At 40.3% G+C, this 230,128-nt stretch overlaps 3 protein-coding genes across 3 annotated transcripts; 2 read left to right on the forward strand and 1 right to left on the reverse strand.

The window, feature by feature from the left end:
• Positions 1-20,089: 20,089 nt before the first annotated feature.
• Positions 20,090-115,223, forward strand: MAP1B (microtubule associated protein 1B). The gene is made up of 7 exons (XM_037530329.2): positions 20,090-20,536; positions 27,888-27,989; positions 90,009-90,091; positions 92,744-92,884; positions 100,393-106,894; positions 109,072-109,310; positions 110,751-115,223. Exons 1-7 carry the CDS (start codon positions 20,353-20,355, stop codon positions 110,904-110,906), a joined length of 7,407 nt encoding a protein of 2,468 aa, XP_037386226.1. The 5' UTR covers positions 20,090-20,352; the 3' UTR covers positions 110,907-115,223.
• Positions 115,224-121,804: 6,581 nt separating this feature from the next.
• MRPS27 (mitochondrial ribosomal protein S27) lies at positions 121,805-197,781 on the reverse strand. Its single transcript, XM_037529419.1, has 11 exons — positions 197,704-197,781; positions 194,838-194,915; positions 180,314-180,384; positions 176,483-176,541; positions 141,117-141,231; positions 136,677-136,755; positions 133,659-133,774; positions 129,544-129,646; positions 127,311-127,453; positions 125,219-125,389; positions 121,805-122,995 (listed from the first exon to the last, which is right to left on the reverse strand). The coding sequence occupies exons 1-11, from the start codon at positions 197,774-197,776 to the stop codon at positions 122,756-122,758; spliced, it is 1,248 nt and encodes a 415-aa protein (XP_037385316.1). The 5' UTR covers positions 197,777-197,781; the 3' UTR covers positions 121,805-122,755.
• On the forward strand, positions 197,372-228,194 carry PTCD2 (pentatricopeptide repeat domain 2). The gene is made up of 10 exons (XM_054687841.1): positions 197,372-197,508; positions 199,330-199,422; positions 202,828-202,957; positions 204,215-204,332; positions 207,910-207,988; positions 208,412-208,503; positions 211,263-211,376; positions 213,269-213,343; positions 223,053-223,166; positions 227,227-228,194. The coding sequence occupies exons 1-10, from the start codon at positions 197,451-197,453 to the stop codon at positions 227,449-227,451; spliced, it is 1,098 nt and encodes a 365-aa protein (XP_054543816.1). The 5' UTR covers positions 197,372-197,450; the 3' UTR covers positions 227,452-228,194.
• Positions 228,195-230,128: the final 1,934 nt, after the last annotated feature.

A 230,128-nucleotide genomic window follows, 5' to 3' on the forward strand; every position in this document is an offset into this window, starting at 1 on the left:
TTTTATTTTTTTCCTAATGAATCTATTGACATTCTCATGGGGGCTTATTTACTTGGTGATAAAATTTTAATTCCTCTGGACTTGATTAGAGTCTATATATTTATAACTGCTAACATTTCTGCAGAGAATAATTCACTGGGGAGTGAATATGTACCTGGAATTCAACAAATCAGACAAGCCTGAAGCCCCCTGGCAGGAGCATTGGAACAGTCACTTCAGTTTTAAAAACTTTCTAACCACTCTTAGTTCATAGGGTTGTCAAGGAACTGAATAAAGTGAAATATTTGAGTATGGGATATTTAAAAATAGAATAATATTTCAAATAAGATTCAGTATTTAAAATTGCACATATTCACTCAACAAACATTTACTGAGAGTTTCCTGGAGGCTATACACAGTATCCGGGATACAAACTGAATCTACCAGATAGAGTTCCCAGACACTTGACCTACAGAAATACATAACTAACAGAAGTGACAAGCACTTAAATGGCTTTTTATATTGTTTTCAAGAACACAGAAAAATTAGTAATAGGTAAGTTTATTTTAGACAGAGTTTAAATAGGCTCAATCAGAAGACATCATCTAAAGACTGAGTTCTATTTAGAGTGCAAACAAACCCTAGAGGCAAAAGATACTTTTTGCTTTTCTCTGGGGTGCAAACTGTCCCTGAAAAAAATAGCAAATTCTTTGGACTGAATTCCTGTACTATTTAAAAGCATGCCAAGAAAGTAAAAGCAAACAAAGCTGAAGATTAAAAATGGGGATATAGAAAAGTGGAGCGCTGGTAAGTCAGGGTTGTTTCAGGGAGAAAGATCAGTGATGATAATGAGTGTTGGGTTTGGTGAAGAATCCAAATACAAAAAAAAAAAAATCCAAATACAGAACCCATAGGAAAACTTAGGTGGCTTAAAATTGATCAAATAGGTCAGGCTTTCTAAACTGTGATCAGCACAGAAACCTGGAAGTGTTTACTTTGCTTCCTCTTTCTGCAGCTGTCTGGGATAAGCAATCTAGAAATAATTTCCAAGTATAGACTGGATTACAAGGAAACTCTGAAGCAATGCTTCCACATCTGTGCTGACCCCATCAGCAAGGCAGAATGGGGACCCGGTCACATCAGATGCTCAATCCAGTCCTGTGAAAGGCGAGGTTAAGAGAAATAAACCCCACAGCCCCTTGTTTGCAGAAAGTGCTAAGATGATAACAGAAGAAATGCTCTCAGCATCACCTGTAACAATGCTCTCAGCATCACCTGTAACTACAATTACCATCCATTGAACCCAACTATGTGCCCAACACTATGCTAAGCACTTTAGTTGTTATTTAATGTACTCATTTGAAATAAGTCCTGTTATTACCCCATTATAGAGATAAGGATATAAAGCACAAAGAGGTGAAACAACTTTCCCATGGCCATTGCAGATGTTGAGCCCAACAATCCCAAACTAGTCATCTTGGAACTGCAGGAGGTGATTGCTTCCTTCCAAAGATAACATTTTCCACTCTGGGATGAAAGAGATACTTCTTGCAACATTTACCCCACTGTTCACACTGCCAACTGTAAACATTTCTGTATTTGAAAGACTATGTGAAACAAAATTAATTCTGTCCCCTAAAATGGAGCTAGAGCTGGATAAGGATAAGGTTGAGAAAGTTTTACCAAAAGCCAAATAAATTAAGGATAAATATGTGGACAGAGGCAGAAGCCCTCAGATAAGGGATGATAGGAATCAGCACCACAGTCCAAATACAAGCAGAGGCAATGGGCTTCATCCTGGTGAAGGGGTGCCAGAGGGAGATTTGAAGAGGAGGATGGCACAGGCTAACTTCAGAATTACACTGAGTTCCTTGTCAAGCTAATTGGTTGCAATCACTGGCCTAAAAATAACAGACATGCCACATCTCCAGAACTTTGGAAATACACTGGTAAGTAAGATCTTCTTTTTAAAGCCATGTTCCTGCAGTAGCAAATGTCTGCAGAAGAATGGAGTCTGCTAGTCTAGAACCCTCACCCCCTGGACCTTCAATTGGCCAATGCTGCATGTGCATGAGGCTTGCCCAGCTTCACCGCAGACGAGGAGCTGGCTTGGAGCTGGACCATCACAGCTTGCTTCATCCTCCCAGAGACCTCCAAGCTTGAGGAGAATGGAAATCAGTGACTCCTCACAGGTGGTGGAAAATCCCTCTACTGGGGAAAGCAAAATCAAAGGTCCAACAACTGCCCTTTGCTCTTTATTAGACTGTCTATAGCCTTAAATCAGGATTTTTATCTTCAATCAAACCTGGACAGTTGTCTCTTACATAATATCTGGGGTTACCATTGCAAAAAACTGTATAGCCAAGCTTCTTTCTCTATTTCTGGACTGACAAGGTAGATGTGAGAAGTGATATAATCACTAACCATGAAAATGTAGTTAAAGAACTTTATTTTATCTAAAATCCATTTGTTGCTGTCCGTGTATTTAGAAGTCACAATGAATATTCTGTGACCTGATATTCTTGGGACCTGACATAGATCTCTCTTTGAAATGAAAACAGAAATTACTCTGTTTAACAGAAATTCTGAAAACAGAATTAACTCAAAACATTGATGTCGACTTTAAAAGTTTTAAAGTGCGTTTCAACTACTGTTTGCAGACACCTTACAAATCCATGACTAGATATACGTTCATATAATATAAGCTGAGTCTGCAAGTTCAAAATTAAAGTTTTAAGGGTGAAACAGTGGCGTTCAAATTCTGTTCAAATGGAATTTTCCCATTGTGAATCTTCTTCATTTATTTCATAACTTGAGTTTATTTTAATGGTGGCAATTAGGAGAATTTTTTCAAAATAGAGTCTACCTTTATCTCTGTAACAGACATACAGAATATTTCATCTATACAAAACTCAACTACCCTGAAATCTTAGGGAGAGAGGAGCTGGCTCAGGACCAGAAACAAAATTAAAGAGGCCTTCACCAGTTCATGGACTATAAAGCTCATGCCCTTGATTCAAGTGGCAACTCAGAACCTGCTTTAACCTCTGACTTTTTAGTCTAAACTTGCAGGCTAAAAACCATATTAAAAAAGAGAAGGTTCAAAGATACAAATAAAAAAATAAATAAATTATTAAAAAAAGAGAGGAGGTTAGTGGTACATAGTGACAGTTCATCAGCGATGAAAGAGGCAAACAAACCAAGAACCAAGAAACAACAAATAAATGAAGTATAATAGATATTTGACAATTTACTGCAGGGACAACACCCCTATAACCATCATTACATTTCAGTCAGTTTTCATGATGATGATCTTGAGTCATCAAAGAAGCTAAGTTAGGTTCAGAACACTCTCTAAAGAGGGGAGAGGGGCCTCCCTGGTGGCGCAAGGGGTTAAGATGCAGCACTTTGAGGCTATCCACAGCCACTGCAGCACAAGTTCGATCCCTGCCAGGGAGGTGACCCACATGGCACCACAGATCTCTCCTGTCCCGCCCACTGCTCCCCTCAGCAGTGTATTTCAGTCAATCTGCCTGTTCTGCTCCCCACTCTGTCTCTGGTAAATCCTCTTACCCCTCACGCCCCTAGCCTACACCCCTGTTCCTGTATGAATAAATAAATAAATCTTTAAAAAAATAGAGGAGAGAAATGTTTAGTCAAACAGAAAATTAGGCTATCCTGAATCATTCATTCCTCAAATCTTTTTTGAGTGTATTTACATGGCAGGTCTTGGGGACACACATTCTAAGACAGCAGTTCCTGCTCTCAAGAACCTTATGTTCTAAATGAGAGGTTTCAAAGTGTGGTCAAAAAAAAAAAAAAAAACCAAAACCCTGGGGAACCCATGAGATCCTTCTGGTGAAACTTTGAGGTCAAAGCTATTTTATAAGTAATACTAAGATGATATCTTCCCCCACTGTGTTGACATTTGCACTTCTGGTGCAAAAGTAATGGTGAGCAAAATTGCTGGTTCCTTAGCATAAACCAAGAAAGTGGCACCAAATATACTAGCAGTCATTGAAATAGTTATGTGCACAGGAAAAAAAAAAATCAGCTTTGCAACAGCATGTCCTTGATAAGACAGGAAAAATGATTAATGTTTTATCAGTTTTCAACATACATCTTTTTAATATTCTGTCATGAAATGGGAGGTATGCATGAAGCACTTTTGCTGCATATTGAAGTGCAATTGTTGTAAAGGAAAAATACCCGTGTGGCTTGAGGGGCAAGCTAAAGTAGCCACTTTTGTCATGGAACACAATTTTTACTGGAAAGAACAATTGCCAGACACACTGTGGTTATTCAAACTGGACACTTGGTAGACATTTTATCAAAAATGAACAAAGTGAGTCTGTCACTTCTAGGAAAACAACCGACAGTATTTGTTGCCAGTAATACAATTGGAGGTTTCAAACGAAACTTTGATTCTGCAAAAGAAAAACAAACAAAGCTTGAACTTATAGCTTCCCAATATGGAAGACGTCTCTGATGAGAATAATGAGACTTCTCTGGTGAGAATGATGGTGATATTAACTAATTTGATAGATCTACAACATGATCCAGGAATTCCACTTGTGGATATCTAGCTGAAGACTATGAAAACATTAATTTGAAAGGATATATGCGTTCTTATGCTCATTATCACACTATTTACAACAGCCAACATATGGAAACAGCCTAATTGTCCATCAGTGGATGAATGGATGAAGAAGATGTGGTATATATACTTGGAATATGACTCAACTATAAAGAAAGATGAAATGTGGCCATTTTCAGGAAAATATGGATGGAATTGGAGGGGATTATGCTAAGTGAAGTAAGATAGAAGGAAAAAGACAAATACCAAATGATTTCATTCATATATGGGATCTAAAGAAATAAAACAAAACAAATCCTTAAGAGTCCGAAAGCAGAACTGAGGTTGGGAGAGATGGGGTCTTAATATTTTAAATGAAACAATAAAAATTTTAAGAAGTTCCCAATTTAATTACTAATACAGTAAATATCAATAAATATTACCCACATGTGCAAAAATTCCTCAGGGTCTTCAATAATTTGAAGAGCACAAAACATCATGAGACTTACAAGTTTGAGAACATCTCTGTTCTAAAAAGACACAGATTTTCTAGGTAAGTAATACTATCCTACAATACTAAGGGCTTTGGTATGAAGACATGCAAGAGAACAGTCATCTAGCCAAGTCTTGGAGAGCCAGGGATGGCTTCCTGGAGAAGCTTGTCTCTAAGCTAGAACTTAATGGATGAAAAGCTAGCATATAAAGAGGGATGGAATGTTCAAGAAAGAAGGAAGAACATATGCAAAGTTCCAAAGGAAAGAGAATGTTTCATTCATGAAAATAAAAGTATGGGAGAGCTTGAGAGTAGTTTATGATGACCTAGGTGATCTGATTATAAAATTACTCCTTCTAAAGTAATAAATATGTGCTTATTAAAAAAACTAGCAACAACAAATGTTGGCGAGGTTGTGGAGAAAAAGGAACTCTTCTGCACTGCTGGTGGGAGTGCAAACTGGTCCAACCACTATGGAGAGCTGTGTGGAGATTTCTGGACCTACTAAACATCGAGCTTCCATATGATCCAGCAAGTCCACTCCTAGGTCTTTACCCAAAGGACACAGAAACATCCATTCCAAAGAACACCTGCACCCCTATGTTTATAGCAGCACTATTTGCAATAGCTAAGCTTTGGAAACAGCCCAAATGCCCAAAAATAGATGACTGGATCAAGAAGATGTGGTACATATATACCATGGAATATTACTCAGCATTCAAAAAAGATAAACACATGCAATTTGCAGCAACATGGATGGCGCTGGAAGGGATCATGCTCAGCGAAATAAGCCAAAAAGAAAAAGAAAAATACCGGATGGTCTCATTCATAGCAGGAATCTAGAAAACTTAAATAAGGGACCAGGAAAATGAATAACTATAAGAAAGTAAAAATCAAAATCAACAAAAAACTATGAACCAGAGACACTTTTTGGGGGGTGAGGGGCGGGAGGGGAGGGATTGGGATTAGAATGGAGGGGTTGCAATTGTATGGGGAATATAAAAATAAAATTTATTATTTAAAAAAAAGTAATAAATATGTGCTGTGAAGAATTAAAAATGGACTCTTGTCTAATGTGTACATAATTATAACAAGGAGTAAAAAGAGGGACATGGTCCCCATATTACTTACTGTAAATATTATAGAAAAGTTTAAAAGATCTACATTAATAAGTTGTCACAAATATGTAATTAGAAGTTATAACCTATATCCCATGATATCTTTAAAGTTAGGCTAAAATATACACTATCTTTACAATTTTTTAATATTCGAAAGAATTCTAATAAGATGTTTGAAGTCTGATTTGAATCTGAAACAATACAAGTTTAAGTCTAAAACCTTCTATTCTTTATAAATATTCTATTTTCACCCAAATGGGTGACAGTTAATCCATGATTTCAGGTCACGTCTAACCATGTTTTTCTCCAAAGGTGACACACATCGTAACGTGGGCCTCTCTACATCTTCATAGTCTCTCTCATGTTTGCCACAGGATCATGGTTCCTGTTGTTCCATTTATTTTCTGTTTCGCCAGTGTCTTCCTACTTCACTCATAAAAACCTTTACATTAGGTGCCCAGCAACCTCTGCCAGGCATGTGGAGTGGCAGCAAGGTTGGCAGCACCTGGAAGAGCAGGCCAGGCCACCAGCAATTCTAAGGGGCATTATAACATTCAAAGCCCCTGGCTTATTCCCTGAGTATTCATGAGTTGGAGCAGAGCTTGGAGAGTGATTTTTCTCTTTTTGGTAGTTCAAAAGAAACAGGAACATAATTTCTGGCTCAGAGGTTAGGCCTAAAATGACTGGTCCCTTGGAACAGAAAGCCACCCACAGTCGCGTGACTGCAATCTTTGAATGGCGGACTGCTGTTAAGCACAAAAGAATTAAGACTTACTGTTTGGAAAATATGGCCATGGTCATATTGCTGCATTTCCCAAACCTTGTCTGAGGGGTCCTATTTAATTTAGAAGTGTTGTTGTTAGGGTACTCCAGAGAATATTTTGCCAGGGACCAAGTTTATGAACTTATGTTTGTGGGTCAGAATGCCGTGCTTTACCAACATGCTTTTAGCATCAGATGCTGTTGGTTTGTTGTATCTTTTATGGTTTCTGAGAATTCCAAAGAACAAAATAATACAAACATGGGTATAGCATATCTTACAGTCTATTACTTTATCTTACACATGATCGAAAGCGAAAAGCAGCAGCAGAAATATGTCAAAGTAATAAAACTAATTGAAAACTGAAATCAAAGCTGAACTGTGGACATTGTCTATACCTAAAAGGCTTTAAAACACACTGTGACACCTGGTGAGTATACAGTAAATGCTAAATGAGTGAATGAATGTGTGACTGAACTCCATGCCTTAGAAATGATAGGGAGCCACATTTTCCAACAAGGAAATCAAGACACGATGAGGATAGGTAGTTTGTCCAAGTACACACCACTCATTAGTGGCTAGAAACTCGGTTGATTAACCTCTATGCAATGCTTTAACATGTTAGTGAAGTGTTTTGGAGATCATTGTATGTTTAGGTAGTGTGCCATTGCTCCATCAAACGTGTTGAGTGAATATTTATAATTATTTTTGAGGACAGGAGGAAATCAGATATACAAATATTGATCTAACTTCCTCTCTGTCAATACTTACTTACTGGAATCATCTCATTGGTGACAGGGAGAGAAGTTGTGGATTAAAACTCAAGGAAGCATGTGTGATGCACAGGCCAGAGAGTGCCCTCGAGAGACAGTGACCCCAGTGGCACCGTGATCCCCCTCCACCCGCTGTCCACTACTTCATGCTCTTGAGATGAAAGTAAAATGCCTTTCCAGGCCAAACTGGAACCTTCCTTAACAATTACCCTTTGCTTTGCTTTGGTTTGTTTTTCATCAAATGATCAATATATTTTGAGGTTTCAAATATCTAAAAGAGTGAACTTTTTATATTTATCACAGGAGGGTTTAAATGGTTGAGAAATGGCAATTTAGTCATATTTTCTCAAGGTTGTAATAATATCTTTTAGTGATAGTCATAATAACCTTCCTGTGCTGGTTTTATATTCTGGGAAATGGAAGCAAGGGAATTAAGAGAGACAATGTTTCTCAAGCCTGCTACAAAGTGAGACAGTTCTGACGCCTGGTCGCAGGGAACTGTTCTCAGTCTGGCCCTTATCCCACGCTCCTTTGCTTCTGGCAGGTTCTCCACACTTTGAACCACCAGTGGGAATTTTCTCATGTCATGTCCACAGATGGGCATGTTGGGATGTGTAAGGGCCTTCAAGATACCACCCGTTCCACACTGAATCTGTGCTACCTCACAATTCTTTTAGCTGCATTTTGTCATTTTGAATCTTTCTTCTCCTCTAAAGAATGCTTGAAATGTCCTTTCTCCCCTTTTCATGGTTTTGTATGTCTGCACTTCTCTGGAAAGTGAGCACTATGAGGAGAAGGACCTAACCTTTCTTTGTTTCATCTTCAGGAATGACAACAGTGCCTGGCACATGGCAAATGCTTGTTAAATGTGTTGAGCGAATGAATGCACGAGTGTCCAAATAGGTGGACACTAGCTCATTGTGTCCTGATACCGCAATTTGGAAAACTTTCCTTCTGTCTGGTCATCTGTAGATGATTTCTGTTTTTCCTATCACTTTCTAAACATTTTATCCATCTCTGAAGTGACTAATCTATCAACCACTAAATCATTCTAAAAAGAACCAAGCTCCTTTTAGAAATGGCAAAACTTGAAATATCATCTAATGGGAAATCAAATACCTGCTGACCATGGTATTTGAGGGAAATCGCCCAATTTTCTAAAGGGCAACTTTGATCATATCACTGTTTTAAATCCCACTGTTTTCTGATGTTCTTGCCCAGCTCACAGTCGATTTTAAGGGTGAATACCATGTACCCTGACTGTACTGAGTGGGAAGGGCAAAGATGAGAAATACCAAGTCAGGCAGCATCATGAGCCATCCCAATTCTTTGGTCTGTTCCTAGCCCATTTCCCCCCAAATCCAGCTCATAATATGGGGCAGGACCAGGGCACAGCCATCCAGAATACCAGGCTACATGGGAGCTTCCCAGAAGGAATTACCTAAGGCGATATCTCTTCCAGAGTATCTACCCACCTCTGTTCATTTTCTGTTGCTATTGTAACAAATTACCGGAAATGTAGTGACTTGGAACAAAATTTATTTTATTACAATTTTAGGGCTTGGGAGTTCTAAAATGATTGTGTCAGCAGAGTTTTATTCCTTCTGAAGGCTCAAGGGGAGAATACACCTCCTTCCTTTTTCCATTTTCTAGAGGCCACCCACATTCCACCTACCTAGTTCTTATCCCCCAAGCAGTGTACTTTCAACCCCCCACCTCTCTCTCTCTCTTCCGCTTTCTTCCATCATTACATCTCCTCTAACTCAGACACTCCTGTCTCATAACGAACTTCGTGATTACACTAGGCCCAGATAACCTAGGCTAATCTCCCCATTTAAAAATTGAATTATTTCACTTAATCACACCTGCAAAGTATCTTTTGCCAGGTAAAGCACCATGTTCACATAGTCAAGTGATTTTGGAGGGGACCATTTTTCTGCCTACCACACCAGCCCATCTGCTTCCCTCCCGATAGCCTCCTAAAGTGGCCTTTGGCTGCTCCTCTCTCCCAAGCACACTCACAGGCTGCAGGAGGCTTCTGTGCCAATTGCTTTTTGGAGTTTTCCTGGTCTTCTTGCTGGATGTCCCTGCTTCTTCCTCCACAATCCTCCAGCAACATGGACTCTTTTGGGGCATCCTGTTCTGCTGCCTTATACCAACGTATGTATTTGCAACAGTTACTTTCCTCACTAACTTGAGCTGGTAACCAAGGCCCTGCACCCTCCCAAGCTTAGAGCAGTGTCACTGACTGCAGGTGTGCAGCTCTGGCTGCTTAGTGCATGACAGGACATGGGAGCCACTTCTCCCTGGGCTGGTGCCATCTAGATGTTTCCCCAGAGTTGCAGACAGCACCCCTCACCCCACCCCAGGTCACCTCTGCAAGGTGAATGAGGGCCTCTCTGATAGTCAGCTGGATGGACACCACACAATACGTTTCCCCTGGGCTGCCAGTGACCTAGGAAGGGAGCCTGTGTTTACATCTGCCCTTCCCACCTTGCACAAGCTGGGTGCTTGCTTGTTGCTGCTTTCTCTTATTTGCTGTTTTCTGTGGCAGCGACTGCTTGTCTGCAGTGCCAGCTGAGAAACTCCGTCTCCAAGTTGGCTTGGTTATTTCCACTATAATTCTCTCCCCCTCAGGATGCCATCCTCTGCATATGTCAGTATGACTCACTAGGCTCTTGTACTGGTAAGAGCCTGAGCTTAATGAAAAAGCACAGGCCCAGAGTGGCCCCAAAGTAAAAACTGTTAAATTTCCAGACACAATGTGAAGCTTTGGGCTGGGACTGATGTGGATTAAAGGACAGGATGGGTGAGGAAATAAAAATATGAAATCAAACTTTCTGCTCTGATACATTTCAAAGGCAATTGGCAAGAGGGACCTCCCTGGTGGCACAAGGGGTTAAGACACAGCCTGTGAATCTGTCCACAGCACTCTCTGCAGCACGAGTTCGATCCCTGGGCTGATCCCCAGCCCACCAGGGAGCAACCTACATAGAGCAGCAGACCTCTCCTGACTTACCCAATGCTCCCCTCAGCAGTGTACTTCGGTTGATCTGCCTGTTCTGTTCCCCACTCTGTCTCTGGTGAATCCTCTCACCCCCCATACCTCTGGCCTGTACCCCAGCTCTTGTATGCATAAATAAATTTTTAAAAAAATCAGTTGGTAAGAAAGATAAGTCACCAAGTCATTACAGAATTCTGTGAAATTTTCTATCAGCAAAGTGCTGTGAAGGTGGGGAAAAAATAAGTGGATCTGTATCTCACAATCTCTATCCATATAAATCCAAAATATTATAAATGAAGTCCTAAAAGTACTAGAAAAAAACCCTGGGAGAATTTTTCTTATATAATCTGAAAATGGCAAAGTTCTTTTAAAACATAACAATGGACTCATAGACCATCAACGGAATAAAAGTTACATCAATCTGTATTTGAAATAACCCCTATGGCAAAATCTATGCCAAAAAACAAATGCCAGACTGAGAAAAATAATTGTAAATCATGTTAAAGAAAAAGCAAATTTCCCCAGTGTATAAGGAACATATACAGATCAAGATGAAAAATGGACAAACAATAAAAACAGACAGTTCGTGGAAAAAGGAAACGCAGGTGGACCTTACACATAGGGGGAAAAAAAGTATATCTTACTTATAAGAGAAATGCAACTAAAATCACAAAGCTATATTTTTTTACTTAAAAAGTGGCAACAATCAAAATGTTTGAAGCCACTTACATTGTGAGGACTACAGGTTGCTCATTCCCACTACCAGAAAGTAGAAGTTTCCTATGAAACCCTTTGTAAGTCAAAATGGCATGAAATGAAGAAGCAATTACCTTTATTGGAATATTTTTAAGCATTCTGAGATGCTCAAAAGAACCCATCAAAATATAACAACACAGAAAAGCTAAAATAACATGAATATATTGTAAAAGTGGCAGTGATATAGTAAACGCACAGGCCATATAAAGTAGAAATAATCTATATAAGATTGTGCACTTTCATCATTGGGAACATGAGGAACACACCGGAAGGTGGTGCTGATAGTGTGTTGGGGAGGACACAGTCCATGGGAGGAGAGGAGAGTGGGGTGTAGGAGAGGGAGGGGGGGTTACATTATGTAACATCTCATGGCTTTCTGAATCCATCAGGACAGGCAGGTTACTAAAATCTACACTTTGTCTTGCCTCAGTGTCAAAAGTCCAGGATTGTCATCTGCTGTGACGGATGTGGAAGGCTTAAAATAAGACGTTATGCTTAACTTCTTACCTCATGCATTCCTATTATTCCACTTTATGTAGATACTCAAAACATGCTGTAAATCTGCCCTCTCAAGATTCCTTTCTGCAGTCATTACAGCATTGCCCATCATAAGTCTCACAAAAGTGCTTCACGTTCAGTTCCTAGTGCACTTCACTTTGGGATCGTTTGCTGTCGCCTTAGTTTTTGATTTGTATCTTCTCCCCTTGCAATCACATCAGCTTGTCATCTGTTTCTTGGTCCTGGGATGCCAACACCTCTTCAACATCAACTTCCGCAGACCCACTGTCCCCAGCCAAAGCCATTGTTGCTGTGCTGATTTCTGTTGTGTTGGTTCATAGGCTTTAAATTCATTCACTGCTACAGGACAGTTTGCTCCAAATGCCATGTCTCATGAAGGCTGTTTCCTACTGAGAGTATCTCCAAGGTTGGTGATTGTCAATTTTATATTGTAGTCTTTCCAGATTGCTCATAAAGATACTTCCCAATTGCCCCTCTGCCAATTGCATTTACAATAAAACAGAACACATTTTGTGTAAAGCAAGCCTTAATTGTGACTATTAGGCTTTGGTCACTCTGCTGCAGCAACAATGGTGTTGCTGGCTCTATGACTCCTGGCTGCAAAACAAATGCTGATGCTATTTTCCCTTTTCATCTTCTGTTGTAAAAGTGAAAACCCCCTTCAGATTTCTTTCAGTTTATGAAAACAGATACAAAGGTAGGTCTTTCATAGAAGTGAAGTGGCAAACTCAGAATTTTGAAAAGTGGGGATATCTGTATTTCTGGTAGAAGTACACACTGGTACAATACCGATAAGAGGTAAATTTTAAATATATATCCAAATTTTAAGCATGCATATTCAGTTGTACTAGGAATTTATCCCATGGATAGCCTGTAGCCTAAGGGAAATGTTATCTATAGAATCTTATTGCAGTACTGCTTATATTAGCAAATGATTGGAAGTAATCATCAATAAGGAATGATAACAAATAGAAGAGAAATAATTATATTTACAAGCAGTGGGATTCTATGCATTGGTCAAAAAGAATAAGGATGCTTTTATGGAAATATTTCAAAGACACACTGAGTGACAGAAGCAGGTGCAGCACTGTGTTTAGTGAGGTGCATTTGTGCATAAAAGAAGGGAGGAGCAGACATTTAACTATTTTCAGAAATAAGCACTGATTTCTTACCAGATGTTTTTACTCACGGTGTTCTCATGTAGAATGTCCTTTCTCCGTTTCTGCCTATAGAAACAAAAATTATTCTTCCAAAACTATGTCAAGGATTTATTTTTCTGTATACATTTATTGATCTCCTGGAATACTCTCAATTGAATAAAACTGTGAGGAGAACAGTTTTAAGGTTTCAGGTTAGGAATCCTTTCTAAGCTAGAAAACCCCAAATACTTTATAAAGAAGATTGGTTTGACTGTACAAGAAATTTAATATTGCATATGGTCAAAAACACTATCAATGGACTTACACACAATACCTAACAGACTGAATACAATATGATGATGACAAAGGCTTATCCAGATTATAAAGAGTCCTTATAAATCAATAAAAATATCACCAATTTTCCTACGGGGAAAAAGAGGCAAATTTTGAAGACAAAAGCAGTTAGTTAAAAAGAGAGTTAAAGCAAACAAAAAGATGCTCAATTTTAAATAGTATTTTTCTCCTTTTGATGAACAAAAACTGAAACGATTTAATTTTTTAAATGTGGGAGGAAATGAGCAATGATATGATGGTATAAATAGTGAAACTCTTTTTGCAGAGTAATTTGGCAGAAATCATTAAGTGTTAATATTATGTATTACCTTCAACCTGTCTATTCTGACTTCTACATGTCTGTGCTGAGATGCATACTATGCATATAGAAACACTTTTAAGCATGGTCATTGCAACATTATTTGTACCAGAAAAAAGCAAAGACTTGGTAAAGGACTATCAATAGGAAAAAGTGTGCATGAACTGTGGTAAATCCATTCTCTGGAATACTGCAAATTAACTTAAAAAATAAGGTAGATTTTTACATAGTTGTATGAAAGAGATATCCAAAGGGAAAATGCCTTTGAAGTACAGTATGTAAAAGGGAAAAATTCTGTATAGAAATATACATATGAGGGTATGTATGTGTGCAAATACACACAGTGTATATAGATATGTGTACAGAACATACATAGGAAATGTATTTTTGTGCATGTATACGTAAATAATGATTATTACCTTTAGAGAGGACTATAGAATTCTATGTGGGGAAGGAGGAATTTCGTTTCGGTGACCTGTCAATTTACATAAGGTTTTATTTTATTTTGCTTTCTGTTGAAAGGGGGTGGTGGTAAAACCCAGTTCACACATCTAGGAGAAGGGATTGAATCTCAGTTGTCTCTCATTTGATATGTTTTCCAGTGTTCCACCAAAGAAAAGGGGCATTTTCTGAGTCAAAAATGATTAAATAGAAATCTATATGAGACATTTTCCTCTGGCTATGAAGGAAACCACAAAATTTTCAAAAACTACCCTTTTACAACTAATCTAAATAACCATCATTGAAGGTGAGACCCACTTCCCTTTTACAACTCATCTAAATGACCATCATTGAAGGTGAGACCCACTCACTGGCGTTGGGAGGCATTGAGAATAACTGCACCCACCATGACATTGCATATAGGTAAATGTTTTTAAAATCTCCTCTAACACCCCATATCATGTATAATTTTTACCTATTTTTTTCTTTTTTTCCTTCCTCAGACACTGTTAAATTTCAACAGCTAATTTGGAAAGAAAGGACTAACTAATGTTGAGTAAAGAAAGACTATTTCTTGGCCCTTACATGATATATTGTTGCTTAAATTATATTCTAGAATCATTTTAATTTTAAATAACACACAATATTAAAATTTCATTTCACGTGAAATTTACACTAGTCTTTTAGATCTTTTTTATTCCTTTTCCCAGTTAACACACTTGTTGTTCTTTGTTTCCTTTATTTGCTTTAATTCCTCTAGCATGGAGGAAGAGTATTATACAGGAAAGGACATGGATGTTGAAGCCTAACATATCTTAGTGTTCTTAGGTTTTCAGTGATTTGGAGCAAACTGTCTAACTTGCATGCATGTCAGTTTTTCATCTGTCAAGTAGCAATAATAATAACTCAATGCAAAAGAAGAACTCACAATGACATTATACAATATTATGAAGTGAGTGATATGAAAATACTACATATCAAAATGTGTAGAGTGAAGACAGCTAAGGCACAAATTAGAGAGACATGTATAGCCTTAATTGCCTATATTAGAAAAGAAAGAAAACTGAAAATCAATTACCTTAGCCTCTCAAAAGCTCAAGTAGTAGGAAAATAAAACCCACAGAAATTAGGAGTGAATTAGTATGTATAAGAAAATAATCAATGAAAAATTATACACAAACAATAGAAAACCATCAGTAATATTCAGCGTGGTTTTTGGTGAAGACTGACAAAATTTATTGGCAAAACCGTATAGGAAAAAGACAGAAAATACAAATTATACAGATCAGACATGAAAATGAGACAATACAGAACTTAAAACCATCAAAATGATGAATAAAAATGCCTATTTCTTGAGAAGTTTGTGGGAATTCACTGAAGCAATGTACTTAAAGGAACCAGCAATGTAACATGACTTACAGAAGGTATTCATGTGGCCACTAGTACACTTTTAATGGGAACCTACTCTCTGTTCGGGGCACTAGGAATCCTCAGGAGAGCTGGGGGATGGACTGGGTGTAGGTAACTGTGAGTGTGAGGGTTACAGACAGACATGGCCCTGGCCTCCATAGAGCATAGTGGAGAGTGGTAAAATTAGATTTAATTTTTATATATAAATGTAAAATTACAATTATGACAAGTACTGCAAAAAAAGAAAGTGGGACAAAGAGCTAAAAGATTGTATGTAAGGTTAACTGTCCTAGGGAGGAAGGTTGGACAGGGCATCCTTAAGGAAGGATAGCTGAAATGCTCCCTGCAGGACAACAGACCTTAACAAGGTGAAGTTAACTATTAATAGTTTGTGCTCTTGGCATGGGAAAAGAGAAAATGTCCTAAGTTTGGAAGAAGCAAGGCCTGACATATGGTCAGTGCAGCTGAAGTCCATGTGGAGGTGGGGTAATACGACCAGAAGAAAAAAGACAATTCTTCATGTGGTATGAAGCATGGATTGGATGAAAGTCCCAGCTCATGTTCTGTTCAGTGACTATTCTGCTGCACAGGATGGACAATAGTTATAAATACTACTTATAATATCAGAGAAAATGGAAATAACTCGATAATGTTAACCAATAGGGGAGTAGTTTAGTAAATTATAGTAAATAAAGATAATGGGTTGCTATTCCACAGTAAAAAGGAATGAAAAGGAATGAGGAATGTTAAAATATGCTATTAATGTATTTTTCTCCAGGATATACTGTTGAGCAAAAAAAAGCAACATAGCAAAACTGTGTATCTATGCTGTTTATATGCTGTTGTTTCTCTGAAAGAGGCATGAGAGGTATATGTATCTCTCTCTCTCTCTCTCTCTATATATATATATATATGTATGTATATATATATATGTCAATGGAAATGACTGCAAGTAATATTTTCAATGATGCAAAAATACTAATCACCTTTGGAGGATGTTATTGGATGAACTAATTATTTTTGAAAATATGTAAATAAAGAAAAAGAATTGTATGTTTATCTTTTCTTTTGTAGCTAGGTGAACCAAGTGACAATAATATTTCTTCAAACAGAAGTTTTCTAACTTTCAAATGAAGAAAGAATAATAGAATATAATTGTTTCCAACCCTTAATGAATTTAATGGATATGATAATGATCATCCATGCCTTGATCTCAAAACAAGGCCTTTCCACTGAAAGAACATAGTATCATCCACGATGTATACTTGTAAAAAACAAACAAAAATACCCCTGTAGTTTAGACCTAACTACTGTTATACAGAAAATTCTAGATATAGACCATATTAAATAACACAATGGGGATGCAATCCGCAAAATTCAGACATTTGAAACCGCAGAGCAAATGTTTCTACAGTTTCCCAAAGAGTTGCAAGAGTGGGGGGTGGGGGGAGAGGCAGAGTAGGAACTTAGATTATAAAAAACTTAACACATCTCAATCAATTAATATGGAGCTCATTTAGATCTTGATTTAAACAAATAAACAAGCTGTAAAAATTATTTGAATGGGGTAATGGGTGCAAAGAGGTTTCTTATACTATTCTCTCTACTTTTAAAAAAGTTTGAAATTTCCCTTAGCAAAATGTTAAAGAATAATAATAACAAGAAAACACATCTAACTTGTTGAGTGCTTATTAGATATAAGACGTTATTTAAACACTCATGCTGTGAGGTAGGTGAGAAATGAGGAAATCATAAGGTTTAACCATTAGATGGTTAAGCATCTTGCTCAAAGTCACACAGTTAATAAATTATGGTATGGGTTTCAAAACCAGACAATGTGATTTCAACAACCCAATTTCTAATCCATACTCTGCCTCTCAAGATGATGGTATCACCACTAGAGTGGTGATAATGGAGAGAAGGGGATGAATTGAAGACACACTTAGGAGGTAAAATTGACCTAACTCCACAATGAATTGCATCTAGAACTAAGGGTCGGGAAGGAGTCCAAGATACCCGCCTATAAGATTTCTGGCTTATATTATAGGATAGATGGGGATATTATTCACTCAAATAGGAAAAGTAAAAAAAGATCAGGTATGGAGAGCAAAGAGGATTTGGATCTGAAGCATGTTGAGATTGAAGTGCCTTGGGGACATCCAGGTGATGTCAAGTGACAGTAGGCAATACAGACATTACTGTTCATTTTCCCTTTCTTCTTCCTCCTTAGAAGTGTGTCTTTTTTTTTTTTTTTTTTTTTTGAGATGAAGATGTTTGGGGCAAGGGGTCTACTTTTCTAGTTTGCTTTGTCACTTAATTCTTTTTGCAGAAATGTTGGTAGTTTTATCTGATATTACCTGAAATTTTATAAGGGTGTTTTCACTCCATTGTCTTGAGAAAGTGGGAGAAAACAGGTCAATTTATCAGCCATGCCTTAAGTGCCTCCTATGTTCCAATCACTATTTTTAGGTACTGATACTTTATATCCTATACTGTATACAATTACTTGCACAGTTGTAAAGGTATTATCCCTTCCGTTATACAGTTGAAGAGACTGAAGATCAAAAAGAATAAATCATTTGGCCCAAAGTTACAAGCTACACAGTAGCAGTCAACATTTCTAGTCTATGTTCTCCCATTTTATCTGTTTTTCAAAGTGTGGGTGGTGACTTAGGTGGTTCACCATGATGGCATTTAGTTACACTGACTCACACAGTAAGAAGCTCTTCTGTTGTTATTTTCATCCAATCTTCTGTTATGACATGGAGAACAGCTCTGTTAGGTGCTAGTATACCTTTAACACTGTTCTAAACAACTTGCTAATCTTCTAGCTTAATTTAGGGTACACTTCAGGCTCAAAGACTTCAGTAAATGGCAGGAATTTAATCACACTGTTATTTTCATTGTTTATTCTTAAGGATACTCTCTATGTACAATTGATATTACTGTTTCCATTTATACATCAATAAAGAATTTCATAAAAAGTTAAAGAAACAGAGCTAAAAAATACTAAGACATAAATGAAAGTAACAGCGTTTCAGAGAAAATGAGGAAAAAGTCACTAGATGAAGCTAGGTTCCAATGGCTGACCTTTGGAAAACAGTGCTTATCCTATCTTCCCCACGTTAAGGGTGTTGGTGTTAGCCTCACCTTTCACCAATAATCAAATGCCTTCTCTTCACCAAGAAAGATGTCCTGTTGCCATGTCACTTGGGAACTTTTTGTCACTGTTTACCAATGAATGCAATTCTCCAAGTGCCATGGGCCAGACATCTTTATTCCCCATTAATCAGACTGGCAGGTAGGATAGGGCTCTTGCCTTTGGCTGCCCACCATGTCGCCCATGTCAGGGAATTCAGGAAAGAGCTACAAACAGAGTACATTCCTGATAAGTCATGGTGGAACAGCTAAGCCAGTGGGCTATTTTGGAAATCTTAACATATTCAAGTGATTAGTTTTTTATTAATGTATTCCAGTATTAAAAATATTGATTACTCTAATGTCTACCTAGTCCTCTCCCCTTTGCATCTAGTCCTCCAGTCTTTTATGATGATTTGCACATTTTGTTTCTTCATCACTGCCACCCCTTTCCTGGAACAGAATGTTTGTAGGGAAATGGCTGTAGGTGGGCTGCTTTTAAACATTTTTATGAGTTCCCCTAAACATACACAAAAGCAATAAAAATTCCCCATCTACATATATTTTAAGACATCATAGTCACATAAAATAATTTTGCTCATGTGTTCCCCAAGGTATTGAAAATTACACTATAGTCACTGTAATCCTACTGGGTAGAGACAGAATCTTCTCTTTATTCTTTGTTATGCCTGATACTATCTGTTCAGCACATTATTAAGGAAAGAAATCTGTATCTAGGATAATGCATCTGTATTCTCATTTCCCATAAGCGCCACAAAGCCAGTACTTTTGACCATTGGGCTTTGCAGAACGGGGTCCAAAGTCTGCACAGAAGGCTTAGGTTTTGCATTTTTGATGTATTCCTTAAGTAAAGGTGGTAAACGTCTCCCTAAATTCACAAGGTCAAAGAAAGACAGGTTCATCTTCCTGGGCGGGGTACCCTCAGTAGCAGATCTGCTGTAGCGATCATGTCTCCTGAGAATCTCGCTTCTTCCAAGACCAGGCAGCAGGCAATGGCCTGACTTGTGCACCTCAGGCAAGGCAAACACCCCCACTCTGATAAAAAGGACACCCACCCCATTCTGCACGAGTGAGGATTTACAGCGGGTAGTGCGTGTTTGCAGGCTGTCGGTGGAGACTATTTTCCCCTTCACCGCAGCAGCACAATCCTTAGGGTCCCCCAGCCCCTTGACTCGCAGCCCTGCCCAGACCATTGTCCGTACACCTCGTCCCTCCAGCTTCCGGGCCGCGGGCGAGATGATTTGCTGCAGATGACATCAGCTCTGGGCCAACGGCTGCAAGAGCGAAGGCAGCCACCGCGTGAGGCTGTGCCGGGTGGTCCTCTCCTCCTCCTCCCGAGCTCCCAGCCTAGTCCCCTTATAAAAGCGCCGACGCCTCCCCGCCCTCTCTCACTCCCCGCTCCTCTCCGCCGCGCGCACTTGGAGACCGGCGGGGGAGGCGGCGCGCGGCGCCGGGAGGGGGGGACGCAGGGGGCGGAGCGGAGACGGCACCTTCGGAGATAATCCTTTCTCCTGCCGCAGAGGAGAGCGGCGGCCGAGCGGGGCACTTCGCGGAGGCTTAGAGGGCCGGCAGGATGGCGACCGTGGTGGTGGAAGCCGCCGAGCCGGAGCCGTCCGACAGCATCGCCAACCCGGTGGCGTCCACCTCGCCCAGCCTGTCGCACCGCTTCCTCGACAGCAAGTTCTACCTGCTGGTGGTCGTCGGGGAGATCGTGACCGAGGAGCACCTGCGGCGCGCCATCGGCAACATCGAGCTCGGTAAGAGGCCCTGAGCCCCCAGGGGACGCGCTGGGGGGGGGGGAGACGCGCAAAAGCGACCCCGCCCAGGGCGCGGCGCCCCCCTCTTTCTCCCGCGCCCCGCACCCACACCTCTTGCTGATTTTGCCGCACTCCGTCCGGACTTTTCTGTTCTGGGCTAATTTCGGAGAATAATACGATTTACTAGATTGGAGACCCCGGAGGAGACTCGCTTCTAACCTGGAGGGATCTGTCACCAAGCGGGGTCCTCAGATCCGTGCTGGTCACAGCCTCGCCCGCTAAATGAGACGCAGGTGTCAGAGGAGCAAAGGTCGTAATAAAGCCGCAGCCGCAGGAAGCACCGAGGGGTGGTGGGGGTGGGGGAGGACCTGATGCAACCTTTCAGCTCCCTCTTCTCCCCGCAAAATACTGGCGCCCACCTCCCCACCCCCGCCGGCTGACCCGGGACTGAAACGCAGTGTTGCGTGGTCCGCGTGGGGATCCTCCTCAGTCCCCGACAAGTGCCTTTTCTGGTTTACAACCTCCCGATCTTTCTTCTTTCCTCGGAATGACTAGGCTAGTCCTCGGGCCACGCCCGCTCCCCCCACCCCCTAGGACGCAGAGATGGAGAACCGCCCGCGCTCGGTTCCCAGACGGCGTCCGCCTCGTTACCGCCCTTGGGGCCTTGGCTGCGCTTTCTGAAAGGACAATGGAACCCCCAAGTTGCGGGGTGGGGCTTTCTTTTAAAAGTCTCAGCCTCGGGAGGAATGGCTTGGGAAAGGCGGGGGGTGGGAGGGTAGGGGCCGCGCCCCGTCCGCTGCGCTCATCTGGAGCGCAGGGGCCGAATAGCGGTTCTGCGGGCGCCCTGGGCGGGGCCGCGAGGGTCCGGCGGGAGCAGCCTGGGGCGCGCGGACCGGCCGGCTCGGCTTCCCCACCCGGGTGCCGCAGTGCCCCCGCACGCCCGCCCGCCGCACCTGCCCCCCTCACTGCGACGCCCCTATTGGGGCCCAGTGTACGCTCCGCCGTGGCCTCGGGTTTGGGGGGGCGCACGTCTCCACCTCTCCTTGTGCCCGGCTTTGTTGCGCACGAAGTCCCCCGGTGGGCGGCTCTGGCCTGTGCCTTTCCCTTTATCCCCGGCGTGCCAGCCCGCCCCGTGCCCCTGACAGAGGTCGCCGGGCCCCTCCGCAGCCCCAGGCTGCGCTCTGGTCTCGTCGGGCATCGCCGGCGCGGCTCAGCCCCGAGACACCGGCTGGTGGGCGTGGTGAGTCCGCACTGCGGTCTCTACGGCAGCCCGAGGCGGACAAAGGGCGTTCACGGAGCCGCCTTTCCCGCGCCCACCCCGTCCCCCAAGTAGAAGGCGAAAGGAAAACCTTATTTTGGATGAAAAACACACAGACAGACAGACAGACACACACCCCCCCACAAAAAAAAAAAGGCCAACAACGCCTGTCTTCTCTCACTGCGTTTGGAAACGACCACTTGTCCCTAGAACAAAAGGCTGTAGGGTGGGGACTGGAGTTGTAGACCTGGTTCTTTTGTTTAACTTTAAAGCACTGATTTTCCTTTTCAGCTGAAATAAAACGTGAATAGGAAGCAGTTATTTTATACGTAAAAATTCAAGAAATAGAGGTTTCAGTAGTGAAATGCCAACAACCCTTTATTATAAAACTAGAGGCCTTTAACCTGATCTGTCCTAATTTAGTTTGCACGTTTTCTCCTTGGAAAATTTCACACGTATTGACTTTGGGTGTGGCTGCTGTAGGAATCAATGACTTTGGATTTTTTTTTTTTTAATGTGTTATTTGTTAGCACCGTTGCCAGGGAATTCATAAAACACTAGGAGGTGCTTTTGTATCTATAAAATTCTCTTACCCATTCCCGATGGTCCCCGAAAGGGACCATCACCCCCATTTTAGAGATGGGGGCGCAGAGAACTGGGAAGGATAAGGCGACCAGTTCAAGGTCACACCACTCGTAAGTGACAGAAGTGCCAGCACTGCAGCATCACTGGCTTTCTGGCCCTGTCACGATGTTAGTGCAGGACAGGCTAAGATGAGGGGGACATCAGACACAGCAATTTTCAGAGCTTGCCTTTGTACAGACATCCATTTGTGGGCAGCGCCCCATGCAGGGAGCTGTTCAGCAGTCACCTTCACCCATGATTATCTTCCTGCTTTGTTACTCTGCTGATCATCCTTTTAGCTCTCCATTCCTCAGGGGGTTTATTCAAGCTGCTTCTGATTCACGATAAAATGGATGCATCCTAGTAATGCTGTGAAGTGCTCTCTGTCTTTATACTACTAACATTTAGTGGAGAAGTTCAGATTTTTTTTTCTTTTTTACAATTACAAAAAAAAAAATTACTGAAATATTACATAGAAAGGAAAAGGCACTAATGAGAGATGAAGAGCTTGGTCAATTTTCACAAAACGAACATAACCTGTGTCCCCCTGATTAAGAAACAGACATTACTAGAATCCCAGAAACCCTCTCATGTTTACTTGTCGATCACTATGCCTTCCTGATTTTTAATTCCCTAATTTGGTCAGGTTTCTGCACAGATCTCCGAAATGGCTGTATTGATCCCATTAAGAATCAGCCTAGTGAGTAAGCAGAGCCATTTCCTTATACACAGTAACAGATGCTGCCTTTTCCTCTGGAGATTGCTCTCCTGGGTCCTGGGGTCTCTGATCCAGCTCTAGCTGCAGGACCTTTCAGTGCTAAGTGAAAATACCACTCCCTAGCTTTTCAGACCATCTGAGATAGGAGTTAGCAACAGGGTCGGCCAGCTGAGTTTCCCTAAGCCTGACCTGCTGCCACCTTCGCCTTCAGGTCTCATCTGGGCCTCCCCCAGAGGTCACTCTGGTATCACTGCTGTTGTTGCTGGTGCCCATGGGCCATTTTGTGTGAAGCAAGATGGAGATGCTCTAGGGGGTTGGCTCTGATTGCAGCACTGGGAAAGCAGCTCATCATCTATTATTCTTGCTTCCCTCCCTTCTTAACTGAAATTCTGTGGCTTTGGAGACCCTGGTGACTTGAATTTTTGCAATCCAAATACTGAGGGCTCTTTGGGAAGCCTAGAAAATAAATCTGTAGGAAGATGGTGGCACAGCAGTATATTTACATGCCTGACATGTTCCAGTATGGATGCTTAATAAATGCTTCTTGAAACCAAGGAAGAATGATGGTCATTTGTTTTCTTGACTGTATTCCCAAAACATCATGTAAGGTTTGGTCATTATACTCAAGTTTGAAGCAACAGTCTTTCCTTTTGCTTTATTTAGTTAGTTATACAGGACTTGATGTGAAACCACTATTGCTGCCTGCCATCTGCTACTCCTTGGTATCTGCTCTGTCCCTTCCTATTTAACTCTCAATGTGAACTTGACAGCCATTCCTTTTTCTTTTTTTTTTTTTCAACGAGAGTTGCACCTTCTCCCATTTATTTTGGAACATGGATTACAGCCATTCATGCTTTGCAAATGGAATTCTAGACTGTTGTGAAAGAAGTTTTCATGGCTTTATTTTTCTTAAAAAACATCTAATGAATACTAAGTGTCAGTCTGATGCTTTCAGTGACTATTTAAGAGTATTCACTGTCCTCTCCTTAACATTGGAAATCAGCAGGATCTGTTCATCCAAAGATGGGGGTGTGTAATATCTCTTGCCCTGGATTTTTAGACAAGTTTAGCTGATTACATTGTAACTTTCTAATCTTACTTTGTTGAATGCCTTCAGTCTAAGATGGGTATAAGAACCTAGGAAAGAATTGGGGGTTAGTTTTCATCAGGGGGGAAGAAAGCTCCAACAAAATGGTGGGAGTTGAAAGAAATGTTGGATAGTGTTAAAAAATATCAAATTCATCTTTATTTTTCAAAGTCAAAAGACAGATGGATTTCTGCTTGCACTGCTTAATTGGCATTATCTACTGAGGATTCTGTGATCCATGCTGAAATACAAGCCAGTCCCCAGACTTAAGGTCATTGAATTGCTGATTCATTGTTAATCTTCTCTAAGGATTTACTTAAAAAAAAATTCTAATATTTATAACAATGAATAAATGATTAGAAATCACTTCTTTTGTTTGTTTCTACTGTAAGATGCAACCCCAAAACCTGAATTATTTATCATTGATGCTTTGAAGTGATGAGCCATGTATGTAAGGTACTTGTTTTACACAAAGCTATATATTTTGAATGCATCAAGTTGTTTGCTTATCAAAAAGGAATAAAAAGCAAATTGAAGGTTGTTGTTAGGTCAAGGGAAAAAAGAAGAATTCTTTCTTCTCTGAGAAATAAAGCCATCTTGAATTTTCACATTTCCTTTGTTTTAATTCTGTTTCTTTATAGTTTTAATCTGACTTCAGATCTCTTTTTAGCCTAGTTTAACAAATACTCTTATAGGTATAGGTTAACCATTTAGGTACTTGCAAAAAATTTTCAAAGCCTGTTTTTCAGAGGGACCAAATGAAGCACATAGAAGAAAATCAATTTGTCAAAGATTCAAATAACTGCCAGTAGAACCTATGTGCCATTTCAACAAGCAATGCACGGTCATGTCTCTGCTTCCTTCTACCTACTGACTCTCTTAGGAATATAGATTTTAGCCTTTAGAGAGGAGGTGCTTTTATTTTTCATTATTGGTTTCCTTACACTATCCTGCAAAATGCTTGCTTGAGCTTAGTGAGCCATCGCCTGTAGACAGTAGGGATCCTACCTCTTCGTTCCTGATCTTCCTGTGATGACACCCCCACTTCTCTCCTTGTCCATCTGTAAATTTCACGTGCACTGTAGGCACCCCCTTATGTGCTGCTACTCCCTGGGATCAAAAGCCTGAGATGGAAAGATCCTTTGTTAACCATTTGCTGGAAAAACTGGTAACAGACAGAGATACTACCTACTTCCATGGCTAGGCAACAGTCCTGATGAGGCAGGAGACCTCTCAGGATGCCGAGGGGGTTGAAAACTGGAAATTCATTTCCTCTAACTGATGATGTTGTTCTTCCCCAACCTGGGTGAGACAGTCTCCATAGAGTATTGGGGAAGCAAAGACTTAGGGTGACGGTTGATGAACATATGTTGGGGGGATAGTGAGTAAAAGGAGTAATTTATCATGGCTTCTGTAGGCCCCATCAGAGAAAGCCTCTTCACAACTTCTTTACCAGCACCCTACCCCAGCCATGAACTCAGAGAGGGAAGAACGTGGGCAGGACCAAAGAAGATATTTTTTCTGTGGAGAGATACATAAGCCTACTAAATGCAATATGAACCTTATTGAGAAACACTAATTTCCTTACTGATAATCATCCAGTCGAAGGTACAACATAGTTACAAAGTATTTTATTTCTAAAATTGGTACAGAAAGTGACTTAGTTCCAAAACCCTCCTTTCCAACTTAAATAACCCCTAAGGGCATTGTAACCTTTATAAGTGTTAGTAGTGATTATGTATTGTTAAGAAATAATTTGGCTGGAAATTGCTCTCTTGAAACGAGAACCCTAAGACTTTCATTTCATTAGGTGTATAAAAATGAGAAACAATATTTTTTATCAGCTGTTTATTAGTGTGATTTAAAAATTATTATTTTTTTTTTTACTGTTCTGTACTTCTTCCATTGCTGAATTATAAGTCATACATTCAGAAATTTATGAAATATAAAGCAAACATTAATTGCATGTGTCATGACAGGTTAATTGAAGCCACGGGACAATGGCAAGCAGCAATGAAAGAGCCAGTCTAAGAGTAACCCCCAATGAAGACATTCAAATGTTATAGCAATTTGGGCATTCTTTAGAACAAAGGCAGAGAATTGTATGAGTTGGATTTAATACTCATGTCTCGTTATTAACTTATTGACCCAATTTGACAAGCCAGAAGACGAAGTGGAGCTTAGACCTGGAGCACAGAGAATCCAGGCAACAATTACCAATTAAGCAGCTCAGATAGGAGCTGGGTGATTTTTCACAATAGACGAGTATATCATGGGTACGTTGAGGTAAAATATTCTAATGAATTCACATCTCTCAACTTGTCAAGCTTTCTGTGAAACAAAAAAGAATCCATTTATCATTTCTGCAGTAAAAAGATCTACAAAATCTCAACATGCCTTTCTTGTTAAAATTTAAATACTCCATTAACACAAATACAAACTGAGGCTGTTAATGTTTCCAGAGAGACTCATAAAATTCTCCCTTATAATTTAGCTTCTGCTTAGGAGTGTTAAGTTTTCCACACCTGAATTCTTTGCATAGATTCTATGAGAAATTTCTGCCTCTATGTAGAGTTCATAGATCTATTTGAAAATAGTCTTCATAGATGAAAAGGTGCTTGGAGTATATAATCTGAAATTTTTTTTTAAAGATTTATTTATTTATGCATTCAACAGCTAGGATACAGGCCAGAGATCCCGGGGGTGAGAGGATTCACCAGAGACAGAATGGGGAACAGAATAGGCAGACTGACTGAAACACTGCTGAGGGGAGCATCAGGTGAGTCAGGAGAGGTCTGCTGCGCCATGTTGGTAGCTCCCTGTCCCCACCAGGGAATCGAACTCGCGCTGCAGTGGCTGCGGATAGCTTCGTAGGTTGTGTCTTAACCCCTTGCTCCACCAGGGAAGCCTCCTTAGACGTTTTAAAAAGTAAAAAGTTGCCACATTTCTTTTCTTCTGCATAAGAAAATTCAACACAACTAACAATTGTGAATAAAGAGTGTCCTGCCAAGCTAATGAGGTAAAATAATACCTGGGAGCACAGACAGGTCAGGTTTTGAAGATTGAGATCCAACCTTCTTATCAAAGATCACACAAAATTTGGAATGATATCCTGGGGTGAGAAGCCAAGGTAAAAACTGGGATGAGTAGAGAAAAGAAATCATACATGCACACAAAATGCACATGCACATTGTAACAACGTAGATTTAAACCAAAGACCAGGACTTGGATACCAGATCCCCATCTCTGGCTTCCTCACCTGCATCCTGCAATTTCTTGCCATCTACAAGTGAACCTTGGGGTCTGGTGGCCGCTTAACTGCTGCAGAACTTACCATCTTCCTGTCCCTTCTACTCCCTCCCTGGAGTAAAGCCTGTCATTTTCCTAATAACTGTTTTCTTTTGCTCTTTGAGGAAAGCTGCATTTATGTTATATGAAGGGCAGAAGTTCAGTCCACACTGCTCGTTATCCCTCCCTTGTGGCCTGGGGGTAGACCTTCCCAGCCCTCCCATTTTGTGGGCATCCACTTTGAGTCACTAAGCTCTTTGGAAAAGGAGTTTCCACATCCTCCCTTAAAGCCTGAGCAATATTATAGTGATGTTTTCCAAACCATACTGAAATGATGAACTAGCAGTTTCTCAACTGTCTTCCTTTTCCCCCTCAGGAATCCGATCATGGGACACAAACCTGATTGAATGCAATTTGGACCAAGAACTGAAACTTTTTGTATCTCGACACTCTGCGAGATTCTCTCCTGAAGTCCCAGGTGAGGCTTTGGTTCAGTATTAATCACCCCAGATTTTGAAAGGATGAAGACCAGACCATTGGCTGGAGAGGTTTGCCTAGGACTTGAAGAAGACTTTTTATTGCTAAAGGGGTCTTTGTATTTGTTATTATCAACTAGGTTAACTAGAAGCTATTTTTAAGAAAGTCAAGAGAGTTATCACTATGTGAGTTATCTTTCTTGTGGATATTTAGACATTTTAAAATTCTGGGGTAATTTTTTGTTTGCTTTTGCTATCTTACTGTACTCCGACTTTAAAGGACTGCAAAGTATTAAATGTTAATTTTACTAAAATGAAGTTATGAATATAAATTGGGTGTCCACAGAACCTCAAAATCCTTCTTTCCCAAGAAAAGGAAATAGCTACATTTAAAAATGAAATATTCATCATCATGTTGTTGCATTATCCCTCATTTTTCTTACTGTGGATAAAAAAGTCTGAAATTCCCAAATGCTGTTAAATAGCTTTTCTTTCAGAGATGAGAAAGAACGCTACAGAATAATTAAAGGTAAGGACATTAAAGTTTGACCTGTGTGAAGATGCTCCTGTTGACCAGCCCCCTTAATGGGGACCTACTTTGATGGGAGCCTCTAGGCCCCCGTCATGAGCTACACCCCCCATGGATGTCGTCAGATTCACCCAACTCATCCTTCCTTTATGGGCCAGTGACCCTTGTTTCTTCCAGTTGGTCACACTTGGAGATTATGAGACAGAGCTTCTGGCCCGTAAAGATTCCAGACATGGGGTATGTTTCTCAAAGTATCTGACATTGATACATCGTAGACACTCCTTTCTTTTTATTTCTTGAAAGTCATTTAAATTTCATGTAAAATAGAGTTAAGAAAAACTTTTTTCTGTCTACTTGATTTTATTGTATGATGGCTAATTTTGTTGGCATTGGTATAAAAATCAGGAATGGGGTTCAGCCCTTTTGGACTGACTACATCATATTTATTCCATTAGCTTCATGCACACAGAGATTTGAAACCACTTATAGAGTGCCAGCGCCCTCATGGATCATGCTTGCCTGAAACAATATGCCTGTATTAGTGAGGAGATAGGGCCTGTGTGTGTCAGGGAGCTCTGTGGTACTGGATATTAACTCAGGTAGAGGCTGACCAAGCCACTATACAGTAAAAAGTAGCATTTTTCTCCACTGGAGATGCAAGGCAGGTCACTTACCCACACTAATAGTGACTGCCCTTATCTGTAAGGAAAAAAACCCCTCCTTGGTGCACCCCATTTCTTCTCTTTAATTTTGATATTAGAATAAAATCTCATCCATTTCCATTTTTCATGAATGGCTGCTTTCAAGCATAGAATTGATCAAATCTACTAAGAAAAAAAATTAGGAAGAATTCATCTATTAAAAGTGAAACTTGCTGCAAAGTCACGTGAAAAATTGGCTCCAAAAAATCACTTTGCGTTAAGAGTGATTCAGCAACTGTCAGGAAGCACATGATTTGCTGAAGTAAAATGTATTTTGTTGTATTTCTATGTCATGTATGGCTTCCATAGCTTTTAAAATCATCTTTCACACACACAAAATGAAGGGAATAGCCATCCCTAACATTCATGTCTCAAGATATAAAATTGAGCTTTTATTGTTTCTCTGTAGATTGTTCTGACTTTCTTACTATGACTGTGAGCTCGCTTTTTCTTTTTTGTAAATGAATCACATGAATCCCATTTTGTTCATTCATACTTGATTGACTTTATAGAATAATGACTATTGCAAAATGAAAGACTTTAAGAATTGCTGACAAATGAATTGTTTTAGAAAAAGATCCAGACTACTCTTGTGAACTAGGAAGCTCCACCCCCCCAAACTGCCACTTGAGTTTTGCTTCCCCTTTTCCTACTGTCAGGTATAGTAAGCACTGGTTACTTACTAAATTGTGCCAGTGCTGGGCTAGATGTTGTGTCTAGAGATTGCCTCTGGGCACACAGCAACCCTCTATGCTTGCCAGCTCCAGAGAGAATGGCCATTATGACCTTCCCCTCTCAAACTTATGAGTGCAGTGTCTAGGACTGCGCCTTCCCTCTGGGGACTGACATCTAGAATGAAGTCTTTGGAGAGATGGGGAGCAATCAAAGTGACATGGAGATGTCTAACCCAGAGTACAGTGAATGATAAAAGCTCATGTCAGATTAAGTTTCAGGTAAGTAAGTGTGTGTTAGAGAGAAGGGGTGCTGTGTAAGAGGACACCAATGCAAAATTGGGGTGAGTAGACCTCAGGATGATCACTGGCTTTGGGCCCAAGGAAACTGTTAGCTTTCCATGAACACACAGGCAAGATTTTAGGGGAAAAAATGTAGTCTTTTTTTTTTTTTAAGATTTATTTATTTATGCATACAGGAGTTGGGGTACAGGCCAGAGGTGCAGGAGGAGGGGAATAAGAGGATTCACCAGAGACAGAGTGGGGAACAGAACAGGCAGACTGACTGAAATACACTGCTGAGGGGAGCAGCGGGCGAATCAGGAGAGGTCTGGGGATTGCTTCATAGTGCTGTGCTTAACCCCTTGCGCCACTAGGTTGGCCCTGTGGTCTGTTTTTAAGTGGATCCAAGTATAGTGGTTTCTTCTGTACTCACTGAAATTCTATAGAAGCTAACGTGTATAGCAGAGGTCTCCTAAAATGGAGGTGGCTGAGCCTCCGCACTTAGAATCTCAAGATTCTAAGTTAATTTAGAGTCAAGGAACAAGATGAAGGGTAGATTCCCTAAAATAAATAAGTAAATAAATCCATTCATTCAGTACAAAGAAACAAGCAAACTCACTTAGATAGTATACATGGTGTGCCAGGCTCCATGGGCCAGAGAGTGGGAGGGCAGACCCTTTTGGCAGGAGGAGGCAGTGCATAGCCCTACTTACAAGGTAGCAGAAACTTCAGCACCTGGTATCAGATCCAGCCAGTTTTTGCTTTACTTTGTTTTTTAGATTAGCAGAGTGGCAGTAAAATACTCATTGTCTTCCCTGATACAAGTAGATTAGTGCTAGGGTTGCTTTCGTATATGTTTTATATTATTATATTGTTATACCTTTGTTAGTGTTTTAAGAATTGGGAATTGGTTTTAAAAGACTGGTGATATCCTTAAATGCAGCTAACACGTCATGGAGGCAGCACAGCCAGACTCTAGTAAGTTTTCCCCTGTACTCATTCTTAAATAGGTTTTTGAGATTCTATTTGGTGATTTCTGCAGGTCTCATTCAAGTGCACTCTGAAAGTGTTAGTCATTTTGAACCAGTATCCTTGAAGCGAGAACCAGAAATATGAGTGCTTTCTTTGCATGAGGGAGGGGAAGGTGTAGTACAGGTATGAATGGTAAGGCACATATTCATCTCCCTAGAATGTGAGCCCAGGATTGCTGAGCCTCCTCAACCTCCGGCATACTACAGCTCTTAGAATGCCAATCACCTGGGACCATATGATTCTCTTGAACCTGTTGAAGGGTTGACTCGTCTGAGATCATTCAGCACACATCTTCTGTGTGCCCATTTGCCCTGATGTAAAACCATTCCTGGCCCCATCTAAGCTGGGCTTAAGCCAGCCCAGCCCAGCCCTCTCTCACAAACACTCACCAGTCATTGAAGTATACAAGTTCAACACAGGAGTCTTTTCAAAGGAACACAATAGTCTCATCATGTTTCCATCTATTGATGAATTCAAATGCTATCATAAATTTGTATTTATATATTATAGCATGTTCTTGTACCTTACGCATTTGAATGAGAATCATTTCTGTAAGTATTACCATAGGGAGTAGAGCTAGCTTACTATGCAGTACAGAATTTCTCTATTTCTGTTTACTTCCTTACCTCATGAAATTTAAATCTATCCATAGAACAATAGAGAATGCTATCTCTCCAGGTTTAGGAAAGACTCAGTGATTATCAGTGTTAGACATCATTTCAAAACCACAAACAAATATATGAACCATTCTCAAGATAAAGAACGTCAGCCTGAAAATTAATTCCAATTTTCTTTTTTTCCTGTTATTTTATCTGCCTATTAAAATAGTTAAATTTTTTGATGACCTAAATTTTCACCATTATCACAGTATGGTAATTTCTGCAGATCCTGAAGCCAAGCTGCTTGTGTTTTGTGCCTAACCGTGACATTTATCTGCTGTTGGATCTTAGGCAAGTTACCGAACCGTCTGTGCTTTAGTTTAGCTTAGTTTAGTATTTGTTTGTAAAATGAGGATGGTCTCTTCTACTTCATAGAATTCTCATGAGGACCAAAGGAATGAGTGCTTGTAAAGATCCTAAAACAGCGCTTGTCACATGGGAAAACCACAAATGTAAGCCAGTATTAATATTGTCTTTCTTTTTGAAAGTCTATTTGACTTGTGTATTTGGTGGCTATTATTATCTATGGCTTTGGATACAGGTGGCCTTGCTTTTTTGTAATAATTAAAAAGTTTGTGTTAGAGATGTTTCTTAGAGAAACAGTTGCCTCAACATTATCAGAATATTGATAGCTGCTGGCAATGTGTAGGGGGCAGCAGCATTCTGTGAGCTCAGGAAGGTCCTTTGGGCATAAAAGCAAAAAGGAGACAATGTATGAAGGTGCTAGAATCGCAGACCCTGAAGGCAGAGTTGTAGACCATTTGCAAAATGGTTTTGTTGGTGCCCATGTGATGATGCTTTTGTGGGTGAGATCACCAGCTCTCTTGCTGTGATCATCCATTCTGGGGTAACATCTCCACTCACTTCTCTCTTTACTTTCTCCATTCAGCAAGGCAGGAGAGTCTACCAGTTTTAAGAAACCAGGATTCCCTGTGGTTTATTTTCTTAGTCGACTGAATAAAATAGATTTTGGCATATTTACATTTTGTCTAGTTTTGTGACTCCTAGATCACATTCATAAAAATGTTCAGACAATGTGACTGATTTTGTAATGTGTATGTATATGGGCGGTTCTGTTTAAGAACTCCTGCCTTTTCCTTCAAAGATAAACAAACCGCAGCTGAGCATCGTGAGATTTGTGCTACTCAGCTGCTAAAAATATCTTGCCTCAGCATTGGTGTTTGATGGAGAATTAAAATCAAGCCTTTTGAATTTAAGGCATGTGAATCCTCTACTCCCTTTGACATTAATGAGGCAAGGTTTTATAATATTTGCCAGTAGAATGATAAGAAAAGGCTAACATGCACTTAAAGAGGTCTAAGAATATTTGTAGTCATCTTCTTTCTGTCTAGACTTGCATGTTTAGTCTGTCTTTGTACAGAATTATAGCCTAATTGCATGTGCCTACACTGCAGCCACTGCTCTATGGCAGGGAATAATGAATGTGTTTGCGGTCCTGTCCCAACCTTTAAACAGCACAACACACAAATATATGTTCACTTGCATTTAAGAGGCTGACGTAACCCTCTAGGAACCCGTGGTTTCAGAGGGAAAGCAGATCCTGTATCCTCCTGTTTTGTCTCTTGGGTACACATAGGGAGAGGCACTTGCCCCCATGCCCATGCTGTTGGGGGGCAGGGGGATCTGTTCTGATTGTACCATCACCCAAGCTTCTGGAAGGAATCCTGCCATCAGAAGATGACGGACGAGTAGCCTTATTTTTGTTGAAGTAACAAGACCTCTGTTTTTAACATCCATGGAGTTTTCTACTATCGGCCTCCCATTTTAATGCAAATCACTTGCCTTTTCTCCCACTCACCCTTAGCCTTCTAAGCCCAGTGGTGGTGAGCAGAGGATCAGCACCCCTTAGATGCACCCCAGTGCTTCCTTTCACCCTTAGCAGCCCCAGCAGCAAACTGCCAGGTCATTGCTAACCCATCTACATTCCTTTCAGACGGTGAAAGAATCCAATTTTGCAATAAGAAACAGAATTCTGTAGTGTATAGAATACAAGGCATAATTCCTGTGAGATTTCCATTTTTGCTTAATTGTGGCATTTGGGGATTGTTTATATCCATAGATCCTCAGTGTGATTTCTTTCTGGTGCAGGTGTGACCAACAGAAAGGAGTAAAACGGGGTTTCATTGCCATGTTCAGTTGCCTTCATTCCTCAGGGTCGTTAATGATGGTTTATTCAGACCACCCGAGAAATACCTATTCATCTCACTTTTTCTTTAGAGTAAAAAGGATGTTTTACTTTGCCAAGTGTAATGGCTCTCAAGCGGTTCCTAATGGGCACTGTGGAACCACTCAACTTAGATAGGCACGGGCAGGAAGGTAGCAGAAAATTAGCTGCCTGGGTCCTGTACCCATTTGGGGGAATGTCAGTAACCCCACCATTAAATCCGACTAAGTGCATTCCAGAACATCTGCTAACACTGCTAACCCAAAACAGCATTTCTTGCTGAATGTTAAGTGCTGTTGTCTTCATTTCCAGAGGCCGAGGAGAGTCCGTGGTGTTTGTTAGTAGATTTGTCGTCCTTGTTGTTTGTTTGTTCAGAGCATGCAACATCAGCTGGCAACTGCCATCCTGCTTCTGGGGTTTCTCTCCAGGGCATTTTGTTTAGCATCCATGAAAACGTGCTGGGAGTACTATGGAAGATGAGGAAGAAAGCATCACAGATTCCCTTTAATAAAAGTCAAGTAATATTTTTGAGTGTCTATTAATGAACAAGGAATTGTAAAGGGGTTTATGGAGGAGTAAGGTATCCCCACTGCTTATAATTTAGTCAGAAAAAAATGAGTCATTCACAGCTTTAAAAAAAAAAAAAACATGAACAAAGAGTGTTTTCTCAATTTACAAACTGTGTGTGTATGAGAGCGAGCAAGACAAAGGCAAAGGACACAGACACACACACAGAGGGGGGTGGGTAGATTTACTCAAATTCCTAAAGAAGACAAGGGTGAGAATGCACATCATAACAGGCCTTGCATTTTTCTTGTTCAACCACAGATTTAGTCACAATGACAAAGGTTACCCAGGTACCAGCACCCCCACCCCCAGCCCCAGCCCAGACCTAATTAAATGCTACCCAGGCAACGATCAAGTATCCCCAAACATCATACTCCAGGGCTTATGCCTTTTGTTTGCTCAGCTCTGGTCTGAGGGTTATTTCTATTGCCTGTGAAGTCAGATTTCCTTGGTCCTAGAGAAAAGGAGTAAGTAAGAAGTGCCCCCTGGGGAAGTACACTTGAAAATGGACCACAGGGAAAGGAGAAATTAACATAAATACAAGACAAAAATAATGCTATTTTAATAGACTGTTCCAGCCTATGTTAAAAACTTGCACGTACTTTGGGCTGGAGAGATCATTGCTTGTAGAAAATGCAACAAACCATTCTACATGTGATTTACAAATAAACGTATCTAATTAAAAGCAGAGGTGACAAGCCCAGGGAAGGTGGTGTTCTACCGGATGTGGCTTCTCTCTGCACTTGTATCACATCTCGTTATAAGGACCCAAACTGAGGTTGCTTTGAACAATTGCCTTTTGGAGTTCATTGCCTGAAGTGTTAAGATAAAATATGAACATCTTGAGCACTGCGTTGGTCTTTCTTTGGTAATCAGGTTTTCCTTGGAGAGTGTGAGTGAAAAGAACCACCTTTGAGCATTTTGGGTCAAAGTTACAGAGTCCCTGTTTGCGTGTCACATGGATAGTCTGGGAGAAGAACAGCTGGTCCCCCGATGAAGCACCCCATTTTTAATGCAACTTGCCCCAAAGACATTGCTCCAAAGAGAAGTTGCTTTTTTCGTTCCTGAAATGTCAGTCAGTGAAAATGTCCTATTTGGGAGACATTAACCTGATACCAGTAAGACTAGAGATGGAATAAATTCTGCAACTCAGGCCAACCACCCGCTCTGGTTGCAGAACTCCTAAGTCATTTTGAGCAATAATTCTCTACTCTGAACTCTCGCCTGGAAGTTTTGGCATGTGTGAAAGACCAGGAAACAGGTGTGAACCTGCTCATGGGACTTCCCCCCTTTTTAATAGAACTCAGTGCCTGTTTAGGATGCAGCAATCTCTTTTTTTTTCTGGAATTCCTATCAGTCTCAAAGCGCAAATGCTCAGAGTTTTTTGGTGATGCAATTAAGAAGGAAATGGTGTTCATGGTGGAAGTCTCAGGGGTCCCCACCGAATGCTTAACTGCCCTGTAGATAACTCAATATGGTGTATGTGTGTGCAGGCACAATGTTGGCTTAGGGAAGAGAGAGAGACTTTTATATTCTAATCCATTGGGGAAGAGATTATTTTCATATTATATACTATATCTTTTTTGAAGGTGCCCCATTATCGACCAATCTGTCATTAAACATTTATGCAGTAGTTCCTGGAGTAAGACACAGTTCCAGTTCCCATCTCTGCAGGCCACAAGATGTGTAAATAATCCTAGCCCAAGGGTTATTTGCAATTGAGCGTGGAAGTTAGACAACGAATTAGAACAAGTCAGTATAGAATGTGTCAAGAGAGAATTTTGCAGAAGGATCCTTTTGTAAATTCTGTTTTTTTAGACTATTAAAAATATGTATAAATGCATTAAAATATGCACTGAAATCACATCTATACAAATTGTGGCATAAATACAATAGATTCTAGTGCTGGATTCTCATTTTGATCTAGGAATTTCGGATGTAAACTCAAAGTATTCCCTTGTTTGGAGCTTTTAATTAAGCCCTTTAATTATGAAGAGATTGAATTGATAGTTTTAAGGATTCACCCTCTCTGAACACATGTGAGAACAAAATTGCTTAACTGAACTTACAGGCTTGGTTTCAAGACTGTCTTCATCTTTGAGTGCTGGAAAGTTGTCCACTGGCAGACTGAGGACACTTGGGAGAAATACATCTCAAGTGCTTTGTTCACTGCACTGAAACCAGACTGGACCCTGCAGAATGCTGATTCAGCTCTTCTATGTCCTGGGAAGAAGGGAGGGGATGTCTGTGTCAGGACCGGCCTCTCCAGAGCGTCCTGGAAACCTGACCTAATGCAACCACTCTTGGGGTATCTGACCGCACTATTGCCCATGTAGCCCCTTGAAAAGTAAAAATGATTTTCCTTTTCTTTAAAATAGAGGAATTAGACTAGATCGAAGTATCTGAAATGTTCTGCCAACCACTAGTTCTGTAACACATTACCACATTGTCCTTAAATATATTAGGTGGGGTTGAAGGCAATAGAGTCCCTCACAGTAAAAAATCTGAGCTTAACTTTTTTTTTTTCATTAATTTATTTATTTTCTTACATTGTGATTAATTTTTGGACATTTCTTGATTCCTTCCCTCAGGCCTCATCCCCACAGTTCCCCCACCATGAGTAGGGCTTTTTTTTTCCTTCTTACCTCTTAATTTTTTTTTTTTAATTTTTATATTCCCCATACAATTGCAACCCTGATTTTGATCCCAATGCCTCCCCCCACCCCACCAAAGGGTGTCTCTGGTTCATAGGTGTTTGTTGATTTTGATTTTTTTCTTTCTTATATTCTTCTTCCTGGTCCATATTTAGGTTTTCTAGATTCCTGTTATGAGTGAGACCATCTGGTATTTTTCTTTTTCTTTCTGGCTTATTTCGCTGAGCATGATCCCTTCCAGCGCCATCCATGTTGCTGCAAATTGCATGTGTTTATCTTTTTTGAATGCTGAGTAATATTCCATGGTGTATATGTACCCCATCTTCTTGATCCAGTCATCTATTTTTGGGCATTTGGGTTATTTCCAAATGAGCTTAACTTTTGACTCCCCAAAACTTAACTACTAGCAGCCTGCTATTGACTGGAAGCTTTACCAATATAAACAGTTAATTAACACAGATTCTGTGTATTATATATATAATATATTATATTCTTAAAATAAGCTACAGTAAAAAGTTATCAAGAAAATAATAATGAAAAGAAAATACATTCATTATACTATATTTATTAGTGCTGTAACTTTATGTCCTATGTCTATAAGAAAATTTGCATATAAATAGACCCACTCTATTCTAAATCTGTGTAGTTCAGGGTCAGCTTTAGAGAGTGGGAAAGAATTCCATGGAATAAGTATAGAAATTATAGTTTGCTGAATCTTATTTTTTTCTGGAGCCATTGTGTGTGTAACTGCATATAAATAAATATATTTAATCTTGTATAGCCATACAGTTCCTTAACCTATTTTTAATTTCAATTCTTGCATCACTCCCTTCCAGAAATCTATTGTAGAATTCTATAGAACATCTTTGAAGGAAAGGACAGACTAAATGGTCTCTGAGTCCCTTCCACTTTTTATATGTATATATATATTTTTAAGATTTTTATTTTATTTATACAAGCACTGGGGTATAGGCCAGAGGCGCGGGAGGATGAGAGAATTCACCAGAGACAGAGCAGGGAACAGAATGGTCAGAAGGACGGAAATACACTGCTGAGGGAAGCAGCAGGCGAGACAGGAGAGGTCTGCCGTGCTATATGGGAATGTCCCTGGCCGGCTGAGAATCAAACCAGCAACCAGCGCTGCAGAGGCTGCAGACAGTTTTATAGCGCTGCACTCAAACCGCTGCACCACCGGGGAGGCACTCCACTTTTCATATTTCTTGATTTGTTTTCTATAGTCGATTGCCTCCTTACTAAAAACTATAAAAGGGAATTTGTCCTAATTCTCTGTTTACTTAAAATGGTTTTTAATCCAGGTTTAAAAATATTTATGGGAGAATTTAGAAAATCTGATTGCCCCATCTGCTAGGGTTATTAATTTTAGGGCAAGATGCACAACTTTTTTTTTATAAAGATTTATTCATTTATGCATACGAAAGTGGGGGTGCAGGCCAGAGGTGTGGGGGGTGAGTGGATTCACCAGAGACAGTGGGGAACAGGCAGACTGACTGAAGGACACTGCTAAGGGGAGCAGTGGGTGAGCCAGGAGAGGTCTGCTGTGCCACGTGGATAGCTTCGTAGGTTGTGTCTTAACCCCTTGCACCACCAGGGAGGCCCCAAGATGCACAACTTTATGACATGGAGGCTGATTTCCCAGTTTGGGAATTCTTGGCCCTTGGTTTTTCCCATCTGTCTTTAACCTTGCAGACAGACCAAACAAGAGACATCTTAATTGTATTTGCACAGTGCCAAACACCTGCATGGAAAATATTTCAAAAGTCAAATTCATGAATGTTTTATATACATAATGCCAAATAGGAAATAGCTGCATTTTTTTCCCATTCAAATCAGTATTTCCACATTGATGATTGGTGCTGCATTAAGCCTCTAATTCACTATTCAGAGATCTTTGGAAAGAGACTGAAGGTGGAACTTCTTGAATTCAGATGGATCACCTGTAAGTTGAGTATGTAAAAAGTGCCAGGACCTCATTTGTTATGGATAATTGCAAGGGGCCTACATTTTAATAAGCATGATCAGCTGTGCATATCTTGTCATGTGAGCGATCAATTAGCACAGCATAATTAACAAGACAGTACATGCAGATATGAACACCCTTGGGAAACAAAGCTCAAATCAAATCATTACCGACAATGTACAGCTTGCATGCAGGTCATCGTTATCAAAAGCTATGATTATCAGAAGGAAAAGATTTTTTTAAAAGTAACATCATATGACTGGCCATTGGAATCTAATACCTTTAAGGTAACAATTTCAATTTATTCTTTCCCTAACTTGACCCTGTTTGTAAAAAGTGTTTAATCCACTTACTACACCCTACCTGTAATATTATTTTTATAGCCAACTTGACAAGAGTGTTCTAAAACCTGAATGAAATGTCTACACAACAATAATGATAGTATTTCCTTGGATGCAAAGAATGGGTAAGCAAATATTTTAGTTATTAGAGTTACCAATAATTCCTTGTGAGGTTATTATTTTTTTAAGTTTTTGAATCCAATGATACAGTCCTTTCTTTTATATGAACATGTCAACTTTATCAAGAATGGACAGAATTTCTGAACTACAGTTATACCTTAGTCCAGGATATACTGGAACTATTGATAGAAAATATGCACTTAGAAATCTGTTTTTCTCTTTCCCTCCCAAAGGGAATTTTTTTAAAATTAGAATTTTCATATGCTCTGGGCAAATACTGGCATTTTGTTGAAGCACAGGCCAAGAGTTGCTACTCACACAACCGAAAACACTGTGTTTGCCACTTACTTGGATCTCAAACTCAGAACAATTTAAGGGAGTCTTATTTGGATGATTAAGCAGGAAAGTCCCTGTACCTGGGTTCTCATGAATGCTTGTGACAACTGTGCTGCCAACACAGGAATGTGCTGGTTAAATGAGTTCTTATTACTGAGTTAGAAGTGAGTTCTTATTACCAAATGGCCACCTCAATACTAGTATGATTGTGTTTTGATGTAGAACAAAGGGTATAGCTGACTGGATATTGCTTCTGAAAAAGAGCCAGGGGTTCTATTTAGTACAACTCCCTCCCCTACAACATCTGTAGAGAAAGAAGGGAAATGTGGAGAAAGAGACAATGACAACCTGCTAGGTAACTTAAAAAAAACAAACAAAAAAACCCAAAAGAGTTTGTAAATTATGCATTGACCCACTGCATTTGCAGTTCTGTATATACAGCCAGTGCACCCCACTCCTAAGTCCCAACTATTTCCCTTTCTATTCCCTTTGTCCTTACATATAGAAACACATTCTTAAAAATAGATAACTGTCTTTTTCATTACGACATCTCTCTCCATGCTTTCAGATGCTCAGAATAACTTTAGATACTAGGGGTAACAAGTTAAATGACTAAGTTTATGTAGATATTTTCTTGCATGTATATAATTATATGTGTGTAAATTACATTGGTTTTATATTATTTCAAAAACATCTTTTCCTAATAAAGAAGCATTAGGGTAGCCAAGTAAATATATGTTGGTGAAAAAGTGACATCTTGTATGGATTTCCCTCCTTTGCTCATCTTTGTCACTCATGCTTCCCTTCATCTAATATCATCTATTTCTCTTTTTTTTTATTTCTTCTTCACCCCCCCCCCTTTTTTTTTTTTGGTGGGACCCTCGCCGGTGGCCACGGATGGAACTGGTGCTGAAGAGGCTGTGGGCAGCCTCGCAACCCAGGGCTCAACCGCTGCGCCACCAGGGGAGGCCCCTTCTTCACCCTTTTCCCAGTGTGTTTACTCTCCAATCACAACTTTCTACAAATAATGCTGGTTTGAGTTACACATTTAACAAGATTGGTGTCTCTCTCTTTTTTTTTAAAGAAGCATTACATTATATATAAGTTATGCATGTTATTATACTGTGTCTTATTTTTGTTTTATTGTTTCATACATAGAATAGAGACTATTTGGAGCCTTTGGAATAACATTCCAGCATATAAATATAGATGAAATAATTTGGCAAATTGACTCACTCTGGAGTTGTCTAAGAATATTATTCCATCATCAGATAGAAATTTCTATTGTTGGAATCCTTTAACCAGCAAATGAATTTTCTATGTTTGGTGGACAGATTAATCAAAATTATGAAACTAGTTACCCCCCACTCCCAAGAAAGTTCCAATATACAACTTAAAAACAAAGAAAACTACAAAAAGACAAACAAAGCCTAATTCAAAAGAGAAACTAGAGACCAAAGAGCTTGGATCCAGTAATCACAGGAGAGATTTTTAAATCTTTCAGATTCTAGTGTTTCAAAAATAATTTTTTCCTAATTGCGATTGAATAAGAGAAAAGGAATGCAAGTATCACTTAACATAGAACTAAGAGATCTTAGACTACAGTCTTTGGTTATGAGTTTTGGAACAGTGCTTCAGACAGTACTGGCTCAGTCCATGTTGACAATGAATGGTGAGGTGTCATGAGTTTGAGAAACTATAATTAGCTCTTAGTTTTGAAATAGGAAAGTTTACAGTGATTTTTTATGTTGCAATCAATTTCTTTTTTTTTTATAATTTCTATTGAAACAACATTGCATTATAACATTATATAAGTTTCAGGTGAGCATCATGGAGAATCAATGCATATATATTAGATTAAGCTCACCACTAAATCCAGTTCTATCCTTCCCCATACAATTGACCTCTTTTGATTTACCTGCCATCCTTTCTCCTTCTCTTCTGGTAACCCCTAATTTAGTTTAATAGTGTAAAACTTTATTTTTGTTTCATTTAGTTCATTTGCTTGGTTTGTCTATATATTATGAGTGAAATCATACAGTATTTGTCTTTCTCTCTCTGACTCATTTCACTGACCATACCTGTAAGTCCATCCTGCAAATGGCAGGATTTCATCTTTTTTTTTTAATAGCCAAGTAATATTCCATTGTATGTACATGCATCTTTTTTTATCCAATATCTAGCAATGGGTACTCAAGCTATTTTCCATCTCTTGTGTATTGTAAATAATGTTGCAATAAACATGTAACCTCTTCAAAGTGGTGATTTTGTATTTTTTTTGGAAAATATCCAGAATGGAATAACTGGATCATATGAAATTTCTATTTTTAATTTTTTGAGTATTCCTCATACTACTTTCCATAACAGTGATAAGGGTTCCCTTCTCTCTATATCCTCTCCAACACTTGTTTCTTGTCTTTTGGAAAATAGTCATTTTCACAGGTGTGAAGTGATAGCTCAGTGTGGTTCTGATTTGCATTGCCTAATATGAGATGATGAACAGCTTTTCATGTGCCTGCTGGCCATCTGTACGTCTTCCTTGGAGAAGTGTCTATTTAGATCCTTTGCCCCTTTTTGAATTGGGTTCTTTGTTCTTTCGTTGTGGACTGTTATGAGTTCTTTGTATGGATATCTACCCCTTTATGTATGTATGTTGTGCAAATATCTTCTTCCATTCAGTGGGCATTTTTTGTTTGTTTTGATGATAGTTTTTTCCACTGTGCAGAAACTTTAGTATGATATAGTCCTATTTGTTTATTTTTGCTTTTGTAGGCAATTTCTTTATTACAGATTTCCTTTAAATATTTAAATGCTCATTTACAAACTATCAGGGGCTTTCAGGGAGTTGGCCACCTCAAGACTCTGGTTGAGAAACAACATGTATAGAACCCTTTGACTGTGGAGGTAGGAGAAGAAAATCTGTGCTCTAATCCCAGTTCTATTGCCAAGTAGATTTGTACTATTATTGACAAGTTACTTCGCATTTAAAAACTTCAGTTTTATTATCTCTAAGGTTTCTTTTATACTTAATATTCTGTGATATAATATCAGCCCTATTGAAACAGTCATTCAGGTATTAAAACAAAATGGCTTATGTGCAAAGTTGATAAGCATACTTAATGTGTAAAGCCAACACGTTTTTTCTATACAAAGTTCTTTAGAATTTCTTAGGATGTTACCAGTTGTTTGAATAATTAATGAAAACACGTGCACTCAATCTGTTCTTCACACAAATGTGTATTGCTTGTCTTATGTGATTTGGCACTTACTGTGTTAAATACTGAGCTTAATGATAATATGCAAAATGAAGAAACCTACAGTCCCTACATGGTCTCCCAAGCAACTCTCAGTCAAGATAAGGAGACAGATATTAATCAAATGATCATAAAAAAGTATAGCACAAAGTGCTAAAATAAGAAATTGCACTAGTACAAGACAAAAGTGAGAAAACTGTAGAGCTGCTATTTGTGATGAATGCTTTTTCTTTTATATTTAAGATATTGGATGCTGTATTTGTTTTCCTTGCTAACACAGCGTTGACAATGCAGTCTAGTTGTACAGGTTCTAGAACACAGAGATTTATCTTGAATTTCGCAGCGATCACTGAGACTACAGTAGTACTTTCCTCAGGAAATCAGAACAATTACATGGAGTAATGGAAAAATATATCTATGAAGTATTAATATTTGTGGAAGTATTCCATTACTGTTTTGAGTCAAGAATGGAAACAAAAGAAAACTATCTGAATATTCATTGTCCTCTTAAAAGAAGTGAATTATTGCAATTTTACTGGGCTTCATAAGTTCTGATGATGAATGGAGAAATGAAGTAAAATTTCTAGATCAGAAGTGGAAAGTTTGTGTTGTAATGTAATTGCAGTTCCTGAATCACCTTCCTTGTGCTACTTCTGGGATATTTTCCTGGTTATTGTCATGACTGTTAGCATAGCTTCAGATGTAAGCAGCCTTCTTGCATCACATCTTTGGTCATTTTCCACTAGTCATTTACCATCTGGTTTAAATGTCCACTTATCTCCTATGGTAATTACCATCTCTTAACCCTATTTGATGATGTCTCTAAAGTCTCAACTTCTGCATGTAAAAATACTTTTTCTTTGACCTGGGGGATATAACTGAAGCAAATGACCTATGTATTATTTGAAACCAGTGCCCCTTATTGGAAAAAATAAAACCCAGCTTTACTGTTAAATCTGTCAATAATATAAAACAGACTTTCTTGTTCTATTAGGACTTAATGTGGAGATGTTAAAAATTCCGTTACCTGGCGATCAGTTTTCTCAGTAGCATTTACTCATTCCCAAATCTTGGCTAACCTCCTATATATATCTGAAATTAAAATGTGTTGTAAACCAATCTCAAGATGTAAGTACTTTTCATTAGTTTTTTTTCTAAACCTCTCTGAACACTTTCAATCTGCAGATTTGGGTCTTTTTCCACATTTTCTAGAAGTCACCTCATTGCCCATCACTGAATCAATACTCTATAATGTTAATTCTATTTTTTATACCTCAGGTGCATATTTCAATTCTTTTGTTTTTTGCCTATTCTTAGATTGTTTTATTGAATCCATTGGCTTTTTTTTTTTAAATGTCTGCCTGTAAAATACAGCCCATTCTACTTTTAATGTTCTTTGACATGTCATAGCGACTATATCTGCCATCTTTTGTAGATTCCAAGTACCATTTAAGGAAAGTTTATTTTGTTCCCTGTGGACACTCATTTTTAGAGACAGGATTGAGTCTGAAGACAATGCTCATTTTTTCATGTGCTGTGGAATCTTTTCAAAGGTCCCATTTGAGTTCTGTTTGCTTTCTCCCTCCTCTACAAGGAGAGGTCTTTCCAGGCTCAGTGTTTGCTAACAGATAGGGCTGCAGACTCTGTTCTCACTGCCCACTTGGATGTTGGTGGTTTCACCCTTTCCATTTGGTTCGGCTGCAGCTACTCCCTGCTCCCCTCTTCCATGTCCATGTTCCAACAGGCATGGAAAGAGGGTGTCTTCACCATCAGAGCTTCTGCCTCTGATAGAAAGTTAGTCTTTGTACAGATAAGATGGAAGATGGAAGACCGTCTACCAGCATGCACCTCTTTCTGCTTCTGCACTTCTTTTCCCGAGAAGACTTTCAGCTCAGGTTGTAATGCAGGACAGCAGGTTTCTCTGCTTCCAGTCTTTGTTAGGTTCTGAAGGTGAGGAGCTGGTGGTGAGGTATCAGTGGGAGGTAGCTATCAGTTACCCTGCAATATGGGCCCGAAGGCTCTTTTCCTGGCCTTGCACATCCTGGCATTGGGGGCAGATAATGAATGAGTGGTCAAAGCCTTTCTAACCTCCTGTGAGTCCCACAGAATGGTGCCAGATGGGGGCCTCGGGAGCTGAGTGCTTACGTTCAAATACAGGCTCCACCACTTGCTTGAGTTCCTTGTGCCTCAGCTTCCTCATCTGTAAAGCTGCTTTATAGAGGATTTATAAAAACTTTATGATTATGGGTCCTGTAAAACATGGAACATAGCTAGAACATAGTAAGTGCTTGATAAATGTTAGCTCTTGTTATATGTGTACTGTTTCTCTGAGGTGGAGAGTATCTTCAGGTGTGTTAAAAATGTGTGTTTCAATTCTCTTTGGTGCAGTTATTTCTTGGCTCCAAATCCCCATAGCCCCTGTCTTTCAGCATATTACCAACTCTTTGCTTTAAATCACTATGGTCAGTTTTTCTGGCTTTGAATATTTCATGAATATTTCAAAAATTCTTAAATTTGGGTAAGAATGTATTAAGATCTTTTTTTCTGCCACGTATTAATTCACCAGTCTTCCTAATTCTTACTCAGTTACATGGTATCATCTTCATTTGGGAAAATCTGAAATTCTTCTAGGATATGGTTACCTTTTTTTGGCATTTTGGGTATACTTCAAAGTTATATTTTTAAGAGAAAATTACCTGTCATTTATATAAAACACATTCTCTCTAAGATTGATTGGTTCCATGGTAAACAGCATACCATTATTATTCTAAATAACATTCTAGAAAACCAATAGTTAACTATGTAGGGTGTCCTTTAAAAATTTGTTTTTAGATGAAAAGTTTAAAAAAAGATCTTTATTAATGATTAATGCTCTTAAGCTGCCATTCAAGGAAATGAATAATAAATGTTAGCCAAGCAGGAAAAGCTGATTCATTTTCATGTAATGTTTAAATGACCTGTAACATTTGTGACTCTGTAAAATCTACAGTATTCTGCAACCATAATTTGTTCAGGTTTATGATTTCTTTAGAGCATTATCAATTCTCTGTACTTGAAGTTCCCTAGAGCGAGACATTTCCATTTCTCTTTATCTAATCAGGACTTGACACATTTCAGAAGTTTCTGTAAATCTTTCTCTTCTTTATGCTATTGTAGGAAATCCCTTCCCTCAACCTCTCGCTTCTGTCAAAAGAAGTGCTGCATTCATTCTTACTGTCTCTGTCTGGAAACATTTTGAATTACAGCTTTTCTTTTTTACTGAGAGCTTTTGCTTTGTGTGAGAGTCTTATGTACATGTTGGGTGTTCTGTGTACATAATGTCTCCTGTGACACTGCAGTTTGACTTGGTTGAATGAAAAAAAAAAAAAAGACCATTTTATTTAATTGATCACTTGGAGACAGAAAGTTTGCATCAGAAAATCAAGTTTAAATCTATGACCAAGGTAGTCCTTTGATTTTTGCTTCTTTAGTATTGTCACAGCAAGATGCCACCACTGCATTCCTGGATCTGATTGTAATCCCGGGGAGGGCCTGGAGGCTGGGGTTGCCCGAAGCTCACCGCCACCTCTCTCACCCTGCATATTAAGCCGGTAATTACCGCAGACCTTACATTTGTCCCCAGCTTCTGTGGAATGATGTCATTTTGTGTCAAACAGGGGATTAGCATGAAGAGAGGAGTCCTGACATTTTCATTTTCCTTAAAAATTTTGTTTTACTTCATTTTATGAGCAGGAGCTGTTGTCTTACTTCATAGGAGAAATTTTTAAAAGGGGGGAAAAAGCCAAGAAAAACGTGAAAACCTGGAAGTAGACACAGACTCATTGCATGAATAGGAAAGTGCTCAGGAGCGCCACTCTGTCAATTAGTGAAAGGGCCTGGGACACAAAGCATGCCTGGGAAATCTGCTCCTTTTATTACAAAAGCAGAGTATTGTTCCTCTCAAAGCCCACAATGGCCTCGGCCTTGCTGCAGAAACTGTCCCTGAAAAACCCAAGTGAAGACCGTGGGTACAAAGGGTGTGAGGTCCCGCCGGCCACTGAAATGTTTCTCTTTTTCCGAGATGGCATTGATGGAGTATGTCTTTAAGTCTCATTCCTTACTTCTCAGGATAAGGCTGTTAGTTCCCTTCCCATATGAGGAAAAAAAAAAAAAAATTAAGAGAAAGAGACCAGATGTCAAAGGTGCTTTGAGCCCAGGGCTGCGTCCACAGAAGAACATCATTTTTATCAATTATTTCCAATGCCTTCAACAAAAGTAAACATCAGAAGAAAACCAAGATCAGACTGGAGTCCTGCCCTTCTTTTGGAGCAAAAACTCTGCATTAGAAAGGCTGAGCTCACATACTAGCTCTAGCTATTCCTTAGCTGCGTGAACTTGGGCAGCTGAATTGCTCAGAGTCTCAGTTTGTTCATCTCTACAGTGGCGTTAGCTAGCATGATGCCCACACCAGAGGGCTGTGCTTGGTACCTTTTAACTATTGTTTTTCATCTTCAAGAATTATTTTCTTTCAGAAAATAGGCTAATGTTCCGAGGTTCTGTTACTCGTGGGTAAAGGTGGCAGCCTCCTCTTCCATTTTCTCCTCCCTTTCTGTCAGTGTTTTGCAAATACAGACTCTTACCAGTCTAGACCCTGACAATCGAGGGGTCTGGGGAGCTGTGAGATCTCATCCAGGGTCCCTGGATTAGAGAAACTCTGGAATTTCAGTGGTTTTGAATTTTGCCAAAGCATTACAAGAATTAAAAAAGAATCCCCTTATTTAAAAAAAAAAAAAATCCCTTTTCTTTCTTTTTTTTTTTTTGTGGGACCCTCGCCGGTGGCTGGGGATCGAACTGGCACTGCAGAGGCCACAGGCAGCCTCGAAACCCAGCGTTCAACCTCTTTGCCACCAGGGGAGGCCCCTCCCCTGTTTTTTCTTGGACAATTTTTAAAAGCTTGTAAAGTTCTAGGTTCTCTGTATTTAGACACCAGAATATTCTTAGCATCCAATTTCTTTGGATCAGAGTTTGATCTGTGAAGAAGAGTGAATCCAGTCCATATGAGCCCCTCCCCCTGAGTGACAATTTCCCTTTCACATGGCATGTGTCCTTTCCATCTTTATTCTTGTTTTGCCTTGAAAGGCAGTGAGTAAGCCATTTCTCTTTCCTCACTGACTCTTCCGAGATGGTGTTTCAGGTACAATTTCCCAGTTAGTTGTTGCATTAAGAATGATACTTTAGGGCCTTGCCAGTGGCGCAGCTGTTGAGCGTTGCGCTGTGAAGCTGTCTGCAGACTCTGCAGCGCGGGTTTGATTCCCAGCCAACCAGGGAGAAACCCACATGGCGTGGCAGACCTCTCCTGCCTCACCCTTTGCTCCCCTCAGCAGTGTCTTCGGTCCATCTTCCAGTTCTGCTCCCTGCTCTCTCTGGCGAATTCTCTCACCCTCCCACGCCTCTGACCTGTACCCTAGTTCTTGTATAAATAAATAAATCCTAAAAAAAAAAAAAGAATGATACTTTAGAAATAAGATTCTGAATCACACTTGTGATTTTAAGTGTTTTAAGGTGTAGCACAGCTGGATTTGACCAAAAGTCTTCAGTTCTAGTTCTTAGTGGTCAGTGTGTTGGGTTGTCTGGTTAGAAGGAAACGTGGAGGTGCCAAGCTCTGAACATTGGACTCGACTATCTGAATCACCTGTCTGTTGCCTTCGTGTGCAATGAGGAGCAGGGAGGACATGCAGATATGAGCATCTTCCTTCTAGGTAAAGTGCCATGCTATTACCCCATTGCATGTACGCACATGCATTGGTTCTTCTGAGTTCCCCCCAGTTCTCTCCTGAATTTATGGAATATTGCCACTGTTTCCTCCACTCCCACCTCCAGCATTCCTTAGATTACCTGAAATATGGGATGGCTCTCATCACAAATCACCTGATTTTAAATGGGATTCATAGAACAGCTTACAAACAGGAAGCCAGAAATCACTTTGGGAAGCTGAGATTACTGTCTGTCGATGCCAGCTTCTCTATTCCTGACTGAAGGAGCCATTGGTGCATCTACCCAGTGCCTCTGTTGTTTCCTCTCAAAGCTCTCAGCATGGTGATGTCATCCAAGACTTGACCTGTCTATGCATTTGGTTCTCAGGGATTTTTTAAAATCTATTCTCTACATCACCCCAACCCCCAAGACCTCATAGCTTAGATGGTAGGAAAAGGGAGACATTGTTAGTTTCTTTGCATTGGGGCATAAATAGTTTTCCTCTTTCCTCTGTCTGATTCTACCCCAAATCAGAGCTGTCTGATATTTCCTTCTCTCTATTTAGTTGTTGACCAACCACTCCCTTCACTTCTAATTAGAGAATGTTTTTGAGTAGTTTAGCATCCTTCCCAGATTATAAGTTACAGACTACACAATTTCGTTTACTGAGCCCATCACCCTATAAGGAAAATCTTGTCCGGTGGTTGCTAAAATGAGTGAGCAATATGGAAATCTTTTTTTTCTTCGGACAAGAACAATATAAAAAGTTATTTTTTTAAAGATTTATTTATGCATACAAGAACTGGGGTACAGGCCAGAGATGTGGGGGGTGAGAGGATTCACCATAGAGAGAGTGGGGAACAGAGCAGGTGGGTTGACAGAAAAAAACTGCTGAGGGGAGCAGCGGGCGAGTCAGGAGAGGTCTGCTGTGCCATGTGGGTCACCTCCCTGGCTGGGGATCGAACTCGTGCTTAGTGGCTATGGATTCTTCATAGTGCTGCCTTTTAACCCCTTGTGCCACCAGGTAGGCCCCTAAAAAGTTATTTTACTAAAAACTGATGACCTCGACTTTTGCATGTTGTAGAGAGATTGAGATTTCTGCAACCTCTTCCACCCCATGGACAGTGCCTTCAGTGTTTTTTTAAGGCACATCCAATCAGTGGTGTTATTGGAGTGGTTGGCATCTTTTGTTTATATCAGAACTCCCCAAGAACTGACTAACATCAATAAGTAAGTTCAGTTCATTTAGTGTTATGGCTTTTTCCATAGCAGCTATTTATCTTCCTAGGTATGTCAAACCATGTGATGATAGGTGAGACCAATCTTCATACAAAATTAAGTGGCAGCAGTGTCCCTTTATTTGCTTGCCAACTCAATCCTGTATTGATTTTAAATAGTCTCTAACTATAGCCTGTCTGTGTGTGGGAGAAACTCTGGTTTGAAGATGTCTCTTTCTGAAAATGCCTATCTTAGAAACATGAAGAATTATAATATATTTTCTTTTGGTTTTTACCAGTAGGTGGCATGAGTTATTGCTATGCAGTAACAATGCAGAAAACTGCTTCTTACCATTTTCAGTTGTTAATATTATTTAAGGTGATTCCCAGAGTGTTTGCCCCAAATATAACAGTCAAAAAGTTTAACATCCTTATTATATAAAGAGTTCTTACAAAAAATAAGCAAAACCTCAACATTTCAGTAGAGAAATGGGTACAACTATGACATTCAATTTACTCATATACAGAATACACATGGCATTGGGGAGGTATTTGGGCAGAGTGAGAGATAAAAAATGGTCTGTAACATAAAACAAAAAAATGTTCATACTCTACTAATTAAGAAATACAAATGAATATGACAAGATATAATTTTTTACCTGCAAATTGGAAGGCTGCAAAAAATGATACACTTCATCATTGAAAAAGAGGAAAAGATAAACACTTTAATATTTTGCTATTTAGATATAAACTTCTGGGAATGGAATTTTTCAACTGTATAACTAGTCTTAACAACTCTCACACAGTTTGACCCAGTAATTTCCTGTTGATAATTTATCCTATGGAAATAAGCAGAGATATGCACTAAAATAGCTATGTAAAAAATCTCATTACCATGTTATTTATATATATGAAAAATGGGAAAAAACTAAAATTCTCAACAATAGTGAATGATGCAAGGATGCCATATTTGACCCATATTATAAAGCATACATTTAAGAAAATCCTTACAGATGTATAATGTTGAGTGATAAGAACAGCTATATAAAGATATTTTTCAGCTTTATATTTTATACAGTGGTCACTTATTATTTTATAGTCAGGGAAAAGGATAAGCATTTTCAAAAATGTTAAGTCCAGCCCTGGAAACATGACTCACTATTGCTTGTGTATTTCTCAGGGAAATGAGAGTCCATCGTCAGTTATATGTCTGGGGAAAATAGAGCTTTATTGAGTCAGAGGTTAGAAAGCTACCTCAGAAACCTCAAACAAGTATGTAGTGGAATAATGGCATGGTATGAAAAGCCGAAGATGTCAGTTTGAGTTAACAGAGGTTAGAGTAGATACAAAAAAACAGCCAGTAGAGGAAAAAAACTCATGAACTTCTTATCTCCAGCTCTGAGAACCTGGAGGGTCAGTCTGTGCTTCCATATTTAGTGTGTATCAAAGTGGCTGGCCTGGGGGCCGGGACTCAGAAGCCTGGGTTCTCATTCTGGCTGCTCTTGCTGATACATTTTGTACTTAACCTTGGGCAAGTCACCAAACTTTCTGAACTCATGAATTTTCTGCCAGTGCTGGATGTTTATATATTTTTGTAGTTTGGCCTACTGATGTCGTTTGGAGCCCCATGAGGTGAGTGTGAGTCTCTGGTGGGGTCTGGCCAATGCTGAGGCCCATGAAGGCTCCTTTGGGGTTACATCCTTGGGTTAGAAGCCCTGGTCTGGTGCTGTCATTTTGAAGGATAAGTTCCCATGACGTATGTCATTGGGAAAGACTACAGTTGAGGGTGCAAAAGGCAGTTTAATTCTTTTTTAGAGATCACAAGATTAAAGCAGAGATATGTGACGACCATAAATCCAAACCCTCCCTCAGCCTGTGCTCCAGGACTTAAGTGGCTAAAAGTCCTTGAACAAGACTTGGTAGACACGAGACTTTAATTTCTTCAGCAGGTTTTCAGTGGCCTCTGATGTCGAGTTAGAAAGATGAAAAGGCCTGAATTCAGAGCCTTTATGCCAGGCATTTTTGCCAGCAGATCAATCTTGTCTTCAGACCAACTGGGCTCTTGAAATCATTAAGCACTGAACAGGGACCAGGAACCAGAGAGTAACCTCTCCTGCTCCTGGCCAGCCAGGGTTTGGGAAGGTTAAGTAAGCCCTTTCCTGTGTGAGCCACCCCTGGCGCAGTCCCCCAGGTCACATGGCTCAGTGCCACCTGCTCAGTCCCCTGTGTGGCGTGACTCAGAAAGTGTGAATGTGCCCTAGAATGACTTTCTCCACTGAACCCAAGAAGCATCGCATAGAATCAGTCTGTCTGGAAACTCCTTATATGGAGAGGTTCTCAGACTATTTTGTTTGGTTTGTAAGAGTATCAAGGTTTTTAAAGAGAGTACAGAAAGGAAAGCCTAAGGCGATGATATCATGTTACAGAGAGGCTTGGTTACAAAAGAAAAAGAAAATACTCCTTCCAGCCCTTTCCTCCCTAATTCTGGATTACAGTTGGGGGGATAACACATTTATCATTTGCACGGGTTCTGGCTGACCTTCTGCATCTTGAACGCTTTGGACGAAAGCAGCTCTCCCTGATGAGACGCTGTCTGCCAGTGTCTCCCAGCTCTGGCTGCAGAGAGCTGTGAGGCCTGGAAGCCCTGCCACATGCTTCTGCAAATGGGTGGTTTTTATTATTTCTGGAACACAGCCCCCAGCCCTAAATCCTAAAATGCTGACAGGGCAAAAGCAAAGGAGACATGTGGAGCCTTAACCAGTGACAATTTGCTGACCTGCCACTTTGGCTCTGTGCCTGGAGGAGAGAGTGACAGCCGTGGGGCCTGGCTTAGGAGCTGGGCAAACTCCCAGCGCCCACCACGCAATCCCCAGCCCTCCTACTGTCCCACCATCCCCCACAAATTGGCTGGAGGTGGAGGGCAGATTGGAGCTCATTTAAAGCCTTGGTTGAAGGGGAGTGATTGAAAGTCCCTCTGCTGGGTGTGGGGTTGGGCTCTGGTTATGGTGCTGATGGAATTGTCACCCCTGCACTGTGCTGTGAGGCTGCCCACCTGTGGGTGGGGCCTTTTTTCCACCTCCTGTTACTAGGTGAGGGGAGGGGCAGGGTTCTGCAAAACCTATCTGTGTTGTTTAATATAATGATGACCTGCAATCTCTAATGGCCAGGCCAGAGATAAGGAGCATGAACTGAGGTGTTTCTAAGCCAGGGAATTGGAGCTAAGTGAAAAATAATTATGTGGAAACATGTAAAATTGAACCCTGAAAAAAATCATTTAAAAAGTAGTTACATAAAATTGTGCACTTCTCATTTTCAAAGATGATTTGAGGAGACTTAGGGCTAAATAAAGGAAAAAAGAGGTGTCTCCAGGAAAAAATTATCCCCTAGGGCAGCAAAAGAACCCCTCCAGCATATATGTAAATACCAACAACAACAAAACCAAACCTGCTAAACTGACTTAAGCACATTGTATCAAAAACTAAAGCAGAGTTGTTTGGGGTCATTTTTATATGGACTGTAGTCTGTCTGGAAACATTTTCAGTTGTGATTTTTATTTCCTGTTTCTTAACAGATGAAGGGAGACTGGGGGTGGATTGAGGCATAGAATTTTTAAGTGATTTGAAGACAAGATACAATCATTCTAAGCCCAACTTCACAGTTCATCCTTCAAAAATTAGATTGTGTGAATCCATAGTGTCAGTGCATTGGAGTTCTCTTTATGTTGCATAAAGAATCCTGCTGTGCGGGCCTCCCTGGTGGTGCAGGAGTTAAAGACACTGTGTTATCAGGCTATGGGCAGCCACTGCAACATGAGTTCGATCCCCAGACCCACCTGGTGCAGCAGGCCTTTCCTGTCCCACTCGCTGATCCCCTCCTCAGTGTATTTCAGTAATCTGCCTGTTCTGCTCCCCACTCTGTCTTTTGTGAATCCTCTCACCCCTGCACAGCCCCCCCCACACCTCTGGCCCACACCCCAGTTCTTGTATGCATAAATAAATATATCTTAAAAAAAAAAAGTCCTGTCGTGCTCCTCGGGGATGTGTATGCCCACCAGTACCTTTGTTGTAGAAAGGCAAATATTGACATCACACATGCCTTAGATGAGCTATGTAGTCTGGCCAGGATTCCCAAGAAAGAAAATGTTATATTTTCTTTTAGAAATATTAGTTCTGAGAATTTAGTTACAAAAGAATACAGTGCCATGTTGAGATGCTAAATATAAAAGAGAATGTTTAGTGCAATCCAAGGGCAAACAAATACATTTCCTTTTTAGGGCTGCAGGGTGAGACAGTACAGTGAGGCCTTGTTTGAACACCCTGAACAGAACCCAGCCTTTTAAATATCAACTCAAAGTCATCATTATGAGCGTCCACAATTGGATTATATCATTATACTCTCCATGTCTTGTTAGAAAGGACCTGTTGATTTGCCAGCACACAAAATGGTTCCAGCTCTGGGTTTTTAATTCATATATCTTTTGGAAAACATATCATCTTGTGCTCCAGCTTTATATCAGGCTGTCAGTTATTTCTAAGTAACCTTCCATGTTAGATTCCTAGGGCTGCTATAACACAGCTTCATAAATTGAGTGACTTATAACATCAGAAACTTAATTCTTTCACAGCTCTGGAAGCCAGAAGTCACAATCAAGGTGTTGACAGGCTGCTTCCTTCTGGAGGCTCTCAAGGAGAGTCTGCCCCACCCTCTTTCCCAGCTTGTGCTAGTTGCCAACAATCCTTGCATTCCTTGGCTTGTAGACGTATCACTCCAGTCTCTGCCGCCATGGCCCAGGGTGTGTTCTCCCTGTGTGCCTGTGTCTCTGTTTTGACTACTTAAAGGAGCACCAGCCATTGGATTAGGGCCTACCCTAGTCCAGCATGACTTCATCAGAACTAATGATGCCTGTATATAAGACCACATTTTCATGTTCCAGTGGACATGAATTTGGGGGCAACTCTGTTCAACACAGTGCTTTTCTTCTGTTCTGTTATTTCAAATCTGCAATAGATTCAAAACCCAGTAACTAAGCTTGTTGACCTCTTATCTAAAAAAGTAAAACTGAGAGGACACTTCATCCTGTGTGCTATAAACCTTGAGGGCATTCCCTGAAATGAAGTCCTTGAACGTGATTCTTTTTCAAAACATACATTGAATTATTATTATTAATTTTTTTAATTGAGGTAACATTTGCTTACAAAGTCCTTTAGCTTTAGTGCTTTCACTTAGTCATATCTATTTTGGGGAGGGTTTGTTCCCCCTTTTTACTGAATTGTAAGTTGAATGCCTTTTCAAGGAGGCTGCTCCATAAATAAATTCTGAACACATGAGTATTGTGTTTAGTCTTTCAGACAGTGCTTTTTAGGATGGGGGGTGGGATGAGCCAACTGATGCTTCTGAGAGGTCATCCAGTCCTCTGCATGGAAGAGATCCTAGAATACATTCCTTCTTACCACTGAAACACAAATCTCTCTTTTCTCTGGGCCATCTGAGCTGCAGGAGACTGTTGCTCTTGTGCATGGTTTTCAAGGAGAGCCCCCTCCTTGCCTATCTCTAGTGCTGCCTGTGAATTACACTCTGTGTCCATGCATCACGTTCAGGACAGCTGTGGGGGGCACTGTCTGGGAGAAACTCGCTCCTCAGCTCAGCTTATTAATATTTTTTGAGGACTACCCTTGTGCAAATTTACCCACCAGACTATTGAAGGCGAGGGCATTGACCTCGGAAAAAAACGATAGAAACACCAATGGAAAATGTTCATCAACACAGTAGGAAATTATGGGATGGTCCCCCTGGGAATTTGGGATCTTTTGCATCAACCTTTTTATTTCTCTGCCAAAAGAAAATACCCTCGGAGGAACACAAAGAAAGAGGATGATATTAAACACAAAATGATTTTAATCTTTGGCAGCAGCCCACATCCTTAAAAAAAAAAAAAAAAATCAGACCCCATTGCTATTGTTGTGCACCTGTCATCACTCTGAATGAGTTCTTTTTCCCTCTTGATGGATGGTGGTCTTACAAAGCTTGCTGTTTTTCATTAGCAAAGTGAAATGGGGTGCCAGTGTGAATGCTTTGTCATTCTGATGGAGTATAATGCACGAATCAGTGTAATTATTCATTGTTTGCATAATCAGCAAGATTTTGTAGGGAAATGTTGCACAACTCAGAATTGGCTTAATTTTACCTGACAATATTCCATTCTGATTCCAAGCATCTCCTTCAAGAAGCAGTAAAGTGGTGGTCGGTTTCCTTAAGGCCTAAGGCAGTGATGGTGGGAGATTGAGTTGTTCTAAATCACTAGCTAATTATAATAATGCCCGGTGGGCACTAACAGGGTCTTACTCTATATCTTTCATAGATTCATCCTTATTGTTTTAGGAATGTCATTTATTTATTATGCATGAAGCATGATGTATTGTTCCACATGGGGCCAGTAATGAACAACCAGCCAAATCTACTAACAACCATTCAGGAATAAAGTAAGACTCAGAAATTTGGGCAATTTTGAGGGAATCCTGACAGAAAGACTGAGTTGGATGAAGAGACAGGTCAAATCAGGGACTCATTGGGAGTGATTGGGGGCAGACTACATGAGTTCAATTGACACTCTTCTTTTTGAAGGAGAGTCTCTTTTACAAGAAAGGAGCATGTTCAGCTGAGCTGTTTTAGATACCCTTGCATACCAGTTGCAAGGAGGGAGACTGCATTTTTCATTAACTCATTTGAATCAACTTATTTCATATCAGTACGACACAAGAACCAAAATCTGAACAGTGCCCCAGGGCTGGAGCTCACAGCCATCCAGCTTGTCTCTTTTGCTTTTTGCATTCAATCTAAAAATAATTTCAGTCAGGCCTCCTTTCTAGGGATTTTTTTGGGGACTCGTATTCTAGGGAAGCACTCTTGCCTCTCTCAGACAGAGCTAGTGACTTTGGAGTCTGGCTTTGCACCCCTTTCCTCCATGATCTTTATTATTGGTGAGAGCTAACATGAATAGTAGCAAGCGTTTACTGAAGGCTCACCATGCGCTAGGTGCTCTTCTAAGCACTTCATACATGCTAATGAATGTAATCCTCACACCCTCCTATGGGGGAGGTGCTGTTGTTATCCCTATTTAACCATGAGGAAATTGAGGCAGGGTCCTTAACTAGCCTATCCAATGTCGCATAGCCAGTGGCTGATGGAGGTGGGGTGTACTTTCCAGCTCTTTACTCTAGAGCCCTGCTCAGTTCAAAGACCCCTGCATACCAGTGGGGCGCATTCCTTAGAGAGTCCAGCATTCTAAGGCAGAGCTTCTTGTATGCTTTGGATGTGTTGTTCTTCTATGCAGCATCGGTCCCCCTTCTGGGTCACCTCAAACATTTTTTAAACTGATTCCTAATGGCAGTGAGATGTGCTAAAAGATAATCTCATATGCAACTGGTGAAAGAAGGCATTTGATCAAAATTTTCTTAAAAAAAAAAAAACAAGCAACACAGCCTGGAGTTGACTCCGGTGGTGGTGGTCTCGTAAAGCTGCCTCAGAGAAGCCTCTTTGTCACTGGGCCAACATCTAGAAGAATACCTGCTTATCACTTCCTCTAAGCTTGTTATATTCCAGGTAATGTGAATTACTAGGTGAGTTCTTTTTAGTGATTGAAAAAAAGAAAGGGGATGGTTGGGAAGAAAGGCAGGAAGCCCAGGCGCCCTACTAGGGGCTTCACTGACCCGTATTAAAGTGGCGCCCCCCCAGGATAGCCCACCCTCTCCTCTCACTGCAGACAGAGGATTAGTGGTGAGGGGCCACGGCCAGCTGGGAAGGGAGGGCTTGGGAGAGATGTCAAGGGAGAAAATTGGTGACTTTTCGATGGACTCGGCTTGGTGGCTGTTGTCTGGGAAACCTGCCAATGACAAAGCGGGCTAGAGGAGGACCCAGTTTGCTGTCTTCACGGGCAGATTTATAGACTGGAAAACAAAGACCGCTTACCAGACCCAAAGGAAGAGCTAACGTGAGAATGAAAATAGGTCTAAGCAAAGTAGAATTTAGAACACCGGCTTCCAAACTTTTGAGTGCAGAGTAGGGAAAATCACCCAAATTAGGGAAATGGCAAGTTACCCTAAATATAACAGTAATGGTTTATAAAGATGTTACCCCAGTTATAGCAATTAGTCCATATTTATTAAAAATAAATTTTATGGTAGTATGAGGTAAATGAAGATTTTAAAACTTGGAAATACTTATTTGATAAGGAAGTCCTTTTGCAATGCTCTTATGGAACTGAAGAATATATCCAGCTTAGTTAGGCCACTTCTGAAGCTCTGTTCTGTGAAATTTTCCATTTCACCCTGAGTCCTCCCTCCTTCCTATCCCCTGGGGTTTTAGGGGGTACTTCCCTCAGTCCCTGTGCTCGTGGAGACCCATGGAGACCTGTGGAAGCAGGGCATGCAGGAGGGGAGGCCTTGCTGGCACCATATGAGCCATCAGACACAGGTCCTCAATGCTGACCTGCTAGATTCAAATATTCTCCTTTTCAAATTACTGCAGAAAGGCTAGAATTGCTGAATATCATCCAAATCACTTGTCAAGGGGTGCATGTAATAAATCCGCAGATTCCTGTCTCATCCCATGGCTGCTGAATTGGAGCCTCCAAGAGCAGGATCCAGGAATCTCCTTTTTAAACAGTCTTACCAGATGAGTCTTATGCTAACCGGAGAGCTACTATTTCAAGATGCGGGAACCACTCACCATGCACACAGGAGAAGTTGAGGCTGCATAGAAAAGAGGAGAGGAAGGAGTGTTTGTATCAGTGGAAGAAAAGGCTCTTTGCTCCCTAATGCTCTCTGAAATAAGGCAGGTCATGAGTTTGGACTGTGTACAGGAGCAGCCAGTGGTGCTGACCAGGAAGAGTTAGGGGGTGGCCACACCCCTTCTTGATCTTCAAGTTGGAACACTTAACATGTCCAGCCTGGTCTGTGTCCTTGAATTTACCGAAGGGTCTTTTCACTTGGCTGTGATCTTCCAGGACCCAGCCTTTCCTGACCTGCAGATTACCTTAAATTTTCCTTATATGCCTCCTTTAGTGCCCTGCATCCCGCAAGTGTGTGTGATTATCTACTTAAAGTCTTAACCCTCATCAGGCAGAGACTGTGCCTTATTTCCCACTGTATCTACCAGCATCCAGCACACTGCCTGGCTCTGAGTTGATGCTCATTAAATACTTTTTTAAAACTGTGAGGCCCCCTGTGGGGCCTCCCCTGGTGGCTCAGCGGTTGAGTGCTGGGCTGCGAGGCTGCCTGCAGACTCTGCAGCACGGGTTTGTTCCCCGGCTGCCGGCGAGGGTCCCACCAAAAAAAAAACAAAAAACCGGTACCCGTCTGTAAATGCCAACACAGTTTCTTGCTCTTTGTAGACTTCAGAAAGCTGCGTGGTCAAAAATATAATAGTGTGCCACTGAGACTTAAGCATCATCATCCCTTCAAATTAACTAGGAAGAAATTTCCTCTTCTAAGTCATTTGTCCCCTCTTAGGAAAATAGATTAGTTAATCATACTGATACTTAGGCAGTAAGCAAAATGTGATTTTTCTGTTGTCAAAATTGACATTTGTTTCACTGTATACTTTGAACATATTTTGGAGGAACACTGTAGGTGACAGGAAGTATATGGTGATTTGTTGCCTTTGTTGAAAAGATTATTAGCTCGTTAGTAGGACTCTAGTCCAGCTTCCTAAGATCAGTGGACTTGGTTTTCCAACAGATTGTTGAAAAATCTCCCAACACGCCCTCTGTACAGTCTTGCTCGGTGGGTTTGCCTCTGTCCTCCTCTGTCTTTTCATTCAGAAGCGTGAGACAAGTGAATAGGAGTGAAAATTGGGTGGTAGTGAGGGTGGAAGGGGTGAGCGCAAAAGGAGCACATCTAGTAGTTCTAGATACACCCTGTAGCCAGAAGGATATGGGACAAATGAAATTCAAATAACAATTTAAATTTATTCCTCAAAGTCAACTTTGCTATGTATGTTTGGTTTTTCTTCCTGAATATTGATATAGTCACTTAATTGCACCATGGGGAGGAAAATCTTAGCAGTATTGAATTTATTTTAGGGTTTGACTCTGTGTGAGTGAGTGTGTGTGTGTGTGTGTGTGTGTGTGTATGTATCTGGGTGTGTGTATTATATGGGATCCCTTTTTCCCAAATAGGTCCTAGGCCTAGTCATTTCTGCTTTTACATACTTAGGTTTTCACCCATTTCTTAAAATTGGCCTGATGATATTTGTTTCTACTTAGTTATTACAGAAAACGAATGTGTTGACTGAGTATGCAACCTAAGCAAACTGGCTCTTTTAAAACAACACTATGGTTTTCCTTGATGTCTACTTTTCAAATTTTATTACATGCTAATTACTGATTCGAAAACCATTTAATGTTTTATACCAATATTACTCAGAGCACTTAATTTGCTTTCTCTTCTGTCATGGTCTAAGGTTCTCTCTGGTGCTGACTAGCATTTTATTCTTAGCATCATTGATTGGCCAAAAGCCAAAATGGACCCAGACATATTCTGGAATAATGTGTTCTACCTAATTTACCAGTGAGAAGTAAATTAAACCCAGAGAGAATGGGGTACAGGACTGATTGATTTTTCTCCCTTAACCTGAACAGCCATACTTGGTACCCTAACTGCAGGCTTCAGTGGATGGTTAATAAACAGTAGCACTTGGCACAGTGGGCTTAGTGGCAGCTGTTAAACCTCGTCTTAGCAAAGTTTTGGCTTAATGTGGGGAAGTCGTTTATGACAGAACATCAAGTGAACAGAACAGGACCGCAAAATTGTTCTTCCAGTGTGCCCTCAACTATGTAAAAAATGCATGTGTGGAAATGAAGGGAAATATAATGAAAGATAAACAATGACTATTTCTGGGGTAAGGTGATTATGGTTGAATGCTAGCTGCTGATTCACTTTGGCATCCAAACCGTCCACAGTGGACAGGCATTTACTTTCATAAGGTTCAAAGTTTAGCAGAATCATCTTCGTGAGACTGAAAGGGACCTGGCCTTGCTACTAATGTGTGTTAGCTCCTAAATTCACGGTGCTGGGCAGGCCTAGACCCAGGCTCTTGTTCCTGTGTGGTTTTTAGAACTTGCTTCCTTGTTTTTTAAATGGGAGAATAACCCCTCTCAGGGGTTAGTCTGTCAGGACTAATTGTGTGTTTAATCATTTTTTACTTCTTGTTTTTGAATAATTTTAGATTTATGCCAAGATAACACAGAGCATTCCTGTGTACTCTTCATGCAACTTCTCCTAATGCTAACTCAGGTAGCCATAGCACTTTTATCAAAACTAAGTCACCACTTGCAGAATGCTATTAAATAAACAACAGATTTTACTCAGACTTTCCTATTTGTTCCATTAAGTTCTTTTGCTGTTCTTTTCTTACATCCTGATGCAGGATTCCACAGCACCTTTAGAGGGTGGTTCTTTCTAAAAACGTGTCCCAGCAGAATTCTAGCAGAATATGTATATAGATTATTCTATCTGTGGATCTGTTTTATATACTAAAAATGAGATATTCTTCCTCCGGGAGTTGGAGTGACACAGTGAAGTCATCAGCCTCTCACTTTTTAAAATGGGAATTTCTTTTTTCCTCCAAATCCCACGGGTCTGACCCAACTCTCCCCCTTCCCTACCCCGAGCCTAGTGTTCACCAATAGCAGGTTTGTGAAGGAAAGTCACAGAAAAAAGAAAGCATTTTGAAAATCCTATGCTATTTTTATGTCATTTCTTATCAATTAAATAGATTTTTAAAGAATACAGCTTTTGTTGGAAAAAACACCATTTTTGAGAACTTTTTCCAGCTAAGCCTTTGACAGCAGCATGGTGCGGCTTGGAGCCTGGGCTGCCAGTGGGCGTGGGCCTTGCTGTAACAGGAAGCAGAAACGTGGTTCCACCAGAGGCACCACAAGGAAGTCAACGCTGTCTGAAGTCTGAGAAGAAAGTCGGCCTAGGGTCCCAGGAGTGAGTGTAAGAAAACAATATTTAGTCAGGAAATTGCTCTATGGCTATGTCTGGCATCTGGCTCTGTGAATTCATAGATGATAGACAAGTGTTTGCTGAGCTACCTAGTATTTGCCTTATATTCGTGTTTGTGACTCTTTGGCACAGATTTGTCTTTCTTTCTCTCCTGGTCACACACATGAGGCTACATGTTAGCTTGGCTCCGCTCCACAGCAACAGGCTGCCAGCCCGTTCCCACATGAGGGAGCCAGGAGGGAGTGTGGGTGTCGTCTTCCCTGCTGGAAACTATTTCACAAATACATGGGGACCCTATTTGACTTGACAAGACTCAGTTACTGCAGTTTAATCAAGTAAAAGCTTGAGGTTTTTTAATTGACTTAGCTCTTAAACTGTTCCCTAGAAACAACAGTATTTTGCCTTTTCCATAAGGATGAATCTTCCATGATACTCAAAAGCAAAGTGAAGACAGAGTTGAGGCCTAGTGTCAGGGTGGAGGTTAATTTATAAGGAGGGATTGGAAGTGAGTCCTGGCAGGACCACACACAGCAGCTGGTATGTGGCCTTGGGTGGTATGGGGGAGGGGAGAGAAGACCAGAATAGCAATTAGAAATATAAACCCTTGAGGATGTCACGATCATTCTGCCTGCCCTTCTTTATTCTCTGGATTCCCTTCTGTTGGTCATCAGACAAGGAGAGAGCTGGGTCCCTGAGCCTTTGTTTAGAGACCATAGGTTGACTTTGAATAACAAATGAGAATGGAAATGATAAGAACATTGCCAGTTCTCAGTTGTGTGATCTTGTGAGCAGTTTTCTGTACACTTTCTCCTAAAGCCTTCTGCTACTGCTTTTGCAATGTCACTCAAGCAAATCTCTTTTCCTTAGGTTGACAAAATGACCTTCAAATATCACTTTCCAACTAAAACCCTCATGCAGATTGAAACTATAGTTGGGAAGCAGATCTTGATTAAGATGCCCTGTAAATCTCTCCTATATTGAACAAAAACAAAACAAAAGAACATTGGTGTGGGATTATTATTGTTTTTCTTGTATTTCTACTGGGGGATTCATTTTCTTTATTATTTTTTCCCCGTTCCTAGCTCACTCTTGCGTGTCTATTATAGTGGACATGATCCTGTCAGATTCTCTAGAAATACCATGTACATGAGGGTTCTCATGACCAGCGGGGATGGGATTGAGGGCTCGGGAATTGGGATGGCCCCGTCTAGTGCCCGTGTGTAACATCACCCAGTCCAGGGACTTTCTTCCAAGTGTATGTTAGGCTGACATGTTTTTGGATCAATTGAATGTTTTTGGTTCCATTCCAGTTTGCTGTTAACAAGTTTATCTATTTGCAAACAGACCCAGAGGTAGTGTCTATACACAAGAAGGGAGGTTTGACAACTTCTAGTTAATGTGACCGATACAGATGGTCACAGGCAGCGAGCGTCCGAGTGCAGTGTGGGAGCAGTGAGGCTTATGATTTCAGCTGTGCCCAGCATCCTGCCCAGCCCAGCTCATGAACTTCACCAACCAGGGTTTTCCTGAATAAACAAACACAGGTCCCTACTTGTTAACAATGCCTCCAGCCTTGTGACCAGGCTTTGGGAATTTGGAAGCTCTTTCTTCTTCTCATTAGCTGGTTCTGGGGTTCCAATGGGTACTGAATGTGCCCACTCCTTTTCCAAATTTTGTGTTGCCCATGAGTAGTGAACAGGCAGCCTAACGATCCCTCTCAACCTCTCGCTGCATGTTTCCAGCAGTGTTTTTGAAACTGGGAATTTTTTCCCCTCAAATTTTATTAATTTGGCAGTCACTTATGCAACTGCATCATTTGGGGGGTACACTTGCACTCTGCCATATGTGCACCTGCTTCACTGACTCTCATCAAAATCCCCATGCACATGTCTGATCCCCTTCCCTCCCCTACCACTTCGTCCCTCTTCCCTTTCCCTCTGATAACCAGTATATTTTTCACAGTGTCTAAGATCATTATTTTTGATGTGCTTTGCCAGTTTGTTTTCTTTGGGTGTTTATATTCCACAAATCAGTGTAACCATCTGATATCCATCCTTCACTACCTGACTTATTTCACCTAGCACAGACACCTCAAGATTCATTCATTTTGTCTCAGAAAGCACAATTTCATCTTTTTTAAATAGCTGAGTTGTATTCCATTGAGTATATATGCCACAATTTCTTTATTGAAAGATCTGATGATGGACATTTAGGTGGGTGTCCTGACGTAGATATATGGATAATGCTGTTGTGAACATATGAGTGCACAGAAAACTGGCTCCGCTGACTAACTTGTTCAACACCTCAAAAATGGTAATCCTGTGCTTTATATTTTGTTCCCCTGGAGTGTGGCAAAGAGCCAGTTTGTGAAGGGGCTTCAATTCTGGGATGAAGAGCTTGGATTTAATCCTGAGGATACTGGGGAGCCACTGGTACTTCCTCAGCTGTGCACTGGCTTAACAAAAGCAGTAATTAAGAATATGGTTTAGTGAGAAAGTGTTGGCTCAAAAACATATATGATTTTGTATATTCCTGTTTTTGGAAGTTTCTGGTTATTATGCTAACAACAAAAATACGTTGGATTAAATGCAAATCTCTGTAAATAGGACAGGGTGTTCAGGTCTGTACAGGGGAGATGGCCTTCTGAAGGGATGGCGCAGCTCTCCTTCATGGTGCACACATTGCTCTCAGACCCCCTCCACAGGTCAACAGAGCTCCAGGCCATCACTGGTTTCTCAGCTCACGGAGTGGCATCTCTAAATTGTTTCATTTTTTGACAGTTCCCTTCACTTTTGAATAGCCTTTTGGTACATTTGATAGGAAGAGTCCAAGAGGTAGTGGAAGGATTTTCATTTTGAACACGTGTGGCTCCTCGAGCTTATATATGCTTCTTTCTGTTCCTTCTCCCTCCTTTTCATTGTCTCTGCTTCTGAAATGCTGAAAGCAGCAGGGAAAAGGCCAGAACCTGGCAGGTGTGGTCCTCGCTTGTGTGCTACCTTGACCACTCGCTGAGGCTCCCTCTGTGTCACTTTCCGTGGTACAGAATTTCTAAAGCCACCTCTGGGTATCAGCATTCATTTTAGGAGACAAAGTAGAAGTCTGAATGGCTAAGTGAAACATTTACTTAAGGTAAACCAAGGAGACAGTAGGTGATGGCAGGAAATTAAAAAAAAAAAAATCTCTTAACGAAAAGGCAACTTGATAATGGCTACATGGCCACATAAGAAAAGGCATTGTGTGCTCATTCAGTAATAAAAGCATAAAATGTGACAGATGCTTAAGCAGAGTAGGAAAATGAGGTATCAATTTCTGATCTTAAAGATTCTTGGTACATATCAGGGATGTGAGTTTCAGGGATGAGAGTTTCAGGGATGTGAGCGCTAACCCCTGTTTGTACAGTGCTTTCCATAGCCATTCTCGTGTGTTACTTCTTTCCAATCTCAGAGCAACGGTGTAGATAAGGGTTGTCATTGTTCCTATTTTGTATACCAGGAAATCAGGACCTGGTAAGATTTAAAGATTCAAACATGGGTCTTCTGGTTCCAGCTTCTGGTACCCTGCATTTCTGTGCATGACATGGGAAACAATGCTTCTCTGACATACTCAGGGCCAGAGTAAAGACCAAAGTGCCCAAGTTAGCTTTGAGTATCAGAGCAGAAAGGGGTCTCAAGATTAGTCAGTCCAAATTCCATCCCCAACCGCCCCCACTTTAAGGATGAGGAGACTGAGACCCAGGGAGACCTTGTGAGCAAGAGTGGAGAAGCAGCACGTCATAGCCCTTCCCATCTACTGATCCTATAAGGTTTAATAAACCTATAAGGTTTATTTGTATGATAAGATCCCCAATTCCACCCGCACTCTCTGGGACCCAGTGACTAGCAGTTAGTCAGTGCATAGTAAATGTATGTTAAACAGATGGATGAGTCATCGACTGACTTAATTGTAACTATATGCAAATCAGTACATTTCTTAGGTATCTGTCTTGACCTCTTTTTCCTACCCAAAGTTATTATTTTTCACTTCAAATAGAGAGGGTCATGTTTGTATAAAAATCCTGAGACAGCCAGCTGAGGGGCCCTGTATGTGTATAAATTGCCATCAGTGGTATTACTAAGTGGCTTTTCTGTGGTACTATGGGTTAATCAAAAGCCTTTGTTATTGTTGTTTTAAACACAAATCTTCAATTTATTATTTAGCTTGTTGGTTTTATTAACTTATTTGAAATGCAAATAGTAGCAAAGCACAGGTCAACAGCTGCAGCTGTGGTTCACAGACAAGGGAGCCAAGGGAGATGGATGGGATTCCGAAGGACTGCCAGCCCTGGGCTCCCACATCCTCCCCCTGGCTTGCTGACTGGGGAGGATGTCTTTGATTACAAGGAAGAGGGGTGCATCTGGGGGCATTGGGCAGCAGAACTTAAAAGGAATTATTGATTGCAGTGCCTGGTAATGGAAAAGATGACTTAGACAGACCATACCTGCCTGATAAGATTCAAGACCATTTCCAAAAGATCCTTGCCGGAGAAGCAACATTCCAGACCTTCCAGTAATTGCTTCTGGGCTGTGGGACATGACAGCGATAAAGGCAAGAATGCCTGCAAAACACTTTCAGCCATGCTTTACCCTTAGAAAGCAGTAAATGCTTACCAATATTGCTCACTTTTTCTCTGATATTTATTACTGTAATAAATGTATTAGTAAGGGATAATGGGAAAGTAAAATGATGCAAAATTAAATGAATCCTGTAACCTTAATCCTGTAATTTCACACAGCTGTTGAAGTGACTGCAACAATTGCAGAGAAGAAAGAGGTTTTTGGAAAATGTAACTTTAAAGTTAGCACAGGGGACATGTGAGAGTGAATGGGTGTGTTTTCAATGGTGCTTGTTATGTGATTTTAAAATGACTAATTTGGACAGATTTATATTGATTTGTAAAATAAAGACAACTTGGAATTTTAGTCATTTCATAAATGAGATCCGAAACCTTTGCTCGATGGAAATGAAAAAGGAAGGTGACATGTATGATTGAAATAACAAAAAGCACTTGTGCTGTTTTTTTTTCCTAGGCAAATTGTAAAGCAATTTAGGAAGAAGTGCTTGTGGGCGGAGGATTCTCACCAGACATAATCTAAGCCTCTTTGAGCAATGGAAAGGGAATTTGGGTGCAGGGAAGTTTTTATATAAATGTGTATAATTTGATTTTGCAAGGGTTCATTTATATAGGAAGTTAGAGATTGAGGCAGTATGTCCTATTCTAATTATTATAGTGATTATGACTCCCCCATTATTAATCATCCACATGCCAGACTCCTTATGAATAAGCCCTCACTCAATCCTCACCACAACCCTGTGAGGTCCTGTTATTTCCATTTGCCAATGAGGAACCTGAAGGTGGTTAGAGAGACAAGCCATCTGCTCAAAGTCATGACAAGTTGTAGCATCGAGATTTGAACTCAGGTCTGCCTGTCTCCACAGCTTCTTTCTCTGCCTCTCTTCAGTGAAAGACTGTAGAGAGGTAGTCCTTCATTGAAGAAGGGCATTTAGGAATTAGACAAAACAAATTATTACTTACTCCATTCTGCCTATGTATGGATTTATTTCTCAGGGATCCTTAAAAGCAGTATCAGCTCTATGAATCTTTGAAAGGAAGAGAAATACCCACTGTCTGAAAGCTCCTGAAAAGGCATTTGGGATCAGCACATGATTCCTGTGACATTGGAAATAGGCCATTCCTAGCCTGGCTGTGTGTATGAAATTGTTTGTTTTAAGTGGACATATTGTGCTATATTGTTGATAAACACCATTATACCAGTGATTTAACTTATGCCCTGGAGGAAGAAGTGCCTTCTGGAGTCTCTTAGTGGTTATTAAAAGTTAGCATTGATGGATTTTAGAGGGAGCCCTTTTGGCATTGAATGATGAAAATAAGAAAGGAACATTTGTGAATTTCAGCAGAGATTTCAGGGGCCTTAAACTTTCATACCAAATTCATAAGAATCAGGTCCATTTTTAAGGGGAGCAATTTTCCATGAATAGTGTGAGATGTGGGCTTTACTTGGAGCTGTTGAGCTTGAGAAGTGGGACACATGCAGCCTCTGGCTGTGTGAAATAATACCCACACCTGGCAAAAGAAGGGGCTCCGTCAGAAAAACACCCCTTTTCTTTGGCCTTCTTTTAAAGGTTGTCTTCTAGAGCTCAAATGTGAAGGTGGTTTTACTTTTTATGGAGATGGCAAAACTATATTTTTAAACTGAGAGAGAGAAGACATTTCACTCATTCTGTTCCTCTTATCTACTTTGTGTTTGCATTTTCACTTAAAGAATAAATAAGACTTAGGCAGCAGAAGGGAAGAAGTTATTGTGGATTAGGGACAGAGAAAAAGAGGTGGTCAGTTTTGTGTTGGGAACTAAAAATAATCCCAAACAAAACTTCCTGTAGTCTCTTCACAGCTATTTTTGAAAAACAAGTAATCTTTAATTAAGAGCAATAGGATTAGGTCTTTTACTACAAGTTATACTTTTCTTAGAGTCTGTATTTATTTTGCCGGTCTGGAAATAGTTGCAGTTATTTCTGCAACTGTGACTATTGTCTAGGAATTGAATGTGGGCAGGAATAGCCTGGCAGATCATTTTGTTTAGAAATAAGTCTTCTCTCTTTTTCTTTTAACCTTTTCAAGTAAGAAGAGTTCAGAAATGTTGCTGTGGCTGATTGTTCCATGTTGCCTTCTTTTATATCAGTTATGCTCAGACGAGATCATTTTTCCTTCAGAATATATTCTTTTAACAATGTATGGTGGAAATGAGCTGGGTATACTCCTTGAGAAAGATATATTGGCAATATCAGGAAGACTTGTCAGAGGCCTGTAGTTCTCAGAACGTGGAGACTAGGCAAATAGTCCTACTGTTTCCACCTCAGGGGGACAGATACTTTGTTGATATGTTCGAGGCTGTTCTGGAAATCTTTGTTCCTTAACACTTTTTTAAGAACAAGCTAGACTGAGCATGGAATTAAGTAAGTGTTCATTGGTCTGGGGTCCTGGGTCTTGAAGTACTAGGCTGGATGAATGTGTGTCTAGCCTTAGAGATTTTGTAGGCCAGAGACATTGCAAAACATATGCTTCTTGGTCCAGAGCACACCACCTACATCATAGGAACAGTAGACGGGCCTCCCAGACCTCAGCAATGTAGGGGCGTAAGTGGCAGAGAACGTGCTGCTTCTCCACCTGCAAGAATCACAGGTCTGGGCCAGGGGACCATGAGGAACACAACTCTCGGTCCCCCTGGGAGTTTGGCTTGAGAGAGTCTGTGGAGTAAAGATGAGCTTTGAGGCCAAATGCACCTGGTTTGGAATCCAGCTTTGCCACTCACCAGTCACATCCCTTGGGACAATCACTTACTTTCTCTGAACTTCATTTCTCCACTTTTTTTTTTTAATTTTTTAAAAAAAGATTATTTATTTATACAAGCACTGGGTAAAGTCAGAAGTGCAGGAGGGTGAGAGAATTCACCAGAGCCAGAGCAGGGAGCAGAGAAGGCAGAAGGACCGAAGTACACTGCTGAGGGGAGCAGCGGGCGGCAGGAGAGGTCTGCGCGCCATGTGGCCGGGGATCGAACTGGCACTGCAGAGCCTGCAGGCAGCTTCGCAGCCCAGCGCTCAACCACTGCGCCACCGGGAGGCCCCATTTCTCCACTTTTGCAATAAAGTTCTCCATATAGCTCTTGCTGAGGATTAGAATCAGTGTGACGATGTGCAAAGGACACATCACAGCACGTGGTGGCTGTAGGTTCTGATGGTTATAGTATTGTACAGGTGTTATTACAGTGATGGGGGAACCACCTGAAATGCCTCTCGTTCTGAGGATTTTTTTAAATTCTTTTATTATCATTATTTTTTAAATTTTATATATTTTTACATCATTTTTCATTTTTGCACAGTGTATACATTTTCATCTTGGTTATAGTCTCCATACAATTACCATCTCCCTTGTTTCGATCCTACTCCCTCCTTACCACCCCCCCCCCCATAGTGTGTCTCTGGTTTATAGTTGCTTGTTAATTTTGATTTTTACTTTGTTATAATTAGTCTTTTTCCTTGTCCCTTATTTAGGTTTTTAAATTCCTGCTATGAATGAGACCATCCGGTATTTTTATTTTTCTTTCTGGCTTATTTCACTGAGCATGATCCCCTCTAGCTCCATCCATGTTGCTGCAAATGGCATGAGTTTATCTTTTTTGATTGCTGAGTAATACTCCATTGTGTTTATGTACCACATCTTCTTGATCCAGTCATCTATTTTGGGGGATTTGGGTTGTTTCCATAGCTTAGCTATTGTAAACAGTGCTGCTATAAACATAGGGGTGCGGGTGCTCTTTGGAATTACTGTTTCTGTGTCCTTTGGGTAAATACCTAGGAGTGGAATTGCTGGATCATGTGGAAGCTCCATCTTTAGCAGATTGAGGAATCTCCACACAGCTCTCCATAGTGGTTGGACCAGTTTGCACTCCCACCAGCAGTGCAGAAGAGTTCCTTTTTCTCCACACCCTCGCCAACATTTGTTGTTGCTAGTTTTTTTATGTGTCATTCTCACTGGTGTAAGATGGTATCTCATGGTAGTTTTGATTTGCATTTCCCTGATTACAAGTGATGTTGAACATTTTTTCATATGCCTGTTGGCCATTTGCATTTCCTTTGAGGATCTTTTCATCCACTTCCAGACCCCTCAGAGTCTGGCAGCCCATAGACAGGTAAAGTTGTGGTTAGTGACCAGTCACGGTGGGATTCTTGACTTCCTCTGTCCTTTCCTACCCTTAGAGATGTCTGCTCCCTTGGCTCACTCTTACAGTGATGATAAAATAGGCCTTGAAAACACCAGAGTGGATGGCCAGGCCAGAGGCCCATGAGCCTTCAAGTCTGAGACACACCACAGGCAACAGCTTCCCAAGGAAGGCACCAGGCAGAGAGCGACCTCTCTGGCATGAATACCTAATGTTCCGTAACTAGGATGTGGTAAAATGTTATGACCACAAGGTGAGTGTCTGAGTGGGGAGGAAGGGAAGAAGAAAAGGAGAAGTCCGTTTTTCCTATTAAAGTCGTTATCACTCTGACAATTTTTTGAGACCATCTCCTTTCTCTGAGACCTTTTCAAAGTGACAACTTGATGAATCTGAGATGTGAGGGCCATGACATGATGGGAAAGGCATCTTCTTTTTTCCCTTATTCTCTTACTCCTTGGAGGAGAGATGAAAATAAAATGATCTTTGAGAAAACCAGGAAATATCCATAAAAAGAGAATGTTAACAAAAACAAAAGGAAACAGATCTTTATAAACAGCCTCTGTAGCTTACTTTCTAAAGTTACGTGCATTACTTTATAGTCGCACTCATGAAATATTTTTTTTTCTTTTTTTAAAGATTTATTTATTTATTTATACAAGTACTGGGTACAGGCCAGATAAGCGGGAGGGTGAGAGGATTCACCAGAGACAGAGCGGGGAACAGAACAGGCAGACTGAGGAAATACACTGCTAAGGGAGCAGTGGGTGTGGCAGGAGAGGTCTGCCGTGCCATGTGGGACCCTCGCCGGCTGCCAGGGATCGAACCGGCGCTGCAGAGGTTGCGGGCAGTTTCACAGCCCATTGCTCCACCGCTGTGCCACTGGGGAGGCCCTCATGAAATATTTCTAAAGAAATGTAAAGATGAGGACATGATGTTGGCTTCTTTCCTCTGATTCTATCACTCAGTGGAGCCCCGAGTTTTTGTTGTTTGTATGCATGTGGGGAACCCAACACAGTAGAGACTTAGTAAATATGAAATTGTGATCATTAAAAAACACTTCCTGTATCACTTTGAGACCCTGAAGTTTTATGAGAGCACATGATGGAATATTAATTACAGCACAGTGAGTGTTGCTTGGGGGTGATCGTGCCCCCTGCCTGAAGTGGCCCCATGCAGCAGCTCAGGATTTTCATTTCATCTGTCATTGAGAGTTTGCCATGAGGTTTCCCTGAAGACTGTGAAAGCAAAACCTAGAAGAGCTTAAGAAGGCGAGGCTACCTAGACATTCTGTGTTAAGAGCTCCCTATCTCCACTCTGAATAGTTTTGTAGATAAGCAGTTATGTTTTATAGGCAATTTCTTCTCTAAAAGAAGGGGAGGATGCGTGACCAAGTTTTAGCCTTAGTGGATAAGATTCCATATATTTTCCATCACGGATCCAAATAGGTAAACCTAAGAATGGAGCGAAAGCTGTTTTTTCTTGCAGCCTATCTTTGGCTTCCTATAAAGAATCTGAGCAATATCTAGATTAAGAATCAAAGACCTCTTTTATGTCACTTGAGATGATATCACTGTGGAATGCTCCTGCTTGCTGTGCAATGGAATGTAGGTGTGGGGGAGGCATCTGATCACAGAGCTATGAGGTCAGGAGCCCTGTGAGGAGCAGCCTCAGCCTTTGCAGTGGTCCTTTGGGTATGTGCGTGGGGAGAAGCTGGTGTTCCAATAGCCCACTTTACTCTTGACTCTGTCATTAACTTTGGACAAGTCACTACCCTTTCACAAGCTTACTGCGTTTATCGATAAAGCAGAGGTTGGAATAAATACTTCTAAACTCACATTTGTATAAGCCTGGGTTACAGGCTGTCAGCCATCTGATGCGACTAGAACACTCCATCCCAGGGCCTGGTGTTACCTGCTCAGTACCTTCTTGGCTTATTTTACCCACCATCTTTTAGTCTGTCTCTACGTCATCTTAGAAACTTTCCTCAACTCTCCGCATACCCCCATGACTTTCTTTCTGACCTCCCTTAAGCCCTCTTATCGTCCCTGCCAGAATGTGTGTGTGCCCAGAAAGGGGGGACTCTCCTGTTCCTTTTGCTGACCACCCCCCATGGTTCTGAAGGCCATGTCATGGTCCATGTTCTGTCAGCAGTTTCATAAAACAAGGCCCCTCTGCCCAGTCCTTTTGTTACTGTTCTCACATTGGCTTCTAGGCCTTCCGCAGTTCTTTTACTCTTCTCTCCCTTGGCTTCTTCCAGCTGAAGGTCTCTTTCTGTCATTTTGGGAAGCCACCTCTTTCTTTTTCCTATTTTTTGACTTGTGAAAGTCCCTTATAATGGTCTCATATCACTATGATATGTTGGTATGAGGAAAATTGTTTTAGAGGAATTGCTAGTTGCCATATCAGATGTCATGATAAGTCACTGAAACACAAAATTAAAAGGGTCCCCTAGAGCAACTTTTCAGGATGTCATTGCTGCACCTAGCACTAGAATACTCTGAAGAACAGAGGTTCCCAATGCTTTTAAGTACAGACTTCAACCCAAACTCTCAAGAGTCTGACTCAGTAGCTCTAGGTCAGACCCAGCCATATGTAATTTCAAGAAACACCCCGTGTACTTCTGATGGTCAGCCAGGACCAGGAAACATCACCCCAGAACTGCTGATAGGGCAACCATCCTCAGTTCCTAGCTTCATATCCATCCCCACACTATTACTAAGAAAACAAACCCCATTCAGCCAGTTTCTGGCAATGTGCCATGATTCTAAAACACTTATCAGTTGATGAGACTATCAGAATGGGAGAGGGGAGAACACAAAGTGGGGAAGGAGCACAGTGGCCCATGGTGGAGGACCGTGGGTGTTTTGGTGGTGAGGATGGTGTGGTACCAACATCTAAAGGGGGAGATCTTATACCTCTGAATCACAAACAACTCTAAACCAATATTACCCCAAAACATAACTATCAGTTGATTGAATTGAAAACTCATATTTATAGGTAAACCATAGTCATTTATTTTATGAGTAGATAAAATAACATACCTATTTTAACAGCTTGTTCTCTGGCATTTATGAATTGGTAGAATCATAGCTTATGTGGGATACATTTTATTTAAAAATATTTGACAATAACTTTGAATCTAAATCAACCTCGGTTCCCATCTGCCTTGACTGCAAAGGCTTCTAAGTATTCTACAGCCATTATTCAATCAATATTACTGTACTCTTTCGGAAACCTCAAACCTCAAACTGCAATTAGGGAGGTTTTTTTTACACCGTCATCTCCACTGATAAATAATAAATAAATGCCAAGCACCCATCTGCAAGAAAGCCCCAGATGCTATTTTGAAACTTGATTACTGACATGAGAGTGGGCCTCAGAGCTGGCCACGTGGCGCCTCTCCATGTGGTGTTTGCAACCATAGGGGCGAGCGCAAAATGCCCTGGGGATGAGGTTTCCAGGAAGACTACTTAAAGGTGGTGATGTGTCTCCTAGACCGCAAGGGCCAGTAAGAAGCAGCTAAATAAACAGGTGGGGATGGGTATTCTACAACGAGGAGACAGCATATGCCGAGACCAGAAGTGGAGCAGAACAGACTGAAATATCCAAGCTATGATTTGGCAAATGTAGAAAAACTGCATAATATATGAAGTACGTCCCAGCACTTTAAGTCTCACTGTATTTTCTCCTGGATTAATGGCTTCCATGGCTAACACAGAGCCTCCCTCCAGGGAGTGCTGCTGTTTTCTGCTCCCCATGTGAGTCCAGGAAATGAAGGGCAACATGAGGACCTATTAATAGTGTCTAAGAGGAGAGAATCAGTCAGTGGAATTGTGTGGAGAGGAGTATTTCAGGGCCCTGTGTTATATGCCAGGCACCTATATGTAAAAATGCATGTAATTTTAGTCCAAAGAGTAGTCATTGTGGTCTGCTTCTTTTCCCACTCCCTCTGGACTGAAGCCCAGTGATAACAGCACAGTATTCACTCCCTAGAAATGGCTTCTGAGCACCCAGGGGTGTCTCTCCTCTGCCATCCCCACCTGCTCACAGAAGTGACTGCCTTTAGCACCTTCATTGTCCACAAGGCCTTGTAATGACATGAGCTCTAGGCACCCTCCCTGCAGAAATCCAATAGTGACACGACTTGCCTTTGTGACTGTTCCCTGATAAGGCATAAAGGGAAGTGCAAGCCTCAGGCAGCAATAGCTGGCTGGATTCCAGAGCAAAACTGAATTAAAAACTCATTAAATATTTCGAGTCAGTAAAGCTGATAGGGCTGTGCATTGGGAAAGCTGAAAGCATTGGAAAAGGGGCTGTCAGTTCTAGCTGGCAAATGGCAGGCAGTGAGCAGGGCAAGGCCATGCAGGAATCAGGACAAAACAGGGCTGACTTGTGTGTCATACAGCCGTGTTTTGTGAATGTGCATGTTCTGTGCAGGTACATCATGTATGCTAATTGCTATATTTCCTTTTTTTTCTTTTTCCACGGGAAATGCTCCATTGGACAGCTCTGAAACCAGAGAGGCAATGAAGAAATGCCAAAATGTAGACATTACAAAAAAACCAACAGAGAAACAGGGGACCCAACTTTATAAAATGGTTTAACATTCTGCTAAATCAGCCCCTCCCTATTTCATGCAAGCCTTATGGAAAATAAGTGAGCAGAAGAGTATGATTTCTTATGTGGGACTTTGTGTGTGTGTACAGCATCTGTCCCATTGTGTGAAATTTCTTACATTTTTTTTTGAATTTGAAGCAAAAAATCCCACCTACAGAAAAAAACTAGAAAGTTAGCAAGATGAACTCCCAGCATAGTTATAACTTCCAGTAAATATGAATAAGATCTGGATCTCTATCACTTTTCTGGACAAAACACCTCTCTGTAGACTATAAGGCTCAAATCAAACTAAGAAGGGCACAAATGGAGCCTATTTAATAATTATCCATTAACAGGAAAAGACTCATTCCAAATGTTTTTTAATGCATCAATCCATGTAGCTCTAGTGTTCCATTAAAAACCCATGGGCAACTGTTATTCTTAAAAACAAATAAAAACAGGCCAATATATTAAAATAGTGATTTCTCTAATGAAACTTTAAAGCACACAGACATTTTATATTGAAAAAAATGGGCCAGAGAATAAAAATCCTTTTTTTCCTTGTCTTTTGGCATCAAAATCCAAGGGTTGAAGCATTATTGATACATGCATGTCTTATGATTATTCCAATAACCCTGACTTTATCATTAAGACAATGTAATTTATTCTTTAAAGCACTTTTGGAGACATGAGCATAGAAAATTTCATGATGAATTTGATTGAATATGATAGAAAGACAAAGGAGGTCTTTTTCAGAATAATGTAGATATTTTTGGTGTCAAGATTAAACATTCAGCCCCAGTACATAAAAGATACTAAATATACTCTATTTTATGCACAAATGATCCCTCTTTTACCACGTTAGTGTGATTTTTTGACTTTGTGATAGTGTGAAAGCAGTATACATTCAATAGAAGCTGTTTCAAGTTTTGAATTAGGGCACTCAGTTTTTGACTTTTAGTACAGTATTCAGTAACTGACATGAGGCATTCGACACTCTTATAAACTTGGGTTTGTGTTAGATGATTTTTCCAGCTTTATGCTAATGTAAGCTCTGAACATGTGCAGCCCTGACCTGTGGTGTGGTCAGCATACTCTGGGCTCTGTACTCCAACCTCACAAGTGGGAATGCAGCAATGTTCCAGCTTTTTCTTTTAAGAAAGTTTCCCAAGTCTCAAATCTGACCCAGGACACTCATCAGTTTCTTTGGTTTGTGGGCCCTTTTGTCCTTGAAGGAGCTGGAGGTCAGAGCCAAGGCTGTGTCTCCTCTCATTGGACTGCTGATCCTCAAAAATCAGACAAAGTCCTGCCCACCTTCCTCTGGCTCCCATCCCCTCCCCATCCAGCTCTGCTGCTGCATAGCCCCCAAGCCCTGCAGCCACGAGAGGTCTCAGTGGGTGTGGTTTCTGCCTTCCCATCCTTCCTTTTGAATCCTTGTGTCCTCATATCTCAGTTGAAGTCAAGGGAGTGGTGCACGCCACAACTTCCCATGCCCGTCTCCCCTTCTAGCTCCTCATGACAGCCTCAACTCCAAAACGCTCTACCTGGGAGAGCGTCCATGTGGGTTTCTGAAGCAGAACCAGATGTTCTTTCAGTTATTCCCAGAGCCCCAGCAGAGGACACTGTGGAGCTTGATCTTGTCTGTTCTCCAGAACTGACTGCCTGTTGGTATTTTTTTTTTTTAAAGATTTATTTATTTATGCATATAAGAGCTGGGGCACAGTTCAGAGCTGCAGGGGCTAAGAGGATTCACCAGAGAAAGAGTGGGAAGCAGAACAGGCAGATCTACTGAAGTGCACTGCTGAGGGGAGCAGCAGTTGAGGCAGGAGAGGTCTGCTGCGCCATGTGGGTTGCTCTCTGGCCGGCCGGGGATCTAACTCGTTCTGCAGAGGCTGCGAATTGCTTCACAGTGTGGTGCTTTGCCCCTTGCGCCACCAGGGAAGCCCCTGTCGGTATTTTTACAGGGACAAAATATATTCCCAAAATACACTATTTTACTTGTGAAAGACCAAAGAGGAATGCAACTGTGTAATTACTTTGCTTAGCATGTATTCCAAGTGTAGAAACACATAAAAAATAACCAATAGAGAATAATGCAGGATCGGGGTGTAGGAAATGATATTATGCATGCTAATTTTTTCTTATTAGAACCCAGTCCTTCTCACAGATCCTAAAAATCTGGAGATTCTCTTGCAGGCAAGTTTTCCAACTTTGCCTTCCTTCCTGAATTCATTCGAAACTGGAGTTTTAGTCATTCTTCAAAGAAAATAACAGAGAGTAGAATTTACTTGACTGTCTAACTCACTTCTGCTTCATAATTTTTGGATTGTTTCCTCTGTTGGTTTAGAATACATTTATCGATACCTTGAAAATACCTATTAGCCAGATTTGATTGGATCATGTCACAAATCTGTGCTTGTAAATATTAATTAAATATATGACTCTGAATTTTAATTCTTGTTTTCTACATTAAATTTTCCTAAATCAGCAGATATAGTCTTTCAGCTAAAACCTCCCAGAATATGTTAAGTGTGGTCTGGGGACATGCCGTAGCATCTCATTGATAGAGACCTTGGAAAGACCTTGTAATTATAAAAACAATATGAAATCTTCCTATTGATGCCCTATTTTAATTCTTTAAGGAATCATAAGGTGTGACTGAGTGACCTGAGGCAGAATCCCGTGTACTTGTGAAACAGACAAACACAAACAACTCCTGACATTTTTAGATTTTTTTTTTTTTGCCCTAACACATAAAAAGAGCTAGACATTTCCTTATTGTATGGCAGTGGGCTTTCTGCTAATGATGACACAGGTGTATATTTTTCAGATTCTGAAAGGTTGACCACCTGATTTGCTCACTTCTAAAGACTGAATTTCAATGTACACAATTTCAGTGTACTACTCAGAAACTGAACAGGTCTATGTATAACTGTGGGTATCTGTATGTTTAGTTGTCCAGTTTTGCAAAAGATCATCACCATTTGAATCAGTGGGAGCCTCTGATGGAGGTTCTGTGATATTTACATAGAAGTCACCAACTTCACAGGAAATTCAAGTTAGGTATTGGCCTTGAAGCATTTTGTTAATAACTATTCTTTGAAGATGTGCTGAGGGCAGTTTATTTGTCAAGAAGGCTGATGTCTTCTTCCTGCACGATAATCTTCAATATTTAGTAAATAGGGCTAATAAATCTACCCAAGAATTTCTATTCATATGTGTATCCTTCCTTCAAAAATGACACTTTTCTGGGCCTCCCCTGGTGGCGCAGGCAGTTGAGCGCAGCGCTGTGAAGCTCTCCGCAGCCTCTGCAGCGAGGGTTTGATCCTGGACGAGGGCAGGCGAGGGTCCCACATGGCGTGACAGACCTCTCCTGTCACTGCTCCCCTCAGCAGTGTATTTCATCAGTCTGCCTGTTCTGTTCCCCGCTCTGTCTCTGGTGAATCCTCTCACCTCCCGCGCCTCTGGCCTGTACCCCGGTTCTTGTATAAATAAATAAATAAATCTTTTTAAAAAATGACACTTTTCTGCTGCTGCTGCCTGTTAGAACAACATACAGAGGATAGAAAAGTGTAATATGGAAGCAGAATGAGTTTGTTTAGTATAAGAGAAAGGGCATACAGGGCCTCCCCGTTGGCGCAGCAGTTGAGCCCTGGGTTGCGAAGCTGCCCGCAGCCTCTGCAGCACCGGTTCGATCCCGGCTGCCAGGTGAGGGTCCCACATGGTGCGCAGACCTCTCCTGCCTCCCACTGCTCCCCTCAGCAGTGTACTTCGTCGGTCTGCCTGTTCTGCTCTCCGCTCTGGCTCTGGTGGATTCTCCCACCCTCCCGTGCTTCTGACTGTACCCCAGTGCTTGTATAAATAAATAAATAAATCTTAAAAAAAAAAAGAAAAAGAAAAAGGGCATACAAAGGGACAAGCACATGAACAAAGATGTTGGCTCTCGGGACCAGTTGATAGAATACAGCAGAGTGATTGAGATGCCACAGAGGTCATCACGCAAGGCAGGCTAGGATCCAGGTGTTTAAAGAAAAGACATTTAAAAGTAGAAAAGTGTGCTCAGGGTTCAGTCTAATGTGAGCAGAGCATCTGACTGGACTCAAAGTGGAACTTCACGTGGGTCACAAAATGAGAACATGTAACTGAGGGTAAAAGGAATGGGGTCCTTGCCTGCCCTTTGGCCCAAGGGAAGGGAAGACCCTACGTCTGTCAGAAATGGGTGTACTCTCCTGGGCAGCTCCAGCACTGAGGCCATCATGTGATATGGAAATTGATTAGGGGCTGGTCAGTCCCTCAGCATACAGGGATTAGCCACCCCGATACCCTTCAGGATGAGGCAGGATATAAAACCCAAATAACTAGAATCCCAGCCCTTTTGGGTTGGGCTAAAGCTTTATATCAACTACTTTAAAAGATATAACCAGACTTACTCATCCTGGCTGCAAAGCAGGACCCTGAGTGCCCACTTTCTGTTACTTGTTCTAGATGGAGGGTGGCAGCTGAGGCTCCTCTTCAGCTCAGATCAGATCTTAGGTTCCTTGAGCTTCATCCTTCTGGGTCAGGACATTGACCTTCAGAGATCTCTTCCTGGCACATGACTAGGTTGGTTGCTGTGCCCAGCCTGTCACTCCCACTGTAGGTAGCATTGCCCTCCCAGGCTTTACCGGGGATTAAAATCAACTCAGGCTACTTCTCCCAGGCCTAAGGCTTAAGGCTTCTGAGGGATTGGTGATTATTAGATACTAGGCTTAATATCTATTATATCAGCTATTTGTACTTTTTCTGTTTCCTTTTCAATAACCAAACACCAAAAGGACTCATTTGATTTTTTTTTTTAAAAAGGCAGCTGGCTTTGAGGAGGAATAGTGTGATGATTTGGTTCTGAACAGAAAAACATGAGGGTGAAAGGTCTCAAGTGTTTCCGGGAATTTGATCAATGGTAGGAGTTTGATGGTAAATTAAATGTGAGATAAAACTGTCAAATGATTTCAAGAATCAATACTTACTGGAAAAAATTGTTTGAACCTTTAATGAACATTTGCTCCCAAGGGAAATAATTCCAGCCGTGTGTTCAGATATCGGGGTAGTAATACATGAAAACAACATGAGGATGATTGTAAATAAAGTCACTTACTATAGTGTTATTGATCAATAGCATGTGTTATCTCCATTGTTGTTTCTCAAAGAAAGGACTAGAGAACCCTTACAATCACCTGCAGAAATGCAGAGTCCTGGCTCACAACCCTGCCTCCTTAATCAGACCTTCTGAGAATGGGCATGTGAATTTGGATTTTTATCGAGCTCCTAGGGTGATGGTGGCATATATTACATTCTGAGAACTGCCTGTGTATGGTCTTTCCCTTCCATCAGGCAGTCATCTCCCAGATAGAAAATATAGCCATGCCCACGGGCTGAGCAAGGGATCAGAGCAGAGGATATGTCTGTCACTGTCCATATGTTTGGAGTTGAATTTGACAAGCAGGTATAAGTTATTATTGGATTATTTACTGTCTCTGGAATGAATATTCTGCTCTGCCTCTCTGCTACTCAGGACAGCACTGCAGCTCTAGTGCCCTGGGGGGCTGGCGGAAAAGGTGAGCAGAGAGGGCTTGGCACCATCACTTCTCTGGTGCTCTTTCTCCATCACCTTTGCAGGATTTCCCCAGGTTTGCCCACCACTTATGTAACGGCATGTCTCAGGATTATTCTCAGCAAAAGACTGAGAGGGGTGATTTAACGGGAAGTACTAGATAGATATGGACCTCTGTTTTTAAGGAGATCTGGAATTGGCTTCCCTGACAGTTTAATCCATTGCCTTTCACTAGGTATGCCCTCCCCCCCCCTTTTTTTTTTAATAGCTGTAGCCTCAGTACATTGTTGAAGAAATTGTTCAGGTTATTATGTCTATCGTAGCTGGTGCTGACATTGGGCACTGGTGTTTCCCAGAGAGTCTGATATTCATCAAGATCTTCTACAATATCTATTCCTGCTTCTCTAATGTTGGCAAAAAATAAAGAAAAAGAAAACAGACTTCTTTCTCACTCTCATCTATTTCTAACCCTTTATTGACTGGATTTTCACCTTTGCCTTAAGGCCTTTAAATAAGGACAGGAAGAAGGAAGAAAACCTAACAGAAAGGATTTAGAGAGAAGGTGCAGTAAGAACCCTGCAAAAAAATCAGGTGGTGTTACCTGGCATCCCATCCCCCACAAGCGCTGCTCCCTCTGGGGGCAGTTGGAATAAGAGGGGATATGAAATATAAAATGTTGCTCCTTCTGCCACCAGGAGCAAGGCCAGCCAGTAACCCCAAGGCTTGGTTTGCATCTGTGCACAGTGAGCACATGTAGAACAGGAAAGACCCTGGGACGCCTGGAGCATTTGGTTATTTGCTTATCTTGTTATCTAGATGTCAGGGAGATATATAGCAGAAGATGGCAGAGAACCCAAGAGAAAGATGGGTAGCGCACACATGAGAAACCAAACCAAACTAATGACAGCAACAATAAAGAGTTAAGTCAATATAGAGAAAAATATTTACAGACTCAAATTTTATAATAACTAAATTTTGTATAACGCAGAAGACATCTAAGGTAAAGTTTTTTCAAAAGTTGTCTAACTCCCAAGCAATGATGAAATTATTTAAATTAAAAAAATATTTCTAAAGTCTCCTGAATTTGTTTATAACAAAGTTCTGGTTTTCATTCGCTTAAAAAAACAAATACTGAAAATCAGGAGATGTAACATGCAGGCACATGCATCAGACATGAAACATGTTCAGAAACAAAGAGAAAAAATTATTTCCAACAGAAAGAAATGCCCCTTCCAGGAATATCAGGAAAAGGTGGGAGAGAACTGGGCTCTGATTGTTCAGCACAAACAAAGAGGGAATTGGCATGAGTGAACATGTGGGGGCCAGTGTGCCCGCGGAGGGGTGAGTGAGTCAGCAGGCACTGGCTGACCAGCAGCCAACTCAGACCTCATGTTTACCTCTTACAAAGGAGAATCTTGGCATCACAACTGGAGTTAGCATCACAACCTTTACTTTGGATAAGAATGAATCAGGGAAAGATGGACAAAAGAGGAACGTCACAGCCTTGGCCACAAACAGCCACATGGAGTGGAGTGTGGCACGGGTCCTAGTCTTCTTGTTTGCACTGTGAGGTCTTGAACAAGTCAGTGGATCTCAGACCTTTGGTCTTTTGCACCCACCTCTTCATGGAAACATTTTGAGGATTAAACAAGGTACACCTGAAGGACCAAGAGCTTTGCATACGCACTGACACGTGTCGGGTTTCACTGCTGTGTTCCTGTGATGGTTTCTCTGGTGACCAGAGAGTTAGATGCTCTTCATTCCCATGTACTCACATCATACTTAGGTGGTTTGTTGTTGTTTGATGCAGGTAAGATCACATGAAACACCTGGAAGATGTGAACTGAAAACCAGCACCCAGGGTTGGTGATGCTTCTGCCATCTTTCTACCTGTGTTTCCCGTTCCCTCTGGGATATCCAACCTACAAAGTGTCCTTGTCTTAGCTCCAGGCTGAGAGCTGCAAAAGCAGAGGGATATAAAAGATGAATAAGTCAATTTTGATATGTGAGAGCCCATGGGAAGTCAAACTCCCTCCAGTGTTAGGGGTTTTACTTCCTCAGACAGGGAATCTGGGGGTTCTCCACGTGGTGGCTGACTTTCCATGTTCTCTGCTGACACTGCTGGTGTTTGGGGACCCTGTAATCCGGAGACACCAAGTCTCCCCGAAGCTTTGTTTTTAAGATTGCCTCAGTGAGTTGCCTACCTCTCCTCCTAGTCACATTCTTCCTCAGGTCTGAGGTGATTTCTAGTTCCGGGAAACAAGGGGGCGGCTTCTCTCTCTCCTGGGTCCTTCCCCTGGGCCTCATGGGCTCTGCTAAGCTAAGCTCTGTTACCATGTGGCCCATATGCCCCACCCCTTCTCCCCGTTTTTCTTGCTTAGAAATTGTAGTGGACTAGGTGGAGCACAGTGACAAACAGGGACTCTTGGGGACCAGCCTCTGTGGTACTTGTGAGGTGCCCCACTTCCTCCCTTTGAGCTGTGAGCCTGGGAGACAGGCTGGGGCTGGTGTGAGCATTAGCTGTGAGGGGTAGAAAGGACTTCTGGGAAGGTGCTGGAAGACAGGAGTCACTAAGATCTTGGCTGGTGGAGTCATCTCCACCCTCCTTTCTCCCTGCTCCCACCAGTACCCCAGCCCCCATCCTCTTCCCTCTCCCATAGCATATTTGCTTTCTATTATTATATAGGTTTCTGCAGAAAGGAGGCCTGGATTTTATTCCAAATACAAAGCTGTTATTGAAAGGTACTGGAGGTGTTGATAATTAACTTTTAGTTCCTACATTGAGCACCTTTTATTTCTTGCTTTCATCCAGTTAGTTAATTTTTTCATCCATTTAGTTAAAGTTAAACCTGGGGAAGGTTTTTTCCACACATGGGGTTGGAGGGGAGAGTTTTCCCCCAGAAAAAAATCCCCTTTGGTGAATGGGTGTGGTCCAACTGTCTTCTCATTTCCTCCTCCTTTCCGCCCTCCCTTCCTCCCAATGAAAACAGACTTTTACATCAAGACATTTTGCGCTTGTAGTCTTTCCTGCTTTAGCAGACCCTCCTTTTAGCTCACTAACCCCAGTCCTGCTTTTTTTCCCATCTATTTGCCTTTCTAACTCTAGAATCTTCTCTAAGAATCTAAGACCTCTGCTTTTCCCTGTTGGAAGTTTTAGTAGTGCTAAATTATAATATCACATTCCTTTTCCAGAAAGTATCCACTCTGGTCTTCACCAGAGCAAGGGTCCAGAGGAGTAAGAGGGTGTGAGGACCGGGCAGCAGTGGGAGCAAGGGGAGAGATGAGTGGGCATGAGGACCCTCCTCCTGGCTACATGGGGTCCTCCTCATCTGCCCCCTTTCATAGGAATAGATAGTGAAGACTCTTGTTTGTTCTTAAAATTCTATTTTTAGATTATGCTTGCAAAGTGCTCATTTTTCAGGAAAAGGAAGTTGTGGAAATAAGGTTCTGGATGTCATCACTAATGGAAATGGAAATTAAATATGTACCCTCAAGACACACAGAGTTATCATTCTCTTAAAGACGATGGGAAGGTTTTAGCATTGCTAGTTATTCTTTTCTTTGGGTGTTTCCCCATTGCTTTAGCACTTTTGCAATGTTGGGTCCAGCGTTGTCTCCCTTGCTACTTACTCCTTAAGTAGTTGCCTGCCTGGGCTGGCACTTTTGGGGGCTTTGCTCTGACCCCAGCAGAGATTTTACAACCTTCTAGGTCACTAAGCTCTGTGGTGGATGTGTGTTGTGTGGGAGACAAGGGTCAGCTATGTGAAGAGAAGTTCCAGGCATTATGGGGTTTGGTTGTGGATTTTCCTCAGGGCATCTTTGAATTCAGCCATGATCAGCCTCTTCCTAACCAGGTGAGAACGCACGCATGTGAGTGTGTGTGTGTGTGTGTGTGTGTGTGTGTGTGTGTGTGTGCGCATGCGCGTGTGCGTGTGCGTGTGTTTAGAAGACTCTTCAACTCTATGGAGAAGACACCCATTAAGCATCCTACAAATTATATCGGTCCTCCCTGGTGGTGCAAGGGGTTAAGCACCGCACTGTGAAGCAATTCGCAACCTCTTGCAGCATGAGGTCGATCCCTGGCCAGCTAGGGAGCAACCCCCATGGCAAAGCAGACCTCTCCTGTCTCTCCAGGTGCTCCCCTCGGTAGTGTGTTTCAGTCAATCTGCCTGTTCTGTGCCCCGCTCTGTCTCTGGTGAATCCTCTCAACCCCCGCATCTCTGGCCTGTACCCCAGCTCTTGTATGCATAGATAAATAAATCTTTAAAAAAAAAAAAAAAAGAAAGCATCCTACAAATTATATAGCTAGAAAATAACCTTGGCTTTATGGCATTTCAGAATGTCTTCGATACAGTCAATAATACTTAAACCACTAACTAAACAGCCAGCTTTCTAAAGACACACAGATTCAATCAATCTGCTGAATTTTCAAAAAGGAAGAATTGAAATATACAGGCTTATTTAAGTTTCAGACAAGCCTTTGGGAATGTACAGACAAGAGACTCATTGTCCACAGGGACCCTGTGCTTCAGGGGGTCCCTGGGCATCCTCTTTTGATACTAAGATAGAACCAGCCCCCTTTTTGGTCATATAACAGTTGCATCCCTGCCCCCACCCACCCCCTAGGTGGAGCCCACAGAATTGCACTGGATTTTGTGGAAGCCCTCAAAGATTTTCTTATTGAAGCAATAAGTGACACAGCCATTCCATCTCAGACCCTGCTGTTGCCTCCCTCAGGCCAGTGCTGAAGGGGGTTAATTATTCACCAGGCCTGCCCAGTGCTTCCCTATGAGCTGTTTCTAGAGAATGCAGACTAGAATGGCAGAAAGAGAGGCTGCAACTGGCTTGTCTTTCTTTCCTGGGAACTTCTTTTCTGAAGCAACTAAATGAGACCTTTGCAGGCAAGGGTGCTGGCCTCTCCTTCAGAATGCCTGGCCCTGTTCCCAGTGTGAAGCATTCCCCAAATATGCCACTTGGTGAGTGTCCCAGCATCCAGAGCCCAGAGCTGCCTGCTGCCAGGAGAGTTGGCATTCCCTGGGGTGCTTGGGGTGGGGGCACAGCCCTCTGGCCCCTTAGCAGGCCCTGCATTTGCCAGATGCCTGGATGGCCCGGCCCCTGGTTACGTCGTCCTGGGCAAGAATCTGTCCAGCAGTGGGGCGTGACAGGAGCTTGAAACTTTCTCTCTCTGTAAATCCCCTCCTTCATTCAAATCCAGTCCTATAAAAAGGCTTTTGTTGAAGGAGCAGCCATGGCATCTTGGGTGCATGTCTGTGTCACTGCTGTCAGTATTTCCAAAGATGGACAAAAGAACATCCTTATTTGAATTCCTGAGCAAACAGGTCTGAAAATTGACTTGGAAGAAGTACAGGTAAAGGCTGATGTCACATGGCATTTGTTTTGATTGTGAGTTATGAAGCCAAAGAGGAAAGAACTTTCTTGTGGATGGGAAGAAGCCCCGCTGTCAGGGAACACCAGGGCAGCGGTCCTTACCGTGTGTCTGAGGACAGGCCTGCTGGGTGGGCGAAATCTCGAGCTGAGCAGCACTGTTGTTGCTTACATGGGCATTTCAACGGATGTGGTTAATGGGGTTGGGCATAGTGTAGATCTCTTTGGAAACAAAGGGGCTCTGGTTCCCTTACCATCTTTTGGAGAGGAGCCACTTTTGTATACCTTCCTCCGGTCTGCTTTCATAGATTCATTCAGAATATAGTCAGGACAGCAGTCATGCCTCAGGATTATGCTGTCTGTTGAAAACAGTCATGTCAAAGGCACGAGCAAGGAAATGACCGTTTCTGTCTCCTTTGTCTTAAGCTTTTGCTTAATTTTGTCTTAATTTAGTGCCTTCTGAAACCGTTGTCTCAAGGAAATCACCTGGAAGGATCTAGAATGGGGACTTTATTCTGTGTTTTGCCAGTTGTCATTGTATCTTTTGCTTAATCAATTTGATGTTTTTTGCTTTAGCTTTAAACACACATGGTTGTCGAAAGCCAAAACAACCCAAGCAAAATGCAGTGTCCAACAGATTACAGATTTCAGCATTCGATATAAACAAACAGTCTTCCCAAGGTGTAGTCGAATTATTGTTCTTAAGAATAAGTCTTTCGCCTGTTCAAACTGTGTGACATTGTTCCATTTGGGAATTTCTTCATATTTGGGCGTTTGGAATAAAACACCCTCTCTTAATTTTACTCTCTTTTGTATGGGTACTTAGTCCTTTGCTTCTTTTCCCCCACTGAGCCAGTATCTTTCCCAGTGCTTTCTAGCTTCTTGTTTTTTGTTCGCACATCTCTGATTTTACTCCTGTTTCCCCCCTTTCAAAGCATTTCTGTGCCTTGTCTGTTTTACCAAACCCTAGTCCCAGTTACTAGCACCACGGAGCAGTGGAGGGTAGGATGCCAGAGAACATGGGTTCACATCCTGGCAAGAACATTTACTAGTCAGTTGACCCTGTGCCAGTTGGTTCTGTTCTCTAGACTTCATTGTCTTTAACAGTAAAGGAAACAATCTCAGTGACTGTGTCACTGGGCTCTTCTGAGGACTGAGCAAATCAGTACTGTGAGGAACTTGGACCACTGCCTCAGTCCATGACTGTTTAGCTTGGCTTCTTCCATGCACAACATGGGGTTTACTGCGATTAGAAAGACAAGACAGTGGAGAACAGGCTTGGTAATAGTGATGGTGGTATTTCAGCGAGTTGTTATTTCTGTGGTGTCATTGGTCCTTGCTGATATAAGGGAGAAAAGCCCTAACTAAGCAGTGTGTCCTGAACTGCTTTATTTTTTTTTTTCAAACTTCTTGAGATACATTTTGCATATCATAGAATTTAGCCATTTAAAATGTACTATCAATGATATTTCATGTATTACATTATTAATCTTTTCAGGTTCTGGTAAAATATATATTCAGTTTACAATTTGCAAATTTTTGGGCCTCCCTCTTGGCGCAAGGGCAATAGCACTATGAAGCTATTGGCAGCCACTGCAGCATGAGTTCCACCCCCAGCCAGGGAGCTACCCACATGGCACAGCAGACCTCTCCTGTCTCCCCTGGTGCTCCCCTCAGCAGTGTATTTCAGTAGATCTGCCTATTCTGCTCCCCTCTCTGTCTCTGGTGAATCCTCTTACCCACCACAACTCTGGCCTACACCCCAGCTCTTGTATGCATAAATAAATAAAATAAATCTTTTAAAAATAAAATTGGCCTTTTTAACAATTTTTAAATGTACAACTCGGTGGCACCAGTTGTATTCACAACATTGTGCAGACATCACCGCTATTTACAAAACTTCCTCATCTCTTTAAACAAGCTGTGTTTAGTAGGCAGTAACTCCACATTTCCCTCCCCCTAGCCTCTGGTAACCTTTTTCTGCACTTTGACTTTGTGGATTTGCCTGTGGTAGTTATTTCATGTAGATATGTCATGTAAGTGGAATTGTGCAGTATTTGTCCTTTCGTGTCTGACTTATCTCACTGTTTTTGGAATTCATCTATATTGTTACATGTGTGAGAACTTCATTTCTTTTTATGGCTGAGTAGTATTCCATGTATGGGTGCACCATAGTTTGTCTATCCAGTCATCCATGGATAGCCATTTGGGTTGTCCTTACCCTTTGGCTCTTGTGAAAAATTCTGTAATGAATGTTGGCTAACAAGTAATGTCCAATCCCCTGCTTTTACTCTCCCTCAGGGTAGAATTGCTGGATTGTATAGTAATTCTATTTTAGCTTTTTGAAGAACTGCCCGACTGTTGTCCTGGAAAAGTATCTTTGTGGTTTTTCTCCCCTCCTGCATTTTTCTTGTTTCAGTGTCGGTCTCCCTGAGATCTTAGTCCATTCCCTCCTGTCACCCAAGTTCCCCTATACCTCCAAGCAGTAGACATGTTTTGTGCCTCCCTGTGATGTGTCTGCGGGAACGCCCCTCCCTCTGTCTCTCATCAGCTGACAGAGCCTATATGGCCCACTCTGGCCACACATCCACCTGACCCCTTTCACCTCATCATCCAAGGCAGGACCTCCATAGTCTCAGTGTACTTTGTCACATGGCAATTCAGCCTCTGGGTAGCCCTAAAATCTCTAAGGAACTCAGGGACAGAGCCACAGCCAGCAGAATTCCAGCCTTTTTAGGTCTTCTTCTCCCTACAGCTCTTGCCTTGTTGATCTCCATCACCTTTGCTAGTCTTTAGGGCCAGTACAGCCACCCTGTCCAGCGGGAGAGTTGTTCTCCAGTTTGCACTTGTTCAGTTTCTCTACTTTTCTATGAGCAAGTGAACTAATTAATGAATACCCCAACAGACTGTGAGCCTGCCTCAGACAGCCATTCTGGTTGTTGGGCTGATTGTTAGCTGGGGTTTGTAGATGTCACTCATTTCACAATAAGGCTCCTAATTAATCTCTGCACCGTTCTCACCAGAAGAAAGGCTGATACGGAGAAACATCCCCGATTACCATGAGAAAGGAAATGTCAAGAGCCCTGTGGAGTTTTCCTGGCATCCACTCCTGGTCTCAGATGAAAACCGCCATTAATGCACAGAGGCGGCTTGGTGACCAACCCAGGAAACCAGGGGCCCATGAGCGCTCAAGGAGCCCCAACCACACGGACCCAGCTCTACGAGGAAGCTGCGGTGTCCGCGCACTGTTATGTAGTAACTCCCCTTGAGTCTCCCAGGAGAGTGTGGGGAATCCTGGTGCTGCAGCCATGTCAGAGGCAGAAGTGCCTCCACTGTCCCTAATACAGGCGAGGCTAAATTAATCCGGAAAAGCTAAAGGTCTCTTCTTTTGTCTGTGTTTTTGTGTCTGCAGGACAAAAGATCCTTCATCACCGCAGTGACGTTTTGGAAACGGTGGTCCTGATCAACCCTTCAGATGAAGCGGTCAGCACCGAGGTAAGCGTTGGATTCTGCAGTCGCAGCAGGCAGGGCCTCACCCAGTGAACAGAGATCAGCAGACAAAAGGGGCGAGGGGAGGTGGGTTGGGAGGAGGACATGGGAGAGGGAAGTTCTGGATCCAGGGATGCCGCCTTACCCCCCACCACTGGCTGGATCTTGAAATCAGTACCACCTCACTCTACCCCTGCTAGTGAGCACTGAGGGAAAGACACTAGCCAGGGCTGTCATATTTTGTCAAGCAGGGTGGGATGAAATCTTGGGAGTGTCTGGAGGCTGTGCTGCTGGGATGAGTCTGTGGGGATAGCAGGAAAGAGAGATTGCAAGTCCTCAGGCTGAGACGTATCAAACCCAAATTTGGAGAAGAATGGCATCTCAACTGAAAGCCCCCTTCAGAGTCACCCCACCCACTTCCTTATCACTGTTAAAGGGCAGAAAGTGTAGTTGTCAGGGGCCTCAGGTGTCAGACTGCCTGGGTTCTCCCATGCACTTCTGGGTGGCTTAGGGCAAGTTATTGACTCTCAGTCTCCAATTCTGTGAAATGGAGATCATAACATTTCTTACATTTAATGTTCACATTTAATATGCACCTGTCACATTTAATAAGCACCTGTCATGTGCTTAGAAGAGTGGATGTCATATAACAACTGAAATATAAATGTTGGCTATTCTTCTTATTAATATTATTGTAAGTGTCATATGAATTAATATTATTGTAAGTGTCACTCCAGAGGGAGCCTTTGGGTATAAGCTTACCTCGGAGACATTGTGGGTTCAGTTCCAGGCCACCAAATAAAGCTAATAGCCCAATAAATTGAGTCACATGAATACCATCATGTCAAGAAAAACAATCAGAGTACACATTGTAATTAAATGTGACTCGGGGTTATGAAGTGAGCACATATATTCTGGAAAATCACTCAGCGATTGTAAAAAACAGTATCTGTGAAGCGCAACAGAAGGAGGCGTGCCTGTATTTCAGAGCCCACTGTAAGATGAGAACTGGGCAAAGCCAAGAGTCCCCAGTCACCCTGGCTCGAGAAGTTGATATACCTCTGTGTTCCACTTCCTGTATTACAGTTTAGTACCTTTGAGATTGAGTTGCTTCTTGGACATTGAAGTAACCACAATCCCTGGATCTTCAATGTCTGCAGTGTCTCATCTGCCCGTGCAACTATTGTCCTATTTAAAAATACTGAAATAGAATTCACATACCATAAAATCCATCCTTTTATGGTATGCAATTAGTTTTTAGTACATTCACAAAATTTTGCAGCTGTCACCATTAATTCCAGAACATGTTCTTTACCCCGCCACAAACGTCAGCTTACCAGCAGTCCTTCCTCACTCTCCTCCACCTCTGGCATCTACTAATGTATTTTTTGCCTTTAGGGATTTCAGATAACAGTCATGCTATATGTGATGTTTCGTGTCTGACTTATTTCACTTAGTATAATCTTATCAAGATTTATCCATATTATGGTAGATAGCAATACTTCATTCCCTTTTATAACCAAATGCCACATTTGGCTTATCCATTCACCAGTTGATGAACATTTGGGTTGCTTCCACTTTTTGGCTATTGCTGTGTAGCCTGTCTTGCTCTTACTTCCACCTACTTCATATCAGCATGACCTCTCTGATAGTGCATTAAGGGAAAAGGTGGAGGCACATGATGGGTTAGCAATCTCTCTGACTAGCAGAATCAGGATGTAAATACAACCTGAAAAAACTTGGTGGATTAATATACATCCAGACAGTCTACTTAGAACAGCTGTGAAATATGGAAAAGAAAAAGCTAAGAATGTCTTTAAAGAATCCAGACTTGCCGATGGAGCAGATGGAACTGGAATAGTTATTGCAGTACATGTGTTGTTCCTTGATTTGATTGAGGGGCTCCTGGGGGCAATGAGTCAGGGTCTGTTCACTTTTCTATCTCCCTCCATGCCCAGTGTGATGCCAGGCACTCCATTTGTGCAGAACTGAATTGGGTTCAGAACCGAAACCTTGCTGCTTAGAGCTGTGCTTCTGCTGAATGACAGGCTGGCATCCTGCCACTGAAAGTTCACAGAGAGTTCTTCAGAGCATACCGTTTAGAATTCTATTTGAAAAATCCCCATTCAGGACTGCCTTTTGTTTATATGCAACATCAGGCACCTTTCTGATCCCACTGGAGTTTGCATTTGATGCTGTATGTCTGGTGTATGCCATGAGAGGAAAGGGGTTCTGGACGGCAGGCACTGGTTTGGGACCCTACTTGGAAACCTGTGTTTCCTGAGCCCGCAGTCGGGGACCAGAACTGTACTGGGTGACTCAGCCTGTGAGATATTTGTAAGTCTCCCAGGCCATATGCCGCTCGCAGACACAGCTGTGGAACAAATGATCGCCAGCTGCGGAGTCTGCTTTGAAAAAGACAAGGAAACTACGGGGAGAAAGTCAGCCATCACTGCGGTCTCTGTTGTAGCCAAACTTGGCATGACAGTGTCATTCATGGGTGAGCTGATGACCAGTCATTGGCTCTGTCCATCTATCTCCCCAAGGGAAATTTGAATACCAGGGAATGAATGGTTTTGTTGGTGATGAACTTCAGGCACCGCTGAGGGAGAGATGGCGGCCCTGCCACTCACGTCCTGTTCCTGTGCTTTGTTCTAGGTGCGCTTAATGATCACGGATGCTGCCCGACACAAGCTGCTCGTGCTGACGGGACAGTGCTTTGAAAATACTGGAGAGCTTATTCTCCAGTCCGGCTCTTTCTCCTTCCAGAACTTCATAGAGATTTTCACCGATCAGGAGGTGAGCTCCTATCTGGGAAGAGCGAGTTTGCGCAGTTATTGTTGTAGCTTTAAATCGCCCTTTGGAACGCTGGTGGGAGACAGGAGGAGGAAAGTCACACCTCCTTTGAAATAAGTAAAACGGTGTGATCCAACTATACTATGATTCTGTGGTTCGTAACCAAAAGAATTTAGGGCAATCATTTATAATTAATTGGAACCATTTTTAATGTGCCTGAGAAACAGATGGGGGAAGAGGTTGGAAGAGTCAGCATTTTATAAATGGTAAAAATGATGGAAAACACGAAATGCCAGAACCCCAAAGAAAACCCAGGTTTCCTGTTTTAAAAAGAAAAAAATTTGGATTCTTGGTGGGGTTTAACAGCTTTGGTTTCTTTAAGAACTTCTACTTACTTTTCCTGGTCTGGTTATTTCTCATTTCTTTTAATTTTTTTTTTTAAGATTTTATTTATTTATTTATTTATTCATTCATTCATTCATTCATCCATTTATTTATTTATTTATTTATACAAGCACTGGGTACAGTCAGAAGTGCGGGAGGGTGAGAGAATCCACCAGAACCAGAGGGGAGAGCAAAGCAGGCAGACTGACGAAATACACTGCTGAGGGGAGCATCGGGCGCCATGTGGGACCCTTGCCCGGTGGCTGGGGATCGAACCGGTGCTGCGGAGGGTGCGGGCAGCTTCGCAACCCAGCGCTCAACCGCTGCACCACCAGGGAGGCCCTCTTTTAATTTTAAAACCTGATCCCGATGTTTGAACTTGGGTTGTTTGTGTAGTTCAAGAAAGAGAGAGTGGGAGCAAGGGAAACATGTGAGAAAATGTGACATGTGCCTGACCCAAGAAAAAGATAATCACAGTAACTGCTCTGAAGCTGGGCCATTATCTTATTCAGAAATGTTACATGTGTTGTGTTGCAAACTACATGACACTGGTGATATTTAGTAAAAATAGTTCAGAGATTTTAATTTGGTTATTTTGACTTGGGAATTTATTCTGACTGGGAAAATTCTCTTTCCAAAATAGCACGCCTCTTTCATTTTGTTTGTTTATAGTAGTTACTGAAATGATCCAGGACCATCCCCATGGGAGGTTGCGGGCTGCCCATAGCTGATAGCACTTTTTTAAAAATCGTATTAATGGTGTACCATTATTTTACATCCTTGTCTGCCTTTTCACAGTATAGAGTTTCTCCCTCCAGGTGTAGTCACCATAGTTTTCTCACCTCCAGAATCCCCACAGTCCTCCACTATTATCCATGCCCCCATTTTCTTCCTCTCCTTCTGGATACCTCAGATCTATGATCAGCTTTCACGGGTCACTTTTAAAGTTTGTCTTTGTCTGATCCTTTGTTTGCTTTCTCTGTATTCCAGATAAAAGTGAAGCCATGATATTTATCTTTCTCCTTCTGGCTCATTTCACTTAGGATAATCCCTTCCAGTTCCATCCAGGTTGCCACAAATGTGATAGCAGATTTCTAACTGCAAAGGCTGAGGCTGTGCTAATGGTAAAGAGTTAGTGCATCTACTTAAAACCATTTTCCTGAGAACTTCCTGAGACAGTGGCCTCTTGGTCTCCTGGGTGTTTGGAAGGACTGTCTGTCTTTCTGCATTTAATCTTCCAGAGCCCTGCCCCTCACAGAGAGGTCTCTGTGAACTTTCCATCTTTGGCAAGAGCTGTAAATAAACTGTCCAGCTTCACTTGGCTCACCTGGAGGCTTCTGTAAAAAGACTGGTCAGATGGAATAACCATGTTTTATTCTCTACCCACCAGAGGGAATAAACAATTGTTAAAAGGAACATTTTCCTTAGTGTATGAAATTTCAGCTTTCAGAATGTGGGTTTCTTGTGGGTCTGAGGCAGACAATCCTGTCCCCAGGGCTCGTCACGGTGGTACCATCTTTACCCCTTCAAAATGAGGGCTTTGACCTAGTCTTTCTCCAGAACATGTGGCCTGTTTTACTCCAAGTCTTCTACAGTTTAGGCTGCATGTCTTGTTTATCTCAAACCTACCACATCCCCACACAGTCAAGGCCCATTATACCCTTGTTCAGTTGCACTGGAATTCCCAGACTGGAGCTTTAGTTCTCATTCTACCTGCAGCCCTGAAATTGGAGTGTGGTCTCTGGAATGTCAGTCTTTTGCAAGATGGTGTCCCTGTGTCTGTGATGTGCTCAAGGGCATTTGGACATGTGTGTGGTAACTCAAACTCTCTTACACAGTCAGCACCTTGCTCTGGGGAGGGGAGCTACAGAGAGCAGCCCGTGACCCGCCGTCACGATGGGCGGGTAGCTGGCTGCTCTAGGCTCGTGTATGTGTACACAGTGCGTCTGCTGCCCTTCTGCAGTTCTGCAGTCGTTTCTAGTGACTGGTTTCTACCCACATCATGCACCAAATTTTTTGCATCAAAATCAACAAAGGATCTATATAAAGAAAAGTACTTGTCGTTGCCAGTATCTTAAAGAGGTATCATAATTCTTCTATTTGGACCCCTGATAATAGCTCTCTCTCTCTCTCTAAATCAGGCATACTGTTAGGAACGTTGCTGCTTAAATGATTTTTACTAGCCTGCAGAAGTAGAATTTTGGCAGAATGGACTGTGCACATAACAAGTAACTACAAATTATGAAAGAAAAGAAACAAAGAATGTTTCACGGTAGGGTGGGTTCCACAGGGCTTGTAGATACTGGGTTGACTGGTCACTGGGGTGTTCAGAAGAACTCATATATTCATCATATTCAGGTGGGTGTCAAGGCCAGACACTGTCCTGTTCTCCTCTGCCTGCCCCATGCCTCCACCCCAATACTTTAGAAAAAGTATTCCGACAAATGAACAAGGATCTCTAGAGCTTTCCCTAACAGACTAGATCAGTGGTGACAAGGGGGTGGGGAAGGCAAAAGAAGGGAGAGGACACTGGGTAGAACCTGCTCTTCCTTTTGCTCCAGCCAGAGAACTCAGTCTTTATCTTCTTGTACTGTGGACGTTGAAGAAAGGATGGCACTGTTAAAGTGGATTAAAAATTGCTGGACTAGGCCAGTGGTTACAGCCTTTTAGAACTATGCTTACCGATTACTGCCTTGGAAAAGGGCTTGACCACAGAATGACTCCATAACAAAGGGAACCTAAGACTATTTGGTAGCCAGTCTTACTCCTTTTATCCAGTCCTTGAAACATCCTAGTCACTCTGGAGAAACCTTTGTAAGAACACCAGAGGTTGTAGATAGAACGGGGGCCTCACTAACCTGCTCCTTCCTGAAATTTGAGGATGGTGAAATCATCTTCTCCTGGGACATTTTTCAGTCTCTGTTAGAAAGTTTTTCTTTATTTGTCTCATTGTATTTTCAAGGAAAGAATGTGATGCCTTCACCAATGCTAATGGGTTATTTTCCTTCAGATCAGTCATTTTCAGTCATCTACTGTTCTTCAGAAAACAAGACCTGGTCACTGTCCCTTAAACCTATTTCATTGACAGGAAGGGGGATAGGAGAGGGATGGGGAGAAATTCAGTTGAGTCTTGGTTACCAGACATTTGAATATGAGTCCAGAGCTCAGGGAACTAAGAGTTGGGTCAGAAATATTAACTTGGAAATCATCAGCATATTAGAAAAGAGATGAAGTGATAGAGAGAGAAATGCATTAGAAGAGAAAGGGCCCTGGTTCTAGCACTTAGAGGTCAAGGCCAGGTGAAGGAGCCAACAAGGAGGCCAGCTTCACTCTGTTGGTTTGCTTTCTTTTTCTTTTTAATGAGATAACTTTAGTTTACCGCACTGCATAGGTTTCAGGTGCGGTGTGTCACCTCGGCAACTGTGTATCATTGTTTTTGCTCCTCTTTCTCTAAAATGTCACGACTCACTGGACATATTCCATGGGACACTGGCCAGGTTAGGATGGTGAGTGTTGATGACTTCTATAGCTTTCAATGCAACCTGCTTTTAAATAAGTGTAAGAGTCACTTTCGACCATTACCATTCATAATCAGATATTGTGGGGAGGGGAAGCAGGCGTTGAGGGACTCTGTAATTTACATAACTTGGAAGCTCCCTTCAAGAAATGAAAACAAAATTATTAGTACACAGCTAACTCTAGAGCTCAGGGAGGGGCCCATGGCCCTTGAAGTTTAATCTTTTTTAGCTTTACAACACACACATGTGATTATAGACTAAGTTATAGACTGAATTCCCTGAGTCTTTTTCATGGATATGGGTGCTAAGCCACACCTTCCAGTCCTGTATTTCATCCAGTTGGTTTATTGGATATTAAATTATCTCTTTAGAACGTCATCCTGTTAGGGCCTCCCCTGGTGGCGCAGGTGGTTGAGCACCATGCTGTGAAGCTGTCTGCAGCCTCTGTAGCGCCAGTTAGATCCTTGCCGGCCGGCGAGGGTCCCACATGGCAGCGGCAGACCTCTCCTGGCTCACCCGCTGCTCCCCTCAGCAGTGTATTTCGTCAGTCTGCCTGTTCTGTTCCCCGCTCTGTCTCTCACCCTCCCGTGCATCTGGCCTGTAGCCTGATTCTTGTATAAATAAATAAATAAATCTTTAAAAACAAAACAGAAAAAAAAGAATGTCATCCTGTTAGCGTTGACTTAGCTATCATCCTCCCAGCTCTTATTAACGTCTTAATTCTCCTTTCCCACATTTTGGTGTGGCTCCCTTTTTCATACTACCCACAGATTTTTGCTAGATATGTCTTCAAAATTTTCATGCAGGTCATTAATGGGAAGGATGTAAGTGAGCCCAAAGGCAGACCATCATAGACCTCCCTTCAGGTCGACACTAACCACTTATATGACCTGCTACAAATCCCCCTAATTTGGCTATCACACTGTTCAGAGAACCTGTTAAAGTTCTTGCTAAAACCAGAGATACACTGTCCACTGTAATTCCTCATTAGCTAAGCAAGTAATCTAATCAAAAGAGGAAATGTAGTTAGTAGGTCGTAATTTAGATATTCAAATCTTATTTCATTAATATCACCCATAGTAAAATCATTTATTTCCCATATCTTCCTTCCTCTTCCAGTATGTCTGCATTAATTAGACAAAGTAATTAACAAAAAATACTTATTCCAGCTGTGCCACTCATTCATCTCTATAAGAACAAGGGGAGGGGTGCAGCAGTCTACTTGAGAAGTGTAGTGAACTCACATCACTTCCCAAGTGCCCACTCCGGGAAGACAGCACATACTGCATTGAGTGCCAAGTTTAGTGCAGTTCAGCAAACATCTGTTGAGCCTGATATGTGTTAGGGAAACAGAGATAACTACAGTGCAGAGACATTGCAGATGATTTTCCTACCACTCAGGAATTTTTAGCATAATGGGCGATCATCACTGTCATTTACTATGATGATGTTTTTCAAGTTCTTTTACAGGCAGCCTAGGTTTCCACATCTAAGACCTAATTACAGTTTTCCTTACCACTGTTTGCATTGTTGGATCTTCCTTATTGTTCTTGTCCATTTATTGGATAAGCTTTGATTATGTGCTTCCATGGCTAGGCCTTGTGACACTGCCTCTGCCCCTGAGGCCCTCATCCAGGGAGCATGCTTGTGTATGAGTCTGGAAGCAAGCTCTGGGGACAAGGGGGGGGGGGCTCTGTTTCTGCTGTGTGGCTCCAGGGCTGTAGTAGTTGTCCCTCCTTCCCCTGCACCCATTCCCCCTGCCCCCCCACCGGCCAGCAGCTCTCCCAGCCCTAGTCTGTGCATTCTTGTCTTCTCTTCCACAGTGCACGCTAGTGGCTGCATCTTCTCTGCAAAGAAACTTGCCAAGCAGTGCTTTCTTCTCCACTTTTTCTGGCTTGTCATGGTTTTCTATTTACTAGCATCTCTTTGTTGTTTTTTATTACCCCTCATTTCCTTAGAATTCTGTGCAACCTTGTTTTCTTTGGGGGTCATTTCCTTCATTTCACAGTCTTGAAAGTACGTTTCAAGAATGCACTTTCTGGTGAAAAAAATGGAAGGCGGGGAGGCATTCCTCAAGTCTTTGTACCTTCTCCTTGAATGTGGTGCGTACATATGTCATATAAAAAGAGCTAGCATTTGATCCCCCCGGCCCCTTCCAGACACATAGCTGGTTTACGCTGAGGTGCCATATACCTCAGTTAGGACAGAATTTCAAAAATTAAAATGGGCTACACGTAACTTTAAATTCACTATTAATGATTCAGCAGTTTGAGTCAGCTTAGATTTCTCCTCTAACAAGAGTAATTTGCATGTGCTTTGTGTGAAAACTAGATGGAGAAAATGCTAATTGTGCTGTAATGGTGCTGAGGAGGGCCTGTGCCAATCATGGGCCAAGAAATTCTGATTTGCCCCCATTTGCTTAGCTCAGCCAGTAATTTGAGCAGAGATTCTCCCAAGGATGTTACCATTTGCTTATCCAGAATTCTTAGCTTCCAAAATAATTGATTCTTATTCCTTTTGTAGGATATTGTCAAGTTAAGTCAGAGGAAAACAGCAGTCAAAGACTTGTCATGTTGCTATTTTGTGACCCTCATGTAAACTGTAGGACAAGTAGCTAAGAAAGTACAAAAATACAGTAAAATGCAAAATTCAGATTCTAAAAGTAACTGTTCTGCACATAAATGCACTAGTAGCCTCAGGAGGTTGTGAGTGTCAGAGAAAACTATTCCTAATTCTAGAAGGTAAGAGTTCAGACCTGATGGCTTAGGGATGCTGAATCTGATGAAATCTTTGGTCTGCCCTTTCTTCATTTGCCACAAAGGACACAGAGCTCTTCTCACTTGAAACTCAGAGCTTTGCTACAACCAAAAGAAGATTGGTATTTATGGTGTGATTCTCCCTCACTGTTTACTAAGTTGAGACCATGAAACATATAGCTGTAATATGGAATGAGAAATAAAATACTGTTTTCATGGCATGAGTGGCGATTGTGTGAATTTTTTTTTTTTTTTTTTTTGCAGCAATGTACAACCCTAGCTTCCTGTCTCCCAGAAAACTGGGAAACCAGGAAACAGTAAACTTTTTTCTCTTGTACCTGCCACATTCTAAAAGTAGACAACAATATATATACTATATCTAAATCCTTTATTGCATCAAGTAGGTATTTTTTGCCAATCTTAGTGGAATTAAAGAAAACATTAATAATGTTCTATAGTAGTGGTGAAATGACTCATAGGCTCCTTTGTGATAGTGTAATATTTTCTAAAGGGTATTTTTGCCTGGCAAATACCCAGGGGTGATTTTCAAACTGCTGTGTGTGGCTCAGTCATGGACCATCCCAAGCTGGTCAGAGTCCCCTGCTGGGTAAGAATAGATGGCGAAGAGGTCTCAGGGGCAGTCCTGGGTGGGAGAGGGTGGTGGAGACAGTAGAGCTCAGGACAGAGGCTGTTGATACCTATGGAGATATTTTAATACTGAAACAACCAGCGTCTTTGAAGTCAGCCTTAGATCATGCATTCAATGATCCTGTAAAATATATAGGAAGAGATGATCAGTGATGACAGTGACTTACCCCTTTTCCTTCTTTTCTTATTTTTTAAAAAATGCCAGATTGGGGAATTACTGAGCACCACCCATCCTGCCAACAAAGCCAGCTTAACCCTGTTCTGTCCCGAAGAAGGGGACTGGAAGAACTCCAATCTTGACAGACACAATCTCCAAGACTTCATCAATATTAAACTCAACTCAGCTTCAATATTGCCAGAAATGGAAGGACTTTCCGAGTTTACCGAGTACCTCTCAGAATCAGTGGAAGTCCCATCTCCCTTTGATATCCTGGAACCTCCCACATCGGGTGGCTTTTTAAAGCTCTCCAAGCCTTGCTGTTACATTTTTCCAGGAGGTAGGGGTGATTCTGCATTGTTTGCAGTGAACGGATTCAATATGCTAATCAACGGAGGGTCAGAAAGAAAATCTTGCTTCTGGAAACTCATCCGACACTTGGACCGAGTAGACTCCATCCTCCTCACTCACATTGGGGATGACAATTTGCCTGGAATAAATAGCATGCTACAGCGGAAAATTGCAGAGCTCGAGGAAGAACAGTCGCAGGGCTCGACCACAAATAGTGACTGGATGAAAAACCTCATTTCCCCTGACTTAGGTGTTGTGTTTCTCAACGTACCTGAAAATCTGAAAAACCCAGAGCCAAACATTAAGATGAAAAGAAGCATAGAAGAAGCTTGCTTCACTCTGCAGTACCTAAATAAGTTGTCCATGAAGCCAGAACCTCTATTCAGAAGTGTCAGCAATGCCATCGATCCTGTCATTCTTTTCCAAAAAATGGGAGTTGGTAAACTTGAGATGTATGTGCTTAACCCAGTCAAGAGCAGCAAGGAAATGCAGTACTTTATGCAACAGTGGACTGGCACCAACAAAGACAAGGCTGAGCTAATCCTGCCTAATGGTCAAGAAATAGATCTCCCCGTTTCCTATTTAACTTCGGTGTCATCTTTGATCGTGTGGCACCCAGCCAACCCTGCAGAGAAAATCATTCGAGTTCTGTTTCCTGGAAATAGCACCCAATACAATATCCTGGAAGGACTGGAAAAACTCAAACACTTAGACTTCCTGAAACAGCCGCTAGCTACCCAGAAGGATCTTACTGGCCAGGTGGCCACTCCTGCTGTGAAACAAGTAAAACTGAAACAGAGGGCTGACAGCCGAGAGAGTTTGAAGCCGGCCACAAAACCACTCCCCAGCAAATCTGTGCGAAAGGAGTCTAAAGAAGAAACCCCTGAAGTCACAAAGGCTAATCACGTGGAAAAGCCACCCAAAGTTGAAAGCAAGGAAAAGGTAACAGTGAAAAAAGACAAGCCAGTGAAAACAGAAACCAAGCCTGCAGTGACAGAAAAGGAGGTGTCCAGCAAAGACGAGCAGCCTCCAGTGAAAGCCGAGGTGGCAGAAAAGCAAGGCACAGATGTCAAACCCAAAGTGGCCAAGGAGAAGATAGTGAAAAAGGAAACAAAGGTAAAATCTGAAGAAAAGAAAGAGGAGAAGGAAAAGCCAAAGAAAGAAGTGGCTAAAAAGGAGGACAAGACACCTGTCAAGAAGGAGGACAAACCCAAAAAGGAAGAGGTAAAGAGGGAAGTCAAAAAAGAAATCAAGAAAGAAGAGAAAAAAGAACCCAAGAAAGAGGTTAAGAAAGAAACACCATTGAAGGAAGTCAAGAAGGACGTCAAGAAGGACGAAAAGAAAGACATTAAAAAGGAGGAAAAGGAACCAAAAAAAGAAATTAAGAAACTTCCCAAAGATACAAAGAAATCATCTACTCCTCTCTCTGAAGCAAAGAAACCAACTGCATTAAAACCAAAAGTCTCCAAGAAGGAAGAGCCTGTCAAGAAAGATTCTGCTGCTGCTGGGAAGCTAAAGGAGAAGGGCAAAGTGAAGGTCATCAAGAAGGAAGGCAAGACCACAGAGGCTGCAGCTGCAGCTGTCAGTGCTGCGGCTGCAGTGGCCGTGGTGGCAGCAGCTGCAGTAGCCACGGGCCCTGCCAAAGAGCTTGAGGCTGAGCGGTCCCTTATGTCATCCCCTGAGGACCTAACCAAGGACTTTGAGGAGTTAAAGGCTGAAGAGGTGGATGTAGCGAAAGACATCAAGCCTCAGCTGGAACTGATTGAAGACGAAGAGAAACTGAAGGAGACCGCGCCAGTCGATGCCTATGTCATCCAGAGAGAGACTGAGGTCATCAAGGGTCCTGCTGAGTCGCCCGATGAGGGCATCACCACCACCGAAGGGGAGGGTGAATGTGAACAAACCCCTGAGGAGCTGGAGCCAGTAGAGAAGCAGGGGGTGGATGACATTGAAAAATTTGAAGACGAAGGAGCAGGTTTTGAAGAATCCTCAGAGACTGGAGACTATGAAGAGAAGGCAGAAACTGAGGAAGCGGAGGAGCCGGAAGAGGATGGTGAAGAAAATGTATGCTTGAGCACTTCCAAGCACAGCCCAGTGGAGGAGGAGGAAAGTGCAAAGGCGGAGGCAGATGTCCACATCAAGGAGAAGAGGGCATCTGTGGTCAGCGGTGATGACCGAGCAGAAGAAGACATGGATGAGGCAGTGGAGAAAGGAGAAGCTGAACAATCTGAGGAGGAGGGTGATGAGGAGGAAAAGGCAGAAGATGTCAGAGAGGAAGCATATGAGCCCGAAAAAGCTGAAGCTGAAGATTATGTGATGGCCGTGGTTGACAAGGCTGCGGAGGCTAGTGGTGCTGAGGATCAGTACGGATTCCTTAGCACATCAGCCAAACCAGCGGAAGCCCAGTCTCCTGCCCGAGAACCTGCATCTTCAATTCATGATGAGACTTTACCTGGAGGATCAGAGAGTGAAGCCACTGCTTCTGATGAGGAGAATCGAGAAGACCAGCCTGAAGAATTTACTGCCACCTCCGGCTATACCCAGTCCACCATTGAGATATCCAGTGAGCCCACCCCAATGGATGAGATGTCTACTCCTCGTGATGTGATGAGTGATGAGACTAACAATGAAGAGACAGAGTCTCCATCTCAAGAATTTGTAAATATCACCAAATATGAGTCATCACTGTATTCTCAGGAATACTCCAAACCTGCTATTACATCACTGAGTGGATTGTCAGAAGGGTCAAAAACAGATGCCACCGATGGGAAGGATTACACTGCTTCAGCTTCCACCATCTCACCACCATCATCCATGGAAGAGGACAAATTCAACAAGTCTGTGCTCCGTGATGCCTACTGCTCTGAAGAGAAAGATATGAAGCCCAGCACCATGTTGGACATCAAAGACACCATCTCAACAGTTTCAGATGGGAAAGTTAGCCCATCCAAGAGCCCATCCTTGAGTCCATCTCCACCATCACCCATAGAAAAGACCCCCTTGGGTGAACGTAGTGTGAACTTTTCTCTGACACCCAATGAGATTAAAGCTTCAGCGGAGGCAGAAGCAGTCCCAGCATCTGCTGAGGTGACCCGAGAAGTTGTTGAAGAACATTGTGCTAGTCCTGAAGATAAGACTCTGGAAGTGGTGTCTCCTCAATCTGTGACTGGCAGTGCTGGCCACACACCTTACTACCAGTCTCCCACAGATGAGAAATCCAGTCACCTCCCCACAGAAGTCATTGAAAAAACACCAGCAGCTCCAGATAGTTTTGAATTCAATGATGCCAAAGATGAGCATGAAAGGGCTTCCATAAGCCCCATGGATGAACCTGTGCCTGACTCGGAGTCTCCTATTGAAAAAGTTTTGTCTCCTTTACGGAGCCCACCCCTAATTGGATCTGAGTCTGCTTATGAAAGTTTTCTAAGTGCTGATGACAAGGCTCCTGGGAGATGTACAGAAAGCCCCTTTGAAGGAAAGAATGGAAAACAAGACTTTTCAGACCATCTCAGTCCAGTTTCTGCCATGACTTCCACCGGTCTTTTCCAAGTTCAACAGGAAGGGAAAAGCACAGACTTCATACCAATAAAGGAAGGCTTCAGTCAAGAAAAGAAAACTGATGATGTTGAAGCCATGAGTTCTCAATCAGGACTGGCTTTAGATGAAAGGAAGTTAGGAGGAGATGTTTCTCCTACACAAATAGATGTCAGCCACTTTGGCTCTTTCAAGGAGGACACCAAGATGTCCATTTCTGAAGGTACCGTCTCAGACAAGTCAGCCACTCCTGTTGATGAGGGTGTAGCAGAAGACACATACTCTCACATGGAAGGGGTGGCCTCAGTCTCCACAGCTTCCGTGGCTACCAGCTCATTTCCAGAGCCAACAACAGATGATGTGTCTCCTTCTCTGCATGCTGAAGTTGGCTCTCCTCATTCCACAGAAGTAGATGATTCCCTTTCAGTGTCTGTCGTGCAAACACCTACCACTTTCCAGGAAACAGAAATGTCTCCATCTAAAGAAGAATGTCCAAGACCCATGTCAATTTCCCCACCAGACTTCTCCCCTAAAACAGCCAAATCCAGGACACCCATTCAAGATCACAGATCTGAACAGTCCTCCATGTCTATTGAATTTGGTCAGGAATCTCCAGAGCACTCCCTTGCTATGGACTTTAGTCGACAGTCTCCAGATCACCCTACGGTGGGTGCAAGTGTGCTTCACATCACTGAAAATGGGCCAACTGAGGTGGACTACAGTCCTTCTGATATGCAGGACTCCAGTTTATCACATAAGATACCACCAATGGAGGAGCCGTCCTACACCCAAGATAATGATCTTTCTGAGCTCATCTCAGTATCTCAGGTTGAGGCCTCACCATCCACCTCTTCTGCACATACCCCTTCTCAGATAGCTTCTCCTCTCCAAGAAGATGCTCTATCTGATGTTCCTCCCAGAGATATGTCCTTATATGCCTCACTCACCTCTGAAAAAGTACAAGATTTGGAAGGAGAGAAGCTCTCACCCAAATCTGATATCTCTCCACTCACCCCAAGAGAGTCCTCTCCTTTATATTCACCTGGTTTTTCAGATTCTACCTCTGCAGTCAAAGAGAATGTAGCAACTAGCCATACTTCCTCTCTTCCACCAATGGATGCAGCATCCACAGAGCCCTATGGCTTCCGTGCCTCAATGTTATTTGATACGATGCAACACCATCTAGCCTTGAATAGAGATTTGACCACATCTAGTGTGGAGGACAATGGAGGGAAGACACCTGGTGACTTCAGCTATGCCTATCAAAAGCCTGAAAAAACAACCAGGTCCCCAGATGAAGAGAGTTACGACTATGAGTCTTATGCAAAAACTACCCGTACCCCAGATGTGAGTGGCTATTACTATGAGAAGACAGAGAGAACCGCAAAATCCCCATGTGACAGTGGCTACTCCTATGAGATGGTTGAGAAAACCACCAAGACTCCTGAAGATGGTGGCTATGCCTATGAAATTACGGAGAAGACTACACGGACCCCTGAAGAGGGTGGGTACTCATATGAGATAAGCGAGAAGACAATAAGGACCCCCGAAGTGAGTGGTTACAGCGGTTACTATGAAAAGACGGAGAAGTCTAGAAAGCTCCTGGATGACATCAGGAATGGCTACGATGACTCTGAAGATGGTGGTCACACACTTGGGGATTGCAGTTATTCTTATGAGACCACTGAGAAAATTGCAAGTTTCCCTGAGTCTGAAAGTTACTCTTATGAGAAATCAACAAAAACGACACGTACCCCTGATGCTTCCACATACTGTTATGAGACTGCAGAGAAGATCACTAGAACCCCCCAGGCATCTACGTATTCCTATGAGACGTCAGACCAGTGCTACCCTGCAGAAAAGAAGTCCCCCTCAGAGGCTCGCCAGGATGTTGACTTATGCCTTGTGTCCTCCTGTGAGTACAAGCATCCAAAGACCGAGCTCTCACCTTCTTTCATTAATCCCAATCCTCTTGAGTGGTTTGCCAGTGAAGAGCCAACTGAAGAATCCGAGAAGCCCCTCACCCAGTCAGGGGGAGCCCCTCCTCCTCCAGGGGGGAAGCCACAGGGGCGACAGTGTGATGAAACCCCTCCCACCTCAGTCAGTGAGTCGGCCCCATCCCAGACTGACTCCGATGTTCCCCCGGAGACGGAGGAGTGCCCCTCCATCACAGCCGATGCAAACATTGACTCCGAAGATGAATCAGAAACCATCCCCACAGACAAAACCGTCACATACAAACACATGGACCCTCCCCCGGCCCCCATGCAAGACCGCAGCCCTTCTCCACGCCACCCTGATGTGTCCATGATGGACCCAGAGGCCTTGGCCATCGAGCAGAACCTGGGAAAAGCTCTGAAAAAAGACCTGAAGGAGAAGACCAAGACCAAAAAGCCAGGTACGAAGACCAAGTCATCTTCACCTGTCAAAAAGGGCGATGGGAAGTCGAAGCCCTCCGCGGTTTCCCCAAAGCCTGGGGGCTTGAAAGAGTCCTTAGATAAGGTGTCTCGGGTGGCTTCTCCTAAGAAGAAAGAATCTGTGGAAAAGGCAACAAAAACCACGGCCACGCCTGAGGTCAAAGCTGCCCGTGGGGAAGAGAAAGATAAGGAGACAAAGAATGCTGCCAACGCCTCCACATCCAGATCAGTCAAGACGGCCACTGCAGGTAGGGTGGGGGGTGGGGTCAGCGTCCTGATTCAGCCCACAGCTGTTCTGCTCTCAGCCAGAGCCTTTACCCTTCCATTTGACTTTGTGCTGGGAAGTTGAGGGAGCACAACTTGGTGCTCTCCCTTCCTTTGCTCTTCTTTTCTCCCCGAAGGCATAGATTTCTGTGCAGCGTGGCCCTTAGGCTTGGAGACAGCTTAGCGAATGGGACAGAGCAGCTCTGGTTCATCAGATGCAGTTCCTGGGGCTGCTTTCTGTGACACAACAACTGCATTCTTGTTCTAAAGCTTTAGAACCAATGATGTAGGTTTCGATCTTCTCTGGAAAACTGTGCTGGCACATTAATAAATTTTGTTTGCTCTAGGTAGTTATTCAGAGAATTCAGGTCACATTTCACAAAGAAATAAAAACTGACTCAAACACGTAAAGTAAAAAAAAAAAAAAAAAATTAAATGACATTTCCTTATTTTATTAGGGAAAATCTGATGGATGAACCTTTGGGACTCTGAATTCAGTACATTTTAAGAAGTATTAGTGATAACTGCATTAAGCATCAAGCAGTTATCACTTAATTTACATTAAGTAGCATGGAGCATCCTTTTCAACACTCAGGTCCCATCAGATTTCCTCTTTGAACATGTATGTATAAAGCAAATTGAATTTGTTTATATTTAGAATTGATGGAAAACCACCAGAAATTAGCCTTTTGATCTGAGAGGTGGTCTTGGATTTAAGAGAAACATGAAATCCATTCAAACAGATAAAAGCCAGCTGAAATTTGCCACCTAAACGATCCTACCCAATAGACTTTTTAAAATTTGTTTTGTCATTTGAAGAGATTATTTAAAGACAAAGATAATAAATATCCGATGAGCTAATTTAAATTTTTTGAAGATGTTGTTCCAATAGATTTTTAAAAAAGACAAAATTGTGCTGTTGTTAAAATCAAACCTGAATGGGCATTTGACTGTCCCTTCGTGCCGCTTCTGAGCAGTCATGCGGTTTTTAGTGTGGCAGGGAAAATTGCAGGCATTTTTAGTTATTAGAACAACCATAATTAGCAAACTTCTGCTACCAGCAGAAACCTACACGTGGGTATTTTGAGGATTTATAGCTCAGATTTGTGAAAATGGCTCATCTAGTCCTAAATCAAGTCACTTTATCCAAATACCAGTTTCTTGAAATCAAATACTTGAAATCAAATACCAGTTTCAAGAAATCAAATACTGATTTCTTGCCCTCCCACAAACTCCCTAAACTGGACAGTTGATAGAATTCGTTGGTGGTTTCGACTCTGGGGCGAGTATTTAAACAGTCCATGGAAAAAAGAAAGATGTTTAAATATGTAGGCTCCAACCAGTATTTTAAATGATTTTACAGCAGTGGTCTCAAACCAACTGCACAGTAGAATCATCTGGAGTTAATTTTTAAAAGTGGTGGTGCCCAGGCCTTACCCCAACCCAGTTAAGTCAAACTCTGGGGCATGGGGCCTGTACATCAGTAAAAGCATGCTAGATGATTCTAGTTATGCTTTAGACTGCTAATTCTATTAGTATTTAAAAAAAAAAAAAATTCACCTTTCTAACTGTAGCAAGTCAGAAAGGTACCAGGAGATTTGGGGGTTAAGTTGAACTTTACTTTGCCCAGAGTTTCTGTTAGGGTAAGAATGTTGACTGCCAGATGTCCCTTTCTCAGGTCTAGCATGTGTGATTGGCTAGAGAAAGTCTAGTCTTCCTGAAGCTTCTTGTTGCAGAAGTTAGGTTTCCAGCTTCCTTGGGGAGAGACATCTCACATTGCAGAGAACTGTGCTAAAATCAAAGCACAATGTTGTATTTCTTTAGTTTGAGAACAAAGTTGAGGTGCTGAGAGGCTTGTCTTTTAAAATCTGTTTTCTACTTAGATCGCTTTTCAGATTAACATAGACATTAGTAGCTCTCATCTTGTTCCATCCTTTGGGAAGGTCTTGATACTCTTCTTACTTCCTAATGGGTTGGTTGTCCACACAGGGAAACCATCCATTTATCTCACTGTCGAGGAGGTAAGCCACCACATTATGTTCTCCAGACTTGCTGGACCTTCTTGTGGCTGAGTAGGGAAGGTCTGCTGGGTGGACACTTTCGGATCTCTTCACATTCTGGTGAGCCTGGTTTTCACTTTGCTTTTGTTTATTCACCAAAGGGCCAGGAACCACCAAGACAGCCAAGCCCTCAGCTGTGCCTCCAGGCCCCCCTGTGTACCTGGACCTGTGCTATATTCCCAACCACAGCAATAGTAAGAATGTTGACGTGGAATTTTTCAAGAGAGTGAGGTCTTCCTACTACGTGGTGAGTGGGAATGACCCTGCTGCTGAGGAGCCCAGCCGGGCTGTTCTGGACGCCTTGTTGGAAGGGAAGGCTCAGTGGGGCAGCAACATGCAGGTAAGAGCCCCTCACAGTGTCTGGACTGCCCATGGAGCTGTGTCCAGAGGCAGAGGGCAAGAAGCACGATGGTTGTGTTTGTGGATCCGCATGAGATGCCCCACGGTGTGTCACACGTGGACTATCCTGACAACAGAGAGAATTTCATACAGAAGAAAATCTAACTCTTACTCTTGGCACCATCCACAGCCGTGGCCTGAGGGGAGAGCCATTTTATCACCCTAAGGCATAATTTATGTATCTGCAAAATGGGCCCTACATTTTCTGCCCTTCCCCGCTAATACACTGAGAGTATGTGGGTGAATCAAAGTGGTCACCTTTTCATGTGAAAGCTGCTAAGGAATTGTCTTTTTTTGTGTTTCACGAATTGACCAAAGCTAGGAGTGTGGCCACTTAGAAAGTCAGCTTGTCTGTGTGGAGTAGAGGGGCTTTGCTGAAAAGGTCCCAGAGGACACTCCTGACTCCCAAACATCTGTGGCTGGCAAAGAACTTCTCTTTATTATTTCCACTATGATTTTTGTTTATCTAAGTTTTCCTCATGGTTCTGTACAGTCACTGAGTGAACTCACTGGGTCACCGTGTGTTTGCATGACATTAAATAGAATAACTTATTTTGTAATCCTATATAATCCAGTGAGAAGCACTCAGTGGCCTCTTCCTGAATACTAGGTACAATTTTTATTCTTCAGTCCTCTACCCTCCTACCCACACCTCTTCTCTATTTCCAGCCACACATATAAACTAAATCTTTGTTCTCAGGATGAAATGTTAGTTGCAAACAAGTAGAGGACTTTGAACTGCCATAATAACTACAGCTCCTTGAATTAAATATGCAATATCTTTAAAATAAAACTGACCATTTCTGTTATAATACCTTGAAAGAATTAGAAAAAGAGATGGTGAATATAGATGAATTAATTGACTAGTCATTTAGTTGCTTTTGGTTGCAGTCTTCAGCTCCTTCTCCCCCCAAAACTAATTTTTGATAGCATCATTCTGTTTCCTGGAAAATGAAGTGAAAAGTCTTTTTCTGGGAGAAAACAGAAAATCATTCCTTTCTTCCCTCTTCCTTTTTTTTTTTTTTAAGATTTATTTTATTTATACAAGAGCTGGGGTATAGGCCATAGATGCAGGGGGTGAGAGGACTCACCAGAGACAGAGCGGGGAACAGAACAGGCAGACTGGCTGAAATACACTGCTGAGGGGAGCAGCGGGTGAGACTGGAGAGGTCTGCTCACCATGTAGGTTGCTCCAAGGCCGGCGGGGATCGAACCGGCACTGCAGAGGCTGCGGACAGCTTCACAGCGCTGCACTCCCTAGTGTCTGTGCCACTAGGGAGACCCCTCTCTTCCTTTTCTAATTAATACCTTATTAATGTTCCATTTTTTTCATTTGATCTCTGGCCGTGCCCTTAAATGGCCGTTTTCTCTTTCCCTGCAGGTGACCCTGATCCCCACTCATGACTCAGAGGTGATGAGGGAGTGGTACCAGGAGACCCACGAGAAGCAGCAGGACCTCAACATCATGGTTCTAGCAAGCAGCAGCACCGTGGTGATGCAAGACGAATCCTTCCCCGCATGCAAGATTGAGCTGTAAAAAGCTAGGCCAGCCACACCACAGGATTTGAACTTTGTTTCCAGAAATTCTTCAATTTGAATCCACCTTTTCTAAAATGTCAATTCATCTAAATAAGTCGCCGAACTGTTACCTGCCAAACGCTATACTGTGTCATGGTGACACAAGTCACCACAATTTCTCACTTTTTGCTGATTGCTAAGGGAAGTAACAGTATTCCCACAGTAGGGTTCAAGTTACTGCAAAATTACCTACCCCAGTTCATCTCTGCTGAACATTTGGAAACCATGCACTAGCAAACCCAACTGACTTCTGCTTGATAGAGGCATTTGTCTTAGAGAGAGCTCAAGAAGGAGAGAGAGAGGGAGAAAGAGAGAGAGAGAGGATGCACGCACAGAGAGACCGTAGGGGGGAGAGAGAGAATGAGAAAGAAAAAGAATGCAAAAGAAGGAGATGTAATGATAAGAGAGTGCTGGTGAGATACCCAGAAAGAGAGCAGGGTGGGGTAAGGAGGAGAAAAGAACCAACAATTAGGTCTGCATTTTCTCAGACAGTCTGTATTCTGTAGTCTACACAGGCAAAGTTTTCAACGTGTGTCACCAAAAAGGGTCTTCATTTTCTAAAACAAGTTGGCTGGAAGAAAACAAAAGAGAACAAAACTTGTCATGAGGGCGTGTGAGATTTTCCCGCCTTAAGCACCTTCAGTTTGAAGGCTGCACACTGACATAACCAAGTAGTGTAGACTGGACATGCAAGTGGTTAGAGCCCCCAACTCTCAGCCTCTTCAGACACACGAGTAGATCGATCTAAGGCATGCTCCCAACATTTGTACACCCAGTCAGCCCACTGAGTCAATTAACCTGCATGCAGAAACACCCAAGTCCATCCCAATTAACAAGCAAATACCAAAGCGGTTGGGAGTACAAACAGTAGACAATTTGCCTTAGAAAGTGACTTGAATGTACAAAGATACTTGATGCACTTATTTTTTAATGTGAGACAGCAAGTTTATAAAACACCCATGTAGGATTATAGACACTCCAGCTAAGGAGCATGTGTGTGCGCGTGTGGGGTACTGAAGCGGATCTGATCGGTGCAGCGGTTTGGTGGTCACGTGCGTGGAAAAACACCTCCGCGCTCGTGGGCCTCAGCCAGACACGTTGAGCCTTTCCTAGCTTCATTACTACTGCAAGTTCAAGATTGAAATGGCTTCTATGATCAGAAATGGGAAAACAGTGAATCTTACGGTGGAAGAGTTTCTCAGCAAGTGTACAGTATTTACCTTCCTTTGTCTTACATTGGCTTTTTTTTTTTAATTTTCCATTAATTCCAGCACAATTATCAGAACAAGTGTACAGAAGAATTTTTTTTTAGCTATGTGAGAACTTTTCATAGATGAACTTTTTAACAAATGTTTTCATTTACAGGAAAAAGCAAAGCAAATTTTCAAGTGACAGTCTTTTTTTTTTTTAAGTGTTTCATAAGGCAAAACAATGAATATTTTTTTTTCTTTTAAGTTCTGGTGAGATTGAAGTCTGATACTGCAGTAATAATATTTATTAAAAACCCATAACTACCAGGAATAGTGATACCTCCCATCCCTGGATTCCCTTAACATAAAAATCTTGAGTATACGCTAATCGAGAGTGGGGAGAATGGCAATGATAGGCTACTTTTCCAGGCCATGACAAGAACATCGCCCCGTGGTATCACACACACACACTTCTTTCAAGATCTTCAACCATGAGGTAAAATAGCCAAGACAAGTTCAAAGAACCTGAGCGAAATTTTGCTTTGGGATTTTCTTTTCTGGAAAAAAACAAAAGAAAAAATACACTGAAAGCAAGTGAACCCCCAGCTCCTGCGGTTCATCATGTAGAGTTCAGAGATCATTTCCATCATTGTTACCATGGAACTATGAACCTGGGAAGTGGACTCATGATTAAAACTGACATCCAGTTTCAAGTTCAGATCAGTGCACCCGTGTTCAGATGTGGCAGACGTCTCAGTGACACCCATGCTGTGCTGCGTCACGTTCCGTTTTCTGTAGACTCTGAGATCTATGGAGTTTAGTGAACAATGACCTCATTTTATTTTCTATGTTAGTTATTTATTTCAAAATTAACATTTTAGTTTATTTTTGTCTGATAAATGTGTGTTTTGCACTGCTAAATACTATGAGGGTTTAAACAATGCTTCTTCGGGGTCCCTTCCCTGCGGACCTATGCAGTCTACTTAATGCTGTGAATTACATTTTTCAAATGTTTAATTTTTTAAAAGAATTAATATTCTATTTTTTTTAGACTTCTCTAGAAATGCAGCTTTTATTTATTACCCTGTTTCTTTCAAGTCCTTAAGAACAACACATTGAGGGTACAAAAAATTAATGAAATGGAAAAGTCATTGTGAAGTCATTGTGACAAAAACGGACTTCATTGAGTATAAACTCATGTACTTAAAAGTTACTTTTGAGCAAAGCTAAGATACTCAATATAATTATTTAGTGATTAGTTGTTGGGTTGGTCCACATAATGCATGGGAAGAGAAACAGATTTCCAGCCTTCTTGCCAAATTCAGACCTCTGGTTGATCTTTCTTTGATAGAAGATGGAATTATTTTCCGATTTCCCAAGTTAAATTTATTTAACATGTACATGGTTTTACCTTAAAAAATATATCCTTTTTTGGAGAATTGGACCCAGTCTTCAGTGGTAAATATTCCACCCCATTCCTTTTCTCCCGTTTTCTTTTTTGCTATAGGATTTAATGGGAAACATACACAAAAGCTGTCACCGAGCAGCTGGCTCCTTTTCCTATGAAATGTATCAGTAGCTTTCTCCATCCATACTTCTCCATGATGAACACAGAGCCTGAACATGCCAGAAAAAACAACATTTGCATTATAGGTTGCTCCTGTCCTTCCAGACATCTTTCCTACCTGTGTGACTAACCTAATTTTGCTAGTTCCATAAATACACGATTAGTTTAGTAACAGCCATCACAGTGCACCATGTACATTCATGGTGAGAGCTGAAGATTGACACAGACTTCTAGAAGTTTTATTCACACTGATTACTTAATCCAATTGTATAGATTGAGTATTTGAGTGGAAGGAATTTACACTCTGTAGATGATGGGATTCCATCAAGATAGCACACATGATCATGACCTTTTTGGTAGTATCTTAAACAAAATTATACCAAGACTAAATGTTAGAGATGACCCTCCATTTTCGATTTTAACTAATTCTCTCCCCGCTCCGATCCCAAGCCCCTGTGCATGCTTTCTCAGTCTTGTGGTGGGACTGGATATGAAGACTGAATCCCCCTCCTTGCCCCCTGCCCTGCTGTTTTCCATGGAGTTCAAAATTTTTTCTTTTCTTACCTTACATATCATAGTGAATGGTTTCCCTAGTGTATATGAATGTTTTAAGTGTCTCCGATAGCTTATGCAGTTTAGGAGCTTTCCAATACTCATTTAATGAGATCTAATCATTTGCTAATGGAAAGTTTACCATCTTCCATTTCCCTCTGTTACCAAATTTCAGCTCTCAGGAGCTGCTCTACAATTCTGAAATTGCTTTTCTTGCCTCTCTTTAGTCACCTGTCATAAGAGGTTCTTGCTCAGTAATGATATTGTGATTTAGATTAATAGCTTTTCTTTTCTTTTCTTTTTTTTTTTTTTTTTGGCGCTTCAGATTGAGAAGAACAGATCTGTTTCCATTTGAAAGGAACTGTAAGCATTTCTCTTTTAACCAACTGAACAATACACCAAAAGCCGCCTAGCAATGAGCATTTCTTTGAAAGCAATTAGGTTATTCACCTGGTATTAAACTACTAAAAAAAAAAAATCTGTGACTTTAAGTTAATTTAAAAGACAACAACAAAACTGAAAAGGAAGGGGAAAAATAGCTTCTCCGCACTCGTTTGGAGCTCCCCAAGAGCGGAAGCCTGCGAGATAAGACAGCAAGACCAGACTGCTCCTTGAGAACACCTGGAGGCTGGTCCAGTCTGGACTCCCGAGCGGCCAGCGGCCCTGCTCTTTCAGCCCTGGGCAGAGGGTCCTGAGCCCAGCTGAGAAGCACCTCCCACTCCTCTCTCTTGTTCTGAATGGTGTTTGTGTCAGTCTGCAGCTGTGTATGGTATTATGTCTTATAATCCTGCATCACTTCTATCCTATCCAGTCATATCTAATGTAGAAAATTAGTTTCCAGTGAAAGTAATATGTAGTGCTTTTATGATATTTGTGTGCAATATCCCCTCTTCCATTGAGGATATTTGATGTAAAAGAAAAAAAAAAAAACTCAGTTCCACAATAAAATACAAAAGTGGCAAAAGTTCACGTGTGTGCTGCGTTCTATTGTTTGTTACTGAATTGAAAACACCCGAAGCTGGGGTTTGCCACTTCCAGCGGGAGGAGAAGGGTGGCTGGGACATTTAGTCATGCAGCGTGACCAGGTTCCTTTAGCGTGATGTTTTGGCAAACTGCTGGGAGGACCCTACCACCAACTTCTATAATTGCTACCTCATTATCTTTTATAGCCAGCTCTAGAGGATGATAGGGTTGAAGCATAGAAAGCTGGGAGATGAAGGGAAGAGACAATTAAAATCGCTTTAAAAAAACATCAAGGAACAAGGGTTACCTGCTTGGCACCCCTCTGATCAGAGAGACAATAAATTTATGTTTTTGCCTTTAAAAAAAAAAAATGAAAGGACCAGGGCATTTGGAGGCTTATGCAAAGCAAAGCATGATGTAAACAAGAAGCAGGTTTTAATCCTAGCTTGGCCACACCTGGTGCCCTGACGGCAGTTACTTTGTATAGAGTTCTTTTCTCACCTTGTGAAATTCAAGAGGAATGGATGAATGGTCCCTCCCAAGGTTGATTTGTGGGACTCTACAAAGTCATCATACTCGATAACTATCACCAGTACCTAATCTCCCTGTTGGTTTTTTGCTTAGCTACAGAATAGGCTCAATCCAACTAAAATACACTGTGAGGAAAAGTGATTATAATTAATAGTACTGGAAAAGGAATTCCCTTCAAACAAGCGAGGGTGTACTTTTAGTCTATACCTATGTCGGGTAAGTGAAAGGTATCACCGTCCCCCTCCCACTATTAGATTAAATGCATGCCTGATGGCGGGCACCTGGAGTAGGGTGTGGGCATGCGTAGGTGGGCGCACCTGAGCCAAGAGACTGGGCTTATAAGGCCAGGGGGGCAGAAGAGGGTGTAGTGTGGACCGCCGTGGTGTGGATTACGGGGGAGTGTGGCAGAGTGTGGCGGCAAACAACAGAGAACATGAAAACACCAACAGGTCTGCTTGAACCGGTGAGGAACCTACCGGGTATGGGATTGTTGCATTACAATCTAGCAGGGGAGAAGAAAGACATAACTTCTGCCCTAACTGAATGGGGTAACAGGGGACCCCCAAATTCAAGGGTGAGTTTAGGTGACCACAGGAAAAGCACTGGAAATGATGTCCGAGATAGTGTGTTTGTGTGTGTGTGTGTGTGAGAGAGAGAGAGAGAGTGAGAAAGAGAGGAGACAGAAACAAAAAACAAATTCCATCTCCATCTCTCTACCTCTGGTCTGCTACTTGTCGTTGGCACCTGAGGAGTTCTTCATTTCTATGTCTGGTTTAACAACTATGTGAATCATGTCTACCCCCACCTCCAGTTTCTGGTCTTAACGATGGTCTACTCTTAGCCTCCATCAGTTATATGGTGTCCTTATGGAGTTTGGAATCAGACCTGGGTTCATACACTTTCCTTGCCACTTACTGTGTGACCCTAGGCAAATTGTTCCAGTCTCAGTTTTTTCCTTTGCAAAATGAGTAGCAATTCATGTCCCATGTGGGGCCGTTGCCAGGATTAGAGAGGATGTATTTAATGAGGGGGGAGTACATTTGGTAGAAACGGGGAAACACAAAGAGCAGTGGTTTAAGTGAAACGGACATGCTCAAGGTGGGTTTGAGTGCTCATGAGTTGGAGCCTGGAAAATAGCGATCCCCAGTGGTGGTGGTCCAGCAGTGTCATTGGAGGAAACTTTTAATGGGCATTTTGACCCACTTTACATAGTAGGCATATTAACTTCTCAGGGTGTTTTAAAGATTACAGTTTTGAACTCTGCAGAGATGAAGCATTACGGAAACCAAAATGCAAGGGAAATTCTCTATCATTGGGTACATAAGAGGACATGATATCCCTTTTACAAATCCTGTGTAAAGCTTCCCTATTGTCCCTGATGCAGCATTTAAAACCCATAATGGAATGTATTTTCAGATGCTTTTGTAAGGATAAACTCCTTGTTCTTTGAACATGTCCAGCTAGAGTCCCTAACGCTCATAGATAACACAAACACAGCCCAAGTGTAGCTGTTGTCTTAAACAAAGAACCCATGGCAACAGGCTTAGTCTCAGGGGCCCTGTCACCACCTTTTGTTTGGATTCCTTGTCACCTCAGGTAATAACATCCTCAGGGCAGCATGCACCCTCAGCTGAAAGACCAAATAACAGGAAAGAAAAGGCTGTTTTCTCATTAAAAGCTGTTTTTAGAATAACAAGCAAATTTCCTGACACGATTGTGTTGAAAATCACTCCTCTTTCCCTGTTTTCCAAAGTAAGACTGTAAAAATGTATCATTTTCAGAGTTTAAAAAGTTCTGCTTTGAAGGTTGCTAATAACCATTTAATGAAAATTCACACAATATTTGCTTTTATGATTCACAAAAGCCTAAGCCCTCTGACCCCATTTCAAACTCAACCATTCCTCCCCCACTTCCAGGGAGGTTATAGGGTGCAAAGGTGTCGGATTCCATTGACTCATGTGAGGTCACATCACAGCAGCCTCATTTTAGAACTCAAGACACCTGACACCAGATCTCTCTCTCCAGACAGCAAATCATAGAAATCCTCATTTACCACTTTTTACACTGAGCTGCTTTTAGGAAGAACAATGCCCACCCTACATCGCCATCTCTTTACATTTAATTAGCTAAGAAATAGGTGTTCATACCATTTGTTAGTGAGTCATCTGTACAAGATTAATCTTGTTTCATCCACATCCCTGCAAAACTACCCGCGAGTGACCTTATGTACTTGAGACCAGGGCTTCTAACCTTGGTACTTCTGACAACTTTTGACATTTTGGACCAGGTAGCTCTTCATTATGGAGTCTGTCCTGTTCACCAGAAGATGTTTGGCTGCAGCCCTGGCTTCCGCTCACTAGATGCAATTTCATTCAGAGTGAAAAAAATTAATAAATTTTCATTACATTTATTTTGATTACTTCTTGTAAAATCTACAACAACCAACCTTCCCACACACATACCTGGTATCTACAGTCAACTTGACGGTAGGAAAACAAAATGCAAATTTTGATACCAAGGCAACACAGCCCCAAGAGGAGAGTAAGGTATCTATCTGCCCCTTACCATTGCTTTTTCTTCTTTTCCACCATATGCCATCTATGTTTTGGCCAAGGTAGGGGGTGGAGCAAAACAGATTTAGTTCAAATAGTTCATTTAAGTTCAATTTAAAGTAACTTCTCTTGAGTATCTACTCTACGCAAGACTCCGTGGAGAATACTCCATGGAGAAGAATATCAGCTCCACCCCTGAGTCAAGCCTATGTGACTAATGAAAGTGTTGTAGTTTTTGGAGTCCATGGGTTTGGGGTGTGGGATCCTTGGGGTCACTCTGGGAAAGGTTTCACGAAAGCTCCCGTTTCAGCGACACGCAGGGAATTTCCCAGGCGAGTTTTTCCACACGACAGAGACATTAATTATATCTAAAGGGCAGGTTTATTAGGGAAGAGATAAAACAGTGAAAGACACTTGCATAGACACAAGCAGGCAGGAAGAGCTGCCCCCCAAAAGACAGGTTTGCTAGAGAGGCCTGCTTGGTTGCAGGGGGCGGGCTTGCCAGGTGACAGGCAGGCAGGAAGGCTGCTGCCCTGCAGAGGGAGAGTTGGTGAAAAGAGGCACCTGCATAGAGTCACAGGTGGGCAGTGGGATTATTGCCCCAAGCCTGTGCAGAGACTGCACTGATAGAGTCTTCTGTTTGGGAGGGGCTCACTCCTTGTGAGTCTCAGTCGGTTGCTAATTTTGTGTTTTATTTTTTTTTAAAGATTTATTTATTTATTTATTTATTTATTTATTTATTTATTTATTTATTTATTTATTTATACAAGCACTGGGTACAGTCAGAAGCGCGGGAGGGTGAGAGAATTCACCAGAGCCAGAGTGGGGAACCGAACAGGCAGACGTACTGAAATGCACTGCTGAGGGGAGCAGCGGGAGCGGCAGGAGAGATCTGTTGCGCCATTGTGGGACCGTCGCCGCCGGCGGCCAGGGATCAAACCAGTGCTGCAGAGGCTGCGGGCAGCTTCGTAGCCCAGCAGCCCAGTGCTCAACCCCTGCGCCACCAGGGGAGGCCCAGTTGCTAATTTTGGATAACTGTATAATTTGAAAGGGACTGGAGATTCTACAGTGGGCTCAATCTCCATATCTTTACCTTTGGGCCGGTGCTCTCCACAGCAGTCTGATACCTGCTTGGATGTTATGCTTTGTAATCTAGGCATCCACGCCTCAGGATACTAGTGGCATCCGTGCCTTGGGATACTAGTTTCCACAACTGTGTCGATGGTTATGCTAATCTCTTCTGCCCCCACCTCCTTGTGTGAGCCAGGTTTCTTGTCTTGTGGCGCCTCCTTTTTTAGTTTTTTTCTTTCTATTCCTGTCCTCCATCAAAAGTATGAATCAGAAATCATTTCCTTCATTAGAGCTTCTCCCAGGTCTGGGCTTGAAAGGCTCTTCCTGTGAATACCTGTATCACCATCTGTGTCTTTAATGATACTCTCCAGCTGTACTGATGGGTGTGTATGTGCCTGTCTCCTTGTCTTTACTGGGATCTTCATTATTTGAGGGCAGGATCTATAGTTTTCTGTGTAAACTCCATAGCACTGAAAATGGTGCTTTGCACACAGCATGTGATTGGGAGTCTGTTAAGGCAATGCTGGAACAGTCTGTCCGTTACAGTCCCCAAGCTTATAAGGGGGTGGTCAGTGGAGCCAAATGGAGCAGAGTATTTAAGAGTCAGGGTCACCACAACTAGTGTGTAACAGATTGAAAGCCAAATTCTCAGGGGCTAGTGAACAAGCAACTAGCCAGTACTTGTAGATATTCCTGTAAAAAGTTTAGTGATAAAAGGAGAGTGATAGGATAGTAGTTTGATGACAAGATAAAGACTTGTGTTTTCAAAAGGGAAAGAGATCTTGAATGAGGCTTGGAGGAAATCAGAGATGATGCAGGATGGCAAGGATAGGTGTGATGGTTTGGGGACATTTAGGTAAGCACTCAGGTCACAGATGAAGAGCATAACTTTGGAAAGGAAGAAGGGGAAACCTACCACTTGGAAGGAAGAGGGATGATGGAGAGCATGCGCACATAGAGAATTGTTAAGCTAGAAAGGAGGGAGCTTGATATTTGTGTGGTTTAAGTTTTCTTGATAAGTTAGGAAGCAGGAACATCTTAAAAATCTGGGGGTAGAGGCCTCCCTGGTGGTGCATAGGGTTAAGATGCAGCACTATGAAGCTATCCGCAGCCACTGCAGTAGGAGTTCGATCCGGCCAGGGAGGCCACCAACATGGCGCAGCAGGCCTTTCCTGTCTTGCCCACTGCTCCCCTCAGCAGTGTATTTCATTCAGTCCGCCTGTTCTGTTCCCCATTGTCTCTGGTGAATCCTCTCATACCCTGCACTTCGGGCCTGCACCCAGTTCTTGTATGCATAAATTAATAAATCATAAAAAAAAATCTGGGGATAAGGGTCTGGGGTTTAAAGTTAATGACGTAAAAATGTGAGGACAGTGCAAATTGTAGAGAAATCAGCCTAATGTCACCACTTTATATACTAACACTTGGTATATCAGAAGCAAACAGAAAAAAAAAAAAACAACAAATGGTAGTGGATTAATTCCCAGGACTTAAGTTTCCAAGATCATGATTTAGGGATGAGGCTAGAGGTCTGGCTATGAACGTGGTAGGTCAGTTAGAGGGAAGATAATTTGTTACAGGATACTGAGAGCAGTTACCCATCCCCAGGGAAGAAATATAGAAGGTGATCTGGGCAGAAATCCATATCTGTGAAAAAGGACAGAGGACAACTTGGCTAGACCTTAAGACGTTGCAGGCAGGCAGGAGAGTATCCCATGGCTCAGGAGATGAGAGCATAGGGGAAAAGGGAGTAGCTTGGGAAGGAAAGACTCCCAAAAGGGAGAGTTCCTGAGAGATGGGGGCACAAGTTTAGGAGGAATCCTGGGGAGCAGGGAGTATGAAAACTCATGCCAAGCATTGGCACACGTGGCGGAAATGATGTCTTTTGGTGAGGATAGGGATTAAAGTGCAAGAGTGATGATGGACAAATAGGCCTAATTATGAACTGAACATTAATCAGGTGCTTCATGTGTGACGGTCATGAATTTATTGAGTAAATGCACCAAGATTAGTCCTGAACCTTTCTCTTATTGTAATAAGGTAGCAGCTGGAAAAACCCTACTACCTGATAAACCAAAATGTCAGATTGATTTGGGTCATGACCCTCTACCTAAGAGTCAGCTGTGCTGGTGTCTGGGACCCCGGGTTGGGTACAATGCAGTTAGACATGGAGGGTGAGGAGCAGCGCTAACTTGACCTCGGAGTTACTTAGTTTTCAGTTCCTCATTCTAAATGGGAGCAGTACCTCTATCATAGGGTTGCCTGAGTTGTTGGCACAGTCTCTCCTCAAATGAGTGGCTGTTATTATAAATATCACAGGCTGCGATGGAGGGTTGATATATGTTGCTCAAAATCAGTTACTATAATGAAGGCAAAGTCCCTTGTCTCCCTTCCTTCCCCCAGTGATAAAGAAAACACCCAAATAATCCGAGAAGATTTATTTCCATAGATGCTTGATAAAAGAGCACAGACCCGAGGAAGTGTACACCACTGCGTTACAGGCAAAATTACATCGCGAGCAAGAGCTACCCCCTAACCCTTTCACAGAGAAAGTACAGAAGGGAGTTTTCCACCTCTCGACAGCTTTACAACTATTCATGTCTGCTATGTACTTTGAGCCCCAGCTCATCTCTCATATTCCCCATTTTCTCTTACTGGGTGTCAAAATGGTGCATGTGTGTGCACATACGGCTCATTTCATCTGCTTGATGACGGAGCTGAGACAATGCTTTGGACAAAAGTGACCCGGATATGATGGAGAAGCCAAGCCAAGGAGGTTTCAGGGCAAGTGCTAGTTTCCCCCTCAAAAGTCCCTATGTTCTAAAATGCCAAATTGGTCTCCCAAAATTTGAAAAGCAGTGTGTCCGTGATCTTGAGTTCATTCCCGTACTGAACTTTCCCCAGTTCAGGTCTGGAAGGGAAAGACCGAGGGGAAGGAGAAAGCGGGCCGTGTGGGCACCCAACTCAGGGAGAGAACTTGTACTAAACAGGAGACCAAGGAGGACTGGGTCACAGACATGCAGCTCCCCTCTGCTGGGAAGGCAGACACTATTTAATACTGAAGACCCGTTCCTTGAACCACAGCCTCTCCCACCACCTTCTCTAAGGATCAGGAACTTTCAATGTTCGAAACTGCTCCCTGTCACCCAGGAACTTCTCCATAAGCTTCAAGCTCCTTATTTTTTAGTCAGGTCACTTGCCACTTTCCTAGTGGCACAGCCCCTCTGGCATCGGGATGCCTTGCCGATACACACAGCCTTGATACAGAGCACTTTTACACCACAGGGTCCTGCTTGGAGAAAAGGAGATGGCGGGGGAAACAGGCCTGCGTCACAGTCCCTGTGAGTCCTATGTCAGGGTCTGGTGAGCTCTGCAGGGGCCATCAGGCAGATGCCTTTGCAGCTCTTCGAGACTGGTACGCCTGCTTTGCCCGTTTCCTCTGCTCCTGTTCCCTCTGAATCAACTGCACCCGTTCCAGATGCCACTGCTGCAGCTTCTGCTCATAAGTGGCCAAGTCCTCTGCCTCACAGGTGGGGAGTTGCTCTCGAACAAGCTCGGTGGTCAGAGTCAAAAGGCTTCTGGACTCAACTTTGCCCATACTTTGAAGCTTAGAAAGTAAGTCCTGTTGGAAATAAAGTGAAAAAAAAGAAGGTTGGGGGGGTGGGCAGGTGGGAATTGAAGAATTGAAGTCACTTGTAGAATCTCCACAGCTCCTGCTCACAGGAAAAGGCGCTTTGCTGGGAATCTACTGTGCTCTCCTTCATCCAGGCACTGCTGGCGCTTGCTGGTTTTTTTTTTTTTTTCAGACCAGCAATTTTGCTAACATGCACATGGGATCTCTCCCCCTTTACTTAAAAAGTAAATGGAGATCCACGTGCTCCATGTGCTGTGATTCCTCAGGTAATATCTCACTTTAAACCAAAGACAGCACAGGTACGACAAAGCCGTATTTCCACTCTGACCTGAACCAAACCAAGCAGCAAGTTCCAAGAACAAAGAACCCTAAGATGCAGACACAATGGCAGAAGCAGCTGACAACATGGGGCAAGCCATCCATACCTTTGCCTTTCACAATAAGTGAGATAAATGTCTGCCTAACTAGCGTGCCTTTCAACAGATGGAAATCATTTCAAGGATTTCTTACTAATGGCATGCTAAACAGCTCCCAGGAGAGCGCGCGCTGCTATAAGCTCCCACTGCTGTGTCCCACCACAGGTCAGCCTTCGCATACTGACTGCTCACAGCGCCATCTGAAATGGCAGCGCAGTTTGTTTCATATTGTATTCCTGGAGAAATAAAGGACTAAAAAACACTAATCTACTTAAGTGCTTCAAGATGTAGATCATCAGCGAGAACCACTTAGGGGCCCTGCTGTAGCTTACCCTGCAGCACATACCCTGTTCCGCAAAAAATGCAATTTCACTGGCACACACCTGTGATGAGGCTGCTCCAAAAGGGGAAGGAAGGTGGGCAGGTCCATGGCTTTCAAGGAAAGGCCTGAGGCCCAGTGTGATTGACCAGTCACATAAAATTGAGTAAGAGACTAATAAAAATCACGCAACAGGAAGAAAAGGAAATGTAAAATGAAAGTTCTTTCTTTCTAATGGATTCTCCATGTGGTTTTTAGCCAATGAGACAGCTTGGGATGCCAGAATGAGGACTCAGCTTTGAGTCAACAAACTTTAGTTCAAAATCACAGTCATTTAAGGATTGGTTCCTCTCAGCCTGTGGTCCTGTAGCATGTGATGGCTAATATAAAACTAGTGATCACTAAATATTTGTCTTTTTTTTTAATTTTCAAAAACTAAACATTTGTGGAAGAATATGGGCTGCAAGCATAGATTTCTATTCTCTAAGATTAAATATATAAGAAACAAAAAATGGTGGTAATTTTTAGGAGTGATGTGGCTAGCTTTGGTTCATATGATTATGGTGAATGATAATCCATGGGCTGAGCTAGGTAGATTTTTTTTTAGTTTATTCATCTTCTAAATTTACAAAGCTATGCAGTAAGAGGAAAGAGCAGGTATATAAATTTTTAACCTAGTTCTACTAATTCTCCATGTACCTTGGGAACATTGATTTATCTTTTTCAGCTTTCAAATTATATAAAAGAAGGAAGCTGAGCAACACCCATCAGAAGTACTGGGGGAAATGGTCACATAACTGGTTCAATATAAATACTGAAAAGATTTACATGTAGTAATCTGGCAAAATTGACAACTCTCTGTCCCAATATGCCACTAGAGGTCAGTTGGTATGGACTGGGGGTGGGGTGGTGGGGTGTGTGTGTGTTCAGGGCTGTTCTAAAAAGAAACAGTGGAAGCTTGTTTGCATCGTCCATGTGGCCCAAGAGAGCACTTCCAATGGCCCCAGGGACTATCACAAAGCCGCCAGTTAAGCAAAGGAAGATGCATGCAACTTTTTAATATTAAAACATGCCTTTGTGATCTCCACCTGGGTTTCTGGGTCACCAAGCACGTTCAGTGCACTATGGAGAAATGACCAGATTCTTTCCACCCAGTGTTGGAATCAGGTGATTGCTGTGAGGAGGCAAGCTATTACCCACCCGTCAGGCACATGTCAGGGATGAGTGGGTAATGACAAGCTGTCTTGGTGAACAAAACTGTGACCAATTAGCTCAAATACAAAGGGGAGCATAAAAATTCCATTTGTTTCTTTTAAGACCACTTCCTGTGCGAGGCAATAAAAATGTAATTTTTGATGTCAGTTTTTAATGCCTTTGTGTGTGACAGTGATGCATGAAAGGACGGGTTGTTTACCAGCACAGTGGGGGAGCATGTTTAATGGCAGCTGAGAGGCACTCGACTCCCCCATGACTCACCTTGAATCGTTCCAGGTACTGGGGAAGCTTGGACTGTTCTGTCTCCTCCGTGTCCAACTGCTCCACCAGCTCTTCTGGGCCCTGGCTGCTGTTGCCTTCTTCCGGCTGCTCCCCTGAAGACTCAGGGGCCGGAGTGGTCAGCGCCTGCAGTGCTCTGCCCAGCACATCGAGCTGTGGGGCACAAAAAAGGGCAGAGGCTCAATACCCTGTGGGCCTGAAAGCACACTGTGAACAGGGGCTGGGGAAAGGAAAATAAGGAAAAGTGGGGATCTAAAAACACATGAGACTAGTCTCCTTATAACATGCGAGGAAACAGATGATTATATGATTTCACATTAGAAGCCCCTGTTGGGAAATATGGAAAACTCAGTACAAAAAAAAATGGCACAAGTAAACAAGCTCAGGATTATCTGCACAAGTGAGCCAGCATTTAACTTCAATGGACGCCAAGAATGATGCTCAATGGGAATGGAAGTACCTCTCCCTTCCATGTCTTTCTCTATGGGCTTGGAATTGAGAGAAAGGGAATGAAAAACCACTGCAGGTCACAACCAACCAAGGGTCATTCTGAACCTATGGTAAAGTCTCTGAATATAGCAAGGGCCTCCTTCAGAGAAAGCTTTTAGCTCACTGAGTATCTATAAATTGGGGATCAGTGCAATCGACATAAGCTGCCAGCAAAGATCAGTCAAGCACGTGTGAAATTCATTTTAATGAGGTGCTTTTTGTGACTTAGAAAATAAGTAAATTATAAAACAGGGTTTTTCTTTCTTTATGTTTTGACCCCTCCCCCACCACTTTCAGTTAGGAGCACATCTCACTCACCCCACAAGGGATCTTATCAAGATGGGTTAGAAACAACCTCAAGGGAAACATTAGCACCCACTTGGGTATCGATTAATTCTGTTCACGTCATATGAGAACAAAAATCCAGAAAATACTCCAAGGCCTTTTAAAGCCACTAATACATTATACCCAAATCCGATGCATATCCTATACTTGTTGTCATCTGAACCACATTCCTATTAGGTCAGCACACAAAGAATGCAATTCTGGCTCACAGGGGAAGGAATATATCCCTGGCAAAGGGTTCATGTATAATTTTATGTTTTCAATCACTAATACTGACTATATGGGGTGAAAACATGAAAATATATTTAGAAATACGTATCCTTTGCTATAAACATCTGGCAGAGAACAAAGATTCACTAGACATTACTATAGTGTAGGCACCAGACTTGCATATCTGGTGACTGAAATGAAAGCCAAGGGGTGAATCCCAGTGACCAGGGTCAAGGTAAAACAAATAAGCAGCTCAAAGTTGACTTGTGCACGCTGGCAGTGGTCATTCTAGGCCTCACCTGCCACAAAATTTGCCTGGATAAGAAAAGACACTGTGGTTCCCTACGGGGTTTAAGGCTTATCAGTAGCTGTAAGATGTGGCATTTCCTGTACCCTGAGCTAAGTCTAGAAACGTCTTTGTTTCGAGGGCTCTGGGTGACTAAGTGGGATGACTTTGGTGGTGATGGGAGGCGTTTCCTAGTCCAGCAAAGTGAACACTTTACAATTTAAAAAAGAAACATCTGGATTCATATCTTTAGCATTATGCTTTCACCTCAGAATGGTTTACTGGAATGAAAGGGAAACTATGCCATCTCTACTCCCCAGATTCATTCCTGAGGGTTTTTAAGGAGGGGTAGGCGAGGAGAGATGTCATATAATCTTTAGGACTACATGAGGGTACAGAAATGTGCAAAATTTAAAATGAAATCTTAACCTCTCTTGAGCTTCTGCTGAGATCTTATTGAAGGGGAAGAAGTAGTATTTTATTGAACTAAGTTTGAATTTTAGGGGAAGAGTTTTTCCTCTTAGACAGTGAGCTATAAAATCAACATTAATCTTATTCTCAAGTGCGTTTTCTCAGAAACATTGAGAATGGTTGTGGTTTTCTATTCCTTTTTAAATGGGTAAGTACGTGCTTCTTAGAAATAAAGACAGGAGGAGGAGGAAGGAAGACAAAGAAGACACATTCAAAGTTCCATTATGAGGAACAGGAGACCTAAATCCCACTGATTAGGGCCAACAACCATACCGCTTCTCTACACAATTTTCGGTCTTCTGGGGAAGAGGCCACCTTCTCCATCACTTGAAGGGCTTTGTCCAGGTACCCCGGCTGCCATAGCAGAGGCATGTTATGGTACACGGCCCGCAGTCCTTGCTGCAATTCCACCTTCCCTGTGGGCAAAGAGAAAAATGAAGAAGGCTGAGCCACGGCTTCCCGAAGCTGGGACCCAGGATTGATTTATTTAAAAAGATTTTTTATTTATTTATGCATACAAGAACTGGGGTGTAGGCTAGAGGTGCAGGGGGAGAGAGGACTCAGCAGAGACGGAGTGAGGAGCAGAACAGGCGTATTTACTGAAATACACTACTAAGGGGAGCATCAGGCAAGGTCTGCTGTGCCATGTGGTTAGCTCCCTGGCTGGGGACTGAATGCAGGCTGTAACACTGATAGTGCTAAGACTTAACCCCTAGGCTACCAGGGAGTTATCCCTACCCCAAAAAAGAAAAAAAAAAATCTCATTTTGCCCTTCTTTCCTTTAATCTTCAACAGTACTTAAATCATAAGGTCTTTATCATCCTTTTGGGTCTCAGGACATGAATATTTCTCATTGTTGGAACTTCCCTTGCTATCTGAAAAGAATATTCTTATTTGGTATGATTTGGTCAGGTACTTTTGGGATTTGGAATGTTGAAAAATTTTCCCACATACATTAACAGCATTCCCAGACTCAAAATCGCCTTCCAGATCAAATCAAATAGGAATGTTCTACTTTCAGAGAGTAGGGGAAACTTGTACTTCAAACCACCTCTATTAGAGTTTAAGCTGTGGATGCCAGACAATAGGGCCACGGGGTGTGGAGAGAGACTGTCTGTGCACCTGAGGCCCTCTCTGTACTAGTGACCTATGCCGCCTTGAGATGCCAGGTCTTGAATCTCCCTTCACTTATCTTTCCTGGCAAGGAGGATTTGGGAAAGCTGTAGTATGACATAAATAGACAAAGCTTATCAGGTGACAGCTAATTTTAGACCTTTTAGATGCTTGGGGCTAGACTACAGTCACATCCTGGGAAGCTGCTTCCATCAGGGTTGAGGGAGGCTGCCCAGCACATGACACAATGAGAGCAAAGAGCTTTTGATTTGGTGGTTGCCAGTCCCAGAGCACCAGGGCCTCTGCTCAGAATCAAGGACAAAGTACATTTTCTTTGTCCTGACAATTCCCTGAACAATTCATGCAGTATAATGGTCCTGAATGTTAATCTGAAGGCAGGGTCAAAGCAGGGGCAAGAATATGTATAGCAATATCAAAGGTAGGTGGCAAATAAGTAGAAGGTGAAAAAAGAGCAGTTAACTCTTTTGTTATCTGGATAGCTAGCTTGATAATCTCTGAAATTCCTTAGTTTATATCAGAATCAGTATCCAGGAATGCCACAGTACATTCTGTTGCTGAAGATCAACTTCAAAAGCAGTCAAACTACTATCACTGTTAATTTTCAGAAAACAAAGGTAGCAGAAGCAGTAAAGGATTAAGAGAAGCAATACAGATTAATTCAGGATTAAGAAACACCTATATACTTAAAAGACAGAGGGAAGAATAGTGAAGTAATATGCGTGTAACAAACCTGTAAATCAGGACACATTTTATGTGCCTTTAGGTTGAATGTTATTTGCCTAGACACCCCACCACCCAGGCTCTCAGTCAACCTCAGAAAGTTTCGTCCTCCTGACCTGTCTGATTTTCAACACCAGTAGGGCATTAAAATAAAGCTGCCACCTATCAGAGTGGCACAATCACAGAGTGGCAGTGAGCCACTCTCTGCTTCCCCAAACTGCCACTACCTGTGCTCTGAGTGTGTCTTCACTCACCTGAAGAAAATGCCAAAGATGAGTTCAACCCTAATTCTTGATTTTTAACCTACTGGACTTTTGGGCTAAGGCCAGGGAAAGATGGTTGTGACTACTGGGGAAGACTCTACTGAATGGTTTTCCTAAACGGGGGGAAGAACTTTACTCCCTTTATTTTCTCCCTTCCTCACATTGACTGCCACTAGCTCTCACCTCACAGTGGTGACAAGCTTAGAACCCTCTTTACTGACTTAGGTCATAACTGTAAGGCCATCAAGATCTCCTGCTATATCTAAAAATGACAGCTCTCTTGGAATTTCACCAGTATGTTTAAATCAAATCAGAATTTTATTGTGAAGTGAGAGAATGTATCAATTCTATCCATGAAGAACAGTTATTTGTAAGAATTTTTAGCTTACCAAGAAGCGCATAGCCATATAACTGGGAACTCAACCCCACTGAATTGTTTTGCTTTAGGCCTGGGAGTAACAGAGATGCACCGAAGTTCCTCTCCTCTTCCCACTGTAACAGAACATACCAGATTATGGTCCAGGTAAGCAGTGGATACTCAATGCAAAAATATTTTTAATGATATGGAGGAAAAAGAAGATAGCATTAAATAAAACAAGGAAAGTAAAAAGCCACAGGCACATTATAACCCCAATTTTGCAAATAAAAGGTATTTATGCTTAATGAAAAGTACAGAAAATGTATGTGTGTATAACATAAGAAATGTGATATGTTAATAGGTTTCTGGGTAGTAAAATATGAACATTTTGGTTTTTGCACTTTACATTATTTTCCAATCCTCCCACACCCCCGCCCTAATGAATAGAGTTCCTTTTATAGTCAGAAAAGCAAAACAAAAATATTAAGTATACTCTGGACTGACAATGCCTTGAGACAGTGTGCTGTCGGCGCCATACAACACACTGCCGTGATGCGACGAAGCAAGTTTCTGAATTTTATACAATTCAACAATGATAAGACTCCTACTTAACAGAGTTAAAATAAATACAATTACTAGGTTGCTTTTAGATAGATTTGTTCCTCCCAAAAAATAAAGTAGGCAATCAGAAACACTTAGTGACTGTTTCTCTCAACCCAGGGTGCAAAATTACACTTCAATGAAATTGGACCCTTTTGACACATGGGGATAAAAGGGCAAGAACACAGGCATTACTAAGGTTGTTGTGGCAGCAGCGATGGGCGGGGGTCACTGGAAACATGGGCCCAGAGGGTAGCCTTGGCTACTCCCCAGAGAACTGTGATCTCGGTGCCAGAGGGTCACACCTTGGCCAGAGCCCTCCTGGCTTGGAAATTCAGAACACCATGCTCAGGTTGCCCAGCTATGCACTCAGAGGTCAGGGAGGAAGCAGAAAATGCAGGAGGTCTTCAGTTGCAATTGCAGCCAGTTGTAAGAGCAGCACCCCAGGAGCTAATGGGCAACCAAACCTCTTTATGCTTTTGTGCATGCAACACAAGTGTAATTTGTTAAGGTTTTTCTAAACCTTTGAAAAAAAGCAAAGACCTTGGGAGAAAAACAAAATCACCCTAGGTGCTTCTGCAGCACAGGTAATGAAGGACTGGGTCATTTCACTTTCAAAAGCAAATCACGCTAAGGTTTGATCCCACCCCAACCCCCCAACACAGTGAATAGTAAATAAGGAGGCTTAAGAGCATTTTTTTTTTTTCCTTTTCTTTGGAGAAAAAAAGATCTATAGAATGAGAATGCAATCAGGAGAGGCTAAAAGTCAAATAGCAATATACCTGCTGAGCTGGAAGTGAAGTGAATGTGTGTGTGTGTGTGTGTGTGTGTGTGTGTGTGTGCGTGTGTGCGTACATGCATGCTGGCTGACAGCTCCCAAAGAACATTTTATTTTTTAAAGATTTATTTATTTATTTATACAAGCACTGGGTATAGTCAGAAGTGTAGGAGGGTGAGAGAATTCACCAGAGCCAGAAAAAGGAGCAGAGCAGGCAGAAAGGACCGAAGTACACTGCTGAGGGGAGCAGCGGGCGGCAGGAGAGGTCTGCGAGCCATGTGGGACCCTCGCCCACGGCTGGGGATCGGGCCGGGGATCGAACCGGCGCTGCAGAGGCTGTGGGCAGCTTCGCAGCCCAGCGTTCAACCACTGCACCACGGGGGAGGCCCCCAAAGAACTTTTTAAAAGAACTTTTTCCACACAAAATTTTCAAACAAATGAATGTCACAGAGATTTTTTCTGTTCATTGGGAATAATGCAATCATTGCTGCTAATATAAAAAGCTGTTTGATGTGTTGACATAAAACAATAAGTCTTTTCCAAGTCTTTAGCTTCTGTGATATGTGTACTATTATGGCCTAAATCAGGTGCTGTGTCATCAGTGTCCTCAAGGTTCTCCTATTTCACACTTGTGCCTCTCCCTTAACACAAATGCAAATTTCCCCACTTCCCCTTCTTCCACTTCCCTTCACCTGTCTCTCCTTTCTTTCTGCACCCCTAACTCACTCCAGAATCGACTCTGGTTTGGTTTTGTACAACTTCATGCCTCATATCACTGCCTTCAGTGAACTTTTTATTTAATTTTAATTGTTGTATTTCTCATTGAGGTAACATTGATCCACAGCACTGTAACTGATGATCAGGTATACGTTCACCTCTTCAGAGGTATGTTTCCACACCAGTGAACTTTAAAGAGTACACATCTTACCTACCCTCTCAGAAACATTCTCTATTATAAGCCAGTCTCTCCCTAGGTGGTCCCTCACAGTCCTGACTTCCCTTTTTGTTTCCTGGCTTCTTGGCAGACATGTACAGATGGATGTATAAATTGCATCTCCAGTCCAGATTTTCCTGTTAATGTTTCAGTCTTCCTCATGAAATCTCTTGTGTCAAAGACATTTCAAAATGCACAAATTCAGAGTCAATGAATTTTCTCATAAATCCCCAATTTTTTCCAGAGGTAAGGTTTGATCCCTAACTCCTTATTTCCACCTCATCATGTTATTTGCCTCCCAAATATGTCGATGTGCTACTCTCTAATGCCCTCATCTTTTGGCCCCCATGTTAACATTACCTCTTGCTTGGATAACCGTTAATAGTCTCATAAGTGCTCTGCCCATAACCATCCTAGCTCCGATGTGGTATATTATCAATATACACAGCCAGAGGCATCTTTTCAAAACCCAAATCTGATTGTGTTATCCCTCTGCTTAAAACTTTTCAATGGCTCTTTTCTATTTTTAGCATGTAGATAAAAACAGCTTAGCATGACCTACATTCTCCAACATTACCTTACCCCATGACCTCATGCTCATCCTCTGTTGTAGCTATGCATTAGCAAGCTTCTTATCTTCTTTCAGCTGCTTTCTCCTCACCATGCTCTCTCTGCCCCAGGGCTTTTGCACATGTTATTTTCTCTTTTTGGACTTTCTTTCCCTCTTCAACCAGTTCATTCCTATTTATCTGTCAAATATTAACCCAAGATAATATTTCCCCCAAAGAGTATTTCCTAACCTAAGTTTAAGATACAAACAACAACTCCCTTCATTCATGCAGGCTTTCCATATATGAATTCTTTTTAGTGCTCATTATAATCATAATTTAAAACTTACCCCTGTTTTACTTTAAAGACCTACAATTTCCCTAGATTATAAGCAGGAAATGTTTGCTCATAGTTGAACAACTAGCTCTTGACAATGTATGGACTATAGAAGGTTCTCACTATATATATTCTATATATTGATGAAATAATGAATGTGAGGTATGCCATAGGTTAGGGCATTTCTCTTATAAAAAGCAAAACATACCACGTATTCTTTAGAATGTAGGTTAGACTTGATTATCTTTACAGTTCCTATACAAATTATTCCCCGTACCCCCGGATGTTGCATTTGTGGTTCAGAGCAGACTGTCTGGCTTTCTAGGTGGCTTCACTTACTAGCTGGGTGGCTCTTAAGTAACAATTCTGTGATCTAGTCTGCATTAATAATATTCTTTACACCAAGAATACAGCTTGGTGTAAAGTGAATGCTATTTAAATATTAGTTGTTATTAGTGTTGCTATAACTCATACTAAGATATAAGAATAAATAGTGATTAAATACCTTGATCTAAGAGATGAAACCAAAACTTGGTATTCTGACTGACCCAGAGCTACCTCAGGAAAATGCTGACAAATTAAATAATCGGTATTTAATGCTCTTTATTTAGCAGCCTCATTGCTTCTTTGATCTTCTGTGTTAACTGTCATTGATTATCAGCTAACCGTTTCTGAATGTCCGAGGACACTCAGACTAGCTCGTTTCAAAATGTACGTAGGGCTTTCATTTGAAATTCTATTGGATAGAGGAATATCCAGTTCTATGTTGTGAGAAACTAGTAACTAAAATGCACAGAATAAACACTCGTTTCTGACAGTACTGGGCCACATCAGGTACCTTCATCCACAGTCTGAGGGTGGCGGTTTCCTCTGGTCACCTCATCCCTACTCAGCAGCCACTGCCACCCTCTCCTAGCCTCTCAGTACTGCTTTATGGCAGATCACTTACGCTGAAGTCTGTCTTCTTTGCCAGGCAATAGTGCAAAACATAGAGGGAGAGGAGCTGGGTGGAAGGCACTTCAAAGGCTTCTTGCCTCATGATCTCAAAAACCACAGATAAAGCATCTGGCAAGAAGATGAACATAAACATGATAGGATCATAGTTGCAAGGTAAGTCATTAAATCTCTATTAACTACAAACAGAAAAACAATCAGAATTCAGAAGTAAAATATATGGGTGCTGATTCTAATTCTACCAACCAGATCTTTCCCAAGACTTTAGCTTCTCCTGCATAGACTATAATGTGCAAACTCAGGTGCTATGCACTAGGGTCCTCAAGGTCACAAAATAAATCATTTATTTTTTTCTCTTGGTTCCCAGAATCATCTTCATAATAACAAGATGCAATTTACCACCTTTTCAAAAGATTTTTGAACAGCCCAACTTGATAATACATATGAAAATGCAGTGTAAATTGAGAAGCAAATTCAAGGTATCACATCCATGAGCTAGAAGAGCTAAGGCATCCAGAAAGGAACCTGAGATTTTATAGGTCACCCTCAAAAGTACAGCAGGGCATGGGGCTGTCTACCCTCCTCTGTGTTCCAGTACCTTCTTTCTGCTGGTGGAAAGAGGATAAATAATACAGGTAATTCTAAATTCTAGTTATTTCAAAGTCAGAAACTGATGACTATAAAAAGGACAATCAGGCTCAGTTTAACAGCGCTGAAAGAAAGAAGGGAAAGGAAAACAGTTCACTCATAAATTATAAGCCCCTAAGTATAATATACAACATAAAATACTTGTTTCTACATGAATGCTGGTCACAGAAGATCAGAACTTGAGCAGTTTTTATTTCCACTCAATATTCCACAACATAGATGGAAGCCAAGAAAATCAAGTTCAAACAATTTCTTTCCCTTAGTATTTGCTGTTAAGTTCAAGAATTTTAATATTGGTTTAAAATACTATGCCTGTACATAATACAGAAACAACAAATGTTTTTACTGCTTGAGTTACTCTGTTACCCAATTTTTGCATTTATTTGTAACTAGGAGTTAGCAACTGATATGCAGCTGTTCCTAGTCAGTTGGTTTTGTACATGGCATGATTCTAAATGCGGCCATAGGCAAAAATTTCTATATTCTTTTTTGCAAATGGGAAAGCTGACACAGGCAGACCAGGAAGTCACCTAGCAAGTTAGTGGAAAACAAGGACCCTTTCAGGGTCTTTGACCCTACTGACACTTTTAAAAAGAGTGAGAACTGTTAATACATCCTTTTCCAAAGATACAGAGATTAGAAAAACAGAATCCAACCAAACCACTATTTTAAAATGCAATTAAAGCTAAAAATCCAGTTTAAAAAATATGTTTTGCCAACTGTTCATTACTGAATCCAAATTTACATATAAAAACTCAGATTTACTTTTATTTATATTCTGCATCACTGTCAGCTTGGGAAGTGAAATTAGTTTGGCCTGTGTAATTAAATTACTTTTCCTCCATAATCGTTTACTCACTTTGATATTTCCCATCCTAACAACAATAAAAAATACAATACTTTCTAAAAATTTTACCATAAATGAAAATCATCTTCATCAAAGCTTTATTTTTAAAAATCCTCATATTCTGCACTTAGGGAAAAAAACTCCTTTGACCTTTCTGACGTATCTTTTTTTTTTTTTTTGATTCTTTGTACCTTTATTCAAAATCAATATAATTTGTATTTTTTTAAAATTGTTTTTTTTTAATTTTTTAAAAAAAATTTTTATATTCCCCATACAATTACAACCCCCTTATTTAGAGAGTGAAGAGATAAAACTGTTACTACACAATTGTCCAAATACACAGACACATGGATTCTTAAATTTGATGTTCACAGAAAATAAGTTATGAAACATGCAAAACCTGATTATCTTTTATTTGGGTTCAGGACATGCATTTGCCTAAATTAAGTAAGAAATTGACAAGAAGGAAAAATTAACATTTCAAAAGGTAATAGCAATTATTTTTTGTCAGTCAGCAACTACAAGCCTTATGAGAAAGAAGACAAAGCAGAGGTCTAGAGAAGACAAAGAAGAGGAGTGCCGACACAGGCCCAGTGCCCCAGACTAACCACTGAATACTGACTGATGCGGAGGCGCTGATGTGCAGGGATGAGTGTTGGAATCCAGTTAGAGCAATCACAGAGGTCATACATGCATAAGCGATCAGCAGCCCATATCCTTTTTCCTTGAGGTAGTGACTTTCCTAACACAGGGGTGGCTCCTTCATGGCTCCTAGTACCACACCTAAGGTGCCATGGCAGAAGGGGAAAGCCAGTGGGCATCCTTTCATATGGCAAGGCCTCCTCCTTCCTCCCTCCTGACTGCACAGTTCCAAGTATAAGCCAAGCACCAGGTACTACATTCTCTCTCCATAGGAGACTCACGGGGTTCCGCATGACTGCTTTTAGGGTCTGCTGCATGCCCCATCAGCTTGGTCTCCCTTATTGCCTCAGAAAATAAGAGTCACTTTAATTTCCCAGGATCAGAGAATGTCAGAGGTTAGAGACCTCAGAGATCATTGATCCACTTACTTTACAGGTGAGGAAATGAAAGTCTAGCCATGAAATGACTTATCTGCAAGGCTAGTATACTGCTCTTTCCGGAAAAGTCAACTAATTTTGGAGTTTTGTATTTTATATACTATAACTATAATTTAAATAAAACAAAGCAACGTGTGATAAAAAAATCAAGCTATCAATTGCTGTACTATAATCTTAACTAATTATGAAAGCTCAGGCAGGGTTTATTGTTTAACTAAATGCATTGTCCTAAAGAGACAAACTTGAAAACAAAGGGTAAAAAACCTGGATAAATCCTAGCTGGCCAAGTGGTACTGTAAATCAAGTAGACATTTATTTCTGATCGAAAGAGTGATGGAAAGAGATGTCACTAAAAAATAAAATAAGGGAAAGTTCCTATAGTTGCTTCCCTTTGGGAGCTAAAATGCCATTATAAATTGACCTGGGTTTGGCTTCTTACCTTTATAATTTTCTTTCTTTATGAAATAATCGAGCAGTAAGTTAAATGTAAAGTTATCTGGGAAAATTCCATAATGAACCTGTAATGAAAAGGAAAATCAGAGAAAAAATACCTACCTTAATTTAACTTCTAATATATGCCCATGTGTGTTATTCAGGACAAAATATGCCATCGTTAGCTTTTAAATATTTGACTAATATTTTACAGCATCTGTGACAATGAAACAGAAGCTATAAAGCAAGAGGTTTGGTAACTGGAACTTCTGGTCAGGTAAGAAAGTTATGAATGGGTGTCTGATATAAGAAAAATGATATGTGAAAAATAACGTTCAATTCTAGTATCTTGTCATAGTTTAAAAAAAAAAAAAAAGGGCCTCCCCTGGTGGCGCAGCGGTTGAGCGCTGGGCTGCGAGGCTGCCCGCAGACTCAGCAGCGCGGGTTCATTCCCCGGCCTCCGGAAAGGGTCCCACAAAAAAAAAAAAAAAAAAACAACAAAAAACCAAAAGACACACCCCAAAACCACCACTGTTCCCCTGCCTTCTCCCCAGGCCCCCAACATATAAAACCTGCACTGACTCAGCAATTGTTTTATTAGATATGGAGCCCCACTAGAAAGCACATATTATAATATTATGCGGCATTTTCTGGTCCTTAAACTGTTTTCCCTCAACTTTACTGAGATACAATTGACATATAACATTGTGTAAGTTTAAGGTATATGACATGATTAAGGTATATAACAACATGATATATATTTTTTTAAATGTTTATCACAATAAGGTTAACTAAAACATCTGTCTCCTCACATACTTATTTTTCTGTTGTGGTGAGAACATTTAAGATCTATTCCCATAGCAACTTTTAAGTATACAATTTAATATTGTTAACTATAATCACCATGCTATAAGGTTAATACGCAGAACTTGATTCATCTTGAAATTCAAATAGGAACCCTTTGACTAACATCTCCTCATTTCCTCTGCACCCCAGAACATGGCATTCATCACTGTACTCTATCTGTGAGTTCAACTATTTTAGATTTCATACAGGTGAGATCATATAGTATTTGCCTTTCTCTAACTTATTTCACTTAATATAATGCTTTCAAGATTCATTCATGTTCCTGCAAATGGGGGGAAGGGTGGTGTTCCCTTCTTTTTTAATAGCTGAATAATATTCCATCATGTATATCTACCACATTTCCTTTATCTAATCATCTGTCAGTGGACACTTAGGTTGTTTCTATGGCCTAACTATTGTTACAGTGAACATAGGGGCACAGATATCTTTTCAAGATAATGATTTCATTTCCTTCAGATATATATATCCCAAATGTGAGATTGCTGGATCATATGGTAGTTCCACTTTCAGTTTCTTGAGGAATCCAATTTACATTCTCACCAACAGTGCACAAGTGTTCACTTTTTGCTATATCCTCATTAGCATTTATATCTTTGGTCTCCTAGACTGGTTTTTAAATGCCCAAGAAATATGTTAACAAAATATTACTAACCAATCTCTTAGGATGTTCTTTTTTTCTGTTATTAGGTTGCTGAATATTTGATAATCTCAATTTCTCAAAATGTGGACCCTTTAGTATCCATCTTGAAATCTTCTATGAGTGCTTTTAACAATGCAGAGTCCTAAGTCTCAGACTTACAGAATAAGAGTCTAGGAACAGGGCACAGAAACCTGAAGGTTTAATGAGTTTCTCATGTGATTTTCATAAACAATCAAGTTTGACCATTACGGATCTAAACTATGGTTGCATTTTTGTTTGCTTTAAATGCTTACTGAAGTATTTACACCACTCCCTACACCCATCCCCTTAGGAGATTCTGATAGTCCTACCCACCAGTTGCAAATCACTGCTGAAATAAGTCACTGGTCACTAGAAGCTGTATGAGGTGCTTCAATTGTGGTGAAATGGAAAAATATTTTAAAAGCCAATATTTTAAAGGTTTGGCTTATGGGCAGTATCTGTATTTCCCAAAGCAGTCATCCAAATGAACACTGATCTCTAGGGGCAGAGATTTTACAGTGATAAATATTTAAATATTTTAGAGTGATAAATCATTAAAACAGAAAGCAGACTTAGAAATCAAATGGTCAGTGATTGTCAACCCTAGCTGCAAATTAGAATCAACTTGGGAGTTTTAGAAACATACCAATGAGGGATAAATAGGCAGACCACAGAAGGCTTCTAGGGCATACTTTGTATGGTACTATAATGATACATATCATTATACATTTGTATAAATCCATAGAATGCACAACACCAAACATTACAATGAACTGTAATGTAAACTACAAACTATCAATTAATTATAGGTTTATCAATTACAAGTGTATGTGGGGAATGTTGATAATATGGGGGAGGCTGTGATGTGTGGGGGCAGGAAGCATATGGGAAATCTCTGTACTTTCTGCTCGATTTTGCTGTGAACCTAAAACTGCTCTAAAAAAAAAAAGTCTATTAAAAAACACTTATAAAACTACATAGAAAATACCAATGGCTATACCTCAGGAAGATAAATTAAAATCTTAGGGGTAGAGAAAAGTATCTGTAATAATAATAACAAAAAAAAAAGTCTTATGTGACTCTAATGGATAACAGGGTTAGAAATGACTAAATTACTAATTTAATAATTAGTAATTTCTTGACTTAGATTTAAAAAAAAACTCTGAAGACTTGTAAGGATAAAATTATTTGCCTAAAGTTAAGGGTAATTGGTGGATCATGTGGGTTTATAGTCTAGACCTTCTGACTCCAGTATTCTTTCCATGAGAAGATGAGACATAGCAAAGAATGAAATAGACTACTAGACCACTTCTAATTTGCTTTCAGGGGAGTGTAATCTGCATCACTAGGCTCTGAACTATAGAGAGTAGGATTTAACCCATTCCTTCCCAGGGGATCTAACAATAGATTTATCAATGAAACTGTCTATCTGCCTAATTAAAACATAAGCTTCCTGAGGGCAAGGATAGGATATTGCTCATTTTTGTAGGCAATGGCAAGCCCACATGCAAAGTATCTGCAATGCATATTAAGTTGATGCATATATTAGGAACCAAGAAATGAGAGCAAAAATGCTCAAAAACATAATCAGTATTTTCTTTTGAGTTCTAACATACAATGCCCAGTTACATGACAGAAATAATACATTTTCATAGAAATATTGCTAAAGTCCTTTCATGGGTCAAACTAGTATTATTGCTTGGGACACAATAATAACATTCTAAATTTGTGCCTATAAAGGTAACAAAGTGTCAACCTTGAGTAAAGTTCAGAAAGACCTTAATCAAAGGGAATTTGGGGGCTTTCCAGGAGGGGTCGGGTATTTGGAAGATATGTTTTGCCTAACCTAGGAATATTATCTTTTTAAAATATGTGTCTGAACACTGTGTAGATCACATTCCAGAAAAATGGTCATGTCTTTTTTCTTAAAGGAAATCTTGGAAGAAATCCGAGGTTCAGGGATCAAGAATAAAATGACCAGCAGGCATAGTTCTTTGGTTCAATTATCTTTCAACTAATTATTTTACCTGTCCGTTTCTGGGTCACTATGTTTGGAAAAGCAGTAGCTTTAGGAATTTTTACCTCCATTGTGTTGGTTAGAGTGTCACCAGCTCCATTCTAAAAAGGACATCTGGGGACAAATAACTTATTTATTTTTTGTTTTGCATTTTTACTTTATACATACAAGAACTGGGGTATAGACCAGAGTTGCAGGGTTGTGAGAGGATTCTCCAGAAGCACAATGGGGAGCAGAACAGGCAGATCTACTGAAATGCACTGCTGAGCGGAGCAGCGGGCAAGACAGTAGAGGTCTGCTGCACCATGTTAGCTCCCTGGCTGGGATTAGCTCCCTGGCTGGGGATTGAACTCTTGCTGCAGTTGCTGGTGACAGCTTGATAGTGCTGTGACTTTAATCCCTGCGCCTCCAGGGAGGCCCGACAAATAACTTTTAAAAGTTATTTATTTGTTTTTTTTAATAAATTTTATTTTTATATTCCCCATACACTTGCAACCCCCTTATTTTGACCCCAATCCCTCCCCTCCCTACCCCTCATCCCCCATAGAGTGTCTCTGGTTCATAGTTGTTTGTTGATTTTGATTTTCACTTTCTTATAGTTATTCATTTTCCTGGTCCCTTATTTAAGTTTTCTAGATTCCTGCTATGAGTGAGACCATCCGGTATTTTTCTTTTTCTTTCTGGCTTATTTCGCTGAGCATGATCCCTTCCAGCGCCATCCATGTTGCTGCAAATTGCATGTGTTTATCTTTTTTGAATGCTGAGTAATATTCCATGGTAAAAGTTATTTCTTGTACTATTCTTTGTCTGTACTGTAATAGATACAAATAGCACATTACCTAAATACAAACACACATAATCTAAACTCAGGAAATAACTACAAATGCTAGGAAACCACTCACCTTATTGACAAGGGTATATAAAGCTTTGTCTTGTGCATCATATTTTAGACACTGCCTAATCCAGGTGTGGATAGTCCAGTCTCTTAGGTACCAGCAGTTGGGGCTGTGTCGAAATCTAAGTAGAGAGAGAAAATTGGTGTTAACTCTTAAATGTCAATCCCAAAGTACATTTTCCTTCAGCAGGTCCTTCTCTTAAATATTTACAGATAGGCAGTCAATGTGACCAAGAATCCTGAAAGTGAATGGTCAAAAAAAACTCAGGGATTAGACTCATTCATTAACAAGTCTGAAATGGGAAAGAGAAGTCAACATAGTAAGAATAAATAACAGACAATAATATTATTATTCCTTATCTAACACCTACTAATTCAAAATCTTGGCTCAAGAGATTTATGAATAGTAGTCTTGGGAAAATATCTACTAACCACAACATTGTATAAATACATGGAGGAAGAATGATGTGAAGTTGAAGCTAATATTTTAGAAATTTAAAATAAAACATGGAGCAAAAATGAAAACGAGAACAGCTTATCTGGAGGGAAATCAGTTTTGATTTATGTTGATATTTCTTGTGGCACTTAGGAGAGATGGGGACACTCTTAATTGAACCAAAAGTAAACAAAAAGATGGGGAAAAATGAGCAAAATTGAACATCTAAATCCTATAGGATCCACAACCCCCTGCTTTCTTCATAGCTTCACACTAGTTCCTCTGTATCCTCTTGCTTCCTACAGCTCTCCACACGGTCTTTAAAGGCCTAAACAGCCCCATGCGAGGTGACATAGTTGTATTTCCATAGGAGTGGAACTTGGAAAGGAGCTCTGACTGCTGCTCCTGCCTCAAGTTCATACACATTGATGTGTCAACATCTGGGGTCGGAGCAGCTGCTCCTTGTTCTTGGGGTCCATGCCACAAGACTGAGTGAGAACAGACAAGGGGTCAATGGGGATCCCTTTGTTTATGTTCTGATTGAAATGATCCTCACTTATTATGCCAGCTCAAGTCCCAACTTTTCTTTCACCACTCAGGAAACAGGTCAATCTCCAAGCCCCACAAAAATCAAACTATTTTCTTAAAAAGATAAAGGTAGGATGAAAATTTAGGAATGAAGGGATTTTATGTAGTATTTGGGAGTTGGGGCTACATGCTAATTCTAGTGTTTTTTAGAGGCTGATTATTCAATCTGCACTTGCTATTTCCTGCCATATGTTAGTGGGACAATTTCTTGCTAAACAGGTTCTCTGGCAAAGTAAAAGTGAAGAAAAAGAAAGGAAGCAAAAAGTAGTATTTAATTTAGGCTATTTATTAGTGCTCTGGCTATTTCTTTATTTATTATCTGGCAAAAATAAGGCCTGAAGATGTTTTGTAGTCTTAGTCATCTATTTCTGCCCATTCTTTCATTTTAGGTTTCTCTGGAAAAGGTCTCTTTCATTCTATTTTTCTTTACAGAATTAGCCTTTTTAATTCTGCTTTTAAATGAAGCAGAAAGATTAAAAGTATGTCAAATTATGTTCAGGATGAGAATGGCCTGGCCAGGGAAAAGCATCATCTAGCTACCTGATCATGAGATCTAATGAGATCTTCTGAATAGAAATAAAACAAAATACATCATTTGTTTTCATGTTTCCCCTCACATTTTAAAATCAGCTTATACTCTGCTTATACTCTGAGCTCCTCTGCTTATACTCTGAGCTTTAAAGTGTAATGGCCAATCAAGAGTTAATTCTACTTCTTTTTTTTTTTGTGGGACCCTCGCCCAGTAGCCAGGGATCGAACTGGCACTGCAGAGGCTGCGGGCAGCCTCGCAACCCAGCGCTCAACCGCTGCACCACCAGGGGAGGCCTGAGTTAATTCTACTTCTTAAAGAAAAAAAAAGTGAGTAAAATACTAAGTGAGAGAGATGCTTCCTCATTGGCCTGTATACTCCCTGAGCAAAGTAAGGGCAGTGATGGCTCAATCAATACTGATTCCTCAGCACCTGACATCATTTGGGTCCACAGTAGGTTTTCAGCAAATATAGAAGGAGCTTCAACCAACACATGTACTAAATGTTATTATATACTCATCATTCCGTTAACAGCTAGGGTGTATACAAAGAACAGCAAATTCCCTGTTTGGTGTCATCTCTCATTACATCTCATTACAAAATAAAGTATAAAAACATAGTTTAGGACCTCCCTGGAGGTACAGGGGTTAAAGTCTCAGTGCTATCAAGCTATCACTAGCCATAGCAACATGAGTTGCTGGTCAGAGAGGTAACCCCCATGGCTCAGCAGACCTCTCCTGGGTCACCTGCTGCTCCCCTCAGCAGTGTATTTCAGTCAATCTGCCTGTTCTACTCTGCTGTCTCTAGTGAATCCTCTCCACTCCCCCCCCACACCCTCTAGCTTACACCTCAGTTCTTACATGTATAAGTAAAAATAAATCTTAAAAAATAAAATAAAAACATAGTTTATAAAAGGTGGGAGATGTTTAGTGCTAAAGACACAAAGGGTATTGCTAGATGCTAGAGAGGTTTTGGTTTAATGTATTGGGTTTGGTCCACTTTTCCTTTAAAAACAAAAAATTTTTTAAAAGTCAATTATCCCCTTTGCCTGATAATTTTAAACAGAATCCTCACTTTAAATCTCATCTTCTGCTTCAGAGTGTCTCAAAAGAACACTAAAGGGATGCTTAACTTTCTGATGAATCTTAACACCATATCCATATCCAGCCAAACACCTTTCCCCTTATTAATAACCAGCAGACTGCTTTCTGGCTTTGAAGAATAACATAGACTGATATAACCTAGCCATATTTGTCAATGCTCAAATTAAAATTTATTTAAAGTCATTTGCTTACCTTCTGAGGCTAACTTTAATACATTGAAAATCAGAAAATCCTTATCCTCTCACATCTTTCCCTTCTTACACTTTATTAAAAGCCTAAAAGGGAAAGTTACTCAAGACACCACACATGGAATAGAATGTGAGATTTGTCACCTCTGCATGTGAGATTTGTCAACAGACACATAGGAGTTTTTCTAAGTCCACTCCATCTCCCATGCTGGGATGTGGCTATCTTATTACGACCTTTGCTCTCTAAGACCCAGTAATTCAGATATACAACCATGTCCAGCACATTTTCAACTAAGTGACATTAAATTAATTTAGGAATAAGAGGAAAACTCACATATATTATGAAATATGCTGCCACAGTGCAATACCTGAATTTCCCAGCCAGGCAGCAGATGAAGTTCTCTCTAAGGTTACATCCATCAGTGTTGGGAAAAAAAAGAAATTAGCACACACACAAAAGTTAGCATACAACCTATGTGAGCAGCTATCTAGAATATAAACAACTCACAGCATTGAGATAGTAGGTGCCATCTTTGGATGATAAGTTTGAAAATTCCTCTGTCAATGACTTTTGAAACAGTTCACACAGATAAACTTAGGCCCTTTTCAAAACTGCCAGTGGGACTAGGACAGGCAGATAAGTCTTTGCCTGGAACTATTCTGCAGATTTGCTGGATGAACATTCTCCCTTTTAGTCAAGAGAAAGGCAAAGAGTCAAGAACACGATGCAATGATTTTCCAATTTGCCTGAAAACAGATTGGCTTTTGTTTTTGCCTGCTCTGCCCAACCTGGCAGATTACAGGCAGCCAGTGTAGGAATCCCCTGAGTGTGTTTTACCATCAGCTGTTTGCTCACCTCAACAGAAGCATTATTGTCCAGGCTAGCAGGCTGATGGTGGTATGGAAAAGATAAACAAATGCAACCCAAATAATCCCAACAATGTTTGCACTCATGAAGGCAAGGGACACGCTGAGCTTCTAGCTTATGAAATACAAGCACATTTACAACAGTTCTAACAACATGCACATTTCTCAAAGGAGAAGGAGTGAAATGTACTTTAAGGCTCTGGATTTTGTTCTAAAAGTTAGTAACCCAAGACTGATGAAATCTCTATCCTCAGTGCTAAGGAGGGTTTCCATGGGGGTAGTTGCCCCAAAGTACCACACAGACTTGCCGTGGGAACCAAAATTATAGCCAGTCAAATGGCAACAACTTACAAGTTTCCTCTTTTCAAAATCAGGCTATGTTCAGGACTTTTCAGGACATTTGCCTGGACTATTCCTCATTGGAAGGAGAGCAGAATCACAGGTTGAGAAACTGACATGAGGGCAAAACCGATATGGGGGCAAAAGTCTTTGATATCATAACAGATTTTTTAGAAGGAAAGAGAGGTTACACCAAAGAAGTCAAGAATGAAAAGAAAAACATCACAGATTTCCTATGATTATATAGAAGGTACTTTATACTATGTGTAAAAACGTGACATGGGATTTCCTATTTGTGACCAATTTCATTCAAAAAGTATGACACAGTCTTTATTCCAGGGGATTCAAATGAAGATTCTTGTTGAATGGCCAAAGTGGAAATGCTCATCAGCTCTTTGAGTATCACAAATGAAAGCACTCCCGCCTGAGCAGAGCTAATGCACAGATGCCAGAGCCTGGAGTTCAGCAGCATTGCCAGTTAGATGCAGCACTGGCTCTTCCATATGAATGAGCCAGCTTTCCACAACGTTTATCTGATTATGAGAGCCACCAACCTTGAACATACACATGAAGATTTCCCTCCTCCCTAGTGTATTCTGTATCCAGTGGCAACAGGCTTTACAGATGGAAACTAAAGCCCCTGGGCTGGGCAGACATGGAGATGAGCAAGGGGCCCAGGGTAAAAGAAGGGGAGAAGAATGCCAAGAAGAGAATATAGTTGGCGTCAAAGCACAGTGTGGACTGGGTTTCTTATCCATGGAAGAAAGCCTGTAATTACTAGAAGGTTTGAGCACTTCCTTGAACTAGAACCAAAGAACAAGAGGGTGTTAAACTATTTAACTCCTTAAACCAGCATTCGATTCAATCACTTCTATCCACTTTCTTATTTTATTCTCATAAAGGAAAAATTTTCTTCTGCATCTTGCTGGAAATTTTGCTTTCATCAATGATTAGTTGCCCCAAACTACCACAAAAAAAATCAAATTTTTATGATAATTTTTTATGACTATTACATTTTTGCTAAGTGTTAAAAATAGGGACAGAATCTATATCAGAATTGAAGATAAAGACAGCAGTAGTAACGATTAAAATCTCTTTCCTGCTTGAAATTAGGACTCTTACTTTTTTTTTTTAAGATATATTTATTCATGCATATAAGAGCGGGGGTACAGGGCATAGGTGCGGGGGGTAAGGAGATTCACCAGAGACAGAGTGGGGAACAGAACAGGTGGACCTAGTGACATACACTGCTGAGGGGAGCAGCCGGCGAGTCAGGAGAGGTCTGCTGTGCCATGTGGGTTTCTCTCTGGCTGTCCGGTGATTGAACTCGTGCTGCAGAGGCTGTGGACAGCTTCATAGTGTGTTGCTTAACCCCTTGCACCACCAGGGAGGCCCTGGGATTCTTACTCTTACAGATGAACTTCAGTTAAGTTTAATTTTCAACATGCATGTCCTGAGCCTTTACTAAGTGAAGCACTAAGTGTAAGAATCCCCTCCAAAACATCCCCATCAAATGGTCAGTCAGTCTGGGCACAAACATTTCCAATTAATTAATTATATAACTCACACAGCAGTAAAAATGTTCTAGTGCCTCTAAAAATTCCTTAATCTCTGCTTTGTAGTCAACCCCTCCAGGGTTTGCTGGTCAATTTATGCAAAGTTTTTGTAGGTAAGCTCCTAGAGTATTTTTCTAACCTCTGAGTTATTTGAAAAAAAAAAGGAAAAATAAAAAAGGTAATAAACATATAATTTCTATCTGTTGGTTTGTTTCTAGTTTTTATTCTGCTAATTTCCCAAAAGAATTTGAAAAAATTAAAGCCCAGTTTGCCAGTAGTTTTTTCTGAGTCCTCTATTCATTAATTAGGTTGTCTAGTATCCCTTACTGTGATTCTAAAAAAGATGGTAAGGAAGTGGATTTTGGGTGGAGAATAACAGACATAGAATTTTGCAAATGTGAAGTGCTAAATAAATGCAGTATAATAACACATTTTTTGAAGTGAAATGGATAACAGAGGAGTTGTTAGCTATCAAAGTCAAAGTCTAAATTTGTCAGGCCAGAGGCTTGAAAATATTAGCATTTCACCTGGAAACATTAGCAAAATAAGACATGAAAAACTACTCCAGGAAAAATAACCTATTTCCCAGGTCTCCTCAAGGAACAAAAAGAATGCAATGACAAATAGCACATATATACCCCAATTATTATCTCTTTCTCTTCTCTTTGACCTGGCTGTCATTTTGCTAGATTGACCTCTGTTGATTTAGGAGACATATTTCTCTTAGTCAATAAGCAACCCTTGCCAGGTGATCCCTTTCTGAGACAGAAAGAAAAACTCCCATAAACTGACTCTATGCTCATTTGAGGGCATGCCTAGTTGCTTTCTCTCTCACTCACTTTCACAGTATATAAAAGTAAGGAGCCAGTCAGGATGAAGCCAACTGTTCTTTTGTCTAAAGCTGGAATGCTATTTTTATCAGCTTCCAAAAGGTGATGGATATAGATTAACAAAGGAGAATTATTTGTGGGGAGAATGGGAGGAGGAAAAAGCATTTCCTGTGATTGTGGTAGTGTCATCCTTGTGATGGTTGGAAAGGCAACAAAGGGCGGTTTTTGTGGCCAAGAAGCACGCTGTCCATGAAAAGTGCCTGGAAGCAGCTGGTGGGGCTTTAATACTGGATGTATAGGTTCACTTCACACCCCAGAGGCAGTCACTGAAAGGCAAGATGAGGCTAAAGGGAGAGCGCCTTTAGCAAAGAACAGTGGGAGGCTGAGAAAAATAAAATCTTGGAACCTAGTTACTATATTTTTCCAGTTACTGAGAAATAATTGACAGACATCAATGTGTAAGTTTAAGGCATTCAGCATGAATAACTGATTTATGTTGTGAAATGATTACTGAGGATCAGCTAACATTCATCTTCTCCAATACATACAATTAAAAAAACCCAGTCCTATTTATAAAACCATATAAAGTTGTGGGAACTGGCTTGCTACGTGCAGACATAAGGGAAATATTTCTTATTTCGAGCAGGAAATCTGTGAGCACTGAAATGAACCAGTTTTAAAAAGACAAACATTTTCTGATATCTTCCTAAAGTTTGACTTCAGATGATACTTTTGCAAAATCATGAATAATATGATGACTAAGACATGTAACTCATATGTATTAATTAACTCTGGTAGGTGGCATATCAGAATAATTCTGAGGATAGAGAAGGTAAAGGGGAACAAAGGAGGAAAACAAAAACTAGAAATCAGAAATTCTGGAGTATTCCATGCTAATGAAGTTGTCAGGATTAAGTCTGCTACAAAAGAAATGGGCAAAGATTCCCAGCCCAAGGGATGAGGCACACCAGCATCAAAGCAGGGAAGAATTAAGCTGGTGTTTAGCAGACTTACGTACATTTGAGCGTGAGATTACGGATTTTTTTAGGGGTATTTTTGAGGGAAAAGAAGGTCAGCACTAATCTGGATTTTTTTAAATCAGATTTTTTTCTTTTCTAAAGAAGAAAATCATCTTGGTGTTTTAAACATTCTGATTCTCTAATATGTGGAAAAGTTGATTCCCTAAGTATTGTCTGTTTATTGCAAAAGGTAAGATTGGATTTACTTCCTGTTAAACAACCCAGCTTCGTAGTTGAATTCTATTTCTGTAACTCTACTAACTCTCCTATGAAGACTGTAAACTCTTAAGTCAGTGGACAAGTTTTCTATCTTGTAGGTGCTTGAATATTTGGCAAAAGTGACTAGACCTAAGATTGTATAAATGCCAATAACATATGTTGACATTCACGAGTATTATTTATATTTGAAAGAGTAATCCACTTCCAGTTTTGAAGTATCGCTCTGCCTACAACAGATGAAGCCAGGAGGAAATGCTACCATTTTATACAAGCCATGAAGAGATCAGAAATGGCAAAGGCTATGGAATGATACATGGTCAGTCTGGAAAGTCACCTACTTGCCTCTGTTGGTTCTTTCCTATCATACATACGAGGACAAAGGATTATGAAGTGCAATAAATTCAAGGAAGACAAGTTGACAGAATGAAGCCAAAAAGATGAGGATAAAGGTCAAAGTTCAAAGAACTCCTCCCCTAACCAGTTACAAATGAAAAAAATGGAGACTCTTTTCAAGACTAGAAAAGAAGTTGAACATCATTTAGGCTAAGTAAATTGGGAAAAGGGGAAAGAAGAAAAAATTTCACAGAATTTGATTCAGTGCTGGTAGGGCCCTTTAATGTTCACTGTCCATTGAGCTTACTGAGAACCGATTGAGTCCTGATATGAAATGGTCTAGTCTAGTTGCTTTACTTGATGAGTAATCTTGATGTCCAATGAGATGAAATGATTTACTGTAGATAAGCACAGCTAGCGACAGGATCTAACTAGACTCTTGCTATTCTACCATTGCCTCTCAATTCTTTCATTTGTAAACTATTGTTAACAAGCATTTCTGCAGTTTCAAAAAGGTCTTCAACATGTCTTAAAAATAAATGATATCGGGGGCCTCCTCTGGTGGCGCAGGCGGTTGAGCACAGCGCTGTGAAGCTGTTTGCACTCTGCAGCGGTGGTTCGATCCCGGCCGGCTGGCGAGGATCCCACATGGTGCAGCAGACCTCTCCTGTCTCGCCTGCTGCTCCCCTCAGCAGTGTATTTCTTCAGTCTGCCTGTTCTGTTCCCCACTCTGTCTCTGGTGAATCCTCTCACCCTCCCGCACCTCTGGTCTGTACCCTGGTTCTTGTATAAATAAATAAATAAATCTTAAAAAAAAAATGATATCGGGCCCCCCTGGTGGTGCAAGAGATTAAGACACAACCTATGAAGCTGTCCGTAGCCTCTGCAGCACGAGTTCGATCCCCGGCCAGGGAGCTACCCACATGGCATAACAGACCTCTCCTGACTTGTCCGCTGCTCCCCTCAGCAGTGTATTTCTGTCAGTCTGCCTGTTCTGTTCCTCATTCTGTCTCTGATGAATCCTCTCACCCCCTGCACTTCTGCCCTGTACCCCCCGTTCTTGTATGCATAAAAAATAAATCTTAAAAAAAAAAAAAGATATCTCTTTGAAATATAGAAGCAGAATCCAGAGAAAAACAGACTGTGAAACATTTTGGAATTGCCCTGAACTAGCTGTCTGACTTTGAAAGTCACTTGATCCTTTGGGTTGTATTTGCTGTAACTCTAAAATGAAGAGGAAGGATTACCTGGATCATGAACTCAAATGTCTACAAGGGTCAGTCAGTTAATATAAATGTATAAATGCATCAGTTAATATAAATGTATGGAGAGTCATGCCATGTAAGACAATAAGTGCAAATAATCAAAGTGAGTGCCGAGTGATACTGTTTTTGAAAACAAACTATACGGGACAAACAAAATACACTGCAACCCTGGACTACACCAGACCCCTCGAACTTTTTCTGGCACTCAAGTTTAATGGCTTTAAAAAATCATAAGCCTATACCCATTCATTAAAATATCAGTCATTTACAAGTTTCTGTTAAACCAAAAAGAAAAAAAAAAAAAAGCAGTAATACAAGAGAAAAGTGACTTAAATTATCACTCAGTCCACAGATGATTCCACTAAACTCCATTCTCCCACCAGTTGAACATCATTTTCCCCACTTTGGGAAGTCAACATAGATTGTTATGGGGACAGCAGATTCTAGAAACTGGCACCTAAAATTTCAAGATTAAATGATACAATCACTAAAGTTAAACTAAAAACCCTGTAGGGTATGTAAAGTATCAAGTTTTTCTGCCCTCCCGCCATTAGTATTGATGATGATCCCCGTGGCCCTGAATGCATGCCTGATGGTGGGCACCTGGAGTGGGGTGTGGGCCTGTGTAGATGGGATACACCTGGGCTAGGCTTATAAGGGCGGCGTCACCGGGACGCCAGCAGACCGAAAGAAGCAGAGAAGCAAAGGCCACAAGAGAACGCCGGAGAGCCCAGAAAGACTGAAGACTCGCCGGGGCCGGGAGGCCGGCCTGCCCGGGGCCCTCAGCATCCCCTGCCTGCCGTGTACCGGGTAAACTCAATAAAACCCTGAAAAAGCGAGGGCTCCAGGACTCTTCCTTCACCGGTCTGCTCAGGTACTAGAGAACCTGCTTTGTGCCCTTCCTGCCTCTACAGACTCTAAGGTAAATTTTTATTTTATTTTTTAAAGGATTTATTTATTTATTTATTTTTGGGACCCTCGCAGGTGGCTGGGGAACAAACCGGCGCTGCAGAGGCTGCGTGCAGCCTCGCAGCCCAGCGCTCACCGCTGTGCCACCAGGGGAGGCCCTTAAACATTTATTTATGCATGCAAGAGCCGGGGTGCAGGTCAGAGGTGCGGAGGGTGAGAGGATTCACCAGAGATATAGCGGGGAGCTGTACAGGCGGGTCTACTGAAATACACTGCTGAGGGGAGCAGCAGGCAAGACAAGAGAGGTCTGCTGCACCATGTGGGTCAAACCTCTGCTGGGTGGAGATAGAACTCCTGCAGTGCTGCAGTGGCTGCAGAAAGCTTCATAGTGCTGCGACTTAACCCGGTCTGCCACCAGGGAGGCCCCTAAGGTAAATTTTTATATATAATTCCTCAAGATCAAGTTTTGCAGGAAATCAAATATTTTGCAATTGATCTCATTAATAAAGTATTCTCTACTTAAGTGAATACTTCATTGTAAGCAATTTTATTATCTAAGCAACTTTATTATTATCAATTTATTATTATCTGTTATCTATAATTTTATAAGCAGTCATCCAAAGTAATTTTTCTATTACTACAAATGGCTTTGTATGTTACCACTTTCTTGTATCCCTCAGTTAAATTACTGTTAAGCAGTCAAAATCATGCAAAGGGTTCACTGCCATGATTATTTATTTTTAGTGTCAAACCCATGTTTTCTGATAATTCCTAGAACATAAATGAGTGAACCCATTAAAGGAAGAGGAATGAGATGAGGATAGTCATAGGGATATTAAGAAATTACTTGCTAGTCTCTAGAATTATAAAAGATATAATTGATTTTTTTTTTAGTTAAAAAGGAAAGAAGTCTGATAATTGAGATTTGGATTGTCAGTCCAATTGATTTTCAAGAAGCTCTAGTATACTACTTACAAAAAACTTTATATATGAGGATAGGAAATTGAAGGTAACCTTTCCTTCTTCTTACACTGCCAAATGGTAAAAATCAGGATGATTACATTTAATAAGCAGCTCCTCTATTTAGCTCAAGCTATTTTGAAAACTGAATTTTGAAATTGCACAAACATAAGATGCTAAGAAGAGTCACAAGAATGACCAAATGCAAGCTTCATGTTGCATAATGGATAAGGGTCAGAGACAATGCCTTTTAATATAACAATAATAAGAAACAATGCTTATAAATTTTGACTAGGGAAGAACTGTTTAATGATAAACAAAACAGGAAGGTCTGGGTTCATCTGCTCTGGCTGGCAAACCTTCCATGAAACAACTATGTTACAGCTAAATAAAAACTCTTAGGCTGGCCCAGAAGGAGGAACGAACAATTTGAAAAACATCTTTTATTGCCTGAGAAATATTTTTGTAAAGTCTCAAAATGCCAGGTCTCAATGTGACTGCAGGCAGCTTTCCAAAAGTGCCCTTGCTTTTCTAAGTATGAGTCATAGGGAAAAGAGAGTTCTTTGGCAAAGACACAATCTTTCCTCCCTGGTTCCACCCTCTCTTCCCCTTTTATTTTATTATATATTTAAAAAACAAGCTTTGATGGATAAGAGTTAAGTAGATTCCAGACAGGCTTAAGTGGAGGAGTTTGAGCACCATAGAGGCAAACTATCATTGCAGAGGTCTCTATTGTTTGTCATTGTGAACAACAGACCCAGGGAAGCGTCTTCTGCATCCTAAAAAGGGCTGGACCCATTGATCATGTATCAGGTCATGGCTGTACGTGTGGCGAAGACAGAGAAACAAACTATGAACATATCTTTGCTTCCCTAGCTTCCTAGAATCATTAGCCCATTTGCTGGACAGTACAGCAAGCTGGCAGGGGTGGGAGCGGTCTTTGATGACTGCACACTAAGTGGGATTTTAACTGCAGTAGCTGTAGGCTATCCACATGGACATGGACATGGCCGCTACAGTGTCTGCAGTCTTCAGTGAACAGGTATAATGCTTCCTTGACAAATTTAGACAATAAAGCAAAGGAACCACCTTATAAGTCTTTAAAAAAAAAAAAAAACAACACAACATAGAATAATATTAAGGAAAAAACAATCTTAAACTAAAGAGTAGTTTTACTACTGTACCTGACAGAATCACTTATTACAATAGAATGGAGCATTTGGTGAAGGCAAAGTTGCCCTCTCTGCCAATGATCATCAATAGACTATGAACCAAGATATTATGCTGGGCACCAAGAGACAAAGGTAAGCACACATAGTCCTTGTCTTCAATAAGGTAAGGTTGCGATTATTGAAAAATGAGTATAATGTGAACATCTAAAAGCTGAAAGTTTAATTCAAACTTTCATATGCAATTTCTCATTTATATAATATTGATTATTTCATATATTCTGATACTACATTTAAAAAAATCAGCCTTAATAGGACAGTGAATGTTCTCTTCAATTTTTCTCTTCTCTTTCTGGTAATCTCTGACTTTTCTTTGGATATATTTAAGAAAGGAAATGTTACAGATATAAATAAAACTGTACCCCCCTCATCCCATTTTTCAGAGGAGGAAAGTTGATGTCCATCATTCTTATGCCAGTTTTATACCACTTCATAGGGTTCAAGTCTGGATTGATTTGAGGACTGAGAAAATAGGACATGGAAACTGCTTAGTAAGAGGGATAGCACACAGCACTTTAGAGGTGACAGCAGAGACATAAAAGAGCCAGAGTTTAAAAGGTGAGCTTCTGTGATTATTTCCACATGGGATGTGACTTGCATAGGGACAAGGATCTTTTCCTTTGTACACTGTGGAGAACTACTAATAGTACAGTAGAACAGAAAGTGCTATCCCAATTAAGAATGCCCTCTAGAAGGAGGAGCATTTGGCTAGAAAACTGTCATTTCACAAGTTGAGATAAAATCATCTTTTTTTAAATTACATCCAATGAAAGCCATTTCCGTTTCTCTCTTGATCCTGAAATGCATTATTATAAAAAGATGTTCAGCAAGCTACCCCAGTCCTCGAGCTTCCACTAATGGCAATCAAATGTCACCATTTGCTATTACATCCTTTCAATATGCATTTAGTATCACAGACATGTCTAACAGTCCATGTATTATGGATTAGATGTTTTGTTCTCTTACAGGTTTATATATACGCTCACACAAAAGAAAACACTACCGTTTGAATAATAGGCACTTTATATTTAAAAAAACAGAGCTATAAGTCATTCCAAAAATTTAAATACTAATCAAGTATTAATAAAGGAGATAAAAATAATTTTGGGAGAGGTACATAAGAGAAAGGACCTTTGCTGTGTCAGTGGCAAGACAACTTATTTTAGAATACTGCAAAACTGGAAAAGGACTCTCAAATTACCCAACATCTTCACTTTATTCATTATAAACAAGTGAGTTTGGAATGATTATGTGAACTTGGCCAAGAATTCTTTGACAATTTCATTATGTAAATTATATAAACTGAACCTAAATGTACTGCCTTTCTTTTCACCCAGCTACTCAAAGTCATTTAACACATACAGTGGGTGGAACGGCAGAAATATATGGGTGAGGCAGAGTGGGAGCAGTTCAGCAGCCTCATTGAAAGAAAGGGAATTTTTCAATTTACTGTGAGTTCAGGCATTTGCCTACATGACCCTCATACAATACATGGGTCTGTTATAATGTCCATTTACTCAGTGCTGACTTGTATAATCAGATTCCAAGAGCAAGAATATGATGAAAACATAATGAGACTCCTAAAAGGCTAGGATATCGCTCGCCTGATAAGATGTGTTCCTGTATAAAACAACCAGATGTGCCATTCTTGGTATGCTCAGGATTTAAGGCAGTTCTTATTCTTCTAAGGAAATGCCATGTCAATAACAAGTACATCAGATGTGCGGTAATGTCACTTATATATCACTGACAGAAGAATACACATCTCCAGCTTGAATACCTCCCCCAGCTGCAGACTTATCTACTCAGTTTTCTCCTACACATCTCCATTTGGCTCTTACATAGGCTCTTCAAACACAACTTATACAGAATTGAGCATATTATATCTAGTCTATCTCTCTTTTTCAACCATGGGTCTTAAACTTTTGTAATCCTGATCTCCAGTGGTCTAAGATCACTTAGGATCACTAAGATCACCCAATCTAGAAAATCCCATGCTCTGATTCTACTACTGAACATGAACAGCTAAAAAAATCTAATTCCCTCAGTGGTTCTTTACAGGTTGTCATTTGAAAGCACTTTTTTTAAATTGCAAAAAACTATCTTTCCTGATATAAATGTAGTAATTTCTATGTAAATTTAACCATTATAGAAAGTAGAGAAGTAAGAATCACATGAATTCTTACCACCCAAAACTAGTTTTCTGTAAAACATACAGTGATTCCCACCAATTCTCTATTGAAGGGGACATTTTCCTATTGTAAACAAAAAGGTAGTGAATATTTTTTTTTTTAAAGATTTATTTATTTATTTATTTATACAAGCACTGGGTACAGTCAGAAGCGCAGGAGGGTGAGAGAATTCACCAGAGCCAGAGCGGGGAGCAGAGCAGAGCAGGCAGACGGACGAAGTACACTGCTGAGGGGAGCAGCGGGCAGCAGGAGAGGTCTGCGCGCCATGTGGGACCCTCGCCCGGTGGCCAGGGATTGAACTGGCACTGCAGAGGCTGAGGGCAGTTTTGTAGCCCAGCGCTCAACCATTGCACCACCGGGGAGGCCCAATGGTAGTGAATATTTTTGACCTATATGCAATTTTTTTCCTGGATGATTTCTTTTAAGAAAGTACAAATGTAAGTTCCTATCAGTTTGTTGAGACTATCTGTTGCCATTAGAATTGGCAAATTTTAATCTTCCTAATATGGCTGGCAAAAAGCAATTCATTATGTTATTGATTTGCATATTCTATTTTGGTATGAGGAGACAAGGATGCCTTAAAAATCTCTCCCCACTTTATTTTTCTGAAGTTTTATATTTACTCTTCTAGGTATTGACTTCTGTCTTCCCTAATGTTTTATATCTCCCTTCTGTCTTTACACCCGTAATTTCAAAATTATCACATTTATTTTTGGGCTGCTATGTTCTGAGGCAAACATTTTTCATAAAGAGAAAAGCTTATCACAGTATACTCAGAGAGGCAAAAAGACATTTCCTGCTCCTTGTCCTACAAACTTTTAAAATCTATTTTTTCTTAAATGTTCAACATCACTTGTCATCAGGGAAATGCAAATCAAAACTACCATGAGATACCATCTTACACCAGTGAGAATGGCACATATTAAAAAAACTAGCAACAACAAATGTTGGCGAGGGTGTGGAGAAAAAGGAACTCTTCTGCACTGTTGGTGGGAGTGCAAACTGGTCCAACCACTGTGGAAAGCTGTGTGGAGATTTCTGGACCTACTAAACATAGAGCTTCCATATGATCCAGCAATTCCACTCCTAGGTATTTACCCAAAGGACACAGAAACATCAATTCCAAAGAACACCTGCACCCCTATGTTTATAGCAGCACTGTTTACAATAGCTAAGCTTTGGAAACAACCCAAATGCCCAAAAATAGATGACTGGATCAAGAAGATGTGGTACATATATACCATGGAATATTACTCAGCATTCAAAAAAGATAAACACATGCAATTTGCAGCAACATGGATGGCGCTGGAAGGGATCATGCTCAGCGAAATAAGCCAAAAAGAAAAAAAATACCGGATGGTCTCACTCATAGCAGGAATCTAGAAAACTTAAATAAGGGACCAGGAAAATGAATAACTATAAGAAAGTGAAAATCAAAATCAACAAAAAACTATGAACCAGAGACACTTTTAGGGGGGCAGGGGCGGGAGGGGAGGGATTGGGGTCAGAATGGGGGCGCTGCAATTGTATGGGGAATATAACAATAAAATTTATCTAATAAAAAAAAAATGCTTTTAGAAAAAAAAAAACTATTTTTTCTTTTATGCTAAAAACAGTAAGATAAAATGGATATCCAGAGACAAGCATACAATCACTACATAATAAAATATGTATCAGATATAAAAGATTCTAGTCTGACAATGAAAGAGTCAATTACTCATAATGTTGTTATAAGTAATTACAGGTGGTTCAAAATATACATGGAATACTGGGCTGTGTTTCCAGGACAACAAAATGCCAAGTTTCATATTACTTTCTGCAACAATTAACTAAATCATTTAAATTTAAGTGGCACCTTCCACATTCTTCTGAAGATCTCTGCACTGGTGTGATTAAAATGCTGATCAGGAAACTGTGATTAAAAATAAAACATCCACTCCTAGGTATTTACCCAAAGGACACAGAAACATCAATTCCAAAGAACACCTGCACCCCTATGTTTATAGCAGCACTGTTTACAATAGCTAAGCTTTGGAAACAACCCAAATGCCAAAAATAGATGACTGGATCAAGAAGATGTGGTACATATATACCATGGAATATTACTCAGCATTCAAAAAAGATAAACACATGCAATTTGCAGCAACATGGATGGCACTGGAAGGGATCATGCTCAGCGAAATAAGCCAAAAAGAAAAAGAAAAATACCGGATGGTCTCACTCATAGCAGGAATCTAGAAAACTTAAATAAGGGACCAGGAAAACAAATAACTGTAAGAAAGTGAAAATCAAAATCAACAAAAAACTACGAACCAGAGACACTTTTAGGGGGCGGGGGTGGGAGGGGAGGGATTGGGGTCAGAATGGGGGGGCTGCAATTGTATGGGGAATATAAAAATAAAATTTATTATTAAAAAATAAATAAATAAAAAAAATAAAAAAAAAAATAAAACATCCAGCTGCTATACACTCATGGAAAAAAAATCCCCAAAGCTAAAAGCTGTTAGCTCCAGGTACCATACTGCAATTTTGTACTAGATTATGAGAGCAGAATAATAGAAAACCTGAAATATTTTCAGTAGCATTAGTTCTGATACTTCATATAGTATTTGAATATGATGAGGATTACTGATACGATGTACTATTTCTGCCATGAAGCAAAATAAACATTAGAAAGCATTATTTTCTATAACATCTTTCCTGCTAACTGCCCATTACCTTACACTCCACCATGGCCTTAAGACAAATACAACATAGAGATGTCATCTGTAGGCCAACTCCAGTCTATTGGAAGTGGTTGTTATATTAAGAAGGCTGTGTCAGGACAGCTGAGCCTATAATCAATGACTAACGACCGGCAACAGCAGATATCCAGTGTGGTGTACACATGTACTTGGTGAGGAGGTGTAAAAAAGGGAGCCCTCATACATTGTTGGTGGGAGAGTAATATGAATTGTTCAGCCATTGCAAAAGAGTTTGACAGTTCCTCAAAAAGCTAAAGAGGGGCCTCCCCTTGTGGGGCAAGCAGTTGAGCGCCATGCTGTGAAACTGTCCACAGCCTCTGCAGCGCTGGTTCGATCCCGGCTGGGCGGCCGGCAAGGGTCCCACATGGCGCAGCAGACCTCTCCTGTTGCGCCTGCTGCTCCCCTCAGCAGTGTATTTTGTCATTCTGCCTGTTCTGTTCCCCACTCTGTCTCTGGTGAATCCTCTCACCCTCCCGTGCATCTGGCCTGTACCCCGGTTCTTGTATAAATAAATAAATCTTTAAAAAAAAAAAAAGCTAAAGAGAATTACCATATGACATGGCAATCCTAGGTATATACCCCAAAGAACTAAAAACAGGTACTCAAATATAAGTACATACATGTTCATAACAGTACTATTCACAATAGCCAAAAGATGGGAAAAAACTGTCATCAACAATTGAATGGATACTTATAGTATATACAAACAATGAAATATTGTTCAGCTATAAAAAGGAATAAAATAGAGATACATTCTGCAATATGGATGAGACCTGAGAACATTATTGTAAGTGAAAGAAGTCCGATACAAAAGGCCACATGTTGGGAGGGAGGGTGGGGAAAGGAAGGACTAGAGTCAAAATAAGGGGGGAGGTGCAATTATATGGGGAATATAACCAAAATGAAAATGCATACATTGTGCAAAGATGAAAAAAGATGTAAGAATTATATAAAATAAAATATTTAAATAAAAAATAAATAAATCTTAAAAAAAAAAAAGCCACATGTTGTATGATTCTATTTATATGACATATCCAGGATAGGTAATCCATACAAACAGAAAGTAGACTATAGTTTTCAGGGGCAGAGGAAAGGAGGCATGAGGAATAACTGCCTGATGGGTATGGAGTTTGCTTTTGGGGTTTTGAAAGTGTTTTGGAACTAGACATGTGGCTGTTACACAACATTGTCACTGAAATGTTCACTTTAATTTTGTTATATGAATTTCATTTAAAAAAATAAACACAAAGATAGAGAGAATGAAAGCATGATGGGTTGAACTGTGTCCATTGGCTATGTTGAAGTCCTAACTCCCAATACCTGTGAATGTGACTTTATTTGGAATAGGGTCTTTGCCAACTTAATTTAATTGGATTAGGAGGGCCCCCTAATCCAATACAAACAGTGCCCTAGGAAGAAGAGGTGAAAACACACACACACACACACACACACACACACACACACACACACACGGGGAACGCCATATAATGACAAAGGCAGAAACTGCAGTGATGCATCTGTAAACCAAAGACTAACGATTAGCAAGGGCAGACATCAGGTGTGGTGCACAAATGCACTGGGTGAGGAGGGCTGCTGGCGACACCAGAAGCTCAGGCCTGGGGTAGATTTTCTCTCAGGAATCTTTAGAGAAAGCATGGCCTTGTAACATTTTAATTTCAGACTTCTAGTCAGACCACTTTGTTTTAAGTAGTTTGTCGCAGCAGTCCTGTGAAACTAACACACAATGGAATAAAATCAGGACAGGTAGTAGGTGGAGAGAAGGAATAAGAGTAAAGGGCGCATAAAACAAAAACTGGCTGGAGGAACAACTAGACTGTGAGGAGAGCTCGGATGTGACATTCACAGTACTTCTATAGGGAGAACTGGAAAAAATGATTCTAATTTTGCAGTTCAAGAAGACATAGGATCTCCTGAAAATTAGCAAATAAGCATTTATCTACTTAACAGGAAACTACTAAACATTTCTTGCATAAAGGGTACTTTTTAAGGCCCTATATTAATTATCAAGGTTTGTTAGATACGGTTTACTCAAAATGTGAGTAATATAATAACCTGATATTACAAAGGTAGGTGACACATGACCAAAGTAACTGAGTAATGCAAACCAAGTGCACCACTTATGCTTAAGTCGGTCATTGCTGGCTGGAGTGATCTGAAATGGCATCAGTCACTCTGCACATTTAAGATTTGGCAGATTTTTAAAAGGAAAGGAATGACTCCCCAAAGCAAGAGCAGAACCCAGTTGACAGAGGAAATACGGTTAATATTTGTTAAACTTGAGTCAAGAAAGATAATTCCATAAATGTAGAGTTTACATTAAAGATTAGAGATATCTGGCTAAAAAAAAAAAAAAAAAAACAGGCTGGAACCAAATCATATAAACAGTATGGGCTATCCTTGAAATATGTTACATCAAGAGCAGGACTGGGCCTTAAGAGGTGGGAAGACTAAATAGTCATTTTATTCCTCTTCTGACTTCTCATCCAGTAAAATGACAGTGGAGCTAATGATGACTGTCAGAACACATGAATCATATTGCTTTATCACCTCAATGAAGAAAGTTATTTAATCAGATATTTCAAAGAGTCATAAAATAAGGGGATGATGATGGTCACGTCTCTATTTTACAACCTAGAGTTGTAAATCCAAGAAGCCACTAATGTAACTTATAAAAAACACAAGTAACATCTAGTGTCTTAGTTGAAAAATGAACTTGATTCTGTTATAAAAAGTGAGACTTTGAGTTCAAATAAATATGAAATTGATAAATTTAAGGCCAAATACTTGTTTTTAAACTAATCATACTTGTTTTTAAACTACTGAAGTGAATGCAGTATTCTAATTTGAAATGTTAATGATACTTTATCCTCTTTAGAGGTTTGCTATAAATAACAAAATTTGACTCTAGACACTAGAAACAAAAATAGAAAATAGGTTAGAGCCTGACCAAGAATGATATCCCCCTTAGGAGAGGGAAGGCAAACACACAAGCATGTGGAAGGAGAAACAGGCCTTGGTGGAGTAGATAAAAAATGAACCAAAGATGGTAGGATATTAAGAGTAAATCATGACGAGCAACAGAAAAGGGGGACTATTTTAGAGTACATATAATAACTATCTGTACAACAGTTCCTTTATTCTCCATAGAATCAAAAAGACATTGGATCTAGAAAATTAGACATTTACTTTGTTTCCTCCTATTTCTAAAGACATACATCTCCTTGCCTGACCCACTGTATTAAGGAGTGGGACTCTCTGGCTCAGCTTCACTTAAGTATCACTAGATATAGTATAAACATAACTGCCCCAATCCCAAGCCCCAGTAAAGGAATTGAATGTTACCCTTCCTGAGGCCAGGATGTGAATGTCAATGAAGCTCCCAAAATAGAATACATGCTTTTTCATGTTCTAAGTATCTTTTGCCAACTCAGTTCCCAGTTATTGGCAGATAAATGACAAGGGAAATGTTACTATCTACAGGAAAAGCAGCAATACAGGAGAAGGCAGAATTGTGCTAGTGTTACTATTCGGTTCATGAACCTTCCCTCATATGCTTCCCCAAACCTTTGAAAACCGGGGAAAGCCATACAGAGAGCAGTACCCCTCAGTACCTTTCAAAGGCTTTAACCTTTCCAGAGCATTTCTACATATATAAGTTGAGTGATTTCCACACAACTTTCTATCTTAATTTTAAAGATGTGAAAACTGAGGTCAGCAAGGCTAAGTGACCTGACTAGGACCAGATGATAATCATTTTGGTAGCAGCATAGAGAACTTCCAATTCCAGTCTATGTCCAGTCTGTGTCTCACTTCCAACCACTCCACCTCCCTGCTCTGTCTTGCATAAGGGAAGTCTTTTGAAACTGCCTTAAAAATGTATCCTTACTTGCTCATTAAATGGGTGCAAAGGACATAGTAACAGAGGAAGATTATGTGTAAGTAGCCATGATTTTAAAATAGTATTAATTTGCTCATAGATTTCATTCTATCACTCAACAATAATTATTGAGACTCTCAGCTATGTTGCAGTCATGGTTAGATGCTGGAAATATAAAATGAAGTAAGATATGATCGTCATCCTCAAAAAGTCCACTTTGGTGGTTCTCCAGAAATATATTTTGTCCAGAGACAATTTGGCCTACAGTCAAAATCATATTTACTGTTGCCAAAGAAGCAGATATAAAAATAAATAAAAAAGAATTTATACTATTTTGTAGTAATATGATATGAAGATTTTTTTTTTAAAGTGTTCTCCGATGCCGTTTTCCAAATATCCAGGTGAACTATGTGAATCACTACAAAATACTTGGCAACAAAGATGTAACAGAAGAACCCAAATGATTACTACCTGCAAAGAAAGGCAATCCTTAGAAATGAAGGGGAAGAGGAAGCTGATGCGAGAGAGAAGAAAAAATAATTTGCTGCCATTAAAAACTACTTTCATAGTGACCCCCAACTTCAACAAATATGGGCACTGGCCTCAGGCAGCCTCAGCAGTTTCCCTTCTTGGTCTTAAACCTATATTCTATGCAGAGAGTTGAAAGTTAACTTTGTTTCTAAGGTGGAAAATGATAACCCTAAAAAAAATCTAATAGTTAACTCCTTAAAATATAATAAAATTTTGGAATCATAAACATGACAACTTTAATTTATCATTGCACTATCTCAGAGTATAAGCTTACTCTCAAAATCATTGTCTTTCTTTCAATCTTCTACAAGCCCAGAGGTTTACAGACCTTTACTAATAAATCAAAACAAATACAGGGCAGCTTTTGCCTTTGTCCTTAAAAAAGTAATATTATTCTCTTTGCACCATGCATGTTTGTGAATAGAAAATAGTGTTTTGGCACCACTAGGGAGGGTGATATGTACATGGCAGAAATAACTTTCAGGAGGATGAAACATTAACACCACAATTTCATGATAATTTAAATGTAACCTGCCTGGATGTTTGTGGAAATACAAACAAATTGAGAAATAATGTTTTCATGAGATTAGGTGTTATGGGAAATAAGTGTTCTTTCAGGCTTGGAGGAACTTCAGATGACCTAGGATCAAGGCCCTCAGCTGTCACTCACTAGTTGTATGACCTTGAAAGTTTCTGCTCTGGTTTGCTTCCTTTACCTACAAAAGAAGGGCACAAACAATACTGGTACTTTCAATTTTTCAGGCTTATGTATGAGGATGATTAAAGAAAATGAGATGACAATTTAGGTTTGTATAGATAAAAGTAGTTATTGTTTGACCTCTACCTGGATGTCCTACAGTGTCACTCCAGCTAATGGGTATCCAACTGGAGTTTTGTGAGGTTTAGTCACTCTCATGCCAATCTGACCGAGTGCTTCTAACGGCAGAGTTAGCGTGAACAGTTACTTGGATTTCCACTTAAGGAAGCACGTTACTGAATGATGTCATTAGTTAGCTCTGAGGCTAGCAGCTCAGATGGAATGGAGGAGGAAAGGGAAGGAACATGCATCTGGCTTTCCTGGTAATTCTTTCCCTGACTACTGTGTGGTATGATCCAAGATTATTATGAACAGGTTTGCTTGGTAAAGCAGTCCATTTTGAGCTTTGCCTAAATGTATAAATAGGGACTAAAGTCGCTTTTATCAAGTGTGTAATCAGATATAAGCCTGTAATTTTCAGGGGAAAAAGGTCCTTTTTTCCCTAATTTATGTGTTTAGAAGAAGCAGTCTTTTTCTTATTTGCACAAAAATATCCTAAAGGTTGTATGAGGTCCACTTTCAATCTTCACTTGAGTCCCTCCTACTAAGGACAGAGAGCAAGAAATGTATATTTAAATAAGGTATTTGGAGAATTAAATAACAATTAATGAGGTTGTTAAACATAGGGGAAAGGGACAATGGATGCTGAATAAAGAGGTGAACTTTCCCTCAGATAGTAAAACTATTAAACTACAATAATTAATGTAAGTGTGATGCTATGGATGGAAAGGAAGGTCAGTGAAACAGTGAAGAAAGTTCAGAAACAGACCCAAACACAAACAAGGAATTAGTATGTGATAAGGTAGCATATTATATCAGTAGATGAATTAATTAATGGCAGTAAGATAACTAGGTAGTCATTTGTTTTATGCATAAGTGGGAGTATGTGTATATATGGATCTGTGCCCCCCAAAATTAAATCAAAATAAATTCCAGATGAATTGTGTGTTTACATATTAAAAAATTAAAGTACACATTTACTGGAGGAAAATATGGAAAAATTTCCTGGGACAATGAATGCAAAAGTCCTAAAAGAAAAGATTAACAAGTTCAGTTACATAAAACTTTCAGCCTAGGAAAAACTATCATGAAGCAAAGTAGTTTGAAAAACTGGAAATGAGAAAACATTCAAGTCAAGGCTATTCCCTAAACAGTAAGAGAAATCCTATAAATCTTAAAAAAAAAAAAAAAAAAAAAAAGACCAACTACATGAAGACAGGATAAAAAAAGTTCACTGAAATGTTAATGATTCTTAAGCATATAAGAACCTCTCAACTTTATCAATAATGAAAAATACAAAACCAAACTATATTGAAAAGTCACATGTCTGTTTAAAAATATTAATTTGTAATTTCAAAATCATGGTCCAGATGACTTTATTAAGGAATGCAGTCAAACATTGAAGAAATAATATAATTTCATACAAGAAATGAAGGAATCATTCTTAGTATATCTTATGACATCCCATAATTCTAATGTCAAAACCACACAAGGCTGTTATAAGCAGAAAAATTACATAAGTATTAAGAACAACAAAGACACAAATATCTCTGATAAGTGTTAAAAAAGTAACTAAGAATATGTCGATCAGGGCAAATACATTTTGAGGAGTTCACCCCAGGAATCCAAGGCTGGATTAACATTTGAAAAATAAGTAATTGTGTATAACAACAGAATAAAGGCAAAACCTTGAATGATTGTCTCTATATTTGTAGAAAAAGTATTTCATGAAATTTAGCATACACTTTGATAAAGATCTCAACAAATTAGTAATAACCCAGTAAAACGCATCTATGAAAACCTACAACAAACATCAATCTTAGTGAAAAAATATTAAACACTTTCAGATTAGGAACATTTAAATATTAAACACAGATGGGCAACAAAGCAAAGGTGTCTGCTCTCACTATTCTATTCACTGTATCTGGTGTTAGTGCAGTAAGGCAAGAAAAAGAAAAGGCCAAAATTTTGGAAAAGACCTATTCCAATCCCCACTGTCTTTTCTTCACAGGTAAATAATATCTTGAATTATCTGTTTATCATTCTTAGGCATGTTTTTACGCTCTTAAACTTCATCTATGTATCCATATAAACATATACTATATACCATAGCTTTGTATGTTTTTGAACTAGATGGTGTTGTATTGTGCATATGATTTTTCGCTAAGTTTTTTTCCCAACTCGTTATGTTTTTGAGAAAGCCGTGGTGATATGGATAGCTTTATTTCATTTTTTCAGATGGCTGTATGGCATTCCATTGTATAAATCTATCACTTTGTATATTTTCCTGTTTGTGAATATTTAAGTTACTTCCATTTTTACTATTATATATACTATAATAAACATTCTTATAACTTAATCCTTGTACATGCCAGACTTTCTTTAAGGTATATACCTACCTAAGGGCAGACTCTGAATAAAAGATCACACCCAAACTCACTTTACTTCATATTATCAAATGAATCAGTTCCTGAGGTCCCTCTCCTTTGTCAGTTATTACTGTTAAGACTCCATTTCTTCATCTGATAAATATGAAATATATAGTATTTTAAACTGTAACTTAATTGATTACTAGTCAGTGAGCATCTTTTCATATATTTGTAGTCATTCTGTTTTTTTCATTTTGTGAATTGCTTGTTCATATCCTACATTTTTTATTAAACTATCTTATTGATGGCAACTTTTGAAAACTTTGTGCAGTACAAATCATTCCCTTCTCTTTAAACTTATGCATAGTATTTTCTGTGAAACAGCACTTTTAGGTTTTAATGAACTAAAATTTATTAGTCTTATCAGTTGTATTTTCTGTGTCTTGTTAAAAAAAATCCTTCACAATGTCATTTCAAGAATTTTCAGCTTTGCTTTTTCAAGTTTTTAATCTATCTTTAGAAAAGTGTGTATGTGTGCTTTGAGGTAGGAATCAATATTTTTTTTCTAATAATCAATTGTCCAAATGGACTAACTAGTCCATTCTTTCCCCTTTGTGTGAAAAACCTATCAAGTTTCCATATATGGGTGTAGATCCATTTGGGGACACTCTCTATTGTGTTCCACTAGTCTGTCAAAGCCAACATCTCGTTCCTATTTATTGAAGCCTTTTTAGCCTTATTATCTATCTTGTAGACCAATCACTTTACCTTAGTTTTCCTAAGTCTTAGTTATTCTTGGTCCCTTACTCTTTTGCCAGAATTTTAGACAATTCTGCTGAGATTTTGGATGGAACTGCATTGAATATATAGAAGAAATCTGAGTCAGTGTCATATAGTCTAAAACATATAAAAGATGTAATTGAAAGTCTGGCAGGAGACACACTAAAAAAGTGAATGATTATTCCATTATAAGTTGAAAAATTATTTTAAAAAGTGATTACTTTTTTCATAACTAAAAAATATTTTTAAAAATATAGGAAAATTTGCATAAACTAACCTCAACTGCAGACAACCAGTCAGCCCAACTGCTCTATTTTCCCACATAACAATAGGCTCTACACATAATTCTTACTCTGTTTCTACAACTGGAGGAAACAGCAGTGAAATAAAATAGTGGTAATACTGGCAATATTAAACATCTTTAGCTATTCTGAGCTACCTTTGTGTCCTTGCAATATCAGAGCTAAAATCACTGGATGCAGTCCTTCAATTTCTATTTCAACTATTTAAATGTTTTTCTGTCAAGCTCCCAGTCCTCAGAACAAACCTCTCTTTTTGTGTCTAATCTACATTTTGAATACTTATTCAATGACATCTTATCAGATCAGTTTTGGGGCAGGTTGTTCTTAGAAGGGGAGTCACCTTTAGGCTTCTCCCTTTCTCAGAGAGAAACAAATGACTTTCTGCTGCCCCCTTCTGGTTTTGGCCACTGTAAACTTAGCTATGTTGGTACTGTAAGATCTTCAATTTGCTGTCTTTTAGGGTCAGGCAGTTTTTTCCCAAAATATTATATCCTTTCCATCTGGTTGTTGAACTACCTAGTGCTCATAAGCTTCTATTTTGCCCTATCCCTATGTCTTGATAATCTTTGTTTCTTGTGATGCCTTTGGGATCAGGGTGGTGAAGACAGCTGGAGACTATCAGTCTTAGAAACTTACACTGGAGTTCATTTCCCTAAGGAGCGTCTGAAAATACCTTATTTGTGCATACATGTTATCAGTTATTACCTGCTGCTAACTCAGAAAATGGAGGACTAATCTGTATGTATGAGATACACAAAGTTCTCTCTCTCTTTTTTTTTTTAAAGATTTATTTATTTATACAAGCACTAGGTACAGTCAGAAGTGCAGGAGGGTGAGAGAATTCACCAGAGCCAGAGCAGGGAGCAGAACAGGCAGACAGACGGAGGACACTGCTGAGGGGAGCAGCAGGCGGCAGGAGAGGTCTGAGCGCCAGTGGCCTGGGATGGAGCTGGCACTGCAGAGGCTGCGGGCAGCTTCGCAGCACAGCTCCTAACAGCTGCACCACTGAGGAGGCCCCAAAGTTCTCATTTTAACAAATAATTTCAGTGTTCTTCCTATCAAAATTCTGTCCAGGGTTTTACCAAATTGAAGTCTAATGACTAATATGAATTTCGCTTCTTGGTAGCATCCATCACTGAGCCACGTAACAGCCAGTTCATAATAAGTATACTGTTCATCTGTTATAATGGTCTGGAGTTCTGTGTACCCATTACTAGCTATGAAATGATGATACTAATTGTTTTAAAGTCAGCATTGCTATTAAAAAGAAAAACAGAATAGCTCAAAATACAAAATCTGTCTAGAAAAAACAAACATAACTGGAAATCTCATGAAAATGATAGCAACCAAGAACACTAAAGGGGATTCACATCAAATACACACAGCTCCTCAAATGTCTCTTGCCTAGACACTTGGCATCTGGAAATATTCAGGAATTTATTTGCCAATAGCCTCAAAACCCAATGTAAATCAACGAAAACTTCACAAATCCCTTTTTGAAGTTTCTGTTTATCTACTCATATCTCCCTTAAATATTATAGCACCTCCTAAGATCTCTTAATTATCATCAAATCAAACCACCTTGAATGCAAAGTTTTCTGAAGACTTTGTTAATAAATATAATACAATATATTTAGTGATGACTTTCTTGCTGTCCTACAGTACTAATTCCTGATACCTTAAGACTTCACAGTTGTAAAAAATACCCAGTAAAAAGATTTTTGAACCAAAAGACTTTACATCCTGGAAAATCCAAATTGGGATATGTCTTTTTATATGAAATTGTAGGAGTTTTTTGAGGTTGAATTCACAAAGGGTTCTGCAACTATAGGAATTGCTCCTTATTGGCCCTATCCTTTTAAATCCCATATACATGCAGGCATCAAAACAGGTGCTGTGCAGGCCTTTCAGAGAAAGAGGATAGGAAAATGTCAGATACATATGGCACAAAAATTAGTTCCTTGAAAAACGAAAGTCAATATGCACCTTCTCATACCCAGAAATTTACTAAAGGCATTAATATTTAAGATGGCAAATTAAGCCTGCCACCCCAATCTAGAACAGATTAAGAGATTCCCTATCCATTCACTTGTTCAAGCTTAACTCTTTGAGTTTTTCTTTTGATATTCATGGTTAATGTGGTTAAACTTCAATTCCATTATGTAAGTTAAACATCTGAGTGAGAAGCTAAACAGATACTAGAACTTCACACTTTCAAAAGATGAGGCTTCTGATGACAGTCTAGCTTCTCTATCAGTGAGTTTGAGAAATGGGTCTTTGGAAGCATCCAAGATCCCTGTGCTCATTTAGGAAGCTGATGTCCAGAGTTCAAGTTCATTTCAGGTTACAGATCAAAGTGGAAACTAAACTGGTCCTAAAATTCAGGTCCCCTATCTCTTTCCTCCCATCCTGACTCCTCCAGGGTCTGAATTTTTGGCACCTTTTTCCCCTAATGAGTATCCATTTCTACTACTGAATGTTTTCCAGTTTATTATCTAAGACTTACAGGAAAAAGAGCTAGCACAAAGATATATATACTATTGTAGCTAATGAGCCTCTGAACTTGAAGGCAGGCCTTCATCCACAGCTAAACCTTGAACTTGCCACATGGGAAATTGCATAAGTCTCAATTTCACAGATTCTGAATGTTAGTAGCAGAAATTCAGAGATGAGCTAGTCTAAAATTTCCCAGCTGGTGACACAATTCATAAAAAAAAAAAAAAAAATTGACAAGCCGGACTTATGTCAAAAATAAAAATCACTCTTGAAAGATACTGTTAAGTGAATGAAACGACCAAAAGGACTATGAGAAAAAGAATTCTTAAAACTCAATAAAAAGGAAACAAGCAACTTCAAAATATTTGAAGAGGTATTTCACCAAAGAAACACAGGAGTAGATAAACACATGAAAATATGCTCAACACATTAGCCATTAGGCAAATAACAAATGAAAACTACACAGATGCCACTGAACACCTATTAGCATGGCTAAATATATTGGTAAAAATGTAGATTGCTGCTGGGCTTGCAAAATGGTAGACCCACTTTGGAAAACAACACCTTCCATTCCTAGGTATTTACCACGAAGAAATGAAAGTATGTCACTACAAAGACTTGTAAATCCATGTTTGTAGAGAGGCATGGCCTATCAATGCCTAGAATAGGAGCCTCCATGAGACTGAGGACTGAAACTGCATTTTGAGATCACTTAGCCTGGTCTGAGACAGCCCCTGTTCACAGCCCCTACATAGACCAGAGTTATAACTGGCTGGCCCTGTTCTAGGAAGAAGTAACGCAGAAAAATTCATTATGCTGCAAGGGAATGAAATCAACAACCTCTCCACGTCTGTTGCTGACCAGAAAGGAATTATAGGAAGATTGAAACAATCAGTACCCAGCCAAGAATCTTGTATACCAAGTTTGGATAAAATTTCACTACCCCGATGTTGTATGGACCAAAAACTATAGTCTTTTGATGTATGGACCAAAAACTATAGTCTCTGAGACAGAACGGCTCAGAAAAGTTTGATACTTCAAAATCTATGAATGAAAACCAGAAATACTTAACAAAAATTATATACTGATCACTGAACTGTCTGATATAAGAAAATGATTATCCCCTTCTTTCCTAAGCTATACAATCTTACTCACACTTGTGACAGGTGGGGCTTTCTCTCAGCGTAATTACTTGCCAGACTATCCCAGGGTTTGAACCTTTGATTATCTAATAACTCTATCACTATTACTGGAATCATTATTTCAATCCACAGGACCAATACATCAAACCAGAAGATAAAGAAAGTCACTATCTAAGGTGTGAGATCATACTGGGAAGTTTGGTGGAATGTTAGAACCAAAACGAGGAAAATTCTTTTGAAAGTTACCCCCTTAGCCCTCCCATGACCAGGCTCCAGGCTGAAATAACAAGACTAGGAGGGAGAGAAATACAAGGTGTGAAGGAGGGGAGAGGCTGAGGGTTCTCATCCTAATCCTAACATCGTCACAAAGCCCCAGCAGTGTGGTGGACAATGTCCCTGACAATGTTATTGTCTAATGCAGGGCTGTTAGCAATAGGGAATCTCCCCTAGGCCTGCGGTAAGGAGCAGCAAATAAAGCACTTGGCAACATTAACTATAGGAGCATTTCTTTAAAAAAGAACAAAACACTCTAAGAGTCATTTATCTTCCCTCGGGCTTTTACTCTTTTCTTAATAATGTTCAAACATAATGAGACCTGGCAATATGCTAACAGAAAATATTTAAATATTCTTTCAGAGCTATAAAACAAACAATCTCAATGCCCCCCAAAGGAAAATTACTATGCTTGAACTCATGAATGCTGTTCTCTTCTAATAAACCCCTATCGTCCCCTCTGCCTATAGGCAGAAATGGATTCTTGAACCATCGGCTCGGGATAGTACACTCACCTTCTAAGGAACCACTTACTGCTTATTGGAAAATGAAGCTATTTTGGTCCTCTCTTTTTAGGCTGGCTGCCAACCTGGGACTTGGAGACATGCAGACTGCCATCTGCCTTGCCCCAGCTGTTCCTGACCTGCCATCCGTCTCCAACCAGGGACGCCTGGTATCTGCCAGGTCAGTTAAGCAAATGATAAAAGATGCTTGAGGCCAAGGTACAGAGAGGATGAACGTGTTGGCAGCACATCACCTGCCTCACAACCTTGACTTCCTCTCTCATTAACGGGTGGCATGCCACTCTCCATGACAACAGAGCTGTATTTGAGAAAAACAGGCCTTCCCATGGAGAACTGCAACACTCTTTTCTTATTGCACAATAATTAAATCAGCATTCCCCATCTTTTGCTAAAAACTAAAAGGCTACATTTTAGAATATTTATATTCTTAAAATAGAATATATATGTTAGAAATTTCTATCACTTCTCCATAAGAATGATCATTATGCTGCAGATTAAATTATCACTTCTTATTATTGATGCTCTGATAGTAAAAGAAGCAAGTCTAATTTCATGCATCTCTAAACTGTCAAGGTTCTGAAATGATTTGAAAGTCTAAATAAGCCTTTAAAAATGTAATTTGCAAACATATCCATGAAGAAGATAACATTTGGTAAAAAGGAATTTTTATGGCTTGAATTTGCATTCTATTAATGCAACAATCAAAAATGAATACAGAAATTATTAAAGCTTGTTATAAACATGAAAATAACAGCTTTCACTGAGGTTGCAATTTTGCTGATGACAGGCAGCTTTATCTCCTGAAGATGGAGACATAGAACCTGCCTCAGGGCTCACCTGTCTGCATGTGGGCTGTGCACATCAACTTGGAGAATCATAAACTCAGAACTATTGACAATGTGGCCCAGGAAGGAGCCACTCCCCTCAAAAAAGACATGATTCTTAGAAAACAAATGACAAAACCCACAGACTACAGAAAACACAAAGGAGTTCCTCTTACCCTTAATTTAATTTTTCTCCTGCCCTATCAGGCTCTTGACTCAGCTCTTCATGGGAATCCCTTCTGCCTCAGTTCCCCTAAAAATAAAGCGAAGCCCCATCTGGGAGCCTTACTGATAATATGTGGCCCTGGGAAAAAAAGTGTCTTCATAACACTGTCCCAGTGTTCACATTTCATCCCAGGGCTTCCCTTCTCTGGTCAGGGCAGGGCATTGCTCATATACACACATATATACCTCCTACTTTGGGTGTACTCAGTGAGTTTTTATGCGTTAATCTTTTGCATCAGTAAAATAAAGATGCTTACGATTGCTATAAATTTATAGCAAAGCAGAGGTAGAAAATCAAAAAGAGAAAAAGTGAACAGGAAGCAGGAATTAATCCTATGTGTCAGAAAAAAAAGTTTGCTCAAGTTTTTAAAAATTAACAAGGGGGATAAAAAAACTCTTATAAAAAATTTAAAGCATAAATAAGCAATCAATTTGTAATGCCCACTAATCAGATCACCAACAGGATGGTTCTTACTCTCAGCTGCCATCAGTTGTATTGTTCTCTTAACTTCCCCCTCGGTGCCACAAAACTTTCTCTACTAATGGGAAACATGGTAGCTTCTCCCCTCACCATGCATAGAAGGCAGGGGGAACGGAGAGACACCAAAATCAAACAGAGATGTTCCTGCCCATCTTAGCACTGGTCTCCTAAGGAACAGCATCTCAGGATCTGTCTAGACCTTTTCACTTTTCCCCACACTTTCTTCCTGCTCCAGTGGAGAAACTTAAGAGACTGGTTTTATTTGTTTTCATTTGGAAAACAGAACACATATCAACCATATAATTGTCTTATTCTTTTTTTTTTTAAAGATTTATTTATTTATTTATACAAGCACTGGGTACAGTCAGAAGCATGGGTGGGTGAGAGAATTCACCAGAGTCAGAGCAGAGAGCAGAGCAGGCAGAATGACGAGGTACACTGCTGAGGGGAGCAGCGGGCGGCAGGAGAGGTCTGCGCGCCATGCAGGACCCTCACCCAGTGGCCGGGGATTGAACCGGTGCAGCAGAGGCTGTGGGCAGTCTTGCAACCCAGCACTCAACCACTGCGCCACTGGGGAGGCCCTATGATTGTCTTATTCTATAAGATCTAAACCAAAATAAAAAGAAGCCTTATTCCTAAGAAAACATAAAGATCTAGAAAACTTCAAAAGGCCTGGGGTTAAGAAGCAAGACATAAACCTAAGTAAAAGGCTTTCTTTAAGCAAAGTCTCACAACAGGATTCTAAACATTTTTGTGGCATGAGTTCTCCGGCAGAAGTGCAGTTGAAAGTCCTGTTCAGGTCCTCACCCTCAAAGACAATACTGTCTGGAGAATGAGGTATCCTCAGGACTGGCCAGCAAGAAGCTGCTAATTGTAGGCTTAGAAATTGCCTCTGTGTTTCTCCCTCTAGACCTGCAATTTTAAGTTTACCCTGAGATGTCTGCAGTTATTCTGTGTGAGGATGTTAGGCACAGCAACCAAATGAATGCTGAAGACCTAACTTGTGCAAATACTACAGACCCTTGGTGTCTTCACAATTAATGCTCTTGATTTTGATTACTGGAGAGAAACCCCAAGAATTCATAACTGTAATTTTTAATTTGGCTGAGGCATTACAATATTCTGTCTACTCTAATGCTGGAAAGCAGAAATGAGGCACACTTAGCTAGTCAGTGAATCTAGCCAACCTCTGACATCTACATCCTGATGGAGCTTTATGGAGTTAAATACCTAGTCTCACACACACAATAATCTTATGAATTCATAAAGATGTTCTGTCCTTAAAAAGAAACTGAAAAAAAAAAAAAAAAAGAACTAATTTTCTTGGCAATGAAAGAGAGAACAGAAATCTAAAAAGTGATGAGGACACTTAGAACATTAGTTTTGATTAAAACAAAGAATGTGATTTTTAAATGGTGGTTCAGATTTAAGATGGAGAAAAATCATCTATACGATCTATATCTTCTACATGGAAACAGGAAAACAGAATTTTTTTAAATTTATTTATTTATACATACAAGAGCTGGGGTATAGGCCAGAGGGGTGGGGGGGTGAGAGGATTCACCAGAGACAGAGTGGGGAACAGAACAGGCAGAATGACCAAAGTACACTGCTGAGGGAGCAGCGGGCGAGCCAGGAGAGGTCTGCTGCGCCATGTGGGTTGCTCCCTGGCTGGCCGGGGATCAAACTCAAGCTGCAGAGGCTGTGGACAGCTTCAGAGATTGCGTCTTAACCCCTTGTGCCACCAGGGAGGCCCGAAAATAGAAATTTTTATGAAACTTTCAGTAAGACTCCAGGCCACACAAAACGAGACATCATGTGAAGAACTAAACATGAAGGTCTTAAAGGCAGGACTTGAACTTCACAGTTAAGCTTTTAATGTAAGAGGACAGGGACAGTGTCTGACTTATTGATCACTATGTGCTCAGCACCACGGACAGAGCCTGGTGCCACAGTAGGTGTAACATGTTGAATCACTGAAATTTAGCTTATGTAGAGGTACTTGCAAATTTGGGACATATTTTCCCAAGACTAAGGCACTGTGCCCCAAAGGAAAGAATTCTAAGAAACAGTTTTCTGTTTAGAAATTAGAATTATTCTCTGTGTTTTGCCACAAACAAAGCATAAGAATAAGAACTGAGCAGATGTCAGACCAAATATACCTTGCTCCATAGGTAAAAATAACTATCATGGAGACCTACAGTATCAAAGAACAGTAAAGGGAGGCAGGACTTACTCTCATGAAGAGATCCATTTCTGTTTAGCTTAACTAAGAGTAGTAGGGAACTTGCAAATAAGTTTTCAGGACCTAGAATTTAAACTCAGGATATTGGTAAAGGTAATCCTGGACTTAGCTGTTTTTTATCATGTGGAATCTAATCTACTTTAGATTTATACTTAAACAGAAAACACCAAAAAAATGTAGAATTTACCCAATTCAGGAAAAAAACAAGCCTCATTACAAGCAAAATCAAATATAATAAATAAGTTTTCACTAAAAAGAAATTTCTTCAACATATATCCAAATGGAAATAACTGAAAACTCTTTTGATCAAAAAAAGGATCAAATAGGAAATTTTAATGCAATGCTTACTGGAAACAATTCAAATTTAAATCTGCGTCTATTTTTAGAGCCTAAGAATTAAAACAAATCATCAATCAAAATTTTTAAAGTACAATAAAAAGGTAGGTAGTTGTAAAGTATCATTTTGACAGATAATTGATAGGTAAACAAATCAACTACAAGGAAAAACCATAATTTATTTGACTAGTCCCCTATTTAACAAGCTTTAGGTTATTCCAGTCTTTTACTACTATAAATAGTGCTGGGCTGAATATGCTTCTTTTTACACATGGGTCAGTATCTGTACTTCACAGTTGAACTGATCACAGCTATGAGAAAAAAATGAAGAAAATCAAGTAATAGAAAAGTTTTGAAATATAGTGTTAATGAAAATAGGTGCCAAATAGCGTATATGAGTGTATGTCCATCTCAATTAAAAAAGAAGAGAGATAAACAGATAACATAATTTTTTACCTATCTGACTTAAACAAAAAAATTCAAAAATGTGAAAGAAAATACCCCTATAGGCCAAGCTGTAAAAACAGGCTTTTCTTATACTTTGCCTATGGGAACATAAACAGGTAAAACCCTGATGGAGAGCAACTGGGCCACAGCTACTGAAATTACAAATTTACATTTAGGAGACTAGATACAAAATCTAAAGTCTGTAAAAAAGAATGCATGAAAACATGTGGAAGTGCTCTAAATATTGGTGTGAAAAGATCTCAAAAACAAATTTAAAAAGCAAGGTGCTGGACATTCTATACAATACATGTCACTTTCTATATTAAAAATAGGTGTGAAGTAGCAGTGTGTATAGTCAAATTTAATGAAAAACTTACTTGTAAAGATAATATTCTGCATGGTCTATCTCTTCTCGTGATGAAATGCCATCCACAAACTAAAATACAGAAAAAGAAACCTTTGATTAGATACAAATCATGCCATATACTGGGTCTAACTCATACACTGACCTTAAAAAACAAAGTGCATGTGGTGTGGCTCCATCCTAGAAACCCCTTTATGATAACACAAACAGAAGGTATATAATGGCTTCTCTTTTTCTATCTATAAAAACAACCTTAGTCAGAAAAGCTGAAAATCAAACATGGACCCTCCTTAGAAAAAGAGAGCTACTCCTACTACAGTTATCAGTACCTATCACTATTTCCCTTTATCTTTAAACCCTGACATTTTCTCCACATTCCAACCTCCAAATACATGGGGATATGTAGTTAAAAGGATGAAGACGCTAATGGATGAAAAAAATATTGCTCAAGAGATAAAATGTTTAATGTACAGAATTCAGTCTGGGAACCATTTTTCCTACCCTGATTTAGTTCTATGCTAGTCAACCTGTGACTGTTCTACCAACAAAGTCTCCCTCAAATCATAAAATTCCTGAATATGTTTCTTAACTCTAAACCAAACGAACAAACAGGACTAGACTAAGACTCAAGAGACCCGCTCCCCCAAAAAAAGATGGAATAGGAGATAATGCATGTTGTGAACATATTTAAACCTCATAGTGAGAAAGGAGTAAAAAGGAAGTGACCTTCAACAAAGGCCTAGGACTTATAGATTTGATGTAGAAATCTCATTAAGTGGCAGAAAAAATATGGTTCAAACGCAGGATCTGAAATTGAGACTCAGCTCTCCTGTTTGCTTGCTGTGTGACATAAACAGATGGCATAGTCCCTCTGGAACTTAGTTCCTCCATCTGTATAAACAGAATAGAGGCATCTGCCCTGAGCTCCAATGAGAAAATGTTTTCACTGAAAGCTGCAGTTTCCAAGAACCTATCGATGACATAAAGTGAGGATTCACTGTATTTTCCTTCCTTTTCCTTCTCTACATTTAAAAATACCCTGAATTTTATGATGCAAAGAACTCTCACAACTAAGATTTCATTTTAGCATCATCTCAGCCCTTCAAGGAAGATACTATTGTTCTTATAATGGAAGTGAGGAAACTGAGGGGGGCCCACAAAGTGAATTCATGATAAAGACAGAAACAGATATTGTGAAGGAGGCAAACAGAAAAGAAAAATTGACTTGAAGTCAAACTTTTCCACTTAGGAGCTGTGTCAACTTGAGATAGCTATCAACATTCTGAGTCTTACATGTAAAATGGAGGTAATAATGTTTATCTTATACAGCTGCTATGAGAATTAAGCAAGAGAATACACTTTAAAAAAACTAATACAGGAAGATATTGCTCTAAGATGGCAGACTAGAAGCAGTGAACAAGCACAGGCTGGAAGAATTAATTGTTGAAATGGCAATCATATCCAAAGCAATATACAGATTTAATTGTGATCCCTATCAAAATTCCAATGGCATTCTTGAAGGAAATAGAGACAACATTACTGAAATTTGTATGGAACCACAAAAAGACCCTAAAAAGCCAAGCAATCCTGACAGAAAAGGAGGTATTACATTCCCACACTTGAACTGTGCTACAAAGTTATAGTAATCAAAATGATATGGCATTGGAATAAAACAATAAACACACAGATCAACAGAATATGGAGCTCAGAAATAAACTCTTACATGGACAGTTAATTTATGACACAGAGACAAAGAACATACAATGGAGAAAGCCAAGTAAAATGAAAACATACAAGTGTTGCGAAAATTCAACAGCTACATGCAGAAGAATGAAACTGGACCATTCTCTCGCACCATACATACAATTAATTCAAAATGGGCCAAAAACTTGGTTGTAAGACCTGAAACCATAAAATACTGAGAAAGCATAGGTCAAAACACCCCAAGACCATGACTTCAGTGATGTCTTTGAGCATTCAACTACCACAGCAAGGGAAATAAAAGCAAAGATAAGTAAATGAGACTATATAAAATTTAAAAGCGTTGCACAGTGAAAGAAACAATCATTAAAAGGAAGACGCACCCTGCCAAGTGGGAAAATAAATTTGCATATCATATATTTGACCAGGGGCTAATGTCAAAGATCTACAAAGCACTCATACAACAAGAAAAAGTATAAATAACCCAATCAAAAAATGGGCAGAAGATCTATATAGACACTTCTCCAAGAAGACATACAGATGGCTAACAGGCACATGAAAAATGCTCATTATCACTTATCAGAGAAATGCAAATCAAACACAACGACACACTATTCACATGTGTGAGAATGGCCTTTTTATATGAAAAAGACCAGAAACAGCAAAATGTTGGTAAGGGCCCGCGGAGAAAAATGAACCCTTTTATACTGTTGATGGGAACGTAGACTGATTCAACCCCTCTGAAAAACAATGTAACGTTTCTCAAAATATCAAAAATAGGTATACCACATGATCCAGCAATTCCACTCATGAAGAATACAAAAAACCCACTAAGTTGAAGAGAATATATGCACTCCTTTGTTCGTTGCAGCACTATTTACAACAGCCAAGCTATGGAAAAAACCAAAGTTCCCAATGACAGGTGAGTGGATGAAGAAAATGTGATATAAATACACACGAGAATACTACTCAGCTATTAAAAATAAAGTGTATGTGTGGGGGGGTTGAGTGAATTAAGTAAGAAAGACAAACACCAGATGTTTTTATTAATATCTGGAATAAAAAAAAAGCAAAGAATGAACAAAAACAAAACAAACCAAAGCCTTTAAACTGGCTGCAGAACTGAGGCTATCAGAAAGGGAGGGAGCTCAAGTGGGGGTCAGGTGGAGAAGGAGACCTAATAGACTAAAGTGGAAGATTATTAAGGCTTTGGTGGCAGGCATAGTGTGATAACACACATTTGGTAAAGGTGTGAATATACAGAGTGTTCACACATACACAGTGTGGTAAACCAGTGTTACCAAGGTAACCAATGTTACCTTGATAAACATAACGAATATAAAATACAGATAAAGCTCTAAGTTTTAAGGTATATAGCAAGCTTCCAGAGCATGGTAAAATCAATGAGACTGATAATACATTTGAGCCTGTAGATGATGATAAAGTCAGTTTGATGACACTGGAGATCATGATGAAAATACAGATGATATCTAAATTCAATTCAACAATTTATATTCCAATTTTTTTGAAAATAGATCAACCAATAATTTGGATTTGGGTTGTGACCCAATGAAGATTAATATTTCTTTTGCTTGCATGAATAAAGAAAAAGAGAGAAAAGAAAAAGAAATGAAAACAAGGAAGCAGGCATAGAATCTGGCATAGAAGGTGTTCAACAATGATGTCTGTCAATTACTATTCCTGATGCCAAGCACAATATTATCCTCCCTTCTATTACTTTGTAGCAGTTTAACATTAACATTCATTTTTTCATAAACTTTCTCAGCTACCAAAATCACTTCCAATATTAACACGTAAATACTGTTACTTTGAATGGTATATGAACTTTAAAAAAATTATTATATACCAGAATATTATATTCCAGAAAAATTAAGATAAATGAGATACACAACAGTAATCATTGATACTGGTAAATTTATTATCTTTTATTTTAGTCAAAGAAATTTGCTTTACTTTATCATAAAATATCTATTAGCAACTATACATATCAAACTCTGGAAAAATATCTCTTATGAAAGTTTTTTTAATCTACCCAGCCTCATCTACATAAAGAGACTTCCTTACTTTCTTCCTCCTTCTTTGGGAGAAAAAAATAAATGTGTGTATATTTAAATTTTCTTACCCGGGATATTGTTAAAGAACTAACAGGCAACTTTCTCTCATATGTTTTATCCATTAAAGATGCTAGGTCAGCTGTGAAGACAAAGAAAGAAAAAGAACCTTGTTAAATATACATATTTCTTAAGAAAAATCTAACAGATACAACTCCTGCCAGATGGCTGCCAACATTATGGAGTCAGTTTATAGCAGGCGGTCTTTCTTGCTCTTTTTAGAAATTATTTTTATATATATTAAAGAGGATTCAGGCACACTACTAACATGTTAAAGTGATTTATTTAATTGGAATAGGATTATTTAAAAATCCTAGCATAGATTTAGCTTTTTAAAAATGGATCAATAAAGTACTCCTGGAAGAAGACACTAAAAAGTGTCACTGCCACACTCCAGGGAAAGGAACTAGATGGCAGGAGAGTCAAGGGAAGGAGACTCATTGCTTTCATGTTTATTCCTTTTGCATTCTGAACCAGGAAAATATATTCATAAATTTTTTAAATTGGAATTTATCAAACGATTTTATATATTCCCTGAAGAAATTATGAAGGTATCCCATACTTAATGAATTTTGGCCCGAACTATTCCTATTCTGGTTCTTTTTAGCAGAACATCTATAAAGACACTTGGTATTCCTGAGATCACACTCTTATCTCAGAGTCTAAAAGGATGTTAAATCCAAGGCAACCTACTCTCCACAATGATTATTTCACACCTTCTCTCTGCTTCTCAAACTCACAATATGTTCTTTCTCCTCAGTCTTGGTTTCTCAGCTCATGATTCTGTTTTATTTCCCTGAGTATAAAATAGAAGCAACTAAAAGAGAACTTTATCCTCTTACCATCAAGTCTACCAGGTAACTAGCATCTGAACCCATATATTCTGCCTTCTATTTTTTTTTTTTTAAGATTTATTTATTTATTTATACAAGCACTAGGTACAGTCAGAAGCGCGGGAGGGTGAGAGAATTCACCAGAGCCAGAGTGGGGAACAGAAAAGGCAGACTGACAAAATATACTGCTGAGGGGAGCAGCGGGCGCAGCAGGAGAGGTCTGCGCACCATGTGGGACCCTCACTGGTGGCCGGGGATGGAACCAGCGCTGCAGAGGCTGCGGGCAGCTTCACAGCCCAGTGCTCAACCGCTGCGCCACCAGGGGAGGCCCCTTCTTGTACTTTTTAACAAAGGATGAACTTTACACACTGCAACAAACAAAAATGACAAAAATCTTACTTACCCTTTTATCTCCTTCTAGTTTCTTATCCTTTGCTCCCCCCAGCAGCCTTCTCAAGAGCCATTCCTGATAAAACTGTTGCTACTTCCCTAGTCCATTCTCTCTTGAACTCATCAAATCACATTTTGTTTTCTAGCACTCCACTAATACCAAAGACTACTTCCACATTGTTACATCCAGTGGTTAATTCTTTATCTTACTTGACATCTCACTAGCATTTAATATAGTTGACCATTCTATCCTTCATATCATACTCTTCTCTCTCTTGGGTTCCTTTGCAGGCTCTCTTCTTGCCTTTGAAATGTGGTATGTTCTAAGTCTGAGTAGTAGACTGTTCTTCACCATCTGCTCAGTCCCTGAGTGATTTCATCCCCTTTCCCACAGCTTTAATTATCATCTATAGATTATCCACACTTAAATGTCTATCCACTCTCACTTCTGTCTCTAACTCCAGACTTTTTTCCAATTGCATAGATGACTTCTTCACTTGGGTCTCTAATAGGTATCTATAAACATTATCTGTCCTCTTAATTCTCCAAATTTCCACTTCAAACCAGAATTTTCTCAGGTATTTTCCATCTCAGTAAATGGCCACTACATTCACTGGCTTACTCGGGACAAAACCTTGGTTTTGTCCTTGACTCTATTCTTTTTTACACTTTATAACCAACTGTCAGTAAGTCCTATAGGTTTTAGATTTGAAATATGAATATATATTTCTCACTTCCTCCACAGCTAAGCCACTGATATTTTTCACCTCCTGACTAGTGACCTTACTACCACCAGTGGCTTCATTACTAACAATCTTCACACAGCAATCTGAGAGAGCCTGTAAAAGATAAATCCTGTCATTCTTTTTTCTCAAATAGTCAATAGCTTCCTATAGTACTTGGGCAAAGAATCCAAAATAGTTTCTATGACCTACAAATGCCTACATCAGTTCATCTGTGTGTTTTTGTTTTTTCTCTTTTACACTAGAAGTAAACTCCATGAGGGCAAGGATTTAACTCATTGATATATTCTCAGTCCCTAAAATAGTCACATAAAAAGCATTTAATAAATATCTGAATGAATAAAAAGAAAGGAAGGACAGAGGGGGGCTAGGGAGGGAAGCAGAGAAAGAAGGAAGGAAATAGAAGTAATTAGATTTCCAAAACTTTTTTATTCCCTGGTGAAAGAAATTAGTGTCAAGTAATAAACAGGTAATCATTGACAAGTATTTGTTGAAGATCTACTGCTGTGTAATTTACCATTTTTTCTCTCTTTCTGGAGTTATGTGCTCAATGACTCAGTAACTACAGGGGAGAGCAACTTTTGCAAAACCCCTAAAACCTGTTATCATATGAAAGTGATAAGCTTTTCTTAAAGGGATTGACACAAGGGGATTAAAGAATGTTAAACACACAGGGGATCCTAAAACCTCTTCACACTAGGGCAAATTAATATTGTTAAACCTACTGGCTTACAGAAAGACAGCAAACAGCCCTTCCATGACATAAAATCTAAATGCTCACTTCATAATAAAGACTCCTGTGTTGAGATGACAGGCAATATAAAAAAATTACATCCCTTTACTCAAAATTTTAAATTTTAACTGAAAAAGGCCAGATGAAGGTCTATTGCCCTAATTACAATGGCCCACAAGCATCCATTTCCTCGTGGGTTTCACATAGTACAAAATATAGAATTAAACATTAGATTGAGCTGATTTCTCTGATTGCCTCGGTTGTGTGTTAACTCAAGATTCCATTTTAATCTTTCACACCAAGTAAAATTGGCTAGGACCTCCAAAAGGCAACAGCTGCAGAGCCAGCATCTGATGAATAACATTTGCATATTGTAAGTCAGAGAAAGATTTTCTCCTAAATATAATATAATGTGACCAGTCACCTCACATGATAGTGCTGGTGAGATGGATGAAGCAGAAAACCGCAAAGGGCAGGGATGGCCAGGAAAGCTGGGGCAGCTGCAGCCTGCAGAGGGCCAGCACTACAGGCTTCTGGACCTGGGCATGAGCAGTCAAAGCTTCCCTTCATATTTCAGTGAAGAGCCCACAGATGCCTGAGTTTTATTCAAAGGGGTGTGCCAAATATGATGCTTTCTTGCCTGTCACTCAGATCCTCAGCAACATTCACTGCAGCGGATGGTTGAGGTCAACAAAGACTGTCTAGGAAAGTGGGAATTTTGAATATGGGAAATTTGAACTGTTCCTTTAACAAAACTTAGAGCTTTAGAGACAAAATGGATGTATGTCCAGGAAATTAAAAGTGTGCTAGTGTAAAAATGACCTCTTGTTTGAAGAAAACAATACCATTGATGATCTAAGGACATAGAAGATTTTATTGAGGACTCTGTGCTATTCCAAGAATAGAAGTGTAATGGGTTACAAACTTGGTGGAGGATATGAACACCTGAGGAACTCCATAACTTCAGATTCCTAAACTTACACCTGGAGAGTGATTCTAATTTGTAGGTATGAGGAGAAGTCAAATTTCTGAACAAATGCCAGAGGAGATTGTGCTGTAGCCTCTCAAGCACTAGATTGAGTTATGTTTGAGAACTACTAAGGAGGGAAAACTGTAAGTGTTAGATGTTTTTATGAAGCTTGAGAAGATATTTTGCTCACTTCCATTTCTGGAATAAGGTGGACTAAATATCCCTTTAAAAATTCTACTATAAAATTAAAACACAAATAAAATATTCAAACTATTTTTTCAAATGTATACCTTAGCTTTCAAGAGGTAGATGTAATTTTTGTCAGTGATCACAGGTAAGATGGGAGCAACAAACCCTGAGTGTTTAAGGGAATGCTGAGGGCAGCAGTCCCCGAGAGCATCCATGTACACCCAGTGATGCCAGGCTTTGGTTTTAATGACTTGGAGTAGGGGGCACAGAGGATAAAATCAAGGACTTTGTAAGATGAGAAGCTGATTTAGAGGTCTTCAGGTAAAGCCAGAACCACCGAGGGCTGTACCAGTATTAGAAAGGTGAACTAAAACATAAATGCCCCCCTACCCCCCACCAAGTAAACAAGGATATTGTCCCTGGGGATTCTAACCTACAAAGTCAGCCCTTACACCTATTTGGGGCCCTAATTCTCACTTCCTATGTGATCCAAGATATACCAACCTTGGATTTTGTTTAAATTTGTTTAAAGTGGCTTAAAAAGTTGATTTTATTGCACTAAATTCTAGAAAATGCAAACTAAACTATAGTGACATAAAGCATATCAGAGGTTGCTTGAGGATTTGGGAAGAGGCAGATGGAAAGGATTATCAAGGAGTAGGAGAAAACTTTGGGAGGAAGTGGTAGGCTCATCTTGATTGTAGTGATGATTTCACATAGTCACACATACATATGTCAAAACCTATCAAACTGTACACTGTAAACACATGCAGTTTGTTTTATGCAATGAATACCTCAACAGAGCCGTGAAAAAAGTAACTTGATGAATAAGTTAAAGGTTAGGTTAGACACAGATGAGATAAGAATCAGTGAACTGAAAGACCTGAAAGAAATCACACAGAATGCAGTAAAGATAAAGATGAAAAATATAAAAGAGTAAAGAAATATAGAAAATAGAACAGTAAGATCAAAAATGATTTAACTGAATTTCCAAAAGAAGTTAATAGAAGAATGGGGAGAGGGGATATATGACGAGATAATAGCTAGGTTTTTGACAGAAAGATACAGGCTTTCAGATTCAGGAAATACATAAAACCTCAAGTAAATTAAGTAAAATTAAACACAAATCATAATACATTATAATGAACCTGAAGAGTAAGAGGATTTTAACAGTAGCCAGAAAGACAAGATAAATTACATAAGAAAAACAACTATATTATATGGTGTTTTCTCAAAAGCAAAAACAGAACATAATAGAATAATACTGGGAGTAAATACTATCAAGATAGAATCACATATCTAACAAAACTATCTTTTAACATTACGGGAAAAAATAAAGACATTTTTCACAAGCAACCAGAACTTACGCTGTTTTTCAAAAACATTCACAAAAGGAACTTTTTAGAAGTGCTTTTTTAGAAGATGTTTTTAAATGGAAAACTTGGGAGGCTAGAAAACTTGTAAGTAAATAAAATAGATTAAATAGGGAGGAACATTGTTTAAAATAACAATGTCTCACATATGTGTGTCTTAAAGGACAAAACTAGTGTCAGATAACAATATATAGTATGTTTGTGACTGGACTAAAGGAGAATAGATTGTGACAACCATTAGAATTTCAGTGAAATATGCAAGCTAGAAGTTACAGAACAACCATCTAATATATGTAGACTCTGCAATCTACCATTCCAAAGATCTAAATTCTATGTTGGCAATTCTAGAGATGACTGACTTGTGTGTGTCATCTTTCTACGGTCTCATTTTTTTCAGTATGCATGTAGTCATAAAATCCAATGGTATATAAGTAGAGGATGTAATTTCTAGACTAGTACAAGTAGAAAAATGTGAAAAACAAGAACACCCTAAATCAATCCAAAAGAAAACAAAGGGGGAAAAATGAGGAAGATAGGGAAAAAAAAATCACAAAAAAAAGTTAGGAATAAATCTAAATATATATCAGTAATCATGAGATGACTATATAAACAGCTAAATTTTCCAGTTAAAAAGACAATGATTGTCAGATTGGTTTAATATCTATCTATCTATCTATCTATCTATCTATCTATCTATCTATCTATCTATCTATCTTCTAGCTGTATAAATCATATGAACATATAATAATTGGAAATAAGTTTGTGAAAATTACACTAGGCAAATGGTAGCCCCCCCCCCCATAAAAAAGCTGGCATACCTTTATTAACACCAGATACAATACACTTACAGGTTAAAAAAAACAAGGGTTTTTATAGATTAAATGGATCATTACATAATGATCAAAAATTCATTTTTTCAGGAAGGTAATATTAACTGGGTATGCACCGAAGCAACATAGCTTCAAAATAGATAATATCCACAGAATGGCAATCTGCCTAATCATCATAGAATCTGTTATGGAAATAGATCAAAGTTATGATGAGCAAGGTAAATAAGAGGAAGATAGGGTTTATATTGAATCCTGTGAGTTTCAGGCGACAAATTTGATCAATTTCAGCTTTTCACGATTTCTATGATTTCTGTACATTATCATTACTCCTTTAGTCTACACTAAGGTCATTCTGACCTTAGGGCCATCTATGCATCTTATCTAATTTATTGTAATAAAGAACTAGATACAAATTATTACTGTACTTCCTAGAAGTGATCTAGAAAACACAGGCTGAAACTATTTTTTGTTTGCTACATTTAAAACAAAATGAAAGGACAGTTGACATACAAAATACATAAAATAGAAGGAAGTAAGGAAAACTTACCTAGGAATCATTTGGGAGAATTTTAGATTTTCTTCTATTTGTCTCTGTCACCATAAACTTTATTTTTATTTATTTTTTAATCTTCACATTATTTATTTTGCACAGAAGAACTGGGGTGTAGGCCAGAGGTGTGGGGGGTGAGAGGATTCACCAGAATGGGGAGCAGAACAGGCAGATTTACTGAAATACACTGCTAAGAGGAGCATCAGGCAAGACAGGAGAGGGCTGCTGTTCCTTATGTGGGTTGGTTCCCTAACCAGGTATCCAACTCAGGCACCAGTGGTGATAGAGCTGAGAATTAACCGCTAAGCCACCAGGGGGGCCACCACCATAAGTTTTAAAGCAAATAGTTCCAATACAAAAGTAAATATGAAAGCAAGCTTTGTGCACATACATACTAAGAAAATGAGACTGACAAAGGCTAATACACATAGGTCAGACCCATCTCTTGAACTGCCAGCATAAAAATATGGAACCTAGGAAATCAATCTACGCCAGAGCTGTAAATGTGGAACTGATAAAAATTAGGAAAGCAGGTTTTACAAAATCTCCAATAGGCTGAGAGAACAGGGTTTTATAAAAACTGCAATGAATCAAAGACCTCCACAGATGTAATGACAAAGAAAACTAAATCTCAGCTAATTGGAGGTGTGAGAGGTGACCACAGTACTTAGTTTCCACCTGAATTTAAATGTGTTGGTGGTGTAAATCTCTCTGGATATGGAAAGGGAATTCTTAAAAACAGGAACAAACTAAAAACTTACAAACTGAAAAATCAGAAATAAAATATTTGATTTCAATTCGTTCCAATTCAGTGCAAGTCACCTGAACCCCAGCCTTCTAGCATGGTAACTCAAGCAAGCCTCCGAAACCCAGGAAACTTCCCCATCAGTTCTGCCCTCCTAACAGCACGCTACCCAGTTCTCCAAAATAGTTTTTTCCTGAGTCCCAGTCACTGTGGGTCTTAGTCTGTCGTGCAACAGCTGCCCTAAACGTCCCAATAGATCTGCATATTAGTGGAAGAAACAAGGCTTTAATTCATTATTTATTTTAACCAAAGAGAATTCCAGTATAGAAACAGTTGAAAACTAACATCTAACTAGAGTTGGAAAGTCCAAAAACTCCCAAGAACTCTACAGAGGATAGCTGGAGAACTAAGGTCCTTTTAATAATAATATCAACTGCAATGAATAAATTGTCTCAAATGTTCAAGTCCATGAGTTCATAATGATATTTTTTAAAAAAACAACCTCTCACTGATCATTTTTGGAGGATGTTAGGGGGTCCACACATTATTCTGAAAACTCTCTCTTCCATACAAACAGTACCTCATAATAAGTAAAGTTGATGAATGGAAATTCTTTTACAAAAATTTTCTGGGTAATAAATGAGGGCAAATAATAGAATTTAAATAGCAATATTTGCTGCTCCTAATGAAATAGTGAATCCAAGCAATGATCACGAGAATGTTTTTTAACATCACAGAGGGACAACCAAATGTTGGATGCCTCCTGACAAAAGTAAACAACATTTCCTAAGGAAGTATTCATGCCAAAAGACAAAAAAGAAAAACACACACACACAAAAAAAAACACGGATCTGATCAAGTCTCTCTCTTACTGCCATTTTTATACAGCATATGGAAGGTAGAGGAACATGTCAAATAACACCATAAGGATGAAAACAGCAAATCCAGAATGTGGGAAGTTCTGAGACAAAAGACCTGTTTTCTTTTAGAATATACTGCAAGAAAAAGAGAAACAGAGATTAAAAGAGAGTTAAGAGACCTCTCAACACACCACAATGTATGAATCATAGTTAAACCCTATTTCAACAAACTCTCAGTTAAAAAGAAATTTATAAGATATTTGTGAAATTGAACACTGTGGGATATTTATTGATGCTAAGAGATGAGTAATTTTTAGATATGAGAATGGCATTTTTTTTAAAAAATCCTTATTTTTCAGAGGTACATATCAAAATACATATAAAAACTCTCCTAACAAGGTCTTATTAAAAAGTAATCCGGTAATAGGGTAGGAGATGGAGGCAACAAGACTGGCAGGAAATTGATGAAAGTTGAAGCTGGGTGACATATGTGTTGTCATAATAGTATTCTCTCTTCTTTTTTATGGTTTTATTAAAAAGACTTAAAAAAAGAAGCACCAGAAGTGGGGGGACATAACCATCCCATGGATCTTATGTGGATGCGTTTTCAACCAAACCACTAAAAAACCGTGAGTATTAGGAAAATTTGCGATTGGAAATTTCTAATTTAAATGATTATCAACAATTTAGGTGTGATAAAGGGCATTGAAGATAAAATTATCTTTCAGAGACATATATTAAAATATTTATAGGTGAAATGACAAGCTGTCTGGAATTTGCCTCAAAATAATCCAAAGGGTAAGGATGGGGGAATGAGAGGAAGATTGGTTCTGAGCTAATAATTGTTGAAGCCAGGGGATCAGTAAGGGCGTTTCCTTATATCATTCACTCTACTTTTGCATGTTTTTACATTATAAAACATTTGAAGCAATCTTTGGGGTTAGAATCAAGATAATGGTTACATCTGAAAAGGAGACTGGAAGCCACAGGTAGTGTTATAAGGCAGCCCCAATATTGAACGGGTTGCCTGGCTGTGGGTCCTTACCCTCGCGCTTACAAGGGACTTATTAATACTCCACTACAGGCATACACAAAAGGTTAATAAAAGGTTTATTTACAAGGTAAAAGGAAATAAGGAAAATGTACAACTCAGGGAGAAAATAGGGAAATAAAGTCTTTAATGCGTCCTACCCCATCCACCGACCTGGAGTCATTCTCAGAGCTGGCGGAGAGCCAAAATGGGGGAACCCCTCCAAAGCCCAAGTGTCTGGCTTTAAACCAACCTGGCTGCTTAACTCCACCCTCAGGGCCCAGCCACCTTCCCTTTGGTTGTGATGGGATTTGGAGTTCCCAGTGTCTTTGGCCTGGGGTGGGGGTGGAGTCCACAAAGCCTGTATGGAATTAGCTTTAGGACATCCTTTTCCCCCCAACAATTGGACAGCTAGAGAGGCAGGAAAGGCCTTTTTCCTTACACAGGTTTGTTTGCCGTGTTAATTCAGTCTGATTCATCATTGTGATTTGCGCACTTTTCAGCGTACACACACTACTTAAAAAAGGTATCTACAGCTTCAACGCACGGGCAGACACTACGGCGGAACAGCAGGTACTAGAGCTATCATTGAGAAAGTTATTTTTGAGCACAAAGGTAATACAGCATGACCCAAAGCAAATGCCAGGATCTTGCCTCAGTTTCTTCATGTCCAATGGGAAAAACAGCAGCTGCTTTAGCCAGCTGCAGTGAGCATTAGATGCAACAGCGCCCGGGCAATACCTGGCACAGAATCCAGCTCGGTTACACTAACCTTTGAGTTTTATGTCAGCGGGCCGGCCTGCATTCAGGCCCCGCCCGAGCCCTGGACTGCAACGTCGGCACCCTGCACTACACGGCACTCGGGGTGCTAACCACGCTCTCACTAAACTGGGCAGTTGCCCGTACCCCTGCCCAAAGTCTCCCAACAAACGACACTAAGTGCAGGTGAGTGGAGCGCGGCACCGGAGCAGCACCCCCATCTAAGCACTCAGGTGCCCTCCGCGAGATTCGGCGGAGGCGACAGCACCAGAGCAGAAGGCGACCCAGCCCCAGCCCCGCACCCTCACCCAGGTCCGCTGCGCCTCGCCGCCCCACCCCACCCCACCCCACTCCACTCCCGCCCTCCAATGGGGACGCGCAGAGAGACAGCCTCATATCGCCCCCCCATCGCCCCCAATCAGCGAGCCCGCACCAGGTCGCAGCGCCAATCAGGGCGCTCCACATGCAGCGGGCGGGCCTCCGCGCACGCGCGCACCCGGCTGGCTGCCCCACCAGCCCACGCCCAAACCCTGGGCGGGCGGAGACGCACGGCTGTCTCCGCAGAGGCCACAGTGCCACCTACTGCCCACTCTGTGAGATGCAGCCGCTAGCGCGAGCCTGGTCACATGCCTCGCCTTCACTTTCTCAGGGCACAAATCCCAGCCCAAACATTCGAATAACAGGAAAAACATGTACAGCGTTAGCAGCGAAGGTCTGTTTTAATTAATTCCTATGACACAGTAGGAAAAAATATATCTCAAACTGTCTCTTCTTTCAAGCAGTTCCATAGTAGTTTCAAAACCTATTTTGCGTTCCACATTTCATATAGCCCTAGGAGCTTGCTCATTCCACTTATTTTTGGAGCACCTTGCTGTAGGTAAGGGTATTTACTGAGACAGGCATTATCATCATCCCTACTTTAGGTACAGGAACTGAGGACGAGGTTAAGCGACACAGTTTCTGAAAGCTGCAACAGCTAGGGATGACACCCACATGTCTGTCCCTCAAGTACAGACTCTTCACATCACACTGCAGAATTATGGTACAAAGTGCCGTAAGAATACAGGGGGAGGAAAGACGAGTTCTAGCTAGACAGGGATTCAGTAGGAGGGTGTTCAGTTCCAGATGGTGGTATTAGTAAATGGTAGCTAGTACTGCTTTCAACAAGAGGAGACAATTACCTCCGTGTAATATCTGCCAGCTGCAGATTACCATGCTCTTCTATGGAAGTTTCTGTTTATTCAAGAATCAATGACAATGTTCCCCTACATTTGTGTCTGAATAAGAGTTGACTATATTCCATACCAAGCTGTCAAATATAATGGTCTCCTTTCCTATTTCCCCTTCACACCTAGGAAAGTGTTGATAGCTTTCCTGAAATACATCTTTCTCTTCTCTGTACTTCCTTCACACACAGTACATCAGAACAAGCTTTGCAATATAATTGAGTCCATGGTGGTTTCAACACTAGAACAGTGGTTCTCAAAAGGGCTACTATTGCCCCTAGTGGTCACTTTTTTTCCTATTGCAATGACTCACAGGGCATTGCTGGCACTTAATGGGCAGAACACAGGAAAATTAGATAACCCCCATTGTGACTGTCCACTATAGGAAAACATCATCCCTGTTGGGAGTTTTCAGTATGGAAGGGAGATACTTTAGTCCTAAAGAAGGGCATGAAAGAACCTGTGGGGATGACCTGAAATGGAAGGCTTTAGTATTAATTCATTATTTGAATTGCATGTATGTATGCATATGCATGTATGTGCATATGTATAGATTTATGTGTATGTGTATGCATATTTGTCCTAGCTCTGTTCACTGAATGCGGCAGAAAGCAAAAACTCCACAGTTAAAAGAGAACATCTAGTGCCCAAATCTTGGCTTCTAAGACCATTCCCTACTAAAAAGAACCAGTACTTCTTAAAAGAAATAGTTGAATACATGGCTAAAGCAGGAAAGGTACACAAAGAGCTGGAACACTGCAAGCCAGCTTGAGGAGTTTCTACTAGCCAAATCTGGGACAATGTGACCACTCCAATAATTAAGGATGGCAATGAGTCATTAGGGGAAGCAAATATTGTTTAAAAATGAACAATGATGTAAATATATATACACAGAAAAAATGAACGATGATATAAAAATATATATAAAATTAAATAAATTAAGAAAGAATGAAAACAAAAAAATAAATTAATTAAAAAAAGGAATCCACCCTCCACAAGACCACAGTGATTATAAAACAGAGTTCAAAGAAAGAAATGGGAGCATAGAAGAGGGCTCCTGCTTATAGCAGAATACTAAGTATGAATAGAATACCGAGAATTAACTAGTATATGTGTTATTAATGGAGCTGGAAAACCATAAATTTGCAACCATCATGATAAAGATTGATTCAGGCAAAAAGTATCACCAGACACTAAATCTAAGGGTGAACTTTTGATAAGCGGCAGGATACTTATCAAGACATTAAAATGACTTCCTAGAAGTTGTCTATTATTCACAAGGAAAAATAGTAACTCTCCATTGGGGGAAAACAGATACAGCTGACTGGGTGATCAAAGTTAACAACACCAGCCAGAGCAGATGGACATCAAGCATCTGAAGATGTGCTACGCTGAGGACACAATATTACTGACAATATTCCAGCCTGGGAAGCATATACTAAATCAAATCATGAGATGCACCAAAAAAGAATATTCTGTTTTTTAAAAAGGGACTAGTTTCTTTAAAACATGTCAGGTATCTATCAGGATAGAGAGCTGTAAAATAGGCAACAAATATGCAAATAGTTACAAGAAAAGTTTGTATATAGACAGAATAAGAAAACTAAAGCATATGGGTTAAAATGATATTAGGTGAACCTGGGCAAAAGGTATTAAGATGCTCTTTATGTTATTCTAAACCTTTTATCCCTAAGTTTAGAACTATTCCCAAAGAGAAAGGGAAAACTATTTGTCCCACATACCAGGCCATCTGTGACATGGCAAGACATTCACATTATTTAATAATTAAAACACCCTGTTTATAACTAACGAAACTCCATTTTTCATATAAACATGAAGTACTTTTTGTGCATAACTTGAAAATAACATTCATTTTTCAGAAACGTTAACTACCATGTACACTGAAGAAAGACAGCACTTAGATTCGTTCAGAATCTTACCAAGTTATTCCCTACTTTGTGATGACGCCATTTCTGGTATTTGACTTCATCAACACACCACATTATCTACATTTCTATCTGTTGTTCACAGTGATTCTGCATTTTAGTGAAAGCATATAGTTACTCATCTTTATTCTCTACAACTCTGCTTTGGTTGACCCTTGCCAGTATACCCATTCCAGTGCTCACAAACTCTGGTCTTACGATCACATTACCAGGGGAGAAAATAAGGATTTAGTTGAACTCCTTACTCTACCCCAGTTAGCCATTAGACAGATATAAAAGAATGCCCTCGTGCCCCAATTATGGGAAGAATCCATACATACAGGGGCTTTATTCTTATTTAACATATGACAAAAGAAGCAAAGAACACAAACTAAGGTAAAGTATTAGATCAGCACTAGAATTGGCTCAAAAGTTTTACATTAGTCCCATAAAGCTATCACCAATCACGAGCCTTATCAATGTCCCACTGATGTGAAATATTGTGAAGGGCAGACAAAACCAAAAGCAGTAGATTCAGTGATTTCTTTTAAGGCTTATTATTTTATAAAAGAAAGGTTGTTATCTGTGTAACATGACATAGGCAACAGAGAAAGGGGGCATAATTAGGAGCTTACTGCCTGAGTAGCGTTAGCTATCTACCTTCTCTAAATGACTTAAATGAGATTATAATACAGCTTTCAAATCTGCCACCTGCTAATGATAGAGAAGAGCTCTGAAGAAACAAGAAATAACAATAAAAAAGTAGGAAATATAAAAATATATAAAATATATATAAAATACATTTTTCTCTGCAAATAATGTAAAACAAATAGGCTGTAGAGCAGCTAACTATATGATAAAATTGGCCAAAACACAAGAAAGAAAAGATTTCTTCATATAGGTCAGTAATCAAGGCAAAAAATGAAATAGAGGCTTCCCTGGTGGCACAAGGGGTTAGGTCTCAGTACTATGAAGTTATCTGCATCCACTGCAATACTAGTTCGATCCCTGGGCAGGAAGCTGATCCACATGGTACAGCAGATCTCTCTTGTTTTGCCCACTACTCCCCTCAGCAGTGTATTTCAGTTGATGCGCCTGTTCTGCTCCCTACTCTGTCTCTGGTGAATCCTCTCACCACCCTGCTTCACGCCTGTGGGCTACACCCCAGCTTTTATATGCATAAATATATAAATCTTAAAAAAAAAAAAAAAGAAATAGAAATCTTCAGGACAGTAAAAATGATTTTGCCAAGTAATCATACCTTTTAACACTTAAAATGTGCTTATGTAAATTGGATCATCATAAAAACATCATTTCATAGATATGAATAAGAGCTACATGATATATATTATGGAATGACTGAACTAACATGTACCCACCCAGGTGACAATCTTCTTTTTCTCTTGCTTCCCATTTGTGGCTGTCCACATACGCTGCAGAAAGCAGGCATCTTTTACCTGAGGAAAAAGACATTAACAGACATGGTTTCACAACAGAATCAGTTTATGTTTAATAAACATATCTCTGTCATATTTCCAATTTACTAGTTTAAAAATTCTATTATAATAGGAGACTCTATTATAGAATAGAATCTATTATAATAACCAACAGTGCATTGTTCATCATTCAGTTTATGACAAAATACTTTCAACCTACAAGTAGAAGATGCAGAAAACTGAAAATTTTTACAATGATATTTTGGGTAAAAAGGCTGATCATTCTGTTCCTATAACTTTAGGACCACTTGTTCCACTGAATGAGGTGAGCCCTAAAACTTCTGAGAATGCTAACTTAATCTGCCAGGCTACTGCTAACTCGCTAAGAATGCTTAACAATCATCTTACAGTTTAAGATTTTGTAACATGTTTGTAAGACTTTCTACAGCAACTGGAAACTACTACCCGAGAAAGACAAACATTCCACTTTATGTAAACCTTTTAGCAGGATGTTCACCTTTTTCTGAGATACCATTTAAAGTTTTTTCCATCCTGTATAGTATTTGGAAGATCTGTGTAGTAGAATCAAAATTTCTATAAAGTCAGAGACAGAACATTACAATGAGTGGACAATGGCAAAGTGGAAAATCTAGATTAGTTTTTCAAACTTTAATGTGTATATCAATCTTAGTGAAATGCAGATTCTGATCAAGAGTTCTGGGGAAGAAATCAGATTCTCATTTTTAATAAGTTTCCAGGTAATGATGATGATGCTGGCCCTCACACTATACCTGAAATGAAAGACAAAATATCAACCTCACAGATTTAGGTCTATGAGCCTCTTTATTTAATTCTGAAAAAGATATTTCAAGGACTACAATTTCAAAGTTTATAGTTATAAAATTAATGTTTGGTCAAATGTCTGCGAACATGTTTACCATCCATCCAAAGGGAAGCAGTATGACTGAGGACACACATACTCTTCAGAGTCAGAAAGTCTAAGTTTGAATGCTTGCCTTATGATAAACACTATAAAAATGAAGGCTTTACCCCAGATCTCTGAACCTCATTCATCCTATATAAAACAGAAATAATGCCTACCTCATATTGTTGTTTAAATGAGGGCATACATTAAGTGCCTAGCCTAACATTTATTATGTAGTAGGTGTCTATTAAGTTTGCTTCCTCTAACCTCTTCATATATCAAAGTCCATTTTTTCTCTATATCTCAATAAATTTGCCCTGCAACCTCTTGATCACATTCGTTGCCCTTCTCCATTATGTTGTAAGGAGAATCAACAGAAGCACCAACTGTTCTAAATATGATTTGTTAAGAGTTTACACAAAGTAGCATATTTTCCCTCTCACCCTATAATGCATCAACATGTTTTGATGGCTTAAAGTCAAGCTCCTATGAGCATTCTCAAATTCCCAGTGGTTCATGGTATACTATCTTACATACTTTACATTACATGCCTTAGTCTTCAGTTCCTGATTTCAAGACAGTGCTTGTTCAATATAACTTTCGGTATAGGAAACATGCAATTCTGAGCTGTCCAGTACAATAGCCACTATTAAATGTTTATTGGACACTTACAATGTAGGTAGTCTGGTTAAGGAACTGAATATTAATTTTATTTAATTTTAACTAATAGCCAACAGCACAGGTGTAATCAACAAGTTCAGTTGAAACTAAGACTGAAATGCTAATTGATAATTCTTTCAATTCACCCTTAACTAATTTTTTTGCCCCTTGTTAGAATGATTCCCCCCTCCCCCAAACATTTTAAGCAACCATAAAACTCTTTCCCTGATAGACAATTCAGGTCTTGTTTAAACTTACTAACACTTATAATTAAAGATACTGGTGATAATAGCTACTAAGCTAATTCTTAGTGAGGTGCCAGGTACTGCACATCCCATTTTACCTAATGTGTGGCAAAATATGTTTGCCAGCTAGGTCAACTGGTTAATCCTCAGGAAACTTCTGGTAGCAATTAGGTTTCACATTATATGTAATGTTCCTAGAGAAGTGTGACCAAGAGTGTGTGTTTTATAGAGGTTAGAAAAGGTCAGTTGGAAAGAGGAGACAATAGGCATTGGACATATGGATTGTAATAATTGCATTTTAAACACATAATGTTAATACCTGTTAAGAATTATATTCTACAACTGTTAGGATTTTTTTCCCCAGTGTCGTAAGATCAAATGGGTTTTGAGTGGGCTGCAATTCAACTCACATATCAAAGTACTTTAGAAGAAACTATTAGCATGTATTTTCTACACGTGTCAACTGCGGCAAAGAAAGGTCAAACAAAAGTTGTGTCCAAGGTCATTCGGTAAAGTGAGATTGGTACTTTATTAAGAATTTAGAACAGTTCTTCCACAAAGTGAAGACCAGGTATCATCCAGATGTGAGCTGATAAGGGGGACGTTTATGACGACCCTCCATGGAAACCTCAGCAGGGAGAAATTTTTCATAGCCCCAGAGGTTAACATATTTGAGTTTTTTATGGTCAGCAAAAAGATGACCACCTTAACACACAAACCCAGAAAATGATACGCAAAAGCCCTCATGTCAAGACCTTCCTCTGCTCTTCACACCTTTGGATAGGTAGATATTTGGGAAAGAAAATGAATGAGAGGCCCTACCTCCCCCTTTTTTTGCTACCTAACACCCCTAGATGGTTTCTTAACCGATCGCAGAAAGATTTCCTTTCTTCTTGAAAGCCCATCGCTTCCTTCGCTTAAGGAAGAGAATTCTCAGGGGGAGTAATGAAGCATCCCCAAGAAGGAAGCTGTCACCAACCTGCCAGTGAGAGCTGAGGCAGAGCTATTTTCTGCGCCAGGAGGACACCGCGCCGCGCTATGGAGGCCGCCATCTTGGGGCATACCAAGGGAAAAGCCGGGCGGGGGGGTGAAAGGAAGGGGTGGAGTCACAGACGTATGCTCCGCCCCCCTCCCGGGCTCCGCGCGTTGGTGTGGCCCGGGACAGCATGGCTACTGCGTGTGGACCCAAGAACCTATTTCTGCTGCAGGCGCTGCGGAGTTCCGTATATCCCGGGGTGGGAGGCTCGGGCACCACCTGCTGCCGCTGCCCTCTCGGAGGTATCTGCGGTCTCTGACCTTGAAGGAGGGTCGGTGGGACAAAAGGGAATTTTAGGCCTCAGCGGGCATTGCTTTGATGATACAGCGGCTCTTCAGTCCCCCACTGGCCTGGAGCAGCTGTGTGTGACCCTGTCCTCTGGTTGCACGTGGGTCCAGCGGTGGCCACCGAATGGTGTGAATGCCAATGTTCCTGGGAACCAAAGGACAAACCCGAGCGGGGTCTTGACCTTGGGTCTGTAGAATTCCCTCTGACCTTGCGACTCAGGTCTCCGCAAACACCCTCTGCCCTTTGAGTGACTGCGCTGCAGAGCTTGGGCGCCGAAGTCTGACTGCAGCTAGCAATCTGAAAAACTTTGAGCAGTTTTCCTCATTGTAAAAGTATCCCTTGGTGTCTTTATGAAAATGGCTAATTTTGAAAATACTAGTGATGATAAAATATTGAACACTTTGTGCTCAATGTAGTTTATATACATTAATTCCTTATTCTAATGTAGTTTATATACATTAATTCCTTTGCTCCTCACAGCACTCAATAAGATAGGTCCCATTCTTTTCTCTACTTGCTGTGAAGGAAACAGTGGGTTAAGTAATTTGCCCAACGTCAGAGGTAACTGGTAGAGAGACTGCAGGCAGCTCAAAAGCAGAGTCCTGCTCTAATCACTCCACTAGACTGCCTTTCCTTTAATAATGGTTTTTATTCTTTTTCCTTATTGCAATACACAGCTCTCTTTTAGTGGGTGATTCTTTGGGCAGGCTCCAGTTCATGCTCAGCTGAGTGTCCCAAAGACAGATGTTTCCTTATCTTCTCTACTAAGTTGTGGTCAGTAATTTGGGATGCATCTTGTGGTTTTCTAGAGCCCAAATCTGAGAGGCCATAACTCCTTCTTTCTCAAATGACAGACATAGCTGTTGTCTCACTATAACTTTTTAAAGTTACAATACACCATAGGCTTTTACCTATAAATGGAAATTAGAGATGCCTGTTGTGCATTTAAATGAGAGTTGTGTATGTGTTTTAATGCCGTTGTCATCACTTAACCAGATGGTGAATGTCTATTTGTCTTTCAAATCCCAGCTTCCTCTCAACACATTCCATAGGCAGTTAATCACTTGCTCCTTTCCTGCACACAAAATAAACTTATTGCATTCTCTGGTAATTGGGAGGTGTTTTTTCCTGGTGGGTCACTGGCATGTTTGTACCTGTCGAGATCAGTGACTTATACTAGATGAAGATAAGATCAATCGTTAAAGTAGCAATCAACCTCTACTCATCTATCTACTATGTATAAAACAGTCAAAATGATTTTCTTCTTTTTTTTATTTTTAGCTAAAAGATATCTACTTACAGATAATATTGTGAAATTGAAAGAATTTCAGCATAAGAAGGTGGCTATTGCACATAATCTTCCTGGCACCAAAGGTATTAGAATTTATTTTGTTAATTCTTTCTATGATCTGTTTCTTCTTTCTTTCTCTCTATTCAGTCTCTTCAGGACCTTTATATCTCAGAAAAGATTGAGACTGCTTATTCTTAGATTCCTGGTCTACCTTTATGTTTACCTTTCATTTCACTCTCCATTACTAAAGTTTAGAGCTCTCTAATGCCTTTTTTCCAGAATCCCAGAGAGATACTAAACCTAGCACCAGAAATAGTCCTCTCTATAGAGGACTAATAGTTTTGTGCCACTAAAGGTAAGATTCAAAGATCAAAATAACTAGGAGGTTGATAGAAATGCCAAACCTAGGCAACTTGTGTGCACAAGTCAGAAAAACTACGCCAGGTGCCTGGCTTTCAACCTTTCTGATGCAGCCCTCAGTAAAAAAATACATTTTACATTGTATTGCCAGTATACACATACATATCTACACATAATTGAAAATTATGAAATAAGACCGTGCTATTGAATTGATGCATTTTTCTATTTTCTACTCTATGCTGGAAAGGTCAGTAGGCGCAAACAAAGATTTTGCCTAAAAATTAACAAAATATTGATCAATGTTAATGGGCTGTGGGAGATCATTATACTGTTCTCTCTAGTTTTGGATATGTTTGAAATTTTTTCTTATAAAAACATAGCACCACTGCCCTGGGTCCTACTTCCTTTCAGATTCTGAGAAATCTTGTTGCATACATTCCCTTTTCCTGCACATTGAGTTTTCCCCAGAACTTCAGACTCCTTAATAAACATTATAAGGCTCTCCTCTTTTAATAACTCTTTGTTTGTTCCCATTGACTTTTCAGCCCTCTTTCCTCTCACCATTAAATTTTATGAGCGTGCAATTAACATTTCTTGCTTCCATTTGCTCATAGTTCTGCCTTCTGGAATCAGTCTTCCCTCACCATGCCATTCCACTTACCATGCTGTTTATTATATACCACCCCTGCAGAACAGGAGCAGCCTTAGGAGTTGGGGAGAATATATTAATCTCTGGTTTAGTAGACACAATCAAGATTTTCCTTAGTCTTTCCTTTTTATTCCAGATCTTTTGGAACTGTATGAGGTTTCCAGAGTTAGTGCCCCTCGTCATTGTCTGTTTGTTTTTTCCAATTGTCATAATCTTCCTAAGGCTATGCTATGGTTGGGCATATGTTCTGAAATGCAATTAATGTCATAAGTACCAATTTACTCCATTGTCAGGTTGATATTTATAAAATGCTGTCAACATTTCCTCCTTATAAGAACATCTAATGGTACTCTGTTGACCACACAATGTGCAAACACCCTCCTGACTTCCTAGCTTTTCTTTTTCTTTTTTTTAAAGATTTATTTATTTACTTTATACAAGAACCAGGGTATAGGCCAGATGCGCGGGAGGGTGAGAGGATTCATTAGAGACAGAGCGGGGAACAGAACAGGCAGACCAATGAAATACACTGCTGCAGGGAGCAGCGGGCGAGACAGGAGAGGTCTGCTGTGCCATGTGCGACCCTTGCCTGCTGGCCGGGATCAAACTGGCCACTGCAGAGGCTGTGGACAGCTTCACAGTGCTGTGTTCAGCTGCCTGCGCCACCAGGGGAGGCCCCTGACTTCCTAGCTTTTCCATGAAGGACCATTCCCTTTCTGGAGTCCAATGTAATTGCCTGTTAATCTAGTCCTTGTTCTCCCTTTACCACCTTTCATTCTTAGTTCTGTGCTGCTGTTACTTGTGCTGATTCCCACACTAAGAATGCACCATCCCCCCCCCTCAATTTTTCCATTCCTATTCAGCCTCTTCCCATCTGGTACCTCTCCACTTCCACCAATCAGGTGTGTTTCTGCCACCCTGCTTTCTCTCTTCCCCCCTGTTATGTTTGTAGTCAGTCACTTATTGCCTCCTCCATCATTGTTTTTAGATGACTTTGGATAGATATATGTTATCATTCTCCATAGACTTTAAGCTCTTTCAAGGCAGGCACCATACCTTTCTTCATGAGGGGCACACAGGACATCTCTGACTGAATTGCTTTAGCACTTAAATCTTGATTGATTTGTTTTAAAGTACAGATTGCCTCTGTTGAGATTTTGGATTCTTAAGATTTATTAGGATGGATGAAATACAAGATAAAATGTAATCCCATTAAAATCTTTTAGATGTTTGGGAATATTTAACAGACTAAACCCTTTTGAATCTGACAAATGACAAGAATGAAAATGAGAACAATGTCTGTAATTATTGGCAGTTACTGTATGTTAGGCCCCATGCTAAATGCCTTCAATACTTAGGTATCTCAGGATAACCCCATGAGGTTGATACCTCAATCCTCACTTTACACACGAGGAATCAAGTCTCACAGACCAGAGTCTTCCCAAAACATGGAAGTGATAGAGCCTAGATTTTAGCCTAGGTCCTCCGGAATCATTCTGCAAATAAAGATTGCAGGATCCATTGCTTCATCTCAACCTGTTGGGACTTCTTTTCTTATAAATCAAGAAGAGTGTCTGCTTCACCTTCCAGATCTGGTGTTTTTATGTATAGTGTGCCACTCCTTTAAGCAGCATTCCTGTAAAGCGCTGGGCCTTGGAGCAAGTCCTATAGACTAGGCAACTTATGATACTAAGAAAAGCCCTTCTGGAAAGCAGATGCTTGGTGCCAGCCTTACTTCTCAGCCCACAAATTGGCAAGAATTCAGTCTCTTCCTAATGGAAGAATCAGTGTTTCCTTTGGTGTTTGACTGTCCCCACAGTTGATCATATATACAGACAAGGGACAGAGAGGATTACCTTGAAGTGATTCCATTTCTGCCAATGTTGGCTGCTGTTTAGAGAATTGTTTTGTTTTACCCCCTGTGCATTATTTAATACAGTGACATGTATTCTAACTACTGGGTAGAAAGATCAAGAGAATGAAAACGGTAAGTTGAATCAGATGAGGCATTCCTGAATCATGTTCACATTTACATTTGGGTTTTCCAGCTTGTTGCTCTGCCAGTTGGTGGTTTGGATACCTTGGTTACGTTTCTTTCAATTTTGGGGTTTTTTTTCCCTTTCATGAGTATAGATACAGTTCTTTAGACTAAGCCTTTGTGACAACTGTAAAACTTTAGTGTGTACAAAGATCACCCAAGTGTCAAAAATACATATTCTTGTGTTTGTACCTGCAGACATTCTGTGTTTAAATTTTTGAGTGGCACCTGTATCTGTCCCCCCTAAAATATGATGTTTTTTGCTTTGTGCACCATCCCTGACACTCTGCTCTAGAGGAGACCAGTCAAGGAGGGGAGCTGCTTGCTCTGAGGCCCTCTCAGTGTCCCTTTATAATGGCCAGCTCCCCTCCTTGCTGAGATCAGGATCCTGAGAGTCTCAGTGAGCCTGCATGATGGTCACCACACTGTGATTTCTTCCAGAAACCTATTTGAGAAACTTGGAAGAGAAATTGACCCAGAATAAACTCATATTGAAGGACGAGCTGAGAACCTTGCTTCATTTGTGTGAGTCCCGGGACGATGTGGAGCTGGCTAAAAATGTCATTTACAGGTGAGGTGTTTCCTTAGAATTCTGCTAGCCTTCATCTTTTCTCACTCTCTTCCTTTTCTTAAGCAATTTCATGCACTTCCAAGAATTTAGCTATATCCTGTGTACAGCTGATGTCCAAATCTCTTCTCCAGATGCCTTCCCTAAGCCCCAGGCATTTATATTCATTCATTTAGCAAATACTTACTGTGTTCCTACTACTTGCTTGGTGCTGCAAATGGAAAAATAGACCATTTATGCCCAAAGAAATCTGTTTCTTATTTCACTTACTAATTTCCCAGATCTTCACACTCATCTAACACAAATTGGATTAGGAAATGTATCTTTAAAAATACACATCATTCTGTTTGGCAATATATGTGTTTACAATAGAGTATCTATAATACTACTCTGACTTTCCTCCATGATTTTAGCCAGAGGTTAAAAAGTATTCAGCTTTTTTAAGTGAGTTTTTCTCCATGGTATTTGGAATTCATTCATATATATATAATGAATGAATCTTCCTAAAATCTGATTAACATGTAATCATGAGTTACTTACTTTGTCTTGGTGTCTAAAGCAGAAAGAGTTGTTACTGAAAGAAATTCAACTAGCCATTTATGGTTCTGCCATTCTAAATGGCAGACTGATGGCATGTAGAGACCTCAAGCCATATTATGTCACTGTTTTTGAAGTTAGCCTTTTCCTAAAATTAAACTTTGAAAACAACATTTGACTTGTTTATCTACATAAGTGTAGCTCACACAAACCTTTTCTTGAGCTGGAAAAACAGATTGTTCTGAATTGCAAAATGCATCTATTGATTGTATGCCCTCCTATATGGGGATGAAGCTAGGTTTGAGGGGGACAGAGCATCACCCCACTCCTTTCCTTTGTTCTTCCTAGATGGGACATACAAAGAGACATTTCATTCTGATAGGCTTATAGTTTCAAGGCCTCTGCTATTCCCTTGCGTAGGCTCACGCTCAGTCTTAACAGGTTGTTGTTAAATTGAAAGATGGCTATGATGTACATTTTTCCTTTCGTTTCACAGGGTATACAGGCCTCCAACAACCTGTTTGTTTTGTTGTTTAGTTGGTTTAAATGCCAGGCATGCTTGTGCGTTCTGTTTCCTTGGATTATTACTTTTACCCTCTGGACTATAGAGCACGTCATTCTTCATTGTGCTTCCAAACACCTAGCAGAGTGCATAGCTCTGTCTATCCTTTCCTTTTCCTTGACTCTTTGCCTTTTTGCTCATTGAGTCATTTTGATCACCAGGTACCACGCAGAGAACCGAAATGTCACTTTGGGGGAATACAAGTTTGGACCACTTTTCATCAGGTTGTGCTACGAGTTGGATCTTGAGGAATCTGCAGTGGAGCTCATCAAGGACCAGGTTACTGTTTGCTTTCTCTGCAGTGGGATTTCCTTGTGCTGAGGAGCAAGTGTTTTTAGTGGTGTTAGGCAAGGTATCTCTCCTATATACATTCTTCCTGGGTTAGATTTTCAGAGAAAGGCTGCTGGTCTGAATAAATGATATCTCCCCTGCATTTTTAAGGTTTCCTTGGAGTCAGAACCTAAGAAGAGATGTAGATCTCTTTACACAGAGGTATAGAGGAAGCGGTGTAGGTACAGCTAACAAGGTATCTACCTGCCTTGGCCGTATATCTACCTGGGTCTGATAACTTCCTCTTTTCAGGAACTTTTAGTAGGAGGTAGTATAAGACAGGTTGCTATTTTAAGATTGCTTTCCCTCTTACCCCCTTCAACCCCATTCCCCCAAAAGACTGCCTTTCCTTTCCTTCACCTGTGCTTCTCTCCTGTTTTATATTTTTACTTCTTATTGAAGGCAGTGTCATACAGTGCTTTTCTATTTTTAAAGTACTTTCATCTCTTTTCTGATTTTCTTTTCCTGCAAACAGAGATAATAAGAATTGTTTTTGTGATTATTTATTGAATGTTGACTATACCAGAGCCTGTGCTTAAGCACTTCATATGTTTTATCTCATTTGTTTCCCACAATAGACCAGGTGACGTAGATACCATTATTCTTGCCAGTTTGTGAGGGAACTGGGACTCAGACATTGTAAGTTCATCTATGATCAGAAACAATTGTTCAGTTTTGGGACTGGGGCTGGCCACCAGGGACATTTTGGTATTTTTAGGAACTTCCATAAAAAAATAGTCCTCCCTCTCACTTTTTTTTAATACAGATTGTTCTGCCCCTGGTGGAACTGTTAGCTCTTGGCTTACTCCTCTTTTATGTATAAGAAAGATGACTGCAGTATATTAATAAGCAGAGAAAAGGTGCTATCAGGATAGTTCCTAGTTTGAGCCCATGTTTTCCCCTAAAAGTAGAGCTATCCATATGTATTTACATCTGAGTTTATATGTATTAAAAATCTGAAAGGATATAAACTAAATGACTTCCTTTTTACAGGGTAAAATGATAAGAAATTCTCACTTTTTACTTTATTCATTTTTGTATTATTTGACTAATAAGAAGCATATGTTATTTGTAATTAAAGGAAAATGAAAATTTCACTGTGATAAATCATAGCTAGAAGTATGATGATAAAAACAAAAAAAAAAGGAAAAAGGAAAGAAAACTTTTTTTTAACCTACCTATGTATGAAATATTTGCGTGTGAGGAAGCTTTCTGGGTAATAGTATAAACTTCAGATTGAAATGACATAAACCTAACTCTGCTTCCACTTTGACTTTTTGTGTTCCCTGACAGTGTAGTAGCCACCAGCCACCTGCACTTACAGGGCCTTCTATGCTGACTAGCTCACATTTACACATACTGTCAGTATAAACTACATGATGCATTTTTCAGATACTTGGTATAAAAAAGAGACTAAAGTAATCTTCCAAATTTTTATATTAATGATATGTTGAAATTGTATTTTGAATTTAGTGGGTGGAACAACATGATTAAAACTGATCTGAAATATTACTCAGCAATCAAAAAAGATAAACTCATGCAATTTGCAGCAACATGGATGGAGCTGGAAGGGATCATGTTCAGCAAAATAAGCCAGAAAGAAAAAAATACCAAAATACCGGATAGTTTCACTCATAGCAGGAATTTAGAAAACCTAAATAAGGGGCCAGGAAAAAGACTAATTATAATAAAGTAAAAATCAAAATCAACAAGCAACTATAAACCATAGACGCAGTCGGGCTGGGGGGTAGGGTGGGGGCGAGAAGGGAGTAGGATCAAAACAAGGGTGGTGGGAATTGTAGGGGGACGATAGCCAAGATAAAAATGCATACATTGTGCAAAAATGAAAAATGATGTAAAAATATATATAATAATTATTTTTTAAAGATTTATTTATTTATTTATACAAGCACTGGGTACAGTCAGAAGCGCGGGAGGGTGAGAGGATTCACCAGAGTCAGAGTGGAGAGCAGAACAGGCAGACTGACGAAATACACTGCTGAGGGAAGCAGCGGGCGGCAGGAAAGGTCTGCGCGCCATGTGGGACCCTAGCTGGTGGCCGGGGATCGAACCGGTGCTGCAGAGACTGCGGGCAGCTTCGCAGCCCAGCACTCAACCACTGTGCCACCAGGGGAGGCCTTATATAATAAATTTTTTTTAAAAAAGCATTAAAAAAAAATAAAACTCATCTTATGTATTTTTACTTTTTCAAAGGAGACTACTCAAAATTTAGAACTGCACACATTGTTCACGCTGGTGGCTTGTGGTGTCTTTTTACTGAGCAGGACTGCTCCAGTCTTCCCATCACTAGGAATACAGCTCAGACCTGCCTTTGACCTCTGGGCCCTGAGTAGTTGCTTTTCTCCTGCCACTCTCCCCCTGGGCTCTCTCCACTCTGGACATTGTTCTTGCTCTGACACACTGTGTCTGTGCCCCACACTAAAATGCCCTACACCTCAGTCGTGGAGGCTTTCTTCTTTGCTTCAAGGAAGTCTCTTCTTTTCAGAGAGCATTTTCTGACCACCTTCCAGCATCTTCTCCCGTCCTTTATCCTGTTTCATTATTTTTCATGGCCTACATGGAAACTTGAAATTATGTATAGGTTTTTTTTTTTTTTTGCTTGTGTTATTCACTTGTTCATTGTCTCCCCTACCAGAATTTAAACTTCACTTGGTGGTAGCCCCTCTAGACTTTAGGGGAGGGTGTGTATCTTGTTCATCATATTTTATTCTCATCATCTAGAACAGGGTTTGCATAGGAGCTCTCAGAAAGGAGTAAACTTGAGCATGGCATTTAATGGAGTATTGAGCTCTCAGAAAGGAGTAAACTTGAGCATGGCATTTAATGGAGTATTTGAATATTATGTGTCATATTACCATAGCATAGAAAGTGTTCATCAATAAAACATTGAGAACATTTAAAAAAATGTTTTTGTGAATTGTTATTCGCAAAATAACAATAATTTTAATAATGACATGACATTCTAATTGGTAATTTTTAATAATCTTTACTATGTAGCAAATTATTTCAAAAACAACTGTGTATTGTTTGTTTGCCAAAAGGAAGGGGAATCATAGTTCATAAGACCCCTCCCCCTTGCTTAGTCTTCAAGTGTACTTATGGCTGCAATTTCATATTAGTTTGCTGCCACCCAGGATCTAGGACCCCTGCCAGGGTTAATTGGCGTGTTTCTTTTCTCTTGAGCATGGCAGAGCCACACCTTGTAAAGATATTCTTCACTCATAAAGATATTCTTCACTGTATTTCTAAAACAAGAGCTTTCTTGCCATATCTTTTGCCTCTGTTCATTGTGCCCATTGCTAAAAGCATGGTAGCCAGGAGAATGGGTAGTATTTTAATTATTTTGAGAAATAAATTCTTGGTATATCAGAATTTATTAGGGAATTTAAGAGGCCAGATGAATTAGGTATTAGCAAAAATAAGTCCTAGACAGAGAAAATGCAGTATAAGTAACTGTCTTAATTGTTGCCACTTTTAACCAAACTTTATTGTTTTTACTCATTAGCATTTACGAGGTTTCTTCTCAGACTCCACATCTTTTAACATTTTGATGGATATCTTATTTATCAAAGGCAAATATAAAAGTAAGTTTTGCATTTATGTTTGATGAAATAATGTGATGTCTTTGCTCATATAGCAGTTAGGAAAAATAATGGGCTGTGCACAAATGTGCCTTATATTCCCAGTGAGTGACTGAATAACTGAGATCTTATTCTTTAAGTGTGAAAACATTATTGCATCATAAGTCATGCCTTCAACTGAACACCCCAGATTTTACTTACACTAGAATTATAACAGGTATTAAAATGTTAGTTCTTGCATGATCTGACCTTTTATTTTGAAATTTAGTTCATTACAAATGACCTTGACAAATAGCTTTTATTGTGCTGTAGTACACTTTTCAGTAGATGGTGCTGAACAGAGTAGAGTTCTGGGGTGAATAGTGAAGGACTTGGAACTCTCTGGAGCATATCTAACACTACTGGACCAATCCGGACTTTTGGCAGGTGCTTTGGAAGTATTGGTTGAGATGAAAAACCAAGATGTGAAGTTCAGCAAAGATACCTATGTCCTTGCTTTTGCAATTTGCTACAAACTGGTAAGACTATCGTCCCTTAACTTTTAGAGCATTGTGGAAGTGTTTGAAATAGGATTTTTTTTTTGTACAAATAAGAGTCACTTCCTCTGAAGTCTTTCTATCTGGTACAGATATATCCATTTTAATATGTTCATTTTTAGAAAAACTGATGTTAGCTGTACTAGATAGTTTTATCATGGAAAAAGCAATTTAACATCTTTCACCTCTTCTGGCTATTCATGTGAGAACATGAAACTATGCCAGGTTCAAAGTCTAGTCTAGAGTCATCTTGCTTCTGGGATCAGGCTCAGCTACATTAAACCAGTCTTCTCTGTTGCCTTCTCCCCTGGAAATCTTAGCATCCTTCATTGTCAAATGAAGGGCTACTTTGTCCTCAAGGGCTACTTTGTCCTCATCAGTAAATGTTTCTGGGTCACCTTACTTAGACGTGATCTCTCCATCCTCTAGCATCCCTTAATCATGTTCTATTTATATCACATATGTGGCAATTAATAGTGCCCGATATGTATTGAGTTAATGCTCATTTCATCGCCCTCACTCGTATGTTAGCTCCTTGAGGCATCTTTGAATGCCAGCACCTAAAACAGTGCCTGGCACACAGTCAACCTTTAATAAATGTATGTAACATTAAAATGAACTCTTTGAGGACAGAGGGCATGACTTGTAAATCCTGATGTCTTTTCTGTGTTAAGACTGTTTCTTACAGAAAAACTGTCTTTATTGAATAAATGAATAACTAAAATTGTGAAATAATTCAGTGCATGACTGTCATCATTCATGCTATTGAAATTTTGGAAACCTGAATAAGAAAACCTTTTTATGTTGCACATGAAGGAACACCAAGCAAGGTAGAAGATGGGTCTTTGAAAACGCCCCTGAGAAGTGTAGTGATAGCAGCTTACCAAACAAGAGGACAATGAGTTATAGTCAAAAGAAAACTAACCAGGAAATTAAGAACCTTTCCATCTACTGTCAGTTTTAGCTGCAACTGCTTTGACTGTCTAGTACTTAGCTTATTTATGAGATGATGTGAAATTCAGGGGTCAGCAAACTATTTCTATAAAAGACCAGAGAATATGTATTTAGGCTTTGGAGACCATATAAAATCTCTGCCACATAGGGTTTCCATCACATGTTATTTATTTTTGGTTTTACAAACCATTAAAAGTATAAAAACTATTTTTGCTATGTTCTGCATTGGGCCTGAGGCTCCTCATTTACTGACCCCTGATTATTTGATGGCCTTTTCCAGCCATAGCATTTTATGATTTTGGGGAGCAGGACACACAACACTTAAGCATCAGCTGTGATAACCCAGTTTTCTGAAGAGAGTACACTCAAGTGAAGAGAATTTAATTTTACTACTTAGAGCCAGAGGACTTTTCTCCCCTGTAGTATGTCCAAGAATAACTTGTTTCACTGAGAGGAGACCAGAATTGAAAACTTGAACTCATCAGTCATTACAAATTCCAGTCCATTCTAGGGAGTGTCCTCTCATCAAGTTCAGATTTTACTTGAGGATTTCAGCCGCGAATCTTGTCATGACAAATATATAGATAGATGTCAAGCTGGTCCTGCTCTCATAAACCTAATCCACCTACAGCATGTACCAAGGAAGAAGATTCAGTTTTTCAGTTTCATTTCCATGGAATTCTTTCATGACTTACTATTCTTTCAGATTACTATTCATGTTTTCAAATATTTGACTTAAATGCATATTTTCAGACTGGAAATTATGTCAGGAAATATTTGCTAGTGTTGTTGAGCTTTACTCTGTTTTGTAGCATACGAGCAGGCTGACTCTTTGCACTTGTACTTTCTGGTTTCCTGTGTCTAGAAATCAGCCTGCCCAGATACTGCAGGTAAAACTGCCTCAAGTCAGAAAATTGACAAAGAGCTTTAAAAATAAAGTTAATTTAGATTTGAACTGCTAAATGTGTGTGTGTGTGTGTGTGTGTATTTTTTTTAAAATCTGGTCTGTTTGCAGATAGTCTTGTTCTTTTAAATGACTTGAGATAAGCTCTGGGAAATTCTTGCAAAAGGAAATCTGAAATACTGAGCACTGTTAATCATTTTATTGAACTTAAAAGGTTCCTGACATTTATCTGTTTTTTTAAGGATAAAATAAGTTTTTGTTTATAGTCTTGTAGTAAAGGGGGAAACCGTAACTTGCAAGCAGTTCTCGCGAAGTACCGACAACATTTTTTAGTTCCACGGAATGGAATGTACTCTCCACTACACTGTATACAATGGGAATCAGCAAATGCCAGGAACAGAGTAGTAAAAAGACAAAGAAGTGAAGCCCAAACACAAAACTGGAATCTGCTGACTACAGCCAGAAGCGGGACAATCACAAAGGGGATAGGTTCCAAGATAATTGGAAGGGGATGGGGGATGAGGGTGAAAAAGGGTCTACACTGGGATTCAGGTTTACTACCAGGTGAATTGCTCTTGGTATTTATATACCAAATTAATTGGCTCTATTTCTTAGAAATACAGAAAGAAAGGAAGATTTGAATTTTTTTATGAAGCTGTTGCTTTGCAATACTGACGTCAAAACTAGGGCAATTCACTGAGATTCAAATTTTCAGTAGCAGGATATAGCATCACTACAAAACCTCCACGTGACCTGATCCCCCCTCCCTGTGCCACCTCCCTACTCCTAGTGGTTACTGCCTCATTGCTGTTGTCTGTCCCCTCACCCCCATATACACAAGTATTATGACACTTATTTACTGAGCAATCCTATTTCATCCCAGAACAGCCCTGAGTCTTTTAAGATCTGTACTACATTAAGAGAAGAGGCTCTAATCAAAGAAGAAGTCCTCTCCAGAAGAGCATCCTGTTTTGCTGTGGCATTAGCTCTGAATCAGGTACGGCTTTGGGGGACACATAGGGAACTGGCAGTGGACAGGAAATTACTTCTTTTCTTTGTTCTTGCTTTTAGTTTATCTTTGTTCCTTACTGACTCTGTCATAAAGAAAAAGAGACCACTGCCGTTGGTGCCATGGCAACCTACATTGATACCTATGCCTCCAAAGAATGTTTTCATTTGTGGTTGACAACCTGACATGCATTGCTACGTACAAGGGGCTGGCCAAGATCCCGTGGAGAATCAGGGAAGCTGTATGCTGAGAGGAATTCCTCAAATAATTAAAATGAAAATTTCAGATAATCTGTTTACTATGTAATATTCTTTAGAAAATAACTTAGTTAACTCTCTCTAAAGCTGAATGCACCTCAGGTGAATAGGACTTCTGGGTTACCCCATTGCAGAAATGGGTCTATCATCTATTCTTACTTACACTCAAATAGCATTATTTGTAAGAGGTTTTAGGGGTCTTTTGGCCTGCCCCCTCAGTGAACAGATGGAAGCAACTGACAGTCAGGGAGGAGAGCAGACCTACCAGATGTCACACTTCAGAGAATGTTCTGGAGCTTATCCTCTTGAAGAGTCCCTCCCAAGGTAGCCTGCTCCAAGGTAGCACAAATAATAGCCAAGCCAGGCTTTTTACCCAACTAGTAAAATATGTCTGGAGAACTGTTTATCATTAATTACAGATGACAATGTCAGAATGATTCATTTCATGTACTGCTGAGAAAGTCACGGAAGGACAGGGAGTTAAGAAGATGCACAGTTACCAATTTTTGCCTTTACTTTCTAATACACACACATACACACACACATAGCATGCATATAAATATAGCATGCAATGTGTGTGTGTGTGTGTGTGTATAGTACATATATGTCAATGTTGTAAATGTTAGATCGTGATTTTCATCTCTCACTATAGCATGATAAAATGCCTTTCTTGGTCTTATTTAATGCTTTTGCCCTGACTTCAAGCATGACATTATTTGCTTATTTTGTTTTGCTGTATTGTTTCTCTCTTTTTTCCCTCATAGTTTCTTTATACAGATCATCTGCTGGTCCTTTTTGATTACTCATTATTGAAAAACACGTTTCTCTTAAACCAGCCACTTGCAGAAGAGTCATGTCAGAGAGAGCCCAGAGCGATGTTGTCATGTTCTAGGCTAGCAGGGATTTTTTGTACTCAATGCAGAGTTTTGTCTGCACACGCATGTAGGCTTTATTTCTCCCTGGCCAATTGGAACAGACATGACAGTGGTTTGCTGTAGCACTGCTTCCTGCAAATATGGCTTGTCCTTGATTAACCTTACTTCTGCCACTAGAAGGATCTAGAAATTCCTCATTACTAGTCCTACCATCAGGTAAACAAGAATTGAGGTTTTTATACTTACAATTGTCCCCCTCACCTTTGAGAACTATTTTGTGGGCTCTTTCTGAGATGTGGAGCAATGTTCTCTCACTGCTTTCTCCAGAACTACCCATGCTCCATGTCCAGTGTTTTTAGTAATGCTTCCAACTCTCTTGTGGCTTGAGATTTCTGCTGTGTTCTAATTATGTCAAAGGTGGGGTTTGCATTTCTGTTTCTCATTCTTGTTTTTGTTGTGTTAATTTGTTTTGTTTTAAGCCGATTCCAGAAAGGGAAATTCCCTCCTTAGTCCTTCATATTAAATATTGGTTATTCATTTTAGTCAGGTTATTCAAAACATGTTGTAGTATGACACCATAGAAAGCATTTTATACAATGTTCATTTTTGATTGCCAAAAAAAGTTTTTTCTTTGTAGATTTCAAAAGCCTATGGTACTATAAACAGGAATATCCTGACCTCTTTAAATCATCTTTATGTAGCAAAGTAATGTTCATCTGATGAGGTATTATAATTTTGTTTCTTCTAGAACCAAGTTGCAAAAGCTGCATCCATTTTTTCTCAAATCCTGAAACCAGAAAGCATAATCTGCACTAATTTAAATGTAAGTGACTTCTTTATGGTTCAAAGTGAGACCTGAAATGTAATAGAATGATATCTAGATTTTTGGTCTGTGAACAATGCCTTTTGATCTCCAAAGGTCTTTGTTTAGCTTATTCTCTTATTGAGCTCTGTTGGATGTTACAGTGTACTGTGCTTCTGGGAGTTCATAAATAGCTGGGAAATGTAGACAGGCTCAGATATGAGATGCATCTAAATGCTGCAGATAGAACATGTGACTGCAGAGACTGTAGATGTAGAAAGAAGGGAGAGAATAAGATGTACTCTCGTCTCGTTACCGAAACCTGAGAGAAACCTGTATGCCAATTGCGTTCCATCCATGGCTCCTGACTTACGGAGTCAGTATTACCTGATGTGGCAAGTGCTGACATAAGCAATTTTCATTATTGGTTGCCTGCCAGGGCCCATCTGCCCTGTTGAGCTGGGAGTCACTACATCTTCCTGGAGCAGTGAAAATACTTTAAAAGGCTCTCCTTTCATTAGTGACATCATGGTCCCCTCTTGGTCCCCCCCATGAGGCCCTTCTTATATGCTAAGTACATTTGTGTTGTATCCTCCCTAATCACTCCTCCCCCCACCAAAAAAAGAAAGAAAAGCCTCTAAATTTCAAAAACAGAGTTTCTGAAATGTCAGCGGGTCAAGATGAAGAAAGCATTGTCAGAAAAATAGAAATGTGTATACACTAGTATGACATGAACTGGGATAATGGATCACAGCCAGTGCAGTACTCTAGGACTGGGGAGTGAAGGGCAGGGCAGGACTGGCCAGCACCTTTGGGAGGAGACCATTGTTGAGCAGTGTTTTAAAGGAGGACTATGGGGCCAGAGGGATGGTGGTGGAAGGGCATTCTTTGTTGGGCAATTCATTTTGCTGAGGGTTCTGTTTAAAGGAATGTTAATTGTAAACACCTCTTACTACTCTGTGTCCTTAGGCAAGTTGCTTAACATCTATGCACACCATTTCCTTTTTTCTGAAACAGTGATGTTGATAATATCATCCTTTCATTAGGAGAATTGAAAGGATAATTCATATAAAGTAGTTAACGTAGTACTTGGCATGTAATTAGTGTTCAGTTGATGTTTGCTAGTACTGGCCTATTTGTTTGAAGTGAAGTATATTAAGTAAAAAAGAATATTCATTGGTCCAAATTCCTAGAACCCAGTGAATAGGACTCAGGCCTAAGTCCCGGCTTTTAGGGCTTTCAGTTTGGCCTGTAGCGATTATCTTCAAATGTCACACCCAGACCAATGCCCAGATGGTAAACTTTAGAGAATAAGGTCTGCTAAGACATTTGAGGTTAGAACACTTTATATTTGACTTCATATTTATTTTTCAAAAATGTTTTTACATAAGAGAAAGATGAATCTAAGGAGCCAGAAAGATGGAGACAGTGATAACAGAGAACCTGGGTGGGGAAAGTGATGAATTTGGAAGGAAAAATATCCAAAAAAAGATCTTATAGTTTGCAGCTTTCATGAGCCTGGGTGGGATGTCAGAGCTGTCAGTTAAGAACTGGTCTTTATAGTCCCTTGAAATTCTCGGGATACAAGGAACATAACTCCACATCATAAAGGCCATCTATGACAAGCCCACAGCCAATATCATTCTCAATGGTGAAAAGCTGAAAGCATTCCCATTAAGATCTGGAACAAGACAAGGATGTCCACTCTCACCACTGCTTTTCAAGATAATACTGGAAGTCCTAGCCAGAGCAATAAGACAAGAGAAAGACATACAAGGAATCCAAATAGGCAAGGAAGAAGTCAAACTATCACTATTTGTGGATGATATAATATACATAGAGAACCCCAAAAACTCCACAGAAAAACTAATCCAACTAATTAATCAGTTCAGTAAAGTGGCAAGATACAAAATCAACGAACAAAAATCAGTAGCCTTCCTATACACAAACAATAAATCTGAAGAAGAAGAAATCAAGAAAACCATTCGTTTTATTATTGAAACAAAAAATCAAATACTTGGGAATAAACCTAACAAAAGAAGTAAAGGACCTATACAAAGAAAACTATAAAACACTGTTAAAAGAGATAGAAGTAGACACAAAGAAATGTAAAGACATCCCTTGCTCATGGATCAGAAGAATTAACATTATCAAAATGGCCATCCTACCAAAAGCAATTTACAGATTCAATGCTATTCCAATTAAAATTTCAATGTCATTCTTCAAAGAAATAGAAAAAAATATTGATGAAATTCATATGGAGCCACCAAAAACCCCAAATTGCCAAAACCCTCCTGAAAAAAAAAGAAGGGAATGGCGGCATCACTCTCCCAGATTTCAAACTATACTACAAAGCTATAATAATCAAAACTGTATGGCATTGGAACCAGAACAGACACATGGACCAATGGAACCAAATAGAAAACCCAGAAATAAACCCACAGATCTATGGTCAACTAATCTTTGACAAAGGAGCAAAGAACATACACTGGAGTAAAGAAAGTTTGTTCAATAAATGGTGCTGAGAAAACTGTGTTGCTACATGCAAAAGAATGAAGCTTGACTACTACCTCACACCATGCACAAAAACCAACTCAAAATGGATTAAAGAACTAGACATAAGACCTGAAACCATAAAATATATAGACGGAAATATAGGCAAAACACTACCTGACATGCACCTCAAAGACATCTTTACAGATGCATCACCCAAAGCAGTGATAGTGAAGGCAAAGATCAACAGCTGGGACTACATCAAATTAAAAAGTTTCTGCACAGCAAAAGAGACAATAACCAAAACAAAGAGAAACCCCACCGACTGGGAGAACATTTTTTTGCCCCCAACACTAATGATAAAGGACTGATCACAAAAATCTACAAAGAGCTGATGAGACTCAACAAAAACAAAGAAAATAATCCAGTCAAAAAATGGGCAGAAGACCTAAAAAGAAACTTCTCCGAAGAGGAAATACAAATGGCCACCAGGCATATGAAAAAATGTTCAACGTCACTTGCAATCAGGGAAATGCAAATCAAAACTACCATGAGATACCATCTTACACCAGTGAGAATGGCACATATTAAAAAAACTAGCAACAGAAATGTTGGCGAGGATGTGGAGAGAAAGGAACTCTCCTGCACTGCTGGTGGGAGTGCAAACTGGTCCCACCACTATGGAAAGCTGTGTGGAGATTACTCAACCTACTTAACATAGAGCGTCTATATGATCCAGCAATTCCACTCCTAGGTATTTACCCAAAGGACACAGAAACATTAATTCCACAGAGCACCTGCACCCCTATGTTTATAGCAGCACTATTTACAATAGCTAAGCTTTGGAAACAACCCAAATGCCCAAAAATAGATGACTGGCTCAAGATGTGGTACATATACACAATGGGATATTATTCAGCATTCAAAAAAGATAAACACATGCAATTTTTAGCAACATGAATGGAGCTGGAAGGGATCATGCTCAGCGAAATAAGCCAGAAAGAAAAAGAAAAATACCGGATGGTCTCACTCATAGCAGGAATCTAGAAAACCTAAATATGGACCAGGAAAAAGAATAACTATAAGAAAGAAAAAAAATCAAAATCAACAAACAACTATGAACCAGAAACACTTTTTTGGGGGGTAAAGAGGGATTGGGGTCAAAATTGGGGTTGCAATTGTATGGGGAATATAAAAATTAAAAAAAAAAAAAAAAGGAAAAAAAGATTGGGAAAAAAAAAAAGACCAGTATGAGAATTCTAAATAGACAACTTCATAAACTGGATGCTTGTCAAATGAGTAATTTTTTTCTTACTTGAGTAATTTTTTTCGTGCTTCTAATGTTGTATTTTGTAATTGTTTTCTTCCCTCTGATTGCTGTTTGACTAGTAGAATAAAAGCTACAAAATATATGAACAATCAACTGAACAAAAAAGAATTGGTCTTTATAAACCTGTTAATCGATCTGATATGAACTGATGAACCCACACAAAGGGAAGAAAGAGGACCCAGAAATGAGTTTACAAGACATTCATGGTGAGGCAGGAGAAGCATAAGATAGAAGAAATAGCACCAGTTGCAGAATTCCAAGAGGGCTGGAGCCCTGCCTGTCACAGCCTGCCCCAAGACTGCACCCAGTAGAAATCATGGGTTGGAGCAGGGGGTCAGCCTGAAAAGCTCACAACCTAAAACAGGACTGGGAGGTCAAGGTGGCAAAGGGTCAGAGTCCGAAAGTTCAAGTTACTGAAGCCAATAATACTGTAAGACAGATAGACCAGGAAGCCCGCTGTGCCAGCAGATGCCAGCTGCTTTTTATCTTCTCTGCTTCCTGTCAGACATGAACAGCTCTGGTTTCCAAGTACAAGCTAATTCTGAGAGAGCAGGCCCGCAGGTGGACAGAAGCCGACCTGCTGGGATTGCAAGTGGTAGTGTCAGGCAGGAAAGAAATACAGGAGAGCGTGGTGAGAGGAGTGTTATGTGGATCATGAGTAGCTTTTCCTAGAGTCGAAGTTAGGCTTTGGGGAACAACAAGGATTGCTGGTGAAAAATTGAAAAGGGAGATGGGCAGGGTTTTAATTAATTGAACTTAAGTACCATGTTAGGTACTTTATATCCATTATCCGTTGGTTCATTTTTTTAAATACTGTCAGAACAGTATTTCTCCATGTTATCAGTGTGGAAGATAAAGATTCAAAGGCTAAGTAAATTGGGCCTCCCCTGGTGGCGCAGGTGGTTGAGCACCGCACTGTGAAGCTGTCCTCAGTCTCTTCAGCGCCGGTTCGATCCCGGCCGGCCAGTGAGGGTCTCACATGGCTCAGCAGACCTCTCTGTCTTGCCCACTGCTCCCCTCAGCAGTGTGTTTCGTCAGTCTGCCTGTTCTGTTCCCCGCTCTGTCTCTGGTGAATCCTCTCACCCTCTTGAGCATCTGTCCTGTACCCTGGTTCTTGTATAAATAAATAAATAAATCTTTTAAAAAAAAAAAGGCTAAGTAAATTACCTAAGTTCTTACAGCTAATCAGTACATTGGCTCAATCAGATCTGACTATAAAGCGTAGGGTTTCCTGGTCAATCCAGACAAATGAGAAAAGGATGTGTCTATCTTACCTACGATTGGGATTAGTTGCTCTTCCTGAATAATGAAAAGAACAGAAGGCAGGCTGTCAAAAATGAATGCCATTGTGCACAGATTCCACATCCTCAAACTTAGATTCCTCATCTATTTCAATCCTTGGCTGTTTTTCATGACTGTTAGGTGAGTCTGGTAATGACAGTTGTGGTTGTTTTTTTTTTAAAGATTTATTTTTTATGCATACAAGAGTTGGGGTGCAGGCCAGAGATGTGGGGGGGGGTGAGAGGTTTCACCAGACACAGTGGGGAGCAGAACAGCCAGATCTACTGACATACACAGCTGAGGGGCGCAGTGGGCGAGGCAGGAGAGTTCTGCTGCGCCCTGTGGGTCACCCCCGTGGCTGGGGATCGAACTCATGCTGCAGTGGCTGTGGATAGCTTCATAGTGCTGCATCTTAACACCTTGCGCCACCAGGGAGGCCCGTGGTTTTTTGTTTTGTTTTTTTTTTTTTTCAATGAAAAAGTGCTTTGGTGGAAATAAAACAGGAGCCTTCTGAGAGACAAGCTGCACACTGACAGTAGCAGGAGAAATCCGGGGGCATCAGGCACTGCTCCCGTTGTCATTGCTAGGAGGGAAAGGCAGCCGCTAAATACGATGGTATAGGCATGTTTCAGGCCAGCACTATACAGGGAGCCTCAAATAAAATATCCTGTCAGTGAATTGGGTCACAGAATTATCTATTGTCAGGAAAATTAAAGATAGTTTTCTTGTTTAAAAATTTGCTGTCAGGAAATTCTTCCAAATGTCCAATCTCAATTTCTCATATTTCAATAGAAGCCTTTTTCATCATCCTTAGGAACGATGAAAAGAAATGATTGCCATTCTCAGGTTTAATAACCTTTCAGGGTCTGGGTCTCTGTTATTAGAACAGGTTTTTTAAAAATTGCTTTAATGGGCCCTAGCTTCTCAAAGACTGAGTCATCTACTTGGAATCCTTAAGGGCCATTTGTTAATTATTAAGAAATGGAAACCTGACAGATGAGCTGAGTAGAGAATCTGTACTCTCAGAAAAAAATGAAAATCATTTTTTCCTGATCTACTTTAAATATTAATGCCTTATACTAAAATCTTTTTCTGCTGCCAAATTGAATTTGAACTTACCTAATTTCCCCTGCTCAACCTAATTTTCTTTTCATCGAAATTGCTCTTGCTGCCAATATGACCCAGAAGGCCTGATATTCCATTTTCCCAGCTAATACTTGCTACATTGCATACTGCATTGATTTAGCAGATGATCTCATCAAGGCACGTGCATGTTGACTCTGCCCTTTTGGTCTGAATTCAAACCCATCTAAAGAACTATAGCCCCTTCTTTAGCAATGCTGCTCAGTATTAAAGGATGGGATTTCCACTTCCTTATTTGTCTGAAAGTAGCAGAGATGATCACAGGGTAACTTTCCACTGATTCTATTTTAATTCTGATCATTTCTCTAAAAATCTGGCAGTCTCCAAATGGTGTCCTATTTTGAAATCAAATTACCTTGCAGGAGAAAAGTGGTTAGTTTTGCTGCTTTTATTATTTACGTGTTAACACACGTAAATAGATGACTATTTAAAGTCCCTGTCTGTAATCACTAAAGTCACACTCAAGTTCTGATTCACGCTAGGAAGACTTTGGACTGCACAAGTAGGAAAGGAAACGGAACTTATTTCTCATATACCCATTTGTGACAGAATGTTGCCTATGTCTATAATTTAAGAATTGTATTTGGTTGGAAACAATGTAGATCTCAAAAAACAAAACAAAACAAAAATCACCCCAAGAATCTATATAAATTAGGAGGGCTTATTTTTCTTCTGTGTAGGTCTGGTGTGACATCCATGATATCACAGAGACTGGTTTCATTCTGTAATTCCATACCACCATAAGCCTGTGACTTCCATCCATTGCATCTCTTCCAGCAAGAAGTAGATAAAATAAAGGACAAAAAAAGTGGTTCCTTTTTAAGGCTGCTTTTCTGAACATCTCACCCAACAATGCATACTTTCATATTATAGGCCAGAATTTAATCTCATGGCCTCATCTAGAAAGAAACCTGAGAAATACAGTCTTTGGATTCTGTATAGAACAGTATCAATTAAAGTTAGGGAGTTCTGTTATCAGTAAAATGGGGGTAGGGAAGAGAATGAATAATGATTAGAAAGTTAGCAATCTCATACTATGATATTCTTCAAATACAGCAAACTTGCAAAGAAATATGAAATTTCTGCATGTTTAAGACTTCTGTTCCTTTTCTTATTCAGAGACATCCAGTGACTTTCCTAAGGTCTCAGAAAGTCAGAGTAGTAAGAAGTACATGTTTTTTTTTTTGTATAGTTCTTCTTATCAAAATTCCCCTGCTCCTTGCTAATTCAATTTTCCTAGCCCTTTGTTTGAAATCTGTAAGATTAAAGCAATGTGCTGTACCCTGATTTAGCTTTCCTTAGCTGCGCTCTGAGACTTCGATTTGAGACAAGCTCCTACCTTTAAATTTTTTCTTTGCCTTTCATCAGTAATTGCCTCATCTGTGTTTCCTTTCAGTATATTTCAAATATTGAACCAAACTCTTGAAATCCTTCCTGAATCAGAGTTGGTAGAGACAGGAAGAGAAACTGGAAAAATTTATGATGAAAAGTTGAACTTTTCCAGGAGCACACCATGAATAGTGGAGCCTTAGAAAGTTCTTCCTTGAAAATTTCTAGGGAAACTCTCATTGTTGAGGGTCTACTCAGTACTAGTCTCAGAGTTGTAACATTCAATAAGGCAGACTTGCCCTTGTCCTCAATAAAACAGACCATTGCCAACCAAACCAGGGATGGTTTTTATTAACAAGATTGTTATGAACTATTAAGAGTTCTCTGATTCTTATTATTGCCAACTCTATCTTGTTTTACCTACTTCCAAGCTAATGTGTTAGCCTGCCCATTTCATAGATGCTGTTAGAGCTCGCAAGACACTGAGAGGTGAAGGACAGATTAGTGCTCACAGCAGTAGCAGTAGCCAGAGTATTAGCATTTTTGTATCGAGTTTCTTGAACCTAATTCCCATGGCATGATGTAAAAAGGTCTACATGCATGGGAATTAAAAGAGAGGAATCTTGAACTTGGGGTACCAAATTCTCTTGCAGTGAACAGTAAGCATGTCTTCTCTTTGTATACCGCATCTATCCTCCTGGGCTGTCAGTTATACAAACATCCTTGAAAGGAGAGTCTGGAATAAAAGTAGTCAGTGCTTCTGTTTGAATGTGAGAAACCCAAAGAGGGGTGTGTCCCAACAAAGTATGTGCCTGTGATTTTGCCTGTGCTTTGAAACACTGACCTTGGATTGGGCCTTTGAATTTATGTACTTGGGATCATTTTCAGGACCAAAGATAACCCCTCATTCTGATCAACTGCTCAACAAACAAAAATTGTTACAAAATGAACCACTAAGAGAACTTAGCTAGCCTGGTTTAAAAAGGAATGTCACTTCTACAAAAACTACCTAAGAATCAAGAGCCTTAAAATGTTTATACCCATTGACTTAGTGTTTTGCTTCCGGGAATCAAGTCTAAGGAATCAACAGATTTTTCAAAATGTATGTGCATTTATCAATATAATAAAGCATGCTGTTGTTTTATTTGGTGTATTATTTTATTTGTATGATAGATTACTCATGCATTCATCATTAAAAATAAGGTTTTCTTTTCTAAAATGTCCTAATTCTATGAAAATGTGTTCATGTATGATAATTAACAAAAATCAGGATCATTTGAAGGGGAATAAACACATGTAGAAGGTAATACATGAAATTACAAACAATGGTTAACATTACTTGGTAAATTCTGAATTCTCATTTTCTTTAAATTTTTCCATATTTTTAAAATTGTACCAGTGAACATTGGTTATAAAGAGGATGGGGGAATGTGTTCCTTTTCCTGTGTTAATTGTTTCTGAATGATGGAAAGTTACTAGTGGCATCATTTTGAAAGTCAAGTATGGTACCCAATTTTGAAACTTCCTTAATAGCTCACTATGAGTAGGAGTGCCTTATTAGAACTTTAGCCAGCTTCCACTTTATACCTGCAGCAACCTACATGCCTGTAATTTTCTAACTTAAATGAATAACTGAATGGGTAAAGGTAAAGGTATCATTTGCTCCAGAGTCAATCTTAGGAGACCATGTGCCATGTCCTCTGAAACTAGTAAAAACTGATAGTACTGTTTATTAAGTACTACTTCCTTTGTGCTGAAATTTTATTTAGTGTTCACAGTAACTCAAAATGTGGAATGAAACGTGTTTTTCTCATTTTACAAATGAAATTGAAGAGATATTAAGTGTCTGGCTAGAGTTTCAAAGCTGGTCACCACTGGTGCCAGGACTCTAGCCCAAGTATACACACTCCAAGATCCAGGTTCTCCCCATTTCTACCCATAAGCAAGTTTTAAAGTTGTGGCATTTTGATTAACTATTGGAAGGCAAATTTTGGCTGATGGATAGACAGACATTAAAGCATTTTTTTGAACTTGCATAAACACATATGTTAGGGAAGTGCATAAAAGCAGAGCAGATGCCTATACATATAGAATAACAGGGCACGTTTCTCCATGTTGAATACTTGTCCTTGCTTGTTTCTTCTTTCTGTTTAGCTTATGATCTATATCAAATCAAATATGTTGAAAGACCTGATAGATATACTGAAAGAAGCTACAGAAGGAAATTTATCAAGATTTGTGAAAAAACATGAGTTCTCAGAAGAAGTGGTGAGTATGTGATTGCTAGAGAAATCACTTAAAGATGAAAGGGCGCTCTTTAAAATGTCCACTTGATTTTGTAATTCTGTAGCCCACCTCCTTAAGGAGACTGTCAAATAGAAAGGAGTTGTCTTTCTGTTGTTCCTCTTCTTAGACTCCCATGCATGCATGCAAAAATTGTTTTCTTCCAATGGCATATATCCTCTGAAATTCGGGCAGAGCTTTTCCCTTTACATTGTTCTTTTCTCCACACTGTTTTCATAGGTCCCCATACTCTTTTTCTTCTTTTCCTTGAACCTTCAGATACCTTCTCCCTACTCCTTGCTCTCAGTTGGTAACCTTGCATCCTGTTTCTCAGAAAAAGAGAAGCAGGCAGAACTATGGTCACTTCAGCAACCTGTTGCTTTTCTTCCTGTCTGCTCAGCCTTCCCTCCAGAAGTCATGGCAACTGTGCCCACCTCTCTACAGTCAGCTCCCCAGTTGTGCCCTGAAACTCATCCCTTCTGGTCCTCTTCAATGCATCTGGGGATCAACAATGTTCCCTGCCCTGTGGATCATCCCCATCGGCAAGCAATAGGCTGTAGCATCTTTCATCTTTAAAAAACAAAATCTCCCTTTCCTTAAACAGATGAGAGACATAATAAGTGTTTAGATAGAAATACTCAGCCTCATAAAGTCGGTTCCTCCCAAGTAATGTGGTCATGTAATATGATCCCAAGAAAAATGCCATTTGTTTTTTTTTTTTTTTTCCTGTGAAGTTTAGTAGGAACTGCGCAGCCTAGCAAAAATAGCTAGAAAACCCTATGAAAGAACAGTAAGAGGTGCAGGACCTGTCAGATATTAAACTATATAAAATATTCTATATTTAAATTGTGGTTTTAACTCCCAAATAGACCACCTAGTGGGACCATTGAAATTTTATTGTAAAATTAAGAAAGCCAAATTAAATGTAGAGAAAATTCCTTAAAATATAAAAACAAAATGAAATAAATGAACCCATGTATCACATTGATGTCTCAATAAGCACACAAAGAGGAGTTGTTGCAAGTCCTTTAAAATTTAATAATTTGTCCATCACTAGTAGCATGAAACCTAAGGGGAAAAGAACTAAAAAGAAATGGTAATTGTTGGCAGTGATCATACTGTTAGTGATGTTGCCGTTATTGCCATTTTGCGTATCAAAGGGGTTGGTCCTGCCTCCCTGCTTTTCTCCCTCCCCTTGCCTTTGAGTGCTGGGCCTGAGTGGTATCTGAGGTGGCAAATAGAGGGCAGGTGGCTGCTTTCTCACCCCCCACTCACCTTTGAATCCCCAGCCCTGGCCGATACTCTCACTTCCACCTGATAAAGGGGAATTGTCAGAAAACTAACTAGACATGAAATTTAATCAATCATTATCCTTTCATCAGACCAGAAAGAATAGAATCATCAATAGAAATCATCAATAGCTTCTTTCTATTGAGGTCTTAGCTTTTTGTAGATTGTGACCACCCCATACCGTTCTGGAGTAAGTTTAGAAAAGTAGAGCAGATGTCAAAGTGCACAATCGTGAGTTCATGCACTAACCATGCAGCTTCAGTTTCCCCAACATCTTGGATGTTGACAGTCACTCCTCAGTCCTTGTCTATCACCACGTTACCCCAGCGACATGACGAAAGCAGCTAGACAAAGCTCACTTTGAAAAACACTGATCATTTTTATTTGACTTTTTGGGTTGGTTGTTTTTTTTTTTCCTCCTAAGCCTGTAAGGCTGATGTACTGATAACAGTGAAAAAACTTGCCCTCCAGTTCAGTGTATTCCCCTGGTCCTTGTGTATTCCCTCAGGAAGTGGCTTGTTGAGAAATAAATTGATTCATATAACCTCCAGGGCTCTTGAGCTAGTTCTAAAGGTATGTTTATGAGATTGCGTGTTGAGTCTTTGATTATAAAACTGCAGTTTACAAATGTTGTATTTAGTGTTTATATCAGTAGTTATTAAAAATGTACCATGTGTGGAGAAAAGACTATAAACTATCATAGGTGCTGTTTTACCACCAGAGGAGTGTTGAAGAGAATTGTTGATTTCCTGCAGTACTGTGACTGAAGCCTTTCAAACATCAGCTGTTTTTTCATTGATTTCTTTTCTAAAACAATTAAGAAATGCAGTGTACTCTTTTCTGCTCAAATTGCAGAATGGTTCTAGTGACACTGCTCTGCACTGGTTCTGCTGTTCTTGAGTGATGTGACCATGGTGTAGACTACACAATCAGATCAGAGTTACCGCAGCATGGAGTATTCCCTTTGCTTCTTTGGGCAGTCTCGTGCTGCACATTGTGTCACTGTACCTTGAAGATGAGGACCAGACATACTTTTCTTTATAAGAAGTGCTTCAACTTAATCTGATGGTTCAGTCGGAAGCCCTTATTTGAAAGGAAGGCAGGCAGGGAGCATATAGAATCATGATCTGTCTAGAAGATGACCGAAGGATCTGATAGGAACCTTGATCACAATTACATTTTATCAAGAAATGCTGTTAGGATTAAACTAAGTAAAGTATTGATTTTGTTCAGAAAGTAGCATCACATTCTAATTTTGAGCTTACCCATTTTTGTAGAATTAAGTAAGCACCATTCTTCTACCTATGACTCTAGTATTTGTACCTCTAGACCTCCCCTCCCTGTCCTATACTTGTATATCCAACAACCTTTTTGGGTTTTTTTGTTTTTTTTTTTTTAAATAATAAATTTTATTTTTATATTCCCCATACAATTGCAGCCCCCCCATTCTGACCCCAATCCCTCCCCTCCTGCCCCCCACCCCCCAAAAAGTGTCTCTGGTTCATAGTTTTTTGTTGATTTTGATTTTCACTTTCTTATAGTTATTCATTTTCCTGGTCCCTTATTTAAGTTTTCTAGATTCCTGCTATGAGTGAGACCATCCGGTATTTTTCTTTTTCTTTTTGGCTTATTTCACTGAGCATGATCCCTTCCAGCGCCATCCATGTTGCTGCAAATTGCATGTGTTTATCTTTTTTGAATGCTGAGTAATATTCCATGGTATATATGTACCACATCTTCTTGATCCAGTCATCTATTTTTGGGCATTTGGGCTGTTTCCAAAGCTTAGCTATTGTAAATAGTGCTGCTATAAACATAGGGGTGCAGGTGTTCTTTGGAATGGATGTTTCTGTGTCCTTTGGGTAAATACCTAGGAGTGGAATTGCTGGATCATATGGAAGCTCTATGGTTAGTAGGTCCAGAAATCTCCACACAGCTCTCCCCAACAACCTTTTTGAACCTGTCCTCTTAGACATTTCATAGGCATCTCAATCATGTCAAGACAGAATTCATGATTTTACCCTACGAGTCTGGTTACCATCTTCCCTTGCTCAGTGAACGATACCACCCATTGCCCAGTTGCTAAAGCCAAAATTGGGAAGATCTCTTTGACTCCTTCCTGTCCTTCACCTCTTCAACAATAAATCCTTTCAGTTTAACCTTGAAAGTAGACCTCACATACCTCTACTTCTCCATCTTTTGATACATTTCCCAATCTAAACCATCATCCTCTCTCATTTGGGCTATGATGGTATCCTCCAGTCAGCCCACACATCATTGTCCTCTAATTCTCAAAACAACTTTTAAACCTAAACAGATCGTGTCCCAATTTAGACTCTCAAAAGACTTTTAGAATGAATTCCAAAACACTTTGTCACGGACTGTAAAGCTCTATGTGATTTGGCCATGCCTTACTCTAATGAACTGAGACAATCTTGCTTCTGTTGCTCTTTGACCTCTCTCTCTCTAGTATGTTTCACTGGATAATATGCATCATTGGAACCCCCCTTTTGTGAGATATAGGTAACCTCCCTTTTACAAGATAAGCAGGTAATGATTTTGAAGTACTAATTATGAATTTTGTGTGTAGCTTGTGAATCCCTGATAGTCCGTCATCCCTCCAAGGGCCCTGGCTTTCACCATGTTAGGTGTGCACTATACCCTTTTGCACATCTGTGTCTGTGCTTGGAGGGTAGGAAGAACAAGGAAGGAATCTTGCAGAGATATTATGATCTGCTCCTGTTTTTTTTTTCAGCTCGCCAAAGTGAGGGAAAAAGTGAAGGATGTGCCTGACCTTGTGGCCAGATTTGATGAGATCCTTGGGAAACTGTATATAAATGGCCAGGTCACCACTTACTCTTTGGATGCTCTGCTCTGCCACACCCCCAGGAACAGGAGCTCCCACTTGGTGCAATTAAGCAAGAGGACAATCAGCCGCCGGACCTTCCAGCCACTCAACCGGTCCCTGTGGGCTGAGTAACCCTATCCTACTGAGATGGGGTAGGCCTGCTTCTAGAGAGTTAACCAGCTTCCTGGGAAACCAGGCACCATACTCCAGTGGACACTATACTAAATAACACCCGGTCTCCTCCTTAAATTTCCGAGTTCATGGAGTGCTGGCATAAGACTTGAGACGTTTATATGTTGTGTCCCACTGTGAAGGTCTAGAGAAAAAGCAAGCGGGAAACTCAGCTCCCCCAGAAAGGAGCATTTCTTCTGTGCAAATTGCCAGGATCCCGAAAGAAATGTGGTCATGTCCTCCAGTGCAGTTTCCAGTACCAGAGTGGAAGCCATTAAGCACTGGTGGGAAGGAGTTTCACTAGAAGTGGTCAACTTTAAAATCCAGAGGATAGTTACTTGCCGCAAGTTACTTTTGCTGAATTTGGGAGCTCTGAAACCAGAAAACAACCCAGGATTTTCTCACTGTCATCATTTATCTGTAACCCGAAATAAGATACTTGAGTCCTCATTTTTCCGTCTGTAAAATAATAGTGCCTATGTGAATCTCTGTATTGATTGGAAATTTTCATTGAAGGTTCAGTAGGGTTAAATTTTCTCAAATATAAGAGCAATAAAAAGGTTCCTGAAAAAACTTGAGGTTATATTTTATTTATTTAGCAATACAAACAAAACCAGAATTTAGCTCTCAGAACTGTTAAATAGCCTGAGTTTAAGTGATTACTGCTTTGGTCATGGGCAAATGAGACCAATAAAAACCACATTATGCTCTCTGCATTGTTAAGTTTTCTATGTGCGTCCTAAATAGTTCTTCTCATTTGTCAATGATTTTCTCAATTCTTTCTTAGGACATTTTCTTTTTCTGTAAAAATAAATGTGCCACAAGAACAGGTCATAAGAGCTGATCCATCACTTGATGGTTTGAACCAGAGCCCTGGTGAGCTTCTCCTTCTCTGCTTCTTGTGTTCAAAAGAAAATCCACAGTGATCCCTACTCTCTTGTACCTCCTGGAGGCTCCAGTTATGTTCAGGCCTCTCAGCCAGCTTCCTAGAGTACTTCAAAAACTAAGGCTGACTTCATTGTTATTCTGAGGCAAGAAATGTTCATAGAATCAGAAATTTTGAGACTCAGGGTCTCTTAATTTAACAACCTCATCTTTCAGATCCAGAAAATGACATCCAAATGGCACAGCTTGTGTGAGGTAGAGCTGAGATGAAAATCCAGATTCTTCATCTTGTACTCTTCTCCTTCTACCACATTATAGCTCTTCACAGAAGGAAAAGGAAACTCTTTGGTGAAAGAATACTAAAGACTCCCACAGCTTATGGGTGGCCTGGATTTGCCTCAATTTACTCATTTGTTAATGGGGATAATACCAACCTTGGAGGCTTGCTGTGAGAATGAATGAGGTAGTAAGTGTGCAGCAGGCAGAGCGTGCCAGGCACAAAGCACATGCTATGTGAACGATAACTACTGTTATTGCTGCTAGTTGAAGAATTATATAAACAAATGACTTCTTCCTCCTGTTCAGAAATGTTAGGAGCTGCTTCTGTTTATGCTCTATAAAATATTAGCTCCATTTTAAGAAAATTCTCTCTGCCTTCATGACTCTAATTGTATCTTGTGTGTGTCTGGTGTTTGCAAAAGCAAAAAAAAAGTATTTGAACTTCTCTACCTTCAAAGTCTTAGGGAATAATAGGGCACACTTCCTGTCCCCCAACATTCACAAAGCATTCAAATGCTATTACACCCTGAGTGAATGTGACCCCGGTGTTAGGGGGCAACCTTTCATTAGCAAAAGAGAAAAAAGAATTTTGTGAGCAATAACTAGCAGCATTGACCTTTCCAAGCCCTGTTTCTCTGAGCAGCAGGCAACGGCTGCAAAGCTGGGCTCTGCCACCTGCTCCAGGGGCTCACCCAGGGGCAACTAAGTGGAGATGGAACTGTGTGTGTAGCACCTGTCTCCCCCAGATAGCTGTTTCTCAAGGCTAAAAACAACTACAGAAGACGCATAATCAATATAGATAGTATAGTGCATCTCAGGGTTTAAAATTCAGTAATTGCTTTCAAAAATGCTGTTTCTTTACCATTGATGATTTGCCTAAAGCATTTTACTCGTTCTGTCCATGAGAATATTTGATAGGACAAAACATCTTATCCCCAACTCTGTTATGTGTCCTGTCAGTTGCTTTCATTTACTTATTGTAAATTTTGCTCTAGTCCAAAAATCAGCATGGTGGTAGAGCACAGTATGACAGAGAGATGAATGGATATGCCTCATTACTGAGCTGATAGCAGGATTGTATTCTGGTTGCCTATCTGTGTCAAAGACACTTCAGAACTCAGTGGCTTAACACTATATCCATCATTTCATTCTTTCTCATTGTCCTAGGATTTCACACACAGTTCTTACTGAGGGTCTCTTAGTTATAGTCAGGTGATGGCTGGGACTGAACTTGCCTCAAAAACTTCCTCACAATAATTCTGTGAGTTGGTGCTGGTACCTCAGCTGGGCCCTCCTCATCTCCACGTGGCTTCCTCCTGGCTTTATTGCCAACTACGAGGGAATGAGTGTCCCAAGACGACCAGTCAGAGCTATTGTCACCTTTTAGGACCTGTAATGTCAGGAACTGGACACGGTGCAGGTTTTCTGATCCCATGCAGACCGGGTAAAGGAGGAGTCAGAGTCCTCAGTAGTT

This window comes from Talpa occidentalis, unplaced genomic scaffold (genome assembly GCF_014898055.3).
Source record: "Talpa occidentalis isolate TD23 unplaced genomic scaffold, MPIMG_talOcc4v2.1 talOcc4.6, whole genome shotgun sequence".
Classification (NCBI taxonomy): Eukaryota; Metazoa; Chordata; class Mammalia; order Eulipotyphla; family Talpidae; genus Talpa; species Talpa occidentalis.

Bases quoted from the DNA above. Each gene is read 5' to 3' on its own strand.
- PTCD2 (XM_054687841.1), top strand. From the start codon at position 197,451: ATGATACGCAAAAGCCCTCATGTCAAGACCTTCCTCTGCTCTTCACAC. The intron at 199,423-202,827 runs GTATTAGAATTT...GATTTCTTCCAG, and splicing joins TAATCTTCCTGGCACCAAAG to AAACCTATTTGAGAAACTTG. The intron at 213,344-223,052 runs GTAAGTGACTTC...CTTTCTGTTTAG, and splicing joins TAATCTGCACTAATTTAAAT to CTTATGATCTATATCAAATC.
- MAP1B (XM_037530329.2), top strand. From the start codon at position 20,353: ATGGCGACCGTGGTGGTGGAAGCCGCCGAGCCGGAGCCGTCCGACAGC. The intron at 90,092-92,743 runs GTAAGCGTTGGA...GCTTTGTTCTAG, and splicing joins ATGAAGCGGTCAGCACCGAG to GTGCGCTTAATGATCACGGA. The intron at 109,311-110,750 runs GTAAGAGCCCCT...CTTTCCCTGCAG, and splicing joins AGTGGGGCAGCAACATGCAG to GTGACCCTGATCCCCACTCA.
- MRPS27 (XM_037529419.1), bottom strand. From the start codon at position 197,776: ATGGCGGCCTCCATAGCGCGGCGCGGTGTCCTCCTGGCGCAGAAAATA. The intron at 194,916-197,703 runs GTTGGTGACAGC...CTTTTTCCTCAG, and splicing joins GCCTCAGCTCTCACTGGCAG to GTAAAAGATGCCTGCTTTCT. The intron at 122,996-125,218 runs GTGAGTCATGGG...TATTTCCAACAG, and splicing joins AGTACCTGGAACGATTCAAG to GACTTACTTTCTAAGCTTCA.